At 49.2% G+C, this 287,993-nt stretch overlaps 1 protein-coding gene across 2 annotated transcripts; it reads left to right on the top strand.

The window, feature by feature from the left end:
* The first annotated feature begins 103,870 nt into the window (after window positions 1–103,870).
* Window positions 103,871–272,316, top strand: LOC141048392 (class I histocompatibility antigen, F10 alpha chain-like). Of its 2 annotated transcripts, XM_073543911.1 has the most exons (8): window positions 103,871–104,029; window positions 176,581–176,841; window positions 205,874–206,152; window positions 230,142–230,411; window positions 256,466–256,558; window positions 263,951–263,980; window positions 264,798–264,843; window positions 269,722–272,316. In XM_073543911.1, the coding sequence occupies exons 1-7, from the start codon at window positions 103,981–103,983 to the stop codon at window positions 264,839–264,841; spliced, it is 1,026 nt and encodes a 341-aa protein (XP_073400012.1). In that variant the 5' UTR covers window positions 103,871–103,980; the 3' UTR covers window positions 264,842–264,843; window positions 269,722–272,316. The 2 variants fall into 2 exon arrangements, with proteins under 2 accessions (XP_073400012.1, XP_073400013.1); XM_073543912.1 differs by lacking the exon at window positions 256,466–256,558.
* The last annotated feature ends 15,677 nt before the right edge of the window (window positions 272,317–287,993 follow it).

Genomic DNA, 287,993 nt, shown 5'->3' with positions numbered 1-287,993 from the left:
CTCAAGGTGCTCAAAACCACATTCAAGAAGTTTATTAACCCTTCAGATGCTTCACAGGATTTTTTTGAATGTTTAAAAAAAAATGAACATTTAACTTTTTTTTCACAAAAAAAATACTTCAGATCCAATTTTCAGTCCAATTTTTTTATTTTACCAAGGGTAACAGGGGAAATTGGACTGCAAAAGTTATTGTGCAATTTGTCCTGAGTACGCTGATACCTGATATGTGGGGGGAACACTGTTTCGGCGCATGGCAGACCTCAGTAGGGAAGGAGCGCCATTTGACTTTTTCAATACAAAATTGGCTGGAATTCAGATCGGACGCCATGTCGCGTTTGGAGAGCCCCTGATGTACCTAAACAGTGGAAACCCCCTACAAGTGACCCCATTTTGGAAACTAGACCCCCCAAAGAACTTATCTAGATATGTGGTGAGAAATTTGAACCCACAAGGGCTTCACAGAAGTTTATAACGTACAGTCGTACAATTAAACTTTCATATTTTTTCCAAAAAAATGATCTTTTCACCCTCAATTTTTATTTTTTCAAGGGTAAAAGGACCCTAAAACTTATTGTGCAATTTGTCATGAGTACGCTGATACCCCATATGTGGGGGTAAACCACTATTTGGGCGCATGGCAGAGCTCGGAAGGGAAGCAGCGCCATTTGACTTTTTTTGCCTGGAATTGGGATTGGACGCCATGCCGCGTTTGGAAAGCCCCTGATGTACCAAAAGAGTGGAAACCCCCCACATATGACACCATTCTGGAAACTAGACCCCCCAAGGAACTTATATAGATGTGTGGTGAGCATTTTGAACCCCCAAGGGCTTCACAGAAGTTTATAACGCCCGGGCATGAAAATAAAATCATATTTTTTCCACAAATGTGATCTTTTAGTCCCCAATTTTTTTATTTTCCCAAAGGTACCAGGAGAAATTGGACCCCAAAAGTTGTTGTCCAATTTGTCCTGAGTATGCTGATACCCTATATGTGGGGGTAAAACACTGTTTGGGCACATGGCAGAGCTTGGAAGGGAAGGAGCACCATTTGACTTTTTCACTGCAGAATTGGCTGGAATTGAGATCAGACGCCATGTTGCATTTGGAGAGCCCCTGATGTGCCCAAACAGTGGAAACCCCCAATTATAACTCCAACCCTAACCTCAACACACCCCTAACCCTAATCTCAGCCCTAACCCTAGCCCTAATGGGAAAATGGAAATGAATACATTTTTTTTATTTTATTATTTTTCCCTAACTAAGGGGGTGATAACGGGGGGTTTGATTTACTATTTGTGGCGGTTTTTATGTTTGGCGGCTGTCGCACGCTAAAAGACGCTTTTTATTCTAAAAATAGTTTTTGCATCACCACATATTGAGAGCTATAATTTTTCCGTATTTTGACCCACCGAGTCATGTGAGGTCTTATTCTTTGCGGGATGAGTTGACATTTTTATTGGTACCATTCTCGGCACGTGACATTTTTTAATCACTTTTTATTCCGATTTTTGGAACGCAGAATGAACAAAAAACAGCGTTTCATGAATTTCTTTTGGGGGGGTGTGTTTACACCGTTCCGCGTGCGGTAAAATTGATAAAGCAGTTTTATTCTTCGGGTCAGTACGGTTACAGTGATACCTCATTTAGGTCGGTTTTATGCAATGAAAACAATTTTATATAAAAAATAATTATTTTTGCATCGCTTTATTCTGTGAGCTATAACTTTTTTATTTTTTCGCTGATGACACTGTGTGGCGGCTCGTTTTTTGCGGGACAAGATGACGTTTTCAGCGGTACCATGGATATTTATATGCATCTTTTTGATCGCGCGTTATTGCACTTTTTGTTCGGCGGTATGATAATAAAGCATTATTTTTTGCTTTGTTTTTTTATTTTTAATTTTTAAGGGGTTCGCTAAAGGGGTTATCTAATGGGACAGTTTTATAGGGCGGGTCGTTACGGACGCGGCGATACCAAATATGTGTACTTTTGTTCGTTTTTTTAATTCCAAAAAATGAATTTATTAGGGATTTTTTTTTTTTTTCAAATTTATTTAGTGATGTTTTTTTTTTTATAAAATATTTTTACACTTTTTAACTTTAGTACATTGTCCCAGGGGGGACGTCACTGTCATGGATGAGATCGCTGATCTGTCACATCACAGATCACTGTGTCAGATCAGCGATCTCACACAGGCACTGCACAAGGCTTCCTCATGCCTGCGCTCTGCGGGCAGTGAGGAAGCCACCTCCCTGCAGGCCCCCGAAGGTCCCTGCCGCCATATTGGATCCGGGGACCTGCAGGGAAGGAGGCCCCCGCAGCAGCGCTGCACATCGCGCTGCTGCGGGGGGTCTCCCTGCCGATGCTTCCCTAAACCCCCGGTACACTGCGATCGTGTTTGATTGCCGTGTGCCAGGGGTTAACGTGTCGGGGGCGGTCCGTGACCGCCCCGACACATAGTGCCGGGTGTCAGCTGTGATAATGAGCTGACACCCGGCCGCGATCAGCGGCGCTCCCCCCGTGAGTGCAGCTGATCGCGCTAGACGTACTATCCTGTCCATGGGCATAGGGGCCTGGGTCCCATGGACGGGATAGTACGTCAGATGGCAGAAAGGGGTTAATGCAATGTTGCAACAAGCAAAAAAAAACGTAATTCTGGTGTTTTTAATTTTTTTCTCGCTATGCCGTTTAGTGATCGTGTTAATCCTTTTTCTCCTACGCCTCATTGGGGGACACAGGACCGTGGGTGTTATGCTGCTGGCCACTAGGAGGACACTAAGTAACACAGAAAAAAGTTAGCTCCTCCCCTGCAGTATACACACTCTCGCTGGCTGAGATTTCTCCAGTTCTTGCTTAGTGTCTGCAGGAGGCACTTGGGTCTGGTTTCAGACCCCACCAGTTTTATTTCATTTTTGATTTTTCTGTAAATTAATAATTTTTTTAATTAACGGAGTGAAGGGGCGACGGTTCCTTTCTACGACCCGCTCTCCCCCAAACCAACAACAGGCAAGCACGCGGAGTAACCCTCCCCGTACACTTTCCTGCGATGACTGGGGCTGATTCTTCTGGCGACGGTTCCTTTACGGTCCCGGCACCCCACACGGATACGAGGGCGAGCGCACGGAGAAGACTTGAGCAGCGCTTTCGGATGTCCTGAATCAGCCCCATAGCTCTCCATCCCCCTGCCATAGGGTGGATCGATTGAGCATACCCCTTTAAGAACTCCTCCAGCTCTGCTACATCAGCCCAGGAGGAATGAGAGACCTGCAGCTGAAAGGCCCCGGACAGCGCGGTCTGCCTGAGCATTGGATTGGAGGTATGGGGTCGGGTCCTGGTCCCCGGGAGAAGCGCTGACTTTGTATCAGCAGCGGTACACCGGCGCCCTGTCGCGGCCCCCCCCGCTCCCGGAGCTTACCGTGGGTAGGCCAAAAATTTAGTCCCCGGCTTTTTCGGCCTACTAGGCCGCACTTTGCATAGCGCCGCCCCTCCGTTAGCGACGCCGCCCACGTCCTTGGCGCCTCTCGCTCTGTACGAGAGGCGCAATGCTAGTCTCGGGGGCCATGTCTTTTACCTCAGCCTGCTATGGGACGACTGTCAGGTGCACACTCCGACGGATGCCTGGTGACACTACAGGGCCACCGCTATTCCTCCCGGGGACACAGCACAGGACCGTGGGTAAGCTGTATCTGCCCTCAGAACAAAGCTTAACCCCTTCTCTGCACACTCCCTGCAGCTGCAGCCCCGGCTCTGCCTTTAACCCATTCAGGGCGCTATGTCTCAATCTAAGGAAGCTAAACGGGCTACTAAGAAGCACACTGTGTTTTTTACAGTGTGTACCACTTGCAAGACTGCCTTGCCCAGACTAATCCGTTATGCACAGATTGTGACCCGGCCTGCGCTCAATCGCCATCCGCCGCCACTGCAACGGTGCTCCCTGCGTTTAGTCCCCCTGAGTGGGCTACATTCCTGTCACGGTCTGTGGAGTCACTGACCAAGGCTATAGACTCCCTCCGGGAATCCTCTTTAAGTCAGAACACGTCTTTACCTCCCGAGGAGGGCTCTGGCGACGGCCGGGAACCATCCACCAGCAGGGGCCGTACTCGTTCAAGGGATGGTCAGGTCTCTAGAAAGCGGACCCATGATGCGTCCCCTAGTCACGCTTGCGCTTCAGCACCGGCGATTTCTGACTCTCGCTCTCCCTTTCCTAATGTTCGCAGCGAGCACGACTCTGAATTCGAATCTGACACGTCAGCCCCTCAGAATCCCCCAACTGATCAGGAGCCGCTTGATTCTCTTATAGAATCAGTCAACAGGATTCTGGAGTTGGATGAGGAAAATATTCCCGCTCCAGAACACGTTATCTCATTTAAGAGGATCAAACGTGTGCGCAGGTTATTTACCAGCCATCCGGAGTTTAAGGAAATTGTCCAGAAACATAGGGATCAGCCACATAAGCGGTTCACAGGGCAAAAGTATACTGATGCTACATACCCTTTTGCTCCAGACCTAATGAAGGATTGGTTACAGTCCCCTCCGGTGAACCCTCCTGTATCGCACCTTGCTTCTAAAACGCTCTTATCCGTTTCAGAGGGCTCTTCAGTCAGAAACCCCTCTGATCGTCAAATTGACGGGACAATGCGACCTATTCTGGATCTCAAACTGTTAAATCAGCTTGTCAAGGTACGGCGATTCTGAATGGAATCACTCCAATCAGTTGTCGCTTCCATGGAAAAAGGAGAGTTCCTAGCATCCATCGACATCAAAGACGCTTACCTTCACATTCCAATCTGCCCGTCCCACCAGCAGTTCATGTGTTTTGCAATTTGCGAGGAACACTTCCAGTTCGTAGCCTTGCCCTTCGGACTCGCCACAGCCCCCAAGGTCTTTACGAAGGTCATGGCGGCTGTCATGGCCATTCTCCACGCTCGGGGTGTGGTGGTACTGATGTATCTGGACGACCTGCTCATCAAGGGTCCGTCCCTTCCAGCCTGCGAGGAATCCGTGGATATAACAGTAAATACACTTTCCCGCCTGGGTTGGAAGATAAACTTCGAAAAGTCTTCCCCAACTCCGGCTCACCGGATTTCCTTTTTGGGAATGATCTTGGACACTTCCCGCAGGTTGGTCATTCTCCCTCCAGAAAAGACCCGAGCCTTATGGGTCGCCCTCCCAGGGCCGTGGGGTACTCGGTACCGGGCCGGTGTCAGGGGAACGTGTCACAGCAGCAGAGATATGGCCCTGGGCGCCCAAATCAATGGTGGTTTGTAGTTAATGGAATGGAATAGTTTGTGACGCCACCTGTGGTGTCTGGCAAGCAAGATGATAAGCCAACGCTGCGTGCAGATCCTCTGGGGCTGATGGTGTGTTGCAGCATAGATGGTGTAGCTCCCCACAGGTGAAGCTGTAACCCCAGGGCAGTGTAGTTGCAATAGATGAGAATAGGCGCAGGCGGTGTGAGGAATGTTGGTACCAAGATGTAGCAATGCTGGAGGTGTTGGCGCACAATTGAATGGAAGACACCAGGGCTTGTAGTTCCAAAGCTTTACTCACAGTTCGTAATACACACTGGTGCCTGCCTCCGTGCCGTGTCCTCCGGGGCAGAGACTCAATCAACCTCCCGGGCAAGTCAGGATTCTCCTCTCCAACACTCCGCCAACATGTACCTTTCCTGAACGACTCCTCTATTGCGCCTTTTAGTGTGAAGAGCTCCAGTACCGTGGTACTCTGAAGTTCCTCCTGTCAGATGTTTCTAACAACTCTGTTGTGAGTTCATTTTCCCCTTCACTACTGAGGCCCGAGGAACTCCCTCTTCTGGTAAAGAAAGGTAGTGAGCCTGATTATCAAACACCTGAGTCTGATGATGATGACTGGCTGAGTGGAGTTACTGACTGGATATAAGGCTGCCGACGCCCTTCTGCCCTGCGGGTGATTTCTCTGTGGGATCCTTGGAGACCAGTCTGAATTCCTGCTCCTCTAAAGCTAAGTTTTCTGCTCGGCCTTTTGCATTTGTGCTTAGACTTTGTTTTGCTTTGTTTTTCTGGATTTCTGCCATTCCCTGCTGGGGTGTGCTGAATTCCTTTAGCTCTGTCTTCTGAAAATACCTGAGTGCTGATTTAGTTTTTGATGCCTAGCTGCTTCAGGGTTTTTTTCATATCAGCTTGTTGACTTATGTCTTTGATAGGGTTTTGGCAGATTGCAGACAGCAACCTTCCTTTCCTGTTCTGTTTAGCTAGCTTGGGCCCCATCGTTTGCTCAGCCTATCTTTCTATCTGTGTGAGTGTTTTTTCATCTTGCTTCACCGTCATTATATGTTGGGGGCTGCCTTTTACTTTGGGGTCTGCTCTGGGGCAGTTTAGATTTCCTTTTCTATCTTTAGGCTATTTAGCGCTCCGGCTGTGATCGAGGGGTCTAGGGCATCGTAGGAACCCCCCACGGCTACTGCTAGTTGTGTTGATAGGTTCAGGGGTCTGCAATCTGATAGTTGCCAACTTCTCTGGTTTTCTGGACGTAGCTTCTATTTTTGTGTCTGCCTCCTACGGTGACTCAATCATAACACAACTCTACTTGTATGGCAGACAGCTGTAGCCTCTCTCGGGGACTCCCTTCTCTGGAGTCCTGGCTCTCTATTCAGTTGCTGTTGTGCCCCAAGTCTTAGATGGGAGTAGTGCATTTACAGTCAACTACTCCACCGGTGTCTGCTGCAGAACCATAAGTGTCCATACAACCTCGGGGACCGGGCCCTGGCCTTGCGATGAGAACCTATAGGCAGGGTTCCTTTTCCAACCCACAACTCCTCTCTGTTCTCCTACTCCTTCGTTCCACGCTGTTCCTTCTCTCTCTTATGGAAGTTTAGGTTGCAGTTCTACGTCTTTCTCCTTCTGTTCCTTTCCCGTGCCAGCTGGCTCAGGTCACTGAGGCAGCTGCAGCACTCCTCTCCCTCTTCTAGGGATCTCTTTCCCTTTCGGACCCGTCCTCAGACTCTCCTGACTGACTGTCCTTTCTCCTCTCGCCTGACCTCCCGCCAGACTGAACCTGTCATTCTAAACCTTCCCAACCTTTTATATATCTCAACTCCACCCACCTCCCAGCACATCTCGTGTTACGAAGCCAGGAACCACGAAAGGTGCTCTGCTACCCTCTAAGCATGAAGCCGCAATGTTGGTCCTGCTAAACTATCCTGTGTGTGGGGTGCAGGTGTTGGAGTGTGGAAAGGAGTTCCCAACCTACGTAGTTGGTGGGGAACTACACCTTAGGAGAAGGTGGAGTACCTCTGTGGCGACTGAGCTTCAGGGGCGCCACACTTACAAGAGGCAGCGTGGACTCTTTCGCGACCGGTTTCTCACTCCGTTCGTTTCAGCATGAGAGTTCCCGGAAAGATGGTAGCAGCAATGGAAGCAGTTCCATTCACACAGTTCCTTCTCCGTCCCTTACAACATGCGTTGCTGTTATCTTGGGACAAAAACCCATTCTCCCTGGACCGTTGGTTCCTTCTGTCTCTGCGGGTCAGACAAGCCCTCAAGTGGTGGACACCGAAATCCTCCCTGAGTCAAGGAAAGTCTTTTCTCCCAGTACGATGGTCAGTGGTGACCACCGACGCAAGTCTTCTGGGATGGGGTGCGGTTTTTCATCACCACACAGCACAGGGTCGTTGGTCAACTCGGAAATCACGTCTCCCCATCAACATCTTGGAGATACGAGCGATCAGATTAGCCCTACTGAATTTCCACCATCTCCTCGCAGGTCACCCCATCAGGATCCAATCCGACAATGCCACGGCTGTGGCGCATATCAACCGTCAGTGGGGTACTCGGAGCAGGATGGCCATGCATGAAGTGAGTCACATCCTCCATTGGGCCGAGACCAGCCATTCGCCCATCTCAGCGATCCACATCCCGGGCGTAGAGACCTGGGCGGCAGATTTTCTCAGTCGCCAGGGCCTTGCCTCAGGAGAGTGGTCTCTTCACCCGAAGTCTTTCAGCAGATTTGCCATTGTTGGGGGACTCCGGATGTGGATCTCATGGCCTCAAGACTAAACGACAAGGTTCCTCGGTTCATTGCCCGATCGCGCGATCCATCCGCCATCGGAGCAGACGCCCTAGTTCTGCTGTGGCACTAGTTCTGGCTCCCGTACATCTTTGGTCTAGGAGACCTCTGGTTGTTATGCCAACGCATCGCTGACCCCCCGATCACGTGACGGCGTCGGCGATGCGCTCATTTCCGTCCCGGCAGCCGGAAGCACCGGTTAAATGCTGCTGTCAGCGTTTGACAGTGGCGTTTAACGGGTTAATAGGCGCAGGTGGATCGCGATTCTACCTGCGCTTATTGCGGGTACATGACAGCTGTTCAAAACAGTCACAGTCACAAACCAAGAATTAGAAAATTAACATGAGAGGCTGATGTAGAAATCTAATCTCCAGGTTACTCTATAAATTAGGCCTTTACACATAGAAACTGTCATGGTTTGAACAGGGTTCTTGCCCTGCACTCACAGGGTTAAGTGTTCGTGACCTCTTTCTGGATGTGGGAGGGGTATTTATACTCACTCTTTACAAGGGTTCTCTGTCAGCTATACTGTTGTTCTGGTGTGTCTGACCCCTGGTGTGCGTGTATTCTGCGTTGCTTGTTTGCTTCCCGTGTATGACCCGGCCTGTTCCCTCACTCTGTACTCCGTCTCTCGCTTTGGTACTACTGTCTTCTCCAGTTCTGACCTCCTGGCTTGGCTATCGTTACTCCGTTAGTTTGTCCCTATTGTACCGTCTATTGCCCGTTCTGGTTTTCTGACCTATTGCTACGTCCTGACTATCCTTTCTGTCTTAACCCCATGGTACTGTATTGCTATCTGGTGCTTTGACCCTGGCTTCGTCTGGTTTCTGTCTCTGTCTATGCCCCTTGGTAACATTGTCCCGTAGTTACCTTTCTAGGAGTTTCCCTGCAGCTCCTAGATCTGTGGAGCTTAGGCCACGCCCCCAGCAGTCATGTGCTTCAGGTCCTGATACTCTGAAGCACGCATCGTCACTTCTGCTGCCCTGCTCCACAGGTATCTTTGAGTACTGTCTTTGTACTCAGGACACCCGCACTGGCTCAGTGAGCAAGTGCAGTGCGGTGTTCCTGACATTATAGCTGACCATTTCAGTTTTTTTTTTTTCCCCCTCTGAGGGAAAAAAAAAAAAAAAAGTGTGTTATCCTCATGGATCCCATACAAGCTTTGGCTGGTCAGGTCAAGCACCTGACCCAAATGTTCCACAAAGTTAATATGGAACAGCGCACGATGGCCCAGACCCAGCAACAGTTGGTGGATACGGTACAGGGGGCTGCAGCTACAGGGGATTCTTGTGCTGGGGATAGAGATGTGTCATTGGCATTCCCAGAATCTCCGGTCAAATTGCCAGACCTTTTCTCAGGGGATAAAAAGGAGTTCAGGTCTTACAGAGAAGGATGCAAGCTGTTTTTTTCTCTGAGGCCCCGCTCTTCCGGGGATGAGTTCCAGAGGGTGGGGGTCGTCATTTCCCTACTTCGGGGGGGCTCCACAGGCATGGGTTTTCTCTCTCTCTTCCTCTGCTCCTGAACGCATGTCTGTGAATTTGTTCTTTGAGGCTCTGGGGCACATTTATGATGAGCCTGATAGAGTGCGTCTGGCAGAGGATATGGTAAAGAGTGAGTATAAATACCCCTCCCAGAGTCTAATGGACAGACGGAGCGCACAAACCAGTCGTTGGAGCAGATTCTGAGATGCTTGGCCTCTTCCAGGCAGGAGGACTGGTGTGAGGTATTGCCCATGGCAGAGTTTGCATTCAACGGTCGTGTGAGTCAGTCTACTGGGAAGTCTCCTTTTCAGGTCAACTATGGCTTTAACCCACATTTTGGAGAGTTTTCCAGTATGGATTCAGGTTGTCCTGGTGCTGAGGATGTGACACTACGTCTTAGAATTCTTTGGAGGGAGGTTCAGAGGAATATTTCCAAGGCCCAGGAAAACTATAAGCAGTTTGCTGACAGGAGGAGGGGGCCAGGTCCAGCATTTGCAGTAGGGGAGAAGGTGTGGCTATCCACCCGCAATATCAAGCTTAAGATACCTTCTGTAAAGCTGGGCCCCAAGTTTATTGGCCCATACAAAGTTGTGGAGGTTGTTAACCCAGTAGCCTACCGACTGCAGGTGCCCACCTCCTTTAAAATTTCTAATGTCTTCCACAGGTCCCTGTTAAAGCCTGTGGGGACGGTGAGAGAGGATCCCTCATCAAATGTGTCATGGTTAGGACATGGTTAATGTCCTGTTCTGACAGGGTTAACATTGCCGGCCTCTCTTTGGATCTGGGAGGGGTATTTATGCTCACTCCATACTGGCATTCTCTGTCAGTTATACTGTTGTTCTGGTGTGTCTGACCCCTGGTGTGTGTGTACTCTGCATTGTTTGTTTGCTTCCCGTGTATGACCCGGCTTGTTCCTTCACTCTGTACTCCGTCTCTCGTTTTTGGTACCATTGTCTTTTCTGGTTCTGAGCTCCTGGCTTGGCTATCGTTACTCCGTTACAGTTTACCCCTATTGTACCGTCTAATACCTGTTCTGGTTTTCTGATCTATTGCTACGTCCTGACTATTCTTTCTGTCTAATCCCTTTGGTACTGTCCTGCTATCTCGTGCTTTGACCCGGCTTGATCTGGTGTCTGTCTCTGTCTATGCTCCTTGGTAACATTGTCCTGTAGTTACCCTTCTAGGAGTTTCCCTGCAGCTCCTAGCTCTGTGGAGCTTAGGCCACGCCCCCAGCAGTCACGTGATTCAGGTCCTGGAGCATGCATTGTCACCACTGCTGCTCGCTCCGCAGGTATCTTTGTGCACAGTCGTTGTACTCAGGACACACGCCCTGGCTCAGTGAGCAAGTGCAGTGCGGTGTTCCTGACATTATAACTGACCGTTTCAGTTTTTTTTCCTCTGAAGGAAAAAAAAAAAAAAAAGTGTGTGTTATCCTCATGGATCCCATACAAGCCTTGGCTGATCAGGTCAAGCACCTGACCCAAATGTTCCATAAACTCAATGTGGAACAGCGCACGATGGCCCATACCCAGCAACAGTTGGTGGTTACTGTGCAGGGGGCTGTCGATGCAGGGGCTTCTAGTTCTGGGGTTAGGGATGTGTCATTAGCGTCCCCCGAATCTCCAGTCAAATTGCCCGATCCCTTCTCAGGGGATAAAAAGGAGTTCAGGTCTTTCAGAGAAGGATGCAAGCTTTTTTTTTCTCTAAGGCCCTGCTCCTCCGGGGATGAGTTTCAGAGGGTGGGGGTCATTATTTCCCTACTTCGGGGGGCTCCGCAAGCATGGGCTTTCTCTCTGTCTTCCTCTGCTCCTGAACGTATGTCAGTGAACTTGTTCTTTGAGGCTCTGGGGCACATTTATGATGAGCCTGATAGAGTGCGTCTGGCAGAGGATATGGTGATGAGTGTGACACAGGGAAAGCACTCTGCTGAATGGTTCTGCTCAGAGTTTAGACGTTGGATCGCCGAAGTATCCTGGAATGACGCCGCCCTGAGGGGGTTGTTTCGCAGGGGCCTTTCTGACCGTCTGCAGGACGCTCTGGCATTACATCCGCCTCCTGATACCCTGGAGGACGCCATGATGCAGGCGGTCCGTATGGACCGGAGACTCCGTGCTAGAGGAATGATGCAACAAGAGTCTCCCTTGTACCCCAAATTGTGTGACACTTCACCCGTATCTGAGCCCATGAACGTTGGGTCAGTCTCGGTTAAGGAGAAAGAGAGAAGGCACCGCAGAGACAACCTACTATGTTTTTACTGTGGAGCCTCTGGACATTGGAAAAGGAATTGTCCCTCCTGCCCTTCTTCAGAGAAACCTTCAGAGAAACGACTGAGTCTGGGCAACAATCGAGGAGGTTGTCCAGACTCCCAGGTACATTTTTTTTCTCACGTATAAAAATGGTCCTCCAGGTTGAATTGGAAATTGCTGGCAGTCCTGTTATGACCACCGCCTTTGTTGACTGTGGTTCCTCCATTAATCTGATTGATGCCCAAGTTGTGACTCTTAATAAGATAGGGACAGTCAGGTTAAAAGACCCTGTTAAAATTGTGGCTGTGGATTCATCCCCTCTTACCCGGGATGGAATTTGTTTTATGTCTGAACTTTTTTCTATGAAAGTGGGTTCCACTCATGTGGAAAATTTAAGTTGTTTCATTATGAATAATCTGCCTGCAGGACTGGTATTGGGAATGCCCTGGTTGCAACGCCACTATCCTCTTATTGATTGGGTGAAGGGGGAGATCACCCGTTGGGGATGTAATGATAATGGTCTGTGTTGTAACCCGGTTCCTTTTGTCAATCCGATAAAATCTGTATCTGTGTCATCTGTCGGTCTGGAGGGTATTCCGGAGTACCTGAGAGACCTTAAAGATGTGTTTTCCGAAAGCGAGGCCGAGGCGCTCCCACCACATAGACCATATGATTGTGTTATCGATTTAGTACCTGGAGCCAAATTACCCAAGGCTCGTTTGTTTAATTTGTCCGGGCCTGAGCGCCAAGCTATGAAAGAGTACATTAAAGAAAGCCTTCGCAAGGGGCATATTCGGCCCTCGGTCTCACCCGTGGCAGCGGGGTTTTTATTTGTAAAGAAAAAAGATGGTGGGTTGCGACCGTGCCTCGACTTTCGAGAACTGAACAAAATTACTGTTAAGAACACGTACCCTCTCCCGTTGATTCCTGATCTATGCAATCAACTCACGGGGGCCAAATGGTTTTCTAAGCTCGATCTATGAGGGGCTTATAACCTTATAAGGATCCGGGAGGGGGACGAATGGAAAACAGCGTTCCTGACAACTGAGGGGCTGTTTGAAAACCTGGTTATGCCCTTCGGCCTCACTAATGCTCCTGCGGTTTTTCAGAACTTTATTAATGTTGTTTTTTCTGACTTGATTGGACGTTATGTAGTCATTTACCTGGATGACATCTTGATTAACTCTGAGGACAGTCAGTCACACTTGCATCATCTGCGTACGGTGCTTATGAGACTCCGGGAGAACCATTTGTATGCTAAGCTGGAGAAGTGCTCATTTTTTATGCAAGAACTGTCTTTTCTGGGTGTAATTGTATCCGGGGAGGGATTCCGCATGGATCCAGGGAAGGTTCAGGCCATTACAGATTGGGTGCAGCCTCATGACCTGAAGGGGTTGCAGCGATTTCTGGGCTTCGCTAATTATTATAGGAAGTTCATTAAAGGGTTCTCGCAGGTGGTAAAACCCTTGACGGACCTCACTCTTAAAGGGGCAGATGTAAAAAGTTGGTCTGTGGCCGCAAAAAATTCCTTCCTGGCATTAAAGAAGTGTTTTACTACAGCCCCTGTGTTGGTACAACCCGATTCGTCAAGACCTTTTATCGTCGAGGTCGACGCTTCGGGGGTGGGGGCAGTATTGTCACAGGGCCCTTCTACCCTGACTAACCTCAAACCCTGTGCCTTTTTCTCTAAGAAGTTCTCGTCGGCCGAGAGAAACTATGATGTCGGTAACAGGGAACTGTTAGCAGTTAAATTGGCCTTTGAAGAATGGAGGCATTTTTTGGAGGGGGCCGCTCATCCCATTACGGTCGTCACTGATCATAAAAACCTGGCCTATATCGAGTCTGCTAAGAGATTGACCCCCAGAGAGGCTCGGTGGGCACTTTTTTTTTCTCGATTTCAATTTACCATCACGTTCCGACCAGGGTCTAAAAATGTAAAGGCAGATGCCTTATCCCGAAGTTTTGATTCTGTGTCCCCTCCAGAACCTCCTTCCTCCATTCTTCAACCGGGAGTGGTTGTAGCCGAAATCTCCTCTGAGTTACAGAGAGAGATTCTGGAAGCACAAGCACAAGCTCCCAGGAATAAACCCCCAGGTAAATTGTTTGTACCCGAACAATTCCGTCCCACACTCCTTCAAGAATTTCATGACTCTCTGTTAAGTGCACACCCTGGTATTGCAGCTACCCGGGGGGGCAGTAGCTAGGGGTTTTTGGTGGCCCTCTATGGGTACTGATATAAAAAGGTTTGTGAATACTTGTGGGGTGTGCGCGCGCTCTAAAAGCTCTCAGGTCCGGCCGGCCGGGGAATTGGTGCCTTTGCCAATTCCGGATAAACCATGGACACACCTGTCCATGGACTTTATCACTAACCTTCCACCTTCCAAGGGCAACTCAGTGGTATGGGTAGTGGTTGATAGATTTTCTAAGCAAGCCCACTTTGTGCCATTACCTGCGTTACCATCTGCTGAAACCTTGGCTCGTTTGTTTATACAGCACATTGTTCGACTGCATGGAGTGCCTGTGAACGTGGTGTCGGACAGGGGTGTGCAATTTGTGGCCAGGTTTTGGAGAGCGTTTTGTATGAAGTTGGGGGTCACGTTGTCATTCTCCTCTGCCTATCACCCGGAATCTAACGGACAAACGGAACGCACCAACCAGTCATTGGAGCAGATTCTGAGATGCTTGGCCTCCTCCAGACAGGAAGACTGGTGTGAGGTATTGCCCATGGCAGAATTTGCATTCAACTGTCGGGTTAATCAGTCTACCGGAAAGCCTCCCTTTCTGGTCAATTATGGGTTTGTTCCGCAGTTTGGGAAATTTTCCCGTATGGATTCGGATTGCCCTGGTGCCGAGGGGATGGTACAACAATTAAAAACCCTCTGGAAGGAGGTACAGGGGAACATCTCCAAAGACCAGAAGAAGTTCAAACATTTTGCAGACAGGAGGAGGGGGGTGGTTCATGCGTTGACAGTGGGGGAAAAAGTCTGGTTGTCCACTCGTAACATCAAACTTAAAATACCCTCTATGAAGTTGGGCCCCAAATTTATTGGCCCATACAAGATTGTAGAGGTGATCAACCCGGTGGCATACAGATTACAGTTGCCCACCTCCTTCAAAATCTCTAACGTCTTCCACAGGTCCCTATTAAAACCTGTGGGGACAGTTAGAGAAGATGCCTCATCCGTGGCTCCACCAGTGTTGGTAGAGGGTCAACTGGAGTACGAGGTAGGGCGCATCATTGATTCGCGGTGGGTGCGCCGGGGACTTCAGTACCTTATCCATTGGAAGGGATATTCCGTTGAGGATCGATCGTGGGTTCCGGCCAGTTCGGTGCACGCTGATCGACTGGTGCGGGCTTTTCATGCCAGGTACCCTGAGAAACCTGGGGGTCCGGTGGCCCCCCCATTAAGAGGGGGGTACTGTCATGGTTAGGACATGGTTAATGTCCTGTTCTGACAGGGTTAACATTGCCGGCCTCTCTTTGGATCTGGGAGGGGTATTTATGCTCACTCCATACTGGCATTCTCTGTCAGTTATACTGTTGTTCTGGTGTGTCTGACCCCTGGTGTGTGTGTACTCTGCATTGTTTGTTTGCTTCCCGTGTATGACCGGGCTTGTTCCTTCACTCTGTACTCCGTCTCTCGTTTTTGGTACCATTGTCTTTTCTGGTTCTGACCTCCTGGCTTGGCTATCGTTACTCCGTTACAGTTTACCCCTATTGTACCGTCTAATACCTGTTCTGGTTTTCTGATCTATTGCTACGTCCTGACTATTCTTTCTGTCTAATCCCTTTGGTACTGTCCTGCTATCTCGTGCTTTGACCCGGCTTGATCTGGTGTCTGTCTCTGTCTATGCTCCTTGGTAACATTGTCCTGTAGTTACCCTTCTAGGAGTTTCCCTGCAGCTCCTAGCTCTGTGGAGCTTAGGCCACGCCCCCAGCAGTCACATGATTCAGGTCCTGGAGCATGCATTGTCACCACTGCTGCTCGCTCCGCAGGTATCTTTGTGCACAGTCTTTGTACTCAGGACACACGCCCTGGCTCAGTGAGCAAGTGCAGTGCGGTGTTCCTGACAAAATGCTCCGCCAGTGCTGGTAGAGGGGCAGCTGGAGTATGAAGTAGGGCGCATTGTTGACTCCCGGTGGGTGCGCCGGAGACTCCAGTATCTGATACACTGGAAGGGGTACTCTCTGGAGGATCAGTCATGGGTTCCGGCCAGTTCGGTGCATGCCGATCGTCTGGTGCGGGCTTTCCACGCCAGATACCCAGACAAGCCTGGGGGTCCAGTGGCCCCCCATTAAGAGGGGGGTACTGTCATGGTTTGAACAGGGTTCTTGCCCTGCACTCACAGGGTTAAGTGTTCGTGACCTCTTTCTGGATCTGGGAGGGGTATTTATACTCACTCTTTACCAGGGTTCTCTGTCAGCTATACTGTTGTTCTGGTGTGTCTGACCCCTGGTGTGCGTGTATTCTGCATTGCTTGTTTGCTTCCCGTGTATGACCCGGCCTGTTCCCTCACTCTGTACTCCGTCTCTCGCTTTGGTACTACTGTCTTCTCCAGTTCTGACCTCCTGGCTTGGCTATCGTTACTCCGTTACAGTTTGTCCCTATTGTACCGTCTATTGCCCGTTCTGGTTTTCTGACCTATTGCTACGTCCTGACTATCCTTTCTGTCTTAACCCCATGGTACTGTATTGCTATCTGGTGCTTTGACCCTGGCTTCGTCTGGTTTCTGTCTCTGTCTATGCCCCTTGGTAACATTGTCCCGTAGTTACCTTTCTAGGAGTTTCCCTGCAGCTCCTGGCTCTGTGGAGCTTAGGCCACGCCCCCAGCAGTCATGTGCTTCAGGTCCTGATACTCTGAAGCACGCATCGTCACTGCTGCTGCCCCGCTCCACAGGTATCTTTGAGTACTGTCTTTGTACTCAGGACACTCGCACTGGCTCAGTGAGCAAGTGCAGTGCGGTGTTCCTGACAGAAACCTGTTCACAGCAAGGGGCAGCCTAGCTGATGTGCTCCATTTCATATTCCCCACTCCCTCGGGGACAGAGTACCAGACTGCAAAGTTCAATATTTCTGTAAGTTTTCTCCCTTTTATTTTATCACTGTTTTTGCATATTTGTATGTCATTTCTTATTTCCATTTTTATATCCTTTTTATTGTAAGCACTGTACCTTTTATATTAAAGCTTAAAACTTTAAGAAGTCTGAACCTCGTATGCTCAAAAGAATCCATAGCCTTAGAGTGTGAGCTCCTGGTGATTGGCACATAGTAGTAATATTTCCGGGACTCATCGCCCGTGTGTTCGGTGAGTGGTGTATGCCGCAGGGTGCGTGGTCTGTGTCGGGGTGTGATTTATGCTCCAACTGTAGCATAGAACAGAGGTTGAATGCTGGACTGAGTGAGAGGAGACAGATTAACCCTTGCAGGCGCAACCCCAAGTCAAGTGCTGAGAAGCGGGTACGTTACACACAGTATCTATGCAACGTGTGAACACGGTCTTACAGACACCAAAAAGCCGGATGTCATATAGTGACACTACATAAGGATGAGAAAGTTCTGGCTGCTCCGACTGTGAATGAAGAAACAAAAAATCATCCAGAGGTCCCAATTAGAGATGAGCCGGAGGCACAGATGACGTTGCACCAGGGACGCCAGAAGGTTAGACATTCGCAGCCTCCCGCCAAGCTGTCAGGGAGCACTGACCTGGACGCTGGACCAGAGTCCCGTGAATCCATCCACTCATCTCTACCCCCCTGCAGTCTCAGGATTCTGATGTCCCTCACTGCCAGCACCCCTCTGACAACTCCTCCTGCCAGGAAAGAAAATAATGGCAAGGCCCCCTTCACACATCCGTTTTTTTGCGTTCATATGTAGCTGTTTTTTAAGGGCCGCAAATATGGACATACACACACCCATTGTATTCAATGGTGGTGTCCACAAGTCAGATTTTTGAAAACCGTGCAGACATGTCAGTTTTTTATCAGCAGCATGGACAAAATGCGTTCTGAACACTGATGACACAAGGGTGACACATACCGGCACCTGGGAAGAAGCGGTACAGTCTGGGAATCCCACGTTATATATTTTTTTTTTTTATTTAATTCTTTATTTTACACAGGAGGGACACAGCTGCTGCGGAATACAACTTCCATCATTTTCTCCTGGTTGCACTGATCTCAGGGAGGGAAGCGATAATGATGAGAGCTGCCTTCAGCAGCCGGCGCCTGGAAACAGCATGAACTGTACTGCTTCTTCACAGGCGTCGGTACGTGTCACACGGCCTGCACATGGAAGTGAAACACCGACAGCAAAAAAAAAAAAACACTAAAGGCTCATAAAACCCATCGCCATAAAAAAAAAAACGGTCTGATATCGGTCCAAAAAAGTGAGACGAGTGTCATGCAATTTTTTCGCAAGTACTATGCGATTTTTATCACCTAGTATCCGACTGACATCCGATTGCAATGCGAGTTTAACATGAGCTTTTACATAGAGTAATTCTCCGTCATTTCCAGTTTTCAAAGGAAACATTTCTCTCTAGATAGATAGATACAGATATTTATATTTATCTATGTGACTGAGATATATAATCAGTGCTTTGCCTGTGTAGCTATGTTTCTACGCTGCGCAGTACTTTGGACGCAGAGGAAAGCCCACTTCGTCCAAAGCGATGCCCCCTTTTTTGCGCGCGGTGATAACGCATGTGTTCATTGAACACATGTGGAATCACCGCATCCTATCCATAGACTAGGCTATTTATCTTGCAGAGGCGGAGCATCACCCGCGTCTTTGTATGCATAGTGGAGACGGGATTTCATAAAATCCTCTCCACTATGCTGTAACATCAGGATGCTCCGGATTGAACGCTGCAGCTGTATGCAGCGTCCAATTCCAAGCAAATCCTGATTTTTTTTTTTAAACTTTATTTCAAATTTTCATAAACAATGCATAGTTTCATATATTAAATCGTATTTCCAATAAACAGACAATAACTTAGCCTATCCTCCTCCCATCCAACCCTCCCTTAAGCTAACCCTAGTCATCGTACATTTTCGGTAACCCCCCTAGCAACTTCGCACACACGTTATGCCTAGACCACTTGGAAAACACAGATTATAAGCACCACCTCTGTGATATAACACCACGTGTTTTATCCCCCGTCCCAACCAGGACCTTACACCTCACCTTCATTAATCACCTTCAATTTCCCCAAATTGCCATGGATATCTTCCAATATATACCATTCTGTATACTTAAAGGGAGTTACTATTTTCCTTATTTCCTCTTCACCGCATTGTTTTACTATGAAATTCCTCCATTTTTTGAAAAATTTACCCGTCAGGCCCTCCTTATTCCTTTCCGCCTCCAACTGTTCGATTCTGAGTAATGATTTAATCTGCCTCAACACCTCTTCCTCTGACGGCACACTTCCCTCAAGCCATTTGGACAATAAAGCCCTTTTGCCTATCATAGCCACTCCATGGATCAATTTTGGTAATTTGGGCCTCTGGTCCCCCCCTCCTGCTATTATTTGCCCCTTGTTCCTATAATGGAAGATCCACAGCAATGGATCCAGTTCGACTTCCACACTCCCCACTTTTTGTATAAATGTTTGCAATCTGTTCCAGAATTTCTGGCTCTCTGGGCATTGCCAGATCCCATGAAACAAGTCCGTTTTTGACCATTTACATTTGGGACATTGGATCACTCTGTTTATCTGTTGTGTGTTTGGGATGTTAAAACCATAGATTGCTCTATGCATCAGCCGAAATTGTGTATCCCTCCACCCTTCATTAATCACCTCCTTCCTCATCGTCATCCACCCCTGCAGTATCTTGTCCCCTACTTCGACGTCCTCTAATTGTCTTGCCCATGCTCTCCAGATTTGTTCTGGGCATATTGGAATCAAAACCTCCCTCATAGCTTTATATAATGCGGAAATGGTGATCTCATGTCGATCTTTCATAATAATTCGGTCCATGTCATTTGTCACCTGTTCCATTCTAACATCCCTCAATTGTGACATTAACCCTTTTTCTATCTGTTTGTATTGGAGGATTTGGAATGTGGATAGCCCATATTTTGTCACGACTTCCTGGTATGTCAGCCATCTATTCTCCGTTTGATGTAGTAGATCCGTCACCCCATTTATCCCCTTATCCCTCCATTCTGAAAATAATTTATTGTCCCTTCCCGCTGGGAAATCTGGGAATTTCCATATATTGAGATGTTTGGAGATTCTCCAGGACAAACCGAATTTTTTTCTCACTGCTTTCCAGGCCATCACCGTATCTCTACATACCAGTGAGTGTTTTCTTCGGTATGTTAGCCAATGACGTGTGAAGTAATGCCCCTAAATCCCAGGGTTTACAGAACTCACTCTAAACGTATGTCTGAGTGCCCGTTTGTCTTCCTCAACCAGTCTATGGCATGTCTCATCAGGCATGCCAAGTTATACCCTCTAATATTTGGCATTTTAATGCCTCCTTTTTCCAAAGATTGCATTAATTTTTCCGTTTTGATTCTCGGTCTTTTCCCCCACCACAGGAATGTCGAGAATGCTTTATTCAGTCTATTTATGTCTGTATGCTTCAATAACATGGGGATGGTCTGCATTGGGTAGAGTAACTTTGGAAAACTCATCATTTTTAAAAGATGATTTCTACCTAGCAATGATAGCGGTAACCCCTCCCACATCTTTAGTTCCCTTTCTATTTTCTTTATCAAAGGTTTGTAGTTCAATTCGTATATCGACACTGTTGTACGTCCCCTCTGTATTTCCAAATATTTAAGGTGAGACCGTGCTATCGGTATCCCAGAGATGCCATCCCTTGTTCCATCGGCTACCATTAATTGCATCTTTTGCTCACACAGAAACAAAATTTCACACTTTGCTCTGTTCAATTTAAAGCCTGACAAGCCCCCAAACTCCTCTATCTGTTTTATCACTTTTGGGAGATCCCTCTGAGGGTTGTTCATAAATAGTATGATATCATCCGCAAATAGAACTGAACGCAATTGTTCCTTCCCGACACTAATACCTTCGAAACAATCTTCATTTAACAGTCTAGACAGTGGCTCAATGGCCAGATTAAACAGGAGGGGTGACAGTGGACATCCCTGTCTAGTCCCCTTGCTCAATGGGAAAGACCTCGACAGGAACCCGGGCGTCGCCACCATCGCCTGAGGATTCGCATACAATACCCCTATGAATGTACGAAAAGCTCCCCTTATCCCCATGTTATCTAGTACCGTCTCCAGCCATGTCCACCCTACGCTATCAAACGCTTTTTCAGCATCGTGTGACCATGGCTGGACACTCCTCCTTTCGAAGATCCCTATGTCTGATGGCATCCATTACCAGCATAGCCCTCCGCACATTCATCACCGCTGCCCTCCCCTTAACGAACCCCGATTGTGCAGGTGATATTAAGTTTGGTAGTATCTCCGCCAATCTATTGGCCATCAATTTAGCCAAGATTTTGAGGTCTTGGTTTATTAATGAGATTGGCCTATAGTTTGCTGGGTTGTCTAGATTTCTGTCACCCTTGGGTATCAATTTTATGTACGCAGTGTTAAGGTGTCCCGAAATTCCACCTCCTCCCATTATTTTATTATACATTCTAGTCAGGATCGGCGCTACCTGCTCTCTCATTACTTTATAAAATTCCCCAGTAAACCCGTCAGGTCCCGGTGCCTTGTGTACGTTCAGATCCCCTATTACCGTCTGTACTTCTTCTAATGTTATTTCTGCGTTCAATCTGACAGCTCTTCCATATTAATTTGCGTGAGTTTTATGTTTTTCAACCTGTCATTTTCCCTGCCAACCGTCTCTTCCCCCTTACTATATAATTTTGCACAGTAATCCCCCAGAATCTCGGTAATCTACTGTGGGCTTGTGGATTTGCTCCCGTCAGGTCTAGTCATGTTAGTTATCAAAGTCATTGGTCGTCGTCCTTTCGCCAGATTGGCCAATAGTCTCCCTGCCTTATTGCCAAATTTGTGTAAGTCAACTTCCTGATGTGATCGTATCAGATCCTCCCTTTTCCCCGCCCAAGATTGAAATTCTTGTCTTGCTGCTTTCCACTCCTCCTTTGCCTCTTGTGTCTTGTTTTCTAGATACCATGTGTACTTCTCTCTGAGGGCCTCACTTGCAACCTGGTATTGTTTGTGGGTATGTTTCCTAAAGGCCCTTTTACATTTAGCGATGCACCAGCGATCCAACCAGCGATCCGACCCGGTCAGGATCGCTGGTGCATCGCTAAATGATCGCTAGTGAGCTTTCATACAGAAAGATCTCACAGCGATGCAGCAGCGACGCAGCGCACGATACTTACCATTCACACACAGCGATGAAGACGTCCTCCCGCCCGCCTCCAGCGTCGCTCGTCGTCACAGCAGGAAGTCTCAGCAGGAAGCGCCCGACGAGAAATGGAGCTGGACATTCTCGCGCGATCAGCGATGGACAGCGGGGGAGCCGGTCGTTGGTAAGTATCACACATAGCGATATCGCTAGCAATATCGCTATAACGTCACAAAACCAGTGACGTTTTAGCGATATTGCTAGCGATATTGCTTAGTGTAAAACCCCCTTAAGTTTAGCTACATGTCCCATCAATCTTCCCCTTAATACTGTTTTTGCTGCTTCCCAGAACAACATTATATCCGCCTCATGTTCACTATTGGTTCTGCTATAGTCTTCCCACCATTCGTTCAGTGTTTTGGCAAATTCCTTGTCTCTAAGTAGAAACGACGGGAACCTCCACAAGTAGTCCGTCCCCCTCTGTATTGTATCAGTGATTTCTAGAAGCACCGGGCTGTGATCCGATATCACCATATCCCCAATAACCACATCCCTTACCCTATGCATCAGAAATTGGTCTACCAAAATGTAATCAATCCTGGACCACGCTTCGTGTGGATGCGAGTAGTGAGAATATTCCCGGTCATTTGGGTGAAGCATTCTCCAACTATCTTTTAGATTTGTGTCCTCCAAAAGCTTGACCATTAATCCTTTTACCTCCCTAATCGGTCTGCCATCGTCTCTACTATATCTCTTATCTTCCCCCCTTGAGACCACTGCATTAAAGTCCCCTCCGACTATCCGCTTGAGTTCTGTGTCTTTTCCCAATTCAGTAGTGATGAAGTTAAAAAATGAAGTTTGCTCATTGTTAGGGTTTCGTATATATGTTATATATACCAAACTCTCCCTGTGGACTGATAAGCTTGATGTGAATATACCTCCCTTCTTCATCATTGATCTGAGACACTATCGTGTGATTCAAATTTTTGTTAATTAGAATCATCACCCCTGCCTTTCGTCCCAGGGAGCCTGACCCAACTACTTTTCCCACCCATAATTTCTGCATACGGAAGAAATCCCCCTGGGGTAGGTGTGTCTCCTGTAGTAATGCTATATTAACTTTCAGTCTTTTGAGTTGCCTCAATATCATCATACGTTTATGTGGTGACTTCAGTCCTTTCACATTCCATGTCACTATTCTAACCATTGTCCCAATTTCTCAAGTATTTCACGTCGCCATGTGGTCTTTCATATGTGTGGTGTTGTGACCCCTCCAAGCTTTCGGTGCACCTATAACGTTGCTTTCCCTGAACCCATCTGCTCATCCTAAATCTATTATCAACTAACAACCCCTCAACTGTCCCCCCCTTTACAGTCAATCGTCTCTTCACTTTTCCATTTTTTCTGTGATGCTCCTGGCTCCGCAATTCCCTCTCAGCTCACTGATTAATAATTACAAATAGCCTATCCCCCATTATTCTGTTACCCAACATATCAAGGCAAGGCCTTTTTGGTCAATAATCTTGTCAACATACAATACCCCTTCCCTCCATTCCCATACCTATTGTTTGGTGCCTCTGAACCCAATATCCCTCTCCTTCACAACGATATGGTCCTCCCAGCACCCAATAGAGAAATTTATCAATAATTGCACAAAAACAAAAAACAAAAAAAAAAAAGGGGAGAGAAGCCCGGACCCCCATGAACGCCAAAGCTCCTCTACCCCCCAGAGTATGCAGGATCCCGGGATCCATAGAGACCAAAGAGGAGGGGAGAATCAAAGAGAAGATGTAAGAAAAGGAAAAAAATGTCAACCTCTACTTTCCGTCATTCCCCCCTCCCATAGGTCCCCCAGTTCGGTCCAAAATGATATATCTTCTCCTTAGAGTCTCTCTCAAGGCGCTCCCCTGCCCCGGTCTCTATATTTGCGTGACGGCGATCTTCTTTCCTTGGGGTTCCCCTCCTCTCTCCTCTCCCTCCATTCGTTCCGGCCCTCTTCCCGAACCTCCCCCTCACTTTCCCCGCATAGACCACTCCTCCTCCCCGAAGATTCTCTTGTCTGGTCACTGTCCTCCGCCTCCTCCATCCATCTCTCCACCTCTCTCAAGTCCTTTGTCACAAAAAAGGATCCATCTTGTCTTGTCACTCTCAGTAGGGCAGGGTAGAGCAACTGAAACTTTATACCTTTGCGGTACAGTGTAGTGCAGATCTTGCTGAAGGTCTTCCTTTTCCGGGTGACCTCTGCCGAATAGTCTCCAAATATCAATACTTTATGTCCTTGTAAAAACAATGGGGTCCTCCTTCCTCTAAATGCTCGCAGCAACTCTTCTTTGTCCTTATATTCCAGGTATTTTATTATGACTTGGCGCGGTCTGGCTGTTCCAGTCGCCCCCGCGTTGTCCTCCTTCCCGCTCGTTCTCCACGTGCCTGGATTCTCTCTTACAGGGCCCACTCTGTGTGCTCTTTCCACTCTGCAATTATGTGTCAGACCCAGCACCTTGGGGAGTTCTATTTCACAAATGTTATCCAATTGTCGCATGCTTATAGATTCCGGCAGCCCCACCAGCCTTAAATTGCTTCTCCTGGATCGGTTTTCTAGATCCTCCAGTTTGTCTTTAATAGCCTGGGAGCCCTCCGCCATCTCCTTCAACTGCTCCTTTAATGTTATCACCTCGTCCTCTGTAGCATATATTCTTTGTTCCGCCTCTGCCATCCTGGTTCCCTGCTGTGTGACCTGTTCTTTAATGGGGGATAGCGCAGCCCCCACCATGGCCTCCAGGGACTCTTTTATCCTGTCTGCCAGGTGCGCTGCCACTGCCCCAGCCAAACGGTCATAGTCTATATGCATGCCTGTTATCTGACTGTGCTGCTGGGCTGCCGACTCCTCGATCTGCCTCTCCCCTTCCTCCTCCACCAGGCTCTGCTCACCTTCCTGCAGACCGCTGTATCCCGCGTCTGCCGCCATTTTATGGTCCCGTGCTGTGTGGTCTCCCTCTGCAGCTCCTTGCTTTAAGTGCTTGCCGCCACTCCGGAGAAGGTACCGCTCCATATACCGGTGTCTCCTGCTCCCTGCCTCTCGCTTTCCACTGTCTCTCGCGGCCGTGGGGTGTTCTGTGTCGGTCTTTGTAGCTGAGGATTGCACGGAGCTCTGTCTCCTGCGTCCTCACATCACAGCGCCGGAACCGGAAGTCAATCCTGATTTTTAATAAATACATTATTTTTTTTTTAAAAATGGTGTGGGGCTCCCCCGAAATTTTATTAACCAGCAGAGGGAAAGCGGACAGCTGAGGGCATGTGTTTATAGCCTGGGAAGGGGGTAATACCCTTGGAGCTTACCAGGCTATTAATATCAGCTCACAGCTGTATACTTAGCCTTTACTGGTTATTAAAATGGGGGACACCAAAAAAAATGACACAGGGCTCCCCTATAATTAATAACCAGCAAAGGCTATGCAGACAGCTGCGGGCTGATATTAATAGCCTAGGAAGAGTCCATGAATATTCGCCCCCTCCCAGACTAAAAACATCAGTTCTCAACCGCCCCCAAAATGGCGTACCCATAACATTCGCCAAATCTGGCACTTCCCACTTGCCCTGCTGTGGAGACAACTTTTTTTGCATCCCTATATTTAGATAGCTATAATTTTTCCATATTTCATCCAACATGAGTCATGTGAGGGTTTTTTGCCGGACGAGTTGACATTTCTATTGGTAACATTTTCGTTACCTCATTTTTTATTTATTTTTTTAATGGTGTTGGGACAGTTTTATAGGGTGGGTCATTCGAGACACAACAATACCAAATAGATGTACATTTTTTGTTTATTTTTACTTTTGCATAAATGTATTTATTTTTTCTTTTTTAATATTTTTTCAGCGTTTATTAACTTTTTTTAACTTTTTTTTTTTCACCCTGTCCCAGTATTGAGCATCAATTTTCCACTGACTGCTCACCTGGTACGCTGTAATGCTTCTGCATTGTAGGGCATCAGATCAGCATCTCACATGCAGGTGCTGCTCTGAGCAGGAGCTGACAGGCCATCGTCCATGGGTGACTCCACAGCCATCTTTCGGCCCGAGGTCACCATGCAATCATGCCTGAGGTCACTGCAACCGTGTCGTACCGATGGCAGCACAGAGGTCCCGCAATGTCACTGTCACTATTGATCATGGAGATTGCTGCAGTGTGTCAGCTGTCATATACAGCTGACATCCACATTTGATCACGAATGCACACAGCGTGAGCCTGCTCGATCACGCAGTATATATACAGGGATATACGGGAATGCAGCTCCTGCAGCGGATGTCAGGAAGGGGTTAAGATACAACACCATGCAATATCTAATAGGTGTAAACTTGGACTAGACTTTGTGAAGATGCACCAAATTTACCAACCAGCACAAACCACTTTATCAAGGTGAAGACTTATATTAGGCAGATTGTTTTTCTGAAAAAAAAATGGTCCAAAAATAACATTTCTGATGCTGGAAAATAACAAATTGCTTCAGAGAGGCTTATTGCACATGATCGGAAGTCCAGGGACTGTTAGGCAGTATGTCTACATAGGCAGATGCAACTGCTGGTGGTTTTAGGGACACAGGGAACCTGGTGGGTTCCCTTTAAAAATGAAAGAATAATGACACGGCCCTTTCCTCACCCAACCTAAACCCATTTGAGAACTTTTGGCCTTTTTTTTACACCATGTGTAGTGAGGGGTCTGTCACTCTCTCTCCTCCATGTGTAGTGTGGGGTCTGTCACCCTCTGCCTGTCCTCCATGTGTAGTGTGGGGTCTGTCACTCTCTCTCCTCCATGTGTAGTGTGGGGTCTGTCACTCTCTACCTGTCCTCCATGTGTAGTGTGGGGTCTGTCACTCTCTCTCCTCCATGTGTAGTGTGGGGTCTGTCACTCTCTACCTGTCCTCCATGTGTAGTGTGGGGTCTGTCACTCTCTACCTGTCCTCCATGTGTAGTGTGGGGTCTGTCACTCTCTCTCCTCCATGTGTAGTGCGGGGTCTGTCACTCTCTCTCCTCCATGTGTAGTGCGGGGTCTGTCGCTCTCTCTCCTCCATGTGTAGTGCGGGGTCTGTCGCTCTCTCTCCTCCATGTGTAGTGCGGGGTCTGTCGCTCTCTCTCCTCCATGTGTAGTGCGGGGTCTGTCACTCTCTCTCCTCCATGTGTAGTGCGGGGTCTGTCACTCTCTCTCCTCCATGTGTAGTGCGGGGTCTGTCACTCTCTACCTGTCCTCTATGTGTAGTGTGGGGTCTGTCGCTCTCTCTACCCCATGTGTAGTGCGGGGTCTGTCACTCTCTACCTGTCCTCCATGTGTAGTGCGGGGTCTGTCACTCTCTACCTGTCCTCCATGTGTAGTGCAGGGTCTGTCACTCTCTACCTGTCCTCCATGTGTAGTGTGGGGTCTGTCACTCTCTACCTGTCCTCCATGTGTAGTGCAGAGTCTGTCACTCTCTACCTGTCCTCCATGTGTAGTGCGGGGTCTGTCACTCTCTACCTGTCCTCCATGTGTAGTGTGGGGTCTGTCACTCTCTCTCCTCCATGTGTAGTGCGGGGTCTGTCACTCTCTACCTGTCCTCCATGTGTAGTATGGGGTCTGTCGCTCTCTCTCCTCCATGTGTAGTGCGGGGTCTGTCACTCTCTCTCCTCCATGTGTAGTGTGGGGTCTGTCACTCTCTACCTGTCCTCCATGTGTAGTGCGGGGTCTGTCACTCTCTCTCCTCCATGTGTAGTGCGAGGTCTGTCACTCTCTACCTGTCCTCCATGTGTAGTGCGGGGTCTGTTACTCTCTACCTGTCCTCCATGTGTAGTGCGGGGTCTGTCACTCTCTCTCCTCCATGTGTAGTGCGGGGTCTGTCACTCTCTCTCCTCCATGTGTAGTGCGGGGTCTGTCACTCTCTCTCCTCCATGTGTAGTGCGGGGTCTGTCGCTCTCTCTCCTCCATGTGTAGTGCGGGGTCTGTCGCTCTCTCTCCTCCATGTGTAGTGCGGGGTCTGTCACTCTCTCTCCTCCATGTGTAGTGCGGGGTCTGTCACTCTCTCTCCTCCATGTGTAGTGCGGGGTCTGTCACTCTCTCTACCCCATGTGTAGTGCGGGGTCTGTCCCTCTCTCCCCTCCATGTGTAGTGCGGGGTCTGTCACTCTCTCTCCTCCATGTGTAGTGCGGGGTCTGTCACTCTCTCTCCTCCATGTGTAGTGCGGGGTCTGTCACTCTCTACCTATCCTCCATGTGTAGTGTGGGGTCTGTCACTCTCTCTACCCCATGTGTAGTGCGGGGTCTGTCCCTCTCTCCCCTCCATGTGTAGTGCGGGGTCTGTCACTCTCTACCTGTCCTCTATGTGTAGTGTGGGGTCTGTCGCTCTCTCTACCCCATGTGTAGTGCGGGGTCTGTCCCTCTCTCCCCTCCATGTGTAGTGCGGGGTCTGTCACTCTCTCTCCTCCATGTGTAGTGCGGGGTCTGTCACTCTCTCTCCTCCATGTGTAGTGCGGGGTCTGTCACTCTCTACCTGTCCTCCATGTGTAGTGTGGGGTCTGTCACTCTCTCTCCTCCATGTGTAGTGCGGGGTCTGTCACTCTCTACCTGTCCTCCATGTGTAGTGCGGGGTCTGTCACTCTCTCCTCCATGTGTAGTGCGGGGTCTGTCACTCTCTACCTGTCCTCCATGTGTAGTGTGGGGTCTGTCACTCTCTCCCCTCCATGTGTAGTGCGGGGTCTGTCACTCTCTCTCCTCCATGTGTAGTGCGGGGTCTGTCACTCTCTCTCCTCCATGTGTAGTGCGGGGTCTGTCACTCTCTACCTGTCCTCCATGTGTAGTGCGGGGTCTGTCACTCTCTCTCCTCCATGTGTAGTGCGGGGTCTGTCACTCCCTACCTGTCCTCCATGTGTAGTGCGGGGTCTGTCCCTCTCTCTCCTCCATGTGTAGTGCGGGTTCTGTCACTCTCTCTCCTCCATGTGTAGTGCGGGGTCTGTCGCTCTCTCTCCTCCATGTGTAGTGCGGGGTCTGTCGCTCTCTCTCCTCCATGTGTAGTGTGGGGTCTGTCCCTCTCTCTCCTCCATGTGTAGTGCGGGGTCTGTTGCTCTCTCTCCTCCATGTGTAGTGCAGGGTCTGTCACTCTCTCTCCTCCATGTGTAGAGTGGGGTCTGTCGCTCTCTCTCCTCCATGTGTAATGCGGGATCTGTCGCTCTCTCTCCTCCATGTGTAGTGCGGGGTCTGTCGCTCTCTACCTGTCCTCCATGTGTAGTGCAGGGTCTGTCACTCTCTTCCTGTCCTCCATGTGTAGTGTGGGGTCTGTCACTCTCTGCCTGTCCTCCATGTGTAGTGCGGGGTCTGTCACTCTCTGCCTGTCCTCCATGTGTAGTGTGGGGCCTGTCACTCTCTCTCCTCCATGTGTAGTGCGGGGTCTGTCACTCTCTGCCTGTCCTCCATGTGTAGTGTGGGGCCTGTCACTCTCTCTCCTCCATGTGTAGTGCGGGGTCTGTCACTCTCTGCCTGTCCTCCATGTGTAGTGTGGGGTCTGTCACTCTCTGCCTGTCCTCCATGTGTAGTGCGGGGTCTGTCACTCTCTACCTGTCCTCCATGTGTAGTGCGGGGTCTGTCACTCTCTGCCTGTCCTCCATGTGTAGTGCGGGGTCTGTCACTCTCTGCCTGTCCTCCATGTGTAGTGTGGGGTCTGTCACTCTCTCTCCTCCATGTGTAGTGCGGGGTCTGTCACTCTCTGCCTGTCCTCCATGTGTAGTGTGGGGTCTGTCACTCTCTACCTGTCCTCCATGTGTAGTGTGGGGTCTGTCACTCTCTGCCTGTCCTCCATGTGTAGTGTGAGGTCTGTCACTCTCTCTCCTCCATGTGTAGTGCGGGGTCTGTCACTCTCTACTTGTCCTCCATGTGTAGTGTGGGGTCTGTCGCTCTCTCTCCTCCATGTGTAGTGCGAGGTCTGTCACTCTCTACCTGTCCTCCATGTGTAGTGTGGGGTCTGTCACTCTCTACCTGTCCTCCATGTGTAGTGTGGGGTCTGTCACTCTCTCTCCTCCATGTGTAGTGCGGGGTCTGTCACTCTCTACCTGTCCTCCATGTGTAGTGTGGGGTCTGTCACTCTCTCTCCTCCATGTGTAGCGCGGGGTCTGTCACTCTCTACCTGTCCTCCATGTGTAGTGTGGGGTCTGTCACTCTCTACCTGTCCTCCATGTGTAGTGTGGGGTCTGTCACTCTCTCTCCTCCATGTGTAGTGCGGGGTCTGTCACTCTCTACCTGTCCTCCATGTGTAGTGTGGGGTCTATCGCTCTCTCTCCTCCATGTGTAGTGCGGGGTCTGTCACTCTCTCTCCTCCATGTGTAGTGTGGGGTCTGTCACTCTCTACCTGTCCTCCATGTGTAGTGCGGGCTCTGTCACTCTCTCTCCTCCATGTGTAGTGCGAGGTCTGTCACTCTCTACCTGTCCTCCATGTGTAGTGCGGGGTCTGTCACTCTCTACCTGTCCTCCATGTGTAGTGCGGGGTCTGTCACTCTCTCTCCTCCATGTGTAGTGCGGGGTCTGTCACTCTCTCTCCTCCATGTGTAGTGCGGGGTCTGTCGCTCTCTCTCCTCCATGTGTAGTGCGGGGTCTGTCGCTCTCTCTCCTCCATGTGTAGTGCGGGGTCTGTCGCTCTCTCTCCTCCATGTGTAGTGCGGGGTCTGTCACTCTCTCTCCTCCATGTGTAGTGCAGGGTCTGTCACTCTCTACCTGTCCTCCATGTGTAGTGTGGGGTCTGTCGCTCTCTCTACCCCATGTGTAGTGCGGGGTCTGTCCCTCTCTCTCCTCCATGTGTAGTGCGGGGTCTGTCACTCTCTCTCCTCCATGTGTAGTGCGGGGTCTGTCACTCTCTCTCCTCCATGTGTAGTGCGGGGTCTGTCACTCTCTCTCCTCCATGTGTAGTGCGGGGTCTGTCACTCTCTCTCCTCCATGTGTAGTGCGGGGTCTGTCACTCTCTACCTGTCCTCCATGTGTAGTGTGGGGTCTGTCGCTCTCTCTACTCCATGTGTAGTGCGGGGTCTGTTACTCTCTACCTGTCCTCCATGTGTAGTGCTGGGTCTGTCACTCTCTACCTGTCCTCCATGTGTAGTGCGGGGTCTGTCGCTCTCTCTCCTCCATGTGTAGTGCGGGGTCTGTCCCTCTCTCTCCTCCATGTGTAGTGTGGGGTCTGTCACTCTCTCTCCTCCATGTGTAGTGCGGGGTCTGTCGCTCTCTCTCCCCCATGTGTAGTGCGGGATCTGTCACTCTCTCTCCTCCATGTGTAGTGCGGGGTCTGTCGCTCTCTCTCCTCCATGTGTAGTGCGGGGTCTGTCCCTCTCTCTCCCCCATGTGTAGTGCGGGGTCTGTCACTCTCTACCTGTCCTCCATGTGTAGTGCGGGGTCTGTCGCTCTCTCTCCTCCATGTGTAGTGCGGGGTCTGTCGCTCTCTCTCCTCCATGTGTAGTGCAGGGTCTGTCACTCTCTCTCCTCCATGTGTAGTGCGGGGTCTGTCGCTCTCTCTCCTCCATGTGTAGTGCGGGGTCTGTCGCTCTCTCTCCTCCATGTGTAGTGCGGGGTCTGTCACTCTCTCTCCTCCATGTGTAGTGCGGAGTCTGTCGCTCTCTCTCCTCCATGTGTAGTGCGAGGTCTGTCGCTCTCTCTCCTCCATGTGTAGTGCGGAGTCTGTCCCTCTCTCTCCTCCATGTGTAGTGCGGGGTCTGTCGCTCTCTCTCCTCCATGTGTAGTGCAGGGTCTGTCACTCTCTCTCCTCCATGTGTAGTGTGGGGTCTGTCGCTCTCTCTCCTCCATGTGTAATGCGGGATCTGTCGCTCTCTCTCCTCCATGTGTAGTGCGGGGTCTGTCACTCTCTACCTGTCCTCCATGTGTAGTGCAGGGTCTGTCACTCTCTTCCTGTCCTCCATGTGTAGTGTGGGGTCTGTCACTCTCTGCCTGTCCTCCATGTGTAGTGCGGGGTCTGTCACCCTCTGCCTGTCCTCCATGTGTAGTGCGGGGTCTGTCACTCTCTACCTGTCCTCCATGTGTAGTGCGGGGTCTGTCACTCTCTGCCTGTCCTCCATGTGTAGTGCGGGGTCTGTCACTCTCTGCCTGTCCTCCATGTGTAGTGTGGGGTCTGTCACTCTCTCTCCTCCATGTGTAGTGCGGGGTCTGTCACTCTCTGCCTGTCCTCCATGTGTAGTGTGGGGTCTGTCACTCTCTACCTGTCCTCCATGTGTAGTGTGGGGTCTGTCACTCTCTGCCTGTCCTCCATGTGTAGTGTGAGGTCTGTCACTCTCTCTCCTCCATGTGTAGTGTGGGGTCTGTCACTCTCTACCTGTCCTCCATGTGTAGTGTGGGGTCTGTCACTCTCTACCTGTCCTCCATGTGTAGTGTGGGGTCTGTCACTCTCTACCTGTCCTCCATGTGTAGTGTGGGGTCTGTCGCTCTCTCTCCTCCATGTGTAGTGCGGGGTCTGTCGCTCTCTCTCCTCCATGTGTAGTGCGGGGTCTGTCACTCTCTACCTGTCCTCCATGTGTAGTGCGGGGTCTGTCACTCTCTGCCTGTCCTCCATGTGTAGTGCGGGGTCTGTCACTCTCTGCCTGTCCTCCATGTGTAGTGTGGGGTCTGTCACTCTCTGCCTGTCCTCCATGTGTAGTGTGGGGTCTGTCACTCTCTCTCCTCCATGTGTAGTGCGGGGTCTGTCACTCTCTGCCTGTCCTCCATGTGTAGTGTGGGGTCTGTCACTCTCTACCAGTCCTCCATGTGTAGTGTGGGGTCTGTCACTCTCTGCCTGTCCTCCATGTGTAGTGCGGGGTCTGTCACTCTCTGCCTGTCCTCCATGTGTAATGCGGGGTCTGTCACTCTCTGCCTGTCCTCCATGTGTAGTGTGGGGTCTGTCACTCTCTCTCCTCCATGTGTAGTTCGGGGTCTGTCACTCTCTGCCTGTCCTCAATGTGTAGTGTGGGGTCTGTCACTCTCTCTCCTCCATGTGTAGTTCGGGGTCTGTCACTCTCTGCCTGTCCTCAATGTGTAGTGTGGGGTCTGTCACTCTCTACCTGTCCTCCATGTGTTGTGTGGGGTCTGTCACTCTCTGCCTGTCCTCCATGTGTAGTGTGGGGTCTGTCGCTCTCTCTCCTCCATGTGTAGTGCGGGGTCTGTCACTCTCTTCCTGTCCTCCATGTGTAGTGTGGGGTCTGTCGCTCTCTGCCTGTCCTCCATGTGTAGTGCGGGGTCTGTCACTCTCTGCCTGTCCTCCATGTGTAGTGTGGGGTCTGTCACTCTCTCTCCTCCATGTGTAGTGCGAGGTCTGTCACTCTCTACCTGTCCTCCATGTGTAGTGTGGGGTCTGTCACTCTCTACCTGTCCTCCATGTGTAGTGTGGGGTCTGTCACTCTCTACCTGTCCTCCATGTGTAGTGTGGGGTCTGTCACTCTCTCTCCTCCATGTGTAGTGCGGGGTCTGTCACTCTCTACCTGTCCTCCATGTGTAGTGTGGGGTCTGTCACTCTCTCTCCTCCATGTGTAGTGCAGGGTCTGTCGCTCTCTCTCCTCCATGTGTAGTGCGGGGTCTGTCCCTCTCTCTCCCCCATGTGTAGTGCGGGGTCTGTCACTCTCTACCTGTCCTCCATGTGTAGTGCGGGGTCTGTCCCTCTCTCTCCTCCATGTGTAGTGCGGGGTCTGTCACTCTCTCTCCTCCATGTGTAGTGCGGGGTCTGTCACTCTCTCTCCTCCATGTGTAGTGCGGGGTCTGTCGCTCTCTCTCCTCCATGTGTAGTGTGGGGTCTGTCGCTCTCTCTCCTCCATGTGTAGTACAGGGTCTGTCACTCTCTCTCCTCCATGTGTATTGCGGGGTGTGTCGCTCTCTCTCCTCCATGTGTAGTGCGGGGTCTGTCGCTCTCTCTCCTCCATGTGTAGTGTGGGGTTTGTCGCTCTCTCTCCTCCATGTGTAGTGCGGGGTCTGTCGCTCTCTCTCCTCCATGTGTAGTGCGGGGTCTGTCACTCTCAACCTGTCCTCCATGTGTAGTGCGGGGTCTGTCACTCTCTGCCTGTCCTCCATTTGTAGTGCGGGGTCTGTCACTTTCTCTCCCCCATGTGTAGTGCGGGGTCTGTCACTCTCTCCTCCATGTGTAGTGCGTGGTCTGTCCCTCTCTCTCCTCCATGTGTAGTGCGGGGTCTGTCACTCTCTCTCCTCCATGTGTAGTGCGGGGTCTGTCGCTCTCTCTCCTCCATGTGTTGTGCGGGGTCTGTCCCTCTCTCTCCTCCATGTGTAGTGCGGGGTCTGTCACTCTCTCTCCTCCATGTGTAGTGCGGGGTCTGTCGCTCTCTGCCTGTCCTCCATGTGTAGTGCGGTGTCTGTCACTCTCTCTCCTCCATGTGTAGTGCAGGGTCTGTCACTCTCTCTCCTCCATGTGTAGTGCGGGGTCTGTCACTCTGCCTGTCCTCCATGTGTAGTGCGGTGTCTGTCACTCTCTCTCCTCCATGTGTAGTGCAGGGTCTGTCACTCTCTCTCCTCCATGTGTAGTGCGGGATCTGTCGCTCTCTCTCCTCCTTGTGTAGTGCGGGGTCTGTCCCTCTCTCTCCCCCATGTGTAGTGTGGGGTCTGTCACTCTCTACCTGTCCTCCATGTGTAGTGCGGGGTCTGTCACTCTCTGCCTGGCCTCCATGTGTAGTGCGGGGTCTGTCACTCTCTACCTGTTCTCCATGTGTAGTGTGGGGTCTGTCACTCTCTCTCCTCCATGTGTAGTGCGGGGTCTGTCACTCTCTGCCTGTCCTCCATGTGTAGTGTGGGGTCTGTCACTCTCTACCTGTCCTCCATGTGTAGTATGGGGTCTGTCACTCTCTACCTGTCCTCCATGTGTAGTGCGGGGTCTGTCACTCTCTGCCTTTCCTCAATGTGCAGTGCGGGGTCTGTCACTCTCTGCCTGTCCTCCATGTGTAGTGTGGGGTCTGTCACTCTCTCTCCTCCATGTGTAGTGCGTGGTCTGTCACTCTCTGCCTGTCCTCCATGTGTAGTGTGGGGTCTGTCACTCTCTACCTGTCCTCCATGTGTAGTGTGGGGTCTGTCACTCTCTGCCTGTCCTCCATGTGTAGTGTGAGGTCTGTCACTCTCTCTCCTAAATTTGTAGTGCGGGGTCTGACTCTCTGCCTGTCCTCCATGTGTAGTGTGGGGTCTGTCACTCTCTACCTGTCCTCCATGTTTAGTGTGGGGTCTGTCACACTCTACCTGTCCTCCATGTGTAGTGTGGGGTCTGTCGCTCTTTCTCCTCCATGTGTAGTGCGGGGCTGTTGCTCTCTCTCCTCCATGTGTAGTGCGCGGTCTGTCACTCTCTACCTGTCCTCCATGTGTAGTGCTGGGTCTGTCACTCTCTGCCTGTCCTCCATGTGTAGTGCGGGGTCTGTCACTCTCTGCCTGTCCTCCATGTGTAGTGTGGGGTCTGTCACTCTCTCTCCTCCATGTGTAGTGAGGGGTCTGTCACTCTCTGCCTGTCCTCCATGTGTAGTGTGGGGTCTGTCACTCTCTGCCTGTCCTCCATGTGTAGTGCGGGGTCTGTCACTCTCTACCTGTCCTCCATGTGTAGTGCGGGGTCTGTCACTCTCTGCCTGTCCTCCATGTGTAGTGTGGGGTCTGTCACTCTCTACCTGTCCTCCATGTGTAGTGTGGGGTCTGTCACTCTCTACCTGTCCTCCATGTGTAGTGTGGGGTCTGTCGCTCTCTCTCCATGTGTAGTGCGGGGTCTGTCGCTCTCTCTCCTCCATGTGTAGTGCGGGGTCTGTCACTCTCTACCTGTCCTCCATGTGTATTGCGGGGTCTGTCACTCTCTGCCTGTCCTCCATGTGTAGTGCGGGGTCTGTCACTCTCTGCCTGTCCTCCATGTGTAGTGTGGGGTCTGTCACTCTCTCTCCTCCATGTGTAGTGCGGGGTCTGTCACTCTCTACCTGTCCTCCATGTGTAGTGTGGGGTCTGTCACTCTCTCTCCTCCATGTGTAGCGCGGGGTCTGTCACTCTCTACCTGTCCTCCATGTGTAGTGTGGGGTCTGTCACTCTCTACCTGTCCTCCATGTGTAGTGTGGGGTCTGTCACTCTCTCTCCTCCATGTGTAGTGCGGGGTCTGTCACTCTCTACCTGTCCTCCATGTGTAGTGTGGGGTCTATCGCTCTCTCTCCTCCATGTGTAGTGCGGGGTCTGTCACTCTCTCTCCTCCATGTGTAGTGTGGGGTCTGTCACTCTCTACCTGTCCTCCATGTGTAGTGCGGGCTCTGTCACTCTCTCTCCTCCATGTGTAGTGCGAGGTCTGTCACTCTCTACCTGTCCTCCATGTGTAGTGCGGGGTCTGTCACTCTCTACCTGTCCTCCATGTGTAGTGCGGGGTCTGTCACTCTCTCTCCTCCATGTGTAGTGCGGGGTCTGTCGCTCTCTCTCCTCCATGTGTAGTGCGGGGTCTGTCGCTCTCTCTCCTCCATGTGTAGTGCGGGGTCTGTCACTCTCTCTCCTCCATGTGTAGTGCAGGGTCTGTCACTCTCTACCTGTCCTCCATGTGTAGTGTGGGGTCTGTCGCTCTCTCTCCTCCATGTGTAGTGCGGGGTCTGTCCCTCTCTCTCCTCCATGTGTAGTGCGGGGTCTGTCACTCTCTCTCCTCCATGTGTAGTGCGGGGTCTGTCACTCTCTACCTGTCCTCCATGTGTAGTGCGGGGTCTGTCACTCTCTCTCCTCCATGTGTAGTGCGGGGTCTGTCACTCTCTCTCCTCCATGTGTAGTGCGGGGTCTGTCACTCTCTACCTGTCCTCCATGTGTAGTGTGGGGTCTGTCACTCTCTCTCCTCCATGTGTAGTGCGGGGTCTGTCACTCTCTCTCCTCCATGTGTAGTGCAGGGTCTGTCACTCTCTCTCCTCCATGTGTAGTGCGGGGTCTGTCACTCTCTACCTGTCCTCCATGTGTAGTGTGGGGTCTGTCGCTCTCTCTACTCCATGTGTAGTGCGGGGTCTGTTACTCTCTACCTGTCCTCCATGTGTAGTGCTGGGTCTGTCACTCTCTACCTGTCCTCCATGTGTAGTGCGGGGTCTGTCGCTCTCTCTCCTCCATGTGTAGTGCGGGGTCTGTCGCTCTCTCTCCTCCATGTGTAGTGCGGGGTCTGTCCCTCTCTCTCCTCCATGTGTAGTGCGGGGTCTGTCGCTCTCTCTCCTCCATGTGTAGTGCGGGGTCTGTTGCTCTCTCTCCTCCATGTGTAGTGCAGGGTCTGTCACTCTCTCTCCTCCATGTGTAGTGCGGGGTCTGTCGCTCTCTCTCCTCCATGTGTAGTGCGGGGTCTGTCGCTCTCTCTCCTCCATGTGTAGTGCGGGGTCTGTCACTCTCTCTCCTCCATGTGTAGTGCGGGGTCTGTCGCTCTCTCTCCTCCATGTGTAGTGCGAGGTCTGTCGCTCTCTCTCCTCCATGTGTAGTGCGGAGTCTGTCCCTCTCTCTCCTCCATGTGTAGTGCGGGGTCTGTCGCTCTCTCTCCTCCATGTGTAGTGCAGGGTCTGTCACTCTCTCTCCTCCATGTGTAGTGTGGGGTCTGTCGCTCTCTCTCCTCCATGTGTTGTGCGGGGTCTGTCCCTCTCTCTCCTCCATGTGTAGTGCGGGGTCTGTCACTCTCTCTCCTCCATGTGTAGTGCGGGGTCTGTCGCTCTCTGCCTGTCCTCCATGTGTAGTGCGGTGTCTGTCACTCTCTCTCCTCCATGTGTAGTGCAGGGTCTGTCACTCTCTCTCCTCCATGTGTAGTGCGGGGTCTGTCACTCTCTGCCTGTCCTCCATGTGTAGTGCGGTGTCTGTCACTCTCTCTCCTCCATGTGTAGTGCAGGGTCTGTCACTCTCTCTCCTCCATGTGTAGTGCGGGATCTGTCGCTCTCTCTCCTCCTTGTGTAGTGCGGGGTCTGTCCCTCTCTCTCCCCCATGTGTAGTGTGGGGTCTGTCACTCTCTACCTGTCCTCCATGTGTAGTGCGGGGTCTGTCACTCTCTGCCTGGCCTCCATGTGTAGTGCGGGGTCTGTCACTCTCTACCTGTTCTCCATGTGTAGTGTGGGGTCTGTCACTCTCTCTCCTCCATGTGTAGTGCGGGGTCTGTCACTCTCTGCCTGTCCTCCATGTGTAGTGTGGGGTCTGTCACTCTCTACCTGTCCTCCATGTGTAGTATGGGGTCTGTCACTCTCTACCTGTCCTCCATGTGTAGTGCGGGGTCTGTCACTCTCTGCCTTTCCTCAATGTGCAGTGCGGGGTCTGTCACTCTCTGCCTGTCCTCCATGTGTAGTGTGGGGTCTGTCACTCTCTCTCCTCCATGTGTAGTGCGTGGTCTGTCACTCTCTGCCTGTCCTCCATGTGTAGTGTGGGGTCTGTCACTCTCTACCTGTCCTCCATGTGTAGTGTGGGGTCTGTCACTCTCTGCCTGTCCTCCATGTGTAGTGTGAGGTCTGTCACTCTCTCTCCTAAATTTTTAGTGCGGGGTCTGACTCTCTGCCTGTCCTCCATGTGTAGTGTGGGGTCTGTCACTCTCTACCTGTCCTCCATGTTTAGTGTGGGGTCTGTCACACTCTACCTGTCCTCCATGTGTAGTGTGGGGTCTGTCGCTCTTTCTCCTCCATGTGTAGTGCGGGGCTGTTGCTCTCTCTCCTCCATGTGTAGTGCGCGGTCTGTCACTCTCTACCTGTCCTCCATGTGTAGTGCTGGGTCTGTCACTCTCTGCCTGTCCTCCATGTGTAGTGCGGGGTCTGTCACTCTCTGCCTGTCCTCCATGTGTAGTGTGGGGTCTGTCACTCTCTCTCCTCCATGTGTAGTGAGGGGTCTGTCACTCTCTGCCTGTCCTCCATGTGTAGTGTGGGGTCTGTCACTCTCTACCTGTCCTCCATGTGTAGTGTGGGGTCTGTCACTCTCTGCCTGTCCTCCATGTGTAGTGCGGGGTCTGTCACTCTCTACCTGTCCTCCATGTGTAGTGCGGGGTCTGTTGCTCTCTCTCCTCCATGTGTAGTGCAGGGTCTGTCACTCTCTCTCCTCCATGTGTAGTGCGGGGTCTGTCGCTCTCTCTCCTCCATGTGTAGTGCGGGGTCTGTCACTCTCTCTCCTCCATGTGTAGTGCGGGGTCTGTCGCTCTCTCTCCTCCATGTGTAGTGCGAGGTCTGTCGCTCTCTCTCCTCCATGTGTAGTGCGGAGTCTGTCCCTCTCTCTCCTCCATGTGTAGTGCGGGGTCTGTCGCTCTCTCTCCTCCATGTGTAGTGCAGGGTCTGTCACTCTCTCTCCTCCATGTGTAGTGTGGGGTCTGTCGCTCTCTCTCCTCCATGTGTTGTGCGGGGTCTGTCCCTCTCTCTCCTCCATGTGTAGTGCGGGGTCTGTCACTCTCTCTCCTCCATGTGTAGTGCGGGGTCTGTCGCTCTCTGCCTGTCCTCCATGTGTAGTGCGGTGTCTGTCACTCTCTCTCCTCCATGTGTAGTGCAGGGTCTGTCACTCTCTCTCCTCCATGTGTAGTGCGGGGTCTGTCACTCTCTGCCTGTCCTCCATGTGTAGTGCGGTGTCTGTCACTCTCTCTCCTCCATGTGTAGTGCAGGGTCTGTCACTCTCTCTCCTCCATGTGTAGTGCGGGATCTGTCGCTCTCTCTCCTCCTTGTGTAGTGCGGGGTCTGTCCCTCTCTCTCCCCCATGTGTAGTGTGGGGTCTGTCACTCTCTACCTGTCCTCCATGTGTAGTGCGGGGTCTGTCACTCTCTGCCTGGCCTCCATGTGTAGTGCGGGGTCTGTCACTCTCTACCTGTTCTCCATGTGTAGTGTGGGGTCTGTCACTCTCTCTCCTCCATGTGTAGTGCGGGGTCTGTCACTCTCTGCCTGTCCTCCATGTGTAGTGTGGGGTCTGTCACTCTCTACCTGTCCTCCATGTGTAGTATGGGGTCTGTCACTCTCTACCTGTCCTCCATGTGTAGTGCGGGGTCTGTCACTCTCTGCCTTTCCTCAATGTGCAGTGCGGGGTCTGTCACTCTCTGCCTGTCCTCCATGTGTAGTGTGGGGTCTGTCACTCTCTCTCCTCCATGTGTAGTGCGTGGTCTGTCACTCTCTGCCTGTCCTCCATGTGTAGTGTGGGGTCTGTCACTCTCTACCTGTCCTCCATGTGTAGTGTGGGGTCTGTCACTCTCTGCCTGTCCTCCATGTGTAGTGTGAGGTCTGTCACTCTCTCTCCTAAATTTTTAGTGCGGGGTCTGACTCTCTGCCTGTCCTCCATGTGTAGTGTGGGGTCTGTCACTCTCTACCTGTCCTCCATGTTTAGTGTGGGGTCTGTCACACTCTACCTGTCCTCCATGTGTAGTGTGGGGTCTGTCGCTCTTTCTCCTCCATGTGTAGTGCGGGGCTGTTGCTCTCTCTCCTCCATGTGTAGTGCGCGGTCTGTCACTCTCTACCTGTCCTCCATGTGTAGTGCTGGGTCTGTCACTCTCTGCCTGTCCTCCATGTGTAGTGCGGGGTCTGTCACTCTCTGCCTGTCCTCCATGTGTAGTGTGGGGTCTGTCACTCTCTCTCCTCCATGTGTAGTGAGGGGTCTGTCACTCTCTGCCTGTCCTCCATGTGTAGTGTGGGGTCTGTCACTCTCTACCTGTCCTCCATGTGTAGTGTGGGGTCTGTCACTCTCTGCCTGTCCTCCATGTGTAGTGCGGGGTCTGTCACTCTCTACCTGTCCTCCATGTGTAGTGCGGGGTCTGTCACTCTCTGCCTGTCCTCCATGTGTAGTGTGGGGTCTGTCACTCTCTACCTGTCCTCCATGTGTAGTGTGGGGTCTGTCACTCTCTACCTGTCCTCCATGTGTAGTGTGGGGTCTGTCGCTCTCTCTCCATGTGTAGTGCGGGGTCTGTCGCTCTCTCTCCTCCATGTGTAGTGCGGGGTCTGTCACTCTCTACCTGTCCTCCATGTGTATTGCGGGGTCTGTCACTCTCTGCCTGTCCTCCATGTGTAGTGCGGGGTCTGTCACTCTCTGCCTGTCCTCCATGTGTAGTGTGGGGTCTGTCACTCTCTCTCCTCCATGTGTAGTGCGGGGTCTGTCACTCTCTACCTGTCCTCCATGTGTAGTGTGGGGTCTGTCACTCTCTCTCCTCCATGTGTAGCGCGGGGTCTGTCACTCTCTACCTGTCCTCCATGTGTAGTGTGGGGTCTGTCACTCTCTACCTGTCCTCCATGTGTAGTGTGGGGTCTGTCACTCTCTCTCCTCCATGTGTAGTGCGGGGTCTGTCACTCTCTACCTGTCCTCCATGTGTAGTGTGGGGTCTATCGCTCTCTCTCCTCCATGTGTAGTGCGGGGTCTGTCACTCTCTCTCCTCCATGTGTAGTGTGGGGTCTGTCACTCTCTACCTGTCCTCCATGTGTAGTGCGGGCTCTGTCACTCTCTCTCCTCCATGTGTAGTGCGAGGTCTGTCACTCTCTACCTGTCCTCCATGTGTAGTGCGGGGTCTGTCACTCTCTACCTGTCCTCCATGTGTAGTGCGGGGTCTGTCACTCTCTCTCCTCCATGTGTAGTGCGGGGTCTGTCGCTCTCTCTCCTCCATGTGTAGTGCGGGGTCTGTTGCTCTCTCTCCTCCATGTGTAGTGCGGGGTCTGTCACTCTCTCTCCTCCATGTGTAGTGCAGGGTCTGTCACTCTCTACCTGTCCTCCATGTGTAGTGTGGGGTCTGTCGCTCTCTCTCCTCCATGTGTAGTGCGGGGTCTGTCCCTCTCTCTCCTCCATGTGTAGTGCGGGGTCTGTCACTCTCTCTCCTCCATGTGTAGTGCGGGGTCTGTCACTCTCTACCTGTCCTCCATGTGTAGTGCGGGGTCTGTCACTCTCTCTCCTCCATGTGTAGTGCGGGGTCTGTCACTCTCTCTCCTCCATGTGTAGTGCGGGGTCTGTCACTCTCTACCTGTCCTCCATGTGTAGTGTGGGGTCTGTCACTCTCTCTCCTCCATGTGTAGTGCGGGGTCTGTCACTCTCTACCTGTCCTCCATGTGTAGTGTGGGGTCTGTCACTCTCTCTCCTCCATGTGTAGTGCGGGGTCTGTCACTCTCTCTCCTCCATGTGTAGTGCAGGGTCTGTCACTCTCTCTCCTCCATGTGTAGTGCAGGGTCTGTCACTCTCTCTCCTCCATGTGTAGTGCGGGGTCTGTCACTCTCTACCTGTCCTCCATGTGTAGTGTGGGGTCTGTCGCTCTCTCTACTCCATGTGTAGTGCGGGGTCTGTTACTCTCTACCTGTCCTCCATGTGTAGTGCTGGGTCTGTCACTCTCTACCTGTCCTCCATGTGTAGTGCGGGGTCTGTCGCTCTCTCTCCTCCATGTGTAGTGCGGGGTCTGTCCCTCTCTCTCCTCCATGTGTAGTGTGGGGTCTGTCACTCTCTCTCCTCCATGTGTAGTGCGGGGTCTGTCGCTCTCTCTCCCCCATGTGTAGTGCGGGATCTGTCACTCTCTCTCCTCCATGTGTAGTGCGGGGTCTGTCGCTCTCTCTCCTCCATGTGTAGTGCGGGGTCTGTCCCTCTCTCTCCCCCATGTGTAGTGCGGGGTCTGTCACTCTCTACCTGTCCTCCATGTGTAGTGCGGGGTCTGTCCCTCTCTCTCCTCCATGTGTAGTGCGGGTTCTGTCACTCTCTCTCCTCCATGTGTAGTGCGGGGTCTGTCGCTCTCTCTCCTCCATGTGTAGTGCGGGGTCTGTTGCTCTCTCTCCTCCATGTGTAGTGCAGGGTCTGTCACTCTCTCTCCTCCATGTGTAGTGCGGGGTCTGTCACTCTCTGCCTGTCCTCCATGTGTAGTGTGGGGTCTGTCACTCTCTACCTGTCCTCCATGTGTAGTATGGGGTCTGTCACTCTCTACCTGTCCTCCATGTGTAGTGCGGGGTCTGTCACTCTCTGCCTTTCCTCAATGTGCAGTGCGGGGTCTGTCACTCTCTGCCTGTCCTCCATGTGTAGTGTGGGGTCTGTCACTCTCTCTCCTCCATGTGTAGTGCGTGGTCTGTCACTCTCTGCCTGTCCTCCATGTGTAGTGTGGGGTCTGTCACTCTCTACCTGTCCTCCATGTGTAGTGTGGGGTCTGTCACTCTCTGCCTGTCCTCCATGTGTAGTGTGAGGTCTGTCACTCTCTCTCCTAAATTTTTAGTGCGGGGTCTGACTCTCTGCCTGTCCTCCATGTGTAGTGTGGGGTCTGTCACTCTCTACCTGTCCTCCATGTTTAGTGTGGGGTCTGTCACACTCTACCTGTCCTCCATGTGTAGTGTGGGGTCTGTCGCTCTTTCTCCTCCATGTGTAGTGCGGGGCTGTTGCTCTCTCTCCTCCATGTGTAGTGCGCGGTCTGTCACTCTCTACCTGTCCTCCATGTGTAGTGCTGGGTCTGTCACTCTCTGCCTGTCCTCCATGTGTAGTGCGGGGTCTGTCACTCTCTGCCTGTCCTCCATGTGTAGTGTGGGGTCTGTCACTCTCTCTCCTCCATGTGTAGTGAGGGGTCTGTCACTCTCTGCCTGTCCTCCATGTGTAGTGTGGGGTCTGTCACTCTCTACCTGTCCTCCATGTGTAGTGTGGGGTCTGTCACTCTCTGCCTGTCCTCCATGTGTAGTGCGGGGTCTGTCACTCTCTACCTGTCCTCCATGTGTAGTGCGGGGTCTGTCACTCTCTGCCTGTCCTCCATGTGTAGTGTGGGGTCTGTCACTCTCTACCTGTCCTCCATGTGTAGTGTGGGGTCTGTCACTCTCTACCTGTCCTCCATGTGTAGTGTGGGGTCTGTCGCTCTCTCTCCATGTGTAGTGCGGGGTCTGTCGCTCTCTCTCCTCCATGTGTAGTGCGGGGTCTGTCACTCTCTACCTGTCCTCCATGTGTATTGCGGGGTCTGTCACTCTCTGCCTGTCCTCCATGTGTAGTGCGGGGTCTGTCACTCTCTGCCTGTCCTCCATGTGTAGTGTGGGGTCTGTCACTCTCTCTCCTCCATGTGTAGTGCGGGGTCTGTCACTCTCTACCTGTCCTCCATGTGTAGTGTGGGGTCTGTCACTCTCTCTCCTCCATGTGTAGCGCGGGGTCTGTCACTCTCTACCTGTCCTCCATGTGTAGTGTGGGGTCTGTCACTCTCTACCTGTCCTCCATGTGTAGTGTGGGGTCTGTCACTCTCTCTCCTCCATGTGTAGTGCGGGGTCTGTCACTCTCTACCTGTCCTCCATGTGTAGTGTGGGGTCTATCGCTCTCTCTCCTCCATGTGTAGTGCGGGGTCTGTCACTCTCTCTCCTCCATGTGTAGTGTGGGGTCTGTCACTCTCTACCTGTCCTCCATGTGTAGTGCGGGCTCTGTCACTCTCTCTCCTCCATGTGTAGTGCGAGGTCTGTCACTCTCTACCTGTCCTCCATGTGTAGTGCGGGGTCTGTCACTCTCTACCTGTCCTCCATGTGTAGTGCGGGGTCTGTCACTCTCTCTCCTCCATGTGTAGTGCGGGGTCTGTCGCTCTCTCTCCTCCATGTGTAGTGCGGGGTCTGTTGCTCTCTCTCCTCCATGTGTAGTGCGGGGTCTGTCACTCTCTCTCCTCCATGTGTAGTGCAGGGTCTGTCACTCTCTACCTGTCCTCCATGTGTAGTGTGGGGTCTGTCGCTCTCTCTCCTCCATGTGTAGTGCGGGGTCTGTCCCTCTCTCTCCTCCATGTGTAGTGCGGGGTCTGTCACTCTCTCTCCTCCATGTGTAGTGCGGGGTCTGTCACTCTCTACCTGTCCTCCATGTGTAGTGCGGGGTCTGTCACTCTCTCTCCTCCATGTGTAGTGCGGGGTCTGTCACTCTCTCTCCTCCATGTGTAGTGCGGGGTCTGTCACTCTCTACCTGTCCTCCATGTGTAGTGTGGGGTCTGTCACTCTCTCTCCTCCATGTGTAGTGCGGGGTCTGTCACTCTCTACCTGTCCTCCATGTGTAGTGTGGGGTCTGTCACTCTCTCTCCTCCATGTGTAGTGCGGGGTCTGTCACTCTCTCTCCTCCATGTGTAGTGCAGGGTCTGTCACTCTCTCTCCTCCATGTGTAGTGCAGGGTCTGTCACTCTCTCTCCTCCATGTGTAGTGCGGGGTCTGTCACTCTCTACCTGTCCTCCATGTGTAGTGTGGGGTCTGTCGCTCTCTCTACTCCATGTGTAGTGCGGGGTCTGTTACTCTCTACCTGTCCTCCATGTGTAGTGCTGGGTCTGTCACTCTCTACCTGTCCTCCATGTGTAGTGCGGGGTCTGTCGCTCTCTCTCCTCCATGTGTAGTGCGGGGTCTGTCCCTCTCTCTCCTCCATGTGTAGTGTGGGGTCTGTCACTCTCTCTCCTCCATGTGTAGTGCGGGGTCTGTCGCTCTCTCTCCCCCATGTGTAGTGCGGGATCTGTCACTCTCTCTCCTCCATGTGTAGTGCGGGGTCTGTCGCTCTCTCTCCTCCATGTGTAGTGCGGGGTCTGTCCCTCTCTCTCCCCCATGTGTAGTGCGGGGTCTGTCACTCTCTACCTGTCCTCCATGTGTAGTGCGGGGTCTGTCCCTCTCTCTCCTCCATGTGTAGTGCGGGTTCTGTCACTCTCTCTCCTCCATGTGTAGTGCGGGGTCTGTCGCTCTCTCTCCTCCATGTGTAGTGCGGGGTCTGTTGCTCTCTCTCCTCCATGTGTAGTGCAGGGTCTGTCACTCTCTCTCCTCCATGTGTAGTGCGGGGTCTGTCGCTCTCTCTCCTCCATGTGTAGTGCGGGGTCTGTCGCTCTCTCTCCTCCATGTGTAGTGCGGGGTCTGTCACTCTCTCTCCTCCATGTGTAGTGCGGGGTCTGTCACTCTCTACCTGTCCTCCATGTGTAGTGCAGGGTCTGTCACTCTCTGCCTGTCCTCCATGTGTAGTGCGGGGTCTGTCACCCTCTGCCTGTCCTCCATGTGTAGTGCGGGGTCTGTCACTCTCTACCTGTCCTCCATGTGTAGTGCGGGGTCTGTCACTCTCTGCCTGTCCTCCATGTGTAGTGCGGGGTCTGTCACTCTCTGCCTGTCCTCCATGTGTAGTGTGGGGTCTGTCACTCTCTCTCCTCCATGTGTAGTGCGGGGTCTGTCACTCTCTGCCTGTCCTCCATGTGTAGTGTGGGGTCTGTCACTCTCTACCTGTCCTCCATGTGTAGTGTGGGGTCTGTCACTCTCTGCCTGTCCTCCATGTGTAGTGTGAGGTCTGTCACTCTCTCTCCTCCATGTGTAGTGCGGGGTCTGTCACTCTCTACCTGTCCTCCATGTGTAGTGTGGGGTCTGTCACTCTCTACCTGTCCTCCATGTGTAGTGTGGGGTCTGTCACTCTCTACCTGTCCTCCATGTGTAGTGTGGGGTCTGTCGCTCTCTCTCCTCCATGTGTAGTGCGGGGTCTGTCGCTCTCTCTCCTCCATGTGTAGTGCGGGGTCTGTCACTCTCTACCTGTCCTCCATGTGTAGTGCGGGGTCTGTCACTCTCTGCCTGTCCTCCATGTGTAGTGCGGGGTCTGTCACTCTCTGCCTGTCCTCCATGTGTAGTGTGGGGTCTGTCACTCTCTGCCTGTCCTCCATGTGTAGTGTGGGGTCTGTCACTCTCTCTCCTCCATGTGTAGTGCGGGGTCTGTCACTCTCTGCCTGTCCTCCATGTGTAGTGTGGGGTCTGTCACTCTCTACCAGTCCTCCATGTGTAGTGTGGGGTCTGTCACTCTCTGCCTGTCCTCCATGTGTAGTGCGGGGTCTGTCACTCTCTACCTGTCCTCCATGTGTAGTGCGGGGTCTGTCACTCTCTGCCTGTCCTCCATGTGTAATGCGGGGTCTGTCACTCTCTGCCTGTCCTCCATATGTAGTGTGGGGTCTGTCACTCTCTCTCCTCCATGTGTAGTTCGGGGTCTGTCACTCTCTGCCTGTCCTCAATGTGTAGTGTGGGGTCTGTCACTCTCTCTCCTCCATGTGTAGTTCGGGGTCTGTCACTCTCTGCCTGTCCTCAATGTGTAGTGTGGGGTCTGTCACTCTCTACCTGTCCTCCATGTGTTGTGTGGGGTCTGTCACTCTCTGCCTGTCCTCCATGTGTAGTGTGGGGTCTGTCGCTCTCTCTCCTCCATGTGTAGTGCGGGGTCTGTCACTCTCTTCCTGTCCTCCATGTGTAGTGTGGGGTCTGTCGCTCTCTGCCTGTCCTCCATGTGTAGTGCGGGGTCTGTCACTCTCTGCCTGTCCTCCATGTGTAGTGTGGGGTCTGTCACTCTCCTCCATGTGTAGTGCGAGGTCTGTCACTCGCTACCTGTCCTCCATGTGTAGTGCGGGGTCTGTCACTCTCTACCTGTCCTCCATGTGTAGTGTGGGGTCTGTCACTCTCTACCTGTCCTCCATGTGTAGTGTGGGGTCTGTCACTCTCTCTCCTCCATGTGTAGTGCGGGGTCTGTCACTCTCTACCTGTCCTCCATGTGTAGTGTGGGGTCTGTCACTCTCTCTCCTCCATGTGTAGTGCGGGGTCTGTCGCTCTCTCTCCTCCATGTGTAGTGCGGGGTCTGTCCCTCTCTCTCCCCCATGTGTAGTGCGGGGTCTGTCACTCTCTACCTGTGCTCCATGTGTAGTGCGGGGTCTGTCCCTCTCTCTCCTCCATGTGTAGTGCTGGGTCTGTCACTCTCTCTCCTCCATGTGTAGTGCGGGGTCTGTCACTCTCTCTCCTCCATGTGTAGTGCGGGGTCTGTCGCTCTCTCTCCTCCATGTGTAGTGTGGGGTCTGTCGCTCTCTCTCCTCCATGTGTAGTACAGGGTCTGTCACTCTCTCTCCTCCATGTGTATTGCGGGGTCTGTCGCTCTCTCTCCTCCATGTGTAGTGCGGGGTCTGTCGCTCTCTCTCCTCCATGTGTAGTGCGGGGTCTGTCGCTCTCTCTCCTCCATGTGTAGTGTGGGGTTTGTCGCTCTCTCTCCTCCATGTGTAGTGCGGGGTCTGTCGCTCTCTCTCCTCCATGTGTAGTGCGGGGTCTGTCACTCTCAACCTGTCCTCCATGTGTAGTGCGGGGTCTGTCACTCTCTGCCTGTCCTCCATTTGTAGTGCGGGGTCTGTCACTTTCTCTCCCCCATGTGTAGTGCGGGGTCTGTCACTCTCTCCTCCATGTGTAGTGCGTGGTCTGTCCCTCTCTCTCCTCCATGTGTAGTGCGGGGTCTGTCACTCTCTCTCCTCCATGTGTAGTGCGGGGTCTGTCGCTCTCTCTCCTCCATGTGTTGTGCGGGGTCTGTCCCTCTCTCTCCTCCATGTGTAGTGCGGGGTCTGTCACTCTCTCTCCTCCATGTGTAGTGCGGGGTCTGTCGCTCTCTGCCTGTCCTCCATGTGTAGTGCGGTGTCTGTCACTCTCTCTCCTCCATGTGTAGTGCAGGGTCTGTCACTCTCTCTCCTCCATGTGTAGTGCGAGGTCTGTCACTCTCTGCCTGTCCTCCATGTGTAGTGCGGTGTCTGTCACTCTCTCTCCTCCATGTGTAGTGCAGGGTCTGTCACTCTCTCTCCTCCATGTGTAGTGCGAGGTCTGTCACTCTCTGCCTGTCCTCCATGTGTAGTGCGGTGTCTGTCACTCTCTCTCCTCCATGTGTAGTGCGGGATCTGTCGCTCTCTCTCCTCCTTGTGTAGTGCGGGGTCTGTCCCTCTCTCTCCCCCATGTGTAGTGTGGGGTCTGTCACTCTCTACCTGTCCTCCATGTGTAGTGCGGGGTCTGTCACTCTCTACCTGTCCTCCATGTGTAGTGTGGGGTCTGTCACTCTCTCTCCTCCATGTGTAGTGCGGGGTCTGTCACTCTCTGCCTGTCCTCCATGTATAGTGTGGGGTCTGTCACTCTCTACCTGTCCTCCATGTGTAGTGTGGGGTCTGTCACTCTCTACCTGTCCTCCATGTGTAGTGCGGGGTCTGTCACACTCTGCCTTTCCTCAATGTGCAGTGCGGGGTCTGTCACTCTCTGCCTGTCCTCCATGTGTAGTGTGGGGTCTGTCACTCTCTCTCCTCCATGTGTAGTGCGTGGTCTGTCACTCTCTGCCTGTCCTCCATGTGTAGTGTGGGGTCTGTCACTCTCTACCTGTCCTCCATGTGTAGTGTGGGGTCTGTCACTCTCTGCCTGTCCTCCATGTGTAGTGTGAGGTCTGTCACTCTCTCTCCTAAATTTGTAGTGCGGGGTCTGACTCTCTGCCTGTCCTCCATGTGTAGTGTGGGGTCTGTCACTCTCTACCTGTCCTCCATGTTTAGTGTGGGGTCTGTCACACTCTACCTGTCCTCCATGTGTAGTGTGGGGTCTGTCGCTCTTTCTCCTCCATGTGTAGTGCGGGGCTGTTGCTCTCTCTCCTCCATGTGTAGTGCGCGGTCTGTCACTCTCTACCTGTCCTCCATGTGTAGTGCTGGGTCTGTCACTCTCTGCCTGTCCTCCATGTGTAGTGCGGGGTCTGTCACTCTCTGCCTGTCCTCCATGTGTAGTGTGGGGTCTGTCACTCTCTCTCCTCCATGTGTAGTGAGGGGTCTGTCACTCTCTGCCTGTCCTCCATGTGTAGTGTGGGGTCTGTCACTCTCTACCTGTCCTCCATGTGTAGTGTGGGGTCTGTCACTCTCTGCCTGTCCTCCATGTGTAGTGCGGGGTCTGTCACTCTCTACCTGTGCTCCATGTGTAGTGCGGGGTCTGTCACTCTCTGCCTGTCCTCCATGTGTAGTGTGGGGTCTGTCACTCTCTACCTGTCCTCCATGTGTAGTGTGGGGTCTGTCACTCTCTACCTGTCCTCCATGTGTAGTGTGGGGTCTGTCGCTCTCTCTCCTCCATGTGTAGTGCGGGGTCTGTCGGTCTCTCTCCTCCATGTGTAGTGCGGGGTCTGTCACTCTCTACCTGTCCTCCATGTGTATTGCGGGGTCTGTCACTCTCTGCCTGTCCTCCATGTGTAGTGTGGGGTCTGTCACTCTCTCTCCTCCATGTGTAGTGCGGGGTCTGTCACTCTCTACCTGTCCTCCATGTGTAGTGTGGGGTCTGTCACTCTCTCTCCTCCATGTGTAGTGCGGGGTCTGTCACTCTCTACCTGTCCTCTATGTGTAGTGTGGGGTCTGTCACTCTCTACCTGTCCTCCATGTGTAGTGTGGGGTCTGTCACTCTCTCTCCTCCATGTGTAGTGCGGGGTCTGTCACTCTCTACCTGTCCTCCATGTGTAGTGTGGGGTCTATCGCTCTCTCTCCTCCATGTGTAGTGCGGGGTCTGTCACTCTCTCTCCTCCATGTGTAGTGTGGGGTCTGTCACTCTCTACCTGTCCTCCATGTGTAGTGCGGGCTCTGTCACTCTCTCTCCTCCATGTGTAGTGCGAGGTCTGTCACTCTCTACCTGTCCTCCATGTGTAGTGCGGGGTCTGTCAATCTCTACCTGTCCTCCATGTGTAGTGCGGGGTCTGTCACTCTCTCTCCTCCATGTGTAGTGCGGGGTCTGTCACTCTCTCTCCTCCATGTGTAGTGCGGGGTCTGTCGCTCTCTCTCCTCCATGTGTAGTGCGGGGTCTGTCGCTCTCTCTCCTCCATGTGTAGTGCGGGGTCTGTCACTCTCTCTCCTCCATGTGTAGTGCAGGGTCTGTCACTCTCTACCTGTCCTCCATGTGTAGTGTGGGGTCAGTCGCTCTCTCTACCCCATGTGTAGTGCGGGGTCTGTCCCTCTCTCTCCTCCATGTGTAGTGCGGGGTCTGTCACTCTCTCTCCTCCATGTGTAGTGCGGGGTCTGTCACTCTCTACCTGTCCTCCATGTGTAGTGCGGGGTCTGTCACTCTCTCTCCTCCATGTGTAGTGCGGGGTCTGTCACTCTCTCTCCTCCATGTGTAGTGCGGGGTCTGTCACTCTCTACCTGTCCTCCATGTGTAGTGTGGGGTCTGTCACTCTCTCTCCTCCATGTGTAGTGCGGGGTCTGTCACTCTCTCTCCTCCATGTGTAGTGCGGGGTCTGTCACTCTCTCTCCTCCATGTGTAGTGCGGGGTCTGTCACTCTCTCTCCTCCATGTGTAGTGCGGGGTCTGTCACGCTCTACCTGTCCTCCATGTGTAGTGTGGGGTCTGTCGCTCTCTCTACTCCATGTGTAGTGCGGGGTCTGTTACTCTCTACCTGTCCTCCATGTGTAGTGCGGGGTCTGTTACTCTCTACCTGTCCTCCATGTGTAGTGCTGGGTCTGTCACTCTCTACCTGTCCTCCATGTGTAGTGCGGGGTCTGTCGCTCTCTCTCCTCCATGTGTAGTGCGGGGTCTGTCCCTCTCTCTCCTCCATGTGTAGTGTGGGGTCTGTCACTCTCTCTCCTCCATGTGTAGTGCGGGGTCTGTCGCTCTCTCTCCCCCATGTGTAGTGCGGGATCTGTCACTCTCTCTCCTCCATGTGTAGTGCGGGGTCTGTCGCTCTCTCTCCTCCATGTGTAGTGCGGGGTCTGTCCCTCTCTCTCCCCCATGTGTAGTGCGGGGTCTGTCACTCTCTACCTGTCCTCCATGTGTAGTGCGGGGTCTGTCCCTCTCTCTCCTCCATGTGTAGTGCGGGTTCTGTCACTCTCTCTCCTCCAAGTGTAGTGCGGGGTCTGTCGCTCTCTCTCCTCCATGTGTAGTGCGGGGTCTGTCGCTCTCTCTCCTCCATGTGTAGTGCAGGGTCTGTCACTCTCTCTCCTCCATGTGTAGTGCGGGGTCTGTCGCTCTCTCTCCTCCATGTGTAGTGCGGGGTCTGTCGCTCTCTCTCCTCCATGTGTAGTGCGGGGTCTGTCGCTCTCTCTCCTCCATGTGTAGTGCGAGGTCTGTCGCTCTCTCTCCTCCATGTGTAGTGCGGAGTCTGTCCCTCTCTCTCCTCCATGTGTAGTGCGGGGTCTGTCGCTCTCTCTCCTCCATGTGTAGTGCAGGGTCTGTCACTCTCTCTCCTCCATGTGTCGTGTGGGGTCTGTCGCTCTCTCTCCTCCATGTGTAAAGCGGGATCTGTCACTCTCTCTCCTCCATGTGTAGTGCGGGGTCTGTCACTCTCTGCCTGTCCTCCATGTGTAGTGTGGGGTCTGTCACTCTCTCTCCTCCATGTGTAGTGCGAGGTCTGTCACTCTCTACCTGTCCTCCATGTGTAGTGCGGGGTCTGTCACTCTCTACCTGTCCTCCATGTGTAGTGTGGGGTCTGTCACTCTCTCTCCTCCATGTGTAGTGCGGGGTCTGTCACTCTCTACCTGTCCTCCATGTGTAGTGCAGGGTCTGTCACTCTCTTCCTGTCCTCCATGTGTAGTGTGGGGTCTGTCACTCTCTGCCTGTCCTCCATGTGTAGTGCGGGGTCTGTCACCCTCTGCCTGTCCTCCATGTGTAGTGCGGGGTCTGTCACTCTCTACCTGTCCTCCATGTGTAGTGCGGGGTCTGTCACTCTCTGCCTGTCCTCCATGTGTAGTGCTGGGTCTGTCACTCTCTGCCTGTCCTCCATGTGTAGTGTGGGGTCTGTCACTCTCTCTCCTCCATGTGTAGTGCGGGGTCTGTCACTCTCTGCCTGTCCTCCATGTGTAGTGTGGGGTCTGTCACTCTCTACCTGTCCTCCATGTGTAGTGTGGGGTCTGTCACTCTCTGCCTGTCCTCCATGTGTAGTGTGAGGTCTGTCACTCTCTCTCCTCCATGTGTAGTGCGGGGTCTGTCACTCTCTACCTGTCCTCCATGTGTAGTGTGGGGTCTGTCACTCTCTACCTGTCCTCCATGTGTAGTGTGGGGTCTGTCACTCTCTACCTGTCCTCCATGTGTAGTGTGGGGTCTGTCGCTCTCTCTCCTCCATGTGTAGTGCGGGGTCTGTCGCTCTCTCTCCTCCATGTGTAGTGCGGGGTCTGTCACTCTCTACCTGTCCTCCATGTGTAGTGCGGGGTCTGTCACTCTCTGCCTGTCCTCCATGTGTAGTGCGGGGTCTGTCACTCTCTGCCTGTCCTCCATGTGTAGTGTGGGGTCTGTCACTCTCTCTCCTCCATGTGTAGTGCGGGGTCTGTCACTCTCTGCCTGTCCTCCATGTGTAGTGTGGGGTCTGTCACTCTCTACCAGTCCTCCATGTGTAGTGTGGGGTCTGTCACTCTCTGCCTGTCCTCCATGTGTAGTGCGGGGTCTGTCACTCTCTACCTGTCCTCCATGTGTAGTGCGGGGTCTGTCACTCTCTGCCTGTCCTCCATGTGTAATGCGGGGTCTGTCACTCTCTGCCTGTCCTCCATGTGTAGTGTGGGGTCTGTCACTCTCTCTCCTCCATGTGTAGTTCGGGGTCTGTCACTCTCTGCCTGTCCTCAATGTGTAGTGTGGGGTCTGTCACTCTCTCTCCTCCATGTGTAGTTCGGGGTCTGTCACTCTCTGCCTGTCCTCAATGTGTAGTGTGGGGTCTGTCACTCTCTACCTGTCCTCCATGTGTTGTGTGGGGTCTGTCACTCTCTGCCTGTCCTCCATGTGTAGTGTGGGGTCTGTCGCTCTCTCTCCTCCATGTGTAGTGCGGGGTCTGTCACTCTCTTCCTGTCCTCCGTGTGTAGTGTGGGGTCTGTCGCTCTCTGCCTGTCCTCCATGTGTAGTGCGGGGTCTGTCACTCTCTGCCTGTCCTCCATGTGTAGTGTGGGGTCTGTCACTCTCTCTCCTCCATGTGTAGTGCGAGGTCTGTCACTCTCTACCTGTCCTCCATGTGTAGTGCGGGGTCTGTCACTCTCTACCTGTCCTCCATGTGTAGTGTGGGGTCTGTCACTCTCTCTCCTCCATGTGTAGTGCGGGGTCTGTCACTCTCTACCTGTCCTCCATGTGTAGTGTGGGGTCTGTCACTCTCTCTCCTCCATGTGTAGTGCGGGGTCTGTCGCTCTCTCTCCTCCATGTGTAGTGCGGGGTCTGTCCCTCTCTCTCCCCCATGTGTAGTGCGGGGTCTGTCACTCTCTACCTGTCCTCCATGTGTAGTGCGGGGTCTGTCCCTCTCTCTCCTCCATGTGTAGTGCGGGGTCTGTCACTCTCTCTCCTCCATGTGTAGTGCTGGGTCTGTCACTCTCTCTCCTCCATGTGTAGTGCGGGGTCTGTCACTCTCAACCTGTCCTCCATGTGTAGTGCGGGGTCTGTCACTCTCTGCCTGTCCTCCATTTGTAGTGCGGGGTGTGTCACTTTCTCTCCCCCATGTGTAGTGCGGGGTCTGTCACTTTCTCTCCTCCATGTGTAGTGTGGGGTCTGTCGCTCTCTCTCCTCCATGTGTAGTACAGGGTCTGTCACTCTCTCTCCTCCATGTGTATTGCGGGGTCTGTCGCTCTCTCTCCTCCATGTGTATTGCGGGGTCTGTCGCTCTCTCTCCTCCATGTGTAGTGTGGGGTTTGTCGCTCTCTCTCCTCCATGTGTAGTGCGGGGTCTGTCGCTCTCTCTCCTCCATGTGTAGTGCGGGGTCTGTCACTCTCAACCTGTCCTCCATGTGTAGTGCGGGGTCTGTCACTCTCTGCCTGTCCTCCATTTGTAGTGCGGGGTCTGTCACTTTCTCTCCCCCATGTGTAGTGCGGGGTCTGTCACTCTCTCCTCCATGTGTAGTGCGTGGTCTGTCCCTCTCTCTCCTCCATGTGTAGTGCGGGGTCTGTCACTCTCTCTCCTCCATGTGTAGTGCGGGGTCTGTCGCTCTCTCTCCTCCATGTGTTGTGCGGGGTCTGTCCCTCTCTCTCCTCCATGTGTAGTGCGGGGTCTGTCACTCTCTCTCCTCCATGTGTAGTGCGGGGTCTGTCGCTCTCTGCCTGTCCTCCATGTGTAGTGCGGTGTCTGTCACTCTCTCTCCTCCATGTGTAGTGCAGGGTCTGTCACTCTCTCTCCTCCATGTGTAGTGCGGGGTCTGTCACTCTCTGCCTGTCCTCCATGTGTAGTGCGGTGTCTGTCACTCTCTCTCCTCCATGTGTAGTGCAGGGTCTGTCACTCTCTCTCCTCCATGTGTAGTGCGGGATCTGTCGCTCTCTCTCCTCCTTGTGTAGTGCGGGGTCTGTCACTCTCTGCCTGTCCTCCATGTGTAATGCGGGGTCTGTCACTCTCTGCCTGTCCTCCATGTGTAGTGTGGGGTCTGTCACTCTCTCTCCTCCATGTGTAGTTCGGGGTCTGTCACTCTCTGCCTGTCCTCAATGTGTAGTGTGGGGTCTGTCACTCTCTCTCCTCCATGTGTAGTTCGGGGTCTGTCACTCTCTGCCTGTCCTCAATGTGTAGTGTGGGGTCTGTCACTCTCTACCTGTCCTCCATGTGTTGTGTGGGGTCTGTCGCTCTCTCTCCTCCATGTGTAGTGCGGGGTCTGTCACTCTCTTCCTGTCCTCCATGTGTAGTGTGGGGTCTGTCGGTCTCTGCCTGTCCTCCATGTGTAGTGCGGGGTCTGTCACTCTCTGCCTGTCCTCCATGTGTAGTGTGGGGTCTGTCACTCTCTCTCCTCCATGTGTAGTGCGAGGTCTGTCACTCTCTACCTGTCCTCCATGTGTAGTGCGGGGTCTGTCACTCTCTACCTGTCCTCCATGTGTAGTGTGGGGTCTGTCACTCTCTACCTGTCCTCCATGTGTAGTGTGGGGTCTGTCACTCTCTCTCCTCCATGTGTAGTGCGGGGTCTGTCACTCTCTACCTGTCCTCCATGTGTAGTGTGGGGTCTGACACTCTCTCTCCTCCATGTGTAGTGCGGGGTCTGTCGCTCTCTCTCCTCCATGTGTAGTGCGGGGTCTGTCCCTCTCTCTCCCCCATGTGTAGTGCGGGGTCTGTCACTCTCTACCTGTCCTCCATGTGTAGTGCGGGGTCTGTCCCTCTCTCTCCTCCATGTGTAGTGCGGGGTCTGTCACTCTCTCTCCTCCATGTGTAGTGCGGGGTCTGTCACTCTCTCTCCTCCATGTGTAGTGCGGGGTCTGTCGCTCTCTCTCCTCCATGTGTAGTGCGGGGTCTGTCGCTCTCTCTCCTCCATGTGTAGTGCGGGGTCTGTCACTCTCAACCTGTCCTCCATGTGTAGTGCGGGGTCTGTCACTCTCTGCCTGTCCTCCATTTGTAGTGCGGGGTCTGTCACTTTCTCTCCCCCATGTGTAGTGCGGGGTCTGTCACTCTCTCCTCCATGTGTAGTGCGTGGTCTGTCCCTCTCTCTCCTCCATGTGTAGTGCGGGGTCTGTCACTCTCTCTCCTCCATGTGTAGTGCGGGGTCTGTCCCTCTCTCTCCTCCATGTGTAGTGCGGGGTCTGTCCCTCTCTCTCCTCCATGTGTAGTGCGGGGTCTGTCACTCTCTCTCCTCCATGTGTAGTGCGGGGTCTGTCGCTCTCTGCCTGTCCTCCATGTGTAGTGCGGTGTCTGTCACTCTCTCTCCTCCATGTGTAGTGCAGGGTCTGTCACTCTCTCTCCTCCATGTGTAGTGCGGGGTCTGTCACTCTCTGCCTGTCCTCCATGTGTAGTGCGGTGTCTGTCACTCTCTCTCCTCCATGTGTAGTGCAGGGTCTGTCACTCTCTCTCCTCCATGTGTAGTGCGGGATCTGTCGCTCTCTCTCCTCCTTGTGTAGTGCGGGGTCTGTCCCTCTCTCTCCCCCATGTGTAGTGTGGGGTCTGTCACTCTCTACCTGTCCTCCATGTGTAGTGCGGGGTCTGTCACTCTCTGCCTGGCCTCCATGTGTAGTGCTGGGTCTGTCACTCTCTGCCTGGCCTCCATGTGTAGTGCGGGGTCTGTCACTCTCTACCTGTTCTCCATGTGTAGTGTGGGGTCTGTCACTCTCTCTCCTCCATGTGTAGTGCGGGGTCTGTCACTCTCTGCCTGTCCTCCATGTGTAGTGTGGGGTCTGTCACTCTCTACCTGTCCTCCATGTGTAGTGTGGGGTCTGTCACTCTCTACCTGTCCTCCATGTGTAGTGCGGGGTCTGTCACTCTCTGCCTTTCCTCAATGTGCAGTGCGGGGTCTGTCACTCTCTGCCTGTCCTCCATGTGTAGTGTGGGGTCTGTCACTCTCTCTCCTCCATGTGTAGTGCGTGGTCTGTCACTCTCTGCCTGTCCTCCATGTGTAGTGTGGGGTCTGTCACTCTCTACCTGTCCTCCATGTGTAGTGTGGGGTCTGTCACTCTCTGCCTGTCCTCCATGTGTAGTGTGAGGTCTGTCACTCTCTCTCCTAAATTTGTAGTGCGGGGTCTGACTCTCTGCCTGTCCTCCATGTATAGTGTGGGGTCTGTCACTCTCTACCTGTCCTCCATGTTTAGTGTGGGGTCTGTCACACTCTACCTGTCCTCCATGTGTAGTGTGGGGTCTGTCGCTCTTTCTCCTCCATGTGTAGTGCGGGGCTGTTGCTCTCTCTCCTCCATGTGTAGTGCGCGGTCTGTCACTCTCTACCTGTCCTCCATGTGTAGTGCTGGGTCTGTCACTCTCTGCCTGTCCTCCATGTGTAGTGCGGGGTCTGTCACTCTCTGCCTGTCCTCCATGTGTAGTGTGGGGTCTGTCACTCTCTCTCCTCCATGTGTAGTGAGGGGTCTGTCACTCTCTGCCTGTCCTCCATGTGTAGTGTGGGGTCTGTCACTCTCTACCTGTCCTCCATGTGTAGTGTGGGGTCTGTCACTCTCTGCCTGTCCTCCATGTGTAGTGCGGGGTCTGTCACTCTCTACCTGTCCTCCATGTGTAGTGCGGGGTCTGTCACTCTCTGCCTGTCCTCCATGTGTAGTGTGGGGTCTGTCACTCTCTACCTGTCCTCCATGTGTAGTGTGGGGTCTGTCACTCTCTACCTGTCCTCCATGTGTAGTGTGGGGTCTGTCGCTCTCTCTCCTCCATGTGTAGTGCGGGGTCTGTCGCTCTCTCTCCTCCATGTGTAGTGCGGGGTCTGTCACTCTCTACCTGTCCTCCATGTGTATTGCGGGGTCTGTCACTCTCTGCCTGTCCTCCATGTGTAGTGCGGGTTCTGTCACTCTCTGCCTGTCCTCCATGTGTAGTGTGGGGTCTGTCACTCTCTCTCCTCCATGTGTAGTGTGGGGTCTTTCACTCTCTACCTGTCCTCCATGTGTAGTGTGGGGTCTGTCACTCTCTGCCTGTCCTCCATGTGTAGTGTGAGGTCTGTCACTCTCTCTCCTCCATGTGTAGTGTGGGGTCTGTCACTCTCTGCCTGTCCTCCATGTGTAGTGTGGGGTCTTTCACTCTCTGCCTGTCCTCCATGTGTAGTGTGGGGTCTGTCACTCTCTCTCCTCCATGTGTAGTGCTGGGTCTGTCACTCTCTGCCTGTCCTCCATGTGTAGTGTGGGGTCTTTCACTCTCTACCTGTCCTCCATGTGTAGTGTGGGGTCTTTCACTCTCTACCTGTCCTCCATGTGTAGTGTGGGGTCTGTCACTCTCTGCCTGTCCTCCATGTGTAGTGTGAGGTCTGTCACTCTCTCTCCTCCATGTGTAGTGCGGGGTCTGTCACTCTACCTGTCCTCCATGTGTAGTGTGGGGTCTGTCACTCTCTACCTATCCTCCATGTGTAGTGTGGGGTCTGTCACTATCTACCTGTCCTCCATGTGTTGTGTGGGGTCTGTCACTCTCTACCTGTTTTCCATGTGTAGTGTGGGGTCTGTCGCTCTCTCTCCTCCATTTGTAGTGCGGGGTCTGTCGCTCTCTCTCCTCCATGTGTAGTGCGGGGTCTGTCACTCTCCACCTGTCCTCCATGTGTAGTGCGGGGTCTGTCACTCTCTGCCTGTCCTCCATGTGTAGTGCGGGGTCTGTCACTCTCTGCCTGTCCTCCATGTGTAGTGTGGGGTCTGTCACTCTCTCCTCCATGTGTAGTGCGGGGTCTGTCACTCTCTGCCTGTCCTCCATGTGTAGTGTGGGGTCTGTCACTCTCTGCCTGTCCTCCATGTGTAGTGTGGGGTCTGTCACTCTCTACCTGTCCTCCATGTGTAGTGTGGGGTCTGTCACTCTCTGCCTGTCCTCCATGTGTAGTGCGGGGTCTGTCACTCTCTACCTGTCCTCCATGTGTAGTGTGAGGTCTGTCACTCTCTCTCCTCCATGTGTAGTGTGGGGTCTGTCACTCTCTGCCTGTCCTCCATGTGTAGTGTGAGGTCTGTCACTCTCTCTCCTCCATGTGTAGTGCGGGGTCTGTCACTCTCTGCCTGTCCTCCATGTGTAGTGTGGGGTCTGTCACTCTCTACCTGTCCTCCATGTGTAGTGTGGGGTCTGTCACTCTCTACCTGTCCTCCATGTGTAGTGTGGGGTCTGTCACTCTCTGCCTGTCCTCCATGTGTAGTGTGAGGTCTGTCACTCTCTACCTGTCCTCCATGTGTAGTGTGGGGTCTGTCGCTCTCTCTCCTCCATGTGTAGTGCGGGGTCTGTCACTCTCTTCCTGTCCTCCATGTGTAGTGCGGGGTCTGTCACTCTCTACTTGTCCTCCATGTGTAGTATGGGGTCTGTCGCTCTCTCTCCTCCATGTGTAGTGCGAGGTCTGTCATTCTCTACCTGTCCTCCATGTGTAGTGCGGGGTCTGTCACTCTCTACCTGTCCTCCATGTGTAGTGTGGGGTCTGACACTCTCTACCTGTCCTCCATGTGTAGTGTGGGGTCTGTCACTCTCTCTCCTCCATGTGTAGTGCGGGGTCTGTCACTCTCTACCTGTCCTCCATGTGTAGTGTGGGGTCTGTCACTCTCTCCTCCATGTGTAGTGTGGGGTCTGTCACTCTCTACCTGTCCTCCATGTGTAGTGTGGGGTCTGTCACTCTCTCTCCTCCATGTGTAGTGCGGGGTCTGTCACTCTCTACCTGTCCTCCATGTGTAGTATGGGGTCTGTCACTCTCTACCTGTCCTCCATGTGTAGTGCGGGGTCTGTCACTCTCTCTCCTCCATGTGTAGTGTGGGGTCTGTCACTCTCTACCTGTCCTCCATGTGTAGTGCGGGGTCTGTCACTCTCTCCTCCATGTGTAGTGCGAGGTCTGTCACTCTCTACCTGTCCTCCATGTGTAGTTCGGGGTCTGTAACTCTCTCCCTGTCCTCCATGTGTAGTGTGGGGTCTGTCACTCTCTACCTGTCCTCCATGTGTAGTGTGGGGTCTGTCACTCTCTGCCTGTCCTCCATGTGTAGTGCGGGGTCTGTCACTCTCTACCTGTCCTCCATGTGTAGTGCGGGGTCTGTCACTCTCTACCTGTCCTCCATGTGTAGTGTGGGGTCTGTCACTCTCTGCCGGTCCTCCATGTGTAGTGCGGGGTCTGTCACTCTCTGCCTGTCCTCCATGTGTAGTGCGGGGTCTGTGACTCTCTGCCTGTCCTCCATGTGTAGTGCGGGGTCTGTCACTCTCTGCCTGTCCTCCATGTGTAGTGCGGGGTCTGTCACTCTCTGCCTGTCCTCCATGTGTAGTGCGGGGTCTGTCACTCTCTGCCTGTCCTCCATGTGTAGTGTGGGGTCTGTCACTCTCTCTCCTCCATGTGTAGTGCGGGGTCTGTCACTCTCTGCCTGTCCTCCATGTGTAGTGTGGGGTCTGTCACTCTCTACCTGTCCTCCATGTGTAGTGCGGGGTCTGTCACTCTCTGCCTGTCCTCCATGTGTAGTGCGGGGTCTGTCACTCTCTGCCTGTCCTCCATGTGTAGTGTGGGGTCTGTCACGCTCTCTCCTCCATGTGTAGTGCGGGGTCTGTCACTCTCTGCCTGTCCTCCATGTGTAGTGTGGGGTCTGTCACTCTCTGCCTGTCATCCATGTGTAGTGTGAGGTCTGTCACTCTCTCTCCTCCATGTGTAGTGCGGGGTCTGTCACTCTCTGCCTGTCCTCCATGTGTAGTGTGGGGTCTGTCACTCTCTACCTGTCCTCCATGTGTAGTGTGGGGTCTGTCACTCTCTACCTGTCCTCCATGTGTAGTGTGGGGTCTGTCGCTCTCTCTCCTCCATGTGTAGTGCGGGGTCTGTCCCTCTCCCCCATGTGTAGTGTGGGGTCTGTCACTCTCTACCTGTCCTCCATGTGTAGTGCGGGGTCTGTCACTCTCTGCCTGTCCTCCATGTGTAGTGCGGGGTCTGTCACTCTCTACCTGTTCTCCATGTGTATTGTGGGGTCTGTCACTCTCTCTCCTCCATGTGTACTGCGGGGTCTGTCACTCTCTGCCTGTCCTCCATGTGTAGTGTGGGGTCTGTCACTCTCTACCTGTCCTCCATGTGTAGTGTGGGGTCTGTCACTCTCTACCTGTCCTCCATGTGTAGTGCGGGGTCTGTCACTCTCTCTCCTCCATGTGTAGTGCGAGGTCTGTCACTCTCTACCTGTCCTCCATGTGTAGTGCGGGGTCTGTCACTCTCTGCCTGTCCTCCCTGTGTAGTGTGGGGTCTTTCACTCTCTCTCCTCCATGTGTAGTGCGTGGTCTGTCACTCTCTGCCTGTCCTCCATGTGTAGTGTGGAGTCTCACTCTCTACCTGTCCTCCATGTGTAGTGTGGGGTCTGTCACTCTCTGCCTGTCCTCCATGTGTAGTGTGAGGTCTGTCACTCTCTCTCCTCCATGTGTAGTGTGGGGTCTGTCACTCTCTACCTGTCCTCCATGTTTAGTGTGGGGTCTGTCACTCTCTACCTGTCCTCCATGTGTAGTGTGGGGTCTGTCGCTCTTCCTCCTCCATGTGTAGTGCGGGGCTGTTGCTCTCTCTCCTCCATGTGTAGTGCGCGGTCTGTCACTCTCTACCTGTCCTCCATGTGTAGTGCGGGGTCTGTCACTCTCTGCCTGTCCTCCATGTGTAGTGTGGGGTCTGTCACTCTCTCTCCTCCATGTGTAGTGCGGGGTCTTTCACTCTCTGCCTGTCCTCCATGTGTAGTGTGGGGTCTGTCACTCTCTACCTGTCCTCCATGTGTAGTGTGGGGTCTGTCACTCTCTGCCTGTCCTCCATGTGTAGAGCGGGGTCTGTCACTCTCTACCTGTCCTCCATGTGTAGTGCGGGGTCTGTCACTCTCTGCCTGTCCTCCATGTGTAGTGTGGGGTCTGTCACTCTCTACATGTCCTCCATGTGTAGTGTGGGGTCTGTCACTCTCTACCTGTCCTCCATGTGTAGTGTGGGGTCTGTCGCTCTCTCTCCTCCATGTTTAGTGCGGGGTCTGTCGCTCTCTCCCCTCCATGTGTATTGTGGGGTCTGTCACTCTCTACCTGTCCTCCATGTGTATTGCGGGGTCTGTCACTCTCTGCCTGTCCTCCATGTGTAGTGCGGGGTCTGTCACTCTCTGCCTGTCCTCCATGTGTAGTGTGGGGTCTGTCACTCTCTGCCTGTCCTCCATGTGTAGTGTGAGGTCTGTCACTCTCTCTCCTCCATGTGTAGTGCGGGGTCTGTCACTCTCTGCCTGTCCTCCATGTGTAGTGTGGGGTCTTTCACTCTCTACCTGTCCTCCATGTGTAGTGCGGGGTCTGTCACTCTCTGCCTGTCCTCCATGTGTAGTGTGGGGTCTTTCACGCTCTACCTGTCCTCCATGTGTAGTGTGGGGTCTGTCACTCTCTGCCTGTCCTCCATGTGTAGTGTGAGGTCTGTCACTCTCTCTCCTCCATGTGTAGTGCGGGGTCTGTCACTCTCTGCCTGTCCTCCATGTGTAGTGTGGGGTCTGTCACTCTCTACCTATCCTCCATGTGTAGTGTGGGGTCTGTCACTCTCTACCTGTTTTCCATGTGTAGTGTGGGGTCTGTCACTCTCTCTCCTCCATGTGTAGTGCGGGGTCTGTCACTCTCTCTCCTCCATGTGTAGTGTGGGGTCTGTCACTCTCTGCCTGTCCTCCATTTGTAGTGTGGGGTCTGTCACTCTCTGCCTGTCCTCCATGTGTAGTGTGGGGTCTGTCACTCTCTACCTGTCCTCCATGTGTAGTGTGGAGTCTGTCACTCTCTGCCTGTCCTCCATGTGTAGTGCGTGGTCTGTCACTCTCTACCTGTCCTCCATGTGTAGTGCGGGGTCTGTCACTCTCTGCTTGTCCTCCATGTGTAGTGCGGGGTCTGTCACTCTCTGCCTGTTCTCCATTTGTAGTGTGGGGTCTGTCACTCTCTCTCCTCCATGTGTAGTGCGGAGTCTGTCACTCTCTGCCTGTCCTCCATGTGTAGTGTGGGGTCTGTCACTCTCTACCTGTCCGCCATGTGTAGTGTGGGGTCTGTCACTCTCTGCCTGTCCTCCATGTGTAGTGTGAGGTCTGTCACTCTCTCTCCTCCATGTGTAGTGCGGGGTCTGTCACTCTCTGCCTGTCCTCCATGTGTAGTGTGGGGTCTGTCACTCTCTACCTGTCCTCCATGTGTAGTGTGGGGTCTGTCACTCTCTACCTGTCCTCCATGTGTAGTGTGGGGTCTGTCACTCTCTGCCTGTCCTCCATGTGTAGTGCGGGGTCTGTCACTCTCTACTTGTCCTCCATGTGTAGTATGGGGTCTGTCGCTCTCTCTCCTCCATGTGTAGTGTGAGGTCTGTCACTCTCTCTCCTCCATGTGTAGTGCGGGGTCTGTCACTCTCTGCCTGTCCTCCATGTGTAGTGTGGGGTCTGTCACTCTCTACCTGTCCTCCATGTGTAGTGTGGGGTCTGTCACTCTCTACCTGTCCTCCATGTGTAGTGTGGGGTCTGTCACTCTCTGCCTGTCCTCCATGTGTAGTGCGGGGTCTGTCACTCTCTACTTGTCCTCCATGTGTAGTATGGGGTCTGTCGCTCTCTCTCCTCCATGTGTAGTGTGAGGTCTGTCACTCTCTACCTGTCCTCCATGTGTAGTGCGGTGTCTGTCACTCTCTGCCTGTCCTCCATGTGTAGTGTGAGGTCTGTCACTCTCTCTCCTCCATGTGTAGTGCGGGGTCTGTCACTCTCTGCCTGTCCTCCATGTGTAGTGTGGGGTCTTTCACTCTCTACCTGTCCTCCATGTGTAGTGCGGGGTCTGTCACTCTCTGCCTGTCCTCCATGTGTAGTGTGGGGTCTTTCACGCTCTACCTGTCCTCCATGTGTAGTGTGGGGTCTGTCACTCTCTGCCTGTCCTCCATGTGTAGTGTGAGGTCTGTCACTCTCTCTCCTCCATGTGTAGTGCGGGGTCTGTCACTCTCTGCCTGTCCTCCATGTGTAGTGTGGGGTCTGTCACTCTCTACCTATCCTCCATGTGTAGTGTGGGGTCTTTCACTCTCTACCTGTTTTCCATGTGTAGTGTGGGGTCTGTCACTCTCTCTCCTCCATGTGTAGTGCGGGGTCTGTCACTCTCTCTCCTCCATGTGTAGTGTGGGGTCTGTCACTCTCTGCCTGTCCTCCATTTGTAGTGTGGGGTCTGTCACTCTCTGCCTGTCCTCCATGTGTAGTGTGGGGTCTGTCACTCTCTACCTGTCCTCCATGTGTAGTGTGGGGTCTGTCACTCTCTGCCTGTCCTCCATGTGTAGTGCGTGGTCTGTCACTCTCTACCTGTCCTCCATGTGTAGTGCGGGGTCTGTCACTCTCTGCTTGTCCTCCATGTGTAGTGCGGGGTCTGTCACTCTCTGCCTGTTCTCCATTTGTAGTGTGAGGTCTGTCACTCTCTCTCCTCCATGTGTAGTGCGGAGTCTGTCACTCTCTGCCTGTCCTCCATGTGTAGTGTGGGGTCTGTCACTCTCTACCTGTCCGCCATGTGTAGTGTGGGGTCTGTCACTCTCTGCCTGTCCTCCATGTGTAGTGTGAGGTCTGTCACTCTCTCTCCTCCATGTGTAGTGCGGGGTCTGCCACTCTCTGCCTGTCCTCCATGTGTAGTGTGGGGTCTGTCACTCTCTACCTGTCCTCCATGTGTAGTGTGGGGTCTGTCACTCTCTACCTGTCCTCCATGTGTAGTGTGGGGTCTGTCACTCTCTGCCTGTCCTCCATGTGTAGTGCGGGGTCTGTCACTCTCTACTTGTCCTCCATGTGTAGTATGGGGTCTGTCGCTCTCTCTCCTCCATGTGTAGTGTGAGGTCTGTCACTCTCTACCTGTCCTCCATGTGTAGTGCGGTGTCTGTCACTCTCTACCTGTCCTCCATGTGTAGTGTGGGGTCTGTCACTCTCTACCTGTCCTCCATGTGTAGTGTGGGGTCTGTCGCTCTCTCTCCTCCATGTGTAGTGCGGGGTCTGTCACTCTCCTCCATGTGTAGTGTGGGGTCTGTCACTCTCTACCTGTCCTCCATGTGTAGTGCGGGGTCTGTCACTCTCTCTCCTCCATGTGTAGTGCGAGGTCTGTCACTCTCTACCTGTCCTCCATGTGTAGTGCGGGGTCTGTCACTCTCTACCTGTCCTCCATGTGTAGTGCGGGGTCTGTCACTCTCCTCCATGTGTAGTGCGGGGTCTGTCGCTCTCTCTCCTCCATGTGTAGTGCGGGGTCTGTCACTCTCTACCTGTCCTCCATGTGTAGTGCGGGGTCTGTCACTCTCCTCCATGTGTAGTGCGGGGTCTGTCGCTCTCTCTCCTCCATGTGTAGTGCGGGGTCTGTCGCTCTCTCTCCTCCATGTGTGGTGCGGGGTCTGTCACTCTCTCTCCTCCATGTGTAGTGCGGGGTCTGTCACTCTCTCCTCCATGTGTAGTGTGGGGTCTGTCACTCTCTCTCCCCCATGTGTAGTGCGGGGTCTGTCCCTCTCTCTCCTCCATGTGTAGTGCGGGGTCTGTCGCTCTCTCTCCCCCATGTGTAGTGCGGGGTCTGTCCCTCTCTCTCCCCCATGTGTAGTGCGGGGTCTGTCACTCTCTCTCCTCCATGTGTAGTGCGGGGTCTGTCACTCTCTCTCCTCCATGTGTAGTGCGGGTTCTGTCACTCTCCTCCATGTGTAGTGTGGGGTCTGTCGCTCTCTCTCCTCCATGTGTAGTGTGGGGTCTGTCGCTCTCTCTCCTCCATGTGTAGTGCGGGGTCTGTCGCTCTCTCTCCTCCATGTGTAGTGCGGGGTCTGTCACTCTCTCTCCTCCATGTGTAGTGCAGGGTCTGTCACTCTCTCTCCTCCATGTGTAGTGCGGGGTCTGTCGCTCTCTCTCCTCCATGTGTAGTGCGGGGTCTGTCACTCTCTACCTGTCCTCCATGTGTAGTGCGGGGTCTGTCACTCTGTGCCTGTCCTCCATGTGTAGTGCGGGGTCTGTCACTCTCTACCTGTCCTCCATGTGTAGTGTGGGGTCTGTCACTCTCTCTCCTCCATGTGTACTGCGGGGTCTGTCACCCTCTGCCTGTCCTCCATGTGTAGTGTGGGGTCTGTCACTCTCTACCTGTCCTCCATGTGTAGTGTGGGGTCTGTCACTCTCTACCTGTCCTCCATGTGTAGTGCGGGGTCTGTCACTCTCTGCCTTTCCTTCATGTGTAGTGCGGGGTCTGTCACTCTCTGCCTGTCCTCCATGTGTAGTGTTGGGTCTGTCACTCTCTCTCCTCCATGTGTAGTGCGGGGTCTGTCACTCTCTGCCTGTCCTCCATGTATAGTGTGGGGTCTGTCACTCTCTACCTGTCCTCCATGTGTAGTGTGGGGTCTGTCACTCTCTGCCTGTCCTCCATGTGTAGTGTGAGGTCTGTCACTCTCTCTCCTCCATGTGTAGTGTGGGGTCTGTCACTCTCTCTCCTCCATGTGTAGTGCGGGGTCTGTCACTCTCTGCCTGTCCTCCATGTGTAGTGTGGGGTCTGTCACTCTCTATGTGTCCTCCTTGTGTAGTGTGGGGTCTGTCACTCTCTACCTGTCCTCCATGTGTAGTGCGGGGTCTGTCACTCTCTGCCTGTCCTCCATGTGTAGTGCGGGGTCTGTCACTCTCTGCCTGTCCTCCATGTGTAGTGTGGGGTCTGTCACTCTCTACCTGTCCTCCATGTGTAGTGTGCGGTCTGTCACTCTCTGCCTGTCCTCCATGTGTAGTGCGGGGTCTGTCACTCTCTACCTGTCCTCCATGTGTAGTGTGGGGTCTGTCACTCTCTGCCTGTCCTCCATGTGTAGTGTGGGGTCTCTCACTCTCTACCTGTCCTCCATGTGTATTGTGGGGTCTGTCACTCTCTGCCTGTCCTCCATGTGTAATGTGAGGTCTGTCACTCTCTCTCCTCCATGTGTAGTGCGGGGTCTGTCACTCTGCCTGTCCTCCATGTGTAGTGTGGGGTCTGTCACTCTCTACCTGTCCTCCATGTGTAGTGTGGGGTCTGTCACTCTCTACCTGTCCTCCATGTGTAGTGTGGGGTCTGTCACTCTCTACCTGTCCTCCATGTGTAGTGTGGGGTCTGTCGCTCTCTCTCCTCCATGTGTAGTGCGGGGTCTGTCGCTCTCTCTCCTCCATGTGTAGTGCGGGGTCTGTCACTCTCTACCTGTCCTCCATGTGTAGTGCGGGGTCTGTCACTCTCTGCCTGTCCTCCATGTGTAGTGCGGGGTCTGTCACTCTCTGCCTGTCCTCCATGTGTAGTGTGGGGTCTGTCACTCTCTTTCCTCCATGTGTAGTGCGGGGTCTGTCACTCTCTGCCTGTCCTCCATGTGTAGTGCGGGGTCTGTCACTCTCTGCCTGTCCTCCATGTGTAGTGTGGGGTCTGTCACTCTCTCTCCTCCATGTGAAGTGCGGGGTCTGTCACTCTCTGCCTGTCCTCCATGTGTAGTGTGGGGTCTGTCACTCTCTACCTGTCCTCCATGTGTAGTGTGGGGTCTGTCACTCTCTGCCTGTCCTCCATGTGTAGTGCGGGGTCTGTCACTCTCTACCTGTCCTCCATGTGTAGTGCGGGGTCTGTCACTCTCTGCCTGTCCTCCATGTGTAGTGTGGGGTCTGTCATTCTCTACCTGTCCTCCATGTGTAGTGTGGGGTCTGTCGCTCTCTCTCCTCCATGTGTAGTGCGGGGTCTGTCGCTCTCTCTCCTCCATGTGTAGTGCGGGGTCTTTCACTCTTTACCTGTCCTCCATGTGTAGTGCGGGGTCTGTCACTCTCTGCCTGTCCTCCATGTGTAGTGTGGGGTCTTTCACTCTCTACCTGTCCTCCATGTGTAGTGTGGGGTCTGTCACTCTGCCTGTCCTCCATGTGTAGTGTGAGGTCTGTCACTCTCTCTCCTCCATGTGTAGTGCGGGGTGTGTCACTCTCTGCCTGTCCTCCATGTGTAGTGTGGGGTCTGTCACTCTCTACCTATCCTCCATGTGTAGTGTGGGGTCTGTCACTATCTACCTGTCCTCCATGTGTAGTGTGGGGTCTGTCACTCTCTACCTGTTTTCCATGTGTAGTGTGGGGTCTGTCGCTCTCTCTCCTCCATGTGTAGTGCGGGGTCTGTCGCTCTCTCTCCTCCATGTGTAGTGTGGGGTCTGTCACTATCTACCTGTTTTCCATGTGTAGTGTGGGGTCTGTCGCTCTCTCTCCTCCATGTGTAGTGGGGGTCTGTCGCTCTCTCTCCTCCATGTGTAGTGCGGGGTCTGTCACTCTCTGCCTGTCCTCCATGTGTAGTGCGGGGTCTGTCACTCTCTGCCTGTCCTTCATGTGTAGTGTGGGGTCTGTCACTCTCTCTCCTCCATGTGTAGTGCGGGGTCTGTCACTCTCTGCCTGTCCTCCATTTGTAGTGTGGGGTCTGTCACTCTCTGCCTGTCCTCCATGTGTAGTGTGGGGTCTGTCACTCTCTACCTGTCCTCCATGTGTAGTGTGGGGTCTGTCACTCTCTGCCTGTCCTCCATGTGTAGTGGGGTCTGTCGCTCTCTCTCCTCCATGTGTAGTGCGGGGTCTGTCCCTCTCTCTCCCCCATGTGTAGTGCGGGGTCTGTCACTCTCTGCCTGTCCTCCATGTGTAGTGTGGGGTCTGTCTCTCTCTACCTGTCCTCCATGTGTAGTGTGGGGTCTGTCACTCTCTACCTTTCCTCCATGTGTAGTGTGGGGTCTGTCGCTCTCTCTCCTTCATGTGTAGTGCGGGGTCTGTCCCTCTCTCTCCCCCATGTGTAGTGTGGGGTCTGTCACTCTCTACCTGTCCTCCATGTGTAGTGCGGGGTCTGTCACTCTGCCTGTCCTCCATGTGTAGTGCGGGGTCTGTCACTCTCTACCTGTTCTCCATGTGTAGAGTGGGGTCTGTCACTCTCTCTCCTCCATGTGTAGTGCGGGGTCTGTCACTCTCTGCCTGTCCTCCATGTGTAGTGTGGGGTCTGTCACTCTCTACCTGTCCTCCATGTGTAGTGTGGGGTCTGTCACTCTCTACCTGTCCTCCATGTGTAGTGCGGGGTCTGTCACTCTCTCTCCTCCATGTGTAGTGCGAGGTCTGTCACTCTCTACCTGTCCTCCATGTGTAGTGCGGGGTCTGTCACTCTCTGCCTGTCCTCCCTGTGTAGTGTGGGGTCTGTCACTCTCTCTCCTCCATGTGTAGTGCGTGGTCTGTCACTCTCTGCCTGTCCTCCATGTGTAGTGTGGAGTCTGTCACTCTCTACCTGTCCTCCATGTGTAGTGTGGGGTCTGTCACTCTCTGCCTGTCCTCCATGTGTAGTGTGAGGTCTGTCACTCTCTCTCCTCCATGTGTAGTGTGGGGTCTGTCACTCTCTACCTGTCCTCCATGTTTAGTGTGGGGTCTGTCACTCTCTACCTGTCCTCCATGTGTAGTGTGGGGTCTGTCGCTCTTCCTCCTCCATGTGTAGTGCGGGGCTGTTGCTCTCTCTCCTCCATGTGTAGTGCGAGGTCTGTCACTCTCTACCTGTCCTCCATGTGTAGTGCGGGGTCTGTCACTCTCTGCCTGTCCTCCATGTGTAGTGTGGGGTCTGTCACTCTCTCTCCTCCATGTGTAGTGCGGGGTCTGTCACTCTCTGCCTGTCCTCCATGTGTAGTGTGGGGTCTGTCACTCTCTACCTGTCCTCCATGTGTAGTGTGGGGTCTGTCACTCTCTGCCTGTCCTCCATGTGTAGTGCGGGGTCTGTCACTCTCTACCTGTCCTCCATGTGTAGTGCGGGGTCTGTCACTCTCTGCCTGTCCTCCATGTGTAGTGTGGGGTCTGTCACTCTCTACATGTCCTCCATGTGTATTGTGGGGTCTGTCACTCTCTACCTGTCCTCCATGTGTAGTGTGGGGTCTGTCGCTCTCTCTCCTCCATGTGTAGTGCGGGGTCTGTCGCTCTCTCCCCTCCATGTGTAGTGCGGGGTCTGTCACTCTCTACCTGTCCTCCATGTGTATTGCGGGGTCTGTCACTCTCTGCCTGTCCTCCATGTGTAGTGCGGGGTCTGTCACTCTCTGCCTGTCCTCCATGTGTAGTGTGGGGTCTGTCACTCTCTGCCTGTCCTCCATGTGTAGTGTGAGGTCTGTCTCTCTCTCTCCTCCATGTGTAGTGCGGGGTCTGTCACTCTCTGCCTGTCCTCCATGTGTAGTGTGGGGTCTTTCACTCTCTACCTGTCCTCCATGTGTAGTGAGGGGTCTGTCACTCTCTGCCTGTCCTCCATGTGTAGTGTGAGGTCTGTCACTCTCTCTCCTCCATGTGTAGTGTGGGGTCTGTCACTCTCTACCTATCCTCCATGTGTAGTGTGGGGTCTGTCACTATCTACCTGTCATCCATGTGTAGTGTGGGGTCTGTCACTCTCTACCTGTTTTCCATGTGTAGTGTGGGGTCTGTCGCTCTCTCTCCTCCATGTGTAGTGCGGGGTCTGTCACTCTCTCTCCTCCATGTGTAGTGTGGGGTCTGTCACTCTCTGCCTGTCCTCCATTTGTAGTGTGGGGTCTGTCACTCTCTGCCTGTCCTCCATGTGTAGTGTGGGGTCTGTCACTCTCTACCTGTCCTCCATGTGTAGTGTGGGATCTGTCACTCTCTGCCTGTCCTCCATGTGTAGTGCGTGGTCTGTCACTCTCTACCTGTCCTCCATGTGTAGTGCGGGGTCTGTCACTCTCTGCTTGTCCTCCATGTGTAGTGCGGGGTCTGTCACTCTCTGCCTGTCCTCCATGTGTAGTGTGGGGTCTGTCACTCTCTCTCCTCCATGTGTAGTGCGGAGTCTGTCACTCTCTGCCTGTCATCCATGTGTAGTGTGGGGTCTGTCACTCTCTACCTGTCCGCCATGTGTAGTGTGGGGTCTGTCACTCTCTGCCTGTCCTCCATGTGTAGTGTGAGGTCTGTCACTCTCTGCCTGTCCTCCATGTGTAGTGCGGGGTCTGTCACTCTCTACCTGTTCTCCATGTGTAGTGTGGGGTCTGTCACTCTCTACCTGTCCGCCATGTGTAGTGTGGGGTCTGTCACTCTCTACCTGTCCTCCATGTGTAGTGCGGGGTCTGTCACTCTCTGCCTGTCCTCCATGTGTAGTGCGGGGTCTGTCACTCTCTACCTGTTCTCCATGTGTAGTGTGGGGTCTGTCACTCTCTCTCCTCCATGTGTAGTGCGGGGTCTGTCACTCTCTGCCTGTCCTCCATGTGTAGTGTGGGGTCTGTCACTCTCTACCTGTCCTCCATGTGTAGTGTGGGGTCTGTCACTCTCTACCTGTCCTCCATGTGTAGTGCGGGGTCTGTCACTCTCTCTCCTCCATGTGTAGTGCGAGGTCTGTCACTCTCTACCTGTCCTCCATGTGTAGTGCGGGGTCTGTCACTCTCTGCCTGTCCTCCCTGTGTAGTGTGGGGTCTGTCACTCTCTCTCCTCCATGTGTAGTGCATGGTCTGTCACTCTCTGCCTGTCCTCCATGTGTAGTGTGGAGTCTGTCACTCTCTACCTGTCCTCCATGTGTAGTGTGGGGTCTGTCACTCTCTGCCTGTCCTCCATGTGTAGTGTGAGGTCTGTCACTCTCTCTCCTCCATGTGTAGTGTGGGGTCTGTCACTCTCTACCTGTCCTCCATGTTTAGTGTGGGGTCTGTCACTCTCTACCTGTCCTCCATGTGTAGTGTGGGGTCTGTCGCTCTTCCTCCTCCATGTGTAGTGCGGGGCTGTTGCTCTCTCTCCTCCATGTTTAGTGCGCGGTCTGTCACTCTCTACCTGTCCTCCATGTGTAGTGCGGGGTCTGTCACTCTCTGCCTGTCCTCCATGTGTAGTGCGGGGTCTGTCACTCTCTGCCTGTCCTCCATGTGTAGTGTGGGGTCTGTCACTCTCTCTCCTCCATGTGTAGTGCGGGGTCTGTCACTCTCTGCCTGTCCTCCATGTGTAGTGTGGGGTCTGTCACTCTCTACCTGTCCTCCATGTGTAGTGTGGGGTCTGTCACTCTCTGCCTGTCCTCCATGTGTAGTGCGGGGTCTGTCACTCTCTACCTGTCCTCCATGTGTAGTGCGGGGTCTGTCACTCTCTGCCTGTCCTCCATGTGTAGTGTGGGGTCTGTCACTCTCTACATGTCCTCCATGTGTAGTGTGGGGTCTGTCACTCTCTACCTGTCCTCCATGTGTAGTGTGGGGTCTGTCGCTCTCTCTCCTCCATGTGTAGTGCGGGATCTGTCGCTCTCTCCCCTCCATGTGTAGTGCGGGGTCTGTCACTCTCTACCTGTCCTCCATGTGTATTGCGGGGTCTGTCACTCTCTGCCTGTCCTCCATGTGTAGTGCGGGGTCTGTCACTCTCTGCCTGTCCTCCATGTGTAGTGTGGGGTCTGTCACTCTCTGCCTGTCCTCCATGTGTAGTGTGAGGTCTGTCACTCTCTCTCCTCCATGTGTAGTGTGGGGTCTGTCACTCTCCGCCTGTCCTCCATGTGTAGTGTGGGGTCTGTCACTATCTACCTGTCATCCATGTGTAGTGAGGGGTCTGTCACTCTCTACCTGTTTTCCATGTGTAGTGTGGGGTCTGTCGCTCTCTCTCCTCCATGTGTAGTGCGGGGTCTGTCACTCTCTCTCCTCCATGTGTAGTGTGGGGTCTGTCACTCTCTGCCTGTCCTCCATTTGTAGTGTGGGGTCTGTCACTCTCTGCCTGTCCTCCATGTGTAGTGTGGGGTCTGTCACTCTCTACCTGTCCTCCATGTGTAGTGTGGGGTCTGTCACTCTCTGCCTGTCCTCCATGTGTAGTGCGTGGTCTGTCACTCTCTACCTGTCCTCCATGTGTAGTGCGGGGTCTGTCACTCTCTGCTTGTCCTCCATGTGTAGTGCAGGGTCTGTCACTCTCTGCCTGTCCTCCATGTGTAGTGTGGGGTCTGTCACTCTCTCTCCTCCATGTGTAGTGCGGAGTCTGTCACTCTCTGCCTGTCCTCCATGTGTAGTGTGGGGTCTGTCACTCTCTACCTGTCCGCCATGTGTAGTGTGGGGTCTGTCACTCTCTGCCTGTCCTCCATGTGTAGTGTGAGGTCTGTCACTCTCTCTCCTCCATGTGTAGTGCGGGGTCTGTCACTCTCTGCCTGTCCTCCATGTGTAGTGTGGGGTCTGTCACTCTCTACCTGTCCTCCATGTGTAGTGTGGGGTCTGTCACTCTCTACCTGTCCTCCATGTGTAGTGTGGGGTCTGTCACTCTCTGCCTGTCCTCCATGTGTAGTGTGAGGTCTGTCACTCTCTACCTGTCCTCCATGTGTAGTGTGGGGTCTGTCGCTCTCTCTCCTCCATGTGTAGTGCGGGGTCTGTCACTCTCTTCCTGTCCTCCATGTGTAGTGCGGGGTCTGTCACTCTCTACTTGTCCTCCATGTGTAGTATGGGGTCTGTCGCTCTCTCTCCTCCATGTGTAGTGTGAGGTCTGTCACTCTCTACCTGTCCTCCATGTGTAGTGCGGTGTCTGTCACTCTCTACCTGTCCTCCATGTGTAGTGCGGGGTCTGTCACTCTCTACCTGTCCTCCATGTGTAGTGCAAGGTCTGTCACTCTCTACCTGTCCTCCATGTGTAGTGCGGGGTCTGTCACTCTCTACCTGTCCTCCATGTGTAGTGCAGGGTCTGTCACTCTCTCTCCTCCATGTGTAGTGCGGGGTCTGTCGCTCTCTCTCCTCCATGTGTAGTGCGGGGTCTGTCACTCTCTACCTGTCCTCCATGTGTAGTGCGGGGTCTGTCACTCTCTCTCCTCCATGTGTAGTGCGGGGTCTGTCACTCTCTCCTCCATGTGTAGTGTGGGGTCTGTCACTCTCTCTCCCCCATGTGTAGTGCGGGGTCTGTCCCTCTCTCTCCTCCATGTGTAGTGCGGGGTCTGTCGCTCTCTCTCCTCCATGTGTAGTGCGGGGTCTGTCCCTCTCTCTCCCCCATGTGTAGTGCGGGGTCTGTCACTCTCTCTCCTTCATGTGTAGTGCGGGGTCTGTCACTCTCTCTCCTCCATGTGTAGTGTGGGGTCAGTCGCTCTCTCTCCTCCATGTGTAGTGTGGGGTCTGTCGCTCTCTCTCCTCCATGTGTAGTGCGGGGTCTGTCGCTCTCTCTCCTCCATGTGTAGTGCGGGGTCTGTCACTCTCTCTCCTCCATGTGTAGTGCAGGGTCTGTCACTCTCTCTCCTCCATGTGTAGTGCGGGGTCTGTCGCTCTCTCTCCTCCATGTGTAGTGCGGGGTCTGTCACTCTCTACCTGTCCTCCATGTGTAGTGCGGGGTCTGTCACTCTGTGCCTGTCCTCCATGTGTAGTGCGGGGTCTGTCACTCTCTACCTGTCCTCCATGTGTAGTGTGGGGTCTGTCACTCTCTCTCCTCCATGTGTACTGCGGGGTCTGTCACCCTCTGCCTGTCCTCCATGTGTAGTGTGGGGTCTGTCACTCTCTACCTGTCCTCCATGTGTAGTGTGGGGTCTGTCACTCTCTACCTGTCCTCCATGTGTAGTGTGGGGTCTGTCACTCTCTGCCTGTCCTCCAAGTGTAGTGTGAGGTCTGTCACTCTCTCTCCTCCATGTGTAGTGCGGGGTCTGTCACTCTCTCCTCCATGTGTAGTGCGGGGTCTGTCACTCTCTGCCTGTCCTCCATGTGTAGTGTGGGGTCTGTCACTCTCTACGTGTCCTCCATGTGTAGTGTGGGGTCTGTCACTCTCTACCTGTCCTCCATGTGTAGTGCGGGGTCTGTCACTCTCTGCCTGTCCTCCATGTGTAGTGCGGGGTCTGTCACTCTCTGCCTGTCCTCCATGGTAGTGTGGGGTCTGTCACTCTCTGCCTGTCCTCCATGTGTAGTGTGGGGTCTGTCACTCTCTACCTGTCCTCCATGTGTAGTGTGGGGTCTGTCACTCTCTGCCTGTCCTCCATGTGTAGTGCGGGGTCTGTCACTCTCTACCTGTCCTCCATGTGTAGTGTGGGGTCTGTCACTCTCTGCCTGTCCTCCATGTGTAGTGTGGGGTCTCTCACTCTCTACCTGTCCTCCATGTGTAGTGTGGGGTCTGTCACTCTCTGCCTGTCCTCCATGTGTAATGTGAGGTCTGTCACTCTCTCTCCTCCATGTGTAGTGCGGGGTCTGTCACTCTCTGCCTGTCCTCCATGTGTAGTGTGGGGTCTGTCACTCTCTACCTGTCCTCCATGTGTAGTGTGGGGTCTGTCACTCTCTACCTGTCCTCCATGTGGAGTGTGGGGTCTGTCGCTCTCTCTCCTCCATGTGTAGTGCGGGGTCTGTCGCTCTCTCTCCTCCATGTGTAGTGCGGGGTCTGTCACTCTCTACCTGTCCTCCATGTGTAGTGCGGGGTCTGTCACTCTCTGCCTGTCCTCCATGTGTAGTGCGGGGTCTGTCACTCTCTGCCTGTCCTCCATGTGTAGTGTGGGGTCTGTCACTCTCTCTCCTCCATGTGTAGTGCGGGGTCTGTCACTCTCTGCCTGTCCTCCATGTGTAGTGCGGGGTCTGTCACTCTCTGCCTGTCCTCCATGTGTAGTGTGGGGTCTGTCACTCTCTCTCCTCCATGTGTAGTGCGGGGTCTGTCACTCTCTGCCTGTCCTCCATGTGTAGTGTGGGGTCTGTCACTCTCTACCTGTCCTCCATGTGTAGTGTGGGGTCTGTCACTCTCTGCCTGTCCTCCATGTGTAGTGCGGGGTCTGTCACTCTCTACCTGTCCTCCATGTGTAGTGCGGGGTCTGTCACTCTCTCTCCTCCATGTGTAGTGTGGGGTCAGTCGCTCTCTCTCCTCCATGTGTAGTGTGGGGTCTGTCGCTCTCTCTCCTCCATGTGTAGTGCGGGGTCTGTCGCTCTCTCTCCTCCATGTGTAGTGCGGGGTCTGTCACTCTCTCTCCTCCATGTGTAGTGCAGGGTCTGTCACTCTCTCTCCTCCATGTGTAGTGCGGGGTCTGTCGCTCTCTCTCCTCCATGTGTAGTGCGGGGTCTGTCACTCTCTACCTGTCCTCCATGTGTAGTGCGGGGTCTGTCACTCTGTGCCTGTCCTCCATGTGTAGTGCGGGGTCTGTCACTCTCTACCTGTCCTCCATGTGTAGTGTGGGGTCTGTCACTCTCTCTCCTCCATGTGTACTGCGGGGTCTGTCACCCTCTGCCTGTCCTCCATGTGTAGTGTGGGGTCTGTCACTCTCTACCTGTCCTCCATGTGTAGTGTGGGGTCTGTCACTCTCTACCTGTCCTCCATGTGTAGTGCGGGGTCTGTCACTCTCTGCCTTTCCTCCATGTGTAGTGCGGGGTCTGTCACTCTCTGCCTGTCCTCCATGTGTAGTGTGGGGTCTGTCACTCTCTCTCCTCCATGTGTAGTGCGGGGTCTGTCACTCTCTGCCTGTCCTCCATGTATAGTGTGGGGTCTGTCACTCTCTACCTGTCCTCCATGTGTAGTGTGGGGTCTGTCACTCTCTGCCTGTCCTCCAAGTGTAGTGTGAGGTCTGTCACTCTCTCTCCTCCATGTGTAGTGCGGGGTCTGTCACTCTCTCCTCCATGTGTAGTGCGGGGTCTGTCACTCTCTGCCTGTCCTCCATGTGTAGTGTGGGGTCTGTCACTCTCTACGTGTCCTCCATGTGTAGTGTGGGGTCTGTCACTCTCTACCTGTCCTCCATGTGTAGTGCGGGGTCTGTCACTCTCTGCCTGTCCTCCATGTGTAGTGCGGGGTCTGTCACTCTCTGCCTGTCCTCCATGGTAGTGTGGGGTCTGTCACTCTCTGCCTGTCCTCCATGTGTAGTGTGGGGTCTGTCACTCTCTACCTGTCCTCCATGTGTAGTGTGGGGTCTGTCACTCTCTGCCTGTCCTCCATGTGTAGTGCGGGGTCTGTCACTCTCTACCTGTCCTCCATGTGTAGTGTGGGGTCTGTCACTCTCTGCCTGTCCTCCATGTGTAGTGTGGGGTCTCTCACTCTCTACCTGTCCTCCATGTGTAGTGTGGGGTCTGTCACTCTCTGCCTGTCCTCCATGTGTAATGTGAGGTCTGTCACTCTCTCTCCTCCATGTGTAGTGCGGGGTCTGTCACTCTCTGCCTGTCCTCCATGTGTAGTGTGGGGTCTGTCACTCTCTACCTGTCCTCCATGTGTAGTGTGGGGTCTGTCACTCTCTACCTGTCCTCCATGTGGAGTGTGGGGTCTGTCGCTCTCTCTCCTCCATGTGTAGTGCGGGGTCTGTCGCTCTCTCTCCTCCATGTGTAGTGCGGGGTCTGTCACTCTCTACCTGTCCTCCATGTGTAGTGCGGGGTCTGTCACTCTCTGCCTGTCCTCCATGTGTAGTGCGGGGTCTGTCACTCTCTGCCTGTCCTCCATGTGTAGTGTGGGGTCTGTCACTCTCTCTCCTCCATGTGTAGTGCGGGGTCTGTCACTCTCTGCCTGTCCTCCATGTGTAGTGCGGGGTCTGTCACTCTCTGCCTGTCCTCCATGTGTAGTGTGGGGTCTGTCACTCTCTCTCCTCCATGTGTAGTGCGGGGTCTGTCACTCTCTGCCTGTCCTCCATGTGTAGTGTGGGGTCTGTCACTCTCTACCTGTCCTCCATGTGTAGTGTGGGGTCTGTCACTCTCTGCCTGTCCTCCATGTGTAGTGCGGGGTCTGTCACTCTCTACCTGTCCTCCATGTGTAGTGCGGGGTCTGTCACTCTCTGCCTGTCCTCCATGTGTAGTGTGGGGTCTATCATTCTCTACCTGTCCTCCATGTGTAGTGTGGGGTCTGTCGCTCTCTCTCCTCCATGTGTAGTGCGGGGTCTGTCGCTCTCTCTCCTCCATGTGTAGTGCGGGGTCTTTCACTCTCTACCTGTCCTCCATGTGTAGTGCGGGGTCTGTCACTCTCTGCCTGTCCTCCATGTGTAGTGTGGGGTCTTTCACTCTCTACCTGTCCTCCATGTGTAGTGTGGGGTCTGTCACTCTCTGCCTGTCCTCCATGTGTAGTGTGAGGTCTGTCACTCTCTCTCCTCCATGTGTAGTGCGGGGTCTGTCACTCTCTGCCTGTCCTCCATGTGTAGTGTGGGGTCTGTCACTCTCTACCTATCCTCCATGTGTAGTGTGGGGTCTGTCACTATCTACCTGTCCTCCATGTGTAGGGTGGGGTCTGTCACTCTCTACCTGTTTTCCATGTGTAGTGTGGGGTCTGTCGCTCTCTCTCCTCCATGTGTAGTGCGGGGTCTGTCACTCTCCACCTGTCCTCCATGTGTAGTGCGGGGTCTGTCACTCTCTGCCTGTCCTCCATGTGTAGTGCGGGGTCTGTCACTCTCTGCCTGTCCTTCATGTGTAGTGTGGGGTCTGTCACTCTCTCTCCTCCATGTGTAGTGCGGGGTCTGTCACTCTCTGCCTGTCCTCCATTTGTAGTGTGGGGTCTGTCACTCTCTGCCTGTCCTCCATGTGTAGTGTGGGGTCTGTCACTCTCTACCTGTCCTCCATGTGTAGTGTGGGGTCTGTCACTCTCTGCCTGTCCTCCATGTGTAGTGCGGGGTCTGTCACTCTCTACCTGTCCTCCATGTGTAGTGCGGGGTCTGTCACTCTCTGCCTGTCCTCCATGTGTAGTGCGGGGTCTGTCACTCTCTACCTGTCCTCCATGTGTAGTGTGGGGACTGTCACTCTCCTCCATGTGTAGTGCGGGGTCTGTCACTCTCTGCCTGTCCTCCATGTGTAGTGTGGGGTCTGTCACTCTCTACCTGTCCGCCATGTGTAGTGTGAGGTCTTTCACTCTCTGCCTGTCCTCCATGTGTAGTGTGAGGTCTGTCACTCTCTCTCCTCCATGTGTAGTGCGGGGTCTGTCACTCTCTGCCTGTCCTCCATGTGTAGTGTGGGGTCTGTCACTCTCTACCTGTCCTCCATGTGTAGTGTGGGGTCTGTCACTCTCTACCTGTCCTCCATGTGTAGTGTGGGGTCTGTCACTCTCTGCCTGTCCTCCATGTGTAGTGTGGGGTCTGTCGCTCTCTCTCCTCCATGTGTAGTGCGGGGTCTGTCACTCTCTTCCTGTCCTCCATGTGTAGTGCGGGGTCTGTCACTCTCTACTTGTCCTCCATGTGTAGTATGGGGTCTGTCGCTCTCTCTCCTCCATGTGTAGTGCGAGGTCTGTCACTCTCTACCTGTCCTCCATGTGTAGTGTGGGGTCTGTCACTCTCTACCTGTCCTCCATGTGTAGTGTGGAGTCTGTCACTCTCTACCTGTCCTCCATGTGTAGTGTGGGGTCTGTCACTCTCTCTCCTCCATGTGTAGTGCGGGGTCTGTCACTCTCTACCTGTCCTCCATGTGTAGTGTGGGGTCTGTCGCTCTCTCTCCTCCATGTGTAGTGTGGGGTCTGTCGCTCTCTCTCCTCCATGTGTAGTGCGGGGTCTGTCACTCTCTCTCCTCCATGTGTAGTGTGGGGTCTGTCACTCTCTACCTGTCCTCCATGTGTAGTGCGGGGTCTGTCACTCTCTCTCCTCCATGTGTAGTGTGGGGTCTGTCGCTCTCTCTCCCCCATGTGTAGTGCGGGGTCAGTCCCTCTCTCTCCTCCATGTGTAGTGCGGGGTCTGTCGCTCTCTCTCCTCCATGTGTAGTGCGGGGTCTGTCCCTCTCTCTCCCCCATGTGTAGTGCGGGGTCTGTCACTCTCTCCTCCATGTGTAGTGTGGGGTCTGTCGCTCTCTCTCCCCCATGTGTAGTGCGGGGTCAGTCCCTCTCTCTCCTCCATGTGTAGTGCGGGGTCTGTCGCTCTCTCTCCTCCATGTGTAGTGCGGGGTCTGTCCCTCTCTCTCCCCCATGTGTAGTGCGGGGTCTGTCACTCTCTCCTCCATGTGTAGTGTGGGGTCTGTCGCTCTCTCTCCCCCATGTGTAGTGCGGGGTCTGTCACTCTTTCTCCTCCATGTGTAGTGCGGGGTCTGTCGCTCTCTCTCCTCCATGTGTAGTGTGGGGTCTGTCCCTCTCTCTCCCCCATGTGTAGTGCGGGGTCTGTCACTCTCTCCTCCATGTGTAGTGCGGGGTCTGTCCCTCTCTCTCCTCCATGTGTAGTGCGGGGTCTGTCACTCTCTCTCCTCCATGTGTAGTGCGGGGTCTGTCGCTCTCTCTCCTCCATGTGTAGTGTGGGGTCTGTCGCTCTCTCTCCTCCATGTGTAGTGCGGGGTCTGTCGCTCTCTCTCCTCCATGTGTAGAGCGGGGTCTGTCACTCTCTCTCCTCCATGTGTAGTGCAGGGTCTGTCGCTCTCTCTCCTCCATGTGTAGTGCGGGGTCTGTCGCTCTCTCTCCTCCATGTGTAGTGCGGGGTCTGTCACTCTCTGCCTGTCCTCCATGTGTAGTGTGGGGTCTGTCACTCTCTGCCTGTCCTCCATGTGTAGTGCGGGGTCTGTCACTCTCTCTCCTCCATGTGTAGTGCGGGGTCTCACTCTCTCTCCTCCATGTGTAGTGCGGGGTCTGTCACTCTCTCTCCTCCATGTGTAGTGTGGGGTCTGTCACTCTCTCTCCTCCATGTGTAGTGTGGGGTCTGTCACTCTCTCTCCCCCATGTGTAGTGCGGGGTCTGTCCCTCTCTCTCCCCCATGTGTAGTGTGGGGTCTGTCCCTCTCTCTCCCCCATGTGTAGTGCAGAGTCTGTCACTCTCTACCTGTCCTCCATGTGTAGTGTGGGGTCTGTCGCACTCTCTCCTCCATGTGTAGTGTGGGGTCTGTCACTCTCTCTCCCCCATGTGTAGTGCGGGGTCTGTCCCTCTCTCTCCCCCATGTGTAGTGCGGGGTCTGTCCCTCTCTGCCTGTCCTCCATGTGTAGTGCGGTGTCTGTCACTCTCTGCCTGTCCTCCATGTGTAGTGCGGTGTCTGTCGCTCTCTCTCCTTGTGTAGTGCGGGGTCTGTCCCTCTCTCTCCTCCATGTGTAGTGCGGGGTCTGTCGCTCTCTCTCCTCCATGTGTAGTGCGGGGTCTGTCCCTCTCTCTCCCCCATGTGTAGTGCGGGGTCTGTCACTCTCTCTCCTCCATGTGTAGTGCGGGGTCTGTCCCTCTCTCTCCTCCATGTGTAGTGCGGGGTCTGTCACTCTCTCTCCTCCATGTGTAGTGCGGGGTCTGTCACTCTCTGCCTGTCCTCCATGTGTAGTGCGGTGTCTGTCACTCTCCTCCATGTGTAGTGCAGGGTCTGTCACTCTCTCTCCTCCATGTGTAGAGCGGGGTCTGTCACTCTCTGCCTGTCCTCCATGTGTAGTGCGGGATCTGTCGCTCTCTCTCCTCCTTGTGTAGTGCGGGGTCTGTCCCTCTCTCTCCCCCATGTGTAGTGTGGGGTCTGTCACTCTCTACCTGTCCTCCATGTGTAGTGCGGGGTCTGTCACTCTCTGCCTGTCCTCCATGTGTAGTGCGGGGTCTGTCACTCTCTGCCTGTCCTCCATGGTAGTGTGGGGTCTGTCACTCTCTGCCTGTCCTCCATGTGTAGTGTGGGGTCTGTCACTCTCTACCTGTCCTCCATGTGTAGTGTGGGGTCTGTCACTCTCTGCCTGTCCTCCATGTGTAGTGCGGGGTCTGTCACTCTCTACCTGTCCTCCATGTGTAGTGTGGGGTCTGTCACTCTCTGCCTGTCCTCCATGTGTAGTGTGGGGTCTCTCACTCTCTACCTGTCCTCCATGTGTAGTGTGGGGTCTGTCACTCTCTGCCTGTCCTCCATGTGTAATGTGAGGTCTGTCACTCTCTCTCCTCCATGTGTAGTGCGGGGTCTGTCACTCTCTGCCTGTCCTCCATGTGTAGTGTGGGGTCTGTCACTCTCTACCTGTCCTCCATGTGTAGTGTGGGGTCTGTCACTCTCTACCTGTCCTCCATGTGGAGTGTGGGGTCTGTCGCTCTCCCTCCTCCATGTGTAGTGCGGGGTCTGTCGCTCTCTCTCCTCCATGTGTAGTGCGGGGTCTGTCACTCTCTACCTGTCCTCCATGTGTAGTGCGGGGTCTGTCACTCTCTGCCTGTCCTCCATGTGTAGTGCGGGGTCTGTCACTCTCTGCCTGTCCTCCATGTGTAGTGTGGGGTCTGTCACTCTCTCTCCTCCATGTGTAGTGCGGGGTCTGTCACTCTCTGCCTGTCCTCCATGTGTAGTGCGGGGTCTGTCACTCTCTGCCTGTCCTCCATGTGTAGTGTGGGGTCTGTCACTCTCTCTCCTCCATGTGTAGTGCGGGGTCTGTCACTCTCTGCCTGTCCTCCATGTGTAGTGTGGGGTCTGTCACTCTCTACCTGTCCTCCATGTGTAGTGTGGGGTCTGTCACTCTCTGCCTGTCCTCCATGTGTAGTGCGGGGTCTGTCACTCTCTACCTGTCCTCCATGTGTAGTGCGGGGTCTGTCACTCTCTGCCTGTCCTCCATGTGTAGTGTGGGGTCTATCATTCTCTACCTGTCCTCCATGTGTAGTGTGGGGTCTGTCGCTCTCTCTCCTCCATGTGTAGTGCGGGGTCTGTCGCTCTCTCTCCTCCATGTGTAGTGCGGGGTCTTTCACTCTCTACCTGTCCTCCATGTGTAGTGCGGGGTCTGTCACTCTCTGCCTGTCCTCCATGTGTAGTGTGGGGTCTTTCACTCTCTACCTGTCCTCCATGTGTAGTGTGGGGTCTGTCACTCTCTGCCTGTCCTCCATGTGTAGTGTGAGGTCTGTCACTCTCTCTCCTCCATGTGTAGTGCGGGGTCTGTCACTCTCTGCCTGTCCTCCATGTGTAGTGTGGGGTCTGTCACTCTCTACCTATCCTCCATGTGTAGTGTGGGGTCTGTCACTATCTACCTGTCCTCCATGTGTAGGGTGGGGTCTGTCACTCTCTACCTGTTTTCCATGTGTAGTGTGGGGTCTGTCGCTCTCTCTCCTCCATGTGTAGTGCGGGGTCTGTCACTCTCCACCTGTCCTCCATGTGTAGTGCGGGGTCTGTCACTCTCTGCCTGTCCTCCATGTGTAGTGCGGGGTCTGTCACTCTCTGCCTGTCCTTCATGTGTAGTGTGGGGTCTGTCACTCTCTCTCCTCCATGTGTAGTGCGGGGTCTGTCACTCTCTGCCTGTCCTCCATTTGTAGTGTGGGGTCTGTCACTCTCTGCCTGTCCTCCATGTGTAGTGTGGGGTCTGTCACTCTCTACCTGTCCTCCATGTGTAGTGTGGGGTCTGTCACTCTCTGCCTGTCCTCCATGTGTAGTGCGGGGTCTGTCACTCTCTACCTGTCCTCCATGTGTAGTGCGGGGTCTGTCACTCTCTGCCTGTCCTCCATGTGTAGTGCGGGGTCTGTCACTCTCTACCTGTCCTCCATGTGTAGTGTGGGGACTGTCACTCTCCTCCATGTGTAGTGCGGGGTCTGTCACTCTCTGCCTGTCCTCCATGTGTAGTGTGGGGTCTGTCACTCTCTACCTGTCCGCCATGTGTAGTGTGAGGTCTTTCACTCTCTGCCTGTCCTCCATGTGTAGTGTGAGGTCTGTCACTCTCTCTCCTCCATGTGTAGTGCGGGGTCTGTCACTCTCTGCCTGTCCTCCATGTGTAGTGTGGGGTCTGTCACTCTCTACCTGTCCTCCATGTGTAGTGTGGGGTCTGTCACTCTCTACCTGTCCTCCATGTGTAGTGTGGGGTCTGTCACTCTCTGCCTGTCCTCCATGTGTAGTGTGGGGTCTGTCGCTCTCTCTCCTCCATGTGTAGTGCGGGGTCTGTCACTCTCTTCCTGTCCTCCATGTGTAGTGCGGGGTCTGTCACTCTCTACTTGTCCTCCATGTGTAGTATGGGGTCTGTCGCTCTCTCTCCTCCATGTGTAGTGCGAGGTCTGTCACTCTCTACCTGTCCTCCATGTGTAGTGTGGGGTCTGTCACTCTCTACCTGTCCTCCATGTGTAGTGTGGAGTCTGTCACTCTCTACCTGTCCTCCATGTGTAGTGTGGGGTCTGTCACTCTCTCTCCTCCATGTGTAGTGCGGGGTCTGTCACTCTCTACCTGTCCTCCATGTGTAGTGTGGGGTCTGTCGCTCTCTCTCCTCCATGTGTAGTGTGGGGTCTGTCGCTCTCTCTCCTCCATGTGTAGTGCGGGGTCTGTCACTCTCTCTCCTCCATGTGTAGTGTGGGGTCTGTCACTCTCTACCTGTCCTCCATGTGTAGTGCGGGGTCTGTCACTCTCTCTCCTCCATGTGTAGTGTGGGGTCTGTCGCTCTCTCTCCCCCATGTGTAGTGCGGGGTCAGTCCCTCTCTCTCCTCCATGTGTAGTGCGGGGTCTGTCGCTCTCTCTCCTCCATGTGTAGTGCGGGGTCTGTCCCTCTCTCTCCCCCATGTGTAGTGCGGGGTCTGTCACTCTCTCCTCCATGTGTAGTGTGGGGTCTGTCGCTCTCTCTCCCCCATGTGTAGTGCGGGGTCAGTCCCTCTCTCTCCTCCATGTGTAGTGCGGGGTCTGTCGCTCTCTCTCCTCCATGTGTAGTGCGGGGTCTGTCCCTCTCTCTCCCCCATGTGTAGTGCGGGGTCTGTCACTCTCTCCTCCATGTGTAGTGTGGGGTCTGTCGCTCTCTCTCCCCCATGTGTAGTGCGGGGTCTGTCACTCTTTCTCCTCCATGTGTAGTGCGGGGTCTGTCGCTCTCTCTCCTCCATGTGTAGTGTGGGGTCTGTCCCTCTCTCTCCCCCATGTGTAGTGCGGGGTCTGTCACTCTCTCCTCCATGTGTAGTGCGGGGTCTGTCCCTCTCTCTCCTCCATGTGTAGTGCGGGGTCTGTCACTCTCTCTCCTCCATGTGTAGTGCGGGGTCTGTCGCTCTCTCTCCTCCATGTGTAGTGTGGGGTCTGTCGCTCTCTCTCCTCCATGTGTAGTGCGGGGTCTGTCGCTCTCTCTCCTCCATGTGTAGAGCGGGGTCTGTCGCTCTCTCTCCTCCATGTGTAGTGCGGGGTCTGTCGCTCTCTCTCCTCCATGTGTAGTGCGGGGTCTGTCGCTCTCTCTCCTCCATGTGTAGTGCGGGGTCTGTCACTCTCTGCCTGTCCTCCATGTGTAGTGTGGGGTCTGTCACTCTCTGCCTGTCCTCCATGTGTAGTGCGGGGTCTGTCACTCTCTCTCCTCCATGTGTAGTGCGGGGTCTCACTCTCCTCCATGTGTAGTGCGGGGTCTGTCACTCTCTCTCCTCCATGTGTAGTGTGGGGTCTGTCACTCTCTCTCCTCCATGTGTAGTGTGGGGTCTGTCACTCTCTCTCCCCCATGTGTAGTGCGGGGTCTGTCCCTCTCTCTCCCCCATGTGTAGTGCGGGGTCTGTCCCTCTCTCTCCCCCATGTGTAGTGCAGAGTCTGTCACTCTCTACCTGTCCTCCATGTGTAGTGTGGGGTCTGTCGCACTCTCTCCTCCATGTGTAGTGTGGGGTCTGTCACTCTCTCTCCCCCATGTGTAGTGCGGGGTCTGTCCCTCTCTCTCCCCCATGTGTAGTGCGGGGTCTGTCCCTCTCTGCCTGTCCTCCATGTGTAGTGCGGTGTCTGTCACTCTCTGCCTGTCCTCCATGTGTAGTGCGGTGTCTGTCGCTCTCTCTCCTTGTGTAGTGCGGGGTCTGTCCCTCTCTCTCCTCCATGTGTAGTGCGGGGTCTGTCGCTCTCTCTCCTCCATGTGTAGTGCGGGGTCTGTCCCTCTCTCTCCCCCATGTGTAGTGCGGGGTCTGTCACTCTCTCTCCTCCATGTGTAGTGCGGGGTCTGTCCCTCTCTCTCCTCCATGTGTAGTGCGGGGTCTGTCACTCTCTCTCCTCCATGTGTAGTGCGGGGTCTGTCACTCTCTGCCTGTCCTCCATGTGTAGTGCGGTGTCTGTCACTCTCCTCCATGTGTAGTGCAGGGTCTGTCACTCTCTCTCCTCCATGTGTAGAGCGGGGTCTGTCACTCTCTGCCTGTCCTCCATGTGTAGTGCGGGATCTGTCGCTCTCTCTCCTCCTTGTGTAGTGCGGGGTCTGTCCCTCTCTCTCCCCCATGTGTAGTGTGGGGTCTGTCACTCTCTACCTGTCCTCCATGTGTAGTGCGGGGTCTGTCACTCTCTGCCTGTCCTCCATGTGTAGTGCGGGGTCTGTCACTCTCTCTCCTCCATGTGTAGTGAGGGGTCTGTCACTCTCTGCCTTTCCTCAATGTGCAGTGTGGGGTCTGTCACTCTCTACCTGTCCTCCATGTTTAGTGTGTGGTCTGTCACTCTCTACCTGTCCTCCATGTGTAGTGTGGGGTCTGTCGCTCTTTCTCCTCCATGTGTAGTGCGGGGCTGTTGCTCTCTCTCCTCCATGTGTAGTGCGCGGTCTGTCACTCTCTACCTGTCCTCCATGTGTAGTGCTGGGTCTGTCACTCTCTGCCTGTCCTCCATGTGTAGTACGGGGTCTGTCACTCTCTGCCTGTCCTCCATGTGTAGTGTGGGGTCTGTCAATCTCTCTCCTCCATGTGTAGTGAGGGGTATGTCACTCTCTGCCTGTCCTCCATGTGTAGTGTGGGGTCTGTCACTCTCTACCTGTCCTCCATGTGTAGTGTGGGGTCTGTCACTCTCTGCCTGTCCTCCATGTGTAGTGCGGGGTCTGTCACTCTCTGCCTGTCCTCCATGTGTAGTGCGGGGTCTGTCACTCTCTACCTGTCCTCCATGTGTAGTGCGGGGTCTGTCGCTCTCTCTCCTCCATGTGTAGTGCGGGGTCTGTCACTCTCTACCTGTCCTCCATGTGTATTGCGGGGTCTGTCAATCTCTGCCTGTCCTCCATGTGTAGTGCGGGGTCTGTCACTCTCTGCCTGTCCTCCATGTGTAGTGTGGGGTCTGTCACTCTCTCTCCTCCATGTGTAGTGCGGGGTCTGTCACTCTCTGCCTGTCCTCCATGTGTAGTGTGGGGTCTTTCACTCTCTACCTGTCCTCCATGTGTAGTGTGGGGTCTGTCACTCTCTGCCGGTCCTCCATGTGTAGTGTGAGGTCTGTCACTCTCTCTCCTCCATGTGTAGTGTGGGGTCTTTCACTCTCTACCTGTCCTCCATGTGTAGTGTGGGGTCTGTCACTCTCTGCCTGTCCTCCATGTGTAGTGTGGGGTCTGTCACTCTCTACCTGTCCTCCATGTGTAGTGTGGGGTCTGTCACTCTCTACCTGTCCTCCATGTGTAGTGCGGGGTCTGTCACTCTCTGCCTGTCCTCCATGTGTAGTGCGGGGTCTGTCACTCTCTACCTGTTCTCCTTGTGTAGTGCGGGGTCTGTCCCTCTCTCTCCCCCATGTGTAGTGTGGGGTCTGTCACTCTCTACCTGTCCTCCATGTGTAGTGCGGGGTCTGTCACTCTCTGCCTGTCCTCCATGTGTAGTGCGGGGTCTGTCACTCTCTACCTGTTCTCCATGTGTAGTGTGGGGTCTGTCACTCTCTCTCCTCTATGTGTATTGCGGGGTCTGTCACTCTCTACCTGTCCTCCATGTGTAGTGTGGGGTCTGTCACTCTCTACCTGTCCTCCATGTGTAGTGTGGGGTCTGTCACTCTCTACCTGTCCTCCATGTGTAGTGCGGGGTCTGTCACTCTCTGCCTTTCCTCAATGTGCAGTGCGGGGTCTGTCACTCTCTGCCTGTCCTCCATGTGTAGTGTGGGGTCTGTCACTCTCTCTCCTCCATGTGTAGTGCGTGGTCTGTCACTCTCTGCCTGTCCTCCATGTGTAGTGTGGGGTCTGTCACTCTCTACCTGTCCTCCATGTGTAGTGTGGGGTCTGTCACTCTCTGCCTGTCCTCCATGTGTAGTGTGAGGTCTGTCACTCTCTCTCCTAAATTTGTAGTGCGGGGTCTGTCACTCTCTGCCTGTCCTCCATGTGTAGTGTGGGGTCTGTCACTCTCTACCTGTCCTCCATGTTTAGTGTGGGGTCTGTCACTCTCTACCTGTCCTCCATGTGTAGTGTGGGGTCTGTCGCTCTTTCTCCTCCATGTGTAGTGCGGGGCTGTTGCTCTCTCTCCTCCATGTGTAGTGCGCGGTCTGTCACTCTCTACCTGTCCTCCATTTGTAGTGCTGGGTCTGTCACTCTCTGCCTGTCCTCCATGTGTAGTGCGGGGTCTGTCACTCTCTGCCTGTCCTCCATGTGTAGTGTGGGGTCTGTCACTCTCTCTCCTCCATGTGTAGTGAGGGGTCTGTCACTCTCTGCCTGTCCTCCATGTGTAGTGTGGGGTCTGTCACTCTCTACCTGTCCTCCATGTGTAGTGTGGGGTCTGTCACTCTCTGCCTGTCCTCCATGTGTAGTGCGGGGTCTGTCACTCTCTGCCTGTCCTCCATGTGTAGTGCGGGGTCTGTCACTCTCTACCTGTCCTCCATGTATAGTGTGGGGTCTGTCGCACTCTCTCCTCCATGTGTAGTGCGGGGTCTGTCGCTCTCTCTCCTCCATGTGTAGTGCGGGGTCTGTCACTCTCTACCTGTCCTCCATGTGTATTGCGGGGTCTGTCAATCTCTGCCTGTCCTCCATGTGTAGTGCGGGGTCTGTCACTCTCTGCCTGTCCTCCATGTGTAGTGTGGGGTCTGTCACTCTCTCTCCTCCATGTGTAGTGCGGGGTCTGTCACTCTCTGCCTGTCCTCCATGTGTAGTGTGGGGTCTTTCACTCTCTACCTGTCCTCCATGTGTAGTGTGGGGTCTGTCACTCTCTGCCTGTCCTCCATGTGTAGTGTGACGTCTGTCACTCTCTCTCCTCCATGTGTAGTGTGGGGTCTGTCACTCTCTGCCTGTCCTCCATGTGTAGTGTGGGGTCTTTCACTCTCTACCTGTCCTCCATGTGTAGTGTGGGGTCTGTCACTCTCTGCCTGTCCTCCATGTGTAGTGTGGGGTCTGTCACTCTCCTCCATGTGTAGTGCGGGGTCTGTCACTCTCTGCCTGTCCTCCATGTGTAGTGTGGGGTCTTTCACTCTCTACCTGTCCTCCATGTGTAGTGCGGGGTCTGTCACTCTGCCTGTCCTCCATGTGTAGTGTGGGGTCTTTCACTCTCTACCTGTCCTCCATGTGTAGTGTGGGGTCTGTCACTCTCTGCCTGTCCTCCATGTGTAGTGTGAGGTCTGTCACTCTCTCTCCTCCATGTGTAGTGCGGGGTCTGTCACTCTCTGCCTGTCCTCCATGTGTAGTGTGGGGTCTGTCACTCTCTACCTATTCTCCATGTGTAGTGTGGGGTCTGTCACTATCTACCTGTCCTCCATGTGTAGTGTGGGGTGTGTCACTCTCTACCTGTTTTCCATGTGTAGTGTGGGGTCTGTCGCTCTCTCTCCTCCATTTGTAGTGCGGGGTCTGTCGCTCTCTCTCCTCCATGTGTAGTGCGGGGTCTGTCACTCTCCACCTGTCCTCCATGTGTAGTGCGGGGTCTGTCACTCTCTGCCTGTCCTCCATGTGTAGTGCGGGGTCTGTCACTCTCTGCCTGTCCTCCATGTGTAGTGTGGGGTCTGTCACTCTCTCTCCTCCATGTGTAGTGCGGGGTCTGTCACTCTCTGCCTGTCCTCCATTTGTAGTGTGGGGTCTGTCACTCTCTGCCTGTCCTCCATGTGTAGTGTGGGGTCTGTCACTCTCTACCTGTCCTCCATGTGTAGTGTGGGGTCTGTCACTCTCTGCCTGTCCTCCATGTGTAGTGTGGGGTCTGTCACTCTCTACCTGTCCTCCATGTGTAGTGTTGGGTCTGTCACTCTCTGCCTGTCCTCCATGTGTAGTGTGGGGTCTGTCACTCTCTACCTGTCCTCCATGTGTAGTGCGGGGTCTGTCACTCTCTGCCTGTCCTCCATGTGTAGTGTGGGGTCTGTCACTCTCTACCTGTCCTCCATGTATAGTGCGGGGTCTGTCACTCTCTGCCTGTCCTCCATGTGTAGTGTGGGGTCTGTCACTCTCTGCCTGTCCTGCATGTGTAGTGCGGGGTCTGTCACTCTCTGCCTGTCCTCCATGTGTAGTGTGGGGTCTGTCACTCTCTACCTTTCCTCCATGTGTAGTGCGGGGTCTGTCACTCTCTCTCCTCCATGTGTAGTGCGGGGTCTGTCACTTTCTGCCTGTCCTCCATGTGTAGTGCGGGGTCTGTCACTCTCTCTCCTCCATGTGTAGTGTGGGGTCTGTCACTCTCTCTCCTCCATGTGTAGTGTGGGGTCTGTCACTCTCTCTCCTCCATGTGTAGTGTGGGGTCTGTCACTCTTTCTCCTCCATGTGTATTGTGGGGTCTGTCACTCTCTCTCCTCCATGTGTAGTGCGTGGTCTGTCACTCTCTCTCCTCCATGTGTAGTGTGGGGTCTGTCACTCTCTCTCCTCCATGTGTAGTGCGGGGTCTGTCACTCTCTCCTCCATGTGTAGTGTGGGTCTGTCACTCTCTCTCCTCCATGTGTAGTGCGGGGTCTGTCACTCTCTGCCTTTCCTCCATGTGTAGTGCGGGGTCTGTCACTCTCTGCCTGTCCTCCATGTGTAGTGTGGGGTCTGTCACTCTCTCTCCTCCATGTGTAGTGCGGGGTCTGTCACTCTCTGCCTGTCCTCCATGTGTAGTGTGGGGTCTGTCACTCTCTACCTGTCCTCCATGTGTAGTGTGGGGTCTGTCACTCTCTGCCTGTCCTCCATGTGTAGTGTGAGGTCTGTCACTCTCTCTCCTCCATGTGTAGTGCGGGGTCTGTCACTCTCTGCCTGTCCTCCATGTGTAGTGTGGGGTCTGTCACTCTCTACCTGTCCTCCATGTGTAGTGTGGGGTCTGTCACTCTCTACCTGTCCTCCATGTGTAGTGTGGGGTCTGTTGCTCTCTCTCCTCCATGTGTAGTGCGGGGTCTGTCACTCTCTACCTGTCCTCCATGTGTAGTGCGGGGTCTGTCACTCTCTGCCTGTCCTCCATGTGTAGTGCGGGGTCTGTCACTCTCTGCCTGTCCTCCATGTGTAGTGTGGGGTCTGTCACTCTCTGCCTGTCCTCCATGTGTAGTGTGGGGTCTGTCACTCTCTACCTGTCCTCCATGTGTAGTGTGGGGTCTGTCACTCTCTGCCTGTCCTCCATGTGTAGTGCGGGGTCTGTCACTCTCTACCTGTCCTCCATGTGTAGTGTGGGGTCTGTCACTCTCAGCCTGTCCTCCATGTGTAGTGTGGGGTCTGTCACTCTCTACCTGTCCTCCATGTGTAGTGTGGGGTCTGTCACTCTCTGCCTGTCCTCCATGTGTAATGTGAGGTCTGTCACTCTCTCTCCTCCATGTGTAGTGCGGGGTCTGTCACTCTCTGCCTGTCCTCCATGTGTAGTGTGGGGTCTGTCACTCTCTACCTGTCCTCCATGTGTAGTGTGGGGTCTGTCACTCTACCTGTCCTCCATGTGTAGTGTGGGGTCTGTCGCTCTCTCTCCTCCATGTGTAGTGCGGGGTCTGTCGTTCTATCTCCTCCATGTGTATTGCGGGGTCTGTCACTCTCTACCTGTCCTCCATGTGTAGTGCGGGGTCTGTCACTCTCTGCCTGTCCTCCATGTGTAGTGCGGGGTCTGTCACTCTCTGCCTGTCCTCCATGTGTAGTGTGGGGTTTGTCACTCTCTCTCCTCCATGTGTAGTGCGGGGTCTGTCACTCTCTGCCTGTCCTCCATGTGTAGTGTGGGGTCTTTCACTCTCTACCTGTCCTCCATGTGTAGTGTGGGGTCTGTCACTCTCTGACTGTCCTCCATGTGTAGTGCGGGGTCTGTCACTCTCTGCCTGTCCTCCATGTGTAGTGTGAGGTCTGTCACTCTCTCTCCTCCATGTGTAGTGTGGGGTCTGTCACTCTCTGCCTGTCCTCCATGTGTAGTGTTTGGTCTTTCACTCTCTACCTGTCCTCCATGTGTATTGTGGGGTCTGTCACTCTCTCTCCTCCATGTGTAGTGCGGGGTCTGTCACTCTCTGCCTGTCCTCCATGTGTAGTGTGGGGTCTGTCACTCTCTACCTGTCCTCCATGTGTAGTGTGGGATCTGTCACTCTCTACCTGTCCTCCATGTGTAGTGTGGGGTCTGTCACTCTCTGCCTGTCCTCCATGTGTAGTGTGAGGTCTGTCACTCTCTGTCTGTCCTCCATGTGTTGTGTGGGGTCTGTCACTCTCTACCTGTCCTCCATGTGTAGTGCGGGGTCTGTCGCTCTCTCTCCTCCATGTGTAGTGCGGGGTCTGTCACTCTCTACCTGTCCTCAATGTGTAGTGCGGGGTCTGTCACTCTCTGCCTGTCCTCCATGTGTAGTGCGGGGTGTGTCACTCTCTGCCTGTCCTCCATGTGTAGTGTGGGGTCTGTCACTCTCTCTCCTCCATGTGTAGTGCGGGGTCTGTCAATCTCTGCCTGTCCTCCATGTGTAGTGTGGGGTCTTTCACTCTCTACCTGTCCTCCATGTGTAGTGTGGGGTCTGTCACTCTCTCTCCTCCATGTGTAGTGCGGGGTCTGTCACTCTCTGCCTGTCCTCCATGTGTAGTGTGGGGTCTGTCACTCTCTACCTGTCCTCCATGTGTAGCGTGGGGTCTGTCACTCTCTACCTGTCCTCCATGTGTAGTGTGGGGTCTGTCACTCTCTGCCTGTCCTCCATGTGTAGTGTGAGGTCTGTCACTCTCTGCCTGTCCTCCATGTGTAGTGTGGGGTCTGTCACTCTCTCTCCTCCATGTGTAGTGCGGGGTCTGTCACTCTCTGCCTGTCCTCCATGTGTAGTGTGGGTTCTGTCACTCTACCTGTCCTCCATGTGTAGTGTGGGGTCTGTCACTCTCTGCCTGTCCTCCATGTGTAGTGTGAGGTCTGTCACTCTCTCTCCTCCATGTGTAGTGCGGGGTCTGTCACTCTCTGGCTGTCCTCCATGTGTAGTGTGGGGTCTGTCACTCTCTACCTGTCCTCCATGTGTAGTGTGGGGTCTGTCACTCTCTGCCTGTCCTCCATGTGTAGTGTGAGGTCTGTCACTCTCTACCTGTCCTCCATGTGTAGTGTGCGGTCTGTCACTCTCTGCCTGTCCTCCATGTGTAGTGTGAGGTCTGTCACTCTCTGCCTGTCCTCCATGTGTTGTGTGGGGTCTGTCACTCTCTGCCTGTCCTCCATGTGTAGTGCGGGGTCTGTCACTCTCTGCCTGTCCTCCATGTGTAGTGTGGGGTCTGTCACTCTCTCTCCTCCATGTGTAGTGCGGGGTCTGTCACTCTCCACCTGTCCTCCGTGTGTAGTGTGGGGTCTGTCACTCTCTACCTGTCCTCCATGTGTAGTGTGGGGTCTGTCAGTCTCTGCCTGTCCTCCATGTGTAGTGCGGGGTCTGTCACTCTCTGCCTGTCCTCCATGTGTAGTTCGGGGTCTGTCACTCTCTGCCTGTCCTCCATGTGTAGTGTGGGGTCTGTCACTCTCTCTCCTCCATGTGTAGTGCGGGGTCTGTCACTCTCTGCCTGTCCTCCATGTGTAGTGTGGGTTCTGTCACTCTACCTGTCCTCCATGTGTAGTGTGGGGTCTGTCACTCTCTGCCTGTCCTCCATGTGTAGTGTGAGGTCTGTCACTCTCTCTCCTCCATGTGTAGTGCGGGGTCTGTCACTCTCTGGCTGTCCTCCATGTGTAGTGTGGGGTCTGTCACTCTCTACCTGTCCTCCATGTGTAGTGTGGGGTCTGTCACTCTCTGCCTGTCCTCCATGTGTAGTGTGAGGTCTGTCACTCTCTGCCTGTCCTCCATGTGTTGTGTGGGGTCTGTCACTCTCTACCTGTCCTCCATGTGTAGTGCGGGGTCTGTCGCTCTCTCTCCTCCATGTGTAGTGCGGGGTCTGTCACTCTCTACCTGTCCTCAATGTGTAGTGCGGTGTCTGTCACTCTCTGCCTGTCCTCCATGTGTAGTGCGGGGTCTGTCACTCTCTGCCTGTCCTCCATGTGTAGTGTGGGGTCTGTCACTCTCTCTCCTCCATGTGTAGTGCGGGGTCTGTCAATCTCTGCCTGTGCTCCATGTGTAGTGTGGGGTCTTTCACTCTCTACCTGTCCTCCATGTGTAGTGTGGGGTCTGTCACTCTCTCTCCTCCATGTGTAGTGCGGGGTCTGTCACTCTCTGCCTGTCCTCCATGTGTAGTGTGGGGTCTGTCACTCTCTACCTGTCCTCCATGTGTAGTGTGGGGTCTGTCACTCTCTACCTGTCCTCCATGTGTAGTGTGGGGTCTGTCACTCTCTGCCTGTCCTCCATGTGTAGTGTGAGGTCTGTCACTCTCTGCCTGTCCTCCATGTGTTGTGTGGGGTCTGTCACTCTCTACCTGTCCTCCATGTGGTGTGCGGGGTCTGTCGCTCTCTCTCCTCCATGTGTATTGCGGGGTCTGTCACTCTCTACCTGTCCTCCATGTGTAGTGCGGGGTCTGTCACTCTCTGCCTGTCCTCCATGTGTAGTGCGGGGTCTGTCACTCTCTGCCTGTCCTCCATGTGTAGTGTGGGGTCTGTCACTCTCTCTCCTCCATGTGTAGTGCGGGGTCTGTCACTCTCCACCTGTCCTCCGTGTGTAGTGTGGGGTCTGTCACTCTCTACCTGTCCTCCATGTGTAGTGTGGGGTCTGTCAGTCTCTGCCTGTCCTCCATGTGTAGTGCGGGGTCTGTCACTCTCTGCCTGTCCTCCATGTGTAGTTCGGGGTCTGTCACTCTCTGCCTGTCCTCCATGTGTAGTGTGGGGTCTGTCACTCTCTCTCCTCCATGTGTAGTGCGGGGTCTGTCACTCTCTGCCTGTCCTCCATGTGTAGTGTGGGTTCTGTCACTCTACCTGTCCTCCATGTGTAGTGTGGGGTCTGTCACTCTCTGCCTGTCCTCCATGTGTAGTGTGAGGTCTGTCACTCTCTCTCCTCCATGTGTAGTGCGGGGTCTGTCACTCTCTGGCTGTCCTCCATGTGTAGTGTGGGGTCTGTCACTCTCTACCTGTCCTCCATGTGTAGTGTGGGTTCTGTCACTCTCTCTCCTCCATGTGTAGTGCGGGGTCTGTCGTTCTCTCTCCTCCATGTGTAGTGCGGAGTCTGTCATTCTCTACCTGTCCTCCATGTGTAGTGCGGGGTCTGTCACTCTCTGCCTGTCCTCCATGTGTCGTGCGGGGTCTGTCACTCTCTGCCTGTCCTCCATGTGTAGTGTGGGGTCTGTCACTCTCTCTCCTCCATGTGTAGTGCGGGGTCTGTCACTCTCTACCTGTCCTCCATGTGTAGTGTGGGGTCTGTCACTCTCTGCCTGTCCTCCATGTGTAGTGCGGGGTCTGTCACTCTCTACCTGTCCTCCATGTGTAGTGCTGGGTCTGTCACTCTCTACCTGTCCTCCATGTGTAGTGCAGGGTCTGTCACTCTCTGCCTGTCCTCCATGTGTAGTGTGGGGTCTGTCACTCTCTGCCTGTCCTCCATGTGTAGTGTGGGGTCTGTCACTCTCTCTCCTCCATGTGTAGTGCGGGGTCTGTCACTCTCTGCCTGTCCTCCATGTGTAGTGCGGGGTCTGTCACTCTCTACCTGTCCTCCATGTGTAGTGTGGGGTCTGTCACTCTCTGCCTGTCCTCCATGTGTAGTGTGGGGTCTGTCACTCTCTACCTGTCCTCCATGTGTAGTGTTGGGTCTGTCACTCTCTGCCTGTCCTCCATGTGTAGTGTGGGGTCTGTCACTCTCTACCTGTCCTCCATGTGTAGTGCGGGGTCTGTCACTCTCTGCCTGTCCTCCATGTGTAGTGTGGGGTCTGTCACTCTCTACCTGTCCTCCATGTATAGTGCGGGGTCTGTCACTCTCTGCCTGTCCTCCATGTGTAGTGCGGGGTCTGTCACTCTCTCTCCTCCATGTGTAGTGCGGGGTCTGTCACTCTCTGCCTGTCCTCCATGTGTAGTGTGGGGTCTGTCACTCTCTCTCCTCCATGTGTAGTGCGGGGTCTGTTACTCTCTGCCTGTCCTCCATGTGTAGTGTGGGGTCTGTCACTCTCTACCTGTCCTCCATGTGTAGTGTGGGGTCTGCCACTCTCTGCCTGTCCTCCATGTGTAGTGCGGGGTCTGTCACTCTCTGCCTGTCCTCCATGTGTAGTGTGAGGTCTGTCACTCTCTCCTCCATGTGTAGTGCGGGGTCTTTCACTCTCTGCCTGTCCTCCATGTGTAGTGTGGGGTCTGTCACTCTCTACCTGTCCTCCATGTGTAGTGTGGGGTCTGTCACTCTCTACCTGTCCTCCATGTGTAGTGTGGGGTCTGTCGCTCTCTCTCCTCCATGTGTAGTGCGGGGTCTGTCGCTCTCTCTCCTCCATGTGTAGTGCGGGGTCTGTCACTCTCTACCTGTCCTCCATGTGTAGTGTGGGGTCTTTCACTCTCTGCCTGTCCTCCATGTGTAGTGTGAGGTCTGTCACTCTCTCCTCCATGTGTAGTGCGGGGTCTTTCACTCTCTGCCTGTCCTCCATGTGTAGTGTGGGGTCTGTCACTCTCTACCTGTCCTCCATGTGTAGTGTGGGGTCTGTCACTCTCTTACTGTCCTCCATGTGTAGTGCGGGGTCTGTCACTCTCTGCCTGTCCTCCATGTGTAGTGTGGGGTCTGTCACTCTCTCTCCTCCATGTGTAGTGCGGGGTCTGTCAATCTCTGCCTGTCCTCCATGTGTAGTGTGGGGTCTTTCACTCTCTACCTGTCCTCCATGTGTAGTGTGGGGTCTGTCACTCTCTCTCCTCCATGTGTAGTGCGGGGTCTGTCACTCTCTGCCTGTCCTCCATGTGTAGTGTGGGGTCTGTCACTCTCTACCTGTCCTCCATGTGTAGTGTGGGGTCTGTCACTCTCTACCTGTCCTCCATGTGTAGTGTGCGGTCTGTCACTCTCTGCCTGTCCTCCATGTGTAGTGTGAGGTCTGTCACTCTCTGCCTGTCCTCCATGTGTTGTGTGGGGTCTGTCACTCTCTGCCTGTCCTCCATGTGTAGTGCGGGGTCTGTCACTCTCTGCCTGTCCTCCATGTGTAGTGTGGGGTCTGTCACTCTCTCTCCTCCATGTGTAGTGCGGGGTCTGTCACTCTCCACCTGTCCTCCGTGTGTAGTGTGGGGTCTGTCACTCTCTACCTGTCCTCCATGTGTAGTGTGGGGTCTGTCAGTCTCTGCCTGTCCTCCATGTGTAGTGCGGGGTCTGTCACTCTCTGCCTGTCCTCCATGTGTAGTTCGGGGTCTGTCACTCTCTGCCTGTCCTCCATGTGTAGTGTGGGGTCTGTCACTCTCTCTCCTCCATGTGTAGTGCGGGGTCTGTCACTCTCTGCCTGTCCTCCATGTGTAGTGTGGGTTCTGTCACTCTACCTGTCCTCCATGTGTAGTGTGGGGTCTGTCACTCTCTGCCTGTCCTCCATGTGTAGTGTGAGGTCTGTCACTCTCTCTCCTCCATGTGTAGTGCGGGGTCTGTCACTCTCTGGCTGTCCTCCATGTGTAGTGTGGGGTCTGTCACTCTCTACCTGTCCTCCATGTGTAGTGTGGGGTCTGTCACTCTCTGCCTGTCCTCCATGTGTAGTGTGAGGTCTGTCACTCTCTGCCTGTCCTCCATGTGTTGTGTGGGGTCTGTCACTCTCTACCTGTCCTCCATGTGTAGTGCGGGGTCTGTCGCTCTCTCTCCTCCATGTGTAGTGCGGGGTCTGTCACTCTCTACCTGTCCTCAATGTGTAGTGCGGGGTCTGTCACTCTCTGCCTGTCCTCCATGTGTAGTGCGGGGTCTGTCACTCTCTGCCTGTCCTCCATGTGTAGTGTGGGGTCTGTCACTCTCTCTCCTCCATGTGTAGTGCGGGGTCTGTCAATCTCTGCCTGTCCTCCATGTGTAGTGTGGGGTCTTTCACTCTCTACCTGTCCTCCATGTGTAGTGTGGGGTCTGTCACTCTCTCTCCTCCATGTGTAGTGCGGGGTCTGTCACTCTCTGCCTGTCCTCCATGTGTAGTGTGGGGTCTGTCACTCTCTACCTGTCCTCCATGTGTAGTGTGGGGTCTGTCACTCTCTACCTGTCCTCCATGTGTAGTGTGGGGTCTGTCACTCTCTGCCTGTCCTCCATGTGTAGTGTGAGGTCTGTCACTCTCTGCCTGTCCTCCATGTGTTGTGTGGGGTCTGTCACTCTCTACCTGTCCTCCATGTGGTGTGCGGGGTCTGTCGCTCTCTCTCCTCCATGTGTATTGCGGGGTCTGTCACTCTCTACCTGTCCTCCATGTGTAGTGCGGGGTCTGTCACTCTCTGCCTGTCCTCCATGTGTAGTGCGGGGTCTGTCACTCTCTGCCTGTCCTCCATGTGTAGTGTGGGGTCTGTCACTCTCTCTCCTCCATGTGTAGTGCGGGGTCTGTCACTCTCCACCTGTCCTCCGTGTGTAGTGTGGGGTCTGTCACTCTCTACCTGTCCTCCATGTGTAGTGTGGGGTCTGTCAGTCTCTGCCTGTCCTCCATGTGTAGTGCGGGGTCTGTCACTCTCTGCCTGTCCTCCATGTGTAGTTCGGGGTCTGTCACTCTCTGCCTGTCCTCCATGTGTAGTGTGGGGTCTGTCACTCTCTCTCCTCCATGTGTAGTGCGGGGTCTGTCACTCTCTGCCTGTCCTCCATGTGTAGTGTGGGTTCTGTCACTCTACCTGTCCTCCATGTGTAGTGTGGGGTCTGTCACTCTCTGCCTGTCCTCCATGTGTAGTGTGAGGTCTGTCACTCTCTCTCCTCCATGTGTAGTGCGGGGTCTGTCACTCTCTGGCTGTCCTCCATGTGTAGTGTGGGGTCTGTCACTCTCTACCTGTCCTCCATGTGTAGTGTGGGTTCTGTCACTCTCTCTCCTCCATGTGTAGTGCGGGGTCTGTCGCTCTCTCTCCTCCATGTGTAGTGCGGAGTCTGTCATTCTCTACCTGTCCTCCATGTGTAGTGCGGGGTCTGTCACTCTCTGCCTGTCCTCCATGTGTCGTGCGGGGTCTGTCACTCTCTGCCTGTCCTCCATGTGTAGTGTGGGGTCTGTCACTCTCTCTCCTCCATGTGTAGTGCGGGGTCTGTCACTCTCTACCTGTCCTCCATGTGTAGTGTGGGGTCTGTCACTCTCTGCCTGTCCTCCATGTGTAGTGCGGGGTCTGTCACTCTCTACCTGTCCTCCATGTGTAGTGCTGGGTCTGTCACTCTCTACCTGTCCTCCATGTGTAGTGCAGGGTCTGTCACTCTCTGCCTGTCCTCCATGTGTAGTGTGGGGTCTGTCACTCTCTGCCTGTCCTCCATGTGTAGTGTGGGGTCTGTCACTCTCTCTCCTCCATGTGTAGTGCGGGGTCTGTCACTCTCTGCCTGTCCTCCATGTGTAGTGCGGGGTCTGTCACTCTCTACCTGTCCTCCATGTGTAGTGTGGGGTCTGTCACTCTCTGCCTGTCCTCCATGTGTAGTGTGGGGTCTGTCACTCTCTACCTGTCCTCCATGTGTAGTGTTGGGTCTGTCACTCTCTGCCTGTCCTCCATGTGTAGTGTGGGGTCTGTCACTCTCTACCTGTCCTCCATGTGTAGTGCGGGGTCTGTCACTCTCTGCCTGTCCTCCATGTGTAGTGTGGGGTCTGTCACTCTCTACCTGTCCTCCATGTATAGTGCGGGGTCTGTCACTCTCTGCCTGTCCTCCATGTGTAGTGCGGGGTCTGTCACTCTCTCTCCTCCATGTGTAGTGCGGGGTCTGTCACTCTCTGCCTGTCCTCCATGTGTAGTGTGGGGTCTGTCACTCTCTCTCCTCCATGTGTAGTGCGGGGTCTGTTACTCTCTGCCTGTCCTCCATGTGTAGTGTGGGGTCTGTCACTCTCTACCTGTCCTCCATGTGTAGTGTGGGGTCTGCCACTCTCTGCCTGTCCTCCATGTGTAGTGCGGGGTCTGTCACTCTCTGCCTGTCCTCCATGTGTAGTGTGAGGTCTGTCACTCTCTCCTCCATGTGTAGTGCGGGGTCTTTCACTCTCTGCCTGTCCTCCATGTGTAGTGTGGGGTCTGTCACTCTCTACCTGTCCTCCATGTGTAGTGTGGGGTCTGTCACTCTCTACCTGTCCTCCATGTGTAGTGTGGGGTCTGTCGCTCTCTCTCCTCCATGTGTAGTGCGGGGTCTGTCGCTCTCTCTCCTCCATGTGTAGTGCGGGGTCTGTCACTCTCTACCTGTCCTCCATGTGTAGTGTGGGGTCTTTCACTCTCTGCCTGTCCTCCATGTGTAGTGTGAGGTCTGTCACTCTCTCCTCCATGTGTAGTGCGGGGTCTTTCACTCTCTGCCTGTCCTCCATGTGTAGTGTGGGGTCTGTCACTCTCTACCTGTCCTCCATGTGTAGTGTGGGGTCTGTCACTCTCTTACTGTCCTCCATGTGTAGTGCGGGGTCTGTCACTCTCTGCCTGTCCTCCATGTGTAGTGTGGGGTCTGTCACTCTCTCTCCTCCATGTGTAGTGCGGGGTCTGTCAATCTCTGCCTGTCCTCCATGTGTAGTGTGGGGTCTTTCACTCTCTACCTGTCCTCCATGTGTAGTGTGGGGTCTGTCACTCTCTCTCCTCCATGTGTAGTGCGGGGTCTGTCACTCTCTGCCTGTCCTCCATGTGTAGTGTGGGGTCTGTCACTCTCTACCTGTCCTCCATGTGTAGTGTGGGGTCTGTCACTCTCTACCTGTCCTCCATGTGTAGTGTGCGGTCTGTCACTCTCTGCCTGTCCTCCATGTGTAGTGTGAGGTCTGTCACTCTCTGCCTGTCCTCCATGTGTAGTGCGGGGTCTGTCACTCTCTGCCTGTCCTCCATGTGTAGTTCGGGGTCTGTCACTCTCTGCCTGTCCTCCATGTGTAGTGTGGGGTCTGTCACTCTCTCTCCTCCATGTGTAGTGCGGGGTCTGTCACTCTCTGCCTGTCCTCCATGTGTAGTGTGGGTTCTGTCACTCTACCTGTCCTCCATGTGTAGTGTGGGGTCTGTCACTCTCTGCCTGTCCTCCATGTGTAGTGTGAGGTCTGTCACTCTCTCTCCTCCATGTGTAGTGCGGGGTCTGTCACTCTCTGGCTGTCCTCCATGTGTAGTGTGGGGTCTGTCACTCTCTACCTGTCCTCCATGTGTAGTGTGGGGTCTGTCACTCTCTCTCCTCCATGTGTAGTGCGGGGTCTGTCGCTCTCTCTCCTCCATGTGTAGTGCGGAGCCTGTCATTCTCTACCTGTCCTCCATGTGTAGTGCGGGGTCTGTCACTCTCTGCCTGTCCTCCATGTGTCGTGCGGGGTCTGTCACTCTCTGCCTGTCCTCCATGTGTAGTGTGGGGTCTGTCACTCTCTACCTGTCCTCCATGTGTAGTGCGGGGTCTGTCACTCTCTACCTGTCCTCCATGTGTAGTGTGGGGTCTGTCACTCTCTGCCTGTCCTCCATGTGTAGTGTGGGGTCTGTCACTCTCTACCTGTCCTCCATGTGTAGTGTTGGGTCTGTCACTCTCTGCCTGTCCTCCATGTGTAGTGTGGGGTCTGTCACTCTCTACCTGTCCTCCATGTGTAGTGCGGGGTCTGTCACTCTCTGCCTGTCCTCCATGTGTAGTGTGGGGTCTGTCACTCTCTACCTGTCCTCCATGTATAGTGCGGGGTCTGTCACTCTCTGCCTGTCCTCCATGTGTAGTGCGGGGTCTGTCACTCTCTCTCCTCCATGTGTAGTGCGGGGTCTGTCACTCTCTGCCTGTCCTCCATGTGTAGTGTGGGGTCTGTCACTCTCTCTCCTCCATGTGTAGTGCGGGGTCTGTTACTCTCTGCCTGTCCTCCATGTGTAGTGTGGGGTCTGTCACTCTCTACCTGTCCTCCATGTGTAGTGTGGGGTCTGTCACTCTCTGCCTGTCCTCCATGTGTAGTGCGGGGTCTGTCACTCTCTGCCTGTCCTCCATGTGTAGTGTGAGGTCTGTCACTCTCTCCTCCATGTGTAGTGCGGGGTCTTTCACTCTCTGCCTGTCCTCCATGTGTAGTGTGGGGTCTGTCACTCTCTACCTGTCCTCCATGTGTAGTGTGGGGTCTGTCACTCTCTACCTGTCCTCCATGTGTAGTGTGGGGTCTGTCGCTCTCTCTCCTCCATGTGTAGTGCGGGGTCTGTCGCTCTCTCTCCTCCATGTGTAGTGCGGGGTCTGTCACTCTCTACCTGTCCTCCATGTGTAGTGTGGGGTCTGTCACTCTCTGCCTGTCCTCCATGTGTAGTGTGAGGTCTGTCACTCTCTCCTCCATGTGTAGTGCGGGGTCTTTCACTCTCTGCCTGTCCTCCATGTGTAGTGTGGGGTCTGTCACTCTCTACCTGTCCTCCATGTGTAGTGTGGGGTCTGTCACTCTCTTACTGTCCTCCATGTGTAGTGTGGGGTCTGTCGCTCCCTCTCCTCCATGTGTAGTGCGGGGTCTGTCGCTCTCTCTCCTCCATGTGTAGTGCTGGGTCTGTCACTCTCTACCTGTCCTCCATGTGTAGTGTGGGGTCTGTCACTCTTTGCCTGTCCTCCATGTGTAGTGCGGGGTCTGTCACTCTCTGCCTGTCCTCCATGTGTAGTGTGGGGTCTGTCACTCTCTACCTGTCCTCCATGTGTAGTGCGGGGTCTTTCACTCTCTGCCTGTCCTCCATGTGTAGTGTGGGGTCTGTCACTCTCTACCTGTCCTCCATGTGTAGTGTGGGGTCTGTCACTCTCTTACTGTCTTCCATGTGTAGTGTGGGGTCTGTCGCTCTCTCTCCTCCATGTGTAGTGCGGGGTCTGTCGCTCTCTCTCCTCCATGTGTAGTGTGGGGTCTGTCACTCTCTACCTGTCCTCCATGTGTAGTGCGGGGTCTGTCACTCTCTGCCTGTCCTCCATGTGTAGTTTGGGGTCTGTCACTCTCTGCCTGTCCTCCATGTGTAGTGTGGGGTCTGTCACTCTCTCTCCTCCATGTGTAGTGTGGGGTCTGTCACTCTCTACCTGTCCTCCATGTGTAGTGCGCGGTCTGTCACTCTCTGCCTGTCCTCCATGTGTAGTGCGGGGTCTGTCACTCTCTGCCTGTCCTCCATGTGTAGTGTGGGGTCTGTCGCTCTCTCTCCTCCATGTGTAGTGTGGGGTCTGTCACTCTCTACCTGTCCTCCATGTGTAGTGCGGGGTCTGTCACTCTCTGCCTGTCCTCCATGTGTAGTGCGGGGTCTGTCACTCTCTGCCTGTCCTCCATGTGTAGTGTGGGGTCTGTCACTCTCTCTCCTCCATGTGTAGTGTGGGGTCTGTCACTCTCTCTCCTCCATGTGTAGTGTGGGGTCTGTCACTCTCTACCTGTCCTCCATGTGTAGTGTGGGGTCTGTCACTCTCTACCTGTCTTCCATGTGTAGTGTGGGGTCTGTCACTCTCTACCTGTCTTCCATGTGTAGTGCGGGGTCTGTCACTCTCTGCCTGTCCTCCATGTGTAGTGCGGGGTCTGTCACTCTCTCTCCTCCATGTGTAGTGCGGGGTCTGTCACTCTCTCTCCTCCATGTGTAGTGTGGGGTCTGTCACTCTCTCTCCTCCATGTGTAGTGTGGGGTCTGTCACTCTCTACCTGTCTTCCATGTGTAGTGTGGGGTCTGTCTCTCTCTGCCTGTCCTCCATGTGTAGTGTGGGGTCTGTCACTCTCTGCCTGTCCTCCATGTGTAGTGCGGGGTCTGTCACTCTCTCTCCTCCATGTGTAGTGCGGAGTCTGTCACTCTCTGCCTGTCCTCCATGTGTAGTGCGGGGTCTGTCACTCTCTCTCCTCCATGTGTAGTGCGGGGTCTGTCACTCTCTCTCCTCCATGTGTAGTGTGGGGTCTGTCACTCTCTCTCCTCCATGTGTAGTGCGGGGTCTGTCACTCTCTCCTCCATGTGTAGTGTGGGGTCTGTCACTCTCTCTCCTCCATGTGTAGTGCGGGGTCTGTCACTCTCTCCTCCATGTGTAGTGTGGGGTCTGTCACTTTCTCTCCTCCATGTGTAGTGCGGGGTCTGTCACTCTCTCTCCTCCATGTGTAGTGCGGGGTCTGTCACTCTCTCTCCTCCATGTGTAGTGCGGGGTCTGTCACTCTCTCTCCTCCATGTGTAGTGTGGGGTCTGTCACTCTCTAATGCTTCCAATAGGTGGCACTAGAATTCTTAAGAAGCTATTTGCATTATTTCTAGAATACCTGCAGCTTTCCCTTTCGCTTCCTCCAGCTCTCACCTCTCGTCCTCCCTCTGCCCGGTAACTGCTGATCAGCGGGAGATTCCTTCTCCTATTGGAGGATGCTGCAGCTCCCGTCCAATCAGCGCTGAGCTCCGCGCTCCAGTGTACAGTGACTGTGAAGCCATTACAGAGTGTCAGTCCTGGGTGACACTGAGCTTCTCCTCCTCGGGGTCCCCCCATATATCGGGGCAGGAGGATGTGGCCCCTCATTGGGCTTCTCCTTCACGTGTCTGCGGTGTGTTCTGGTGAGTATGGAGGGTGATCAGTGATTGCTCCTGATCGCAGAGGATTATTTCGTCTTATTTATGTTGTATGTTGTGATTGGAGTTTATGGAGCAATGTGTTATCGTCTACAGTTGTGGCCAAAAGTATTGACACCCCTGCAATTCTGTCAGATAATACTCCGTTTCTTCCTGAAAATGATTGCAAACACAAATTCTTTGGTATTATTATCGTCATTTAATTTGTCTTAAATGAAAAAACACAAAAGAGAATGAAGCAAAAAGCAAAACATTGATCATTTCACACAAAACTCCAAAAGTCCAGACAAAAGTATTGGCACCCTCAGCCTAATACTTGGTTGCACAACCTTTAGCCAAAATAACTGCGACCAACCACTTCCGGTAACCATCAATGAGTTTCTTACAATGCTCTGCTGGAATTTTAGACCATTCTTCTTTGGCAAACTGCTCCAGGTCCCTGATATTTGAAGGGTGCCTTCTCCAAACTGCCATTTTTAGATCTCTCCACAGGTGTTCTATGGGATTCAGGTCTGGACTCATTGCTGGCCATCTTAGAAGTCTCCAGTGCTTTCTCTCAAACCATTTTCTAGTGCTTACAGTAATCCAATCGTAAATTACACCTCATATCATAGGAATATATAACATGGATCCCTTCAAAAAACAAACCACAATATCAAAAGAGAACACAAAAGGACAAAAATAAAAAAAAAACAAAATTTATTTCAATAGTACAAAATCACACCATAATAAAATATGTATATAACAAAGCACATGTAAGGAGGTAAATACCTCACCTGGATATATAGAAAAGCTGTGTGATAAACAGATAGAATTGCATAGGGTCACAACCATAGGCTGAACCAGCAAAGATGCATATGAATCCTTATATTACATCCCAGGGAAAAATGTAGAAATAACATAATTTACACTGGTGAGAAAAATATTATCATTCACCAAGTGTTAGAGACCTCCCATATCAAGGAAGATCTTATCACCCCCATAGGATGTAAAAATCACCAAATAATAAGGCAAAGATCAAATAACCCATATACCTGTAGTCATGCTGTTGCCTGGTTGTGAACCCGTGACGCACCCTGACGCGCGTTTCACCGCCTCTGCAGTTTCATCAGGAGGTATGTAAGCGTTGGGTCAAACCCTTTAAATACCCCCCTATGTGTCTCTGAACACCCACAGCTGTGTGCGGCGCATCAGCGCCATGTTGTGACGCGGCGAGGAGGGCGGCGCTCAGGACGCACGTCACCCCGTCACATGGTCCGGTCATGTGACCGGGCATGTAACCAGGCAACGCGCTATCCACAAGAGCGCCAGCCGCCTCACCCCACCACAGAGCATGCGCGCTGTGCGCTCAAGCCTGCGATCACAGAGAGACTCCCAATAGCATCTCCAAAAGATATAGTAATACATTACTGGGTATCATAAATAGATAATATAGCCACACAACGATTGTGAGCCAGTCTAATGAGTAAAAAAGACCAATCAAAATACACTTTTGCGTATCTATATGTCAGGGGTAACCACTATAACAACAATGTATATATATATATATAAATGAATAATCATTCAACAAATATATCATAATGGGATAATAATAATATGTAAATATGGATACACACATCATAATCTTATACAAAATACATCAGATATGGTGTCCATCAATAACATAGATAGATAGATAAATATTCCATTGAACTATCTTAAACGTTCATACATATAATACATACAAATATATTAATATTATCATCATGAATCATCTCATATATCATAATGGCAGTTGGAACTTAAATCTTCCCATTACGAAACTTCCAGGATGATCAACATTTTCATTCTCATCAAGTGGCATCCCCCATCGATAGAATATATATATTGGTCACTAGATGGACAAACAAATTCAAGTGAGTACACATAGAGGAGCATAAGGGCAGGACCCAATTGTGCAAATACATAAATAAAAAACAACTATATACAATAAAATTCGCGCTTGCTTAAAGAAAGGACTTGAAGCTCAATGTTTTATTAAGGCCCTTTGGGGCACACGTATCCAATACAACCATCCATTTTGTTTCTCTTTTTAACAACTCCTTCTTATAATCACCTCCCCGGATACCCAACTGTACTCTATCTATACCCTTAACTCTAAGGTATTTAGGACTGCTATTATGACACATCCTAAAATGTCTCGGTAGCGTCTTGAGAATTGATAGATCCTCCACTGCTGCCGCATTTTTGATGTCTCTCACATGTTCTAGAATCCTAGCATGACTACAGGTATATGGGTTATTTGATCTTTGCCTTATTATTTGGTCATTTTTACATCCTATGGGGGTGATAAGATCTTCCTTGATATGGGAGGTCTCTAACACTTGGTGAATGATAATATTTTTCTCACCAGTGTAAATTGTTATTTCTACATTTTTCCCTGGGATATAATATAAGGATTCATATGCATCTTTGCTGGTTCAGCCTATGGTTGTGACCCTATGCAATTCTATCTGTTTATCACACAGCTTTTCTATATATCCAGGTGAGGTATTTACCTCCTTACATGTGCTTTGTTATGTACATATTTTATTGTGGTGTGATTTTGTACTATTGAAATAAATTTTGTATTTTTTTGGATTTTTGTCCTTTTGTGTTCTCTTTTGGTATTGCATTTTCTAGTGCTTTTTGAAGTGTGTTTTAGGTCATTGTCCTGCTGGAAGACCCATGACCTCTGACGGAGACCCAGCTTTCTCACACTGGGCCCTACATTATGCTGCAAAATTTGTTGGTAGTTGTAACGGGGTCTACCAAGCTGGGGTACCTCTTTCAGTACCACCCTGTGTTTTCGGAGGTCCGCTCTGCGTTTTCTGGAGTCTGAATGAATGACGCTGGCTGGAATTCCTTGGTTACATGGGCGCATATAAAAGATCACTGCTTCTCCATGTATTTCCAGTCTGACAACACTTTACTCACAGGACACAGAATATATCACACAGATACAGAGGGCCGGCCAATGGACAAGCATCAGGCCAGACATGCATTACAAAAGCCGCAGGCGGCCGGAGCCTGCAGATGTTTACTGTGGGAATTACAAAGGTGGGGGGAGGGCGGACACTGCTGATACATTAAGGACATGCATCTCACATGGAATCTATTATATATACATATAACTGCACAACATATTCTGGGTGCTGAGTGGTTCCATAAGACGTAACGGCTCCCCTTTTCAGAGATGCGATCGGCATACACAGTCTGATCCTCAACGGATCGGTTTGGGGATGACCGAAGTTTATGGGGTTGGTACAAGTTCCGTTTGTCGACTTAGTCCATCAGCGTTACCATTTTGTTTGCCGGGTCTGTAGTGGATGGTGAAGTCCAGAGGTTGTAGGTCTAAACTCCACCGCAGCAATCTGGCGTTGTCTCCAGAGACCCGATTAAGCCAGACTAGGGGATTATGGTCCGTTAGGAGGGAAAACTGTTGTCCATACAAATATGGTTGCAACTTTTTGAGTGCCCATACTACCGCCAGGCACTCCTTCTCGATGGCCGCATAGCTTACTTCACGGGGCAGTAGTATCCGACTCAGGTAAGCTACCGGGTGTTCTTGGCCATCCGGCCCGACTTGGCTCAGTACTGCCCCCAATCCAAACATAGAAGCGTCTGTATGAACAAGGAAACGTGTAGTTGGATCGGGTGCGGCCAATACAGGGGTATTAGTGAGGGCGTCCTTTAGGCCTCTTTCACACTTCAGTTTTTTACAATCAGTCACAATCCGCCAGGTTTTGAAAAAAACGGATCCTCAATTTTCTTTTGAGGATCCGTTTTTTCTCCATTGACTTTCATTAATGGCGGATTGTGACGGATTGCTGTCCGTTGTATCCGTTTTTTTTGAGGATCCGCCAAAAGTTGCTGTCCGTCACCATCCTCAAAGATTTCAAAACGGAGCTTGCAACGTTTTTTTTTCTGGCGGATCCTCCAGACACTCATTTAACCCGAAATTCTCTCTGGGTGCCGGACAAAAAAAAAATCTCTCTCTCTCTCTCTCTCTCTCCTTTTCCAGGCTGCGATTCCTTTAAAATTCTTCATTTTGCGGATCCGTCAAAAAAACGTATGGGTGGCATCCGTTGTCATCAGTTCTAAAACGGATCCAGCATCCGTCCTTTTGGCGGATTTTGACTGATGCAAAAAACTGAAGTGTGAAAGAGGCCTTAGTTGGCGGAAGGCTTCCTCACACTCTGAGGTCCAGGTTACCTGGCAGGTTGGTTCTTACAGGTCAGATCAGTGAGGGGCTTGGCTACGCTGCTGTAATTGGGAACGAATTTCCTGTAATACCCCGCTGTCCCTAGAAACACCATGACCTGGGTTTTAGTGCGAGGCATGGGCCATTTGGCTATGGCCTCAATCTTGGCTGGTTCTGGTCGCTGTTTCCTACTTCCCATCCAATGCCCTAAATACTGAACCTCTGCTTTGCCCACGTGACACTTGTTTGGGTTCAGGGTGATTCCGGCCTGGTGGATCCTGTCCAATACTGTTTCTAGGTGATTTAGATGCTCTTCCCATGTCGCACTGTAGATGGCGATGTCGTCCAGGTAGGCACAAGCATAGTCCTGGAGACCATCCAGAAGCCGGTCAGCCAGCCTTTGCAAGGTTGCCGAGGCATTCTTCATCCCGAATGGCATAACTCGAAACTGGAATAAGCCGAACGGGGTGACAAATGCCGACTTGGGAATAGCGTCAGGACTAAGGGGAATCTGCCAGTAGCCTTTGCATAGATCGATGGTGGTCAAATACTTTGCCCCCGCCAGCCGGTCTAACAGCTCATCCACACGCGGCATGAGGTATGCATCCGTCACTGTTTTCTCATTGAGCTTACGATAGTCTACACAAAACCGTGTAGTCCCATCCTTCTTGGGCACTAACACTATGGGGGATGCCCAGGGACTATCTGACTCTTCAATGACCCCTAAACGCAACATCTCTTGTATCTCTTCTCGCATCCCCTCTCGTACAGACTCAGGGACGCGGAAGGGGTTTTGTCGCAGGGGGGTCTGATCCTGGGTCTCAACCTTCTGTTGTGCCAGGCGAGTGTACCCCGGTCTCTCTGAAAACATCCTCTGTCGCAGCCTCAACAACGCCTCCACCTGCTGTCTCTCCCGGGGGCCTAGGTCTTCTTCACCCAAGTGTACCTGGTCCCATGTTTTAGACTGAGTCCTTTCCCCTAAGACATCCGGCAAGGGAAGTCCGGCTAAATCCTCTGCTTCAGGTGCACAGATGGCAACTACCTCTTCAGGGCTCTCCCGGTAGGGCTTCAGCATATTCACGTGGAACATGCGGATAACCCTGGGGTCGTCACAATCGGCGACATTATAGGTTGCGTCGGCTATTTTCCCCACTACCTGGTAGGGCCCCTGCCATGCAGCTTGAAACTTATTCTGCTTAGTGGGCTCTAACACCAGGACCTTCTGTCCTATTTCCAAGGTGCGTTCTCTGGCCCTCCGATCGTACCATATGTGCTGGCGCCGCTGGGTCGCCCGCATGTTCTCACGTACAGCCTGAGTCAGCTCCTGTAGGCGGTCCCAGAATTCCAGCACATAGGGTACAATAGGCACCCCTTCTATGAGGCCCTCCCCTTCCCAGTGTTCCAGCACTAAGTCTAGGGGTCCCCTTACCCGTCTCCCGTATACCAGCTCGAACGGGGAGAACCCCGTGGATTCTTGGGGCACCTCCGATAGGCAAACAGGAGGTGTGGCAAGAATTTCTCCCAGTCCCTGTAGGTCCTGGTAAAAGTCCCAATGAGCTGTTTTAATGTCCTGTTAAAGCATTCACACAACCCATTGGTTTGCGCGTGGTACGGGGCTCTTCTAATGGACTTTATGACACACAGCTTCCACAGTTGGTTGGTCACCTCTGCTGTAAACTGGGTACCCTGGTCCGAGATAATCTCCCGGGGAAATCCAACCCGTGAGAAAACCTGGAGCAGGGCGGCCGCCACCGTCTCTGCCAGTATGTTAGGTAACTCAACCGCCTCTGGATACCGTGTGGCATAATCTACCACTGTCAATATATACTTTTTCCCGGACGGACTGGGTTTGGCTAACGGCCCTATCAAATCGACAGCTACTCGGCTAAATGGTTCCTCCACAATGGGGAGGGGGCGTAATTTGGCCTTGCATCGATCCCCCCTCTTGCCAATGCGCTGACAACTGTCACAGGTCTGGCAGTACTGACGAACATCATAGGTTACTCCCGGCCAAAAGAAGTTTTGTGTCAGACGATGCCTGGTGCGACTGACGCCGAAGTGCCCGGCCAAGGGTATATCATGAGAGATTCGCAGTAGCTCCTGCCTATACTTCTTGGGAACTACCAGCTGTTGTTTTATAGTGGGGCTCGTCCCTGTGTGGTGCTGCTCTGTGATCCGGTAGAGGAGTCCCTGCTTCCATACAAACTGTTCCCCTTCTAGTACTCCTCTCCCCTCCTGTGCCTTCCCACGATATCCCTCCAATGAAGGATCCTCAAGTAACTCCCTCCTAAATTCATCTGGGGTGGCCAAAGAAATGTGTCTGGCTATGGGAATACGTGCAGGGCTGGGATGTCTTACCTGGGCCTCCTCTGAGTGTGATTCCGCCTCCGCAGCTCGAGCTTGTCTCTGGGTGGTCACAGGATAGGTCTCAGCCAGTGGGGCCACCGAGAATGCAGACAACATGGGCCCCAAGTCATTTCCCAGCAAGACGTCTGCAGGCAAATCCTCCATCAAGCCGACCTCAACAAGGCCATCCCCGACTTCCCAGTTCAGGCGAATCCTGGCAGTGGGTAGTCGATATATGGCTCCCCCTGCCACACGGACTGCCACTGTCCGGTCCGTCTTCTCTTGGTCCCGGACGAGATGAGGCTTCACAAGGGTCAAAGTTGCTCCGGAATCTTAGTCCCTGCATACGTTTCCCATTAACCCACACGACCTGTCGATGCTGTTGTCGATTATCTGCCCGGGCTGCCTGCACGGGGTCTTCTTCATGCAGCACTTCCTCCATCTCTTCAACCCCTTGGTTAGTCGTAGCCCTCAATGCCGGGTCAGCTTCGCCTTGGTAGCAGTGTACAGCAGCCCGGCTGAAGGTAGCTGTTCCCGCCTTTGGCCACTGGGTATGCTGAGTCCGGTTGGGGCATTGTCTTTGCAGGTGGCCCAGCTGACGGCAGGTGTGGCATCGCTCCCCAGGGGGACTGTTGTAGGCCAGGTTTCTAGCTGATCCCCCTACAATCTTCGGTGGTTTGGGGCCCTCCAGGTCCATGGGCGGGCCCCTAGTGACCACCTTTGATCCGGAGAACTGCGGCCTCCTGGCATCATGATGTTCATCGGCCAGACGAGCGGCTTCCTCAAGAGTCGTTGGCTGCCTGTCCCGAATCCATTCCTGTGTCTCGGGGTTTAGTCCATTAAAGAATGGTTCTAACAGGAAGAGCTGGAGGACGTCCTCCTTAGTGGTTGCTTGGCTCCCTTGTACCCACTGTAGCAGTGACCGCCGTAATTTACAGGCCCATTCAGCGTGGGTATCGGTTACGCATTTTTTAAGTCTGCAGAACTTTTGGCGGTAGGCCTCTGGTATCAGCGCATACTGGGCCAAGATCACTTCTTTGATCCGCTCATAGTCCATACAGTCCTCATCAGGTACAGTGCGATAGGCGTCCGCTGCCCGGCCTGTCAGCTTGCTGGCCAGAATCTGAACCTGTTCCTCCGGCTTTACTTGATGAAGGGCACACTGCCGCTCAAAGTCCTGCAGAAAGCCATCAATGTCTTCCTCTGCCTCCCCCAACTGTCGGAAGGCATTGTACTGGATCTTTTTGTGGCTTACTGTTGAAGGTACCTGGTCGAAGGCCAGAGCTCCCCCTGCTCGCTGACTCTCCTCTCAGCTCTGCCATCTCCATCTTGGCCAGCTCCACTTTGGTCCGCTCTGCCATTTCCATCTTGGCTAGCTCTATCCTGGTCTGCTCGGCCATCTTTTCCTTCAGATCAGTACGCACATCAGCCATCACCTCTCGTATGATCTCTACTGCAGGGTTTGGGCCATAGAACGCCAATCTGTTCTTTACCTGCCTCTAGAATTCGGTCTCCTCCATGTTCACATAGGGGGGCGCTGCACTGTCGTGTTCCATGATGGCTGCTATCAAATCCGCTTTTGTTTTGTTGCTGGCGATCAACCCTCGGGCTTCCACCAGATCTTTTAATGTAGTCCTCTTTAACTTCTGGTAGTTATTTTCCATTCATTCCTTTCCTCCTGTAGAAGGGGTATCATATCCCGCTGTCTGCCACCAGTGTAACGGGGTCTTCCAAGCTGGGGTACCTCTTTCAGTACCACCCCATGTTTTCGGAGGTCCGCTCTGCGTGGGCTGGAGTCTGAATGAATGACGCTGGCTGGAATTCCTCTGAGTGCATGGGCGCATATAAAAGATCACTGCTTCTCCATGTATTTCCAGTCTGACTACACTTTACTCACAGGACACAGAATATATCACACAGATACAGAGGGCCGGCCAATAGACAAGCGTCAGGCCAGACATGCGTTACAAAAGCCGCAGGTGGCCGGAGCCTGCGGATGTTTACTGTGGGAATTACAAAGGTGGGGGGAGGGCGAACACTGCTGATACATTAGGGACATGCATCTCACATGGAACCTATTATACATACATATAACTGCACAACATATTCTGGGTGCTGAGTGGTTCTGTAACAGTAGTCTTCAGACTTCATAATGCCATGCACACGGTCAAGCAGTCCAGTGCCAGAGGCAGCAAAGCAACCCCAAAATATAAGGGAACCTCCGCCATGTTTGACTGTAGGGACCGTGTTTTTTTTCTTTGAATGCCTCTTTTTTTCTCCTGTAAACTCTATGTTGATGCCTTTGCCCAAAAAGCTCTACTTTTATCTCATCTGACCAGAGAACATTCTTCCAAAATGTTTTAGACTTTTTCAGGTAAGTTTTGGCAAACTCCAGCCTGGCTTTTTTATGTCTCGGGGTAAGAAGTGGAGTCTTCCTGGGTCCCCTACCATACAGTCCCTTTTCATTCATAGAGTCCATGAGCCGGGCCAGATATCGGTACCACCCGGAGTGACTAATTCTCTTTGGTGTTTTTAGGTAGATGCATGTCTGTAGTTTATGTTTTGATATGATAGCCCTTGCACATCAGTAGCTTTACCCCTTCAGGCCTATTTGTACCCAAATGCCTAGGCCATTTTTTGTAAATCTGACCTGTCACTTCATGCGGTAATAACTTTGGGACGCTATCACCTACCCACGCCATTCTGAGATTGTTTTCTCGTGACATATTGTACTTCATGGTAGTGCTAATTGTGAGTCAATAGATTTTTCCTTTCTGTATAAAAAATTACAAAATACACGAAAATTTGGGAAAAATTCGCTATTTTTGAACTTTGAAATTCTCTACTTTTTACAAAAATGCTGATACCCCCTATAACAGTTATTAGTTTACATTCTCCACATGTCTACTTCACATTGGCATCATTTTGGAAATTAAATTTTATATTTTTCGGATGTGATAAGCAGGGCTGTGGAGTCGGAGTCGTGGAGTCGGAGTTAGTTTTGGTTGGAGTCAGAGTCGGAGTCGGTAGAAATGTACCGACTCTGACTCCAGCTTTAAAAAAAAATGTATGAATATTTCATAATTGAACTTTCATATGAATTTTATAAATGTTACTCAAATATATATGTTCTATCAAACTATGAACAACAGTGATAAGCAGTTCTGCTGGAGATAGAGACATTTCTTACTTCTTGTGTATCACTGTTCTCCACTGCCCTTATCTAATCTTATACTTGGTTAACCTCATGCTGCCCCAACCCCCCTACTTACAATGTATGAAACTGAAAGTGAAAATGTGTTGCAAATTCTTAGTAGTAAAGCTCCTCCTCTAGACTAGATCATACTAGGTGTGCGTCTTCCAAGCATCTCACAGCTGCCTGCTACTCAGAAGAGGAAGACTGTAAGAAGTATTATCCTTTCAACAAACTTTGCATCAGTTAACTGTGAGTACATGAGGAATAATAACAGTATTACTGACCACTATATCAGTTGTACGACCTGGCAATAATTTTGTACAATTGTTTTTAGGAAAAACAATTGTCAGTTGGATTGTGAATCCAGAATTAAAAACCTGAGAATGTCAAAGAAGCATCACATTAAATCAGCTGTATTTGAACATTTCACCATCACTCAAGATAGAAAACATTATGTCTGTCAGTGTATGACAAATGATCCAGACGAAAACAAATGCTGTGAAGCCAAGATGAGTGCATATTCAGGTAAAGATAAAAATGCTCCTACCAGAGCTTCTAATCTAAAGAGACATTTACAGCGCTTTCATCCAGAAGTACTGAAAGCAGTGGATGAGAAAGACTGCATCCAAACCAATGAACCAGTGCCCAGCTCTTCCAGCCAAACAAAGGAGCAGAGAACTTTGCAGCCATCAGTTGCAAGATATTTTGTCAGTGACAAAGTTACTGTGACAATGACAGTAGATACATTTAAAAAACAGATCATAGAGCTTGTTGTAAAGGATAGTGTGCCTATTTCATTATTTTCACGACCAGCTTTTATGTGTCTGAATGGGGAAATGGCCCGCAAGCTTGGTGTTTCTCTGGAGAGAGAGAGTATTAGAAAATTAGTAATCGAAGAAGCTTTTAAACAAAAGGAAGAACTTAAAAAAACTCTCAAGGGACGCTTTCTGTTTCTTAAAATGGATGCCTGCACACGTCACAGAGTGAACTATTTTGCCATCAATGTCCGATTTGTTTGTGACAAAAATGAAATAGTTACCAAGACATTGGCAGTAAAAGACACCAAAGCTCATCACACCAGTGAGTTTCTCCAGGTCTTGGTGGAGGAAAAGGTTCTGCAAGACTATGAACTTAAAAAAGAGCAAGTTCTTTCTGTCGTAACTGACAATGCTTCAAATATGATAAGTACTATTAAGCTAATGAATGAGAGTAATGATGGTGACCAGCAGCTAGAAGAACATTCTGGGTCCACAGACACAGAAATGTTTGAAATAGAGGAACACAGTATTGTAACTGAGGAGCAAACTGAAGTTGCTTCAGATGAACAGCAACATGATAGTTTAGATGATCTTGTTGAAACTGTGTCAATATGTTCTTTCATCACATGCGCTGTGTTGTGCATACGCTACAGCTGGCTATAAGAGACAGTCTGCAAGAAGGACATGCTGCTGCACTGATTGGCAAGGTGAGAAAATTGGCTACTGTTGCCAGAACCCCTAAAGTTGACTCAATTTTGAAGAGACGTGCTGGAAAAGGGGCAATTATTGATCAAGCCACACGATGGGGCAGTACTTACTTAATGATTCAGCGCTTGGTTGAACTGGAAACCTTGCTTGTAGACATGGCTAACCCTCAACTGACGCTAAATGAAAGTCAGTGGAATCAGGTGACTGAGCTGGAAAAATTGCTAGAGCACCCATTTACAGTGACTAAAAAATTACAAGCAGAGGACTTAACTCCAGGTATTTTCTTAAAGGAGTGGAAGAACCTGATGTTTCGCCTGTCCCAAAGAGGAGGGTTAATTGCAAGTGGCATTGCTACATCGATGAAATGGAGAGAGGAGCTACTATTACAAAATAACATTCTTTTGGCAGCTGTTTATGTAGACCCAATGCATCGGATTCTTCTAGATGATCAACAGCTAAGTAAAGGAAAAGAAGCTCTGTTTGAAATTGCAGTAAGGATGAAAGGGTTGCAGAACAGTCAGGAGGAACAAGAAGAATTTGGTCGTCCTGCCACATCTTCACCCTCATCATCAACTGATGAAGAATTTAATTTCGAAAAATATTTGGATCACAAGGACCGTGCAAAGCGTTCCCGCATAGAAGAAGAGTCATCCCCATCAAGGAACACAGCCAGTACATTTCAGCAGAATTTTTCATGTGCACTAAAAGAAATTGAGAAATTTGACCATTCATCAAAAATAACAGTGCAACAAGCGATTCCTCTGTATCCTGACATTGTCAGAGATGTTGCCCGAGTGGTTACTGCTTTGCCACCAACACAAGTTAGTGTAGAGAGGTTGTTCTCTGCTCTCACAACAATTAGATCAGATTTGAGGGCATCCATGAAGGAGGATGTGACAGAGGCAATACTTTTTCTGAGGACAAATTTATAGATTTCTTCTTATTAACTGCATAAAAGTGTTTATTGCATATTTACTTACAGTTTATAAAAGTTTATAAAAGTTATTTGCTATATTCTAATTGTATTCTAATAAATGTAGTTTTTGCTCTAAGTGGTCTGATTACTTATATGATGGTGAGAAACTGAATAAGCACGATGTTTAATATTTTACAACAGTAAATTTGTTGTTATTAATTGGCCATTTATGAAGGAGTCGGAGTCGGAGCCTGATAAAATCCAGGAGTCGGAGTCGCAACTGTGGCTTACCGACTCCACATCCCTGGTGATAAGGCTCATAGTTTTATACGCAATTTTTAAAGTTTACGACTAAATTTCCAAAACCCATTTTTCCAAGGACCAAGTCAGTTCGGACGTCACTTTATGGGTCTTGTATAACAGAACCCACCCATACATTACCCCATTTTGCAAACTACACCCCTCAAGGTGTCCAAAACGGATTTTCAAATCTTTGTTAACCCCTTAGGTGTTGCACAGGAATTCAAGCAAAATGACAGTGAAATATCAAAATTTCAATTTTTTGGCAGATATTCCATTGTAATCCAATTTTACCTGCAACCCAGCAAGGGTTAACAGCAAACCCAAAATTGGTTACCCCAATTCCTCAGTTTATAGAAACACCCCACATGTACACGTAAACTAAATTATGGGCGCGCAAGAGGGCTCAGCACAGAAGGAGAGCTAGGCGATTTTTGGGATAATAGATTACACTGGAAGAAATCCAGTGGGCCATGTCGTATTGGAGAGACCCTGAGGTACCCCCAGAGTGGAAACCCCCAAAAGGTTACCGCATTTTGGAAACTACACCCCCTAAGGAATGTTTTAGGGGGTATAGTAACCACTTTGACCCAACAAGCGCTCCATTGTAGTTTCATGCACTTGGTTGAGGAAATTGAAAAGTACGTTTTTTACCGAAAAATGTCGCTTTAGGCCCACATTTTTCATTTTGAAAAGGGGACCAGGAAAAAGTACACCCCACTTTTTATTCCCCATTGTCTCCCGAACACGGCAATACCACAAGTGTTGTCTAAAACCACAGTATTGGCGCACGGCAGGCTTCGTAAGCGAAGCTGCGGCAAAATTCACTAAGAAATCTATGGGGCCATGTCACATTTGGAGACACCCTGAGGTCCCGCACAGTGGAAACCCCAAAAAAGTGACCCCATTTTTGAAACTACACCCCCTAAGGAATGTTTTAGGAGGTACAGTTACCACTTTGCACCGGGAACCGGCTCCCGACCCGCGGCGATCGCCCGGCATATGATCCGGGTACGATTCGCCGTACCGCTACGGCGGCCGGCGCCAAGGGGTTAATGGTATTTTTCACCTTTTGAATAGATCCTACCTATATTTCCAAAAAATAATGATTAAAGGTCGATTTAGGGGAAATGCCAAAATGTCAATACAATGCATGTAGTATTTGTAACAAAATTTAATCCAAGTTATGTAAATACACACTGAACATGTCATGGGCTTGTCCATACTAATGTGTGTGTGTGTTTGTGTATATATATATATATATAGTGTGTGTATGTATAATTATATAACGTTACTCCATAATATCTTCAACATCAGACTCTGAATCTGACTGTTGTTCTACTGGCTCATCTTCAATACCCTTGTTCTGGCATGTCTGTAACCTGCACATGTCCGTGCACTTCAGGCCATTGCTGAGGCAAGTACACTGAGGAAGTTCGCATGACCGCACACACTTACAGGAGAGTAGCTGGATAATAGCTTCTGGTGCTGGTGCCCCTCGCATCCACTTGACAACAAGCTTTCCATCATTATCTATCATCCAACCGCAGTCTGTTGGGTTTGCAACAAATGGCTGGCTCTGCAGACTTCTCCTCCAGATCGCAGCCTTGTAGTTTGCACGCAGTGCATGCATGAAAAGGCAGTCTTGGCAAGGAGGGAGTTGACTTGACTCTACCACTCCACGTCTGGCACAGAACAGCTGATACCGGAGCCTGTTTACCTCAGTTGTTTGGGTAGTTGGCAGGTACATGTGGCAGGTGATTTCCTGTAACTTCTCAAAGAGTTCGGGAGACTCTTCCCATGAACGACCAACTTCCTGAAAGGCATCCTGGTATGTCTTGTTCATCTTCAACTGCTTGAGTGTCGTCATCTTCCCATGGCCAGCGAATGCACTGACTGTGTCACAGCCTGTAAATGCATGCATACCAATCAATGAATCACACACGCTGCCTCCCAATGTTCTGCTCAGAGTGGTGATATCCAGGAATCTTGTCCGGTTCTGTGTACCGCATTTCTGGAACAGGTGGGATGGGATTTTGTGGCACATGCCCAGACACAGGACCATGACATCAGTATCCTCTGAAGTGATGATGACAGACTTGTAACCAGATTCTGCTGCATGAAAAGCATGGAGAAGGAGGCGTGTGTCTGCTTCTTCTTGACTTGACTTAAGGTCAGCAGCCTCTTCCCACTGTTCTTTGGTGATCTTAAAGCAGAGCTGCTCACATGTGACATACATCTCCTTCTCCTCAAGCTTCTCCCTGTGGTGTTTCGCCTTCCATTCTTCTACCAGAAACTTTGAGACTTGCCTTGTTGGAGGAATTACTTAGTAGCTTTCTCCACTGCTGGATGTTGTGCCCATGTTGAATGTTCTTGAAATGGATCCCTGTGCCTTCATATCTGTTGACTCTTTCTGTATCTTTGATGGATGTCTCCTTGTAGACGTCAAAGACAATATCAATGCGCTTGCTCTTAGCACCCTCATGGATAGCGCGACTCATTGCTGTGCCTGCTAGCTGGGCAAATGTTGCATCGTTTCCCTTCAGGTTCTGAACCAGGTTCATCCCATCAATGATGGTTGCAGAGGGCTCAGGGACCACCTCTGCAGGAGGAGCATTCCTCTCCAACTCCCTTGCTAGGGCAGCCTTGTTGGTCTTGCGGATAGACCCATCACCGTTGGCAAGTGCCCATGGCAATGGCCCCAGGGGATGAGTCAAGACATCACTCATTTGTAGCTTTCTGTTCTCAGCTACAAGTATCATCTGGCCAAATAGGTTCCTGTCAGCCTTCAAAATTACCTCCTTGCCAAGGCCTTGTCTGTGTGTCTTCATTCTGATGTTAGAGAACGTTTTAAGATTGTTCTTCGTCATCTTGTCATGAAACAGTGTAGTTGGCGTATCGGTACCCAAACGCTCATCCTTGAATGTGTGATATGCATCCTCTCCTATACTGTATGCCCCTAGAAGGTCTTTGGCTACATCTGGTGGTGCTGCAGTCGCTGTTGATAAACTGATAAGTTCACCATTATGCTCTTTGTTGAATGGGTTCAACCAACCAATCTCCAGCAGTTCAACAAAAGATCGGACATCGGCTTCATCTCTTCTAATCCTGGACACCTGTAGGTCTGAATGACTGAAGTCAGTATATTGTTGGCCTACTAGGGCCCTCAGCTGCCTCAAGTACATGCTGCGGTACTCCGATGTCAGGTAGAATCTGGCGACAGCTCCAACTTTGAGGCTGAAGCCTTTTGTGCCTCCTGGTGTCTGGGTGTCTTTGTTGATTGTTTCTTCGATGGTCTGGTCCACAGGAATCCGTCCAAAAGGATTCTTGCTACCGATCTGGACCGAAAAGCCACCTTTCATGAAGTATTGATGGACCTCTGGGTGGTCTATGGGCAGCCGAGACATCGTAGCATAGTAATACGTTAGGTATCGGGCATAGTTGACCTTGTCATAGGCAAAACACCACGGTATCATCTGTCGGATTGCTCCTAGGTGAAGCATCCAGTTGCCTTCTCTTGAAGCTCGAACCAGGGCCAGCATGGTCTTGACCATGTCCGAGTATGACATCCAGAATGCTGAGAGTTGTTCATTTCTGAAGGTCTCAAGATAAACTTGAAAGAGCTTCAGGGTAACTGTGCAAGATTCATTATCCAAGAACTTTTCGAAGGATCCCTGCCACACACTGATGCGAAAGTTTGTGATGTTCTTCAGTGTTTCATCCAGATGGTGAAAGTCCCTTGCATGGTTTTCTTCTAGCCATGGAAGGAAGTTTTTCCATGCAAACCTCATAAGTGCTTCATAGACCAGCTTGTGTAGTCTCACTGCTCTGTTGTACCTCCGGCCGTCCATCACTCCAGACACTGATCCTTCAGCGATGACACCGGATTCAACACACAGATCTCTAAGGCCTGCATCCTGAAATCTCTTACCTATGATGGAGAGGAGATTACAGATTGTGTGGAAGACACCCATTCTAATTATAATGTTCTTGAACTTCTCCTGTTTCCAGATAACCTCGGCAGCTTTGGCATAGAGTGCTTTATCAAAGACGCACACAATTCTGTTAAGCTTCAGGGTCTGCATGATGGCATGTGTTTGCTCCAAGACTTCATTCACAGTGGACATGGCTGTTGCAGGAGCATTGATAGTGGGCAGGTAGCTTACAGTGTCCTGGGCCACTACAATGTCGCTGCGGATTTGGATGTTGAACCCAGTCCAACTGCTAATGGTCTGATCCTCATGGTCTGACATTCTAGCCAGAAGCCAGATATGGTTCTTGGTTTTTGAATCCTGGACCTCCTCGGTAGTGTTAACATTCGCAGTCTCAATCCTGGGTGGCCCTCCCCGCCGCCCAACATTGTATATTGGTAGCATTAATTCTGTCGGAATTATGCTTTTCTTCGACTTGGTTACATCTGGCAGGACTTTTGTCACAGAGCATGCAACATTGGACTGAACAGCGATGCCATTGACTCTATGAGATGTACCTGCTCCACTTAGTGTCTCCTCAAGTCTGTCAATGTTATCCCAGGCCAAGGTTGTGAACACACCAGGGTAGATATTTGCTGGCATTGGGATGTCATCCGTTGAACATTCCAACTTCTGGATACAAAGGGCTGTATCGATCTCCTCAGTCGTTGAATATGACACACAGTGGCCAAGACGATTCAGAGTTCGAACCAGTTCTGTATTGCCGGTCAAAGACTTAATTGCAAAGGACAGCAGTACGTGCTTGGGTGGCTTTGTCTTTCCATTGGTAACAGCAAAAACCAAGTCACTTCCGAAGGATGTGGCAAGACGTTGAGCTCTTTCAGAGGGAGTTTGGCACTCACAATCTCCTGTAAGCAGGGTTTGCAGGAATTGAGTGACTAATGCAGGAACGACATTCTGATCTGTATCGGGAGGCCATGGCTGACTCACATCTTGCTTCTTGATCTCATTCCTCAGCTGCATTGCTGCTTTGGTTACGACATCTCCAGAGTTAGCGGCTCTTGCTACTTGCAGATCTTTTGTCATGCTGTGTGCTTGCCGGGCAAGGTCGTCCATTGATAGGCTATATGGATAGACTAGAAGCTCACCTTTCTCATCGGAGAGAAAGCGGAGTGATTCATCAAACTCTGTTACAAGTTTTCGGTGAACATGTTTCTTTGTCGATGGTTTCAGTTTGATGATACCACGGGACATCATGCATCTCTGAAGCCTAGATGTGAGGTTTATCATAGGCAGTACTTCTGGGTTTGGGAACAATTCAGTCCTTATATACAAGAAGAGTTCCTCAAGGGCTTCTCTCTCTGCCTCTCCGTAGCGTACTTCCTTGCTTTCTACCTGATTTTCTGCTGCACCAGACCTACAGGCCCCTTGGGAATCATCTTTTGTGAATAGTTTGTAGCACGACTTGTGGTAGCGCCCCTCTGAAGCAACAAGGTCTCTGCTAAGTAAACCAAGGATTCTCTGTGTGCCTTTCCTTATCGCTGCTCTGCGGATCGTCTCATCTGCTCGTAGCTCAACACACTGGACGATTGGCTCCCTTGTTTTTTCTCCTTTGAGATACTTGCTTGACTTCTCGCAGAAGATACATACTTTGGCATACACCCTGCTATCACTGGGGGTACCCCTCGGTAGCCTCCTCCTGGGGATTTCGCTTGCTGTTTCGACATTGACACCCTTGGCAAGGATAGAATCCAGTGACTTCTTCATTGTAAAGAGACTACGACATTTACGGTGATATTGTATGTGTGGTATTTCTCGTTCTTCAAGGCCATTAGCTGCTTCCAGGACGGATTCATACTGTCTGATCTCTGCAGCCCTAAGCAATGTTTTCCAGGAGTCCAACTCCTGTAGGGACGCCAGATCATCACTGTCATCATTAGAGCAGTGTATGATACAGTCGATCCGTGATTTCTTCCTCGCTGGTACTTCCATCATGCCATTAGATATGTCAGTAAACACCTGCAAACACAAAGAAAAACATTAAAACCCTTGGCACCAAGCGCCGTACGAGTACTGCTCTCTCGTCCTGGACCAAACGACAAGAGCAGTACTAGTACGGCACAACCCCTTTAGCGTCCCCGCTGCTAATCGCGCGGGGATCGGGGGTAGATGGCCACACTTACCGGCAGCAGGGCTTGTCCCCTCGCCATGTGTGGCCATCGCGCCGACCCCCTGCAGCTAGAATCACTGTGATTCGCTGGGCTATAATAATGCCTCTTTTTTTCTCCTGTAAACTCTATGTTGATGCCTTTGCCCAAAAAGCTCTACTTTTGTCTCATCTGACCAGAGAACATTCTTCCAAAACATTTTAGGCTTTTTCAGGTAAGTTTTGGCAAACTCCAGCCTGGCTTTCTTATGTCTCGGGTTAGAAGTGGGGTCATAGAATCATAGAATCGTAGAGTTGGAAGGGACCTCCTGGGCCATCTGGTCCAACCCCCTGCTCAAAGCAGGATTCGCTAAATCATCCCAGTCAGATGTCTGTCCAGCCTCTGTTTGAAGACTTCCATTGAATGAGAACTCACCACTTCTCGTGGCAGCCTGTTCCACTCATTGATCACTCTAACTGTCAAAAAGTTTTTTCTAATATCTAATCTGTGTCTCCTCCCATTCAGTTTCATCCCATTGCTTCTAGTCTTTCCTTGTCTTCCTGGGTCTCCTACCATACAGTCCCTTTTCATTCAGCCGTCGATGGATAGTACGGGTTGACACTGTTGTACCCTCGGACTGCAGGGCAGCTTGAACTTGTTTGGATGTTAGTCGAGGTTCTTTATCCAACATCCGCACAATCTTGCGTTGAAATCTCTTGTCAATTTTTCTTTTCCGTCCACATCTAGGGAGGTTAGCCACAGTGCCATGGGCTTTAAACTTCTTGATGACACTGCGCACGGTAGACACAGGAACATTCTGGTCTTTGGAGATGGACTTGTAGCCTTGAGATTGCTCATGCTTCCTCACAATTTGGTTTCTCAAGTCCTCAGACAGTTCTTTGGTCTTCTTTCTTTTCTCCATGCTCAGTGTGGTACACACAAGGACACAGGACAGAGGTTGAGACAACTTTAATCCATGTCAACTGGCTGCAAGTGTGATTTAGTTATTGCCAACACCTGTTAGGTGCCACAGGTAAGTTACAGGTGCTGTTAATTACACAAATTAGAGAAGCATCTCATGATTTTTTGAACGGTGCCAATACTTTTGTCCACCCTCTTTTTTATGTTTGGTGTGGAATTATATCCAATTTGGCTTTAGGACAATTCTTTTTGTGTTTTTTCATTTAAGACAAATTAAATGAAGATAATAATAACAAAGAATTTGTGTTTGCTATCATTTTCAGGAAGAAACTGAGTATTATCTGACAGAATTGCAGGGGTGTCAATACTTTTGGCCACAACTGTAGAAGAGGCAGAAATCCACTAGAGAAGCTGCGCCTGTTGTGGGCGCCATAGTGAGGAGGACATGGCGCTTTTTCTGGGGTCTCCGTGTGGGATCCAGTGAGGAATAATTTATCATGTAACAACTGCCCATAATAATCTGTATATATAAAACTGAATGTGTGTGTGAGTATATCACCAACCAATCACTAAGCATCTCTCATTTCACCAGAGCTGCTTAAAATAAGCTGAGCTGTGATTGGTTGCTATGAGCAAGTTTTCCCACTTGATAACACCTCAACAGACACTGACTGGGTGGGAGAAATCTAGCATCCCTGGGAACATAAGCTCCAGCCATTGTCTGCCCCCCAGAAAGGAGCAGAGAGCACATGACAGAAATGAATCTCCTCCATCCCGTGCCCATATCCCCATCACACATGCTCCATCAATAGGCACATCTTCCCTCTTTAATGGATCTCCGGTATGGAAGTTAGGACCGTTCCACTCAGCGCTCTGGTTCTGACCCCAGGCTGACGGGATGATGTGGGATATTAGGGGTAGTAGTCCGGTGGCTCTGGCTGACGGGATGATGTGGGATATTAGGGGTAGTAGTCCGGTGGCTCTGGCTGATAGGATGATGTGGGATATTAGGGGTAGTAGTCCGGTGGCTCTGGCTGACGGGATGATGTGGGATATTAGGGGTAGTAGTCCGGTGGCTCTGGCTGACGGGATGATGTGGGATATTAGGGGTAGTAGTCCGGTGGCTCTGGCTGACGGGATGATGTGGGATATTAGGGGTAGTAGTCCGGTAGCTCTGGCTGAAGGGATGATGTGGGATATTAGGGGTAGTAGTCCGGTGGCTCTGGCTGACGGGATGATGTGGGATATTAGGGGTAGTAGTCCGGTGGCTCTGGCTGACGGGATGATGTGGGATATTACGGGTAGTAGTCCGGTAGCTCTGGCTGACGGGATGATGTGGGATATTAGGGGTAGTAGTCCGGTGGCTCTGGCTGACGGGATGATGTGGGATATTAGGGGTAGTAGTCCGGTGGCTCTGGCTGACGGGATGATGTGGGATATTAGGGGTAGTAGTCCGGTAGCTCTGGCTGACGGGATGATGTGGGATATTAGGGGTAGTAGTCCGGTAGCTCTGGCTGACGGGATGATGTGGGATATTAGGGGTAGTAGTCCGGTGGCTCTGGCTGACGGGATGATGTGGGATATTAGGGGTAGTAGTCCGGTGGCTCTGGCTGACGGGATGATGTGGGATATTAGGGGTAGTAGTCCGGTGGCTCTGGCTGACGGGATGATGTGGGATATTAGGGGTAGTAGTCCGGTGGCTCTGGCTGACGGGATGATGTGGGATATTAGGGGTAGTAGTCCGGTGGCTCTGGTTGACGGGATGATGTGGGATATTACGGGTAGTAGTCCGGTAGCTCTGGCTGACGGGATGATGTGGGATATTAGGGGTAGTAGTCCGGTGGCTCTGGCTGACGGGATGATGTGGGATATTAGGGGTAGTAGTCCGGTGGCTCTGGCTGACGGGATGATGTGGGATATTAGGGGTAGTAGTCCGGTGGCTCTGGCTGACGGGATGATGTGGGATATTAGGGGTAGTAGTCCGGTGGCTCTGGCTGACGGGACGATGTGGGATATTAGGGATTGTAGTCCGGCGGCTCTGGCTGACAGGATGATGTGAGATATTAGGGGGAGTAGTCTGGTAGCTCTGGCTGACGGGATGATGTGGGATATTAGGGGTAGTAGTCCGGTGGCTCTGGCTGACGAGATGATGTGGGATATTAGGGATAGTAGTCCGGTGGCTCTGGCTGATGAGATGATGTGGGATATTAGGGATAGTAGTCCGGTGGCTCTGGCTGATGAGATGATGTGGGATATTAGGAGTAGTAGTCCGGTGGCTCTGGCTGACGGGATGATGTGGGATATTAGGGGGAGTAGTCCGGTAGCTCTGGCTGACGGGATGATGTGGGATATTAGGAGTAGTAGCCCGGTGGTTCTGGCTGACGGGATGATGTGGGATATTAGGGGGAGTAGTCCGGTAGCTCTGGCTGACGGGATGATGTGGGATATTAGGAGTAGTAGTCAGGTAGCTCTGGCTGACGGGATGATGTGGGATATTAGAGGTAGTAGTCCGGTGGCTCTGGCTGACGGGATGATGTGGGATATTACGGGTAGTAGTCCGGTAGCTCTGGCTGACGGGATGATGTGGGATATTAGGGGTAGTAGTCCGGTGGCTCTGGCTGATAGGATGATGTGGGATATTAGGAGTAGTAGTCCGGTAGCTCTGGCTGACGGGATGATGTGGGATATTAGGGGTAGTAGTCCGGTGGTTCTGGCTGACGGGATGATGCGGGATATTAGGAGTAGTAGTCCGGTGGCTCTGGCTGACGAGATGATGTGGGATATTAGGGATAGTAGTCCGGTGGCTCTGGCTGACGAGATGATGTGGGATATTAGGAGTAGTAGTCCGGTGGCTCTGGCTGACGGGATGATGTGGGATATTAGGGGGAGTAGTCCGGTAGCTCTGGCTGACGGGATGATGTGGGATATTAGGAGTAGTAGTCAGGTAGCTCTGGCTGACGGGATGATGTGGGATATTAGAGGTAGTAGTCCGGTGGCTCTGGCTGACGGGATGATGTGGGATATTACGGGTAGTAGTCCGGTAGCTCTGGCTGACGGGATGATGTGGGATATTAGGGGTAGTAGTCCGGTGGCTCTGGCTGATAGGATGATGTGGGATATTAGGGGTAGCAGTCCGGTGGCTCTGGCTGACTGGATGATGTGGGATATTAGTAGTCCGGTGGCTCTGGCTGACGGGATGATGTGGGATATTAGGGGTAGTAGTCCGGTGGCTCTGGCTGATGGGATGATGTGGGATATTAGGGGTAGTAGTCCGGTGGCTCTGGCTGACGGGATGATGTGGGATATTAGGGGTAGTAGTCCGGTGGCTCTGGCTGACGGGATGATGTGGGATATTAGGGGTAGTAGTCCGGTGGCTCTGGCTGACGGGATGATGTGGGATATTAGGGGTAGTAGTCCGGTGGCTCTGGCTGACGGGATTGTGTGGTATATTATAGTAAATGTGGCTATGCGGAGTGGGCGGGGCTCTACACTCAGCTTTATATATATAGATATAATCATTATAATTTGTTATAACTAACCGTAGTTATTTACTATGCCCGGGTAGTGCCGGGCTCTTCAGCTACTCTATATATATAAAAATGAGATAAAATGAGATAGGATTAGATACACGGCTCAGCAGTCAGTATCACACAGAATAGGATTAGATACACGGCTCAGCAGTCAGTATCACACAGGATAGGATTAGATACACGGTTCAGCAGTCAGTATCACACAGAATAGGATTAGATACACGGCCGCAGCAGTCAGTATCACACAGGATAGGATTAGATACACGGCTCAGCAGTCAGTATCACACAGGATAGGATTAGATACACGGCTCAGCAGTCAGTATCACACAGGAGAGGATTAGATACACAGCTCAGCAGTCAGTATCACACAGGATAGGATTAGATACACGGCTCAGCAGACAGTATCACACAGGATAGGATTAGATACACGGCTCATCAGTCAGTATCACAAGAGATAGGATTAGATACACGGCTCAGCAGTCAGTATCACACAGGATAGGAATAGATACACGGCTCAGCAGCAGGGCTGTGGAGTCGGTAAGCCACAGTTGCGACTCCGACTCCTGGATTTTATCAGGCTCTGACTCCTTCATAAATGGCCAATTCATAACAACAAATTTACTGTTGTAAAATATTAAACATCGTGCTTATTCAGTTTCTCACCATCATATAAGTAATCAGACCACTTAGAGCAAAAACTACATTTATTAGAATACAATTAGAATATAGCAAATAACTTTTATAAACTTTTATAAACTGTAAGTAAATATGCAATAAACACTTTTATGCAGTTAATAAGAAGAAATCTATAAATTTGTCCTCAGAAAAAGTATTGCCTCTGTCAGATCCTCCTTCATGGATGCCCTCAAATCTGATCTAATTATTTTGAGAGCAGAGAACAACCTCTCTACACTAACTTGTGTTGGTGGCAAAGCAGTAACCACTCGGGCAACATCTCTGACAATGTCAGGATACAGAGGAATCGCTTGTTGCACTGTTATTTTTGATGAACGGTCAAATTTCTCAATTTCTTTTAGTGCACATGAAAAATTCTGCTGAAATGTACTGGCTGTGTTCCTTGATGGGGATGACTCTTCTTCTATGCGGGAACGCTTTGCACGGTCCTTGTGATCCAAATATTTTTTTAAATTAAATTCTTCATCAGTTGATGATGAGGGTGAAGATGTGGCAGGACGACCAAATTCTTCTTGTTCCTCCTGACTGTTCTGCAACCCTTTCATCCTTACTGCTATTTCAAACAGAGCTTCTTTTCCTTTACTTAGCTGTTTATCATCTAGAAGAATCCGATGCATTGGGTCTACATAAACAGCTGCCAAAAGAATGTTGTTTTGTAATAGTAGCTCCTCTCTCCATTTCATTGATGTAGCAATGCCACTTGCAATTAACCCTCCTCTTTGGGACAGGCGAAACATCAGGTTCTTCCACTCCTTTAAGAAAATACCTGGAGTTAAGTCCTCTGCTTGTAATTTTTTAGTCACTGTAAATGGGTGCTCTAGCAATTTTTCCAGCTCAGTCACCTGATTCCACTGACTTTCATTTAGCGTCAGTTGAGGGTTAGCCATGTCTACAAGAAAGGTTTTCAGTTCAACCAAGCGCTGAATCATTAAGTAAGTATTGCCCCATCGTGTGGCTTGATCAATAATTGCCCCTTTTCCAGCACGTCTCTTCAAAATTGAGTCAACTTTAGGGGTTCTGGCAACAGAAGCCAATTTTCTCACCTTGCCAATCAGTGCAGCAGCATGTCCTTCTTGCAGACTGTCTCTTATAGCCAGCTGTAGCGTATGCACAACACAGCGCATGTGATGAATGAAAGAACATATTGACACAGTTTCAACAAGATCATCTAAACTATCATGTTGCTGTTCATCTGAAGCAACTTCAGTTTGCTCCTCAGTTACAATACTGTGTTCCTCTATTTCAAACATTTCTGTGTCTGTGGACCCAGAATGTTCTTCTAGCTGCTGGTCACCATCATTACTCTCATTCATTAGCTTAATAGTACTTATCATATTTGAAGCATTGTCAGTTACGACAGAAAGAACTTGCTCTTTTTTAAGTTCATAGTCTTGCAGAACCTTTTCCTCCACCAAGACCTGGAGAAACTCACTGGTGTGATGAGCTTTGGTGTCTTTTACTGCCAATGTCTTGGTAACTATTTCATTTTTGTCACAAACAAATCGGACATTGATGGCAAAATAGTTCACTCTGTGACGTGTGCAGGCATCCATTTTAAGAAACAGAAAGCGTCCCTTGAGAGTTTTTTTAAGTTCTTCCTTTTGTTTAAAAGCTTCTTCGATTACTAATTTTCTAATACTCTCTCTCTCCAGAGAAACACCAAGCTTGCGGGCCATTTCCCCATTCAGACACATAAAAGCTGGTCGTGAAAATAATGAAATAGGCACACTATCCTTTACAACAAGCTCTATGATCTGTTTTTTAAATGTATCTATTGTCATTGTCACAGTAACTTTGTCACTGACAAAATATCTTGCAACTGATGGCTGCAAAGTTCTCTGCTCCTTTGTTTGGCTGGAAGAGCTGGGCACTGGTTCATTGGTTTGGATGCAGTCTTTCTCATCCACTGCTTTCAGTACTTCTGGATGAAAGCGCTGTAAATGTCTCTTTAGATTAGAAGCTCTGGTAGGAGCATTTTTATCTTTGCCTGAATATGCACTCATCTTGGCTTCACAGCATTTGTTTTCGTCTGGATCATTTGTCATACACTGACAGACATAATGTTTTCTATCTTGAGTGATGGTGAAATGTTCAAATACAGCTGATTTAATGTGATGCTTCTTTGACAGTCTCAGGTTTTTAATTCTGGATTCACAATCCAACTGACAATTGTTTTTCCTAAAAACAATTGTACAAAATTATTGCCAGGTCGTACAACTGATATAGTGGTCAGTAATACTGTTATTATTCCTCATGTACTCACAGTTAACTGATGCAAAGTTTGTTGAAAGGATAATACTTCTCAGGCCATGTGCACACGATGCAGATTTGCAGCGTTTCCGCAGCGGATTTTACCGCGCAGAAACGTTGCATATCCGCATTGTGATGTACAGTACCTTTAAAATGAATGAAAAAAAAAAACCGCTGTGCAGACGCTGCGGATTTTTCCGCGCGGTTTTCCTGCGGTACAAAATCCGCAGCATGTTACTTTTGTGCGGTTTTCAATCTCCCCTGTCACCAAATCCGCAGGGGGAAGACCGCAATGGAAAACCGCACAAAAACCGCATGAAAACCACGTGAAAAAAGGAAGAAATCCGCAGGAAAAATGCAGGTCATTTGACCTGCGGTTTTCTTCCATTCTGCACGGAAAAATCCGCAGGGCTCAAAACCCCGTCTGCACTCAGCCTTACAGTCTTCCTCTTCTGAGTAGCAGGCAGCTGTGAGATGCTTGGAAGATGCACACCTAGTATGATCTAGTCTAGAGGAGGAGCTTTACTACTAAGAATTTGCAACACATTTTCAGTTTCATACATTGTAAGTAGGGGGGTTGGGGCAGCATGAGGTTAACCAAGTATAAGATTAGATAAGGGCAGTGGAGAACAGTGACACACAAGAAGTAAGAAATGTCTCTATCTCCAGCAGAACTGCTTATCACTGTTGATCATAGTTTGATAGAACATATATATTTGAGTAACATTTATAAAATTCATATGAAAGTTCAATTATGAAATATTAATACATTTTTTTTAAAGCTGGAGTCGGAGTCGGTACATTTCTAACCACTCCGACTCCAACCAAAACTGACTCCGACTCCACGACTCCGACTCCACAGCCCTGCTCAGCAGTCAGTATCACACAGGAGAGGATTAGATACATGACTCAGCAGTCAGTATCTCACAGGATAGGATTAGATACACAGCTCAGCAGTCAGTATCACACAGGATAGGATTAGATACATGGCTCAGCAGTCAGTATCACACAGGAGAGGATTAGATACACGACTCAGCAGTCAGTATCACACAGGATAGGATTAGATACACGGCTCAGCAGTCAGTATCACACAAGAGAGGATTAGATACACGACTCAGCAGTCAGTATCACACAGGAGAGGATTAGATACACGACTCAGCAGTCAGTATCACACAGGATGGGATTAGATACACTGCTCAGCAGTCAGTATCACACAGGAGAGGATTAGATACACGGCTTAGCAAACAGTAACACACAGGAGAGGATTAGATACACGGCTCAGCAGTCAGTATCACACAGGAGAGGATTAGATACACGGCTCAGCAGTCAGTATCATACAGGAGGATTAGATACACGGCTTAGCAAACAGTAACACACAGGAGAGGATTAGATACATGGCTCAGCAGTCAGTATCACACAGGAGAGGATTAGATACACGGCTCAGCAGTCATTATCACACAATAGGATTAGATACATGGCTCAGCATACAGTATCACATAGGAGAGGATTAAATACACGGCTCAGCAGTCAGTATCACACGATAGGATTAGATACACGGCTCAGCAGTCAGTATCATACTGGAGAGGATTAGATACACAGCTCAGCAGACAGTATCACACAGGATAGGATTAGATACACGGCTCAGCAGTCAGTATCACACAGGATAGGAATAGATACAAGGCTCAGCAGTCTGTATCACACAGGATAGGAATAGATACACGGCTCAGCAGTCAGTATCACACAGGAGAGGATTAGATACACGGCTCAGCAGACAGTATCACACAGGAGAGGATTAGATACATGGCTCAGCAGACAGTATCACACAGGAGAGGATTAGATAAACGGCTCAGCAGTCAGTATCACACAGGAGAGGATTAAATACATGGCTCAGCAGACAGTATCACACAGGAGAGGATTAGATACACGGCTCAGCAGTCAGTATCACACAGGATAGGAATAGATACAAGGCTCAGCAGTCAGTATCACACAGGATAGGAATAGATACAAGGCTCAGCAGTCTGTATCACACAGGATAGGAATAGATACACGGCTCAGCAGTCAGTATCACACAGGAGAGGATTAGATACACGGCTCAGCAGACAGTATCACACAGGAGAGGATTAGATACATGGCTCAGCAGACAGTATCACACAGGAGAGGATTAGATAAACGGCTCAGCAGTCAGTATCACACAGGAGAGGATTAAATACATGGCTCAGCAGACAGTATCACACAGGAGAGGATTAGATACATGGCTCAGCAGTCAGTATCACACGATAGGATTAGATACACGGCTCAGCAGTCAGTATCATACAGGATAGGATTAGATACACTGCTCAGCAGTCAGTATCACACAGGAGAGGATTAGATACACGGCTCAGCAGACAGTATCACACAGGAGAGGATTAGATACACTGCTCAGCAGACAGTATCACACAGCAGAGGATTAGATACACGGCTCAGCAGTCAGTATCACACAGGATAGGATTAGATACACGGCTCAGCAGTCAGTATCACACAGGAGAGGATTAGATACACGGCTCAGCAGACAGTATCACACAGGATAGGATTAGATACACGGCTCAGCAGACAGTATCACACAGGAGAGGATTAGATACACGGCTCAGCAGTCAGTATCACACGAGATAGGATTATATACATTGCTCAGCAGTCAGCATCACACAGGAGAGGATTAGATACACGGCTCAGCAGCCATTATCACATGATAGGATTAGATACACGGCTCAGCAGTCAGTATCACACAGGAGAGGATTAGATACACGGCTCAGCAAACAGTAACACACAGGAGAGGATTAGATACACGGCTCAGCAGTCAGTATCACACAGGAGAGGATTAGATACACGGCGCAGCTGTCAGTATCACACAGAATTGGATTAGATACACGGCTCAGCAGTCAGTATCACACGATAGGATTAGATACATGGCGCAGCAGTCAGTATCACACAGGAGAGGATTAGATACACGGCTCAGCAGACAGTAACACAGGAGAGGATTAGATACACGGCTCGGCAGTCAGTATCACACAGGAGAGGATTAGACACATGGCTCAGCAGTCGGTATCACACGATAGGATTAGATACACGGCTCAGCAGTCAGTATCACACTGGATAGGATTAAATACACGGATCAGCAGTCAGTATCACACAGGAGAGGATTAGATACACGGCGCAGCTGTCAGTATCACACAGAATTGGATTAGATACACGGCTCAGCAGTCAGTATCACACGATAGGATTAGATACATGGCGCAGCAGTCAGTATCACACAGGAGAGGATTAGATACACGGCTCAGCAGACAGTAACACAGGAGAGGATTAGATACACGGCTCAGCAGTCAGTATCACACAGGATAGGATTAGATACACGGCTCAGCAGACAGTATCACACAGGAGAGGATTAGATACACGGCTCAGCAGTCGGTATCACACAGGATAGGATTAAATACACGGCTCATCAGACAGTATCACACAGGAGAAGATTAGTTACACAGCTCAGCAGTCAGTATCACACAGGAAAGGATTAAATACACAGCTCAGCAGACTGTATCACACAGGACTGGATTAGATACATGGCTCAGCAGACAGTAACACACAGGAGAGGATTGGATACACGGCTCAGCAGACAGTATCTCACAGGAGAGGATTAGATACACGGCTCAGCCGTCAGTATCACACGAGATAGGATTAGATACATGGCTCAGTAGACAGTATCACACAGGAGAGGAATAGATACACAGCTCAGCAGACAGTATCACACAGGATAGGATTAGATACACGGCTCAGCAGTCAGTATCACACAGGAGAGGATTAAATACACAGCTCAGCAGTCAGTATCACACAGGAGAAGATTAGATACACGGCTCAGCAGACAGTAACACACAGGAGAGGATTGGAAACACAGCTCAGCAGACAGTATCACACAGGAGAGGATTAGATACACGGCTCAGCAGTCAGTATCACACGAGATAGGATTATATACATTGCTCAGCAGTGAGTATCACACAGGATAGGATTAGATACACGGCTCAGCAGACAGTATCACACAGGATAGGATTAAATACACAGCTCAGCAGACAGTATCACACAGGAGAGGATTAGATACACGGCTCAGCAGTCAGTATCACACGAGATAGGATTAGATACACGGCTCAGCAGTCAGTATCACACAGGAGAGGATTAGATACAAGGCTCAGCAGTCAGTATCACACAGGAGAGGATTAGATACACGGCTCAGCAGACAGTAACACAGGAGAGGATTGGAAACACAGCTCAGCAGACAGTATCACACAGGAGAGGATTAGATACACGGCTCAGCAGTCAGTATCACACGAGATAGGATTATATACATTGCTCAGCAGTGAGTATCACACTGGAGAGGATTAGTTACACGGCTCAGCAGACAGTATCACACAGGATAGGATTAAATACACAGCTCAGCAGACAGTATCACACAGGAGAGGATTAGATACAAGGCTCAGCAGTCAGTATCACACGAGATAGGATTAGATACACGGCTCAGCAGTCAGTATCACACAGGAGAGGATTAGATACAAGGCTCAGCAGTCAGTATCACACAGGAGAGGATTAGATACACGGCTCAGCAGTCAGTATCACACAGGATAGGATTAGATACACGGCTCAGCAGTCAGTATCACACAGGAGAGGATTAGATACACGGCTCAGCAGACAGTGTCACACAGGAGAGGATTAGATACACGGCTCAGCAGACGGTATCACACAGGATAGGATTAGATACACGGCTCAGCAGACTGTATCACACAGGAGAGGATTTGATACACGGTGCAGCAGTCAGTATCACACAGGATAGGATTAGATACACAGGTCAGCAGTCAGTATCACACAGGATAGGATTAGATACACGGCTCACCAGTGAGTATCACACTGGAGAGGATTAGTTACACGGCTCAGCAGACAGTATCACACAGGATAGGATTAAATACACAGCTCAGCAGACAGTATCTCACAGGATAGGATTAGATACACGGCTCAGCAGTCAGTATCACACAGGATAGGATTAGATACACGGCTCAGCAGTCAGTATCACACAGGTTAGGATTAGATACACGGCTCAGCAACAGAATGTGCCAAACGAGAAGACATTTTCATTCCAAGAATTCCATCTAATTTGCCTTATGATTTTAAACGCCTCCAGTTTCCACTTCATCCTTGAAAGTTGTAGTGATCGATTTGCAATCTCCATGCTTTTCTCATGGTTATCTTTACGTGGTCTGTTCAAGAGTTGGAACTGCCAAAAATCTGTTCATCTTTGTTCCGAAAGGAAAAACCAAAAATGTTGTTTATCAAAAGGCTCTTGAATGAGCTGAAAATAAAATACTATTAATACTTGGGTAATCGTTTAGTTAATTTGTGTTGCAAATCTGTAGTGTTGAATATATGATGTGAAATGGTCTTATGTGCAATATAATCATTATAGTTTGTTATAACTAACCACAGTTAGTTACTATGCCTGGGCATCGCCAGTGTAACAGGCCAGATTAACCACCTGCCCAGACTATACCCTGGGTTAAAGTGGCCTAGGCCAGTTTATACTCCTCTGGGCCAGAATATACCCTAGCTGCTGTAGATCAGATTTTTCACAATTTTGAGGACCATTAAAAACGGGGCCCCAGGCAGCACACGGGGCTCCTGGTGACACATGGGGGGGCAGAGACAGCAAACGGGGTCCCAGGCAGCACAGAGGGCTCCAGGCAGCACACAGGGGCCCCAAGTAGAGAACAGGGGCCCCTGGCAGTGCACAGGGGCGTCAGGCAGTGCACAGAGGGCAGGGACAGCGCACAGGGCCCCAGGGAGCACACGGGGGGCAGAGATAGTGAAAGGGGCCCCAGGCAGCACACAGGGGCCCCAGGCAGCACACGGGGGGCAGAGACAGTGAACAAGGTCCCAGGCAGCGCACAGGGGCCCCTGGCAGCACACGTGGGCCCCTGACATCGCACAGGGGGTCCCAAACAGCACATAGGGGGTCCCAGACAGCACACAGGGGGGCAGAGACAGCGCACAGGGGCCTTGCGTGCTTTCTCCCCCCCTTGCGCACTCTCTGCCCCCCCTTGCGCGCTGTCTCTTCCCCCCTGTGTGCTGTCTAGGGCCCCGTGCGCTGTCTCTGCCCCCCTGTGTGCTGCCTGGGGCCCCTTAGCACTACCAGGGGCCCTGTGTGCTGCATGGAGCCCCTGTGTGCTGCCTGGAACCCCATGTGCTGCCTGGGGCTCCTGTGCGCTGCCTGGGGCTCCTGTGCGCTGCCTGGGGCTCCTGTGTGCTGCCTGGAGCCCCTGTGTTCTGCCTGAGGCCCCGTGTGCTGCCTTCAGCCCTGTGCGCTGCCTGGGGCCCCTGTGCACTGCCTGGGACACTGTGTGCTGCCTGGGAACCCGTTCGCTGTCTCTGCCCCTGTGTGCTGCCTGGGGCCCCTGTGTGCTGACTGGGGTCCCCGTGTGCTGCCTGGGAGCCCATTCGCTGCTTCTGCCCCCCCCCCCCCGTATGCTGCCCTGGGGCCCCGTTTTTGATGGTTCTCAAAAGTGTGAAAAATCTGATCTACAGCAGCTGGGGTATATTCTGACCTGGAGGGGTATAAACTGACGTAGGCCACTTTAATCCCGGGTATATTCTGGGAGGGGGGGTTAATCTGGCCTGTTATACCGGGCTCTTCAATATTATATATAAAATCATTATAATGTACAGAGAGGAGCGAACATTACACCCTGTAGAGAGAGGAGCGCACATTACACCCTGTTCGGAGAGGAGCACAGATTACACCCTGTACGGAGAGGAGCACACATTACTCCCTGAACGGAGTGGAGAGCACATTACACCCTGAACGGAGAGGAGAGCACATTACACCCTGTACGGAGTGGAGAGCACATTACACCCTGTATGGAAGGGAGCGCACATTACACCCTGTACGGAGAGGGCAGGGCCGGCATACCCGGGCAAGTGCCGGGGCCCTGGCGAGATGGGGGTGCCCACTCGGCACATGAACAAGTTTTTTTTATTTTTTTTTTTATTTATAAGTCCGGGGTCGGTCCACTGCTCTCCGCCCTCTGCCCTCCGCCCAACATCATACTGACCACAATCTCTTTTCCTGTGAGATCGCGCGGTCCACATGTTACCGCTCATTAATGTCATGAATATGGACGCCACCCCTCTCCCATAGGCGTGGCGCCCATATTCATGACCTTAATAAGCGGTACCACGTGACCGCGCACTCTCACAGGAAAAAGTTACCGGCGCCTGGGCTCAGGTGTGAGCGGCGTTGAGAATGAGCGGTGGCGGGGCCGGTGGGAGAATGAGCCCAGCAGGGGAGATGAGAGTGGGGGGGAAATGAGCCCAGCGGGGGACATCAGCCCATTATTTTCTATGGGGCATTATATGGGGCCCATTATCCAGTACGGATCATTATATGGGGCCCATTATCCTGTATGAAGCATTATATGGGGCCCGTTATCCTGTATGGAGCATTATATTGGGCCTGTTATTCTGTATGGAGCATTATATTGGGACCGTTATTCTGTATGGAGCATTATATTGGGCCCAATATTCTGTATGGAGCATTATATGGTTTCTATTATTCTGTATGGAGCATTATATGAGGCCCATTTTTTGTATGGAGTTCTGTATGGAGCATTGTATGGGGCCCATTATTCTGTATAGACCATTATATGATGCTCATTATTATGTAAGGAGCATTATATGAGAACCCTTTTTTGTGTATGAAGCAATATATGGGGTCCATTATTCTGTATGAAGCAATATATGGGGCTCATTATACTGTATGAAGCAATATATGGGGCCCATTCTGTATGGAGCATTATATGGGGCTCATTATACTGTATGAAGCAATATATGGGGCTCATTATTCTGTGTGGAGCATTATATGAGGCCCATTATTCTGTATGAAACAATATTTGGGGCTCATTATATTGTATGAAGCATTATATGAGGCCCATTATTCTGTATGGAGCAATATTTGGGGCTCATTATATTGTATGGAGCATTATGAGGCCCATTATTCTGTATGAAGCAATATTTGGGGCTCATTATTCTGTATGGAGCATTATATGAGGCTCATTATTCTGTATGGAGCATTATATGAGGCTCATTATTCTGTATGAAGCATTATATGAGGCTCATTATGTATGAAGCAATATATGGGGCCCAATAAACTGTATGGAAGACTATGTGATGCCTAGAATACTGTATGGAGTTCTATACTGTCCGGTCTTAAATGAAAACTTTTAAATCCCCACTAGGGTATGCACTGTGCTCTGCGGGGATTTGCTGGTTTCTGAGTTATTGTAAAATTTACAATAGATTTCACTCATGTAATGTAATAAGTAAGTGATATATTTGGCATTGTACTATACCTATATTTCTTTGCCGTATCTGTGCATCATGAATTGTGGTACGTGTTAAAGGGACCCACTGAGACGCTTTGGCCTGGGGCCCACAAAAACCTGGAGCCGGCCCTGGGAGAGGGGCACACATTACACCCTGTACGGAGAGGAGCGCACATTACACCCTGTACGGAGAGGGGGAAGACATTACACCCTGTACGGAGAGGGGCACACATTACACCCTGTATGGAGAGGGGGAAAACATTACACCCTGTATGGAGAGGGGGAAAACATTACACCCTGTATGGAGAGGGGGAAAACATTACACCCTGTATGGAGAGGGGGAAAACATTACACCCTGTACGGAGAGGGGCACACATTACACCCTGAATGGAGAGGAGTGCACATTACAACCTGTATGGAGAGGAGCGCACATTACACTTGGTACAGAGAAGAGCGTACATTACACCCTGTACAGAGGGGAGCTCATGTCATGAATTACAAGGAGGATATATTTGTATATCCCACTTTCCAGTTCTGGGTTGGAACTTGCAGCTCTCTGGCGCCCCCCCTTACCCTCAATTCAGTCAGGGAATTACATCTAGGGCAAGTAGTCGCCAGAAGGGCCGCCTTGCCGTGTACTGACTATTAGGCACTCTGCAGGGAGGGCGATGAATATCCCCAAGCCTAGGTGGGGTAATACACGTAAATAACCTCCGTCCGTCACTGCCAGAGTCTCCTCAAAAGCCCAGAACACTTCGCTGCCACCAGCTCCTAGTTCTGATATTAGGATTAATATCGGGTCAGGAGCCAACCCAACAGTAGCATAGTTTTAGCCCAGAGGATGTGGCAATACTTTAAGAGCAAGGAAAACGAAGCTAGTAAACTTTTTTAGTTTTACTCCTAAAAGGATAGGCAGTGTTTACAAAAATATAAAAGATGTTACAAACAAGACAGATACATTATATACAATGGGCAAAAAGAGAAAAGGAGAACAATGCCTAAAAAAAGCGCACACCTTAGTATAGAAAAATATATAACAACAATTTTATTCCATTTGTTGACCAAAACGGGACACATGCTTAATAAAACACCATTAGAAACAACAAATACAATGGCACAACACCAAAGGTATCGTACTTATCCCGAATAATGTAATAAACCTGATCCTGAATTTGAATGATACCAGAATATATAAAATCTGTGGTATACCAAGCAATGTGGACACAAACACGCTCCAATAAATAGAGTCTGTACTAGTACATAAGAAACACCAAAATTAGGCATCCCCAAGATTGGAAAATGGCCAGAAGGGGGTAAAAATTACCCTATAAGGCCTGGTAAAGATATATCCTCAAGAAAATTTGTGCAGCAAAACAAATATAATGATGAGCCACTGAGGTACAATAAAAAGAATATGCTAATAGTAAGATATGAGGTAGCACCAAAGCAGATAAATACAAAAGGAGCTGCAGAGAATAGTATAAAGTGCTGTTACATAAATATGGTTGTTAGACTAGGAGGCGTGGAAAATTACCACAGGAGCTGTCAGGTCAGGTTGTCAGGAAGTAAGCATGATAAGGAAAGGCAAGGTCCTGGGACCGAAGGTGTGTGGGAGACCCCACGCGTATTGCTGCTGCCGCAGCTTCATCAGGGAAGCTGTGGCAGCAGCGATACGCGTGGGGTCTCCCACACACCTTCGGGAGAGCTGCACAGGGCTGTTTTCAATGCCCGGAAGGCCACCTCACAGCCATCAGTCCACTCGACGATTTGGGGTAGCTTCTTCCTGGTGAGGTCCGTCAAGGGTTTTGCCAGGTTACTATAGTTTTGTACAAAGCGCATATAGTACCCGACAGTGCACAGGAAGGACATCACCTGCTTCTTGGTCCTGGGTGTGGGCCAGGATGCAATTGCGTCCACTTTCCCAGGCTCTGGCCTCACAGAACCCCCTCCTACCCGGTGCCCCAGGTAGTGGACCTCACTCATGACCATTTGGCACTTTCCTGGCTTGATGGTCAAACCTGCTTGGTGGATGCGCCTGAGCACCTCCTGGAGATGCTGAAGGTGTTCCCCCCAGAAGAAACTGAAGACGGCAATGTCATCCAGGTACGCCACTGAGTACCCCCCCAGTCCCTGAAGCAGGTGGTTGACCATCCGCTGGAATGTGGCAGGGGAATTCCTCATGCCGAACAGCATGACCGTGGACTCGTATAGTCCGAAGGGGGGTGATAAAGGCGGACTTCTCCTGCGCTTCGGGGCTCAGGGGAATCTGCCAATATCCCCAACTCAAATACACAATGGATAGATAGTGCGCGCCAGCTAACCGCTCAAGCAGCTCCTCGATGCGTGGCATTGGGTGCGCATCAGAGGCTGTGATGGCGTTGAGCCCCATGTAGTCCATGCAGAACTGGGTGGGCCGATCCTTCTTTGGCACCAGGACTACAGGTGAGGCCCACGCACTCTTGAAGCGTTGAATCATCCCCAGCTGTAACATCTCATTGATCTCCTGGCGCATGACGTGCTGCACCTCGTCGGAGATCCAATAGGGTGTCCACCGGAAGGGCGCATGATCCCTGGTGTTCACTATCTCAGTCCTTCCAGGTTTGTTGGTAAACACAGCCCGGAAGGGTTCCAGCATGTCTCGCAGCTGCGACCGCTGGGGTGCGGATAGCCCGGAGCTTAACTCCACATCCTCTATGGACCCACCGGCCTTAGCTTGGACCAGCATGTCCAGGAGGGGGTCTTCCTCCCTGTCCTCGGGCAGGTTGCAGACCGGTAGGACGCAGGTTCATGTTCTTGATGAGCCTTCATCATATTGACGTGGAAGGCCTTGCGCCTACCCCAAGCGTGGTCAAGAGTGACCACATAGGTGACTGGGTTGAGCTGTTGGTGTACGACGTACGGGTCTTCCCAGGCTGCCTGAAGCTTATCCTTTGGTATGGGGACCAGCACCCACACCTTCTGACCGCGTTCTGGTCGTACCAGTGCTTCTGGTCAGCCTGAGCCTGCGCCATGTTGTCATGTACCAACTGCGTCAAGGTCTGCATCTTGTCATGGAAGTGCATGACATAATCCACGATGTACACTTCTGAAGGGTTCTGCTCTTCCCAGGATTCCCATACCAACCCAAGGGTCCCCGGACTCGCCTGCCATACAGAAGCTCGAAGGGGAAGAACCCCGTTAAGGCCTGTGGAACTTCTCAGTAAACGAATAGCAAGTGTGGGAGGTACCGCTCCCAGTCACGTCCTTGTGTTTCAACCAGCATTTTAGCATCTGTTTGAGGGTACAGTTGAAGCACTCACACAAACCATTGGTTTGGGGGTGATACGCTTTCGATACCAGACGCTTCACCTACATTTTCTTACAGAGAGCCTCCATTAGGCGAGACATGAATTGAGTCCCTTGGTCGGTAAGCATTTCCCTGGGAAATCATACCAGTGAAAAGATGGCCAACAGGGCATCATCCACCTTATTCACCCTAGTTGAGGACAGAGCCACTGCCTCCGGTGTTATGAGCTCATTTTCTCCTTCACCTTTGATGTCCGATGAACTCCCTCTGCTGATGAAAGGAGGTAGTGAAATTGATTTGGATGGGAAAAACCTGTCATCTGAACAGGTGGAGTGTGATTGGACATCCGGAATCTCTGAGTGGATATAAGGCCGCCGAGTTCCTGCTGGGTTGCTGGTGATCCTCTCTGCTCTGAGCTCTGGCCTCCAGTTTAGTCCTGTCTACTAAAGCTAAGTTTTTGCTCTGCTCTTGTTCCATGAGATTTTGTCTGGTTTACTTAGTGTTTGTGTTCAGCCAGCCCTGGTTGGGATTGGCTGAACTCAGTTTTTGTCTCTGATCAGTTGATCTCTTTGCTCTGTTTTCAGAATATACCTGAGTGCTGATATAGTGATTTTGAAGTCTAGTGACTTCAGGGCCTTTTCTATCAGATGTGTTGGACATTATTTTTGGCATGGTTTTTGCGTGATTGCAGACAGTTGCTTTTCTTTCCTGTCCTATCTAGTTAGTGAGGGCCCCATCATTTGTCTTTCTGTCTGTGTTTGTGTTTTCATCTGTTTTCACCGTCAATACATGTTGGGGGCTGTCTATTGCTTTGGGGTCTGCTCTGGGGCAGTTTAGATTTCCCCTTTCTTTCTTTAGGATTATTTAGTTCTCCGGCTGTGAACGAGGTGTCTAGGACCACCGTAGGAACACCCCACGGCTACTGTTAGTTGTGAATAGGATCAGGGGTCTGCAATCCGCTAGCTACCAACCTCTCCGGTTTTCTGGACTTAGCTTGTATTTTTGTTTTTTCCTCCTCCGGTGACTCATTCATAACAGAATCACCAGCCATACCGCAGATTCTAGGGTACTCAATAGCAGGAAAGAATTGTAAAAAAAAAAAAAAGTGTCAGAATTTTTTTTTGCTGTATATTTTTTCCTTTTTTCTCTGGGGCTGTAGGAGGAATTTTCTTAATGGAGATTAAGCAATTGTCTGATCGTGTGGAGCAGCTGGCTGCTGAAGTGCGGGGAATTTCCGCATATCTTGCTCATTCACATGCTGCTGAGCCAAAGATTCCTACTCCTGATGTGTTTTCTGGGGATCGGTCTAAATTTTTGAATTTTAAGAATAATTGTAAATTATTTCTTGCCTTGAATGAAGCCTAACTCATCGGGGAGCTCTGCGCAGCAGGTTAAAATTGTCATCTCTTTGCTGCGCGGCGATCCTCAGGATTGTGCGTTTTCTTTGACACCCGATGATCCTATTCTAACTAATGTGGACGCATTTTTTCAAGCCTTGGGGTTGTTGTATGATGAACCTAATGCTATTGATCAAGCTGAGAAAGCCCTGTTGGCATTGAGCCAGGTCAGGATTCTGCAGAGTTATACTGTCAAAAATTCCGAAAGTGGGCGGTCCTTACTACCTAGAATGATGGTGCCTTGGCAGCTCTCTTTCGGAAGGGTTTGTCAGAAACCGTAAAAGATACTATGGTGGGATTTCCTGTTCCCTCTGGTCTTGACGATTCTATGTCATTAGCCATTCAGGTTGATCGGCGTTTACGTGAACGTAAAAGTACACGAGAAATGTTGCCACCTGTTGAACAAATGTCTGAATCTATGCAATGTGATAGAGTTTTGTCTAGGGCGCAACGTCAGGAGTTCAGAAGGCGTAATAAGCTGTGTTTTTTCTGTGGAGATGCCTCTCATGATTTCTGTCTGTCCTAAATGAGAGAAACGTTTTGCACACACATTTGCTGTGGGTGGTGTTCAACCTAAGTTTCTTCTGGCAATTACTCTGATCTGCTCCCTGTCCACATTTTCCGCTAAGGCTTTTGTGGATTCGGGAGCAGCTCTGAACCTGATGGACTTGGATTTTGCTAAACTTTGTGGGTTGGAGTCGTTGGAGAAGGGTCATATTAGACCATCCTCTTCACCCTTGAGTGCTGTTTTTTTTCGTGGCCAAGAAAGATGGTTCATTAAGGCCTTGTATTGACTATCGTTCCCTCAACAAAATTACTGTTAAATATCAGTATCCGTTACCCCTGATTTCTGATCTATTCTCCAGAGTTAAAGGTGCTTGCTGGTTTACCAAGCTTGACCTCAGGGGGGCGTATAATCTTATTCGCATTAAGCATGGGGATGAATGGAAGACGGCGTTTAATACTCCGGAGGGACATTTTGAGTACCTGGTGATGCCTTTTGGGCTCATTAATGCCCCTTCTGTCTTCCAGTGCTTCATGAATGATATTTTCCGGGACTTTGTGGATAAATTTTTGATCATCTATCTGGATGATATTTTGATCTTTTCCAGGGATTGGGACTCTCATGTGGAACATGTTCGGACTGTGTTCCGGATTTTGAGGGAGAATTCCCTGTATGTCAAGGGATCGAAATGCCTTTTTGGTGTACAGAGGATTTCATTTTTGGGATTTATTTTGTCTCTGTCAACTATTGAAATGGACCCGGCCAAGGTACAGGCCATTTATGATTGGGTTCAGCCCACTTCTTTGAAGGCCCTCCAGAAGTTTTTGGGTTTTGCTAATTTTTATCATAAATTTAGAGCTAATTTTTCTGGTATTGCCAAACCATTGACTGATTTGACTAAGAAGGGTGCTGATGTGCTGAATTGGTCTCCAGAGGCTGTTTCTTCCTTTCAGGAGCTGAAGCGGAGGTTCACTTCTGCTCCGGTTTTGCGGCAACCTGATGACTCACTCCCGTTTCAGGTAGAGGTGGACGCTTCTGAGATTGGTGCAGGAGCTGTTTTGTCCCAAAAAGATCCGGTAACATCTAAAATGAATCCCTGTGCTTTCTTTTCCCAAAAGTTCTCCCCATCCGAACGCAACTATAATGTGGGGAATTGGGAACTGTTAGCCATGAAATGGGCATTTGAGGAGTGGAGACATTGGTTGGAGGGAGCTAAACATCAAGTCGTGGTCCTTACTGACCACAAGAATTTGATTTACCTTGAGTCGGCCAAACGCTTGAATCCTAGACAGGCTAGGTGGGCCTTGTTTTTCACACATTTTGATTTTGTGGTCTCTTTTCTTCCGGGCACTAAGAATGCCAAGGCAGACGCCCTTTCTAGGAGTTTCTTTGCTGATTCTCCTATTGTGACCAAGCCTGCTACCATCTTAGGTGAGGGGGTAGTTCTTTCTGCCATCTCGCCCGATTTGAGACGTGCTCTGGAAGAGTTTCAGGAGGACAAACCTGAGCATTGTCCCATTGGAAAATTGTATGTTCCTGACCAGTGGAGGAAGAGAGTAATGTCTGAAGTTCATTGCTCCGCATTGGCTGGTCATCCAGGTATTTTTGGTACTAGAGATTTGGTGAGTCGGTCTTTTTGGTGGCCTGCCTTGTCTCGTGATGTCAGGAATTTTGTGCAGTCCTGTGGGACTTGCTTCCGGTCTAAACCTTGTTCTCGCTCTAGTGGGTTGTTGATGCCTTTGCTGGTGCCCAGGAGGCCATGGACCCATATTTCAATGGATTTTATTTCTGATATGCCTGTCTCTCAGAGAATGACTGTTATTTGGGTGATTTGTGATGGATTCTCTAAGATGGTCCATCTTGTACCACTCCCTAAGTTTCTGTCTTCCTCAGAGTTGGTGCCCTTGTTTTTGCAACAGGTGGTTCGCTTGCATGGGATTCCTGAGAATATTGTGTCTGACAGAGGAGTTCAGTTTGTTTCTAGATTTTGGAGGACTTTTTGTTCCAAGCTGGGAATTCAGTTGTCCTTCTCCTCTGCGTTTCACCCTCAGACCAATGGGCAGGCGGAGAGAACAAACCAGACTTTGGAGTCTTATTTGAGATGTTTTATTTCTGCTGATCAGGATGATTGGGTTTCATTTTTGCCCTTGGCCGAATTTGCTTTAAATAATAGAGCTAGTTCTGCCATTTTGATGTCACCTTTTTTTTGTAACTTTGGGTTTCATCCTCTATTCTCTTCAAAGCAGGTGGAGTCTTCTGCCTGCCCAGGTGTTGACACTGTGGTGGAGAGAATGCACCAGATCTGGGACCAAGTGGTGGATAAGTTGTCTCTCTCCCAGGAAAAGGCCCAGCGGTTTTCAAACCGGCATAGGCCCATTGGTCCCCGGTTTAAGGTGGGTGATATGGTTTGGTTGTCATCAAAGAATATCTATGAATGTGACTTCTCCAAAGTTTAAACCTAGATTTATTGGACCTTACAAGATTTTGGAGATTCTTAACCCAGTCTCTTTTCGATTGGCTCTTCCTGTTACATTCAAGATCCATAAAGTGTTTCATAAGTCTCTGTTAAAGAGGTTTGTTGAGCCAGTAGTTCCTGTGGTGGCACCTCCTGACCCTGTATTGGTTGAAGGTAATGTGGAATATGAGGTTGAGAAGATACTGGATTTTCGTCTAGCTAGACGGAGACTCCAGTATTTGGTTAAGTGGAAGGGTTATGGCCAGGAGGATAATTTTTGGGTCTCTGCATCCGATATTCATGCCGAAAGATTGGTTCGTGCTTTTCATTGGGCCCATCCTGATCGCCCTGGTGGTTGAGGGTTCGGTGACCCCTCCTCAAGGGGGAGGTACTGTTATGAGCTCATTTTCTCCTTCACCTTTGATGTCCGATGAACTCCCTCTGCTGGTGAAAGGAGGTAGTGAAATTGATTTGGATGGGAAAAACCTGTCATCTGAACAGATGGAGTGTGATTGGACATCCGGAATCTCTGAGTGGATATAAGGCCGCCGACGCCCTGCTGGGTTGCTGGTGATCCTCTCTGCTCTGAGCTCTGGCCTCCAGTTTAGTCCTGTCTACTAAAGCTAAGTTTTTGCTCTGCTCTTGTTCCATGAGATTTTGTCTGGTTTACTTAGTGTTTGTGTTCAGCCAGCCCTGGTTGGGATTGGCTGAACTCAATTTTTGTCTCTGATCAGTTGATCTCTTTGCTCTGTTTTCAGAATATACCTGAGTGCTGATATAGTGATTTTGAAGTCTAGTGACTTCAGGGCCTTTTCTATCAGATGTGTTGGACATTATTTTTGGCAGGGTTTTTGCGTGATTGCAGACAGTTGCTTTTCTTTCCTGTCCTATCTAGTTAGTCAGGGCCCCATCGTTTGCTCAGCCTGTCTTTCTGTCTGTGTTTGTGTTTTCATCTGTTTTCACCGTCAATACATGTTGGGGGCTGTCTATTGCTTTGGGGTCTGCTCTGGGGCAGTTTAGATTTCCCCTTTCTTTCTTTAGGTTTATTTAGTTCTCCGGCTGTGAACGAGGTGTCTAGGACCACCGTAGGAACACCCCACGGCTACTGTTAGTTGTTGTGAATAGGATCAGGGGTATGCAATCCGCTAGCTACCAACCTCTCTGGTTTTCTGGACTTAGCTTGTATTTTTGTTTTTTCCTCCTCCGGTGACTCATTCATAACACTCCGGGTACCGGGTAGCGTAGTATAACACAGTGAGGATGTACTGCTTTCCAGAGCTGCTGGAGACAGCCAGTGGGCCCACAATGTTCACCTTGTTTCTGTGGAAAGGCTCCTCTTTCACTGGCAGAGAGATCAGGGGAGCCTTGGGAACAGGCCTTACCCACTCTTTGACAGGTGATACAGGAGTGGCAGTAGTTTGTCACATCTGTCCCCGTGTTGGGCCAATAGAAGTGTTGAGACAGCAGAGCCTTAGGTTTGCTGATCCCCGCGAGTGTCCAGCGAGTGGGATCTCATGGGCAATCCGCAACAACTCACCCCTAAATTGGTACGGGATGACCAGCTGTCTTTCCCTCAACCACTCCTTTTGGGATTTACCAGGAACTGTCTCCCAGTGCAACCTCCCTCATTCCCAGAACACCCTCTCCTTATCAGTCTCGGAGTTGGGCTCCTGGGCAAGGTGTCTCAAGATATCCAGGCTCGCATCTGAGTGCAGAGCTGCCTGGAACTCCTGACTGGAGGCAGCCAGAAGTGACGTCAAGGTCCCTTTCTCACGGGAACCCTCTGAGATCTGTTCTGGGTCCATCTCTGGTTCAGTCAACCCTCTGACTGAGGAGGGTCCAGAAGGCAGGGCGTTATCTACTTTCTGGGCACTCTGACTGCGGGTGACAGCAGCTACGTAGGCTGTCTCTCCGGAGATTTCCACAGACCCATCAGCCAATGCTGCTATGGGTTCTACAGTACTTCCCCATCCACCCCCAATACCACAGGAGCAGTGCTATATATGGGGCAGTTAACTTCTGTATATGGGGCAGTTAACCTCTGTGGTACAGGTCATCTGCACAGCGTCACCTTCCTCATGGTTCCCGTGCATCTCCGCATTTCCCTTAGCACCGTCGCTTGCTCCTGTTAGGGGTTCCTCAGCCATTTCACTCCGCAGAGTGACGTAGCTGAGCACTCCTGCACCTGTAGACACATCATCATTATAATTGTTAACAGGTGAATCACTGTCAGGTAAAGCATGCAATTTCACATCATTATCATTAGCATTATCATTACCCTTAGTATCAGATTGGGGAGTGGGGTCAGGGACATAATATGCAAACATTCTCCCCAAATCAGTCCCCAATAAAACGTCGGTGGGCAAGTTTTCGGACACCCCCAATTCCTTCACCCCACTCCCGGCACCCCAATCTATAAATACCCGGGCCATCGGCAAGGGGCAGCGGACTCCCCCAATCTTGTTGACAGTCAGGGTTTTCCCCGGAATAATTTCTTCAGGGGCCGCCAGTTCGGGTCGGATGAGGGTTCGTTCAGCCCTGGTGTCCTTGAGGCCTCTAGCAACATGGCTCCCTACGGTGCTGCACATTTTCACAGACCATTCCAACCGCTCCACCACCAACAAAAAGAACTGCTGCATTAGGTCCTGCGACCTTGGCTGGGGGGTTCTTCTGCTTCTCCGGACAGGTGGCGCTGATATGTCCAGTCTGATTGCAAGAAAAACACTTGCGAGGGTCTGATGTAGGCCTGGTGCTGGCAAAGGGGACAGGGTCTCCGGTGAGTCAGCTCGCAGGGGCACCGGGGTTTGATGATGGCTTACCTCCTCTCCAGCTGGCGGTGACTGGCTTCTACGTCTCCGGTTTACGATGGGCCTCGTAGGGGTCGGCGTTCTGCGCTGCTTTGTCCTCGTCTTTTGGCTCTCGGTCCATCACGAACTGCTGGGCAAAGATGTAGGAACTGGCAGAAGTGTATCTAGGCTTTCTGGCACCCGGGGCAAGAATTTGGTTCGGCGCTCCCCCCCCCTAAGCACACATGAAATTTGCACACTTAGTCATGTACCCACGAGCTGCTCTTCCTAATGCTCTCAATGTTCAGTGAAAAACTGAGAGAAGCAGGAAGAGAAGCTCGTTGTCACAGGACCATAACTATGAAAATCGCATATGAGTGAAGTGTCCATGTGATGAGTACTGGAACCTGCAGAGCTGAGTCCTGACATTGCAGCTTCTGAATTCTCACAACGAATGCACTGCACACTTTTAGGATTCTCCCTTGCCGATGTACAATCATGTCCGCACAAGCATGTGATTTTAAATACTTCTGGCCACATTCCGATAATACGTGCCCGGCCTCGCTGTTCATTTTCATTGAGTGAGGCCACACATGTCTAGTCAGCATGTGACCGCATGTATATAAATTACCGGCACGAGAGAATCCTGACAGCGTTCAGTGAGCACTGTGAGAATTCAGAAGTCTGCAGTCACATAGAATGACTGCAGACTCCGTACAAACCAGGACAACCCCTATAATGTTCCTAACAAATAAAAACATGAGAATAAGTCAGTATCACAAATAATATTTACATCCAGGTACCTTGTATATGACGTCGTCTCTAGAGTCTTTCTCCTTTTCTTCTTCTTGTCCAGACCCCATAATGAGTTTTGTCATCCACAGCCGTCTCTGTAGACTTCCATCTTCTCCGGTCTTCTGAACCAACTCTCCACACGATGCCCTTAAAGATAGAAGTGTCATTATAATGCTTCTGAATAAAAATATCTGCAATATACTGTCGCCTCACACTATTCCCCTCCCTCCTCATACTGTCTCCTCTAACATCCCCCTGTTCACCATACTGTCTCCTCATATATTTACTCCCTCACTCTCTATACTGTCTGCTCACACATATCCCCGACTCCCCATACTGTGTCTGCACACATCTCATCACCCTCACTCCCCATACTCTGTCCACACACATTTTTCCCATCGCTACTCATACTGTGTCCACATACATTTACCTGTTCGCTCCCCATACTGTCTGTACCCTCCCCCACTCACCCCCCATACCGTTTCCTTGTAATAAGGTGCAGGAGAGATACATGTCACCACGGAGCAGGCAGACCAACAGTAAAAGGGGAGGTTTATTTACAAGGAGAATATCTGGTGAACATATAACATAACAGAGTAAATGCTGTAACAGGTAATATCAGAGACTGAAGAAATAACAGAAGTGCAAAACAGCAGACAGTTATTCTCTTATGGGGAAGAAACTTATCAGTTCCTGGAGATCTTGCTTGTAGAGATCACTCTTCTCCCACGTAGGCACCCAGGCTCTAGGGGTCCTGGGTATAGTCCAACTGGCGTATGGGGGGTGAACGTGAGAGCTCAAGGGGTATGCGGATGGCGGTATCCCCCTGTATGCAAGGTTCTTCCCTCTGCTGCGGAAGCAGCGTTCCCTCACCAGGGTCAGGGGCTCTGCCTGGGACAGACTCTCTTGGCAGGTCAGTGTCACATTTCGGTATGTTCCTTGGTCGCAGGGAAGCGTCTCAGGGTAAGGCAGGGTCTCACTGCAGGGGAGCGTCTTGTCAAGGCGTGCGGTCTGTCGGTTTGACAAAGTCTCTAGCAGGAGGGGAGCAACCAGCCCTCCAAGCAGTGCAGTGACAGGCTTCTCGTACCCCTGTGTCATGCTCAGTGCTCACCGCCTGTGTCTGCGGTCCCTCAGTGTTCAGTTGCTGCATCTGTCTCCTCTGCTCTCCTGTGTCAGCGTCCTCTCTGCTCCCGTCCCCGCGCTGCTCTGAGAAAAGCCCGCACTTTTCTCCCACCCTGTGCTCTGCAGGCTTCCTGTTCCTGGTTCTTGTACAGTCCCCTAAAGCAACCCCCAGGGAACCTAATGCCCTGCTCGATGTTTCCGGGCACGGAGCCAGGAAGGCAACTCTCCCTCGGCTCCTTCGGTGTTTCACCCCCTTACATTCCCCCTCTCTGTGAGCTCGCCATTCCACGGGCGAGAGTTTCTGGAGGTTTTGCTGACAATCGTCCAGACCTCGTACAATTTGCTGCCAGATGAATTCGTCCTGATTGTAGCGTCTGGGGGGCACACCTGCCATTGATCGTTCAGAACTCCTCAGATCAGTGGAGGTTGTGGAATCAGCCACCGGAAAAGTGGAAGTTGGAGCCTCCTCAGTTACTTCCGTCGTTTCAGGCACCAGCCCAGTTTCTGGGTTTCCCTGAAGGAGTAGAGCGTCTCCGTCTTCTTCGTCCTCAGGAACGAACACGGGTTCAGCCACCGGGGCGCCAGGACAGATGGCACCACTGAAGGATCTTGAGACAAACAGGGATGCAGCATATTACGATGTAATGTACGAGTGGGGAGTTCTTCACCTGTTTCAGGCTGAACTTCGTAGACGGGTCCTCGCCTACCAAGCCGTCGCTTCACCCTATACAGGCTCTTCTCCCACCGACACTCCAATTTGCTGTTAGGGCGCTTCTCTCTGACTAAGACTCGATCCCCTGGTCGTAGGGCTGTCCCCTTCTGGGGAGGGACCTGCGGGCGTTCCAACCCTCGGAGCCGGTTCTGCACCAACCGTTGAATGGTCCGTAGCCGGCGACGATGTTCTCGAACCCAGGAGTACACCCCCATCGGCGGGTAGTCCTCCTCGGGCTCTAACGCCAATTCAGTCAGTCCCTTCGAGGGTCCGCCAAAAAACAGCGAATAGGGCGTGAACCCTGTGGTACTGAGTTGACGGTTATTGTATGCCCACACCAATTCGGGGACGGACTCAGTCCAGCGTGCTTTCTGATCTTCTTAAATTGTCCTCAGCATTTGGATCAGGGTGCGGTTGAATCTCTCACAAGCTCCGTTCCCCTGTGGGTGGTAAGGGGTGGTCCGAGACTTATCAATTTTGCACGTGATGCAACTCTTCCATCACCTTCCCCAGGAAGCAGGCTCCTTGATCCGAATGGATTCGCTTGGGGCACCCGTATACTTGAATGAAATGTTTACAGATAGCATAGGCCGCAGATTCGGCAGTCTGGTCCCGAGTAGGTGTAACCACAGCAAATTTGGAAAAGTGGTCGATCATTACCAGGCAATGTTTATAGCCCTGGTGCGCTGGGCCAATCGTCAAGTAGTCTATGGCCTGTAACTCCATGGGAGCAGAGGACCTCACCATTTCTGTAGAGGCTCACTGTTCCGGTGGCTTAACTAGTTCACAATTTCGGCACTGCTGACATACTTTCTCCACAACGGTCCTCATGTGGGGATGATAGAACAACCGTTGCAGCCACTGAAAAGTTTTTTTCCGTCCTGAAGTGTGCCCCCTTCTCGTGTGCTTCTTTAGCTACCTGTTCTACCAGGTATGAGGGGATGATCGTTTGCCAAACGAAGCTCAGTTCAGATTGTAGATACACTTTCCTGTACAAGATTACATGCCGAAACTGTAGCTGCTCCCACTGGCGCAACATTTTCAACATCTCAGGGGGCATGGCTGCCCGCTCACTCTGGCCGGGCACCTCTTTGGTTACGAGCCACCGCCTCAGCTGGGCTATCTCCCGATCTTCTTGCTGTATCCAGACCCACTCATCACGGGGTTGTTCCAACAAATTCTCAGGTGTACTTCCTTGAGCCGTCTCCCGCGTCGCTGCCACCGTCTTGGCAGTCCCTCCAAATTCTGGAACCTTTATAGCCCGGCTGGGCGCTGGCGGCCGGTAGTCTACTCGCGAAAGGGCATCAGCATGAGTATTCTCCACTCCTCTCCTGTAGGAGATCCTTTACCGGAATTTTGCCATTCGTGCTACCCAATGTTGTTCTAAGGCCCCTAGCCTTGCTGTTTCGAGGTGGGCCAACGGATCGTTATCCATACGCACGTGGACTTCCGAGCCAGCCAAATACTCTGCAAACTTCTCAGTCATTGCCCACACCAGTGCCAACAACTCGAGCTTGAATGAGCTGTAATTTTCCGGATTTGTTTCTGAATCATGTAAGGAGCAACTGGCGTATGCGATGACACGCTCCTTCCCATCCTGCATCTGTGAGAGTACTGCCCCGAGTCCTTGTATACTTCCGTCAGTGTGCAAGATGAACGGCTGCATGAAATCAGCGTAGGCCAACACCGGGGCCTCCGTCAGGGCCTTCTTCAGGGCCTGGAATGCCTTCTCCTGTTGCTCTCCCCAGTGTGCGTTCCTGTTCTTCGCACATGAGGGTACTCCTTTCAGCAATTCCCGGAGGGGTTTGCGATGCGGGTAAAATCCTTCACAATGCGCCGGAAGTATCCTGAGAGTCCCAGGAATGCTCGTACATCCTTCACGGTTTTTGGGGTCGGCCACTCCTGCACCGCAGCGATCTTCTCCTGCGAGGGCTTTACTCCCTCGGCAGAGACCACATGCCCCAGATAGTCAATTTGTATTCGGAAGAGGTGGCACTTCTGGGGTTTCACCTTCAAACCAAATTTTTGTAGCCGACTCAGAACTTGCTCCAGTCTCCGGAGATGTTCTTCAACAGTGGGAGCAAAGATGATTATATCGTCCAGGTAAATCAGGGTGGCTTCGAAGTTCAGGTCCCCCAGACACAGCTCCATGAGACGCTGAAATGTTCCCGGGGCGTTGGCCAGCCCGAAGGGCATGCGGTCGAACTCAAATAGTCCCATCGGGAGAATGAAGGCCATCTTGGCTCGGTCTTGTTCAGACATGGGTACTTGCTAGTACCCGCTGGCCAGGCCCAGTGTGGAAAAATATCGGGCATTTCCCAGTGCTGACAAGGACTCCTATCCATGGTAGAGGATATGAATCTCGCACTGTACAAGTGTTGAGCCGGCGGTAGTCCACACAGAAACGTAGAGTTCCATCTTTTTTCCGCACCAAGACGATGGGGGCAGCCCACGGGATCTGGCTGTCACGGATCACTCCCTTCTTCAGCATCTGTGACAGCATTCCCTTAACCTCCTGATACATTTGTGGGGGTATCTGGCGATATCTCTCCCGTATCGGTGCCGCGTTCCCAGTGGGTATCTCATGGGTAATGGCCGTCGTGCGCCCAAAATCATCGTCATCCTTTGCGAACACCTCTTGGTACTTCCCCAGCAAGGCCTCCACCTGGGGAACCTGATGAGAGGGAATTTCTGAGAGTTCTGCCCGCATTTGCTCTAGTATCCGTCGGCCTTCTTGTAACACCTGGGGATCTGGGGCGACCTCCGCTTTCACCATCACCAACCATGGGTCTTCCGCTTTGGCAGTCAACTGCACTGTTTCGGAGGGCACCAGCTCGACTGGTACGCCTAGAATGTGAGCCAATTCTGCTCTGGGAGCCAGGGTTACATCAGTCTCTCCCAAGTTCACACAGTGCACGAGGACCGTGCCGTTTCGCACAGTGGAGAGGGTCCGTGCGACTAGTATCCCTGACGGCAGTTGGTCGGCTGGGCTAGGCTCCACCTGCACCTCTGCGCCTTCTAGTGGGACTCCTGCTCGCACCGGCAGGGGAAGCACAGTCTGTCCAGGGGGTAGCACTCGATTCACAGAAGCAGGGATGATGACTTTGCCTAGTTCCTTTCCACCGCTGCAGATTTCCCGGACCCGTGCTGCCCGGATCAGTTGTTGAAAGACCTTCTTCTGTGGGGTCTGATCACTCCACTGTCATAAGAATTGATCTGGAATCTCATTGAGTAGTAAGCTTCCGAGGTCTTTAAGCACGTTCATGCCCAGGGTCACAGTATGGTCCCGAGCGGCTTCTCCATCTACCAATACTACTCCTTTTCTTCCCACATCTTTTCCACAGACTTCTATGTTCAGCCACACCACCCCTGCGACCGGGATGGGTAGGTGATTGGCCGCCGTAAGTCTAATGACTGGGCCCCATTCAGGTCGCAGCGCCTCTGTGAAGTGTCTACGAAAATTTTTTTCTGGCATGGTGGTCACTTGTGAACCGGTGTCTACCAGGCATCGCACAGCTCTCCCATTGATTTCGGCCCAGACCAAGGGGCACATGGAAGCAAGGCTGGTGAGACTATTTTCACTCCTCCTCTGTTCTTCTCGCTCCGGGCGGTGTCCCTCGCGCTCGGAGCCCCCTAGTTTAACGGGAGCCGTGGGGATGGTCGGCTCCGCTGGGGACACCACCGGGCAATATGACCGGGCTCTCCACAAGTATAGCATGTCAGAAGGCGTCTTTTCGGGGTAGCTGTAGCTTCTCTTTGGGGAACAGCTCCTCTTCCCCGCATCCGTGGTTCAGGCCCCTCTGCCTGTGTTCTCCTGGAAGTCGCCATTTCTTCTCGGAACTGACTGATCTCCATCCTTAGGTCTTCCACCCATCGGGGGACTTTGTCTTCAGTGCTAGTTGCCTCCCCGCTCCGCACCTTTCCCACCGAGCCTGTCACATCCTGCTCTTGCTCGGGCGTGCATGCCTCACTACCTACTTCAGAAAAGGTCATGCCTGGCTTCACCCGCAGGCGCTCTCGCATAGCCTGCTTCATCATTCTGTCACGTAAACCCATCACCATCTGGTCTCTGAGCACCACGTCTACTGACCCTACACCTACCCCATCCTTTCTTTTGATAGCAGTGTGAAGCTCTTGTAGGGCGTTCATAAACTGGGTCACGGTCTCCCCCTCTCTTTGCACCCGATGGAACAGTCGCATCCATAGTTCCCCTACGTCATCGGGGTCCCCATGTGTCTCCTCTAGGATACGTAACACTTTCTGCAAAGTATTTCTTTCTAGGGGGGGTCTATGCATGACAGAGTCCCGTGCCTCCCCCTCTAGGGGCATCAAGGCTATTTCTGCCTCTAGTGCTGGTGCCAAGGGGTGCATCCGCAGTAACCCCTGAATTCTCTCTGTCCAGTTCCATAACATCATATTGTTCCCCGTAGACCTCGGCAGATTACTCAACATGGAGATGCTAGTCTTGGGGCCTTCCCTGACTGCTTGGTCCGCTCTGTCCGTGTCTTCGTGTGACATCCTGCCGGCTACGCCAAATGTTATAAGGTGCAGGAGAGATACATGTCACCACGGAGCAGGCAGACCAACAGTAAAAGGGGAGGTTTATTTACAGGGAGTATATCTTGTGAACATATAACAGAGTAAATGCTGTAACAGGTAATATCAGAGACTGAAGAAATAACAGAAGTGCAAAACAACAGACAGTTATTCTCTTATGGGGAAGAAACTTATCAGTTCCTGGAGATCTTGCTTGTAGAGATCACTCTTCTCCCACATAGGCACCCAGGCACCAGGGATGCTTGTGGATCGCCCGCCAGGGCAGTGGGGTACTCGGTACCGGGCCGGTATCTCAGAGGGAAGTGTCACAGTAGCGGTGACCCAGTCCGTGGCCCTGGGCATCCATGTAAATGGGGTTGAGCGTGGCTGATTAAAGTTTATAAGTGGATGATACGTGACGCCACCTGTGGTGATCGGCAATGAAGGGGTTAAGCCGAAGCTGCAGGCAGATCCTCTGGGACAGATGGTATAAGGCAGCAAGATGTAATAGCTCCCCACAGGTGGAGCTGTGGTCCCAGGGCAGTGGTAATAGGTGTTGAGGAAGAGGGTGTAGTGTCTGGAACAGAGATGTAGCAGTGCTGGAGGGTTTGCAGGAAGAATGCAATGACACAACAGGGTGCAGTTTCCATTACCTTTACTGTGCTTTGTAAATGCAGTCCAGGGTCCAGATTACAGATGGAACAGAGGCTGGCCAGCTTGGAAGCAACTTAGGAATCTCACTATGCAGATGGGTTGTGTAGTCTCCTTTCTAGAGCTTTCTAAGGTACTTGCAGTACTGTTACACTGAAGTTCCACTTGCTTGTTTTCTTTTAGAACTCCCTCGTATGGCAGACAGTTGTAGCCTTCTTCCTGTGGCTCACACGTTGCTGTTGTGCCTCCGAGTCTTATGAGGGAACAGAGCATTTACAGCTTCCTATTCCTCCGGTTTCTGCTGCAGGAACATCAGTATCCATACAACCTTGGAGACCGGACTCCAGACCATGCGCTACAGCTAGAAGTGAGCCTGAACTCTGCTCAATCCTCCAGCTCTTCTCCTCACATCCACACACCCTCCTCACACGAACTAACTAATTTCCCCTTCCTGGCCCCCAGAGAGCAGCTCCTCCCCCAGTTTTGGTTCAGAGCTCCCTCTGCTGGCCTGGAGTGGGAACCGTGCTGTGTGTTGTGTTTACCTGATAGATAGACCCTTCATTGCTTCCAAGCATGACATAACACTCCCTAGGAGGAAGGTAATGCCACTGTGGCGACCATACTCCTGGGGGCGCCACCTTTGATGTTGTCTGTCTCTGGGGTCCTGGGTATAGTCCAACTGGCGTATGGGGGGTTAACGTGAGAGCTCAAGGGGTATGCGGACGGCGGTATCCCCCTGTATGCAAGGTTCTTCCTTCTGCTGCGGAAGCAGCGTTCCCTCACCAGGCTCAGGGGCTCTGCCTGGGACAGACTCTCTTGGCAGGTCAGTGTCACATTTCGATATGTTCCTTGGTCACAGGGAAGCGTCTCAGGGTAAGGCAGGGTCTCACTGCAGGGGAGCGTCTTGTCAAGGCGCGCGGTCTGTCGGTGTGACAGAGTCTCTAACACTAGGGGAGCGACCAGCCCTCCAAGCGGTGCAGTGACAGGCTTCTCATACTCCGTCTCGTGCTCAGTGCTCACCGCCTGTGTCTGCGGTCCCTCAGTGTTCAGTCGCTGCACCTGTCTCCTCTGCTCTCCTGTGTCAGCGTCCTCTCTGCTCCCGTCCCCGCGCTGCTCTGAGAAAAGCCTGCACTTTTCTCCCACCCTGTGCTCTGCAGGCTTCCTGTTCCTGGTTCTAGTACAGTCCCCTAAAGCATCCCCCGGGGAAACTAATGCCCTGCTCGATGGTTCCGGGCACGGAGCTAGGAAAGCAACTCTCCCTCGGCTCCTTCGGTGTTTCACCCCCTTACATCCTCATACATACTTACTCTTCATTTTGTGTCCTCAAATCTCCCCACACACATTAAATCCCCTCACACACATTAAATCCCCCATCCCCATTTCAAATCCCCCCACACACACTAAATTCCCTCCATCCCCATTCCAAATCCCCCCACATACATTAAATCCCCCCATCCCCACACCAAATCTCCCCACACACATTAAATCCCCCCATCCCCATGCCAATTCCCCTCACACATTAAGTACCCTCCATCCCCACTCTAAATCCCCACACACATTAAGTACCCCCATCCTCACTCTAAATCCCCCCATACATTAAATAACCCCCAACCCCACTCCAAATGCCCCGACACATTAAATAACCCCCCATCCCCACTCCAAATGCCCCCAGACATTAACTCCCCCATCCCCACTCTAAATCACCCCCAGACATAAAGTGCCCCCCATCCATTAAATAACCCCCCATCCCCTCGCCAATTCCCCTCACACATAAAGTGCCCCCCCTTAATCTTCTGTGGTTCTTCAGCTCTAAAGTGGAGCCCTGACTTACCACCAGCGTTCACTCTGGGCGCCGGCGAGTGACGTGAGCAGCGTGATCACATGACCTGATCACGCTGTTGACGTCGCTCTGACCCGGCGGTCAGAGCTTCAATTGTACTGGCATCTGTACAGACCAACAATTGCTTCCTGGGAGTCGGCATGGCCAGCTTCTCTGCGCCGGCTGGCAGCTTGACAGCTGACACAGAGAACGGCCGACTCCTAGGCCGGGGGGGGCGGCAGAATGCAGCCGCCGGGGAGAGACAGTGCGGACTGCCGCATTAGGTGGCCCGACCGCGCCCCACTGCCGGCTGTGCCCGGGGCACATGCCCCAGCTGCCCCCTGGATACACCTCTGGTAGCTGGTCTTTGAACATCAGGTCCCACAGCTGTTCAAAGGTGGTCACTGACAGTCCTTGGATCGACTGGTCAAAGTGTGTCGTGAATCCATGCACCACATCGCTGTAACTGTCGTGTTGGCCATGTTGGAGGTTCTGGAACTTTTTATGGTAAACCTCAGGAGTGAGCTGTTACTTCTTTATCAGGGCCTACTTGATGGCCTCATAGTCTCCATCTTGGTCTGATGGGAGAGAAACAAACTCCTCCAGAGCTTTTCCTCTGAGCCCTGGGGTCAAATATCAGGCCCACTGGCTCTCAGGCAGCTGGTCCTGTCTGCAGGCTTTCTCAAATGACCGCAGAAATGTGTCCAAGTCCGTTCTTTTCCATCACAGGAAGGTGCTCTTGCTGGGGTTTAGGAAACTGAGCATTGCTGGACTCACTACTGGGCTGTATTAGCCTGCATTCGGGCTAACTCCAGCTGGTACTGTCTCTCTTCCCGCGTGACCTTTCCCTGGGCTTGGACCTCTCCTTCATTTCTCTCTTGGTATTGCTGGATCAGATGCAGACGTCTGTCCTGAGGCGCATTGTTGCAGAGCCATCTGCAGAAAGCGGTCCACGCTACCCTGGTTGCAAGTAGGGGCAGCAGTCAGCGGTTGGATATCCGATGCAGCGCCACCTGCGCTTGGTCTGACTTCTGCTTCAAATCGCACCAGTTCCGCGACCATTTGGATTTTGTTTTTTCCCGTGGGGTGAATCTGCTTTGATATGCACAGGACAATAAGAAGTGTCCTTGGACTGCTGAATATATCAAGCATCTCCTAGCGTAACCATGGTTGTCAAATAAAAGACAGGAAAGAAAAACGAAGAGAAGGGGAGGGGGTAACTGCTATACACAAAGTATTGTCTCAGATGTAATAAACTCTGAGTTAGTTCTCCAAAACTTTTTGCTCAGGGTCCCCTGCAAGAACCATGCAAGTTTTTAGTGAGAGGAATGATTGCTCAAACCATATCACTAATGCTCTATTATCCCACTGCTGCCACCAATATGTCAGAGATTAAAGGGGGGATATCTTTGTATATCACACCGCTGCCACCAATATGTCACGAATTACAAGGAGGATATATTTGTGTATCCCACTTTCCAGTTCCGGGTTGGAACTTTCAGCTCTCTGGCGCCCCCTTACTCTCAGGTCAGTCAGGGAACTACACCTAGGATAAGTAATCGCCATAAGGGCCGTTTTGCCGTGTATACTGGCTATTAGGAATTCTGCAGGGAGGGCAATGAATATACCCAAGCCTAGGAGGGGTGATACACATAAATAACCTCCGTCCATCACTGCCAGAGTCTCCCCAAAAGTCCAGAACACTTTGCTGCCACCAGCTCCTAGTTCTGATATTAGGATTAATATTGGGTCAGGAGCCAACTCAACAGTAGCGTAGTTTTAGCGCCAGAGGACATGGCAATACTTTTAGGCTGTGTGCACACGTTGCATTTTTTTTGCGTTTTCGCGGCGATTTTACGCTGCGGAATCACAGCAAAAAACGTAAAAAAAGAGCATCCCATGCAATCCTATGGGATTCCGCAATGCTGTGCTAATGCTGCGGATTGTTCCGCTGCGGAATCATATAGCAGAAAAATCAGCAGCATGTCCATTCTTTTTGCAGAATGGCAGCGATTCTGCACCCATAGGATTGCATTGAAATGCTCACTTTACGCATGTGGCTATGCCCACCATGCGTAAAGTGAGCGCTCAATGTGCGGATGGTACCCAGGGTCTGGAGGAGAGGAGACTGTCCTTCAGGCCCTGGCAGGGTGGATTTGATTTAAATCTAACTGATTTAAATCACGATTTAAATCACGATTTAAATCACTAGTTAGTAAGGCTTGATTTAAATCAGTGATTTAAATCAAAGTTTCTACCTAAACTAGTTCTTGCTATTTTAACATGCAAGTAGATGAAGATTTTTAGAATCACTTTTTATATTACTTTTTTCTCCCCAGTTTAATGGGTTAATCATTCATATTTGGACACCACTGTTCTGTTGTACTTAGGAAGGAGAAAAATAATCCTGACCTTAATAACAATTTAAATAGATTTATTCAACTTAAACAATAACAACATTACAGCATAAGTTATTTGCTTACACAAACATCCATGTTTGATAACTAATTTGGCTAAACAAAATATATATATATTTTAAGAAACTTAGACTGTCAGCCCAGCCGACACATGAAAAACTTAAATACTACTGTCCCTGCTGTCCTCTGTAGCTCACTTGTCGTCATCTTCATCATCATCATCTTCTTTGTTCCTATTCATAATCTGGAAAAGAAAAACAAGCTTTCCTGCTTTATTGGGTCCCAACCGATTTCTCAATTTAGAATGAATGAGTCCAAAGGAAGAGAATATTCTTTCAACGCCTGCAGAAGAAGCTACTGCTGTTAAAAGTGAAATCATTACTTGAACAGTCTCTAAATCCAAGTGCTTAAGTGACTTCCACCAGTTTACTGGTGTGACCTTCCTTAAAATATCTTCAGCAAACATATATTTCTTGAATGGTTCCCCCTTAGCTCTGAAGTTTATTATAGTTGGCATTAAAGATGGATGATTGCTGGATAATGTCATAGCTAACTCCTCTTCCTCAGCACTTAGGTTTTGACCCTGATATTGGATATTGACAATATTTGCCAAAAAATGAGCTGGAGTCAGTGCTTGTCCCATTCGTTTGTTTACTGCTTGTAATTTAATTCTGTCCATGTGTAGTTCTGTTTTTAAGTGTTCACTCAGTTCCTTCCAAATTTCAACAGCATCCGCAATAAAACAGCTATTTTTCTGTATTTTGTTTAAAGCTTGAGAGATGGGTTTCAGGAAGCTCAGCATATGTTCAACATTTCTCTTAAGCCCAATGTTGAGGATTTTGGCCGTGACAGTGCCATCTATTTTATCTCGATTTTCTTCACAAAGTGTCATCAGAATAGGCCAGTTTTTGATATACTGCTCAAAACAGTCCACCACAGAGTTCCATCTAACATCTTGTGGGAGCGTTAGCTTGGTTCCACCCATCCTTTTCAGAGCTGCTGCAGCAAAATGATTATTACGGAAGTATTTAGCAATTTCAACAACATTTGCCTTTATTTCTGGAACACTTAAGTCTTTGGCTAAGAGGTGCAGCAAATGAGCACTGCAACCATATGTTATTAGCAGCTTTGTATTCCCTCCCTGCTCTTCTAAATCTCTTCTCATCTTGGATACGATTACAGCATTGTCAGTGACCAAACTGCGTACTAGACATTTGATTTTTTGTTCACATGTCGTTATAGCTTTTACTGCCACTTCTTGTAAGTATTCTGCTGTGTGTGCATTTCCTGACGTATCAGTTGTTTGTGCAAGGAAGACTTTACCTTCTTCTGTTGTTATACAAGCACATACAATAGGATCATTGTGGACATTACTCCACCTATCAATACTTAGGTTAACAATTTTACCCTCCAGAGCTGCTGCACATTGCTCCATTTCTCTGTCATACACTAGATCCAGCAGTTTCCCTGCAACATCAGCTCTGCTGGGTGGACTGTATCCTGGTCTCAGTGACTGAACCATATTAATGAAATGTGGGTTCTCAGTCAGACGGAAAGAAGAGTTCGTTGCATAAATAAACTGGGGTATTTTTTTCATCAATCAACTCTTTTTCTAATCTGCTAGTTCTTATCACAAACCTATCTATGGTGGTTCCAGGAGGTAAAGGTTTTTTTCTTCCTTTTGGGTGATGGTGATATGTGGCTGTGGGTGTCTGATGATGATGCTGCTGCTGCTAATGAAGCACTATCCTGGATGGATAACTCTGAAACTGTAGAACAGGATGATGGTGATCTTGGAGGTGGATAGTTTCCAGAATCCATGAATTCCCCTAAACAAAAAAAGTCAATGCTGTTATTTTATTGTTTATACAATTTCTGCTTATTGTACACAACACATCATTGCCCCTGCCCCAAAAGGAATATTTGTTTTTCTTCATAACTGTACCAAATGACAGTAACATGCAGTAATAATAAGAAATATAATTTTTCTCACACATGACAGTTCAGTCTTTAGAAATAGGATTCAATAAAAATGTTTACCAACCTGAAGATCCTGCCTGTTCAGAAGTGTTTCTTTGGTCATCTTCATCACCGCACTTCTCATGATGTTGCCTCATTCGCGCCACCAGGCCTTGCATCTCTTTGTTGCATCGTTTGCATTTTGCACGCATGCCTGCCTTACCGATAGGCGAAGGAGCTTCATTAAAATATTCCCAAACTGGGTCTCTTTTACGGCCTGCTGCCATTATAAGGAAAGAATGTAATAAACCTCAGATCGTACACACAAACAGATCCAGACTTGTCTGTCTGTGGCTATGCTGCAGTATTGTGCTCAAAGTTTCACTTTCATTTTCTTGTCTGCTTGCCCTTCCTCCTCCTCACACTTAGATTCACATTCTTCTTGTGTTGTGCAGATCTATTCCACTCCAAACAATCAGAAACATATTGTCTAACTTCTTGGACTTGGCACTGAAGGGGTTGATTCTGTATTCATAGGTTTGTAGAACAATAGGATTAAGGTCTTTTTCTCAACTCTGTTCATGTTGTAACATTTTTGCCATGAAGAAGAGGCTGGGGGACCTCTGCGGAGTCAAATTCAGTTTTGAGAACTGCGTAAGTAAAGCGAGCGTCTGTGATAATATAGGAGAGAAACTGCCCACTAATCCTACAGAAACCTCTGGAAGAGCATGGCATTGTGAATGTTACACATATACAGCCTTTATTCTACTGAGTTAAACAACTCCGCTTTATCTCATGATGGAAGAACCTTTGGATGGTAAAATATTTTCCTAAAAAAGCAGTTTATTGAAAAAAATCCGATTTAAATAAAAAAAATCCGATTTAAATCAAAAAAATCCGATTTTTTTGATTTTTTTTAAAAAAACATTGATTTTTATCCACCCTGGGCCCTGGGTACCATAAACCTGTAAAAAATAGAATTAAAATAAAAAATCTGGATATACTCACCCTCCGGCGGCCCCAGAAGTCCTTCCCACCTCTCACCATGCTCCCGTCATCTTCCGGTCCCAGTAATGCTTTGCGCAAATGACCGCGATGTCGTCGCGCTCTCGCAGCGTGACATCATCTCAAGTCCTTCACGCAAAGCATTACTGGGACCGGAAGATTCCGGGAGCGCCGCAGAGCAGATCGGGGGCCGTCGGAAGGTGAGAATAACAATATATATATTTTTTAAAATTATTTTTAACATCCAATCTTTTACTACTGATGCCGCATAGGCAGCATCAATAGTAAAATGTTGATCACACTTGTCCAGCACTATGCTTATGGTTGACCAATTTGTCAATCACATTTCCAAGTGATGCTTGGAATGCGCAAGCATTCCGCAAGCGAAAAACGCTTGCAAAACGCTTGTTTTTCGCGGGAAAACGCATGCGTTTTACTTGCGGAGAGAGTTGCGGAAATGTTGCGGAAATTTCCGCAGCATTTCTGCAACGTGGGCACATAGCCTTAGAGCAAGGAAAACAAAGCTAGTAAACTTTTTTAGTTTTACTCCAAAAAGGATAGGCAGTGTATACAAAAATATAAAAGACGTTACAAATGAGACAGATACATTATATACAAGCAATTACAAAATAACAATGAATTAAAGATGAAAGAACTTACATATCTCAGTCCATGGTACGCCATGTGGTTTGGGGGAGGAGAACCTTCCCAAATCCTCAGGTCGAAATGAACAGCCTCCACTAGCTGGTTCCCCTGGCAGAAAGACCACTTCCTAAATGGGCTTCATAATCTTATACCCACTGTCCCATGACCTCACTGGGTGGGCGGAGCTATAGAATGTACTCCCTGTTTCGAAAGATTCTAAAAACTCATATGTGTCATAACTCTGGCCACGAGGGTCATAGGGTGGCGGCAGGGCTATCATCTTTCTTATTATGAAATTATTTCCTATTGCTACCAAACATGAACTATCTGCCGGCTAGGGGGAAGCAGGAACCCTCTTCTCACCTCCTGACAGGCACCAATGCTTCAAAATCCACCTGTGGGTAGCTCTAAACCTGCAGTTTCCAGAAATATGAGCTTCCTGTTTCTATGAATATTCTGTGTTATTATATTTGATCTGACATACACAATGGTGCCATGTGCTTTTGCATACGGCGGACTGAGCTGCTCACAACTAGTGTTGAGCGATACCGTTCGATACCCAAAAATATCGTATCGGATGGTATCGCCCGATACGAAAAAAATATCGGGTATCGCCGATTCCGATACCGGAAGTCCCATTTAAGTCAATGGGACTTCCGGTATCTGAATTAAAAAAAAGGCCTTTATTTCCTCGTTGGCTAATTCTACATAATTGAAAACAAATAAGAATCATGTAGAATGTATTGTGGGAGGTGGAGGAGACATTAAAAGCATAGTGGTTTATTCAAATCACATGGCATAGCATTAATTCCAATTTTTTTTTTCAAGACGTTCGGAGTTAAAAAGATATTGACTATGTTAACTTTTTTATATTTAGTCAGATATGTATGTTTCGCAACTTCCATGCTCTTCACCTTCTTTTGTACTTCTCCCACACTTTCTCCTTCATGATCCGCAGCAGTAGCATTTTTTTCATCAACTTTTTCTTCACCTTATTCATCTTCTTCTTCACCTTCTTCCCATTAATTTTTTTTTTCCATTCTTCATATTCTTCTTATTCAGCTATTATTAATTTTCATATGCTATTTCTTCATCTTCTTCCTATTCTTCTTTTTCTTCATTTTCTTATGGTGACAGGCATTCCTGTAGTACTTATCTATAAAAGTTCTAAGATTACACCTTACGTTCTGCCTGTCACAAAAGATTTACAACAGGATTTGTCCGCGTTCAGTTTGGCCTGCAGCAGCAGGCATTTTCCAGGGGCACCACGAGGAGGAACGGACTCACCCCCATTTACTGCTTAGTCTTCTTCTGCTTATAATTTTGATTTCTTCTATGCTGATTTTTTGTCTTATGCTTAATGTTCTGCTTTCTGTTCTTCTGCTTTTGCTTCTTCTGCTTCTTGTTCTTCTGTCTTTTGTTCTGTATCTTGGTGGTTGTCTTCATGTTCTTTGTCCTCTTGGTCTTATTATTTAGGGTCATATTTCTGGTCTTCTTTGGTGTGGTCTTCAGGGTTGTCATCATCAGGGTCATCGTCATGGAGATCAATAAGGACTACCAAAGACAATTTCAAAAAGCTTGATCTTGGAAATGTAGCAGAAGGTACAAGAAGGCTGAGAAACTGGCGAGAACCAGCAGACAGTGCTGGCACCCGGATGGGTAGCAGAAGGAACAAGAGCCAATGGCACTACCGAGGACCAACTGACGGTGCTGGAACCCGGGTGGGTAGCAGAAGGTACCCATTGAAAGCAAAGTAGCCAGGCCGCAAGCCGGCCGCAGTTACCAAAACCCACAGTCCTACAGGGGGTCCATGTCCCATTGGCACTACGGATCCAGCCTTCAGTGCCAACGGATTGGTGGCATAGTGACCTTGACACTACCCGGAAACAGCAGGCGTGCTGGAACCAGGCTGGGCAACAGGGAGTCCCCGTGCCAAAGACACTGCCGAGAACCAGCTGACGGTGCTGGAACCCAGATGGGTAGCAAAAGCTACAAGAGCCAATGGCACTACCGAGGAACAGCTGACGGTGCTGGACCACGGTTACTAGGCAGGAGGTACCTGTGCTAGAAAGCACTACCAAGGACCAGCTGACGGTGCTGGACCTCGGATACCGAGATGGAGGCACCTAGGCCAAAGGCTCTGGTGAGAACCAGCAGACAGTGCTGGAACCCGGGTGGGTAGCAGAAGGTACCCATTGAAAGCAAAGTAGCCAGGCCGCAAGCCGGCCGCAGTTACCGAAACCCACAGTCCTACAGGGGGTCCATGTCCCATTGGCACTACGGATCCAGCCTTCAGTGCCAGTTCCCGCAGCCCACATAGGAGTCACCTAAACTGCAGGCACCGTAGAGTCGGCTAACCCGGCCGCAAGACGACAGGACAACGGATTGGTGGCATAGTGACCTTGACACTACCCGGAAACAGCAGGCGTGCTGGAACCAGGCTGGGCAACAGGGAGTCCCCGTGCCAAAGACACTGCCGAGAACCAGCTGACGGTGCTGGAACCCAGATGGGTAGCAAAAGCTACAAGAGCCAATGGCACTACCGAGGAACAGCTGACGGTGCTGGACCACGGTTACTAGGCAGGAGGTACCTGTGCTAGAAAGCACTACCAAGGACCAGCTGACGGTGCTGGACCTCGGATACCGAGATGGAGGCACCTAGGCCAAAGGCTCTGGCGAGAACCAGCAGACAGTGCTGGAACCCGGGTGGGTAGCAGAAGGTACCCATTGAAAGCAAAGTAGCCAGGCCACAAGCCGGCCGCAGTTACCGAAACCCACAGTCCTACAGGGGGTCCATGTCCCATTGGCACTGCGGATCCAGTCTTCAGTGCCAGTTCCCGCAGCCCACATAAGAGTCACCTAAACTGCAGGCACCGTAGAGTCGGCTAACCCGGCCGCAAAACGACAGGACAACGGATTGGTGGCATAGTGACCTTGACACTACCCGGAAACAGCAGGCGTGCTGGAACCAGGCTGGGCAACAGGGAGTCCCCGTGCCAAAGACACTGCCGAGAACCAGCTGACGGTGCTGGAACCCAGATGGGTAGCAAAAGCTACAAGAGCCAATGGCACTACCGAGGAACAGCTGACGGTGCTGGACCATGGTTACTAGGCAGGAGGTACCTGTGCTAGAAAGCACTACCAAGGACCAACTGACGGTGCTGGACCACGGTTACTAAGCAGAAGGTACCTGTGCTAAAAAGCACTACCAAGGACCAGCTGACGGTGCTGGACCTCGGATACCGAGATGGAGGCACCTAGGCCGAAGGCTCTGGCGAGAACCAGCAGACAGTGCTGGAACCCGGGTGGGTAGCAGAAGGTACCCATTGAAAGCAAAGTAGCCAGGCCGCAAGCCGGCCGCAGTTACCGAAACCCACAGTCCTACAGGGGGTCCATGTCCCATTGGCACTACGGATCCAGCCTTCAGTGCCAGTTCCCGCAGCCCACATAGGAGTCACCTAAACTGCAGGCACCGTAGAGTCGGCTAACCCGGCCGCAAGACGACAGGACAACGGATTGGTGGCATAGTGACCTTGACACTACCCGGAAACAGCAGGCGTGCTGGAACCAGGCTGGGCAACAGGGAGTCCCCGTGCCAAAGACACTGCCGAGCACCAACTGGCGTTGTTGGAGCCCAGGGACAATCATGGTGTAGGCCGAGGCCTACTTGGTGGTAGTTTTAGATTGTTTGTAGGCTACAACAGACTGTCAACGTGCTCCAATTAGGCATCTGTCTCCACTCTGTTTCCAGGATTTCACGTGACCAACAACACCGCCAGTTTATGCGTACAGTAGCCGTCTGCCCAATCCACACGTGTTGCTGTGTTACTGGGATTCTGTAATGTCAGCAGATCCCCTGATGTGTGTCTGCCACTGTCTCCTGCTCTGTCCACATTCCCACCGCTTGCAGTGGGAAGGTGGACAGCGCAGGAGACAGTGGCGGACACATATTGAGGGATCTGCTGACGTTACAGAACCCCAGTAACACAGGAACACGTGTGGAATGCGTGGACGGCAACTGTGAGCAGGAACTGGCGGTGTTGGAGGTCAGGGGAAATACTAGAGACAGAGTGGAGACAGAGGCCAAATCAGAGAATGTTTAAATCTGAAGTAATTACAATTTGGAGGCAGCAGCAGTTTGCCCTCCACACAGCAGGGGATCAGCTGACGTTACTGAACCCCACTTTCACATGAACGAGTGTGTTTTTCTGTGTGGACAGCACTTCCGAGCACCAACTAGCGTTGTTGGAACCCAGGGACAATCATGGTGCAGGCCGAGGCCTACTAGGAGCCAGGTGTAAATCTGAGGTATTTTGACTTTGGAGGGAGCAGGACACTTTGCCCTCCACACAGCGGGGGATCAGCTGACGTTACTGACCCCCACTTTCACATGAACGAGTGTGTTTTTCTGTGTGGACAGCACTTCTGAGCACCAACTAGCGTTGTTGGAGCCCAGGGAGAACCAGGGTGCAGGCCGAGGCCTACTTGGTGGCAGTTTTACAGTGTTTGTAGGCTACAACAGACTGTCAACGTGCTCCAATTAGGCATCTGTCTCCACTCTGTTTCCAGGATTTCACGTGACTACCAACACCGCCAGTTTATGCGTACAGTAGCCGTCTGCCCAATCCACACGTGTTGCTGTGTTACTGGGATTCTGTAATGTCAGCAGATCCCCTGATGTGTGTCTGCCACTGTCTCCTGCTCTGTCCACATTCCCACCGCTTGCAGTGGGAAGGTGGACAGCGCAGGAGACAGTGGCGGACACATATTGGGGGATCTGACGTTACAGAACCCCAGTAACACAGGAACACGTGTGGAATGCGTGGACGGCAACTGTGAGCAGGAACTGGCGGTGTTGGAGGTCAGGGGAAATACTAGAGACAGAGTGGAGACAGAGGCCAAATCAGAGAATGTTTAAATCTGAAGTAGCTAAAATTTGGAGGCAGCAGCAGTTTACCCGCCACACAGCAGGGGATCAGCTGACGTTACCGAACCCCACTTTCATATGAACGAGTGTTTTTCTGTGTGGACAGCACTTCCGAGCACCAACTGGCGGTGTCGGAGCCCAGGGAAAATCAGGTAGTAGGCTGAGGCCTACTTGGAGCCAGGTATAAATCTGAGGTTGTTTGACTGTGGAGGGAGCAGGACACTTTGCCATACACACAGCAGGGGATCAGCTGACATTACCGAACCCCACTTACACATGAACGAGTGTTTTGTCTGTGCGGACAGCACTTCTGAGCACCAACTGGCGGTGTCGGAGCCCAGGGAAAATCAGGTAGTAGGCCGAGGCCTACTTGGTGGCAGTTTGCGATTGTTTCTAGTCTACTACTAACTGTCAACGTACTCCAATTAGGCCTCTGTCTTCACTCTGTTTCGAGTATTTCCGCTGGCTTCCAACCACGCCAGTTGCTGCTCTGAAATGCCGCCTGCACAACCCACACTTGTTCCTGTGTTACTGGGGTTCTGTAACAGCAGCTTCTCCCTAGAGGTGAGTCAGGCAATGTCTCCTGCTCTGTCCACATTTCCACTACAAGTAGTGGGAATGTAGACAAAGCAGGAGACATTGCCGTGCTCAACTCTGGAGATGAGCAGATGTTACAGGACCCAGGTACCACAGGATCAAGTGTGGATTGTGCAGACAGCACTTGAGAGCAGAAACAGGCGGTGTTGTGGGCCGGAGGAAATACTCAAAACAGAGTGGAGACAGAGGGCAAATCAGAGAACATATTAAATCAGAGGTAGTCAGAAGTTGTAGGCAGCAGGAGAGTTTGCCGTACACACAGCAGGGGATCAGCTGACGTTACCGAACCCCACTTACACATGAGCGAGTGTTTTGTCTGTGCGGACAGCACTTCCGAGCACCAACTGGCGTTGTCGGAGCCCAGGGAAAATGAGGTAGTAGGCCGAGGCCTACTTGGAGCCAGGTGTAAATCTGAGGTTGTTTGACTGTGGAGGGAGCAGGACACTTTGCCATACACACAGCAGGGGATCAGCTGACATTACCGAACCCCACTTACACATGAGCGAGTGTTTTGTCTGTGCGGACAGCACTTCTGAGCACCAACTGGCGGTGTCGGAGCCCAGGGAAAATCAGGTAGTAGGCCGAGGCCTACTTGGTGGCAGTTTGCGATTGTTTCTAGACTACTACTAACTGTCAACGTACTCCAATTAGGCCTCTGTCTTCACTCTGTTTCGAGTATTTCCGCTGGCTTCCAACCACGCCATTTGCTGCTCTGAAATGCCGTCTGCACAACCCACACTTGTTCCTGTGTTACTGGGGTTCTGTAACAGCAGCTTCTCCCTAGAGGTGAGTCAGGCAATGTCTCCTGCTCTGTCCACATTTCCACTACAAGTAGTGGGAATGTAGACAAAGCAGGAGACATTGCCGTGCTCAACTCTGGAGATGAGCAGATGTTACAGGACCCAGGTACCACAGGAACAAGTGTGGATTGTGCAGACGGCACTTGAGAGCAGAAACAGGCGGTGTTGTAGGCCGGAGGAAATACTCAAAACAGAGTGGAGACAGAGGGCAAATCAGAGAACATATTAAATCAGAGGTAGTCAGAAGTTGTAGGCAGCAGGAGAGTTTGCCGTACACACAGCAGGTGATCAGCTGACGTTACCGAACCCCACTTACACATGAGCGAGTGTTTTGTCTGTGCGGACAGCACTTCTGAGCAACAACGGGCGTTGCTGTAGCCCAGGAAATAAAGTTCAGGTCATAGAAACATGAACACAACAGGAGACCTGGATCCTGTTGCCAGCCAATTATTTATTCTGGAAGAGGACTGGCAAATTCAGGTGAGATCCAGGCCTTGTTCATTTTCACAAAAGTAAGCCGGTCAACATTATCGGCGGATAGTCGCGTGCGACGGTCTGTTACCACACCACCTGCAGCACTAAAGACACGTTCCGATAATACACTGGCAGCAGGGCAAGCCAGCACCTCCAATGCATACTGGCTAAGCTCTGGCCATGTATCCAGCTTAGAGACCCAATACTTGAACGGGGAAGAGCCGTCTGGGAGAACACTAACAGGGCACGACAAGTAGTCTGTCACCATCTGACGGAAACGTTGCCTCCTGCTGACTGGAGCCATCTGTGATGGTGTAGCCGTTTGTGGCTGTCCCACAAAACTTTTCCACATTTGGGCCATACTGGCCTTGCCTTGTCCTGCGGCACTGCCTCTGCTACCTCTTTGTGCAGAGCTTCCTCCACTGCCTCTACCCACATGGCTGCTTTGAAAAGCACTACCAGCAACACTTGTGGGGGGAATGGAGAACATGATGGCCTGCACAAGTGTTTCTTGGTACTCCCGCATTTTTTCGCTCCCGGTTCAACTGTGGTATGAGGCTTTGTAAGTTGTCCCGGTAGCGAGGATCTAGGAGGGTGTACACCCAATAATCAGCCGTGTGGAGAATGTTGGCGATGCGGCGGTCATTTAACAAGCACTGCAGCATGAAATCAACCATGTGCTGCAGACTGCCAACTGGACCGGAAACGCTGTCCCTAGCTTGAGGCAGCATCTCTGCCTGCTCAGCATCACCCCACCCTCGCTGTACACACTGACTACTTGAGCCTTGTGTACCTCCCTCCTCTGGAGAGATGTGTTCCTCCTCCTCCATTGACTCCTCGTCATCCTCCTCACTAAGTGTCCCCTGCCTGGGCCTTTGTGTGGAAGCACGTTGTGCAGACTTGCCAGAAGCAGATGGCATTTCTGACTGCTCATCCTCGACCTCTTCAAAAACCTCCTCACTTAGTGCTTGTAAGGTTTTTTGAAGCAGACAGATGAGGGGGACAGTCATGCTGATTAGTGCATCATCTGCACTGGCCATCCGCGTGGAGTCATCGAAGGCACGCAAAACTTGGCAGATGTCCCTCATAGTGGCCCACTCAGTGGTGGTGAAGTGTGTCCGGCGCACAGTGCGAATTGTTTGCGCCTGATGCAGCTGGTACTCCATTACTGCTGCCTGCTGCTCACACAACCGTTCCAACATATGTAACGTTGAATTCCACCTGGTGGGGAGGTCACATATGATGCGATGTTCTGGCAGGCGGAATCGGCGTTGCAGAGATGCAATGCGCGATCTTGCCATGCTGGAACGCCGCAAGTGAGCACACTCTAGGCGAACCTTGTGCAGCAGTGCATCAAGATCCGGATAGTCCCTCAGAAAGCTCTGCACGACCAAATTGAGCACGTGTGTCAGACATGGTATGTGAGTGAGGTTGCCTAGGCCCAGAGCTTCCACTAGATTTCGGCCATTGTCACTCACTACCAAACCTGGCTGGAGATTCGCTGGCACAAACCACACATCGCTCTCCTGCTTGATGGCATTCCAGAGCTCCTGTGCTGTGTGGCTCCGATTCCCCAAAGAAATTAATTTAAGGATGGCCTGTTGACGTTTGGCCACACCTGTGCTCATATCTGGCCTAACAGGCTCACGCAGTGCTGATTCCGAGGAACTAGAGTAGGAGGAGAACTCAATATGTACAGACTGCATTCCTGCAATCCTTGGAGTTGGCAGAATACGTACAGAGCCACTCTCCAGATCTGTACCCGGCTCCACAACATTGACCCAATGGGCAGTGAGGGAAAGGTATCGTCCCTGTCCATGGCTACTGGTCCACGCATCGGTGGTCAGGTGGACCTTGCTACTGACGGCATTTAGTAGCGCATTTTTAATTTTTCCCTCCACATGCTTTTGCAGGGCAGGGACAGCTTGCCTGCTGAAATAAAAGCGGCTGGGCACATTGTATTGTGGAACTGCCAATGACATAAAGTTCCGGAATGTGTCAGTCTCCACCAGCCTGAATGACAGCATCTCAAGGGCCAGTAGTTTGTCAATGCCGGCATTCAGAGCCAGTGCTCGGGGATGGTTTGCCGAGTATGGCCTCTTTTTCTCCCATGCCTGTGCTACCGATTGCTGGTGAGTGGCCTGGGAGGGTGCTGATGACTGCGAACGTGGTTCAGTGGGTGGAATTTCACTGGGTCTCTGGACAACAGTGGCAGTGGTTCTTCCATGGCGTTCCAGTGAGGAAGCCGAACCAGCTGTGTGTGAGCTGGAGGAAGAGGCCCCAACACGAGCTGAAGAGGTGGTAGGTGCTGCTGAAGGTTGGCCTACATCTTCAGTGTGTCTGTGTAACTCAACCTCGTGCTTGGTACGCACATGTTTCCACATATTTGTGGTATTGAGGTTGGTCACATTTTTGTCTCGTTTCACTTTCTGATGACACAGCTTGCATTTGACAAAGCAAATGTCATCTGCAACTGTGTCAAAAAAAGACCACGCACTGCAAGTCCTGGGAGCGCCCGTTTTGTGTTTTGGAAGAGGATTGCTCCTCACGGGTGCCAAAGTGGAGGCTACAGGCAACCAAGTCTGCCCCCGCCCTCTCCCTCCTCTTTTGGCCGTTCGGGGAATCTCTTCCTCAGAGCTGCTCCCACCACCTTCCTGAGGCTGACCCCATGATGGGTCAAGGACCTCATCATCTCCACTCCCCTCTTCAAGCACCGGCTGGTCCTGGGTTGTCTCGCCAGCACCGTACGCACCAGAAATTGGCAACTGAGTCTCATCATCATCTGATGCATACTGAGGTGTGCTGACCATAGGCACTGGCCCACCCGCCTCTTCAGATTCAGAGGGACAAAGCAGTTGCGCATCACTGCATACTCCCTCTTCTTCACGCTCTAGAATGCTGCTTGGCTGGCCACCTCTTTCCAAGCCAACAGATTCTGAGAACAGAAGTAAAGATTGAGATGGCTCCTGTCCAGGGCTCTCAGACTGCCTGGGCAATTTGGCAGGTGGTGAAGAGACAGATGGTTGCTCTTCAGTGCTCTGGCCTTGGGAGGATGCGGAAGTCATTGAAGTGGATGCGTTAGCTGCCATCCATCCGACAACGGCTTCAATTTGTTCGTCACGCAGAAGTGGGGTACGGCGAGGTCCTACAAAGCTGCGCATGAAGGACTGTTGCCTGGTAAAAGTGGGGGATGCCGGGTCACTGGTGGCCGCAGCAGATACCGAATCCCCACGTCCTCTCCCTGCTGAATCCCCCATCCTCTCCCTGCTGAAACTCCACGGCCACGACCACGTGCCTTACTCCCTGCCTTCTTCATCTTGGTAGACTGATAAAGATAGGCAGAAAAGCAAAAAAGGGGTGGCTTAGTGTTCTTATTCCTGAACACCTGCTAACCAGTATAAGAAACACTAATTTGGCTAAGAGTGTGTGTACTACACTTTAATATGATCTAATGTGGCCTAGACAACTGTAAAGTGGAGTGTTTGGTGAACTTTATTTCCTTTTTTTTTTTTGGGTGGGGGGAAAGGAAAGGATGTGACCAAAGTTTGAAAGCTATAGTATCACAAACTTTTTGGAGCGATTACAATGCAGGAAGCTAACCTACAATGCAATTGATGAGGCTCCAAAAAATAGGGTGATACTAGCCTGGCTGGCCCTGAAGGGCACAAGCCAGCAAATAGGCTCCTCTATCTAATCCTATATAGCGTTTGCAACCAACCAATGACAATGGATGCGGTTGGAAGCACACTAATATAGGAGCAAAAATCTGGCTAAATTTGCTGCAAAAAAAGGACTATGTATGAGGCAGTGACGCACACTGAGCGGACTACAGCTAGTGGTGGCTGTACAACACACTGCAACGTGAGCTGCACTCACACACAGAGAGACCTATCAGACAGCCAAAAACAGTGCAGAGAAATGGGCTATAGCACTGAAAGGCTGCTGAAAGGCTCCGCTGTCCACTCCTTTAGTGTTTGCAACCAACGTATACGGATACGTATGGAAGCACACTATACAGGAGAAAAAAAAAGCAGCAATAAAAGAAAAATGTGTATGAGGCAGAGACACACGCTGGCCGGCCTACAAGCAGACGTGCCTGCAGGACACACTACACAGCGTGGGTCTGCACTCACACAGCCCTTGCAGACAGCTGTGAAAACAGCGCTGCTAGGGAAAAGCAAGCTACAGTGGTGGTTTATGTAGCCTGGGTTAAGCACTATATGTTTTGTGGAATCGCTATTTCTAACTGTCCCTCACAGTCTTCAACAGCAGCCTGTCCCTAACTGAATTCACAGCAGAGTGACCAGAAATGGCGGCTGCAGCGCTTTTTATAGTGCATCATGACATCATTTCAGCAGCCAATCACAGCCATGCCAGTAGTTAACATGCCTACATGCCTAACAGGATATGCCCACACTTCTGAGGATCCCCATTGGCTGAATCAAATCGAGCGGGCTCCTAGTATTATGGGAACTTCCGATTCCGGTATTCAATATGAAAAAAGTATCGGAACTAAGTATCGGAATTCCGATACAGCTAATATCGGCCGATACCCGATACTTGTGGTATCGGAATGCTCAACACTACTCACAACACATTCCCGAGGGAGGGGTGAGAAAGAGGAAGATTGAATTACACAGTGCTAGCAGGGAGAGAAGGAGGGGGGCTGGAATCACAGGCAGGCAGAGAAGATTGCAGCTAGGTGCCTGGGCAACACAAATGTAAGGGGGAAGGGGGCCAGCATGTCATTCAGAAACCAAGGAAAGGTAGCAGAGCTGTGTATGTGTGCATATTCCTGACAGCGTACATTACACCCTGTACAGAGAGGAGCGCACATTTCACCCTGTACAGAGAGGAGCGTACATTACACCCTGTACAGAGAGAAGTGTCCTGTATAAACCACTTCTATGTACTGAATCCTCATGTACATTATCTGCAAAGGAAAATGTGAACATTGTACAAACCTAATGAGGTAGCTGCCAACTCTGCTGCATCATAAAGGCACACACATGACAACTTTGAGGTATCACACTGTACATACATGTGTGATGTGTCTCCTCCTGTGAGTGCAGTGTCCTGTATGTGCAGGGCTGTGGAGTCGGTAAGCCAAACCTCCGATTCCAACTCCAACTCCGACTCCTCAATTTCCATGACACCAACTCCAACTCCGACTCCACAACTCTGACTTCCTCATACCAGCGCTGTGGAGTCAGTAAGCCAAACTTCCGACTCCTCAATTTCCATGACACTAACTCCAACACCACCTCCACCAAAATGGGCTCTGACTCCGACTGCACAGCCCTGTGTGTGTGATATGTAACACTCTGTGTCTCTCTCAGACAGTCACTCTCTGCGGTATTACCTGACGGGGGTCTCAGCTCCGGGGTCCGGACTGCCAGAGTTCTCCATAGTCGGATATGTGGATGACCGAGAGATTGCAAATTATAACTCAGAGAGCGGCAGATACCGACCCAAGGTCCAGTGGATGGAGAAAATGGAGGAAGGATACTGGGAGGAAAATACACAGAACGCTAAAGGGAATGAGGCGACATTCAGATATAATGTGAGGATACTGATGGAGCGATTCAACCAGAGAGGAGGTGAGAAATATACTGTATACACTATATACACACTACACTGTATACACTATATACACACTACACTGTATACACTATATACACACTACACTGTATACACTATATACACACTACACTGTATACACTATATACACACTACACTGTATACACTATATACACACTACACTGTATACACTGTATACACACACTACACTGTATACACTATATACACACTACACTGTATACACACTACACTGTATACACTATATACACACTACACTGTATACACTATATACACACTACACTGTATACACTATATACACACTACACTGTATACACTATATACACACTACACTGTATACACTATATACACACACTACACTGTATACACTATATACACACACACTGTATACACTATATACACACTACACTGTATACACTATATACACACTACACTGTATACACTATATACACACACACTGTATACACTATATATACACACTACACTGTATACACTATATACACACTACACTGTATACACTATATACACACTACACTGTATACACTATATACACACTACACTGTATACACTATATACACACTACACTGTATACACTATATACACACACTACACTGTATACACTATATACACACTACACTGTATACACTATATACACACTACAATGTATACACTATATACACACTACACTGTATACACACACTACACTGTATACACTATATACACACACTACACTGTATACACTATATACACACTACACTGTATACACTATATACACACTACACTGTATACACTATATACACACTACACTGTATACACTATATACACACTACACTGTATACACTATATACACACTACACTGTATACACTATATACACACTACACTGTATACACTATATACACACTACACTGTATACACTATATACACACACACTGTATACACTATATATACACACTACACTGTATACACTATATACACACTACACTGTATACACTATATACACACACTACACTGTATACACTATATACACACTACACTGTATACACTATATACACACTACAATGTATACACTATATACACACTACAATGTATACACTATATACACACACTACACTGTATACACTATATACACACACTACACACTATATACACACTACACTGTATACACTATATACACACTACACTGTATACACTATATACACACTACACTGTATACACTATATACACACTACACTGTATACACTATATACACACACACTACACTGTATACACTATATACACACACTACACTGTATACACACACTACTGTTATGAACGGGTCACCGAGGAGGATGGCAGGAACTGTTGAGGCGAGCCTTAAGTTAAAATACTTAATTAATCTCAAGTGTATTATTTCACCTTACATGAGCTTTTTCAGATCAAAGTGTGACACTAAAGATGGCTGCCATCTCCTGCTTGTCTCATGCCATGTGCTATTGGAACTGGAATTTCCAGTTCGGCCAAACCACCATCTGCTCCAAGGATCCACCCACGACGACGCCCACTGTGATGACCTCATGGACCAACCCAGCCTAATGACCTCATGGATCCGCCTGGACTAGGTCACCGCCCAACCCACTAACCAATGGAATACATCCGAACACTCCCATTTTAGAGTTAACCGAGTCCCCTTACAAGGGACATAAAAACCTATGTTTGAATTAAAAAACGCTCTCTCACTCTTGTGCTCTTGGAGCTATGCCATAGATTGATCAAAGAGAGATTACTTCCGACTGTGTGTGGTGTGATTCTTTTAGTGGCCACTGATCAATACCCATTGGACCAGGGGCAGACAACTATTGAACATTATTTATTGTTCAACCTAACAGAACAGGCTAAGCCACCAGGAAACCAGAGAGGTTGGTAACTCAGAGGATTGCAGACCCCTGATCCTAACAAAACAACTAGCTGTAGCCGTGGAGCGTTCCTACGATGCCCTAGATGCCTCGGCACAGCCAGAGAACTAACTAAGCCTAAAGCCAGAAAGGTGAAATCTAAACTGCCCTGGAGCAGATCTCCAAAGGAATAGATAACCCCCAAGCATATATTGTCGGTGAGACAAGATGAGACACAAACACAGGCAGAAAACAGACTGAACAAATGATGGGGCCCAAACTGTCTAGATAGGACAGGACAGAAAAGACACTGTCTACAATCTCGCAAAAACCCTAAAAAATCCAACACGTCTGATGTACAAAAGCACTGAGGCCAGACGACCTCTCTCCCGCTAGATCAACACTCTGGTGTGAACTGGAGGCAAAGCAAAAGATACTAATATAACAGGGGACTGAACAGACTGACACAAGCTGTAACATATGGAGCGGAGTCCAGCGCTGCCATCAGCAGGGAGTACGCTGCACCCTCGCAAAAAAGCAGAAAGCAAAAGAAAGCACAACCAGATTAGATGCAAAGGATTAGCAAAAGAATCACTTAACTGAACCATGCAGATCAGGCAGGAGACAGAAGAACTCAAAATGCACAAGGAGACAATCATCAGCAACCACTAAGGGAAGCCTGCTCACTTATATGCTCCCAGCCAGTAATCCCAGATTCCCAATTATTGTCGTCAGGTGGCAAACTTCCATCAAAGTGGCCAGCTCCACTACTTCTAGTAACCACCAGAAGGAACTCAGCCTCAGAAGTCCGAACAAGGGAATTCACAACACACTACACTGTATACACTATATACACACTACACTGTATACACTATATACACACTACACTGTATACACAATATACACACTACACTGTTTATGAAGCGATGGCCGGGGGACCACCACAATGCAGGGAGACTACAGTACACAAGATGAGGTGCAAACAACAAAGGGTTAATTTATTTACAGGCAAGGAATGCAGTGTTAGGAAAGTGTAAACCAGGGTTATGCAATGACATAAAACAATTTACAAAAGTGATATTCACTAGCTGGGCCGCACAAATGGCACGGAGCACCAACTATTACAGATCAGTGTATTTTGCAAAAGGCAAAACAATACAATAAAGTACAGTATGCTGCTACTCTAACTCTAGCCTGACTGGCCGCTGCTACACTCCAGCCGCACGGCTACCGTGCACTGTCTATTGCAGCCTATACTAAGCCCTAAACATGTGCGAACACGGGGTTAACACTCACGGTAAAGTTGGTATCTAAGTTCCTTCCTGGGGGCCCCCTGCAGTTCTCTGCAAGATGAGGCGACGTCCTCCCTGGAAGCTCTGTGCAACATGGTCTTGTCCTTGTGTGAAGATTCCAAGCCTGTTCCTTTCTTGTCTTTTCTTCGTGGCTTCTGGCAGCAAGGCAGGAGATCCACCTTTTAATCCCCAGAATAGTTTACAAAGTCACAGTCTCAGTCTAAACGTTCTTTTTCCTCACAGCTCAGGGAGGCCCGTCTGCTTTCTGCAGAAATCTCCTCTTCTCCACACAGAAAAGCAGCCCCTCCCCTCAGTAGTCAGGCAGATGAAACCAAAACAGCCTTTACAGCAGGAAAGTGAAGAACGTCCCACTGATCTAACCAAGGGGGTGCTGTCTCTTAAAGGGGAAGCTTGTCTCTACTGTCCATACCAATGCCACCCCCTTACATGCCTTTCTACTTAAAGATGGTCGTCCTCGACCATCACAGCATCAAGGTTGCAGTGGAATAGAGACTCTTGCAATGCGGAACAGCACCTATAGGGGAGAAAACACAAGCGGAGAAACAGACAGAGAACACTGTTCTATGTATCGGGCTGGTGGAACCCCTGCTGTAGACCTCTGGGATCTCCGGATGTCTTGACTATCCTCCAGAGGAATACTTGCTGCAGGAGTTGTAGTAGGCACTTGTCTGGACTCATCGTCACGTGGCGGCAGTGGTACCTCCAGAAGATTACCATCTCTGTCCGGCTGAGGGCCCCCCACGGTGTCAGGGCCGATCCACCATTCATCATTGATTTCACCAGCAGGCAAGACAGGTTCAGGAGGTGGAGCATCACCATCACGCGGCACTGGTACAGGACAGGCCTCGGACCGGCATGGCCGTAGCATATTCCTGTGGAGCACTCTGGGGCGGACGCCCCATTCTCAACCTACACCTTGTAGACCGGACCGTCAGCGTACACTCGCTCGATGACTTTGTAAGGCTGTACTTCCCATCTCTCGCTTCCCACAGGGAACAGAGGATGCAGCCCTTCTAGTTCCAGACCCGGCATGCAGGTACCCGAGGTCCGGGCTATCTCCTTACATATGCTTGCAAACAGTTTCCCTTCCCCATTTTTCTTTTCTATCTTTTATTTTGCAAAAGGTTGATATGGCAGCCCAGTACAAGAAGCAGAGCAAAGAGGCCCTGATCGACCTCTGTGAGCAGAGAGGAAGAGAGACAGCCAACAAATCCAAGGAACTGCTGTTGCTCGCCTTGGTCGAGCAGAACATAGAGCAAAATACTGAAGCATCTGGCCAAAGAGAGAGTCCACCTCTGAGTGGCCCTGCAATGCCCGTTCTTGCACTGGAGATACCTAATGGAGGTGCCAGTAATGCCAGTTCTGAAGAGCCTGAGGACTCTTCTTTACAAATGGACTTACAACAGCTGGGAACACATGATCCCATTCTACGCCTGCAGCTTATTCTACAGAACCAACAGTCTGAGAGAGAGACTGCAGAACGCCGGGAGGAGAGAGCTTTCAAGCTTCAGATGGCTCAAATAGAGAGTGGTAACAGTACTCAGCTAACCACCTCCCAGGACATAAATCCAAGGAGACCACGTTTGGAAAACTTCTCTGTGATGGAGAATGATACGGATGGTTTGAGGAAACCTGCAGGCAATACCATCTACCCCGTGAGCAGTGGGGGCAGTTTCTAACCCCATGGTTGTGAGGCAAAGCCCTGGAAGTTTTTGCTGGCCTCCCACCAGAGCTAGATGGGAACTATGAGGCAAGAAAAGAGACCATGATGAGGAAGTACAACCTAACCCCAGAAGTATATTGGAGAAAGTTCCAGAACCTACAATGTGGATCAACTAACAGCTATGCGGATGTTGTGAGCACCTTGAGGACCACGTTCCACCAATGGATCAGGGGATAACAATTTTGAGGACATAACGGATCTTATGGTCAAGAATCACTTTCTTCATATGTGCCCCACAGTTGTACGACGATTTGTGTGTGATCGAGAGCCACAAACTGTGGATCAGGCTCACTGTTATATGGCTAACAGGATGCCTGAGGCGCGGAAGCCATCGGAATTCAGCTGGAAGGGAGGTAAGCCAAACAGGGACCCTTCTCCCTCTGCCAGCCGGTCACCAGGGCTGTCCAAGTCCACCTCTTATGGGGTTCCGGGGACTAGACATTCTCTAGGTGATACATGCCGATGCTTTTCCTGCCGCAAAGTGGGACATGTTAGTGCAGTCTGCCCTGATAGGAAGAAACGCCCAACTACAACCTCAAAGCCATCTGGGTCCCCACCTGCTGTCCTCTTTGTGGCCGGCTCCGATGTGAGGACCAATGACAACTGTCAATCTGTCACTGTTGGCAATAAAGTCACCTTTGGCTTCAGAGACACTGGGGCAGAGGTGACTCTCGTGCGTCCGGAAAAGGTAAACCCTGCAGATATTATACCAGAAAAGCCTATGTCTATAATCGGGATTAGAGGTGTCAGCCCTGCCGTGCCCATGGCCCGTGTGTTCCTGGACTGGGGAGCAGGGAAATGACTGAGAAAAGTGGGAGTATCAGAGGCTATACCCACCAATGTGTTGCTAGGCACTGACTTTGGGGAGGATGGTGTCCCACTATATCCCTCCCTTGCAAGTAAATGCTACAGAGAAGGTGGAACCAAGTGACCTAAGAACCTGTGAGAGGAAGGAAAATGTGCCAATGCACAGGAATGCACATATGTGGCAGCTGTGACCCAGAATCAGGGTGCAGCTCAGACTCAACCCCAGAGATTAGAGGATGAGCCTCAAATAGAACTGCCTGAACTGAAGGACCATACTGTAGCCCCAGAGCCTCCTAACATGGCAGACCCACCAAGGTCCCTGATAGCAAAGACAGTGAACAGACTTAGCTTCAGACCAGAGACTGGCATTCACACTAGGCCAGGCCCTGCAGACTAAAGGTACTGTCACACTTAGCGATGCACCAGCGATCCCGACAACGATATGGATCGCTGGTGCATCGCTAAGTGGTCGCTAGTGAGCTGCCACACAGGCAGATCTCACCAGCGACATCGCAGGGGTCGGGGGTCGCTAGTTACCTGTCAGACGAGGTGATCCTAATGTCCTCCCGCCCGTGTCCACGCATCACTCGTTCGCGCCAGCAGGAAGCCCAGCAGAAAGCGGCCAACGAGAAATGGTCCAGGACGTTCTCGCGCGATCAGCGACAGACAGCAGGGGAGCCAGTCGGAGGTAAGTATCACACATAGCGATATCGCTAGCAATATCGCTGCTATGTCACAAAACCAGTGACGTTATAGCGATATTGCAGACCAACTCCTTACTGTATGTCAGACATTTGGGGGTATCACAGTACTTGTGAATCCCAATTTACTAGCACTTCACCTGACTCCTACTGTGATTGTTTTAATCCTGTGATTTAAATAAAGCTGTGGCCATTGTGAAAACCAAAATAATGTGTTTTGTGTATTTATTCTAGTGCCTAGGTTTACTTTAGATATGGTTGTTTTAACATGGAGTGGTTCCATCACATACAGTATCCAAAAGTCAAGTCAAATAAAATGTATATAGGGTATAGTTCTTGTTTTCTAATGTTTAGTGTCCTCCCCCTTCCGCACCATATCCACAGGGTTATGATCCAGCCCTTGCTCCTAACTTTTTAGGGTTTGTATGACGCCCTACTATATAATTTTTAAAGACCTACTTCAAAAATTCTCTCACACATATACATATATATATATATATATATATATATATATATATATATAATTGCCTTAAATTGTCCGTCATCCACTTCCGTCTAGATGTCCCCGAATTCCACAATCCACCGCGCTGCATCGGAAGTACGCCGACCGCCATATTGGAATACCCAAGTGAGGGGTATTCCAATATGGCACCCGCTGGTGGTACCAGGCCCTTCCACAGTACCACCAGCAGGACACCGCCGGGACCCACCCGCCGCCGCTGCTGGACCCGCCGCTGCCTGTCCACCCACCTGTGTGCAGTTACGGCCAGCAGGAAAGACCGCGGCTTGTGGTCTGTACTGGTGATGGGGTGCGGGCGACCTCTGGTGGCGCCGCACCCCATCTCCATCGCAAGCCGCGGTCTTTCCAGCCAGCTGCCCGCCGCTGCCAGGACCCCCCACCACCACTGGACCAGCCGCCCTGAACCCCCTCCGCGTACACACACACGTACACACAAACACGTACTCACATATACACACACACGTACTCATACACACACTCACACATACTCACACACACACACGTACTCACATACACACACACACACACACACACACACATACTCACATACACATACACACATGTACTCACTTATATACACACACACGTACTCACATATACACACACGTACTCACATATACACACACATGTACTCACATCTCCAGCACAGGCCGCAAACCACCCTCTTTCCTGCCGGCTGTGACTGCACGGAGGTGGGCAGGCAGCTGCGGGACACACACACACGTACGTACAAACACACGTACACGCACATATGTACTCTCACACACACACACACTTCCCTCCCGAGCGATAGCATTGGGCACACCTCTAGTGTATGAATGTATATATGTACTAGCTATGAACCCGTTCTACGCTCGGGTGGCAAGCATTTTTATTGGTATATGGTCTCCCATCCTGGTATGTGCTGCCACCCTCCTATCCTGGTGTGCATGGCACCCCTCATCCCTATCCTGGTATGCATGGTACCCTCACCACCCCAATACTGGTAAGCATGGCACCCTATTCCTCATCCCGGTATGCATGGTCCCCTCACCCCCCAATCCTGGTATGCATGGTTCTCTCACCCCCCCTATCCTGGTATGCATGGTCCCCCTCACCCCCCAATCCTGGTATGCATGGTCTTCTCACCCCGCTATCCTGGTATGCATGGTCCCCTCACCCCCCTATCCTGGTATGCATGGTCCTCTCGCCCCCCCCCCCAATCCTGGTATGCATGATCCCCTCGCCCCCCAATCCTGGTATACATGGCCCCCTCACCCCCCTTTTCGTGGTATGCATGGTCCCCTCACCCCACTATCCTGGTATGCATGGTCCTCTCACCCCCCTATTTTGGTATGCATGGCCCTCTCACCCCCCTATCCTGGTATGCGTGGTTCCCCTCGCCCCCCAATCCTGGCATGCATGGTCCTCTCACCCCCCTATCCTGGTATGCATGGTCCTCTCACCCCCCAATCCTGGTATGCATGGTCCTCTCACCCCCCAATCCTGGTATGCATGGTCCTCTCACCCCCCTATCCTGGTATTCATGGTCTTCTCACCCCCCCATCCTGGTATGCATGGTCCTCTCACCCCCCAATCCTGGTATGCATGGTCCTCTCACTCCCGTATCCTGGTATGCATGGTCCTCTCACCCCCCCATCCTGGTATGCATGGTCCCCTCACCCCCCAGTCCTGGTATGCATGGTCCTCTCGCCCCCCAATCCTAGTATGCATGGTCCTCTCGCCCCCCAATCCTGGTATGCATGGTCCCCTCACCCCCCTTTTCGTGGTATGCATGGTCACCTCACCCCGCTTTTGTGGTATGCATGGTCCCCTCACTCCCCTTTTGTGGTATGCATGGTCCCCTCACTCCCCTTTTGTGGTATGCATGGTCCCCTCACTCCCCTTTTGTGGTATGCATGGTCCCCTCACTCCCCTTTTGTGGTATGCATGGTCCCCTCACTCCCCTTTTCGTGGTATGCATGGTCCCCTCACTCCCCTTTCGTGGTATGTGTGGTCCCCTCACTCCCCTTTCGTGGTATGCGTGGTCCCCTCACTCCCCTTTCGTGGTGTGCATGGTCACCTCACCCTCCTTTCCTGATATGCATGGTCCTCTCACCCCCCTTTCGTGGTATGCGTGGTCCCCTCACCCCCCTTTCCTGGTATGCGTGGTCCTCTCACCCCCCCTATCCTGGTATGCGTGGTCCTCTCACCCCCCCATCCTGGTATGCGTGGTCCCTTCACCCCCCTTTCCTGGTATGTGTGGTCCCCTCACTCCCCTTTCATGGTATGCGTGGTCCCCTCACTCCCCTTTCGTGGTGTGCATGGTCACCTCACCCTCCTTTCCTGGTATGCATGGTCTTCTCACCCCGCTATCCTGGTATGCATGGTCCCCTCACCCCCCTATCCTGGTATGCATGGTCCTCTCGCCCCCCCCCCCCAATCCTGGTATGCATGATCCCCTCGCCCCCCAATCCTGGTATACATGGCCCCCTCATCCCCCTTTTCGTGGTATGCATGGTACCCTCACCCCCCCAATCCTGGTAAGCATGGCACCCTATTCCTCATCCTGGTATGCATGGTCCTCTCACCCCCCTATTTTGGTATGCATGGTCCTCTCACCCCCCTATCCTGGTATGCATGGTTCCCCTCGCCCCCCAATCCTGGTATGCATGGTTCTCTCACCCCCCTATCCTGGTATGCATGGTCCCCCTCACCCCCAATCCTGGTATGCGTGGTCTTCTCACCCCGCTATCCTGGTATGCATGGTCCCCTCACCCCCCTATCCTGGTATGCATGGTCCTCTCGCCCCCCCCCCAATCCTGGTATGCATGATCCTCTCGCCCCCCAATCCTGGTATACATGGCCCCCTCACTCCCCTTTTCGTGGTATGCATGGTACCCTCACCCCCCCAATCCTGGTAAGCATGGCACCCTATTCCTCATCCTGGTATGCATGGTCCCCTCACCCCACTATCCTGGTATGCATGGTCCTCTCACCCCCCTATTTTGGTATGCATGGCCCTCTCACCCCCCTATCCTGGTATGCGTGGTTCCCCTCGCCCCCCAATCCTGGCATGCATGGTCCTCTCACCCCCCTATCCTGGTATGCATGGTCCTCTCACCCCCCAATCCTGGTATGCATGGTCCTCTCACCCCCCAATCCTGGTATGCATGGTCCTCTCACCCCCCTATCCTGGTATTCATGGTCTTCTCACCCCCCCTATCCTGGTATGCATGGTCCTCTCACCCCCCAATCCTGGTATGCATGGTCCTCTCACTCCCGTATCCTGGTATGCATGGTCCTCTCACCCCCCCATCCTGGTATGCATGGTCCCCTCACCCCCCAGTCCTGGTATGCATGGTCCTCTCGCCCCCCAATCCTAGTATGCATGGTCCTCTCACCCCCCAATCCTGGTATGCATGGTCCCCTCACCCCCCTTTTCGTGGTATGCATGGTCCCCTCACCCCGCTTTTGTGGTATGCATGGTCCCCTCACTCCCCTTTCGTGGTATGCATGGTCCCCTCACTCCCCTTTTGTGGTATGCATGGTCCCCTCACTCCCCTTTCGTGGTATGCATGGTCCCCTCACTCCCCTTTTCGTGGTATGCATGGTCCCCTCACTCCCCTTTCGTGGTATGTGTGGTCCCCTCACTCCCCTTTCGTGGTATGCGTGGTCCCCTCACTCCCCTTTCGTGGTGTGCATGGTCACCTCACCCTCCTTTCCTGATATGCGTGGTCCCCTCACCCCCCTTTCCTGGTATGCGTGGTCCTCTCACCCCCCCTATCCTGGTATGCGTGGTCCTCTCACCCCCCCATCCTGGTATGCGTGGTCCCTTCACCCCCCTTTCCTGGTATGTGTGGTCCCCTCACTCCCCTTTCATGGTATGCGTGGTCTCCTCACCCTCCTTTCGTGGTATGCGTGGTCCCCTCACCCTCCTTTCGTGGTATGCGTGGTCCCCTCACCCTCCTTTCGTGGTATGCATGTTCCCCTCACCCCCGTTCCGTGGTATACATGGACCCCTCACCCTCCTTCCGTGGTATACATGGTCCCCTCACTCCCCTTTCATGGTATGTATGGTCCCCTCACTCCCCTTTTGTGGTATGCATGGTCCCCTCACCCCCCTTTCGTGGTATGCATGGTCCCCTCACCCTCCCTCCGTGGTATGCATGGTCCCCTCACTCCCCTTTCGTGGTATGCATGGTCCCCTCACTCCCCTTTCGTGGTATGCATGGTCCCCGCACCCCCCTTTCGTGGTATGCATGGTCCCCTCACCCTCCCTCCGTGGTATGCATGGTCCCCTCACTCCCCTTTAGTGGTATGCATAGTCCCCTCACCCCCCTTTTTGTGGTATCCATGGTCCCCTCACCCTCCTTCCATGGTATGCATGGTCCCCTCACCCCTCTTTCGTGGTACGCATGGTCCCCTCACCTTCCTGCCGTGGTACGCGTGGTCCCCTCACCCCTCTTTCGTGGTACGCATGGTCCCCTCACCTTCCTTCCGTGGTACGCGTGGTCCCCTCACCCCCCTTTCATGGTATGCATGGTCCCCTTACTCCCCTTTCGTGGTATGCGTGGTCCCCTCATTCCCCTTTCCTGGATGCGTGGTCCCCTCACCCCCCCTTCCGTGGTATGCATGGTCCCCTCATTCTCCTTTCGTGGTATGCATGGTCCCCTCTCCCCCTTTCCTGATATGTATGGTCCCCTCACCCCCTTTCATGGTATGCATGGTCCCCTCACCCCCTTTCATGGTATGCGTGGTCCCCTCACCCCCCTTTCATGGTATGCGTGGTCCTCTCACCCCCTTTCATGGTATGCATGGTCCCCTCACTCCCCTTTCATGGTATGCATGGTACCCTCACTCCCCTTTCATGGTATGCATGGTACCCTCACCCCCCTTTCATGGTATGCGTGGTCCCCTCACCCCCTGTTGTGAGCTCATCTGTTCATTCACCTTTTGTGTCCAAGGATCTCCCTCTTCTGGTGAAGGAAGGTAGTGAGGCTGATTTGGATGAAAGAAACCAAACACCTGATCAGGTGGATTGTGACTGGGTAACAGGAACTTCAGACTGGATATAAGGCAGCCGACGCCCTTCTGAGTGGCTGGTGATTTCTCTGCTGGATTCTTGGAGACCAGTCTGATTCCTGCTTCCCAAAGATAAGTTTTTGCTCTGCTATTGAACTTATTAGTTTTGGTTTTGTTTACCTTGTTTTGGAGTTCAGCCATCCCCGGCTGGGGGTGCGCTGGATTCTTATTCCTTGATCAGTGTTCTCTTTTGCTCTGCTTTCAGAATATTCTGAGTGCTGATATAGGGTTTGAAGTCTAGTGACTTCAGGGTCCTTTTTGCTTATCAGTTGTGTTGGTAATATTTTTAGCAAGGTTTTCTCGGATTGCAGACAGCAGCTTTTCTTCCTGTCCTTTTTAAATAGCTTGGGCCCCATCGTTTGCTCATCCTATCTTTCTAGCTGTATTAGTGTTTTCATCTTGCTTCGCCGTCATTATATGTTGGGGGCTGCCTATTGCTTTGGGGTCTGCTCTGGGGCAGTCAGTTTTTCCCTTTTCTCTCTTTAGGCTTATTTAGATCTCTGGCTGTGACGAGGTGTCTAGGATCACCGTAGGAACACTCCACGGCTACTGCTAGTTGTGTGATAGGATTAGGGGTCTGCAATCCGCTAGTTTCCAACCTCTCTGATTTTCTGGGCTGAGCTTGCATTTTTGTTTTTTCCTCCTTGGTGACTCAATCATAACAGAATCACCAGCCATACCACAGATTCTAGGGTACTCAACAGCAGGAAAGAATTGTAAAAAAAAAAAAAAGGAGAAAAAAAAGTGTCTGAATTTTTTTTTTTTTGTGTGTATATTTTCTCCTCTTTTTCTCTGAGACTGTAGGAGGAATATTTTTTTTATGATGGAGTTTAAGCAATTGTCTGATCGTGTGGAGCAGCTTGCTGCTGAAGTGCGAGGAATTTCAGCCTATCTTGCTTATTCACACACTGCTGAACTAAAAATCCCCACTCCTGATGTGTTTTTTGGGGATCGGTCTAAATTTTTGAATTTTAAGAATAATTGTAAATTATTTCTTGCCTTGAAGCCTAACTCATCGGGGAACTCTGTGCAGCAGGTTAAAACTGTCATCTCTTGCTGCGCGGCGATCCCCGGGATTGGGCGTTCTCTTTAGTACCAGATGATCCTATTCTAACAAATGTGGACGCATTTTTTCAGGCCTTGGGGTTGTTGTATGATGAACCTAATGCTATTGATCAGGCTGAAAAGACCCTGTTGGCATTGAGCCAGGGTCAAGATTCTGCTGAACTGTACTGTCAAAAATTCCGAAAGTGGGCGGTCCTCACCACTTGGAATGATGGTGCCTTGGCAGCTCTCTTTCGGAAGGGTTTGTTAGAAACCATAAAAGATACTATGGTGGGATTTCCTGTTCCCTCTGGTCTTGATGATTCTATGTCATTAGCCATTCAGGTTGATTGGCGTTTACGTGAATGTAAAATTACACGGGAAATGCTGCCACCTGTTGAACAAATGTCTGAACCTATGCAATGTGAGTTTTGTCTAGGGCGCAACGTCAGGAGATTAGAAGACGTAATAAGCTGTGTTTTTTCTGTGGAGATGCCTCTCATGTTATTTCTGTCTGCCCTAAACGAGAGAAACGTTTTGCACACACATTTGCTGTAGGTGGTGTACAACCTAAGTTTCTTCTGGCAATTACTCTGATCTGCTCACTGTCCACATTTTCCGCTAAAGCCTTTGTGGATTCAGGAGCGGCCTTGAACCTAATGGATTTGGATTTTGCTAAACGTTGTGGTTTCCCTATGACACACCTGTGGATGCCTATTCCTTTGAGGGGTATTGATGCTACTCCGTTGGCAAAGAATAAACCTCAGTTTTGGACCCAGGTGGTAATGCGGGTCACCCCAGGCCATCAAGAAAATTGCAGATTTTTGGTGTTGCATAATTTGCATGATACCATCGTTCTGGGGTTCCCCTGGTTGCAAATCCATAATCCAGTTTTGGATTGGAGATCTGTGTCTGTGGTGAGTTGGGGTTGTCGGTGTGCTCTAAGTGACACTCCTGTTTTCTCCACCTCTCCCCAGTCGCATGAGGTTCCTGACTATTTGGCTTATTTTTATGATGTGTTTAGTGAGAGTAAGTCTGCGTCTTTGCCTCCTCATAGGAGTTATGACTGTGCAATTGAGCTGAGTTCGGGGGTGTAAATTTCCCAAGGGTCGACTTTTTAATTTATTTGTACCCGAACATGAGGCTATGCGTTCTTATATTAAGGAGTCGTTGGAGAAGGGTCATATTAGACCATCCTTTTCACCCTTGGGTGCTGGTTTCTTTTTTGTGGCCAAGAAGGATGGTTCATTAAGGCCCTGTATTGACTATCGCTCCCTTAACAAAATTACTGTTAAATATCAGTATCCGTTACCCCTGATTTCTGACCTATTTTCTAGAGTTGAAGGTGCTTGCTGGTTTACCAAGCTTGACCTCAGGGGGGCGTATAATCTTATTCGCATTAAGCATGGGGATGAATGGAAGACAGCGTTTAATACTCCGGAGGGACATTTTGAGTACCTGGTGATGCCTTTTGGGCTCACTAACGCCCCTTCTGTCTTCCAGTGCTTCATGAATGATATTTTCTGGGACTTTGTGGATAAGTTTCTGATCAACTATTTGGATGATATTTTGATCTTTTCCAGGGATTGGGACTCTCATGTGGAACATGTTCGGACTGTGTTCCGGATTTTGAGGGAAAACTCCCTGTATGTTAAGGGATCGAAATGTCTTTTTGGTGTACAGAGGATTTAATTTTTGGGATTTATTTTGTCTCCGTCAACTATTGAAATGGACCCGGCCAAGGTACAGGCCATTTATGATTAGGTTCAGCCCACTTCTTTGAAGGCTCTCCAGAAGTTTTTGAGGTTTGCTAATTTTTATCGTAAGTTTATAGCCAATTCTTCTGTTATTGTCAAACTATTGACTGATTTGACTAAGAAGGGCGCTGATTTGCTGAATTGGTCTCCAGAGGCTGTTTCTTCTTTTCAGGAGCTGAAGCGGAGGTTCACTTCTTCTCCGGTTTTGCGACAACCCGATGTCTCACTTCCATTTCAGGTGGAGGTGGATGCTTCAGAGACTGGTGCAGGAGCTGTTTTGTCCCAAAAGGATCCTGTAACATCTAAAATGAACCCCTGTGCCTTCTTTTCCCGAAAATTCTCTCCTTCGGAACGCAACTATGATGTAGGGAATCGAGAACTGTTGGCCATGAAGTGGGCATTTGAGGAGTGGAGACATTGGTTGGAGGGAGCTAGACATCAAGTTGTGGTCCTCAGTGACTACAAGAATTTGATCTACCTTGAGTCGGCTAAACGCTTGAATCCGAGACAGGCCAGGTGGGCCTTGTTTTTCACGCGTTTTGATTTTGTGGTCTCCTTTCTTCCGGGCACTAAGAACGTTAAGGCTGATGCCCTCTCTAGGAGTTTTTTGGCTGATTCTCCTATTGTGACCAAGCCTGCTACCATCTTAGGTGAGGGGGTGGTTCTTTCTGCCATCTCGCCCGATTTGAGACGTGCTCTGGAGAAGTTTCAGGAGGATAAGCCTGAGCGTTGTCCCAGTGGTAGGTTGTATGTTTCTGACCATTGGAGGAGGAAAGTGATGTCTGAGGTTCATTGCTCCGCGTTGGCTGGTCATCCAGGTATTTTTGGTACTAGAGATTTAGTGAGTCGGTCTTTTTGGTGGCCTGCTTTGTCTCGTGATGTCAGAAATTTTGTGCAGTCCTGTGGGACTTGCTTCCGATCTAAGCCTTGTTCTCGTTCTAGTGGGTTGTTGATGCCCTTGCCGGTGCCCAGGAGGCCATGGACCCATATTTCAATGGACTTTATTTCTGATCTGCCTGTCTCTCAGAGGATGACTGTTATCTGGGTGATTTGTGATAGATTCTCTAAGATGGTCCATCTAGTACCACTCCCTAAGTTGCCATCTTCCTCAGAGTTGGTGCCCTTGTTTTTGCAACAGGTGGTTCGCTTGCACAGGATTCCTGAGAACATTGTATCGGACAGAGGAGTTCAGTTTGTCTCTAGATTCTGGAGGACCTTTTGTTCCAAGTTGGGAATTCAGTTGTCCTTCTCCTCTGCATTTCACCCTCAGACCAATGGGCAGACGGAGAGAACAAACCAGACTTTGGAGGCTTATTTGAGATGTTTTATATCTGCTGATCAGGATGATTGGATCTCATTTTTACCCTTGGCCGAATTTGCTTTAAATAATAGAGCTAGTTCTGCCACTTTGATGTCACCCTTTTTCTGTAACTTTGGGTTTCATCCTCGATTTTCTTCAGGGCAGGTGGAGTCTTCTGCCTGTCCAGGGGTTGACACTGTGGTGGAAAGAATGCAGCAGATTTGGGACCAAGTGGTGGATAAGTTGTCTCTTTCTCAGGAAAAGGCCCAGCGGTTTTCTAACCGGCATAGGACCATTGGTCCCCGGTTTAAGGTGGGTGATATGGTCTGGTTGTCATCAAAGAATATCTCTATGAAGGTGGCTTCTCCAAAGTTTAAATCTAGATTTATTGGACCTTACAAGATTTTGGAGATTATTAATCCGGTCTCTTTTCAGTTGGCTCTTCCTGTCACATTTAAGATTCAAAATGTGTTTCATAAGTCCTTGTTGAAGAGGTTTGTTGAACCAGTGGTTCCTATGGCGGCACCTCCTGATCCTGTGCTGGTTGAAGGTAACATGGAATATGAGGTAGAGAAGATAATGGATTTCCGTCTGGCTAGACGGAGACTCCAGTATTTGGTTAAGTGGAAGGGTTATGGTCAGGAGGATAATTCCTGGGTCTCTGCCTCCTGATATTCATGCCGAAAGATTAGTGCGTGCTTTTCATCGGGCTCATCCTGATCGGCCTGGTGGCTTGGATGAGGGTTCGGTGACTCCTCCTCAAGAGGGAGGTACTGTTGTGAGCTCATCTGTTCATTCACCTTTTGTGTCTGAGGATCTCCCTTTTCTGGTGAAGGAAGGTAGTGAGGCTGATTTGGATGAAAGAAACCAAACACCTGATCAGGTGGATTGTGACTTGGTAACAGGAACTTCAGACTGGATATAAGGCAGCCGACACCCTTCTGAGTGGCTGGTGATTTCTCTGCTGGATTCTTGGAGACTAGTCTGATTCCTGCTTCCCAAAGATAATTTTTGCTCTGCTGTTGAACTTATTAGTTTTGGTTTTGTTTACCTTGTTTTGGAGTTCAGCCATCCCCGGCTGGGGGTGTGCTGGATTCTTATTCCTTGATCAGTGTTCTCTTTTGCTCTGCTTTCAGAATATTCTGAGTGCTGATATAGGGTTTGAAGTCTAGTGACTTCAGGGTCCTTTTTGCTTATCAGTTGTGTTGGTAATATTTTTAGCAAGGTTTTCTCGGATTGCAGACAGCAGCTTTTCTTCCTGTCCTTTTTAGTTAGCTTGGGCCCCATCGTTTGCTCATCCTATCTTTCTATCTGTGTTAGTGTTTTCATCTTGCTTCACCGTCATTATATGTTGGGGGCTGCCTATTGCTTTGGGGTCTGCTCTGGGGCAGTCAGTTTTTCCCTTTTCTCTCTTTAGGCTTATTTAGATCTCCAAATATAACAAATCTCCAAAACATAATAAATAACTGACTAGTGAGGTAATTACCATACTTCATAGAAAAAACAAGATTGCATAACAGCGGCGACTCCTTAATAAATGCTAGCAAAAAGGAGAAAATAGAGTCTATGCTAATTTACAAAAATATCAAATTTTATTAGTCATAGAAAAATGTCAAGATGTAAATACATGCAAAAAGACAACATTAATTGGATGAGCAGATTGTGTGAAGAGAGGGTACACACACAATAAAAGTGACCTCAATATCCTAAAATGTAGCTAAAGTGAGCTGCTATCACAATGGGTACATGCGGGACAAAATAATGCTGCCTCTGTGCTCAAAAAATCTCACATGAACTTGGACAATCCCAGAAGTAACAAGCATAATGTTATGTCTAAGTGTTCGGGGCTCTCCCAGGTGTAGTCCAAATAAAGGTAATAAGAGTACATTAACCAAAAGTTATCACACATGTTAGGAGAGCACCGGACACTGAGACACCATGTGGAGCTGGGATATCACAATTACCTGTGAAAGTGCTTGGCAGCACAGTTGAAATAATTAAGTCAGCAATGATGCATCATAAATAAATAATTACCCGTCATGCTTCCAAATGTGAGGGCAGGAGAAACGGACCCCGACGTACGTTTCGATGTATTAACCTTCCTCAGGGGGCGTGGCTTTAGTGTGCCCAGGTTCCCATATAAATACCCTGTTCGTTTGCTAATTAACCAATGGAGTTGCCATGACACAATGACGCAGGTGGGAGTCAGTTATCCGCCCACAAGCATTGCTCCCGACCAACATGGTCACATGAACCAATCCCCGGGGGCGGACAACACAATCCCACCAATAGTAGCGGCAATCGTCATCGCACGTGAACGGAAGGTGAGGACAAAAAAGTCATCCTCTGCCAGTTACGTGCAGAAACGTCACTTCCGCCCATAGTGTGGAGCAGAACGCTCTCTAGCACTGTCACGTTCATGTCATAACATTATGTTTGTTACTTCTGGGATTGTACAAGTTCATGTGAGATTTTTTGAGCACAGAGGCAGCATTATTTTGTCCCGCATGTACCCATTGTGATAGCAGCTCACTTTAGCTACATTTTAGGATATTGAGGTTACTTTTATTGTGTATGTACCCTCTCTTCACACAATCTGCTCATCCAATTAATGTTGTCTTTTTGCATGTATTTACATCTTGACATTTTTCTATGACTAATAAAATTTGATATTTTTGTTATTTAGATCTCCGGCTGTGGTGAGGTGTCTAGGATCACCGTAGGAACACTCCACGGCTACTGCTAGTTGTGTGATAGGATTAGGGGTCCAACCTCTCTGATTTTCTGGGCTGAGCTTGCATTTTTGTTTTTTCCTCCTCGGTGACTCAATCATAACACCCCCCTTTCGTGGTATGCATGGTCCCCTCACTCCCCTTTCATGGTATGCATGGTACCCTGACTCCCCTTTCGTGGTATGCTTGGTCCCCTCTCCCCCCTTTCCTGGTATGCATGGTCCCCCTCACCCCTATTAAACTACACACATACAAAAAAAAAAACATTTATACTCACCCTTCTTCCCTGTGCTCCAGCGCTGCTTGTCACGTTCTGCTGGAGGCCAGGGGAGGAGTCTGGCGCCGGAGTACGTGCATGCCCATAGCGCTGTCCGGTGCCATATTGCTGAAGACACACTGCAAATGTGTCTTCAGTAAAATGGTGCCGGATCGCGCGATGCGCATGCGTGATTCCAGTCGCACTCCTGCCCCGGTCTCCGGCCGAAGAGAAGCGCCGCGGCAACGCTCCTCCCGGTCAGGTAAGTATGTAAGTATGGCGCCGGACATAGCGGTATGCAGTGTGTATGCGTACCGCCATCTCCGACGCCATACACACTCCTCACCCCTGGCTGCCTCATTCTGTCGTGCTTGCGCAGTCTATAAAGGCTTCGGACAGAGTGACACTTACATCGTTATATTATATATATATATATATATATATATATATATATACACTCACTGGCCACTTTATTAGGTACACCTGTCCAACTGTGTGTTAAGACTTAATTTCTAATCAGCCAATCACATGGCGGCAACTCAGTGCATTTAGGCATGTAGACATGGTCAAGACAATCTCCTGCAGTTCAAACCGAGCATCAGTATGGGGAAGAAAGGTGATTTGAGTGCCTTTGAACGTGGCATGATTGTTGGTGCCAGAAGGGCTGGTCTGAGAATTTCAGAAACTGCTGATCTACTGGGATTTTCACGCACAACCATCTCTAGGGTTTACAGAGAATGGTCCGAAAAAGAAAAAAAATCCAGTGAGCGGCAGTTCTGTGGCCGGAAATGCCATGTTGATGCCAGAGGTCAGAGGAGAATGGGCAGACTGGTTCGAGCTGATAGAAAGGCAACAGTGACTCAAATTGCCACCCGTTACAACCAAGGTAGGCAGAAGAGCATCTCTGAACGCACAGTGCGTCGAACTTTGAGGCAGATGGGCTACAGCAGCAGAAGACCACACTGGGTACCACTCCTCTCAGCTAAGAACAGGAAACTGAGGCTACAATTTGCACAAGCTCATCGAAATTGGACAGTAGAAGATTGGAAAAACGTTGCCTGGTCTGATGAGTCTCGATTTCTGCTGCGACATTCGGATGGTAGGGTCAGAATTTGGCGTAAACAACATGAAAGCATGGATCCATCCTGCCTTGTATCAACGGTTCAGGCTGGTGGTGGTGGTGTCATGGTGTGGGGAATTTTTTCTGGGCACTCTTTGGGCCCCTTGGTACCAATTGTGCATCGTTGCAACGCCACAGCCTACCTGAGTATTGTTGCTGACCATGTCCATCCCTTTATGACCACAATGTACCCAACATCTGATGGCCACTTTCAGCAGGATAATGCGCCATGTCATAAAGCTCGAATCATCTCAGATTGGTTTCTTGAACATGACAATGAGTTTACTGTACTCAAATGGCCTCCTCAGTCACCAGATCTCAATCCAATAGAGCATCTTTGGGATGTGGTGGAACGGGAGATTCGCATCAGGGATGTGCAGCCGACAAATCTGCGCCAACTGTGTGATGCCATCATGTCAATATGGTCCAAAATCTCTGAGGAATGCTTCCAGCACCTTGTTGAATCTCTGCCACGAAGAATTGAGGCAGTTCTGAAGGCAAAAGGGGGTCCAACCCCTTACTAGCATGGTGTACCTAATAAAGTGGCCAGTGAGTGTATATATATATATACACCACAGGGGTAAATGTTTTTCAGCCCTTGCACTTAGTGCTTTGGCTTTACCAGTCCATGAGTCCCATTCCTTCTAAATAGTAAAAAAATGTTTTCTGAAGCCCTCCTGTACGTCTCCTCCTTCTAATTTTCGGCAGCTCTTGCACATAGTGAATCGACTTTCCAGTCTAGGAGTCCCACTCATATAATAATGGGGAAAAAATGTTTTCTGAGGCCCTTCTCTAAATGACTTCCAGGATGTATTGGAGTGCCTCCTAATTTTTGGAAGCCATTGCACATAGTATATATGTTTTACTTTGGAGGTAGAACTGGTCCCCCTTACCTGTTGGACCACTGTGCGGCTGCACAGGTTGCACCAATGATATGTCCGCACCTGAGCGGTATTAAAGCTTTTATAAGTAAAGTTGCATTTATTGAATGGATGTACTGTAAGTGTTAGGCGTCGGATTCCTGAAGCCGCACAGCGGGAATCCAGAGCCAGACATCCTGCAGTCTCCCATTCTCCTCCGACTGCCCCAGGTGCTGCTCAGCAATCTCGGCAAGCCAGGCGTGCTGCTCAGACTCATTTTGACAGCCTGGATGTTGCTGCCACCTCTGGTGCAGCAATGGTAGCCAACCTGCTCTGCAGGGAACCGCTCCAGAGGCTAAGTCCTCATGCCGTGCTACTGGGCTTGCCCGCAAGGTGACCTCTCACTGGAGAGCAGGGGTCACATGTTCAGGTCCTGTGTCGGATCTGATTGGTCCTTTCCAGGGTACTGGAAGGTCCCGGAAGTGCATGGCTATAAAAAGCCCGCATGGCAGCTCGGCCATGCGCTAGTGTAGCATATTATGCTGTGTATGTATGTGATGGATGCATGGACTGGTGACTGACTTATTATGAAACCCCTTCCCTTGGATACTACGAATGGTGACTGTGTTTTGGGTTAGTCAGCTCCAGATTGTGGCAAGCTACACGCCACAGTGTTTTCCACGCCTACACTAGAGTCCGTCGGTGCCCGGTTCTCGGCGCCGACGCTTGCGGCTATAGTTGCCGCTGCGCTGCATTAACAGCAGCTATTGGTGTTCGTGGCTGCGACGCCACACGCCGGCTCCTGTGACGTTAACAGGGCCAGCGTCTTTACATTTATTTCTGCCAAGCGACTCTGTGTCTGCACAGAGCCACTCCTAGCGTTCGGGTGACATTAACCCGTGCGCACTACGTCACCTTCTGGTGCATCTGCCATTACCCAGCAGCGGTCTTACCATCTACTGCACGGTGGACCCCGGGCGGCGAACGCACCTCCTATTATTTTATATCTGGTGTGTTCCGCCGACCATAGCATTACACTAGCGCCAGGGTCTGGCTGGTAATGGCAGACGTGCAGCAGTTGCAGCGCTATATTCGGCAGCTGGAGAGCAGGTTGGCGGCTATTGAGAGCGCCAACTCAGCTGCGAATACCGCGTTGACTGCCGCTCAGACAGTTGCTGGGGCTGTCTCACGTGTGCCCACACTATTGCCCACGCCGACAATCTCTCGCCTCCCGCTCCCCGACAAGTTCTCGGGTGACAGCGCCACCTGTAGGGGATTTATTAGCCAGTGCTCAATTCAGCTCCAGTTACTGGCTGCGCAGTTCCCTACAGAGTGGGCTAAGGTGGGATTTATCGTCTCTTTATTGTCTGGCAGAGCATTACAGTGGGCTACACCGTTGTGGGAACATGACGATCCGGTGGTTCAGGGTGCCGCTCAGTTTCTCGCGGCCCTGAAGCAGGTCTTTTTGGGACCACGGATCACACACGATATCTCCCTCCAACTTCTGTCCTTAACACAGGGGTCACTCGGTCAGCCATTACGCCGTCCAGTTCTGGACATTGACTTCCGAAGTAGAGTGGCCGGACAAGGCATTGGTCCCGGTGTTTTGGAGAGGGTTGGCTGAGCATGTATAGGATACTCTAGCTACTAGGGAGGTTCCCACAAGTCTGGAGGAATTGATTGCAGTCTCCACCCGCATTAACCTCCGGTTTACGGAGTGCGTGTTGGAACGTGCACAATCCATACGAAGGGTTAATTTGGATCCCACCTTCACCGAGCCGCTGAGTTACCCCGCACAGGAGCACGTACCCTCTGAACCTATGGAGGTGTCCCGCACCGACTCCAAGCCACCACCGGTGCGCGGTTATGTACGTTGCTACCAGTGTCGACAACTTGGACACTCGGCCAGCACGTGTCCTTTGCGGGTGAAAAAACGCCCACATCCTGTGGTCATAGGAGGTGGTCAGTCCAGCATGAAACCCTTCTCACCCAAACCGGTATTTCGGGGTACCTTAGACAGTGGTCCCCTCACCTGGGAGGCGGATGTTATTGTGGATTCCGGAGCCGAAGGGAATTTTACGTCCTCAACCTTCGCCCAGAAACACGCTATCCCTCAGGTGTTGCTGCCGCAACCACTGACCATCAATCATGGTGGTTAATGGGGCGCATTTGCCTACCCAGGTAACCCATCAGACAGTCCCACTCGGGCTTTCTATCTCTCCATCCCATCGAGAGATCTTGTCCCTACTCATTGTGCCTGACGGTATTGATCAGGTGCTACTTGGTCTTCCCTGGCTCCGTTGCCACAATCCTCATATTGAGTGGTCATCAGGGAAAATACTGGCCTGGAGCAAAAATTGTGAGGGAAAGTGTCTGAAGGGCAGTCTTCAGGTGGCTTCCACTGAAGTGCCTGCGGTTCTCTCCACACTTCCTAAACCCTATCATCAGTACGCGGACGTCTTCTCCAAAAAATCTGCGGAGACGCTCCCGCCACACCGCCCGTATGATTGCCCGATAGATCTCATGCCAGGCACAGAACCTCCTAGAGGCTGTGTGTATCCACTATCACTCCCTGAGACAGAATCTATGTCCCAATACATCCGGGAGAACCTGGCTAGAGGTTTTATCAGGAAGTCGGTGTCGCCGGCCGGGGCAGGGTTCTTTTTCGTTCAGAAAAAGAGCGGAGAGTTACGTCCCTGCATAGATTACAGAGGTCTCAATGCCATAACAGTGAAGAACAAATATCCTCTTCCACTGATCTCTGAACTGTTTGACAGGTTGCGAGGGGCCCCGATCTTTACAAAACTAGATCTACGGGGGGCATACAACCTGTTCCGCATACGCGAGGGAGACGAGTGGAAGACAGCCTTTAATACCAGGGATGGCCACTATGAATATCTGGTCATGCCCTTTGGCCTGTGTAATGCGCCAGCTGTCTTCCAAGATTTCGTCAACGACATCTTCCGCGATATGCTGTCTACTTCGGTGGTGGTCTATCTGGATGATATACTCATCTTCTCGCCAGATTTGACCACCCACCGGAGAGACGTATGCAGGGTCTTTGACCATTTACGGGCGAATTCTCTATACGCCAAGCTAGAGAAGTGCCAGTTTGAACAGGAGTCATTGTCGTTCCTGCTCTATATCATCTCGGCCCAAGGATTGGCTATGGATCCGGGCAAACTACAAGCGGCGATGGACTGGCAAGAACCCCATTCATTCAAAGCGGTGCAGCGCTTTTTAGGGTTCGTAAATTATTACCGCCAGTTTATACCGCACTTCTCCACATTGGTGGCTCCTTTGGTTGCTCTCACTAAGAAAGGAGCTAACCCTAATGCTTGGTCAGAACAGGTCTCCAAGGCTTCTTGTCTATCAAATCCCACTTTGCTGGCGCTCCCATCTTACATTGTCCCGATGTGATCAGACCATTTATTCTGGAGGTAGATGCCTCTTCCACCGGTGCAGGAGCAGTCCTCTTCCAGAAGGATGCTCAAGGTCGAAAGCATCCATGTTCTTTTTCTCGAAGACCTTCTCACCGGCGGAGAAGAATTACTCCATTGTTGACAGGGAGCTGCTGGCCATGAAGTTGGCCTTTTCTGAGTGGAGAAATCTCCTGTAGGGGGCTCGGTTTCCCTTCCAGGTATACACGGACCATAAGAATCTGGTCTATTTGCAAATGGCCCAGCGCCTGAACTCCCGTCAGGCTAGGTGGTCGCTTTTCTTTTCCCGCTTCCGCTTCACCCTGCATTATCTCTCCGGAGAGAAGAACGTCCGTGCGGATGCTCTTTCCCGCTCGGTGGTTTCGGCGGAAGAGGGAGAGGCCCCAGTTTCACTCGAGTCAGTGCCACCGGGCAAGACCTTGGTGCCTCCTCAGCTACGGCCGGAGGTCCTCGCCTGGGCACACGCCTCCAGAGTAGGTGGTCATTTTGGTAATAAACGGACCACCGAACTTCTGGCCAGGTCATATTGATGGCCACATATGGCTCGAGACGTGAAGGAATACGTGCAAGCATGCATCTCGTGTGTTCGGAACAGACCCTCTAGACAGAGGCCGGCGGGGCTGTTATATCCCCTGCCAGTGGCAGATAGACCGTGGGAGATGGTTGGCATGGATTTCATAGTTGGCCTGCCCAAGTCTGGTGGCAGTACGGTCATCTGGGTGGTCACCGACCATTTTTCCAAAATGGTGCACCTGGTGCCACTCGCACGCTTGCCTTCCGCCCGTGGTCTTGCCACCTTGTTCATAAAGCACGTGTTCCGCTTACATGGCATGCCGGACAAAATCGTGAGTGACCGAGGCCCCCAGTTTGCATCTCGGTTTTGGAGAGAGCTCTGCAGTCCGCTCAGCATCGAGCTCAATCTATCCTCCCCTTATCATCCCGAGACGAACGGCTTGGTCGAGAGAGCCAATCAGACCTTGGTTACCTACCTGCGGCATTTTGTCTCTGCCAGGCAGGATGACTGGGCATCCTTGCTACCTTGGGCTGAATTTGCCCTAAACAATGCGGTGGCTGACTCCACTGGTCAGACGCCCTTCCTCCTAAACTACGGTCAACATCCACGCGTCCCTGTTCCGATGCCAGTGTCCTCCACTGACTCCAGGGTGGCAGACTGGGCAGTGGAGACTCGGGACATTTGGGATCACACTCAGGATGCTATCCGTGCTTCTAAAGAAAGGATGAGGGCGTCCCCGGACACGCATCGGCGACCCGCTCCAAGCTTCTCCCCTGGCGACATGGTGTGGTTCTCTACCCGAAATATCAAACTACGGGTCGAGTCCTCTAAGTTCGCCCCGTGATATATTGGACCTTTCAAGGTTCTCGAGCGAATTAGCTCGGTGGTCTACCGCCTGGCTCTTCCTCCACATTTAGCCATTTCGGACATGTTTCATGTGTCCCTCCTCAAACCAGTTCACATGGCCCGGTTTTCTGAGTCATCGGCCGGGTCGTCAGACTTTTCATCTGACGAGTTTGAGGTTAATGCCATCGTTGGGCGCAGGTTTGTCCGTGGCAAAAAATTTTATTTGGTGGACTGGAAGGGTCATGGGCCCGAGGCTTGGACCTGGGAGCCAGTGGAGAACATCCACGCACCGCTCCTGATCGCGGCTTTTGAGCGCAGTGAAGGGGGCCATGTTAGGCGTCAGATTCCTGACGCTGCACAGCGGGAATCCAGAGCCAGACATCCTGCGGTCTCCCATTCTCCTCCGACCACGCCAGGTGCTGCTCAGCAATCACAGCGAGCCAGGCGTGCTGCTCAGACTCACTCTGACAGCCTGGATGTTGCTGCCACCTCTGGTGCAGCAATGGTAGAGCAACCTGCTCTGCAGGGAACCGCTCCAGAGGCTAAAGGCCCCGTCTCACTAAGCAATCTCGGTAGCGAGATCGCTGCTGAGTCACAACTTTTGTGACATAACAGCGATCTCACCAGCGAGATCGCTGTGTGTGACAGCGATCAGCGAGCGGCCCCCCTGCCGGTATCGCTGATCGCTGCAAGAAATCTCTGGACATTTCTTTGGTCGCTGGTCTCCCGCTGGCCAGCACGCATCGCTGTGTGTGACAGGCGGGAGACCAGCGATCAGGTGTAAAAAATAATAAAAAAAATAAAAAATATAGTTATTCTCACCTTCCGATGTCCCGTTCAGCCATCCCGCCTCTCTCCACGCTCCGGTCCCAGTGATCCTTTGCACGAATGACCGCGAGACTTTGTTATCCCGCGAGACTGTGACATCTCGCGGTCATTCGTGCAAAGGATCACTGGGACCGGAGCGTGGAGAGAGGCGGGATGGCTGAACGGGACGTCGGAAGGTGAGAATAACTATATTTTTTATTTTGATTCTATTTTTTACAGGATGGCCAGCGATGCCGGGCGCTCGGCATCGCTGTGCTGATCGCTGGTGAAGCTGTCTGTGTGACAGCTCACCAGCGATCACATAGCGACTTACCAGCGATCCTGACACCTTGATATCGGTGTCGGGATCGCTGGTAAGTCGCTTAGTGTGACGGGGCCTTAAGTCCTCATGCCGTGCTACTGGGTATGCCCGCAAGGTGACCTCTCACTGGAAAGCAGGGGTCACATGTTCATGTCCTGTGTCGGATCTGATTGGTCCTTTCCAGGGTACTGGAAGGTCCCGGAAGCGCATGGCTATAAAAAGCCCGCATGGCAGCTCGGCCATGCGCTAATGTAGCATATTATGCTGTGTGTGTATGGTGATGGATGCACGGACTGGTGACTGACTTATTATGAAACCCCTTCCCTTGGATACTACGAATGGTGACTGTGTGTTGGGTTAGTCAGCTCCAGATGGTGGCAAGCTACACGCCACTGTGCTTTCCACGCCTACACTAGCGTCCGTTGGTGCCTGGTTCTCGGCGCCGACGCTTGCAGCTATAGTTGCCGCTGCGCTGCATTAACAGCAGCTATTGGTGTTCGCGGCTGTGACGTTAACAGGGCCAGCGTCTTTACATTTATTTCTGCCAAGCGACTCTGTGTCTGCACAGAGCCACTCCTAGCGTTCGGGTGACGTTAACCCGTGCGCACTACGTCACCTTCTGGTGCATCTGCCATTACCCAGCAGCGGTCTTACCATCTACTGCACGGTGGACCCCGGGCGGCGAACGCACCTCCTTTTATTTTATATCTGGTGCGTTCCGCCGACCATAACAGTAAGGCTGTGTGCCCACGTTGCGTTTTTTAAGCGTTTTTGCTGCGATTTTCAGTGTGAAAACGCTTAAAAAAAACTCATACTGAACGCCCCCCATGCATTCCTATGGCATTCCGCACATGCTGTGCTAATGCTGCCTTTTTTTCTGCGGTGGACTTGCATCACGGAAAAAACATCAGCATGCTCATTCTTTTTGCGGAATCGCCGCGATTCTGCACCCATAGGAATGCATGAGATCCACTTATTTCTTGCATGTGGCTATGCTCACCATGCGCAAAGTGAGCGGCTCATGTGCGGATGGTACCCATGGTCCGGAGGAGAGGAGACTGTCCTCCAGGCTCTGGGTACCATATCCCTGTAAAAAAAAAGAATAAAAAAAAAAATTGTGATATTCTCACCTTCCGACGTCTAGCGCAGCCTTCCCGGGCCTCAGCGATGCTTCCGTTCCCAGTAATGTTTTGCGAGACTTTTGATGTTGTCATGGTCCCGCGATACTGTAGCTGTCTCGCAAGGAATAGGGACCGCTACAGTATCACACGAGACCGCGACGTCATCAAAGGTCTCGCAAAACATTACTGGGAACGGAAGCATCGCTGAGGCCCGGGAAGGCTGCGCGGGACGCCGGAAGGTGAATATAACACGATTTTTTATTGTTTTTATTATTTTTAACATTATATCTTTTTACTACTGATTCTGCACAGGCAGCCTCATAGTAAAAAGTTGGTCACACTTGTCAAACACTATGTTTGATGAGTGTGACCAACTTGTCAATCACTTTCCAAGCGATGCTTCAAATCGCTTGGAAAGTGCTTGAATTCCGCATGCGAAAATCGCGGGAAAAACGCGAAAAAAAACGCTTGGGGAAAAAAACGCACGTTTTCTGGGAAGGAGTCCGGTTTTGTGTCAGGTTTAGAACACTAACGTGGGCACGTAGCCTTAGTCCTCTACATGCATCTTTTGTGTCCCATGATGGGTTGTAGAACTTTCCTCCATATGGGTCAGGACTGTTCATTTTAAAGTGTCTCCCAGGAGATAAATTAAGATATATATAAACCCCTCTTTTAGACTATTTGAAGCCTCAGGGCGGCCCGATACCCTGAGTCTGCACAGGAGGAACTGCCGCCCACCTTCGCTGGAAAATTAGTAAAAAAAATCCCATCTTCCAAGCGAGTGACTGGTATTATACATGATAAACGTATGTCTTACATCTGCACATTCCTGTATATTATGCATCATACATTGTACAGATCACGTGTACATACATGATCTCTGTGCTGTGTGACATGTTCCTGTCTTGTCTGCAGGCTTCCATTCCTACCAGTCTATGTACGGCTGTGAGCTGAGAGATGACGGCGGGGTCACTGGGTACCAGCAGTACGGATATGATGGGAGAGAGTTCCTGGCCCTGGACACAAAGACGTGGACATATGTCCCCACCATGGCCCAGGCTCAGATCTCCACACAGAAATGGAACAATCCAGATGTAGAAGTTGGGGAGAGAAGCAAACATTATCTGGGGAACGAATGTATCGAGTTTCTGAAGAAACATGTGGAGATTGGGAGAGAAGATCTGGAGAAGAGAGGTGAGCGCTCATCATCACAGCTCCGCTATCTGCTGGGAACTGGGGAAAACAAGTATTTGATATGCTGCCAATTTTGCACGTTTTCCTACCTGCAAAGATTAGAGAGATCTGTAATTTTTATCGTAGGTACACTTCAACTATGAGAGACAGAATCTAAAAATAAAAACCAGAAAATCACATTGTATGATTTTTAAATAATTAAATAGCATTTTGTTGTATGAAATAAGTATTTGATCACCTAATAACCATGAAGAATTCTGGCTCTCACAGACCTGTTAGTTTTCTGTAAGAAGCCTCCTACTCTGCACTCATTACCTGTATTAATTGTACCTGTTTGAACTAGTTACCTGTATAAAAGACATCTGTCCACACACTCAATCACACACCAACATGTCCACCATGGCCAAAAACAAAGAGCTGTCTAAGGACACCAGGGACAAAACTGTAGACCTACACATGGCTGGGATGGGCTACAGGACAATAGGCAAGCAGCTTGGTGCAATTATTAGAAAATGGAGGAAACACAAGATGAAAGTCTGTCAGTCTTTCTTGGTCTGGGGTATAGATGAGTGAATATTTCAATGTTCGGTTCGGATTACGATCACCGATATTGCAATATTCGCCAAACATAGTGAAACACCATTGGAGTCAATGAGAGGCAAAAACAAACACGAACACATCACTTTAAAACAGACCCAAAAGCTGGCAAAGCACATCAAATTAGGGGCACACACCAGGAAAGTGGCCTCAATTCACGCACAGTACAAATTTTACAATACCACGTCAGCAATCAGCCAGGCATGAGGTATCGGGGTCTGGGACAGCATTTACAGCTTTGAACTGCTCTTCAAATTAAGACGAGGCGGGTAATGGATCGGTATAGGGCCAATTTGCTGGGGGCCCTGATACCACATGCATAAGCTCAACCTGCTTTGATGCTCAGCCACATTCAGGTGGCACAAATATCAGTTTCGTAGACTACTATTGTCAGGAAAAATGTAAGGATAGTAACACGGGTAGTTGACTCAAAAAGGGTGGAGGCCTGCCGGTCTCAGAGGCCTATTGCTACAAGCAACACGCATGAAGGAGACCTAACCAAGAGTTTCTCATTTCCAAAAATTAGTGGCAGACACCACCAAAGTGGCATCAATTTCATGAGAGTGGAAATAGTATAATGGGGAGCGACATTTCTTCCACTACAGCCAACTAAGCAGATGTAGACCCAACCAGGAGTCTTCAAATTTAAAATAATTACGGGCAGACACCAAAGTGGCATCAATTTCACCACAGTAGAAATAGTATAATGGGGAGCGACATCTCTTCCACTTCAGCCAACCCAGCAGATGGTGATCCAGTCAGGAGTCTTCAAATTTAAAAAAATTAGGGCCTGACACCACCAAAGTGGCATCAATTTCACATCAGTATAAATAGTATAATAGGGACCAACGTGCCTTCCTCTACAGCCAACCCAGCAGATGGAGACCCAATCAGGAATGTTCACATTTCGAAAAATTAATGCAGACACCAACAAAGTGGCATCAATTTCACGAGAGTAGAAATAGTATAATAGGGACCAACACATCTTCCAGTACAGCCAACCCAGCAGATGGAGACCCAACCAGAAGTGTTCACATTTCCACAGATTAGTGTTAAAATCTGCAGCAGCAACAGCAGGCACAGAAGCCCCACTAAAGATATCACAGACTGTAATTATACGAGATCAATGCAGCACACTAAAAACTACAACATCACCTAGTCTGTACAGTCTGCGATTGGGGTGCAAAAGTCCTTGGAGATTCTTTCTTGATGAAAGTTAGGCGGTCTACACTTTCAGGGGACAGCCGTCTGCGCTTATCCATCAGGACACAACTAGCAGCGCTGAAGACATGTTCTGAGAGATCGCTGGCTGCCAGGCATGATAAAACCTCCAAGGGTGAGAGGCGAGCTCAGGCCACTCATCCATTTTTGAAGACCAAAATGTAAAAGGGTCCAAACCCTCTCTGATGGTATTGATGATATTGAGTTCTAGATACTCCTGCACCATCCTCTCCAGTCGTTCACCACATGTCACACCTGGACACTGTTGTGCTGGTGCATGAGCTGGTCTAAAAAATGTGTCGAAGGACTCACAGAAATTGCTTCTGCCACTTACACTACTGCTGCTGCTAATGCTTAGGCATTGACAAATTGACGTGCCGGAGGTTGGAAGTCTAGAGCTGCGATGCACACTGTGTGCCTCACTGCTGTCTTGGGGAAAACCCAAGGTTTTAAGGTTGTGTAAAAGCGTGTTTTGATACTCCAGCATTCGCGGGTCCCTTTCCAGAACGGGAAGCATCTGGCAAATTTTTTGTCTTACAATGTGGATCTAACAGAGTGCCAACTCAGTAGTCAGCACTATTTTGAATCATAACTATATGTGGATCATGTTGCAGATAGTGCAGCACTCATACGTCAGGCTCTTCCATGAGGTCCAAGACCATGCTGAGTTGGTGGCTGGGTGACGCTGATGTTTGTTTCCTCTGTCCCCTCCCACCAACCATGAACAACAGAGAGAGGATTATTATCCTCTTCATCTACTGACAGTTACTCGCCCATCACCTCTTCCTCCTCTATTTGTTCCTTGGCTCTTGCACTTTCACTAACAGTCTGTCTGGTATCACGAGCCCCCTTGATCGAAGTAATATACCTGCCTTTGACACCTCCTGTGTGATGACAGTCTGGAACTTTGAGACAATGTTATCCCATCTGCATCCTCCTCTGCTTCCTTCTCCCTCAGGCTATTCAAAGTGTGCTCCAGCATGTAGATGACTGGAATAGTGATGCTAATGATGGCATCGTCAGCGCTATCCATCTTAGTAGCCATTTCAAAACCGTGCAGAAGGGTGCAGGGGTCCTTAATCTGTGCCCACTCCGTAAACATGATATGCGCCACGTCCGTACTGCGTTGGCCCCGGCTATACCACATGACATACTGTGTCAGGGCTCGTTGCTGCTGCCACAGTTGCTGCAACATATGCAGAGTGGAATTCCACCATGTTTGCACATCGCATATCAACCTGTTAACTGGCATGGACGAAGACCTCTGTATTGATGCAAGTCGATGACTTGAAGGGTGCAAACAGCGGAAATGAGCACACAGCTTCTGAGCTTTCTGCAGCAACTCACCCAGGCCAAGATAGTGGCGGAGAAATCGCTGTATCACCAGATTGAGGACGTGAGCCATGCAAGTCACGTGTGTGAGCTTGCCTTGTCGTAGGGCCGCCACCAGGTTCACACTATTATCGGACACGGCCTTCCCTGGATCCAGGACAGCCATCGATCAAACTCGGCCTGGAGAGCTGTCCACAACTCTTTAGCTGTATGTAACGGGGTCTACCAAGCTGGGGTACCTCTTTCAGTACCACCCCGTGTTTTCGGAGGTCCGCTCTGCGTTGGCTGGAGTCTGAATGAATGACGCTGGCTGGAATTCCTTGGTTACATGGGCGCATATAAAAGATCACTGCTTCTCCATGTATTTCCAGTCTGACAACACTTTACTCACAGGACACAGAATATGTCACACAGATACAGAGGGCCGGCCAATAGAAAAGCGGCAGGCCAGACATACATTATAAAAGCCGCAGGTGGCCGGAGCCTGCCGATGTTTACTGTGGGAATTACAAAGGTGGGGGGAGGGCGGACAAAAGGAGAATATCGTGTCCCCTCTGCCCAGGGGCGCAGCCTGTGAACTGATGCATTAGGGACATGCATCTCACATGGAACCTATTATACATACATATAACTGCACAACATATTCTGGGTGCTGAGTGGTTCTGTAACATGTAACACTGTATGACTGTGATCTCCAAGGCATAGCAATTTTAACACTGCCTAATTGCAGTGAGCTCTGGCTGCGCAGTACGGAGGTGGTGGGGATTCACTCTGCACTGTTGGAACGCGTGTCTCATTAAGGCAGAGGAAGACGTGTGAAATACAGAGGTTTGTTCTGCAAGCCTTGAGGATTCCAAGACTTGTGGAGCAGCCCCTTCCCCGCCTGCCACCACAGCCACCAGAGTCACCCAGTGCCCAGTCAACGAGATGTAACCCCCTTGACCATGCTTTATCATCCAAGTGTCTGTGGTGAAATGCACCATGGCAGACATAGATTTAGTCAAGGAATGTGTGATGTTGTCTGCTAACCATTCTTTTACGTGACCACAACTGCGCGATCGGGGCTGGCTGCAGTGCTGAGAGGGCGGAGTACGGTGATCCGGACAAAGTGCTGTACGGTGAGTGAGGTGCAGGCGGAGATGTTATATTGGATTGATAAAGTTGTGGTGTGCTTGTTCTGAGATTGGTCAAAACCAGCAGGCATGTCCGCTTCCATTACAGCTGACGAGCTCTCACTGACTGGAGCGGGTAAACAACCGAAGGTTCTGCGGTCAGAGGCCTGCGTGACAATACTTAGCATGGAAACAGAGGAGGAGGAAGAAGCTGCAGATGCGGTTGACGGGGCGGCTGATGGTTGTTAAGGTCCCCTGGTCCACATTTTATCACAGTGGGATTGCCAGAATAACCCATGTTGATTGCGCATGTGAAGGTTCATGCATGTAGTAGTTAAATTATTGCATTTTTTTCCTCTATTCAGTTTTTTTTGCAAAGTTGGCAGATTACGTGAGTTGGTTCATTGTTTGCAGTGTCAAAAAAGGCCCAGGCTAGGCAACCCTTGCCACCCCTGCGAACTGCAGACCCACATATGCTGTTGGCCACAGCCACAGTTGTGGCTGAGGCTGCAGTAGTCATCATGGTTGCATCACTCCGTGTTTTTACTTTGCACCAGCTCTGCGTGCTGAATCACATCAGCAGGGCCGGTTTAAGGCAAAGTGGGGCCCTAGGCAAAGTTTAAAATGGGGCCCCAAATGCTACTGTAACATATTGCACATCACACAGAAGCATTTCGGTTGTAGTTACATGCGCTGAGTTCAGGCCGCTAAACGAGTGAGATCGACAATATTGAAGTCATTCAACGCTTGTTTCCCGGCCTCTTTCCCCCATCTGAGAGAGAATGATGGGGACAGAATCATCACTAATGGATCACCACACAGTATCATGTTATCAGCAGCACATCTACAGTTTACACCCCATAGTCCTCCATACAGTATAATACACTCCTCAGTCCTCCATATAGTATAATACACTACCCATAGTCCTCCATATATTAAAATACACTGCTCAGTCCTCCACATAGTATAATACACTCCTCATAGTCCTCCATATAGTTTAATGCACCGCCATAGTCATCCATGTATTTCAATTCACTTCCCATAGTATAATGCACCCCATAGTTATTCATATAATGTATTCCCCATAGTACTCGATACAGTATAACGCAGCCCACATATAGTATAATGCAGCCACCCCATAGAGCATAATGCAGCCCCGCCATACAATATAATGTAACCCCCCATAGAATATAATGCAGCCCCCCAAAATAGTATAATGCAGCCCCTCCATAGAATATATGCAACCCCCTCAGAGTATAATGCAGCCCCTTATATAGTATAATGTAGCCCCTCCATAAAATACAATGTAGCCCTCCTCATATACAGTATAATGCAGCCCCTACAGAATATAATGTAGCCCCCTCATAGTATAATGAAGCCCCCATACAATATAATGCAGCCCCCCATAGAATACAATGTAGCCTCCTCATATAGTATAATGTAGCCCCCTCAGAGTATGATGCAATCACCCCAATAGAATAAATATAATACAGCCCCCCATAGAATATAATGTAGCCCCCCATATTATATAACAGCCTCCCCCATAGAATATAATGAAAAATGTACCCCCCATGGTATATAACACAGCCGCATATTATATAGCCCAGCACCAGATGGTATACAGCCCAGCATGGTACACAGCCCAGCATGGTACACAGCGTGGTATATAGCCCAGCATGGTACACAGCGTGGTATATAGCCCAGCATGGTACACAGCGTGGTATAGAGCCCAGCATGGTACACAGCGTGGTATAGAACCCAGCATGGTATATAGCGTGGTATACAGCCCAGCATGGTATATAGCGTGGTATAGAGCCCAGCATGGTATATAGCGTGGTATAGAGCCCAGCATGGTACACAGCGTGGTATAGAGCCCAGCATGGTACACAGCGTGGTATAGAGCCCAGCATGGTACACAGCGTGGTATAGAGCCCAGCATGGTACACAGCGTGGTATAGAGCCCAGCATGGTACACAGCGTGGTATAGAGCCCAGCATGGTATATAGCGTGGTATAGAGCCCAGCATGGTATATAGCGTGGTATAGAGCCAAGCATGGTATATAGCGTGGTACACAGCGTGGTATACAGCCCAGCATGGTATATAGCGTGGACAGCATAGTATACAGCCCAGCATGGTATATAGCGTGGTATAGAGCCAAGCATGGTATATAGCGTGGTACACAGCGTGGTATACAGCCCAGCATGGTATATAGCGTGGTATACAGCATAGTATACAGCCCAGCATGGTATATAGCGTGGTATAGAAACCGGCATGGTATATAGCGTGGTATAGAGCCCAGCGTGGTATACAGCCCAGCTTGGTATATAGCCCCCCCCCGAGAGTGGCCCCACAGTCCAGTACTCACAGTGATTAAAAAAAAACAAAACAAAACAAAAAAAAACACACACACTCTTTACCTCTTCTCCTCGCTCCTGCGCTGGTCCCAGCTCCTGGCTCAGCCTGCACTGCCTGGCACACAGTGAGCGCGTGATGATATGACGTCATCGCGCACCCGCTGTCTTTAAGAGGCAGAGCGGGGAATGATGGGAGAGGGAGCGTCAGCTGATGCCCTATCCTCCATCATTGCGGTGAACTATACCGGCGTCTATGATGCCGGTATAGTTCAATGCGGCGGCGGGAGTCGGCACTGGGGGCAGGCGGGGCCCCCTGCCTCACAGGGGCCCCATAGCGGCTCCATGATGTTCCGCTTGCTGGGGGCCCCTTGGGGTGCGGGGGCCCTAGGCACCTGCCTGGTCTGCCTGCCCCTAGCGCCGGCCCTGCACATCAGTAACAGAAGAATTGTTTCAGTGTGGATGAGGCCTGTATAACAAAGAAGATATGCGCCAAACAATTTCAAAGTGAGATCTCCCCTACTGTATGACATTAGTAACAAAAAAAATATGTAGAATATAAAGGGTGCTCACTGTTAGTGGATACTGGTGATCTGAAGAAAAATTATTCCAAAAATACAACAAAAACTTCGGCACTCAAATGATCAATTTATTATCCAATATTCATATGAAAAAATGAGGCAAAAACCACTACAGTACAAAAAACAAAAATCACCCTAGTGAAAACAGATGTACTTCTGCAACGTTTTGGCATAATATGCCTTTCTCAAGCCAAATCTGTTGGCTGTTTGTTTCAGTGTGGATGAGGCCTGTAACATACAGTGGGAAAAATAAGTATTTGGTACACTGCTGATTTTGCAAGTTTTCCCAGATACAAAGAATGGAGGGTCTGTAATTTTTATCGTAGGTACACTTCAACTATGAGAGACAGAAACTTGTATAGAAATTCAGAAAATCACATTGTATGATTTTTACATATTTATTAGGTCATTAACCCCTTTACCCCGAGGGTTATTTGCACGTTAATGACCGGGCCAATTTTTACAATTCTGACCACTGTCCCTTTATGAGGTAATAACTCTGGAACGCTTCCATGGATCCTGGTGATTCTGACATTGTTTTCTCGTGACATATAGCACTTCATGTTAGTGGTAAAATTTCAATATAACTTGCGTTTATTTATGAAAAAGACGGAAATATGGCAAAAATGTTGAAAATTTTGTAATTTTCAAACTTTGAATTTTTATGCCCTTAAAACAGAGAAATATGTCACACAAAATAGTTACTAAATAACATTTCCCATATGTCTACTTTACATCAGCACAATTTTGAATACAATTTTGTTTTTTTTGTTAGGAAGTTATAAGGTTTAAAAGTTGACCAGCGATTTCTCATTTTTACCACAAAATTTACAAAACCATTTTCTTTTAGAGACCACCTCACATTTGAAGTCACTTTGAGGGATCTATGTGGCAGAAAATACCCAAAAGTGACACCATTCTAAAAACTTCACCCCTCAATGTACTCAAAACCACATTCAAGAAGTTTATTAACTCTTTAGCTGCTTCACAGGAAGTTTTGGAATGTGGAAGGAAAAAATGAACATTTAACTTTTTAGTCACAAAAATTATCTTTTACAAACAATTTTTTTTATTTTCACAAGGGTAAAAAGAGAAAATTGACAGATAAAGTTCTTGTGCATTTTCTCCTGAGTACGCTGATACCCCATATGTTGGGGAAAACCACTGTTTGGGCGAACAACAGGGCTCGGAAGGGAAGGAGCGCTGTTTGACTTTTTCAAACCAAAATTGGCTGGAATTGAGATTGGACGCCCCTGATGTGCCTGAACAGTGGAGACCCCCCACAAATGGCTCCATTTTGGAAACTAGAACCCCTAAGGAACTTATCTAGATGTGTGGTGAGCACTCTGAACCCCCAAGTTTATAACGTAGAACCGTGAAAAAAAATTCATATTACTTCCACAAACATGATCTTTTAGTCCCCATTTTTTATACTCCCAAGGGTAAGAGGAGAAATTGGACCCCAAAAGTTGTCCAATTTGTCCTGAATACGCTGATACCTCATATGTGAGGAGGAACTACTGTTTGGGTGCACTGCCTAGCTCAGAAGGGAAGGGGCACCATTTGACATTTTCAAACCAAAATTGGCTGGAATTGAGATCGGACACCATGTCGCGTTTGGAGAGAGCCCCTGATGTGCCTAAACAGTGGAAACCCCCCAATTCTAACTCCAACCCTAACCCCAACACACCCCTAACCCTAATCTCAACCCTAACCATAACCTTAACCACAACCCTAACGCACCCCTAAACCCAACCCTAACCATAACCCTAACCACAAACCTAACCCTAACACACCATTAACCCTAATCTCAACCCTAACCGTAATCAAAATCCTAACCCCTACTCTAGCCCCAACCATAACCCTAACTTTAGCCCCATCCTTAACCCTAACTTTAGCCCTAACCCTAATGCGAAAAAGGAAATAAGTACATTTTTTTTATTTTTTTTCCCTAACTAAGGCAATTATAAGGGGGGGTTTGATTTACTATTTAGAGCAGGTTTTTATGCCTGGCTGCTGTCACACACAAAAATGTTTTTTATTGCAAAAAATAGTTTTTGCATCACCACATTTTGAGAGCTATAATTTTCCCATATTTTGGCCCACCAAGTCATGTGATGTCTTGTTTTTTGCGGGACGAATTGACGTTTTTAATGGTACCATTTTCAGGCACATGACATTTTTTGATCGCTTTTTATTCCGATTTTTGGGAGGCAGAATGAACAAAAACCAGCAATTCCTGAATTTCTTTTGGGGGGGGGGGTTTATACCGTTCCGCGTGTGGTAAAATTGGTAAGGCAGCTTTATTCTTTGGGTCATTACGATTACAGAGATACCTCATTTATATTTTTTTTATGTTTTGGCGCTTTTATACAATAAAAACTATTTTATAGAAAAAATAATTATTTTTGCATCACTTTATTCTGAGAGCTATAACTTTTTTAATCTGGTGACGATGCTGTATGGCAGCTCGTTTTTTGCGGGACAAGATGACGTCTTCAGCAGTACCATGTTTATTTACATCCGTCTTTTTGATCACGTGTTTTTCCACTTTTTGTTCGGCGGTATGATGACAAAGCATTGTTTTTTGCCTTGTTTTTCTTTTTTTAATGGTGTTCACTGAAGGGGTTAACTAGTGGGACAGTTTTATAGGTCGGATTGTTACGGACGCGGCGATACCAAATATGTGTACTTTTATTGTTTAGATTTTTTTTTATTCAAATATTTTTTTATTGATGGAATAAATATTGATTTTTTTTTTATTAATTTTTAAAATATTTGTACAATTATTTAAAAAAAAATGTTTTTATTTCATTCTATCTTTTACACTTTGTCCCACTATGGGACACTCATTTTGTGCAGGCTGATCGCTTATTTAGCATGCACATCTGCATGCCATATAAGCTGTCAGCGCTGCAGCTTCTATTACACTGACCTGAGAGACTTCCTGGTCATCACTGCGCATGACAGGAAGTCTCTGAGCTCTGGTTACCATGGGAGCGATCGGGACCCCGTGTCATGTCGCGGGGTCTCCGATCCGAAGGCAGAGGGACTGTCAGAGCTGACAGCCCCTCTGCCTGCTCCCGGAACACTGCGATCATGTTTGATCACAGTGTGCCAGGGGTTAAAGTGCTGGGAGAGGTCAGTGACCGATCCTGGCACTTAGTGCCGGGTGTCAGCTGTGAGAATCAGCTGACATCCGGCCACGATCAGCCGCGCTCCCCCCATGAGCGCGGCTGATCCTGTATGACGTACTATTCCGTCCATGGTCATACGGGCCCAGGGCACATGGATGAGATAGTACGTCCAGTGTCAGAAAGGGGTTAATTGAAAGTGTGATGCTTCCCCCACCATGCTTCACGATTAGGATGGGGTTCTTCGGGTTGTACTCTTCCTTTTTCTTCCTCCAAACATGGCGAGTGGAGATAGAACTTTTTGGTTTGATTTTGGTCTCATCTGACCACATGACCTTCTTCCATGCCTCTTCTGGATCATCCAGATGGTCTTTGACATGTGATGGCATGACCAGGGGGACCTTGCAGGATTTTAATCCATGATGGCGTAGTGTGTTAACGGTAATGTTTGAGACTGTGGTCCCAGCTCTCTTCAGGTCATTGACCAGGTCCTCCCGTGTAGTTCTGGGCTGATTGCTGACCTTTCTCAAAATCATCTTTACCTCAAGAGGTGCGATCTTGCATGGATCCCCAGACCGAAGATGATTTTACAGTCATCTTGTGTTTCTTCCATTTTCTAATGTGACAACAATCGTTGCCTTCTCATCAAGCTGCTTGCTTATTGTCCTGTAGCACTAGGCTTAACGAGTGACGGTTAACAAACACAGCTTATCAGAAAGAAAATCCTGCTAAAACATAACATTTATTAAACCATTCATTACATTAAAATAATCAAAGACCAAATTAAGGCACGAGACTATAGAGGTCAAAACAATAATGTTTATAGATAATACAGAGCTTTATGCTTTAAGAGAGAAATATGGGAATGGGAATTATGTGTTTCCCCCGCTCACCGATGGCTCTCCCTCAATCGTCCTATTATTCGTCCTATGCTCAGGGCCGGCCCGAACGTATAGGCGAACTAGGCGGCCGCCTAGGGCGCCGACCCAAAGGGGGCGCCAGAGAAAAAATAGAAAAAATGATAAAAAAATCTTTTCAAAAGGCAAAAAGTTTTAGGGATGGAAAGAAAAGTGTACATATTTAAGGGCAAATATGACGCAAGAGAGGTTGGTTGGGTTGGCAACAATTTCGATAGAATCTGAAGTTGCTAAACAAATTAATCTCGGTGACTTAGTGTCATCCTTTTAAAAAAAAAGGCAAGGAAACAAAAATTTTAATTGACTATGGTCGTTTTTGTTTTGTGTTATTGATTACTTTGTATATATTTGTCCTATACAACTTCTCAGAAGATTAAAGAGTTAGGAGAGAGTTAATTAATCATTGTTGTTGTGGTTTATTTTGCTCCTAAATTTATATCCCAAGTTTTCATCTACTGCCAAGAATAGTATCGGCGCAACAAAATAGTTTCGCCTAGGGCGCCGTAATCTCTCGGGCCGGCCCTGCCTATGCTGAGATATAATTAAGGAAAATATCCAAAACAACAACCAATGGGAACTCCAAGCCATGTACGCAGGAAAGATATTGTAGACACTGCAGCTGGATGATAAGTATCGTCAGATATACAAAGGTTGAAATAGCCTGCCTCAGATATACCGCAATGAAAACTGAAGCACAAACACATAACAATCACGTAAATGGACAAGATAGTACACCCCTCAGGGTAAATGAAACATTTAGGGAGAATGCATTGCAGGGCAGTTTCTAGGGAATTTTGCCAACAGGGTGAACATCGAAAAAGCGCCCCCCCCTCCCCGAACATTAACATGCTGAATACTTTAGATAAACTTAGATAAACATGTCTTACCTTTGCGTCAATCCAATCCTCGAAGGCATCAAAGTTCAAAGACTCACTTTCCTTGACTTTGCTGCTGCAAAAAGGTCTATTGCAGCGGAATAGTCTGCTTCCTCTGCCAACTCGCTCTCGATCGATAAAATAGCCAGGGCCGATAATCTTTCTTTCGTCATTGTAGAACGCAAGTATGTTTTTATTAGCTTTAACTTGCTAAAGCTCCTTTCACAACTTGCAACAGTAATTGGAATGGTCAATAAAATTCTCATTGCAATCCATAAGTTAACAGCAGGGTAAGCACCCCAGATATTACCACAAAATCCCCCCCCCAATATAACAAACACAAACAGCAGGGTAAGCACCCCAGATATTGCCCCCAAACTCCCCCCCCCCAATATTATACACAAAGACAGCAGGCTAAGTTAAGTACCCCAGATATTGCCACAACCCTCCCCCATATTACACAAAAAAAAAGCAGGCTAAGCTAAGCACCACAGATACTGCCAGTAAACAACCCCCCGATATTACAAGCAAGAACATCTGGCTAAGCACCCCAGATCATGCCACAAAATACCGCAACACAGAATACCAACCTCAATCCGGGCCAGGCATGGATATAGCAGCAAAGACCCTGGATCCAAACAGCAGCGATCAGGCAGCATCCGTCTCTCACTATCCTTCCTGTGTGGGGGCGCTCCTCGGCCAGTCGCAGAAGCAGAGGAGCTCAGGAGCAGGCAAGTGAGTTATAACTATCTCCGTGCGCGGCGCTCTGCTGGCTGAGCCTGTCACTGTGAATGATTATTTTCTGCCGGCTGTTTCACTTCAGGGAAGGGGGTTATCGCGCGCCTGCCTGGGCTTGTAGGGAGACATGTTGTGAGTTCATTTTCCCCTTCACCATTGAGGTCTGATGAACTCCCTCTTCTGGTGAAGGAAGGTAGTGAGGCTGATTACAAAGCACCTGAGCAGAATGATGATGACTGGGTGACTGGGATTGCTGACTGGATATAAGGCAGCCGACGCCCTTCAGCCTTGCGGGTGATTACTCTGAGGGATTCTTGGAGACCAGTCTGATTCCTGCTCCTCAAAAGCTAAGTTTACTGCTCTACTTTTTGCATTTATGTTTTGGTTTTGTTTTTCCTTGTTTTTCTGGATTTCTGCCTTTCCCTGCTGGGTGAGCTGAATTCCTTTTTGCTCTGTCTTCAGATAATACCTGAGTACTGATATAGTCTTTTTGAAGCCTAGCGTCTTCAGGGCTTTTTTCCCTATCAGTCTGTTGGCTCTTGTTTTTGAGAGGATTTTGGCGGCTTGCAGACAGCAGCTTTTCTATTCTGTCCTATTTAGTTAGCTTGGGCCCCATCATTTGCTCAGCCTATCTTTCTATCTGTGTGAGTGTTTTTTCATCTTGCTTCACCGTCATTATATGTTGGGGGCTGCCTATTGCTTTGGGGTCTGCTCTGGGGCAGTTTAGATTTCCCCTTTCTGTCTTTAGGCTATGTAGTTCTCCGGCTGTGATCGAGGGGTCTAGGGCACCGTAGGAACCCCCCACGGCTACTGCTAGTTGTTGTTGTTAGGTTCAGGGGTCTGCAATCCGATAGCTGCCAACTTCTCTGGTTTTCTGGACTTAGCTAGTATTTCTGTTTTTGCCTCCTACGGTGACTCATTCATAACAGAGACAGACACAGACAGCTAGGCACTAGGCAGGCGCCCCCTGGCTTGGGTGGCGCCCCGGGCGATCACACCCCCCGTCCCCCCTAAAAACGGCCCTGACGCGTTGTGAGTAATCCTTCATAGGATAGCAGGACCATTGAGAGAACCATAAGTAATTGATAATCTCAGAGGCCTAATATTGGTAAGCCAACTAGATAAGCTCATTCACTGGGTACGTGAGCATCCCACTAATCCAAAATTGGGAGATTTGGGGCGCATCCATACCATCACCGTTCCACAGCTATCATGGTTTGCCTCTATAGTAGAAGTCTCTTTGTATATTCTTGTACGGTCTATTAATTACGAACACAACCAGAATGGTGGCAGTACGCATGCGCCCCAAATCCCCCAACGTTGGATAAGTTTGATGTACACGTACCGCGTAATGAGTGACGTAATGAGATGAGCAGCAATGTGCATACGTGGACCGTATCATGGAGAAATACGATTAGAAGAGTGTTAGAGCATTTGGGCAGACCACGTCATGAAGTGACACGAATGGAAGTATGATAGTGCACACAAGCAGATACTCGGTCCACACTATGGGGTAATGATGTGCAGAAGGAGGTCAGAATGCAATGTTTTAATGTTATCATTTAATGTTATGTTTTAGTGGGATTTTCTTTCTGATAAGCTCTATTGACCTGTAGCGCATCCCAGCCTTGTGCAGGTCTACAATTTTGTCCTTGGCGTCCTTAGACAGCTCTTTGGTCTTGGCCATGGTGGAGAGGTTGGAGTGTGATTGTTTGAGAGTGTGGACAGGTGTCTTTTATACAGGTAATGAGTTCAAACATGTACAGTTTATCCAGGTAATGAGTGCAGAGTAGGAGGCTCTCGCATCGGATTTAAAGAAAAACTAACAGGTCTGTGAGAGCCAGAATTCTTGCTGGTTGGTGATCAAATACTTATTTCATGCAATAAAATGCAAATTGATTATGTAAAAATCATACAATGTGCTTTTCTGTTGTTTTTTTTTTTTCTGTTTAGATTCTGTCTCTCACAGGTGAAGTGTACCGATGATAAAAATTACAGACCTCTCCATTCTTTGTAGGCTGGAAAACTGGCAAAACCGGCAGTGTATCAAATACTTATTTTCCTACTGTATATATCTGGTAAGGGCCCAGGATGTCAGATCTTAGCACAGTATGTCCTATAGGATTTAGGACCCTAGAAAGGCCCATACATGCAACATGCACGGGTGGAGGGGCAGGTCCAAATTTTGCATCGGGGCCCATCGGACTCTAATTACACCACTGGCTGTCTGTGCTCTATCCTGCCACATCTCCCATATGTGTGACATACATATCTGATGTGTATATGATATACAGTGCCTTGCGAAAGTATTCGGCCCCCTAGAACTTTTCAACCTTTTCCCACATATCATGCTTCAAACATAAAGATACCAAATGTAAATTTTTGGTAAAGAATCAACAACAAATGGGACACAATTGTGAAGTTGAACGAAATGTATTGGTTATTTTAAATTTCTGTGGAAATTCAAAAACTGAAAAGTGGGGCGTGCAATATTATTCGGCCCCTTTAACTTAATACTTTGTTGCGCCACCTTTTGCTATGATTACAGCTGCAAGTCGCTTGGGGTATGTGTCTATCAGTTCTGTACATCGAGAGACTGAAATTCTTGCCCATTCTTCCTTGGCAAACAGCTCAAGCTCAGTGAGGATTGATGGAGATCGTTTGTGAACAGCAGTGTTCAGCTCTTTCCACAGATTCTCGATTGGATTCAGGTCTGGACTGTGACTTGGCCATTCTAACACCTGGATAGGTTTATTTGTGAACCATTCCATTGTGGATTTTGCTTTATGTTTGGGATCATTGTCTTGTTGGAAGACAAATCTCCGTCCCAGCCTCAGGTTTTTTACAGACTCCAACAAGTTTTCTTCAAGAATGGTCCTGTATTTGGCTCCATCCATCTTCCCATCAATTTTAACCATCTTCCCTGTCCCTGCTGAAGAAAAGCTGGCCCAAACCATGATGCTGCCACCACCATGTTTGACAGTGGGGATGGTGTGTTCAGGGTGATGAGCTGTGTTGCCTTTACGCCAAACATATCGTTTGGCATTGTTGCCAAAAAGTTTGATTTTGGTTTCATCTGATCAGAGCACCTTCTTCCACATGTTTGGTGTGTCTCCCAGGTGACTTGTTGCAAACTTTAAACAACATTTTTTATGGATATCTTTGAGAAATGGCTTTCTTCTTGCCACTCTTCCATAAAGGCCAGATTTGTGCAGTGTACGATAGATTGTTTCCCTATGGACAGACTGTCCCACCTCAGCTGTAGATCTCTGCCGTTCATCCAGAGTGATCATGGGCCTCTTGGCTGCATCTCTGATCAGTCTTCTCCTTGTTTGAGATGAAAGTTTAGAGGGACGGCCGGGTCTTGGTAGATTTGCAGTGGTATGATATTCCTTCCATTTCAATATGATCGCTTGCACAGTGCTCCTTGGGATGTTTAAAGTTTTGGAAATCATTTTGTATCCAAATCCGGCTTTAAACTTCTCCACAACAGTATCACGGACCTGCCTGTTGTGTTCCTTGGTCTTGATGATGCTCTCTGTGCTTCAAACAGAACCCTGAGACTATCACAGAGCAGGTGCATTTATACGGAGACTTGATTACACACAGGTGGATTATATTTATCATCATTAGTCATTTAGGACAACATTGGATCATTCAGAGATCCACAATGAACTTCTGGAGTGAGTTTGCTGCTGCACTGAAAGTAAAGGGGCCGAATAATATTGCACGCCGCACTTTTCAGTTTTTGCATTTCCACAAAAATGTAAAATGACCAATAAATTTTGTTCAACTTCACAATTGTGTCCCACTTGTTGTTGATTCACCAAAAATTTACATTTGGTATCTTTATGTTTGAAGCATGATATATGGGAACAGGTTAATAAATTCCAGGGGGCCGAATACTTTTGCAAGGCACTGTATACTGTATATGTGATATGTGCGGAGCACTGGCCATCACATGAACGTTTACACAGTGGACATCAGCCCCTGCACACAGATCTCTGTAGTACGACTGTCAGTGGGCAGATAACACAGATTATGAAAATCACAATGGAAATCTGTGCAGTTACTCCTCCGATAAAACCTTCTAGTCACATTCCCCATCCTCTCCATTATATATTGACCAGGAGCAGATCCATCCCAAGTAACTCTGCCTCTATATGAATATCGTATATAGCGGTTTGATAATGATCCGTGTCTGGCGGTGCCATAGGGCGCCATATCTCTCATAGTCATATCTGTCCTCTAACATAGCATCATCTGGTGGCGGTGGTAAGAACTGCATTACCGGTTTCTGTGGATTCTTCTGCTCTTCCACTTGCAGGTAGTAATTTATCGGCCTCATAATAGACATTTCTTATTATTGGTCACTTCTAGATCCCTTCACTGTAAGGCAACAAATAGACAAACATCCAACTTCACAAGACAGTCACCTCCGCAAATCGGGTATCTGCACAACTGACATATTCCGCAGCACTTTACATTTCAGAGGGGATTTGTACAGACAATAGACATTACAACATAACAATAATCACATAGATCATAACAGAAACCAAGAGGAATGAGGGCCCTGCTCGCAAGCTTACAGTCTATGAGGAAAGAGGTAGACAAGAAAGGTGGGTGGTAACTGTTGCCCTGATTGTATGGACCAGCCATAATGTTAAGTGTGTAACAGTACAGACGCAGAGGGCTAATGGATGCATAACGTATGTGGGAACATGATGCGGGGAGCCTGGTTATGGTAAAACTTTTGGCTGTGCCACACAGGGATAGATTAGGTTAATGTGTAGAGGCGATAGGCCAGTCTGAATAAATGCGTTTTCAGGGCACGCTTAAAATTGTGGGGATTGGGGACTAATCGTATTGACCTGGGAAGTTCATTCCAAAGAATTGGCGCAGCACGTGTAAAGTCTTGGAGACGGGAGTGGGAGGTTCTGATTATTGAGGATGCTAACCTCAGGTCATCAGCAGAACGGAGGGCACAGGTAGGGTGGTATACTGAAACAAGGGAGGAGATGGAGGGTGGTGCTGAGCCATGGAGGGCTTTGTGGGTGAGGGTAATAAGTTTGCACTGGATTCTGGAGTGGATGGGTAGCCAGTGTAATGACTGGCACAAGGTAGAGGCATCGGTGTAACGATTGGTGAGGAATATGATCCTGGCTGCAGCATTCAAGACAGATTGGAGGGGGGAGAGTTTGGTAAGAGGGAGACCGATTAGAAGGGAGTTACAATAGTCGAGACGAGAATGAATAAGAGAAACAGTAAGAGTTTTTGCAGAGTCAAAAGTAAGAAAAGGTCGAATTCTAGAAATGTTTTTGAGGTGCAGATGACAAGAGCGAGCCAGTGATCGAATGTGGGGGGCGAAGGAAAGCTCGGAGTCAAGTATGACCCCAAGACAGCGGGCATGTTGCTGGGGAGTAATAGTGGAACCATACACGGAAATGGCACATACCTTGTGGCCACGTTTTGTTTCTCAGTAAAACAATTAACCTGTTAGTTCCCGGCTTAGAGTGAGTCATCTGCAGTCTTGGAGACCCGTTCTTATACATTCATTGCCGAAAGTGTTGGCACCCTTGAAATTGTTCCAGAAAATGAACATGGGTCTCGGGTCTTCGAGCAGGACAATCACCCCAAATATACTTCAAGAAGCCCCCAGAAATGGAGGGAAAAAAGCGCTGGAGAGTTCTGAAGTGGCAGCAATGAGTCCAGATGTAAATCCCATTGATCACGTGTGGAGAGATCTTAAAATTACTGTTGGGGGAAGGCGCCTTCAGATGTGAGAGACCGGGAGTAGTCTACAAAAGAAGAGTGGTCAAATAATCCATCTGAGAGATGGTTAAAGGATACGATTGATTGAAGTTATTTATTCCATAAGGCGTACCACCAAATATTAACCCCTTCATGACCCAGCCTATTTTGACCTTAATGACCGGGCCATTTTTTGCAATTCTGACCAGTGTCCCTTTATGAGGTAATAACTCAGGAACGCTTCAACGGATCCTAGCGATTCTGAGACTGTTTTTTCATGACATACTGGGCTTCATGTTAGTGGTAAATTTAGGTCGATAATTTTTGCATTTATTTGTGAAAAAATCAGAAATTTGGTAAAAATTTAGAAAATTTCGCAATTTTCACATTTTGAATTTTTATTCTGTTAAACCAGAGAGTTATGTGACACAAAGTGGTTACTAAATAACATTTCCCACATGATTACTTTACATCAGCACAATTTTGGAAACATTATTTTTTTTTGTTAGGACGTTATAAGGGTTAAAAGTTGACCAGCGATTTCTCATTTTTACAACAAAATTTACAAAACCATTTTTTTAGGGACCACTTCACATTTGAAGTCACTTTGAGGGGTCTATATGGCAGAAAATACCCAAAAGTGACACCATTCTAAAAACTGCACCCCTCAAGCTACTCATAACTACATTCTAGAAGATTATTAACCCTTCAGGTGTTTCGCAGGAACTAAAGCAACGTGGAAAGAAAAAATGGAAATTTTAATTTTTACAACAAAAATTTTCTTTTAGCATCAATTTTTTCATTTTCACATGGGAAACAGGATAAAATGGATCCTAAAATTTGTTGGGCAATTTCCCCTGAGTACACCGATACCTCATATGTGGTCATAAACCACTGTTTGGGGACACGGCAGGGCTCAGAAGGGAAGGAGCGCCATTTGACTTTAGAATGGAAAACATGCTGGAATATTTAGCGGACACCATGTCGCGTTTGGAGAGCCCCTGTGTGCCTAAACATTGGAGCTCCCCCACAAGTGACCCCATTTTGGAAACTAGACCCCCCAAGGAACTTATCTACATGCATAGTGCTCACTTTGAACCCCCAGGTGCTTCACAAATTGATCGGTAAAAAAAAAAGTACTTTTTTTTCACAAAAATTTTCTTTTAGCCTCAGTTTTTTCATTTTCACATGGGCAACAGGAAAAAATGGATCCTAAAATTTGTTGGGCAATTTCTCCTGAATACACCGATACCTCGTATGTCGTCATAAACCACTGTTTGGGCGCACGACAGGGTCCGTAAGTGAAGGAGCACTATTTGACTTTTTGAATGGAAAATTAGCTCCAATCGTTATCGGACACCATGTCGCATTTGGAGAGCCCCTGTGTGCCTAAACAGTGAAAACCCCCACAAGTGACCCCATTTTGGAAACTAGACCCCTTATGGATCTTACCTAGATGTGTAGTGAGCGCTTTGAACCTCCAGGTGCTTCACAGAAGTTTATAACGCTGAGCAGTAAAATGAAAAATCATTTTTTTTCCTCAAAAATGATTTTTTAGCACGCTATTTTTTATTTTCGCAAGGGTAACAGGAGAAATTGGACCGAAAAAGTTGTTGTGCAATGTGTTCTGAGTACACCGATACCCCATATGTGGGGGGGGGGACACCACTGATTGGGCACACGGCAGGGCTCAGAAGGGAAGGAGCGCCATTTGACTTTTTGAAATAAAAATTACCTCTAATCGTTAGCGGACACCATGTCGTGTTTGGAGAGCCCCTGTGTGCCTAAACATTGGAGCTCCCCCACAAATAACCCCATTTTGGAAACTAGACCCCCTAAGGAACTTTTCTAGATGCATAGTATGCACTTTGAACCCCCAAGTGCTTGACAAAAGTTTATAACGCAGTGCCGTGAAAATAAAAAATATTAGTGCACAATTTTTTATTTGCACAAGGGTACCAGGAGAAACTGGACCCAAAAAGTTGTTGTCCAGTTTGTCCTGAGTACGCTGGTGCCCCATATGTGGGTGGGGACCACTGTTTGGGCACACGTCGGGGCTCGGAAGGGAAGTAGTGACATTATGAAATGCTGACTTTGATGGAATGGTCTGCGGGCGTCATGTTACATTTACAGAGCCCCTGATGTACCTAAACTGTGGAAACCCCCCGCAAGTGACCCCATTTTGGACACTAGACCCCCCACGGAACTTATCTAGATGTATGGCGAGGACCTTGAACACCCAAGTGCTTCACAGAAGTTTATAACGCAGAGCCGTGAAAATAAAAAATCATTTTTTTTCCTCAAAAAAAAAGATTTTTAGCTCACAGGTTTTTTTTCACAAGGGTAACAGGATAAATTGGACCCCAAAAGTTCTTGTCCAGTTTGTCCTGAGTATGCTGATACCCCATATGTGGGTGGGGACCACTGTTTGGGCACACGTCGTGGCTCGGAAGGGAAGTAGTGGCATTATGAAATGCTGACTTTGGTGGAATGGTCTGCGGGTGTCATGTTACATTTGCAGAGCCCCTGGTGTGCCTAAACTGTGGAACCCCCCCACAAGTGACCCCATTTTGGAAATTAGACCCCCCCCCCAAGGAACTTATCTAGATGTGTGGTGAGCACTTTGAACCCCCAAGTGCTTCACAGAAGTTTATAACGCAAAGCTGTGAAAATAAAAAATAATTTTTTTTCCTCAAAAAATGATTTTTTAGCTCGCAAATTTTTATTTTCCCAAGGGTAACAGGAGAAATTGGACCCAAAAGTTGTTGTCCAGTTTGTCCTGAGTACGCTGATATGTGGGGAGGAACCATTGTTTGGGCGCACATAAGGGCTGAGAATGGAAGTAGTGACATTTTGAAATGCAGACTTTGATGGAAAGGTCTGCGGTCGTCGTTACGTTTGCAGAGCCCCTGATGTACCTAAACAGTAGAAACCCCCACAAGTGACCCCATTTTGGAAACTAGACCTTCCAAGGAACTTATCTAGATGTCTGGTGAGCACTTGGAACCTCCAAGTGCTTCACAAACGTTTATAACACAGAGACGTGAAAATAAAAAAAATCATTTCTTTTCCAAAAAAATAATTTTATAGCCCCCAATTTTTTATTTTCCCAAGGGTAACAGGAGAAATTAGACCACCAAAGTTGTGCAATTTTTCCTGAGTACGCTGATAACCCATATGTTGGGGTAAACCACTGTTTGGGCACATGTCGGGGCTTGGAAAGGAGGTAGCACCGTTTGACTTTTTGAACGCAAAATTGGCTGGTATCAATGGTTCCACCATGTCGCGTTTAGAGACCCCCTGACGTGCCTAAACAGTGGAAGCCCCTCAATTCTAACTCCAACCCTAACCCCAACACACCCATAACCCTAACCCCAACACACCCCTAACCCGATCTGTAATCCTAATTCCAACCCTAACCCTAGTTCTAACCCTAATTCCAACCCTAACCCTAATTCCATCCCTAACCCTAATTCCATCCCTAACCCTAATTCTAACCCTAATTCCAACCCTAACCCTATTTCCAACCCTAAGCCTAACCCTCTTTCCAACCCTAACCCTCTTTCCAACCCTAACCTTCTTTCCAACCCTAACCCTAATGGAAAGATAAAAATAATTTCTTTATTTTATTAGTTGATCCTGCCTATGGGGGTGATAAACGGGGGGGTTTATTTACTTTTCATTTTATTTTGATCACTGTGAGATGGCGGTGCCCATGGTTCGGGACACCGGGAGGTGGAGAGGGACATCAGAGGTACCGGGGGGTGGAAGGTGGGGGGAGCACAGAGAAGGGGGAGGGGAGTCGATGATGACGGCGGCGGCACATTGCTGCCGTCAGTCGGTATCGGGGGCCGATTGGCCCCGTGAGCCAGTGGGGGGGGGGGGGGGTCGGGGTTGGATTGTAATATTTCATCAATTTTCATTGATGAAATATTACTATTGCTCTGATTGGCTGTTTCACTTTTAACAGCCAATCAGAGCGATCGTATCCATGTGGGGGCGAAGCCACGCCCCCTGTGGTGGAGAACAAAGCCCCCTGTATCTGCGGGTCGGGTGACCTTTCAGTGACCTAGGTCACCCGACCCACAGGGGGGCTTTAAAGTCATGACGCCACATAGGCGTCATGGGTCGTTCTGGCACGACTTTTCATGACGCCTACGTGGCGTCAAAGGTCGTGAAGGGGTTAAGTTGAGGGTGCCAACAATTTTATCGGACCAGTTTTGACGTTTTGTGTTAAATTATTATCTATAATTTGCCTTTTTTTCTGTTTTTTTTTTGCGTTGTTCCAATACACACAAGGGAAATAATCATGTGTATAACAAAACATGTGGAATTGCAATCATTTTCTGTGTAAGGTAGCGCTCACTGAGTGTATTGGGGGACACTCACTTGGCTGCAGATAAACCAGGTACGGCACAGGCTTTTCATATAACACAGTCTATATGGTTTATTATACACGGCATAAACCATAGCAGCATGAAGAAAACAAAAGCAGTCTTACAGCAGACCAAATGGATGTTCATAGTGGAGCACCACTCCCTTAGTCCTGTGGTCACACAGGCTGTGCTTTGTCCAGCAATCAGGCTTTACAGTCTCAGTTAATTCCCCCTGTCTGGGGTTACCTCTTAGCTGCTTCTCAGACCTGACGCCCCTTCCCTCCTGGGGACTGTCCAGTGCTCACAGGCTATTACACACACAGGCCACACACGGTCAGAGGCGTCCACATGTGCACTTCAGGAAGGCAGCCCACCTTCCAGCACGACAGACTTCCGGGACCTTTCCACAGGGACCAATCAAATCCAGGCACTCACTCATGTGACCTACCCTGGTCACCTTATATGGTCCGTAGCCACACCCACAGCATCACATGGCTATGACCTCATTGCAGGTCCTTCAGATTCACAACCACACACATAGGCTTTACTTCAGACACACGCCCCTGAGTGGGTTTGTAGGTGACTGGTCCCACTTGTCCAACTAGCCACCTGAAAGCTCTCCCTGATACACTGTAACAAAAACCTCAGCTGTACCTCTTCTGATCAATACTCGTTCAAGCTTCCACCCCAGGGCCACCCCCCCTGGGATACATAACGGTCATTTAGCATCCTGCTATTCATCCTATCTCCATTACCATAATGGATATGCGTGTGTGCATGACCCATACAGCGCCCCCTAGCTGTCACAGTGGTCACTGCACCACATCTGGAACAATTTCAAGCGTGCCAAGACTTTCGGCCATTGCTGTATGTGAGCAGCCCAGAAGTCACCTGAGTGTTATATACAGTACAGGGTCGCTGCAGATTGTACAGACCCCCAGACAGGAGACAGATCAGATCTGTGCTGCACAGACCCCATTTATACCTTCTTCTTCCCTTTCAGTTCGGCCCCAGGTGAAGGTGTCCGGTCAGGAGAAAGGTGACACCGTGAAGCTTCACTGCCAGGTGTACGGATTTCACCCCCAAGCTGTGGATGTGAAGTGGATGAACAAGGAGGACGAGGTTCACTCATATGAGACCACACACGTCCTCCCCAATCCTGACGGCACCTACCAGATCAGGGTCAGCGCAGAAGTGACCCCCAAAGATGGCGACAGATACTCCTGTTATGTGGATCACAGCAGCCTGGAGAAGCCGCAGTACATCGTGTGGGGTGAGTAGTGTCCATACTGGGGGGTATGATGGGGGTAATACTGGAATATGTCATGACTGCTGATCACTATTGTGACATGTAATTGTATAGTCACCGACATCTTATTAATGTGAAACGTCTGAACCGTTCTGTACGTGACTAATAATAACTGCAGAATAATCTGTGCTGTGTGTACAGGAGGAATAACCCGATATCTGGCCATTATATCACCTGTATCTAAGGAATAACACGATATCTGACCATTATATCACATGTATCTGAGGAATAACACGATATGTGGCCATTATATCACTTGTATCTAAGGAATAACACGATATCTGACCATTATATCACATGTATCTGAGGAATAACACGATATCTGGCCATTATATCACTTGTATCTGAGGAATAACACGATATCTGGTCATTATATCACTTGTATCTGAGGAATAACACGATATCTGGCCATTATATCACTTGTATCTGAGGAATAACACGATATCTGACCATTATATCACATGTATCTGAGGAATAACACGATATCTGGCCATTATATCACTTGTATCTAAGGAATAACACGATATCTGACCATTATATCACATGTATCTGAGGAATAACACGATATCTGGCCATTATATCACTTGTATCTGAGGAATAACACGATATCTGGTCATTATATCACTTGTATCTGAGGAATAACACGATATCTGGCCATTATATCACTTGTATCTGAGGAATAACCCGATATCTGGCCATTATATCACTTGTATCTGAGGAATAACCCGATATCTGGCCATTATATCACTTGTACCTGAGGAATAACACGATATCTGGCCATTATATCACTTGTATCTGAGGAATAACACGATATCTGGCCATTATATCACTTGTATCTGAGGAATAACACAATATCCGGCCATTATATCACTTGTATCTGAGGAATAACACGATATCTGGCCATTATATCACTTGTACCTGAGGAATAACACGATATCTGGCCATTATATCACTTGTATCTGAGGAATAACACGATATCTGGCCATTATATCACTTGTATCTGAGGAATAACACGATATCTGGCCATTATACCACTTGTATCTGAGGAATAACACGATATCTGGCCATTATATCACTTGTATCTGAGGAATAACACGATATCTGGCCATTATATCACTTGTACCTGAGGAATAACACGATATCTGGCCATTATATCACTTGTATCTGAGGAATAACACGATATCTGGCCATTATATCACTTGTATCTGAGGAATAACACAATATCTGGCCATTATATCACTTGTATCTGAGGAATAACACGATATCTGGCCATTATATCACTTGTACCTGAGGAATAACACGATATCTGGCCATTATATCACTTGTATCTGAGGAATAACACGATATCTGGCCATTATATCACTTGTATCTGAGGAATAACACAATATCTGGCCATTATATCACTTGTATCTGAGGAATAACACGATATCTGGCCATTATATCACTTGTACCTGAGGAATAACACGATATCTGGCCATTATACCACTTGTATCTGAGGAATAACACGATATCTGGCCATTATATCACTTGTATCTGAGGAATAACACGATATCTGGCCATTATATCACTTGTACCTGAGGAATAACACGATATCTGGCCATTATATCACTTGTACCTGAGGAATAACACGATATCTGGCCATTATATCACTTGTATCTGAGGAATAACACGATATCTGGCCATTATATCACTTGTATCTGAGGAATAACACGATATCTGGCCATTATATCACTTGTATCTGAGGAATAACACGATATCTGGCCATTATATCACCTGTATCTGAGGAATAACACGATATCTGGCCATTATATCACTTGTATCTGAGGAATAACACGATATCTGGCCATTATATCACTTGTATCTGAGGAATAACACGATATCTGGCCATTATATCACCTGTATCTGAGGAATAACACGATATCTGGCCATTATATCACCTGTATCTGAGGAATAACACGATATCTGGCCATTATATCACTTGTATCTGAGGAATAACACGATATCTGGCCATTATATCACTTGTATCTGAGGAATAACACGATATCTGGCCATTATATCACTTGTATCTGAGGAATAACACGATATCTGGCCATTATATCACCTGTATCTGAGGAATAACACGATATCTGGCCATTATATCACTTGTATCTGAGGAATAACACGATATCTGGCCATTATATCACTTGTGTCTGAGGAATAACACGATATCTGGCCATTATATCACTTGTATCTGAGGAATAACACGATATCTGGTCATTATATCACTTGTATCTGATGAATAACACGATCTCTGGTCATTATATCACTTGTATCTGAGGAATAACACGGTATCTGGTCATTATATCACTTGTATCTGAGGAATAACACGATATCTGGCCATTATATCACTTGTATCTGAGGAATAACACGATATCTGTCCATTATATCACTTGTATCTGAGGAATAACACGATATCTGGCCATTATATCACTTGTATCTGAGGAATAACACGACATCTGGCCATTATATCACCTGTATCTGAGGAATAACATGATATCTGGCCATTATATCACTTGTATCTGAGGAATAACACGATATCTGGCCATTATATCACTTGTATCTGAGGAATAACACGATATCTGACCATTATATCACTTGTATCTGAGGAATAACACGATATCTGTCCATTATATCACTTGTATCTGAGGAATAACACGATATCTGTCCATTATATCACTTGTATCTGAGGAATAACACGATATCTGTCCATTATATCACTTGTATCTGAGGAATAACACGATATCTGACCATTATATCACTTGTATCTGAGGAATAACACGATATCTGTCCATTATATCACTTGTATCTGAGGAATAACACGATATCTGTCCATTATATCACTTGTATCTGAGGAATAACACGATATCTGGCCATTATATCACTTGTATCTGAGGAATAACACGACATCTGGCCATTATATCACCTGTATCTGAGGAATAACATGATATCTGGCCATTATATCACTTGTATCTGAGGAATAACACGATATCTGGTCATTATATCACTTGTATCTGAGGAATAACACAATATCTGGCCATTATATCACCTGTATCTGAGGAATAACACGATATCTGGCCATTATATCACTTGTATCTGAGGAATAACACGATATCTGGCCATTATATCACCTGTATCTGAGGAATAACACGATATCTGGACATTATATCACTTGTATCTGAGGAATAACACGATATCTGGCCATTATATCACCTGTATCTGAGGAATAACACGATATCTGGCCATTATATCACTTGTATCTGAGGAATAACACGATATCTGGCCATTATATCACCTGTATCTGAGGAGTAACACGATATCTGGCCATTATATCACCTGTATCTGAGGAATAACACGATATCTGGCCATTATATCACCTGTATCTGAGGAATAACACGATATCTGGCCATTATATCACTTGTATCTGAGGAATAACACGATATCTGGCCATTATATCACCTGTATCTGAGGAGTAACACGATATCTGGCCATTATATCACCTGTATCTGAGGAATAACACGATATCTGGCCATTATATCACTTGTATCTGAGGAATAACACGATATCTGGCCATTATATCACTTGTATCTGAGGAATAACACGATATCTGGCCATTATATCACCTGTATCTGAGGAATAACACGATATCTGGCCATTATATCACTTATATCTAAGGAATAACATGATATCTGGCCATTATATCACTTGTATCTGAGGAATAACACGACATCTGGCCATTATATCACCTGTATCTGAGGAGTAACACGATATCTGGCCATTATATCACTTGTATCTGAGGAATAACACGATATCTGGCCATTATATCACTTGTATCTGAGGAATAACACGATATCTGGCCATTATATCACCTGTATCTGAGGAGTAACACGATATCTGGCCATTATATCACTTGTATCTGAGGAATAACACGATATCTGGCCATTATATCACTTGTATCTGAGGAATAACACGATATCTGGCCATTATATCACTTGTATCTGAGGAATAACACGATATCTGGCCATTATATCACTTGTATCTGAGGAATAACACGATATCTGGCCATTATATCACCTGTATCTGAGGAGTAACACGATATCTGGCCATTATATCACTTGTATCTGAGGAATAACACGATATCTGGCCATTATATCACTTGTATCTGAGGAATAACACGATATCTGGCCATTATATCACTTGTATCTGAGGAATAACACGATATCTGGCCATTATATCACTTGTATCTGAGGAATAACACGATATCTGGCCATTATATCACTTGTATCTGAGGAGTAACTCGATATCTGGCCATTATATCACTTGTATCTGAGGAGTAACACGATATCTGGCCATTATATCACTTGTATCTGAGGAATAACACGATATCTGGCCATTATATCACCTGTATCTGAGGAGTAACACGATATCTGGCCATTATATCACTTGTATCTGAGGAATAACACGATATCTGGCCATTATATCACTTGTATCTGAGGAATAACACGATATCTTGCCATTATATCACTTGTAACTGAGGAATAACACGATATCTGGCCATTATATCACTTGTATCTGAGGAATAACACGATATCTGACCATTACATCACTTGTATCTGACGAATAACACGATATCTGGCCATTATATCACCTGTATCTGAGGAATAACACGATATCTGACCATTATATCACTTGTATCTGAGGAATAACACGATATCTGGCCATTATATCACCTGTATCTGAGGAATAACACGATATCTGACCATTATATCACTTGTATCTGAGGAATAACACGATATCTGGCCATTACATCACTTGTATCTGAGGAATAACACGATATCTGGCCATTACATCACTTGTATCTGAGGAATAACACGATATCTGACCATTATATCACTTGTATCTGAGGAATAACACGATATCTGGCCATTATATCACCTGTATCTGAGGAATAACACGATATCTGACCATTATATCACTTGTATCTGAGGAATAACACGATATCTGGCCATTATATCACTTGTATCTGAGGAATAACACGATATCTGGCCATTACATCACTTGTATCTGAGGAATAACACGATATCTGACCATTATATCACTTGTATCTGAGGAATAACACGATATCTGGCCATTATATCACCTGTATCTGAGGAATAACACGATATCTGGCCGTTATATCACCTGTATCTGAGGAATAACACGATATCTGGCCATTATATCACTTGTATCTGAGGAATAACAGGATATCTGGCCATTATATCACCTGTATCTGAGGAATAACACGATATCTGGCCATTATATCACTTGTATCTGAGGAATAACAGGATATCTGGCCATTATATCACTTACCGTATATACTCGAATATAAGCCGAGATTTTCAGCCCGTTTTTTTTGGCTGAAAGTCCCCCTCTCGGCTTATATTCGAGTCATATACACCGGGGGGTCAGAGGGGGAGGGGGGCGGGGGTGTCAGGTCATACTTACCCGTCCTGACGCTGTGTCTTGAGCCCCCAGCTTCTCCTCGTGCTCTCTCTTCCTGCCTTCAGCGGTCACGTGGTGCCGCTCATTAAAACTCATGAATATGCGCATATTCATGAATTTAATGAGCGGCACCACGTGGCCGCTGAAGGCAGGAAGAGAGAGCGCGGAGAAGCTGGGGACTCAAGCGACAGCGTCAGGACGGGTAAGTACAGTGATACTCACCTGTCCTGCGTCCATGGCTGCTTGCTGCTGTCTGTCATCGGTCAGTGACTTCAGACAGCAGAGGGCGCGGTGACGTGGTTAGTGCGCGCCGCGCCCCCTGCAGTCTGAACGTCACTGACTGATGACGTGGCAGATAGCGGTGAGCAGCCATGGACGCAGGACAGGTGAGAATCTGACACCCAGCGACGGAGAGGTGAGTATGTCATTTTTTTATTTTTACATGCAGCAGCAGCGGCAGCATATGGGGGAATAATCTTAAGGAGCTTCTAATGGGGGCAGCATATGGGGGAATAATATGGAGCTTCTAATGGGGGCAGTATATGGGGGAGCAATATGGAGCTTCTAATGGGGGCAGTATATGGAGCTTCTAATGGGGGCAGTATATGGGGGAACAATATGGAGCTTCTAATGGGGGCAGTATATGGGGGAACAATATGGAGCTTCTAATGGGGGCAGTATATGGAGCTTCTAATGGGGGCAGTATATGGGGGAACAATATGGAGCTTCTAATGGGGGCAGTATATGGGGGCACAATATGGAGCTTCTAATGGGGGCAGCATATGGGGGAACAATATGGAGCTTCTAATGGGGGCAGTATATGGGGGAACAATATGGAGCTTCTAATGGGGGCAGTATCTGGGGGAACAATATGGAGCTTCTAATGGGGGCAGCATATGGGGGAACAATCTATGGAGCTTCTTATGGGGGCAGTATATGGGGGAATAATCTATGGAGCTTCTTATGAGGGCAGCATATGGGGGAATAATCTATGGAGCATTTCCCACCCTAGGCTTATACTCGAGTCAATAAGTTTTCCCAGTTTTTTGTGGCAAAATTAGGGGGGTCGGCTTATACTCGGGTCGGCTTATACTCGAGTATATACGGTATATCTAAGGAATAACATGATATCTGGCCATTATATCACCTGTATCTGAGGAATAACACGATATCTGGCCATTATATCACTTGTATCTGAGGAATAACACGATATCTGGCCATTATATCACTTATATCTAAGGAATAACAGGATATCTGGCCATTATATCACCTGTATCTGAGGAATAACATGATATCTGGCCATTATATCACCTGTATCTGAGGAATAACACGATATCTGGCCATTATATCACCTGTATCTGAGGAATAACACGATATCTGGCCATTATATCACCTGTATCTGAGGAATAACATGATATCTGGCCAATATATCACTTATATCTAAGGAATAACAGGATATCTGGCCATTATATCACTTGTATCTGAGGAATAACACGATATCTGGCCATTATATCACCTGTATCTGAGGAGTAACACGATATCTGGCCATTATATCACTTGTATCTGAGGAATAACACGATATCTGGCCATTATATCACTTATATCTAAGGAATAACAGGATATCTGGCCATTATATCACTTGTATCTGAGGAATAACACGATATCTGGCCATTATATCACCTGTATCTGAGGAGTAACACGATATCTGGCCATTATATCACCTGTATCTGAGGAATAACACAATATCTGGCCATTATATCACTTATATCTAAGGAATAACATGATATCTGGCCATTATATCACTTGTATCTGAGGAATAACACGACATCTGGCCATTATATCACTTGTATCTGAGGAATAACACGATATCTGGCCATTATATCACTTATATCTGAGGAGTAACACGATATCTGGCCATTACATCACTTGTATCTGAGGAATAACACGATATCTGGCCATTATATCACCTGTATCTGAGGAGTAACACGATATCTGGCCATTATATCACCTGTATCTGAGGAATAACACGATATCTGGCCATTATATCACCTGTATCTGAGGAATAACACGATATCTGGCCATTATATCACTTGTATCTGAGGAATAACACGATATCTGGCCATTATATCACCTGTATCTGAGGAGTAACACGATATCTGGCCATTATATCACCTGTATCTGAGGAATAACACGATATCTGGCCATTATATCACTTATATCTAAGGAATAACATGATATCTGGCCATTATATCACTTGTAACTGAGGAATAACACGATATCTGGCCATTATATCACTTGTATCTGAGGAATAACACGATATCTGGCCATTATATCACTTATATCTGAGGAATAACACGATATCTGGCCATTATATCACCTGTATCTGAGGAATAACACGATATCATTACATTATATCACTTGTATCTGAGGAATAACGCGATATCTGGCCATTATATCACTTGTGTCTGAGGAATAACACGATATCTGGCCATTATATCACTTGTATCTGAGGAATAACACGATATCTGGCCATTATATCACTTATATCTGAGGAATAACACGATATCTGGCCATTATATCACCTGTATCTGAGGAATAACACGATATCATTACATTATATCACTTGTATCTGAGGAATAACGCGATATCTGGCCATTATATCACTTGTGTCTGAGGAATAACACGATATCTGGCCATTATATCACTTGTATCTGAGGAATAACGCGATATCTGGCCATTATATCACTTGTAACTGAGGAATAACACGATATCTGGCCATTATATCACTTGTATCTGAGGAATAACACGATATCTGGCCATTATATCACCTGTATCTGAGGAATAACACGATATCTGGCCATTATATCACCTGTATCTGAGGAATAACACGATATCTGGCCATTATATCACTTGTATCTGAGGAATAACACGATATCATTACATTATATCACTTGTATCTGAGGAATAACGCGATATCTGGCCATTATATCACCTGTATCTGAGGAATAACACGATATCTGGCCATTATATCACTTGTATCTGAGGAATAACACGATATCTGGCCATTATATCACCTGTATCTGAGGAGTAACACGATATCTGGCCATTATATCACCTGTATCTGAGGAATAACACGATATCTGGCCATTATATCACCTGTATCTGAGGAATAACACGATATCTGGCCATTATATCACTTGTATCTGAGGAATAACACGATATCTGGCCATTATATCACCTGTATCTGAGGAGTAACACGATATCTGGCCATTATATCACCTGTATCTGAGGAATAACACGATATCTGGCCATTATATCACTTGTATCTGAGGAATAACACGACATCTGGCCATTATATCACCTGTATCTGAGGAGTAACACGATATCTGGCCATTATATCACTTGTATCTGAGGAATAACACGATATCTGGCCATTATATCACTTGTATCTGAGGAATAACACGATATCTGGCCATTATATCACTTGTATCTGAGGAATAACACGATATCTGGCCATTATATCACTTGTATCTGAGGAATAACACGATATCTGGCCATTATATCACCTGTATCTGAGGAGTAACACGATATCTGGCCATTATATCACTTGTATCTGAGGAATAACACGATATCTGGCCATTATATCACTTGTATCTGAGGAATAACACGATATCTGGCCATTATATCACTTGTATCTGAGGAATAACACGATATCTGGCCATTATATCACTTGTATCTGAGGAATAACACGATATCTGGCCATTATATCACCTGTATCTGAGGAGTAACACGATATCTGGCCATTATATCACTTGTATCTGAGGAATAACACGATATCTGGCCATTATAACACTTGTATCTGAGGAATAACACGATATCTGGCCATTATATCACTTGTATCTGAGGAATAACACGATATCTGGCCATTATATCACTTGTATCTGAGGAATAACACGATATCTGGCCATTATATCACTTGTATCTGAGGAGTAACACGATATCTGGCCATTATATCACTTGTATCTGAGGAGTAACACGATATCTGGCCATTATATCACTTGTATCTGAGGAATAACACGATATCTGGCCATTATATCACCTGTATCTGAGGAGTAACACGATATCTGGCCATTATATCACTTGTATCTGAGGAATAACACGATATCTGGCCATTATATCACTTGTATCTGAGGAATAACACGATATCTTGCCATTATATCACTTGTAACTGAGGAATAACACGATATCTGGCCATTATATCACTTGTATCTGAGGAATAACACGATATCTGACCATTACATCACTTGTATCTGACGAATAACACGATATCTGGCCATTATATCACCTGTATCTGAGGAATAACACGATATCTGGCCATTATATCACTTGTATCTGAGGAATAACACAATATCTGACCATTACATCACTTGTATCTGAGGAATAACACGATATCTGGCCATTATATCACCTGTATCTGAGGAATAACACGATATCTGGCCATTATATCACCTGTATCTGAGGAATAACACGATATCTGGCCGTTATATCACCTGTATCTGAGGAATAACACGATATCTGGCCATTATATCACTTGTATCTGAGGAATAACAGGATATCTGGCCATTATATCACTTACCGTATATACTCGAATATAAGCCGAGATTTTCAGCCCGTTTTTTTGGGCTGAAAGTCCCCCTCTCGGCTTATATTCGAGTCATATACACCGGGGGGTCAGAGGGGGAGGGGGGCGGGGGTGTCAGGTCATACTTACCCGTCCTGACGCTGTGTCTTGAGCCCCCAGCTTCTCCTCGTGCTCTCTCTTCCTGCCTTCAGCGGTCACGTGGTGCCGCTCATTAAAACTCATGAATATGCGCATATTCATGAATTTAATGAGCGGCACCACGTGGCCGCTGAAGGCAGGAAGAGAGAGCGCGGAGAAGCTGGGGACTCAAGCGACAGCGTCAGGACGGGTAAGTACAGTGATACTCACCTGTCCTGCGTCCATGGCTGCTTGCTGCTGTCTGTCATCGGTCAGTGACTTCAGACAGCAGAGGGCGCGGTGACGTGGTTAGTGCGCGCCGCGCCCCCTGCAGTCTGAACGTCACTGACTGATGACGTGGCAGATAGCGGTGAGCAGCCATGGACGCAGGACAGGTGAGAATCTGACACCCAGCGATGGAGAGGTGAGTATGTCATTTTTTTATTTTTACATGCAGCAGCAGCGGCAGCATATGGGGGAATAATCTTAAGGAGCTTCTAATGGGGGCAGCATATGGGGGAATAATATGGAGCTTCTAATGGGGGCAGTATATGGGGGAGCAATATGGAGCTTCTAATGGGGGCAGTATATGGAGCTTCTAATGGGGGCAGTATATGGGGGAACAATATGGAGCTTCTAATGGGGGCAGTATATGGGGGAACAATATGGAGCTTCTAATGGGGGCAGTATATGGAGCTTCTAATGGGGGCAGTATATGGGGGAACAATATGGAGCTTCTAATGGGGGCAGTATATGGAGCTTCTAATGGGGGCAGTATATGGGGGAACAATATGGAGCTTCTAATGGGGGCAGTATATGGGGGCACAATATGGAGCTTCTAATGGGGGCAGCATATGGGGGAACAATATGGAGCTTCTAATGGGGGCAGTATATGGGGGAACAATATGGAGCTTCTAATGGGGGCAGTATCTGGGGGAACAATATGGAGCTTCTAATGGGGGCAGCATATGGGGGAACAATCTATGGAGCTTCTTATGGGGGCAGTATATGGGGGAATAATCTATGGAGCTTCTTATGAGGGCAGCATATGGGGGAATAATCTATGGAGCATTTCCCACCCTAGGCTTATACTCGAGTCAATAAGTTTTCCCAGTTTTTTGTGGCAAAATTAGGGGGGTCGGCTTATACTCGGGTCGGCTTATACTCGAGTATATACGGTATATCTAAGGAATAACATGATATCTGGCCATTATATCACCTGTATCTGAGGAATAACACGATATCTGGCCATTATATCACTTGTATCTGAGGAATAACACGATATCTGGCCATTATATCACTTATATCTAAGGAATAACAGGATATCTGGCCATTATATCACCTGTATCTGAGGAATAACATGATATCTGGCCATTATATCACCTGTATCTGAGGAATAACACGATATCTGGCCATTATATCACCTGTATCTGAGGAATAACACGATATCTGGCCATTATATCACCTGTATCTGAGGAATAACATGATATCTGGCCAATATATCACTTATATCTAAGGAATAACAGGATATCTGGCCATTATATCACTTGTATCTGAGGAATAACACGATATCTGGCCATTATATCACCTGTATCTGAGGAGTAACACGATATCTGGCCATTATATCACTTGTATCTGAGGAATAACACGATATCTGGCCATTATATCACTTATATCTAAGGAATAACAGGATATCTGGCCATTATATCACTTGTATCTGAGGAATAACACGATATCTGGCCATTATATCACCTGTATCTGAGGAGTAACACGATATCTGGCCATTATATCACCTGTATCTGAGGAATAACACAATATCTGGCCATTATATCACTTATATCTAAGGAATAACATGATATCTGGCCATTATATCACTTGTATCTGAGGAATAACACGACATCTGGCCATTATATCACTTGTATCTGAGGAATAACACGATATCTGGCCATTATATCACTTATATCTGAGGAGTAACACGATATCTGGCCATTACATCACTTGTATCTGAGGAATAACACGATATCTGGCCATTATATCACCTGTATCTGAGGAGTAACACGATATCTGGCCATTATATCACCTGTATCTGAGGAATAACACGATATCTGGCCATTATATCACCTGTATCTGAGGAATAACACGATATCTGGCCATTATATCACTTGTATCTGAGGAATAACACGATATCTGGCCATTATATCACCTGTATCTGAGGAGTAACACGATATCTGGCCATTATATCACCTGTATCTGAGGAATAACACGATATCTGGCCATTATATCACTTATATCTAAGGAATAACATGATATCTGGCCATTATATCACTTGTAACTGAGGAATAACACGATATCTGGCCATTATATCACTTGTATCTGAGGAATAACACGATATCTGGCCATTATATCACTTGTATCTGAGGAATAACACGATATCTGGCCATTATATCACCTGTATCTGAGGAATAACACGATATCATTACATTATATCACTTGTATCTGAGGAATAACGCGATATCTGGCCATTATATCACTTGTGTCTGAGGAATAACACGATATCTGGCCATTATATCACTTGTATCTGAGGAATAACACGATATCTGGCCATTATATCACTTATATCTGAGGAATAACACGATATCTGGCCATTATATCACCTGTATCTGAGGAATAACACGATATCATTACATTATATCACTTGTATCTGAGGAATAACGCGATATCTGGCCATTATATCACTTGTGTCTGAGGAATAACACGATATCTGGCCATTATATCACTTGTATCTGAGGAATAACGCGATATCTGGCCATTATATCACTTGTAACTGAGGAATAACACGATATCTGGCCATTATATCACTTGTATCTGAGGAATAACACGATATCTGGCCATTATATCACCTGTATCTGAGGAATAACACGATATCTGGCCATTATATCACCTGTATCTGAGGAATAACACGATATCTGGCCATTATATCACTTGTATCTGAGGAATAACACGATATCATTACATTATATCACTTGTATCTGAGGAATAACGCGATATCTGGCCATTATATCACCTGTATCTGAGGAATAACACGATATCTGGCCATTATATCACTTGTATCTGAGGAATAACACGATATCTGGCCATTATATCACCTGTATCTGAGGAGTAACACGATATCTGGCCATTATATCACCTGTATCTGAGGAATAACACGATATCTGGCCATTATATCACCTGTATCTGAGGAATAACACGATATCTGGCCATTATATCACTTGTATCTGAGGAATAACACGATATCTGGCCATTATATCACCTGTATCTGAGGAGTAACACGATATCTGGCCATTATATCACCTGTATCTGAGGAATAACACGATATCTGGCCATTATATCACTTGTATCTGAGGAATAACACGACATCTGGCCATTATATCACCTGTATCTGAGGAGTAACACGATATCTGGCCATTATATCACTTGTATCTGAGGAATAACACGATATCTGGCCATTATATCACTTGTATCTGAGGAATAACACGATATCTGGCCATTATATCACTTGTATCTGAGGAATAACACGATATCTGGCCATTATATCACTTGTATCTGAGGAATAACACGATATCTGGCCATTATATCACCTGTATCTGAGGAGTAACACGATATCTGGCCATTATATCACTTGTATCTGAGGAATAACACGATATCTGGCCATTATATCACTTGTATCTGAGGAATAACACGATATCTGGCCATTATATCACTTGTATCTGAGGAATAACACGATATCTGGCCATTATATCACTTGTATCTGAGGAATAACACGATATCTGGCCATTATATCACCTGTATCTGAGGAGTAACACGATATCTGGCCATTATATCACTTGTATCTGAGGAATAACACGATATCTGGCCATTATAACACTTGTATCTGAGGAATAACACGATATCTGGCCATTATATCACTTGTATCTGAGGAATAACACGATATCTGGCCATTATATCACTTGTATCTGAGGAATAACACGATATCTGGCCATTATATCACTTGTATCTGAGGAGTAACACGATATCTGGCCATTATATCACTTGTATCTGAGGAGTAACACGATATCTGGCCATTATATCACTTGTATCTGAGGAATAACACGATATCTGGCCATTATATCACCTGTATCTGAGGAGTAACACGATATCTGGCCATTATATCACTTGTATCTGAGGAATAACACGATATCTGGCCATTATATCACTTGTATCTGAGGAATAACACGATATCTTGCCATTATATCACTTGTAACTGAGGAATAACACGATATCTGGCCATTATATCACTTGTATCTGAGGAATAACACGATATCTGACCATTACATCACTTGTATCTGACGAATAACACGATATCTGGCCATTATATCACCTGTATCTGAGGAATAACACGATATCTGGCCATTATATCACTTGTATCTGAGGAATAACACAATATCTGACCATTACATCACTTGTATCTGAGGAATAACACGATATCTGGCCATTATATCACCTGTATCTGAGGAATAACACGATATCTGGCCATTATATCACCTGTATCTGAGGAATAACACGATATCTGGCCATTATATCACTTGTATCTGAGGAATAACAGGATATCTGGCCATTATATCACTTACCGTATATACTCGAATATAAGCCGAGATTTTCAGCCCGTTTTTTTGGGCTGAAAGTCCCCCTCTCGGCTTATATTCGAGTCATATACACCGGGGGGTCAGAGGGGGAGGGGGGCGGGGGTGTCAGGTCATACTTACCCGTCCTGACGCTGTGTCTTGAGCCCCCAGCTTCTCCTCGTGCTCTCTCTTCCTGCCTTCAGCGGTCACGTGGTGCCGCTCATTAAAACTCATGAATATGCGCATATTCATGAATTTAATGAGCGGCACCACGTGGCCGCTGAAGGCAGGAAGAGAGAGCGCGGAGAAGCTGGGGACTCAAGCGACAGCGTCAGGACGGGTAAGTACAGTGATACTCACCTGTCCTGCGTCCATGGCTGCTTGCTGCTGTCTGTCATCGGTCAGTGACTTCAGACAGCAGAGGGCGCGGTGACGTGGTTAGTGCGCGCCGCGCCCCCTGCAGTCTGAACGTCACTGACTGATGACGTGGCAGATAGCGGTGAGCAGCCATGGACGCAGGACAGGTGAGAATCTGACACCCAGCGACGGAGAGGTGAGTATGTCATTTTTTTATTTTTACATGCAGCAGCAGCGGCAGCATATGGGGGAATAATCTTAAGGAGCTTCTAATGGGGGCAGCATATGGGGGAATAATATGGAGCTTCTAATGGGGGCAGTATATGGGGGAGCAATATGGAGCTTCTAATGGGGGCAGTATATGGAGCTTCTAATGGGGGCAGTATATGGGGGAACAATATGGAGCTTCTAATGGGGGCAGTATATGGGGGAACAATATGGAGCTTCTAATGGGGGCAGTATATGGAGCTTCTAATGGGGGCAGTATATGGGGGAACAATATGGAGCTTCTAATGGGGGCAGTATATGGAGCTTCTAATGGGGGCAGTATATGGGGGAACAATATGGAGCTTCTAATGGGGGCAGTATATGGGGGCACAATATGGAGCTTCTAATGGGGGCAGCATATGGGGGAACAATATGGAGCTTCTAATGGGGGCAGTATATGGGGGAACAATATGGAGCTTCTAATGGGGGCAGTATCTGGGGGAACAATATGGAGCTTCTAATGGGGGCAGCATATGGGGGAACAATCTATGGAGCTTCTTATGGGGGCAGTATATGGGGGAATAATCTATGGAGCTTCTTATGAGGGCAGCATATGGGGGAATAATCTATGGAGCATTTCCCACCCTAGGCTTATACTCGAGTCAATAAGTTTTCCCAGTTTTTTGTGGCAAAATTAGGGGGGTCGGCTTATACTCGGGTCGGCTTATACTCGAGTATATACGGTATATCTAAGGAATAACATGATATCTGGCCATTATATCACCTGTATCTGAGGAATAACACGATATCTGGCCATTATATCACTTGTATCTGAGGAATAACACGATATCTGGCCATTATATCACTTATATCTAAGGAATAACAGGATATCTGGCCATTATATCACTTGTATCTGAGGAATAACACGATATCTGGCCATTATATCACCTGTATCTGAGGAGTAACACGATATCTGGCCATTATATCACCTGTATCTGAGGAATAACATGATATCTGGCCAATATATCACTTATATCTAAGGAATAACAGGATATCTGGCCATTATATCACTTGTATCTGAGGAATAACACGATATCTGGCCATTATATCACCTGTATCTGAGGAGTAACACGATATCTGGCCATTATATCACTTGTATCTGAGGAATAACACGATATCTGGCCATTATATCACTTATATCTAAGGAATAACAGGATATCTGGCCATTATATCACTTGTATCTGAGGAATAACACGATATCTGGCCATTATATCACCTGTATCTGAGGAGTAACACGATATCTGGCCATTATATCACTTATATCTGAGGAATAACACGATATCTGGCCATTATATCACTTATATCTGAGGAATAACACGATATCTGGCCATTATATCACCTGTATCTGAGGAATAACACAATATCTGGCCATTATATCACTTGTATCTGAGGAATAACACGATATCCGGCCATTATATCACTTGTATCTGAGGAATAACACGACATCTGGCCATTATATCACTTGTATCTGAGGAATAACACGATATCTGGCCATTATATCACTTGTATCTGAGGAATAACACGATATCTGACCATTATATCACTTGTAACTGAGGAATAACACGATATCTGGCCATTATATCAGTTGTATCTGACGAATAACACGATATCTGGCCATTATATCACCTGTATCTGAGGAATAACACGATATCTGGCCATTATATCGCTTGTATCTGAGGAATAACACGACATCTGGCCATTATATCACCTGTATCTGAGGAATAACACGATATCTGGCCATTATATCACTTGTATCTGGGGAATAACACGATATCTGGCCATTATATCACTTGTATCTGAGGAATAACACGATATCTGGCCATTATATCACTTGTATCTGGGGAATAACACGATATCTGGCCATTATATCACTTGTATCTGAGGAATAACATGATATCTGGCTATTATATCACTTGTATCTGAGTAATAACATGATATCTGGCCATTATATCACCTGTATCTGAGGAATAACACGATATCTGGCCATTATATCACTTGTATCTGAGGAATAACACGATATCTGGCCATTATATCACTTGTATCTGAGTAATAACATGATATCTGGCCATTATATCACCTGTATCTGAGGAATAACACGATATCTGGCCATTATATCACCTGTATCTGAGGAATAACACGATATCTGGCCATTATATCACTTGTATCTGAGGAATAACACGATATCTGGCCATTATATCACCTGTATCTGAGGAATAACACGATATCTGGCCATTATATCACCTGTATCTGAGGAATAACACGATATCTGGCCATTATATCACTTGTATCTGAGGAATAACACGATATCTGGCCATTGTATCACCTGTATCTGAGGAATAACACGATATCTGGCCATTATATCACTTGTATCTGAGGAATAACACGATATCCGGCCATTATATCACTTGTATCTGAGTAATAACACGATATCCGGCCATTATATCACTTGTATCTGAGGAATAACACGATATCTGGTCATTATAACACTTGTATCTGAGGAATAACACGATATCTGGCCATTATATCACTTGTATCTGAGGAATAACACGATATCTGGTCATTATATCACTTGTATCTGAGTAATAACATGATATCTGGCCATTATATCACTTGTATCTGAGGAATAACACGATATCTGGTCATTATAACACTTGTATCTGAGGAATAACACGATATCTGGCCATTATATCACTTGTATCTGAGGAATAACACGATATCTGGCCATTATATCACTTGTATCTGAGGAATAACACGATATCTGGCCATTATATCACTTGTATCTGAGGAATAACACGATATCTGGCCATTATATCACCTGTATCTGAGGAATAACACGATATCTGGCCATTATATCACTTGTATCTGGGGAATAACACGATATCTGGCCATTATATCACCTGTATCTGAGGAATAACACGATATCTGGCCATTATATTGCTTGTATCTGAGGAATAACACGATATCTGGCCATTATATCACTTGTACCTGAGGAATAACACGATATCTGGCCATTATATCACTTGTATCTGAGGAATAACACGATATCTGGCCATTATATCACTTGTATCTGAGTAATAACATGATATCTGGCCATTATATCACCTGTATCTGAGGAATAACACAATATCTGGCCATTATATCACCTGTATCTGAGGAATAACACGATATCTGGCCATTATATTGCTTGTATCTGAGGAATAACACGATATCTGGCCATTATATCACTTGTATCTGAGGAATAACACGATATCTGGCCATTATATCACTTGTATCTGAGGAATGACATGATATCTGGCCATTATATCACTTGTATCTGAGGAATGACACGATATCTGGCCATTATATCACTTGTATCTGAGTAATAACACTATATCTGGCCATTATATCACTTGTATCTGAGGAATAACACGATATCTGGCCATTATATCACTTGTATCTGAGGAATAACACGATATCTGGTCATTATATCACTTGTATCTGAGGAATAACACGATATCTGGCCATTATATCACTTGTATCTGAGGAATAACATGATATCTGGCCATTATATCACTTGTGTCTGAGGAATAACACGATATCTGGCCATTATATCACTTGTATCTGAGGAATAACACGATATCTGGCCATTATATCACCTGTATCCTGCAGTTTCACCAGTTTCTCCTTTTCAAGCTCCAGTCACTAAATGCGGCAGCACCTTCTCTGTTTCTCCAGCTCCTCCCCTCTCCATAGACTTTTATAGGCAGCAGCTGTAATCTGATCTCTCTGTTACACCAGATGTGAGCAGTATTGAGAGTCCAATGATCAGTGCAGAGAAAGAAAAAGTAACCGATTAAATCAGGAAAGAAGCTGATTGAATCTATTCAATATTACTGAGTTTCTTATCCTCAATTATATGGTTCCTTTAAGTAAAAAAAAACAAAGCAATAACCCGTACTTACTGTTTAACTCTTCATGTTCTGGTCCACACCGTTACCCTTCTTGTATTAGTCAGATAATCTCCTGGTTTATAGACATTATATAATGTGATTAAAGTGATCATGTTTGTATCGGACCTCACGGTTTACTAACCGAAGATGGAAAACCAGTTACCGTGTAATCTGTGTGTTGTATGCGAGTGTGAAGGAATCCTTTGTCTCATATGTAAAGGTCTCCCCACATATTAGTTGTGCTTTGGCTAAACCCACCAATATCAGTTGACTCAGCCGACAGTGTATGGGGGGGCCTCCTGCTCTCCACTGACAGATGATGTCGGAGAGATAGAGATCAGGTTCTGAACTGATAGAGATCAGGTCCCTAACAAAATAATCCACTACCAGAGGAGCATGAAGGGGGCAGAGAAATTGGGAGTGGCTCTGACATAGAGAACCCAGCAACACTCCTGTGCATGGAGGAATCAGGACAGATGGCTGACAACTAATCAATCCATTGTTAGGCCAACAGCAGTCTGCCGTGTCTGGGGTCTATAAGTGTCAGTGCTTCTCTCCATCTCTTGCACAATTTCTCCCCCCAAGCCTTTGTTTCTCGTTGCAATTCTTAGGGCTTCCATGGTCAGTCCTAGCACTGGCCACGCCACTGTCATGATCCATGCTGGATCAGGACTGATATAAAGCACAGGTAACCTTTTTTTTCTTAAGCAGTGCTTAAGTTTGGTTTTGCCCCCGGTGGCCATTAGGATTATTGCACTGTGGTGTCTTTTGTTCTAAATTTGCCCCCCGGTGGTGGTGAGCATCATTGCACTCTGGTTTCTTTAGTTAGTGCACATGATTATAATGCAGGTGTGATTGCTCTTGCTCTGCTATAAAAGAGTTACAGGTGTTGCAATCAGTGTTGGTGATAGTGTTCATTTCAACCATCCTTAGTGGAGGAAGGAGCTGGAAAGCGTTCCCTGCAGCACTGTCTTAGCCCTGGTGTGGAAGGAGTCAGAGGGGATTTCCTTGTCGGTCTGACAGAGCTTGGTGGCAGCTATTCAGGAGGAGAGCTGCATTCTGGTGGTGGGCTTTGTTGCCAGGAGCAAGTGCAACAGAGTAAAGCTAAGTGGTGTTTCCCTGTTTGTGTTTTTCCTTAGTGTGTATTAGTACAGCGGTGGGGCCAGTGCCTGCGCCACCCAGCTCCCTAGCAAGGGATAGGTGTAGGGTGTGCTAGGGCGACAGGTTTCTGATCGGCGCCTGGTGCGGAACTGGCATAGGGAACGTTAGGAGTGTTAGGGACACTGATTCAGGGGAGTGCAGGAGGTCTCCACGTCCCCTTTCCCTATCACAGGGCCCACCGTTGTAACTGTTTCCCCTTTCCCCGTGTCCTGCTGTTGTACTACCGGCCGGCTGGCCGTGTCACACAAGACAATATCACGTGCCGCGTCTTGTAGCTTTGGTTACCGGCCTGCGGGTCGCGTCACACAGGACGGGTCATCGTGACATTATCACCAACCGACAACTTTTTTTTCTGCTGAGCCATGGACCCAGTTCAGCCCTTTGCCCAAATGCTGCAGATCCTTACTAATGAGATTAGGGGGCTGCGCGGAGAGTTAGTGCAGTAACTGCAGCAGTTGTTGGGCTTTGGGGGCTTGGTTCAGAGACAGGCTCAGCCAGAACCCAAGATATCCCTCCCAGACAGATTTTCTGGAGGGAGAGATCAATTCTTGGTGTTTCAACAAGCCTGCTAATTATATTTCAGGCTGCGCCCTCGTTCATCAGGGAGTGAAGAGCAAGGGGTGGGAATCATTATGTCCCTTCTTAAAGGGGATCCCCAATCCTGGACCTTCTCCCTACCGGACGATTCTCCATCATTGGTGTCCGTGGACGAGTTTTTTGCGGCTTTGGCGCTTGTGTATGGAGATCATGATGGCGTCACCCTGGCGGAATCCCAACTCCGTAGGTGTAAACAGGGAGCCCAGGTTGCTGAGGAGTACTGCTCAGAGTTTAGGAGGTGGGCCACTAACACTCAGTGGAATGACCCTGCACTTGAGTCTATTTGTGCAGGGTTTGTCTCCAAAGTTGCAGGATACTGTGGTGCAGTACGCCGCCCCCTGGTCGCTGGAGGCCGCCATGTCCCTTGCCATCCGGGTGGATAGACGCCTCAAGGAAAGACATATACAAAAAGTGCCCCCTGATGTCCTCGCTAGGGAGGACCCACCAGTGCGGCCGGAGGAACCCAGACAGCCCGGTGTTGTTGATACAAAAAAGGGGGTGTCTGTGGCTCGTCGTGGTGGGGGGGTATTCTTTTCCTGTGGGAAGCCTGGCCATTTTATGAGAGCCTGCCTAGTTCATGCCAAGTCTCCTGACGAACCTATGCAAGTAGGAGGAGCTAGTTTGTATTCGGAGCTGCCTACGGTTCGGGGAGTGGTGTCGGCATGTTTGTAGTGTGGGCAGACTGGTCATGGCCTGAAAGCTTGCCCATTGCATGCCAAATTATCTGTGCCATCTGAGGAGCTGCATTCCCCTGGTCGCTTGGAGGGAGGCGATCAGGGAGTATACATTTCCTTCATTTTGCCCTCCCAAGGTACCATGTCAGCAGAGGTCTTGGCTGGCAGGGAACCGGAGGTGATACCGGTGCTTGTGGACAGCGGAGCAGAAGTCAGTCTAGTGGATGCTCGCTTTGTCCAGACTCATGGTCTGATGCTAGCCCAACCTATTAGCGTCCAGGCCATAAACTCGGTTCCACTGAGCCAGGGGAGCTTGACCCAAGTCGTAGAGAAGATCCATCTACGTATAGGACATCATGAGGAGTCCTTGTCGTGCTACGTCTAGGAGGGATTGCCAGTACCTATTGTTTTAGGCCTCCCTTGGCTGAAAAGACATAACCTGGTAATAGATTGGTGGGCGAGGGAAGTGGTCAGCTGGGGGCAGTCATGTGAGGGCTGCTGCCTAGGAACTACTGTCTCTGCCGTCTCTCCTCAACGGACCCCTTCCTCTCTGGTGAGAGCAACAGATGTGCTGCAGGAGAGTAGGGGCAAGTCTCAACCCTCGCCATTGGCCAACCCTGGGAGGCGCAGACCTCGTGGTGGAAGGGGTTGGAGGGTGGTGTACCCCTTGGTGAAGTGCGGGGGTGTGAGTGTTGTGACACAGGGGGGCACCTCTGTTGTCAATCCCAGAAAGAGTTCTCCAAATGATGACAAACGAACAAGTGGCAATAAACGTTCAGGTCTGGACCTGTGTGTGAACGAGCATGTATGGGTGGCCACCAAAAAACATCCAGTGGAAGTGTGTTGTGGAGTGTTACCAGCTCATACCAAACATACACATACACCACTCGTTCCCCAGGTCAGCGCTTCGGAGATGTGTGGTGCCTCCAGAACATACGTTGCCAATTCCAGCGGGCTTGTTTCTTATCAACCTGACGTGCAGGTAGTTGCTGGGGTGAACTCTGGGTCTGGGCGTCTCCGCTGTGGGTGGTTCCCTGAAGAGGAGTGGTCTTGAGGGTCCAGAGGCCCCTCATTAAGGGGAGGGTACTGTCATGATCCATGCTGGATCAGGACTGATATAAAGCACAGGTAACCTTTTTTTTGTTTAAGCTGTGCTTAAGTTTGGTTTTTGCCCCCAGTAGCCATTAGGATTATTGCACTGTGGTGTCTTTTGTTCTAAATTTGCCCCCCGGTGGTGGGGAGCATCATTGCACTCTGGTTTCTTTAGTTAGTGCACATGATTATAATGCAGGTGTGATTGCTCTGGCTCTGCTGTAAAAGAGTCACAGGTGTTACAATGTTAGGCGTCGGGTCCCTGTCGCTGCACAGTGGGAATTCCAAGCCTTACTTCCAGCGGTCTCCCATTCCTTTCCAGTCGCAGAGGAGGTTGCTAAGCAAACTCGTCGGTCCCGGCGCTCTGCCCAGACCAGCTCTGTGGGTTTGGTTGCTGCTGCCACCTCTGGCGCAGCTATGGCAATGCATGCTGCTCAGCAGCGAGATTCTCCAGGGACTAAGTCCCCATGTTGGGCCACTGAGCATGCCCATGGAGTGATCTCCCATTGGAGATCAAGGGTCACGTGCTCAGGTCCTGCTCGTGTTCGGATTGGCCCATCCGAGAAGCCAGGAAGGTCCCGGATGCTCGCGGCTATAAAAGGTTCGCATGGCCGCTCGGCCATGCACTAGAATAGCCTGTATTTTCAGACTATAAGGAGTGAGTGGTGTATGCACGTATGAATGTCTCTGGTGACTGACTCATTATGAAACCCCTACCCTTGGTACGCATGTGTTGTGCAGCCTAGCCTGCTAGTGCCCAGACTTAGGCGTAGGTAGGTCAGAGTTGAGTCAGGCATTAGCCATCATCAGTGACTCGGCACGCCTCAGTGCCCCGTGCTCCACACTCCATAGTCAGCGTCTATAGTGGCGCTCGTGGCAGCAACGCCACGCGCTCAGTGGGCCTAGAAGGACTCTATCCCCTTGTCCTTGGGGTAGAGTTCTGTGGCCGCTTGCTGTGCGCTCTTTGGCCGGGCTCTGTGAGTTAAACAGGCTCCGGCATCCACGTTCAGCGGCTGTGCGGCTCTGTGAATTAACAGAGTCCGCTCCTGTTCACATTGGGTGACGTAACCCACGTGTGACTGTTTTTACGCCGCTCTATCCTTCCGCCATTACCTAGCAGCAGTGTACCACCTCTGCACAGTGGACCCCGGGCTGTGAACGCACCTACTATTATTTTATAATTTGGTGCGTTCCGCCAGTCCTATCAGTGTTGGTGATAGTGTTCATTTCAACCATCCTTGGTGGAGGATGGAGCTGGAGAGCGTTCCTTGCAGCACTGTCTTAGCCCTGGTGTGGAAGGAGTCAGAGGGGATATCCTTGTCGCTCTGACAGAGTTTGGTGTCAGCTATTCAGGAGGAGAGCTGCATTCTGGTGGTGGACTCTGTTGCTAGGAGCAAGTGCAACAGAGTAAAGCTAAGTGGTGTTTCCCTGTTTGTGTTTTTCCTTAGTGTGTATTAGTACAGCAGTGGGGCCAGTGCCTGCGCCACCCAGCTCCCTAGGAAGGGATAGGTGTAGGGTGTGCTAGGGTGACAGGTTCCTGATCGGTGCCCGGTGTGGAACCGGCATAGGGAACGTTAGGAGCGTTAGGGACACTGATTCAGGGGAGTGCAGGAGGTCTCCACGTCTCCTTTCCCTATCGCAGGGCCCACCGTTGTAACTGTTTCCCCTTTCCTCGTGTCCTGTTGTTGTAGTACCGGCCGGCTGGCCGTGTCACACAGGACAATATCACGTGCCGCGTCTTGTAGTTTCAGTTACCGGCCTGCGGGTCGCGTCACACAGGACGGGTCATCGTGACAGCCACCTAGGGCTCAAGGAAATCTTATCAGTCTTCCAACCCAATACACTGAACTGTTCTTCAGTGTCAAGCCCTCTATTCACAGTAGCAGCTTGTCAATGCAGTGAATTATATATATTATCAGTCTTACCAGCCGGGTCAGAACCAGAGGGCAACACAGAGCCAGAAGGCAGAGACCTAAACAGGAGTGTACAACTGAGGTCTAACCAGGAGGCAAAATCGGAAGACAATTAAGGTTAATTAGGTTAAATACATAAATTGATCCAAAGGATCAAATAAAAAAAAGGAAGTAACAAGCTGGGTCAGGTTTCAAAATAAGTATCAGCAATATTTTGCACCAGGAGATGTAATAACACTAATAATAGGCCAGAGAATGAGTGTATAAGGGAAAGACTGAAATAGGGCCCCGAGCACATGGATTGGTGTGTGTAGTGGCACGGTTGTTGGTAAGACAGCAAGATCTAATATACAGAATTAAACTATAATTACTGGAGGAGCTCAGAGTACACTGAAGTCCTAGAATGGCACCCAACATCAGTGACAGACGGTGCAGAACCGCGGCCAGGTAAATATGAGACACCTTCCCTCTCAGGTCACAGACAGCATGGGATGTTCCTTCGTCCTGCACTTTCCTCGTCTTCCTCACAATAACATTTTTCTCTGACCCTTCTGTTGTCTGTGTGCCAAGGAACAAGTCTGTGTAGTATGGAGGAGCAGTGTATTGTACAGTCATGTTTACATCACTCCATGTACCTAAATATATTCAACAAGTGATCACCAGACGTAAAATCAGGAGCAGTTTGAGATTTGACCTGAAGTGAATGTGGAATTTTCTGCAGATTTTGTTCTCAAGAGTTAAATCTGTGGCAAAAATCATCAGTTAAACCTGCAATATATTGTGGATGTGAAAACCTACAATGTGTGAACGAGGTTTTGTACAATTATGGTAGCGCTAGAATAGCGATGGGAAGTTGTCGCAGATTATTGCCACAGAATCAGCAGTGAAAATCCCACTGTGAATCTGCAACCTCTGATCAGGTCCTAAGGAGGAGCATGAAGAGACAGAAATGTAGACTGTACTCCTGTATATGTCATACTAATACACCACACAAATATCATCAGTGCAGCGGAGGAGACTAATGTGCGGCTGATACATGACGCTCTCAGTATAATCCACAGATCAGATTTATATTTCTGTTTTCTAACCAGAACCAGAGAAGTCCAGTGTCTGGGTCATCGCTGTGGTCGTAGCTGTGGTGGTCGTCGCTCTTCTCGGCATTGGTGGATTTTTCTTTTATAGAAGTAAGTGTCAGTAATCCCGCACTACTCATGATATATTCCGCTAAATAAACAGCAAAAGATGTGATAAATGTATTTGCCAAATTTTTCTTCCACACCCTTCAGTAAAGCGTACCTGTCATATCAGGTGACTGTTCAGAATAAGTGTCCTGTGAGTACATGAGGAATAATAGTATATCAATCAATTATATGACTTGTATCTTACATTTTCACCAGTTTCCGTCTGTGCAGACTTTGTCTCTACTTCTCAGTTATCTCTGAATTTTTAGGTGTAGATTAGCTGCAATGAAGTCTCCCATACACAGCACACACAGGAGAGATTTCTGTTCTTCTGTCTCTATATAGTAAATGTTCTGAAATAGAAGCAGCATGGAGGACATTATGCAGCTGTACTGAGCAGTGCAGCTGTGAATCCAGCACCATAGTGAGATACTTACTAAAAATCAGCAGCATTGCCCGGTTCTCCCTCACTCTGCTCCTCTCTTCGTCAAGAGGAAGCTGTAATCTGCTCCCTCAGTGAGTGTGCAGTTTGTCTTTGTCTTGAGCAGGATGGATTTTAGCAGTTCATCAGAGTCAATGCTGAGTTCAGAAGGCAGGGGACCACGCAGTGACGCCGGCAATGACGTTACATAGAACTGCCAAAAGCACCAGAAACCTTTTCAGTCGAGTCAAGTGAGGAAGAAGAGGGCACTTGGTATCTACCAGCAACCTCAACTGAACCACACCTTATAACACAAAGGGAACTGAATGACCTTGTTAGGGATTTGGATCTGCCAAGAGTATGGCTGAGCTCTTAGGTTACTGGCTACAGCAGTGGAATCTTATAGCGGGCGATGATGTTTGAATTTCTTTGTTCCGCAACTGCGCTAAAGATCTTGTCCAATACTTCTTCAAAGAGGGCGATCTTGTGGCATGCAACAACATCAAAAGTTTAATGGAAGCTGTGAAGATAAGTCATAATCAAGAGAAATGGAGACTCTTCATCAAGTCACCCAAAACAAGCCTAAAAGCCATCTTGCTGCATAATGGCAATGTGCTACCTTCAATTCCAGTTGGTTATGCCATCCACATCAAAGAAGGTCTATGACAACATGATACAGCTGTTGAGGTGCCTGAACAGTGACCAACATTTGTGGCCCCTCTGTGGAGACTTAAAGGTGAATTTGTTACCACCATTGCATATCACGTTGGGCCTAATGAAGACCTTTGTAAAGGCAATGGATAAAAAAGAAAAAGCATTCAAGTTTCTCTTTGATAAATTTCCAATGTTGAGTGAAGCAAAGAAAATGGAAGGAGTCTTTCTGGGAACTCAGATAAACTCCTCATCTTGAAGAAGCTTCTCAGTTTGTTGCAGGACCAGGAAAAGGCTGAAAGAGTAGCAATCGCATTAGTGGTAACTAATTTTTTTGGGATACGTAAGAGCAGAAAACTATAAAGAGTTGGTCGAAAATCTCCTCAAAACATATGAGGATCTTGGCTGCAACATGTCCTTAACCCCGATGCTTGTTTTCATCTTCTTGACCAGGACAAATTTTACAATTCTGACCACTGTCCCTTTATGTGGTTACAACTCTTGAACGCTTCCATGGATCAAAATGATTCTGAGATTGTTTTCTCGCGACATATTGTACTTCATGACACTAGTAACATTTCTTCGATGCGACTTGCGTTTATTTTTTAAAAGAAAAAACACGAAAATTTGCCAAAAATTTTGCAATTTTTCAAACTTTTAATTTTTGTGCCCTTAAATCAGAGAGTGATGTCACACAAAATAATAAATAACATTTCCCACAAGTCTACTTTATATCAGAACAATTTTCGAAACATTATTTTTTTTTTCCTGTTAGGAAGTTATAAGGGTTACAATTTCACCAGCGATCTCTCATTTTTCCAACAAAATTTACAAAACCATTATTTTAAGGGACCACATCATATTTGAAGTCACTTTGAGGGGTCTATATTACAGAAAATATCCAAAAGTGACACCATTCTAAAAAATTGCGCCCCTCAAGCTGTTGAAAAACCACGTTCAAGAAGTTTATTAACCCTTCAGGTGCTTCACAGGAATTAATGGAATGTGTAAGAAAAAAATAAACATTTAAAGGGAATCTGTCACCTACTTTTGGCGGGCTATTTAAATGAGGTCGGTCCAGTCCGAAGGGCGGTGTTTCCGATCTTTGCTGCCTCCCCATCCTTGGCCGCTTTTCGCAGTTTTTTCATGAATAGGTGTAGGTGTCCGCCATTTTTCGCGCGTGCGCTAAGCATTCTTGGCTCGCGCATGCTCAGTATGCTTTGCCGGTTAACTAAGCCCCGGAAGTATTTTGCTGTGTTCCAGGGCCTAATTAACCGGCGCATGTGCAGTCAGGCTTTTCGGCTTTGCCCGCAGTTGGGCAAAGCATACTGCGCGTTCGCGAGCCAAGAATGCTTAGCGCACGTGCGAAAAATGGCGGACACCTACACCTATTCATGAAAAAACAGCGGCCAAGGATGGGGAGGCAGCAAAGATCGGAAACACCGCCCATCAGACCGGACCGACCTCATTTAAATAGCCCGCCAAAAGTAGGTGACAGATTCCCTTTATCTTTTTTTCACAAAAATTTTACTTTGGACTCAATTTTTTTTTTATTTTCACAAGGGTAACAGGAAAAAATGGACTTTGTTGTGCAATTTCTCTTGAGTAAATCGATACCGTATATGTGGGAGAAAACTACTGTTTTGGTGCACAACAGGGTTCCGAAGGGAAGAAGTGCGATTTGACTTTGGAGAGTCCCTAATGTGCCTAAACAGTTGAAACCACTCACAAGTTACACCAATTTGGAAAGTAGATCCCTCAGGGAACTTATCTAGATGTGTGAGCACCATGAACCCCTAGATGCTTCACATAAGTTTAATTATAACGTTGAGCCGCGGAAAAAAAAAAATCAAATTTTTCCCACAAAAATGTTCTTTTAACCCCAATTTTTTTAATTTTCACAAGGGTAACAGGAGAAAATGCATAACGTTTGTTGTGCAATTTCTCCTGAGTATGCCAATACCCAAAATGTGGAGTAAAACTACTGTTTATGTGCACAACAGTGCTCGGAATGGAAAAAGCGCCATTTGACTTTTTGTATGCAGAATTTGCTGGAATCATTAGCGGATGTGATGTCGAGTTTGAGAGCCCCTGATGTGCCTAAATAGTGGAAACCCCCCACAAATGACCCCATTTTAAAAACTAGATCTCTCAAGTAACTCATCTAGATGTGTGGTGAGTATGTTGAACCCCCAGGTGCTTGATAGAAGTTTATATTGTTGCGTGATGGGAAACTGCTGGGGAAATCAGACATGGAAAAAGACTTAGGCATCTTAGTCAATAAGAAGCTAAATTGGAGTGCCCAGTGTCAGGCAGCTGCCACCAAAGCAAATAGGGTGATGGGATGCATTAGAAGAGGTCTGGGGACACGAGATGAAAACATAATTCTCCCTCTGTACAAATCACTCGTCAGACCACACTTGGAGGATTGTGTGCAGTTTTGGACGCCGGTGCTCAAGAAAGACATTACTGAACTTGAAAGGGTTCAACGGCGGGCTACTAAAGTGATAAATGGAGTTGGTTCACTACAATATCCAGAAAGGTTATCAAAATTAGGTCTATTTACTCTAGAAAAGAGAAGACTTAGGGGAGACCTAATATATATGTACAAGTATATCAGAGGGCAATACAGAGATCTCTCCAATGAACTGTTTGTACCAAGGACTGTGACAAGAACAAGGGGGCATTCTCTTCGTTTGGAGGAAAGACAATTTCACATAGAAGAGGGTTCTTCACAGTAAGAGCAGTGAGGCTCTGGAATTCTCTTCCTGAGGAAGTGGTGATGGCCAACTCACTGAATGAATTTAAGAAAGGAATGGATGCTTTTCTTGTGAGTAACAGTATAGAAGGTTACGAATAACAGAATATTATAGGTAGATGGTTGACCCAGCTTAGGGGAAGGAATTTTTTTCCCTATGGAGAAAATTGGCTTCTACTCTGCAGGTTTTTTTTGCCTTCCCCAGGATCAACAATGCAGAACAGCTGCACTAAAAATGGGCTGAACTGGATGGACATAAGGTCTTCCTTCAGCCTTCAGAACTATGTTATGTTAAAAGTAGCGGGGTTGATTGTTGTACAGCGATGTAACTTGACATAATCAGGCAAAAGGAGTGAACACTGCAGCCGTAAGTGTCTTTGCACAGTCAAATGTCTTGGTTGCTGAAGTGTCAGTATTGCTGCAACGTCATGCGGGCAAAAATATACATTTCATGTCCAAGAAAACGTTGGAGTTCAGCTTCATCTTTTGGAAAGGAAGGGAGCTGACAGCTATTTTTCTTTCTTCTGCGAGGTGTCTGGCACCCTGAAGGAGACAGTGACCCAAGAATATTATTTGACCAAGGCAGAATTGAAGTCTCGAGGCCGAAACCCGACAGTTCGGTGCCGCCAGATGCTTGAGGAGGCTAACAGTGGCAGCAATGGCTTCCTGCTCCGTCCGTGCACACAACAAAAAATCATCCACATACTGAAGCAGTGTAACCTGGGGGTGATCTAACTGCCAGGGCAAAAGACACTCGCTCATATTTTTTGAAAACTGGTTGGGACTGTTTTGGGCCCCTTGTGGCATAACTGTCCATGTTAACTGTCGTTCTTGATAAGTGAATGCAAACAGAAACTGGCAGTCTGGGTGTAACGGAATGCTAAAGAAGGCATTGGTAAGATCAATAACTGTAAACCAAGCAGCATCCTGGGGTATTTGGGACAAAAGAGTATGTGGATTAGGCATCACTGGAGTTTCCAGAACAGTAACTGCATTAACTGCCCGTAGATCTTGTACCAGCCGGTACACAGAGGGTTGGCCAGGTGGGGTCTTTTTCTTAACGGGAAACCAGGGCGTATTACATGGAGAAACATAGGGTACCAGAGCACCGTTATCAAGTAATGTTTGTATTTGTCCCTGGAGGCCCCGCTCCTGATCATGTTTCAAAGGGTATTGATAGACTTTGGGAAAAGGGGCACCAGGTTTGAGAAACACTTTTATTGGTTCTACAGGCATTTTCCCTATATCATTTGGCCCTTTTGACTAAAGTTTAGATGGTATCTCTGAGAGATATGGGGTGAGTTGTTGATCCTCAGGCAATATTGAGGGTGGATCTGGGCCTATCAGGGCCATCATAACTGTGGGAAGGGCATGCAGAATACAGATTTCCTCACTGTCTTTATCTGCATAGGGGTTATATAACGTAAGAACCATCTGACCATCATTTTGGATTTGTATTCTGGAGCGGAACTGTGATAATAAATCTGCCCCCAGTAAATTTACTGGACATGCGGGAGAGATTACGAACTGAGCAGTAACCTCAGGGAAGGGTCCCAAAGGGATGGGTTTTGTAAAAATATGTTTATTGGGCCTGCCATCTACTCCGATTAAAACAGCGGGGTATGACAATCTCTCTGAAAGTGTCCGAGTCGGCCACAGCGCCAGCATTGCAGACGAGAATTGGCACAGCGGATCTGGGAAGTAAGGTTCCCAGTCATAGGATTGGGAGAGATTTTGGAGTAGGATGCTGAATTTGTGTATGATTTGAGCGTGGGAGATGAGTTTGCTGTGTGTTCCGGAATGAGCTGTGTGTGTGCATCGGTCAAATTTTGTTTAAATGCAGATTGCACATTTTCTGTTAGTACAATAAACCTCATTTGAATCCAGAAATATAACTGAGTCCATCAGTTATTAGATATATGAAACTGAAATAGCTGTTGCAAAAACCAAAATTGTTATAAAGAAAAAAGGTTAACATTAATAAGGGTGCCCAAACTTTAACATATGACTGTAACTGCGGCTGCTGGCTTTTTTTTTTTCCCCTGCTGATATAGAGCGAGCTAGTTTCTTCTGAAAACTTTTTTTTTTCCCTACTATTAATGCATCGTCCAGAGTCTCTCTGGCACATTGCTCTGTCATTTTCTCACACCACAGTCACTTACATGCACCACAAAACATGCAGTCCTTGCCATAATAATAGACAATTTTCCTTCTTTAACATAGCAATAACAGAAAATCAGAATTCACTTCCTCTGTTCTTCCTAACACCTTCGTCACACAATTCATGTGCCAAACCACAAAATTCTTCTTTTGTTTCCACGGATTCTCTCCTTTAGAGCTAAATATCCTTATTTCAGTTGTGCACAGTACTGGAGCGGCCATTCTATCTGTTCCACAGGGTCTATCCCCCTCTGGGATGCCCAAAATTCAACACGGTACTCAGTAAAAGGAGGAGGGCGTCTCAGACTATCCCTCCAGGCACCTCTGGTGATATATATATATATACACCTGAGTTACGTATCCTACCCAATCTTCGATCACATCATCACGCCTGATACTAACAGTGATCAGGATTTCAGGATATTTTGACTATAAAGAGAGCCACAATCACTGGTCAATCCGGGGTGTCCGTCCCTTATGAGGTACGGTTCGAGCACTGGGCCCCCAACGGGACTGCACCTCGATTTCACCCATGAATCACCCCACCATGGGGACAAACCTCAGATCCTCTTTGCAGCAACAAGCACAGGAAAACCAAGCCAATGGTCAGTCTGGACAGTATAACTGCCAACTTACCGTGGTTGTCATGGGGGGTGATCAGTCCCAATTTTCCAGCACCTGTGTCCGGTCCGAGGGTCCTTTGTCTTCTTGTCCTCCGGGGGCAGAGGCGTCCCTGTTCGGGGGCCCCACGTTGGGCGCCAGCTGACAAGGTAGCTATTTAGGGAAGGCTAAATTAACCCTTCACGGTTGACCAAGTGATTTCCAAATTAATCCACAGGATGTTGCTAGCAACTGGGAATGACCAGACGGAGACGTAGCCTCTGTATGGGAGGATCAAGGCAGATCACTAACCCTGTTTATTATGCCACCTTTTTTATAGTATTTTGCTTAATTATGCAATGTACCCAGTTACCAATAGCATTGTCGTAATACATTTACTTTATAAGCCAATAGAATTGCAAGAAAATCGGAATATGTCCCTAGCTACGTGACGTAGAGAATAGAACAATAGCACAGTCTTCAGGGTCTCATATCATATCTTTTGCAGACTAGAACAGTCTGGTTTCATAACAGCTGCAAACTTTCACCTAGTTAAAAAATTTAACTCGTAAACAACAAAATGGCGTCGCAAGCACAAAAATGGAGGTCTGGAGAACAAGATGTCCCGTACATCTGAATACTGTACTTCACAAGTGTCCTTCCATATGTTATTTGTAGGGGCTCCTGACTGTATATCGTCTCCCCTCATCTCTCCCCCATTACACTATATTATTATTATATGTCACCAATGATAATGGCGTCTTCAGGTTTCTCTTCCTAATTCCATCTTCTCTGCTTATTTCAGGAAGAAAAGCCGGATACAAGGAGACCTCCAGTGAGTATTCTGCACATGTGGCTCTGATGAGATGTTTTGGCAGATTTGCTGTAAGGTCACAGCCAGAACCAAGGAAATACAGTACAGTGACGTCTTATGTCCCCAGATGGAGGGTCAATCTTACAGAACGACTCTCCATTCTGGATCATAGAGGATGGAGTCACAACTCGAGGACTACTGTCTATGAATTATTCTTGTGCCAGATCAGAAAACATGGCTGCTTATACCTAAATGCAGCACCAGACCGATCCACAGGTTGTATGCTATGGATTGGAGCTCAGCCTTACAATGCTTACTATAACGTAGTTGTGGACAAGGGTGGTGCCGAGTCAGGAAGAAAGTAGTCGTGTCCTACTAATCCTATACATCCCCTTTGGGTATACATTATAGTTGTGTAACATGTAAGCTCTTTGCTTTGCACAAAATGAGGAGATAAAGTGCTGGGATTGCACTCTCTCCGGTGCCTGAAGATGCGGCGGGAGCTTTATATGCTGCGGACGGCACGGACACAACCGGTCCCAGTGTCATCACAGTGACTTACATGTACGTCCTGACGCAGCAGGTTACACCCCATGAGGACAGATACGGGCGATATTTTGACTGTTAAGCGCTCTCTGGGTGAAAGGAAACCACAATAATTTTCGAGTGAACCTTGAAACTGCTGCACATGAATGAAGAAAACATGAAAAACTAAAAATCAACCCAAAACCAGTAAAGAGAAGGTTTCCCGGTGTTTCTCCACCTTCTACTCACATTTCATCTGTGACATCTTATAAATCTGCGGGATTTTGCTATAAATCATTTCCTATTTTCACAGCTTGGGACTCATCCTCCGACTCCAGTAATCCGGCCAACTCCTAATGGTGAGTGGTGATGTCTTCTGTAAATGCTGCCGCCGTGCAATGAAGGGAGAATTAGGAGGAACTTACTGGGGTAAAGATTAACTTTTGAGAAACATTTCCCACTAATGATATAAAACATAGCTCATGTGGAAACAATGAAAGACAAACTCCAATATAATCATTTATATATTAGTTGCGCTTGATGCCATATTAAACAAACCCCATCCACAAATTACTTTCAGAAAACCTAAATAATGATTAACAAAAAATAGACGAGACACACACACACATAAAGGGGTGGGAAAAGGAATATTATTATTATTATTTTGAGCCAAGAAGTAATCCCAAGGGGCACAGATAACCTCAAATCTGTCGACCTTCACATTTATTAAAGCTGTCATGTGCTCCATTCTGCGGATATCAACTATTCTATTGACTAGGTTTTGGTAAGAGGGAGGAGTTATCTGTTTTCATTGGAGAGCAATCAAACACCAAGCTGCAGTTAGAATATGCAATAATAATTTTGATGAGTTCTTCCCCATCCCTCTAGAAACATTTAGTAGATAGCAGGATCCAGTCCAACATCCATAAAAAGAACCTTTTGTATTGAGGATTTCACCAATCCGTAGAATCTCACCAATTCGCAGAATTCCACCACCCCAGGGCAAGACCAAAAGATGTGACATTGAGAGCCAGATGATGAACCAAAGCGCCAGCATATAATCAAAAACTGAGAGTTCAGTTTGTGGAGGACTTTTGGAGTATGGTGCGAAAACATCAAAATCTTATACTGGTTTTCTTTGTACAAAGTACAGTACAATTAGAAGATTTCGCTGCTTTATCCTAAATGCCTTGCCAACACTGGGGAGACAGCTCCTTCCCAAGGAGAGTGTCACAACTCTGTTATTGTGTTGGGTGTCCCGGTACCAGGGGCTCCTTCCCTGTACCTAACGTTAAGGGCGCCCTAATTCGCCATATTCCCTGGATTATTTCTGATGGTGAAGATGCCAGGGCCATGTGTTGTGAGCTCATCTGTTCATTCACCTTTTGTGTCCGAGGATCTCCCTCTTCTGGTGAAGGAAGGTAGTGAGGCTGATTTGGATGAAAGAAACCAAACACCTGATCAGGTGGATTGTGACTGGGTAACAGGAACTTCAGACTGGATATAAGGCAGCCGACGCCCTTCTGAGTGGCTGGTGATTTCTCTGCTGGATTCTTGGAGACCAGTCTGATTCCTGCTTCCCAAAGATAAATTTTTGCTCTGCTGTTGAACTTATTAGTTTTGGTTTTGTTTACCTTGTTTTTTGAGTTCAGCCATCCCCGGCTGGGGGTGTGCTGGATTCTTATTCCTTGATCAGTGTTCTCTTTTGCTCTGCTTTCAGAATATTCTGAGTGCTGATATAGGGTTTGAAGTCTAGTGACTTCAGGGTCCTTTTTGCTTATCAGTTGTGTTGGTAATATTTTTAGCAGGGTTTTCTCGGATTGCAGACAGCAGCTTTTCTGTCCTGTCCTTTTTAGTTAGCTTGGGCCCCATCGTTTGCTCAACCTATCTTTCTATCTGTGTTAGTGTTTTCATCTTGCTTCACCGTCATTATATGTTGGGGGCTGCCTATTGCTTTGGGGTCTGCTCTGGGGCAGTCAGTTTTTCCCTTTTCTCTCTTTAGGCTTATTTAGGTCTCCGGCTGTGACGAGGTGTCTAGGATCACCGTAGGAACACTCCACGGCTACTGCTAGTTGTGTGATAGGATTAGGGGTCTGCAATCCGCTAGTTTCCAACCTCTCTGATTTTCTGGGCTGAGCTTGTGTTTTGTTTTTTCCTCCTCGGTGACTCAATCATAACAGCCATGTACCTTGCCTTAGCTCCTGAATCAGCCCTCAGTCTGTACCCTTCCCCCACCCAGGGAAGAGGGGAGTTGTAGTGTACCGTAATACACAAGGTAATACTAACAGGGGTAACGAAAAATACCAAACTTACAAATATACTTACACATATAACGAAGGAATGCACCAGGTGATGGAGGATGGGGTTAAACCAAAGTAGGAGAAGAAAGGGAATTATCACACACTCAAGACCTAGCAACAGTCACAGATAAATCCACCAAACGCCTTCTCCAATAACCACCAACAACCTCCAGCCATGCAGCATATGTTACTCTGACAATGAGTGTTAGCCAGGGCCCAGATTATGTAGGAGAAGGGAGTGGCTAACAGTGCACAACTGAGAGCCTTAATGCAGGAAAGCTTCCAGGAGCTCTCAGCTGAGCAGATTAACCCCTGCACCATTTAATATGAAGGTGGAGCGCTTCTAGTCAGTGCAGGAGTAGGATTAATCAGATGCTGCAGTCTTCTGGATCCTCTCTGTCGTGGTAAACCCATGACAGAGAGATTCCCATTTAATCATATAAGGGTGTTTCAATGGAGGATCCATCTAAGGAGAATTTATGATCCTTTAAATATCTGATATCAACCCTTTCGTTGACAAGCCCCTTGTACATATCTTCTCAAGCTCGATTGGTTGAGAAACACTTACTGACCCGTATAGTGAAAACGCTAGATGTTTGATCTGCATATATTGGAAAAACTCTCTATAGGTTAGAGAGAAATTAGATTGAATAGAATAAATAAAAGCACCTCCAATATGTCCCTTAACCAAATCTGCATATCTGAATAGACCCGCCGAAATCCACAGATGGCCCAATGTTGAATGTAAGATATTTGGGATCAAAGGTTGATAAACAAAAGAAATCATTGGGAAACTAGGAGAGGCCAGACCAAAACGCTTTACACATGAGAGCCAAACCTCTCCCGTAAACTGCCTAGGGCCCAATAGAGTAAATTATATCTTAATAGGTTCCAGAGCAGGGAGTTCGGGTGAATAGGCGCCAACCACAATTTTTCTATTTCAGTCCATTTATTGTAATCCCATAACAAAGCCCACAATGGGATCCTTCTTAAGTGAGCCGCTCAATAATATTTTATGATATGCGGGACTGATAAACCTCCTTGTGATCTATGGGAAATGAGAACTTATTTGGAAATTTTATGTCGCCTGTCATACCAAATAAATCTCATAATGGCGACTTGAAGGAACCTAAGTTGCCCAAGAAGGACTTTGAGAGGTAGAGTCTCAAAATAGTACATAGATTTGGGAAAAAGAGACATTTTAACTGAGGTTATACAGCCCAATAAGTGAAAGTGAAATCGGCATCCATTTATTCAGTAATCTATTCAGTTTTCCAAAGAGAGATGGGTAATTGTTATTACATAGATTATTATAGGAAGAGGACAAATTAACCCCCAAATATTTAAAGGGAACCTGTCAGCAGGATTGTGCTCAGTAACCTAAAGACAGTGTCAGGTCGGCGCCGTTACACTGATTACAATGATACCTTGGTTGATGAGATCCGTCTTGTGGTTGTTGTTTAATCTTTATTTGTAGTTTTCAGTTAATGAGATTCTCGTGTTCCGGGGCGGCCTGTTGCCAGGGCTGTGATTGATCTGTGGGCGGGGCTGTTGGCGGCCTGTGGGCGGGGCTGTGGGTGGGCTTTATGTGGTGCTCTGCTTACATATTTATCAGTATGGCTTATTACAGGTCACTGATCCCTCACTGACCTGCCCCCTATTTTACACACTGCATATCTTATTGTTTTAAAAAAAAAAAAAAAAAATTACATTCATCATGCGGGCAGCGGCGCCTGTGCTGTAGCATGACACAATCTATAATATCTAGATTTTCATTTCATTTTGTCAAATAAATTTCTTGAGGAAAAAAAAAATTATCTTAATCAAAATAGTGGCCGTGCCTGCGCAGTGGCATTTTTTGGCTTGCTGATAGATGCTATTGCGCAGGCGCTGCTGCCATTTTGCTAGAGAAGATTTTTTTGGCTGCATCAAAATAGCGGTGGTGCCTGCGCAGTAGCATCTATCGGCGAGCCAATTTTTGCTAGCCAAATTGTCACTTCTTTTAAGCACTGTAGGCTTCAATTGCCGTGAAGTTGTTTAACCACTTATTGACCGAGCCAAAATTACACAATTGTGCAAAATTTTGCATTTTCAAACGTTTAATTTTTATGCCCTTAAATCAGAGACATGTCACACAAAACCGTTAATAAATAACATTTTCCACATGTCGACCTTACAACAGGACTATTTTTTAAACAAAAATTTTTTTTCGTTAGGACGTTAAAAGTTGGCCAGCGATTTCTCATTTTTCCAACAAAATTTACAAAACCTTTTTTTTTAGGCACCACATCACATTTGAGCTGACTTTGAGGGGTGTACATGACGGAAAATACCCGAAACATGACACTATTTTAAAAACTGCACCCCTCAAGGTACTCAAAACCAAAACTACTAAATCTCCAATACAAACTAAATGTCAGCGGTTGAGCCAACGAAAAAACTACCCCAAAAAACACGCTTCAGGAAAAAAAAAAGCATTGGTGCCTTCGTCTTGGAAAACATGCGGGTTTCATGACATCTAAAAGGATTTTGTGGACAAGTACCCTTATGGTCATGTGCCGACTCGCTTCTCTTCCATTTTTTCTCAATGATAGGGGATTTCACTGAACATTGAGTGAATTAGGAAGAGCAGCTCGTTGGCACCTGACTAAGTGTGCAAATCGCATGTGAGTGTCAAACTGAACTTATGTCCTGGACGCAGGAAAACCTAGATGCGCCTCTAACCCCCGGTGTCAAAACCAGATGCAGAACCGTAGAGAATAAAGCTTTTTAGATTCTGTCGCCTCTCACTTTCTGGCGTAGTAAAGCTCATGTAGTGACATATACATATATTACTGGTACTTTCCCCCATTATAGAAGGTGATGGAGCATTTAGGGCATTATTAGACCGGAGTAATGACCTCTAATGGGAACGGTTTGTACTTTTTGTCATTACAGAGCCGGACGAGAGACGTCTTCTGCCTCCATCCTTGCGGACTGAAGAATCTCACCTTTTATCTGTTATTACCTAACTTTATTTTGTGTAAGGCTATGTGCACATGTTGCGGATTGTAAGCGTTTTTTCACCGCAAAAACTCTTACATAACACAACCCATTGAATTCAATGGCATAAAAATACGCAGCATGCTCATTCTTCACGATTCCGCCCACATAGGAATGCATTGTTCCGCTTACTTTCCGCATGTGGCTGTGCCCACCATGCGCAAAGTAAGCGAATCACGTGCGGATGGTACCCAGGGTCTGGAGGAGAGGAGACTGTTCTCCATGCCCTGGGTACCATATCCCTGTTAAAATAAAAAATCGTGATATTCTCACTTTCCGGCGTTCCCCGCAGCGTTCCCAGGCCTCAGCGATGCTCCCGGCAAGTCCCGTTCCCAGTGATGCCTTACGACAATGACCTGTGATGACGTAGTGGTCTCGCGTGATGCTACGTCATCTGGGGTCATTGTCGCAAGGCATCACTGGGAACGGGAGTTGCCGGGAGCATCGCGAGGATCAGGAAGGCTGCGGGGGCTGCCGGAAGATGAGAATATCATGATTTTTTAAAAATATTTTTAACATTATATCTTTGTACTACTGATGCCGCATAGGCAGCCTCAATAGTAAAAAGTTGATCACACTCGTCAAACACTATGTTGAGAAGTGTGACCAACCTGTCAATCACTTTCCAAGCGATGCTACAGATCACTTGGAAAACGCTAGCATTCTGCAACCTAATTATGCTTACAAAACGCTAGTTTTTTGTGGGAATTCTACATGCGTATTTCCCACGGCAGGGAGTTGCGGATTTGCCGCGGAAACTCCACACGTGTGCACACAGCCTAAATGTAGAGAAACCGCTGATCTATCGGCTTAATCTGCTGTTGTACTTAAGGATCGCTATTACACCTGCAGGTTTGTGGCTATTGTGATATTAGGAATCCGCAAATTATTTTTGAGTCCAGTGTATTTAGGAGTGTGCTCTGCCCGCCTCTACCCGCTCTCACATCGGTAATTGACATGCTGCATATTAATCCAATAGTTGGGCTTTATGGGGATATAATAAATGATTTAAACATTAAAAAAAAGCTCCCAAAGTTTAGTTACTCTCCAATAAGTTTTATGAAGTCATGTTTGCAGCTTTACAGCTTATATGTCCATGTAGTGCACTTTCATGTTCTTGTACCTTATTTGTTTGGTAGCGTACAGCCTGTGCACTAGAGCTCTATGAAAAATAGCCAAGGATAAAGGCCAGTACGTAAAATGCTCACTAAAGAAAATCCCACACAGAGCTGTGCAGTGAAAAACTAGCCATGGAGCCATAGTGATGAATAAAAAAGCCCTCACATACTAATACATTATCGCACTGCCGCAAACCTGGGTGAGCATTTCTCTGAAAAGTATATATATGATGGAGTGCAGGTGGTGGGGGGTTGTGAACAATTTTCATGTGGGCTTTTCCCTGTGAGATTATGATGGAGTGCAGGTGGTGGGGGGTTGTGAACAATTTTCATGTGGGCTTTTCCCTGTGAGATTATGATGGAGTGCAGGTGGTGGGGGGTTGTGAACAATTTTCATGTGGGCTTTTCCCTGTGAGATTATGATGGAGTGCAGGTGGTGGGGGGTTGTGAACAATTTTCATGTGGGCTTTTCCCTGTGAGATTATGATGGAGTGCAGGTGGTGGGGGGTTGTGAACAATTTTCATGTGGGCTTTTCCCTGTGAGATTATGATGGAGTGCAGGTGGTGGGGGGTTGTGAACAATTTTCATGTGGGCTTTTCCCTGTGAGATTATGATGGAGTGCAGGTGGTGGGGGGTTGTGAACAATTTTCATGTGGGCTTTTCCCTGTGAGATTATGATGGAGTGCAGGTGGTGGGGGGTTGTGAACAATTTTCATGTGGGCTTTTCCCTGTGAGATTATGATGGAGTGCAGGTGGTGGGGGGTTGTGAACAATTTTCATGTGGGCTTTTCCCTGTGAGATTATGATGGAGTGCAGGTGGTGGGGGGTTGTGAACAATTTTCATGTGGGCTTTTCCCTGTGAGATTATGATGGAGTGCAGGTGGTGGGGGGTTGTGAACAATTTTCATGTGGGCTTTTCCCTGTGAGATTATGATGGAGTGCAGGTGGTGGGGGGTTGTGAACAATTTTCATGTGGGCTTTTCCCTGTGAGATTATGATGGAGTGCAGGTGGTGGGGGGTTGTGAACAATTTTCATGTGGGCTTTTCCCTGTGAGATTATGATGGAGTGCAGGTGGTGGGGGGTTGTGAACAATTTTCATGTGGGCTTTTCCCTGTGAGATTATTTCTGCACTTTACTACATTGCTTTATTGACTTTGAAGGGGGTGTAGTCCTTCATGTGGCCTTACTGACACTTATATTAATGTAAATTACGACACCTCAGGTTTCAATGATCTTTCTTAGGCCCCGTTCACACCTCCATGTTTCCGAGTGTGACATCCATGTGCGGAATAAAATGCCGAATAGAAAGGAAAGATTTTAATGTGTTAAAGATGTGTAACGATATAAATAAATATCCAAGAGATATGTAATTAGTGCCTTGGGTGTGTTGCTTACTGTACAAGTATTTTCCTAATAAATAAATTTAAAAAAGTGTGGTCCCCTTCATTTTTCGTAACCAGCTGTTAAATAGACATATCTAATTTATACTTACCTTGTAATGTCTTCACATTCTGTTCCGTCCAAATGTGTCCGGATCCCAGAATTCCAAGCGGCGGAAGTTCACCGACCGCCATATTGGGACACCCAAGTGATGGGTGTCTCAATATGGAAAATGCTGGTGGTCATTTTAACACAGAGGGAGCGGTGAGTGCACATAGGAAATAGGACACACAGGGGGGAGGACAGCTCATATGAGAGAACACATGAGGAAAGAAGACAGCACAGTGGTGGAGAGAGAGAGCAGACAAGGGGGAGAGCACAGGTCAAAGAAGAAAGCGCATGAGAGGAGAAGACAGCAGATGGGGGAGAGAGAAAGCGCACGGGGGGGGTATATTGTCCTCATACACGTTAGCAGGGTGTGCAGTGAGACATGTAGCTAAACCCCCTGTCTTCTTTAAGAAAAGAGGCTGTAAAATTGTAACCTTCTTTTATTGATTGCAGATGTGACTATAGGGTGAAACTATAGGATGCAATAACAGCAGCATTTCAGAATATATAACTGCACAGAGCATGAAACACAAATAGTCTGCTATACACAGGTAACATGAGGTAATATACAAACTGATGATTACCTACTTAGTACAACAAACGTATTGATAAACACAGGATTATAACACCTAGATAGTGATTACCAACTCTGCTTAGAGCAGGCTGTTTAAGGAGCATGAAGAACACGAATGGTGTAGTTTCTCCTAAGACACATGGAGGAATAATGGCTGCTGTTCCCTTTACAGTGTCATAAATAAGACCATGATGCAACAGGAACAATCCCACAATGCCCTAGGAACTTCCCACAAGACATTGCAAATTAAACTAGAATCTAGGCATTAAACGGCCAGCAGGTGGTGCTGTTACCTTACAGTATGAAATATATGAAGGATTAATACACACAAAAATACAATGTCTGTAATAATCGGAGACATAAAAAAAATGACGACTTTCTAGACAGCAATTATATGGCTGGACAGAACAGGGGGAGACAGCTCAAACAGGACAGCACATGAGGGGAGAACACAGGAAGGAGAGAGACAGCAGACAAAGGGGATAGCACATGGGGTAGACAGGTCAAAGAAGAGAGCACAGATGGGAGAAGTCAGCACATGGAGGAAGAGAGTGGAAAGGTGGGGGAGCACATGGGAGAGATTCTCAACGCTGCAAAGCCTGCCCCCATCGTGATGCGATAGCAGCGGGCCTCCATCTAGTTTTGTATATCTAGTTATTCAGGACTAGTGATGGACGAACCTCTGGAGGTTCAGGTTCAGGCAAATAGTTAAAAAAAATGCTTGGTTCGGGTGCCAGAACAGTACCCGAACATCCATTGTTTTTCCTGCTGTCATCTGAAATTTCTTATGGTGAAGTCACTGAGCTGTACTTACCGCTGATCCAAGGAGCCGGTGTTTCTCAGGCTGTCATGCAGTTGACAGCGTGGGAAACACCTGAAGTTAGGGGTCGGACAGGGCCGCATCTATAATGAGGCAATTTGAGCCGTCGGCTCAGGCGGCATCAAGTCCATGAAGAGAGGGGGCGGCAGCGCGGCGCCGCCCCTGCAGTCAGATAGCGTGCCATGCAGCCAGCACCTACAATTTAGCCTCTTCACGCTGGTGCTGCTGCTAGCGTGCAGAAGCTTGTAATTGATGAGGACACACGAGCAAAGGAGTCGGCTCCCTGATCATGTGACCCCCTGACTCCTCCCCTCCTGTGACCTCATCACAGGTCCTGTGCTTATCAGCCCTCGGTCTATCAATAATCTCCATCCCTGCTCTGCTATCTTCTCTGCCACAGGACCTGTGATGAGGTCACAGGAGGGGAGGAGTTGAGGTCACATGATCAGGGGCCTCAGTGTATGCAAGACTCTAATGTGCTGGTTGTTATCGTGCTGAAAGAGGGAAGTTTATGTGTGGGGTCAGGAGGGGTTTACAGGGTGGATGTAGCAGAGCCACACGTGTGTGAGGTGTACGGAGCAGAGCCGTGTGTGCAAGGTGTACGAAGCGGAGCCGTGTGTGTGCAATGTGTACGAAGCAGAGCCATGTGTGTGTGAAGTGTACGGAGCGGAGCTGCGTGTATAAGGTGTACGGAGCAGAGCCGCGTGTATGAGGTGTACGGAGCAGAGCCGCGCATGTGCGGGGTGTATGGAATGGAGCTGCACGTGTGCGAGGTGTACAGAACGGAGTTGCACGTGTGCGAGGTGTCCGGAGCAGAGCCATGTGTCCAGAATTGAAAGGCGAGCACAATCACAAAAGTCATAACCTCCAAACCTCCTTAGATATGTGTGATTGAGACGCAGCCGGCAATTAACTGCTAACCCTTAGGTGCACATTCATAGAAAATAAATCCACATTGCAAAAGTACAAAAGGAAGTAAAGCCGTGTGTGTATGGAGCAGAACCATGTGTGTACAGAGTGGAACCGCATGTGTACGAGGTGTATGGAGCAAAGCCGCATGTGTACAAGGTTTACGGAGTGAAGCCATGTGTGTACAAGGTGTACAGAGCGTGGCCACATGTGTAAAAGGTGTACGGAGCAGAGCTGCATGTGTACAAGGTTTACGGAGTGGAGCCATGTGTGTACTGAGTGGAGCCGTGTGTGTGCGAGGTGTCCAGAGCGGAGCCGTGTGTGCACGAGGCATAAAAAGCGTAACCGTGTATGAGGTGTGTGGAGCCATACGTTTACAAGGTGTATGGTGGGGAGCATCCATACCTCCCAGCTGCACAGTGCCGATTTTGAGAGTCTGCCCATCTGCCCCGGCCGGGAGCTTACTTTTCCCACGGACACAGGAGTACACGGCGGAGGCCCGAGGAGCACTTAAAATTCACACATGACGTTCCCCCGGAAGTGACTTGCTAGAAGCTGACCGGAAATTAGGTAATTTTGGGAGAAGATTGTGACGGAATCCTGGAGGCATTTCGGGGAATGCTTCAGATCCATCATCGTGTCCTCCGACAGCGGGATCGCCTTGGGCTCGGGGATGCCGGCCATGTGAGCGGATCATGATATGTCCTGCATTGGGAGGCTCAGGTGGGCACTACAATGGGAGCCGGGCTGCTATAGTATTTTTATAGAATCTTTCATTCTCTCTAATCTTTCTTTTTTCTTTCTCTCTCTCTGTTCTTTCTTTCCTCTCTTTCTCTCTTCTTTCTCTGTTCTTTATTTCTTTCCCCTCTCTAATTCTAATTCTCCCTCTAATCTTTCTTTTTCTCTCTGCTTTTTCTTTCTATCTCTGTTCTTTCTTTCTCTCTCTCTGTTCTTCATTTCTCTCTCTCTGCTCTTTCTTTCCCCTCATTCCTTCTTTTTCTCTCTGTTCTTTCTCTCTCTCTGTTCTCTTTCTTTCCCATCTTTCTCTTTTCTTTCTTTCCCCTATTTCTTTTTCTCTCTCGGTTTTTTCTTTCCCCTCTTTCTTTCTCTCTGTTTTTTATTTATTTCCCCTCTTTCTCTTTCCCTCTCTGTTCTTTCTTTCTCCTCTTTCTTTTTTTCTCTCTGTTCTTTTTTTCTGTCCACTCTTTCTTTCTCTCTCTTTTCTTTCTCTATTCTTTCTTTCCCCTCTTTCTTTCTCTCTCTCTCTGTTCTTTCTTTCCCCTCTTTCTCTCTGTTCGTTCTTTCTCTTTCTTTCCCCTCTTTCTTTCTCTCTGTAATCTTTCTTTCTCTAATCTTTCTTTCTCTCTGTTCTTTCTCTCTGTTTTCCTTTCTTTCTCTGTTCTTTCTTTCTTTCTCTGTTCTCTTTCTTTCCCCTCTTTCTTTCTATAATTTCTTTCTTTCTCTCTGTGTTCTCTCTCTGTTCTTTATTTCTCTTTTTTTCTCTCTGTTCTTTCTTTCACCTCTTTCTTTCCCCTCTTTCTTTCTCTCTCCCTCTCTGTTCTTTCTTTCCGCTCTTTCTCTCTCTGTTCTTTTTTTCCGTTGCCTCTTTCTTTCTCTCTTTTTTTTATCTTTCCCCTCTTTCTTTCTTTCTATTATTTCTTTCTTTCTCTCTGTGTTCTCTCTCTGTTCTTTATTTCACCTCTTTCTTTCCCCTCTTTCTTTCTCCCTCTGTTCTTTCTTTCCGCTCTTTCTTTCTCTCTCTCTGTTCTTTTTTTCTGTTGCCTCTTTCTTTCTCTCTGTTTTTTTATCTTTCCCCTCTTTCTTTCTCTTTCTCTCTGTTCTTTCTTTCCCCTTTCTTTTTCTTTCTTTACCCTTTTTCTCTCTCCCTCTCTGTTCTTTCTTTCTCCTCTTTCTTTTTTCTCTCTCTCTGTTCTTTTTTTCTGTCCCCTCTTTCTCTCTCTCTGTTCTTTTTTCATTCCCCTCTTTCTCTGTTCTTTCTTTCCCCTCTTTCTTTTCTTTCTTTCTCTCTGTTCTTTCTTTCCCCTTTCATTCCCCTCTTTCTTTTTCTCTGTTCTTTCTTTCCCCTTTCTTTCTTTTTCTTTCTTTCCCCTCTTTCTCTCTCCCTCTCTGTTCTTTCTTTCTTTCACTTCTTTCTTTTTTTCCTCTCTCTGTTCTTTTTTCTGTCCCCTCTTTCTTTCTCTCTCTGTTCTTTTTTTCATTCCCCTCTTTCTCTCTCTGTTCTTTCTTTCTCTGTTTCTTTCTTATTTCTTTCTTTCTCTCTCTGTTCTTTCTTTCCCCTCTTTCTTTCTCTCTTCTTTCTCTCTGTTTTCTTTTTTTCTCTCTCTCTGTTCTTTCTTTCTTTTCCTCAGTACCAGTCAGTGTGCCCACAGTACCGGTAGAATAAGAGGGGTATGAAACTAGGTGGCACTGGTCACATTGAGCCTTTCATACTTTTTACTGGTGTATAATCATATGCCCTCAGCACCCCCAAAAAGTGGGCCAGCCCCAGACAACAGGGTACAAGCAAATCACTACTACTATCAGTCCAAGTGGACAATTATGTACGTAAAGTTAATGATGTCCCTGTGCCAAGCAGTGCAGAGGACCAGAATGCACTGAGGAGACCAGAGCAGCGGGGTATGGTGAGAAGAATTATATGGGGCCCATTATGCTGTATGAAGTAATATATGGTGCCCATTATGCTGTATGAAGTAATCTATGGTGCCCATTATACTGTATGAAGTAATATATGATGCCCATTATACTGTATGAAGTAATATATGGGGCCCGCTATGCTGTATGAAGTAATATATGGGGCCCAATATACTGTATGGAGCATTATATGGGGCCCATAATACTGAAAGTAGTATATGGGGCCCATAACACTGTATGGAGCATTATATGGGGATAGGGGATTACTTTCTTTTTGTTGTGGATCTGACCGCTGGGACCCCAATGATCCTGGGAAACGTAGCTTTGAAGAGCACCATGTAAATGGAGCTGTGGTCAATCATATGCACTGTGGTGCCATTCACATGTGGCTCTTCAAATAACTCCTTTAAGAGAGTGATGAGGGGACGACAAAGTATAGCAAAAATTCACTGATTGGGGCTGATGAGTGTTATAGTTTGTGGGCTGGTGTGATTTGTGTGGCAGGGCTGCATTTTTGTCCCAGTCCGGCCCTGTGCCAGGCCTATTATTGCCATTAATGACCCTTGTTCTGGATACTTCTGTGTTGTTCTTGTATGTGCGTGTGATGGCGCTGACATCCTTGTGTTTGGACACCTTTTTTTTTCTATTTATCTAAATCAAAATGTCCACTATTGTACTCAGTTTTACAATATAGATATAAAAATTTACTTTGTGTGCTGGGGGGCGTCATTTTTCTGTTCGCCTCAGGCAGCAGAGAGGATAGGTTCACCCCTGGGGTCGGAGTGCCGAACACAAACAGAAACACAAACTTTCCTGGAGAAGTCAGTGTTCAAAGTCTATGCCTGAACTGAAAGTGTCCAGTATGGACCCTGAACTTTACTGTTCGGGTTCGCCGCTGTTACGGTGTGGGAATACGATGGGAACCTGGAAGTGGACCCTCTGGGTCACGGCTCCAGAGCCCCCGTTGACGAGCGGGCCAGGTGGAACCACCCCCTATACAGGGAGTGTTAGGGGCAGGCCCACGAGGGATGGAACTATGACAGCCGGAGCCAAAGGGGCGACAGAGGCGAGGAATATGGGACGCAGATGCACACAGGACTTCAGGGACCACGGAGCAAGGGAGGCAAGCGGGAACGGGAGCACTGGAGACTAATGGAGGATGGAGACTGAGGGAGAGAGGTAACTACCATACAGACAGGGGGTTCAGGCAAGGAGAACAGGGACACTGAAACACAGGGGCGCCCAGACAGATAGCCAGGGTGGTCGGCCAGGGAGAGACACACAGGGACAAAGACCGAGACACAGAGTATGGAAACAGGTACACAAACACGGAGGCTACCAGAGGCAGCGCAGGCAGACCAAAGGGTAAAAGCACCGAGGATACAGGAGAAAGCACAGAGGGTGCAGGGCCTGAGAACCGGGTAATGCAAGCGCAGGGACAGCGTCACCGCAGGTGATGGTCAGGCGTCTTACCTGGCATGACGCCGTGCTGAAGTACCCGGTGGGCGCTGCCATGTTGGGGGCGGAGCCACAGTGTCACAGCTCCCAGAGGTCCGAGCGCTGGGGAAGGTGTCCGGTGAAGGCGTGCAGAGCCGACGCCGAGAACCCCGGATGTCAGGAGCAGTGACACGTCTGGGAGCAGGAGCGCGCCGGGAGGTGCGCAGAAGAGTCGCGGGACAGCGCCGGTAAGTATCAGAGGCGGCGGGGAGCGTGACAGTACCCCCCCTTTTACTCCCTCTCTTTCTAACGCTGGAGAGAAATCTCGAAATACAGGGAGCATTAATATTCTCTCGGGGTTCCAAAGACCTCTCCTCAGGACCAAAACCTCTCCAATCAACCAAAAGCAAGGTTCTCCCTCTAACCGTCTTCATAGCAAGTATATCTTTCACCTCAAAGATATTATCAGTACTAGTCGGTTGGGGAGTTAGGGATGGAGCCGAGTGGAAACGATTAAACACTGCCGATTTGAGAAGTGATACATGAAAGGCGTTGGGGATTCGTAGCGAGGCGGGCAATTTCAACCTGTAGGCCACGTCATTAATGCGACTTAAAATTTCAAAGGGGCCAATGTAACGAGGACCTAACTTATAGGATGGAATTTTCAGCCTGATGTATCGTGAGGATAGCCAGACCTTATCTCCTGGGAGGTATGGAGTAGCATCCAAACGTTTTTTATCAGCATACTTCTTCATTCTGCTACTGACTCTTTCGAGCGCCTCTTTGGTCTCTCTCCAGATCCGAGAGAAGTCTGCGGACACGGAGTCCCCTGCCGGTACACCCGAGGTGGAGGGAAGGGGGATGCCGGGATGTGGACCAAAAGCTATGAAAAAGGGCGACTTGGAGGAGGCTTCACTGGGATGATTATTGTACTGTAGGCGAATTCTGCCCATGGAAGAAGAGGAACCCAGTCGTCCTGGTGGGCTTTGGAAAAATGCCGGAGGTAGGATGTTAGAGCCTTGTTGACTCGCTCTACTTGCCTGTTCAACTGGGGATGATAAGCTGAGGAAAAATCTAGAGTGATCTTCATCAATCCGGAGAGAGCTCGCCAAAATCGGGAAGTGAACTGGACCCCTCGGTCCGAAACAATATGCTGAGGAAAGCCATGGAGTCGGAAGACGTGGAGCAAGAAAATTCTTGCCAACTCAGGGGCAGAAGGCAGGCTTGGCAAAGGAACAAAGTGGGCCATTTTGGAAAATCGATCTACGACCACCAAGATCACCGTGCATTTTGAGGAAGGAGGTAGATCGGTGATGAAGTCCTTAGAAATGTGGCTCCATGGGGCCAAAGGCACCGGCAATGGGTGTAGGAGTCCCGAAGGAAGTTGTCTAGGGACTTTGTTTCTGGCACAGGAGGGACAGGAGGTGATGAATTACAACACATCTCGGTGAAGCGAAGGCCACCAATAATGGCGGGAGATGAGAGAGAGGGTTTTCTTGACTCTGGCATGCCCATAAAACTTTGAGAAATGACTCCAACATAAGACTCAGCCTGTCACCAGTTGGAACAAAGGTTTTACCCGGTGGTGAAGTGACTAGACTTAGTGGAGCCACGTTGAGGATTTTGGCCAGATCGATAATATGCGACCAGGATAGGGCGTCAGCCTTGATGTTCTTATTCCCTGGTCGAAAGTGGAGTTCAAAATCGAAGCGCCTGAAGAACAAAGACCACCTGGCTTGTCGTGGGTTGAGCCTTTGGGCGGACTGAATATATGCCAAATTTTTATGGTCCGTGAAGATGATGAAAGGATGAATGGCCCCCTCGAGGAGATGACAGCACTCCTCAAAGGCTAGCTTTATGGCTAGCAGCTCTTTATCTCCAATGGAATAATTTCGTTCAGGAGCGGAGAAAGCTTTGGAAAAGAATCCGCTGGTGACTAGACGACCAGAGGAGGATTTCTGCAGAAGGACTGCTCCTGCTCCAACTGAAGATGCGTTCACCTCAAGGATGAACGGCCGATTACCATCAGGATGGTGGAGCACAGGAGATTTTGGGAATTCTTGTTTCAGAGCCTCAAAGGCGACCTCAGCATCCGCGGGCCAGTGATTCGGATTGACCCCCTTGCGGATGAGAGCAGAGATAGGCTTGGTCAGAGAAGAAAAATGGGGAATAAATTGCCTATAATAATTGGCAAAGCCCAAAAAACGCTGGATTGCCTTTACTCCAAGGGGGCGTGGCCAGTCGAGGACGGCAGAAACTTTCTCAGGATCCATCTCTAATCCAGAGCTCGAAACAATATAGCCAAGAAAAGGCAACAAAGATTGCTCAAAGGTGCATTTCTCCAACTTGGCAAAGAGGTGATTCTCCCTGAGCCGTTGGAGGACTTGGTGGATGTCTCAGCGGTGTGTGGACAGGTCTGGAGAGAAGATCAAGATGTCGTCTAAGTAGACCACGACACACGAGTATAGGAGATCTCGGAAGATAACGTTTACGAGTTCCTGGAATACCGCAGGTGTGTTGCAGAGGCCAAACGGCATGACCAAATACTCATAGTGGCTGTCCTGTGTGTTGAATGCGGTCTTCCACTCATCTCCAGAACGTATGCGAACAAGGTTATAGGCTCCTCGTAGGTCGAGCTTGGTAAATACCCGTGCTCCCCTCAAGCGGTCAAAGAGCTCAGAGATAAGCGGCAGTGGATATTTGTTCTTCACCGTGATGCGGTTTAGGCCACGATAGTCAATACACGGATGAAGGGACCCATCCTTATTTTTCACAAAGAAGAAGCCTGCTCCCGCAGGGGACGAGAATTTCCGAATGAAGCCTCTGGCTAAGTTGTCCTGGACGTATTCGGACATGGCTTGGGTCTCTGCCAGGGAGAGAGGGTAAATACTTCCACGAGGAGTAGTACCAGGAAAGAGCTCAATGGGGAAATCGTAGGGACGGTGTGGAGGAAGGACCTCAGCCTCTTTCTTGTCGAAGACATCTGAGAAGGAACTGTACGCAGACGGCAGTCCGGAGAGAACAGGGGGAGGATGGGGAACACCTATAGGGCGCACCGACAGCAGACACCGGGCCCGACAGGACTCCCCCAGTGCAGAACATTGCTGTTATGCCAATCCAAGGTGGGCTCGTTGAGCCGCAGCCAAGGAAGGCCGAGAAGGACAGGATGAGAGATACCAGCCAAAACATAGAACGTAATTCTCTCTTTGTGCAGAGCCCCCACTTGCAACTCTACCTCTTGCGTAACTAACGTAACGGTCTCTTGCAAGGGTCTGCCATCCACAGACGCGAGGATTTTCCAGAGTCCTAACGGGGACAGACAACTTGGTGACCACATCGAGCCTAATAAAATTTCCAGCGGCACCCGTGTCCACATAGGCCACCAAAGATACTCGCTTGCCGCCAACATGCAAGAGGACAGACAAAGTGAGTGGTTGAGAGGTATCACACACACCTAGGGAGGCCCCTCTTACCTGACCTAGGCGGAGAAGTTTTCCGGACATTCCAGACAGGAGCGGAGCAAATGGGACCCACTGCCACAATAGAAACAGAGACCCTGGGTACTTCTCTCCCTACGACGTTGTTCGGAGAGCTTCACGCGGTCCACTTGCATCGGCTCTGGCGCAGAGGCAGGAGTGGAAGCCCTGAGTGGAGGACTGGGTGGTCTGCGAGCCGATGGTAATGGGCGAGAAATTCTTCTCTCACGAGCCCGTTCTTGGAACCGGAGATCAATCCGGGTGGCCAGAGAAATTAGGTCCTCCAGAGCGGTGGGGGTGTCGTGACCAGGGCCGCCATCAGGGCATGACAGCCCTTACATGTGTATGGGGCCCGGTGATTAGGGGGGCCCGCGCATGCTGGTAGCCTGGTCCACGCTAGGGCCCCCCTAAATTTTGTTCAGGCTTCTCCAGCTTTATTTATAATCAAAACCCAGCGCCTGCTGGGCCCCCCTGCACCATAGTCCAGCCAGCGCCGCAATCTCCCCCCTTCACAATGGTCCAGGCCAGCCACAGCGCGGCCCTCACCTGACGTCACACACTGCTCTGCGTCTGCTCTACTTCCTCATTCCCAGAAGAGAGGAGCTGCAGAGTACCACCACGTGGGACTGGGAGTATGTGGGAGCAGTTGGACTGGCAGAAGATGGTGGACGGCGAGGCGCAGACTAACGGCAGGCAGAGCCATGAGGCAGCGGCAGGGTAAGTAGTCTGTCTGTGTCTCAGTCTGTCTCTCTCTCTCTGACGTCTCCGGTGGTGTGTGTGGGCCCGGGTTCATAATGGATGGGGCAGGAGTGGGGCTGTGGGGGACAAATCTCCAGCGTCCATAGGCATGCCGCATGTTGTGTGAGTCCTACATGCCTGGTGCAGACACAGGCGAGGGCTCTGCAGCTGCTACCTGACACACACAGCTCTGCTACATGCCTGCCAGGCATGTAGCAGTGCTTGTGTGTCAGGTAGTAGCTGCAGAGCCCTCTCCATAATGGGATAGGCATGTAGCAGAGCTGTGTTTGTCAGGTAGCAGCTGCAGAGCCCTCTCTGTATAGGCCAGGCTGGCCAGACTTTCTCCACCTGCAGCTCAGCTGTTGTCCTATCCTTTTAGCCTGCACAGAGTGTGCTGCACAGTGCCAGCATGCTGACTGTCTCCACCTACAGCTCAGCCGTTGTCCTATCCTTTTAGCCAGCAGACTGTGCTGCACAGTACCAGCATGTTGACTGTCTCCATCTGCAGCTCAGCTGTTGTCCTATCCTTTTAGCCAGCACAGACTGTGCTGCACAGTACCAGCATGTTGACTGCATCCACCTGCAGCTCAGCCGTTTTTCCAAGAAAGGGCGGTGGGATTTTGGAAGGTTCACATGGTGGAGGAGGAGCTAGGGTGGAGGCGGAACTGGGGTGGAGCCTGGGCGGAGTCTCAAGGGGGGCCCCATAAATTTTGCCAGTATGGGGCCCCGAAATTCCTAGTAGCAGCCCTGGTCGCGATCAGCAAGTTCGTCCTTGATACGACGCGAAAGACCCCGCCAAAAAGCCCCCACCAGTGCTTCGTTGTTCCAGCCCAAGTCGGACGACAGAGTCCGAAACTGGATGGCGTACTGGCCCACGGTTTGCGAAACCTGACAAAGACTAAACAGGGACTCCGTAGTGGAGGCTAGACGACCCGGTTTTTCGAACACCCGACGAAAGGTTTCCAGGAAAACGGCTAGCTGGGTAACCACAGGGTCATCACGCTCCCAAAGGGGATTCACCCATGCCAAAGCGTCCCCCTCTAGATGGGAGATTATAAAGGCCACCTTGGCCCGGTCAGTGGGGTATTGTTGGGGCAAAAGTTCAAAATGTAGACGGTACTGGTTCAGGAAACCCCGGCACAGTCTGGCATCACCGTTATACCGAGGGGGTTTGGCCAACCGCGGGGGAGGGTGAGAAACCATGACGGGGGACGAAGCAGAAGCAGCTGACTGCAAGGAGAGCAATCGAGCGTCCACCGAAGCCATGTAACTGAGGATATGCGTTTGGGTGTCTCGCTGCTGGGCCAGTTCCTGTTGTAAGCCCACCAGCTGAGAAGCGTTCCCCGGATCGGAGGATTGGAGGGCAGAGAGGCGCGCGTTCATCGACTTCATAAAGGACATTAAGCGCGTTTGATTCTCTCGTAGGAAGACTAACTCTTTCTGAGCAGCGGCGGCTCCAGCGGGATCCATGGCCTGACTATGCTGTTACGGTGTGGGAATATGATGGGAACCTGGAAGTGGACCCTCTGGGTCACGGCTCCAGAGCCCCCAAGGACGAGCGGGCCAGGTGGAACCGCCCCCTATACAGGGAGTGCTAGGGGCAGGCCCACGAGGGATGGAACTGCGACAGCCGGAGCCAAAGGGGCGACCAGGGCTATGTACCAGGGAGACAGGGGCGAGGAATATGGGACACAGATGCACACAGGACTTCAGGGAGCAAGGGAGGCAAGCGGGAACAGGAGCACTGGAGACTAATGGAGGATGGAGGGTGTGGGAGAGAGGAAGAGAGGTAACTACCATACAGACAGGGGGTTCAGGCAAGGAGAACAGGGACACTGAGACACAGGGGCGCCCAGACAGGTAGCCGGGTGGCCGGCCAGGGAGAGGCACACAGGGACAAATACCGAGACAGAGAGTATGGAAACAGGTACACAAACACGGAGGCTACCAGAGGCAGCCCAAATGGTAAAATCACCAAGGATACAGAAGAAAGCACGGAGGGTGCAGGGCCTGAGGACCAGGTAACGCATGCGCAGGGACAGCGTCACCACAGGTGAGAGCAGGCATCTTACCTGGCTTGACGCCGTGCTGAAGTACCCGGTGGGCGCCGCCATGTTGGGGCAGAGCCACCGTGTCACAGCTCCCAGAGGTCCGAGCGCCGGGGAAGGTGTCCGTGCAGGCGTGCAGAGCCGACGTCGAGAACCCTGGATGTCCGGTGCGGGGACGCGTCGGGGACCAGGAGCGCACAGGGAGGTGCGCAGAAGAGTCACGGGACAGCGCTGGTAAGTATCATTGGCGGCGGGGAGCGTGAGAGCCCTTCACTATTCAGGGCTTCTTACCAGATACGATACTCCAAAGAAAATGTCATGATAATCACAACTCACAACCGTCCCGTATTCAGGGAGACTGCCCCTAGGACTCAGTCCCGGCTTCTAATACCCAGCTCTCTTCAGCATCATCATTCTGTTGCTCTTAATCCTCTGGGCCACATCTCTCTGCATAAATTAGATTATTCACTTTGGTGATTGGATCTCACCAGAACTTGCTTGAACTTACGTCTCCATGTTCACAGGGAGCACCTATATCTATGAGCCACAGCCATTCATGACAAATATAGGTGCATTTGGTAATCTTGACCCAAAATCAGATTATACATGTACATAGAGATACATTGTATATAACAATGTATGTGTTCCCTGTATACTAGAGCTGAAGAGAAAGTCAGATTTCTTTGTTCCTTTAAAACTACTAAAAATAATAAAAAGTAATTACAAAAATATAATTTTTTCAGAGTCTCCAGGTAATCGAACCCAAAACCTTCGACGTTACAGGCAAGAACTAAAAGCACTTAGTGCAAACGCTGCATTGTACAGTAACCTTTTATCCTATGGAAAACCAAAACCGCACGCTGTGCAGACGGTGAGGATTTTTCCGCGCGGATTTGCTGCGGTTTCAAATCCGCAGAAAGAATTGACATGTCAATTCTTTCTGCGGATTCTGCTGCGGTTTGCCACCTGCTCCATTGTAGAGGTGACAAACCGCAGGGCAAAACCGCAGATAAACCGCAGGTCTTTTGACCTGCGGATTTACCGGCGGATTTTGCAGAATCCGCAGATCATTCCGCAGTGTGTGCACACACCCTAAGGCACAGTCTCTGATGATGCAAATGGGAGAATTATGTGTACTTGGTCTGTATTGCAGGCTCTGACTCCACAGGCAATTTATACTGATACATTGTACGCAGCAGTGTAATTCTATGTATATGTATTCTAGAGGGAGAATAAAAAAGATTTTTTTCATCCTATAAAATTACTAAAAAATAATGAAAAAACCCCACTTAAAACAATGTCACTATTAATGCCTTTTTTAAAATAATAGAACACCACAAATCAGCAAATAACAGACATATTTGGTGTCCCTGTAACTGTAGCGTTCTGCACTACACGGCACTCAGAATATTTACGGGGATTGGTAAATGACATAAAAAAAATAGTGTGATTGATTTTTTTTTTTTATTAAACCCATTAAAAAGGTAATAGAAATGTAGCACTGAAGACATGTTCAGACATAGTGTAAATGCTGCATTTTTTCTACTGCACTTTTTTCTGCAGGTGTGCTCACCAGCCACCAGGTAGCACTGAGCTGAACGCTGGACCGGAATTCCATGAAACGATCCACTCATTTCTAGTCCCAACTATCCTGGATACAGAGAACAGTCTGGGATTAGGATCGACAACATGCATTCTCGGATATCTGCTGACTGTCCCTCAAGCATATCAAAATGAGAAAAATGGTTGTACTCAATTGCATTAAGACATGTCAATATGATATATCTATGAAGTGTGAATAGCATAATGGCTTTTGAAATTTAGAAAAAAACATGACATGCTTAGCACATCAATTGGCCAAAAAATTTGAGCCCATTCACCAACGTCAAGGTAATCTCATGATCGAATGGGTCCCTAATCTATCTGCCTAGTGTGAACACTTACCTCTGGCTAATAACTAGGTAAAGCCTATATTTATAGGAAGATAGGAACCAAATGTGATTGGATGTAATTAAAATCACAGCCTGGTGAAGGGCGGAGTGCTCAGTCAGAAAGCTAGCATACCGCAGTGCTCAGTCAGAAAGCTAGCATACCGGAGTGCTCAGTCAGAAAGCTAGCATACAAATAACGGAAAAACTGACGGCACATCAAGAACTAGTCTGAATAGGTGCATGCCAAGAACAGCTTATATATCAAAATGAGAAAAATGGTTGCACTCAATTGCATTAAGGCATATCAATGTGAAATACAAGAAGTGTGAATAGCGTAATGGGTTTTGAAATTTAGAAAAAACACATGAGATGAGATGGTGAATTGGCTCATATTTTTTGGCCAAATTTTGTGCTAAGCATCTCATGTGTTTTTTTCTATCTCATGGACTCTATCTCTCTTTGTTGGAAACCGCCAGAAAGCAGTCTTCAGCAGCTCAGAAGGGATCCTGATGGAACCGCGAGCAGCAAGAAAGGTATAGATCAAAGGCGACATTGTGTGTATGTGGCGGGAGACCAGGGAGTGACTGAGCAACCATTGTCAGCCACGACTACGGCCCTGGCTCCCCCTACAATTATTCCAATGTTTTCTAGTAATATCAAGCAATGGCGCACATTCAAATAAAAAATCATTTTGTGATGCAATAGCATGAGTGACAGAATCCAAAAATCCAAATTTGTTCACAAATATCTTAATCATCTGTTGTGATTTGACATTTTCGATGAGAGTTCTGTGCAACCGTTCACCCATGGACATGAATGTAAATGCACGTTCTTTCAGACAAATTCTTAATTTTCAGAGAATATCAAAGTCTGGAAAACTGTGACTGGTTGTACACCATATCAAATGTCTCAATCTGTCCGTATCATTTAACCCCTCATGCAACTATAGATCACAAAACATTTTTAACGCTAGG

This window comes from Dendrobates tinctorius, unplaced genomic scaffold, assembly GCF_039654945.1.
Source record: "Dendrobates tinctorius isolate UK_male_01 unplaced genomic scaffold, ASM3965494v1 ptg000135l, whole genome shotgun sequence".
Lineage (NCBI taxonomy): Eukaryota > Metazoa > Chordata > Amphibia > Anura > Dendrobatidae > Dendrobates > Dendrobates tinctorius.
Note: the sequence above shows the minus strand (reverse complement) of the source record. Positions and strands in the feature narration are given on the sequence as shown.

Excerpts from the sequence above, each read along its gene's own strand:
- LOC141048392 (XM_073543911.1), top strand. The coding sequence starts at position 103,981 with ATGTGGCCCCTCATTGGGCTTCTCCTTCACGTGTCTGCGGTGTGTTCT. Across the intron at positions 230,412-256,465 it reads GCCGCAGTACATCGTGTGGG|AACCAGAGAAGTCCAGTGTC; the intron begins GTGAGTAGTGTC and ends TTTTCTAACCAG. Across the intron at positions 256,559-263,950 it reads TGGATTTTTCTTTTATAGAA|GAAGAAAAGCCGGATACAAG; the intron begins GTAAGTGTCAGT and ends TGCTTATTTCAG.